We start from the raw sequence: 266,489 nt of genomic DNA, 5'->3' as shown, positions 1-266,489 counted from the left end.
TGTTTCTACTTTTTGGCTACTATGAATACTGATGCTGTGAACATTCATGTACAGGTTTTTGCATGGATATAATGTCTTCATGTCCCTTGGGAATACAACCTCAGAGCAGATTTTCTGGATTATACAGTCACTCTATATTTAACCAACTGAGGATAAGGTAGACATTTTTATCTCCACATGAGGCTCAGAGAAGTTACAATAGCCACCCAAGATTGCCGGGAGCCGGTCCATCCTTGCTGTTTGAAGGGACCTGGCATATGGCATACTGTTCTTAATATGTTTGCTCACCTTCTTGGCACTATGCCTTTTAACCAAGGTCCCCTCTCTGAGAAAGGTTGTTTCCCCAGGTAGGGATTTTCCCCTGAAGTTAGGGAGGGAATAAAACCCCTCAACTAAGTGCCAGGCGGGTAATTAATCACTTTAACTATGAACAATCATGCTTAAGCTACATAATCTTTACTCCCTGGAATGGAGATAAGAAACGCCCTAACCTTTGTAATAGAGATTGATAGGATTGAATCAACTGGTATAAATACAGATGTAACAAGACAGCAAGATACAGAACTTAGAACACAGAACTTACAACACAGAACTTAGAAGACAGAACCAGGAGGCACAGAACCTACACAGAACGTTCTCTAGAGACAGAAGAACTTCGCTGGAGAGAACATGGCAAAAGATCCTGGACTGAACCTGACTACAGAAATTGGCAAGAGAACCTGACTAAAACCTGGTGACTGAACCTGGCTGGAGAACCTGGACAGAACCTGGCTGAAGAACCTAGCGAGGGAACATGGCTACAGAACCTGGCTGGAGAACCTGGAGAACCTAGCAAGAGAACATGGACACAGAACCTGGCTGGAGATCCAAAACAGAACTTCGCTGGAGATCCTGAGCAGAACTTCGCTGGAGACCCTGACAAGAGAACCCGGCTATGATGATCACCTGAACGCTACCTCTGTGTCATTCCTTCTTTGCCGACTCCGTCCACACCTTTGGGGACCCCTGGACCTGTTGGGGTTGGACCCCAGCATATGGCGCCCGAACAGGGACCCCTAGGTAAGCCCCACTCTCAGGATGGATAGGACTCCACCGTAGGAAGAGGGTGGATAGTCTTCGCCGACTCCGTCCACGCCTTTGGGGAACCCCTGGACCCGCTGGGGTTGGACCCCGGCACAAGATCAGAGAACAGAGCAGGTTTAGACTCAGGTCCACCCAACACCTATACCTCCTGCCTCTGGGTAAACATAATAGTACAGAGGTCTCTTTTAACCATTCCTCTCCTAAAGTATTCATTTCTTCAGAGCACGGATCTTTGTTTTCTCTGCTTTATCAAAAAAAATTCTAGTGCCTAGAAGCGGCTTGACACACAGTAGGTGCTCAATAAATACTTGATTTTGGAATCTTCACAGAGATGTGTGAGCATGATTTGAAGGTGGGTGAGTGAGGTTATGGAGCATCCCCTGAGGTTCCCACTGGCCCAGAGTCGCACTAACCTGGGTGCCAGGATGGACTTTCAGGCTCCAGCATCTGCCAGGGACTTGCTGTTCCCCTGAGCTAACCTTGAAAGGCCTTGGCCCTCCTCTCCAGTGCCCCCCTCTCCAGTGGCCTGCAGGCTCCTGGAATTCGGTGCCTGGAGACAGTCTGTTCATGGAGAGGCAAGGAGCTGCTGTGCCCTCTGCATTCACAGTCTAAACAAGGGAACTGCCTCTGTGGGGAAGAAAGGCTTTAGAACCTCAAGGCCTCCACTTCCTTGGGAGGCCATTTCTGCCCAGAGGAGATGGTCCAAGGTTATTCTGAGGCCTCTGTTCTGGGAGGGCTGGGCCTGGGCCAGCAGCTGTGGAGCGGGGGAGCTGTAGGCAGTGAGAGGAGGAAATCCCGTCTGCCATCGGAGACAAAGGACTGAGAGCTGGGCAGGTGTGTGGATGGAGGGCTGGCGACAGCCTTGACTCCAGGGGTGGCCGCTGGGAGCTCAGGCAGATACATGAAAGGGCTCAGATTCTGGGCAAGAGCCAGCTGCTTGCAGAGGTCCTGGGAAAGCTACTGCAAGCTGGCTGTCCGTGTGCAGAGCTGTTCTCAATATGCTGAAATGTGGTAGGAGGAGCTAGCCAGGCACACAGCAGGCCTGGTCTGGGCCTTATGGCCTTGGCCAAGTCTCTCCCACCTCTCAGCTTCAGTTTCCCCATTGGTAAAGAGTGGGGTCCTTTCAAGCTGTGGAACGCTATGCTTGGGTGTAGTTCTCTTTCTTCCTCCTCTTCCGAATTGGACTCGCTAATGGGCAAGTTCCCATCCAAGTCCAATAGGAATCCTGGACTCTGTTCAGAGTCAGTGCTTTCTTCACAGATCGCGGGATCTTCTGGAGTCATCCACTGCTCTGCCAGGATTTTGGGAGAGCTCCGTTTCCTGCCTCGACTCCTGCCTCCTGTGCCAATCCACTCCCAACTCCAGCCCACTCACCCAGTGGCTGATAACCCATAAAAACCTCACACTCAGCCTGTTCAGACCAAATCACCATTTCCCACCCCTCTCTCACCCGCCAAGCTCCTCTGACTCCCGTGGTCACTGCTCAGTGAATGGCAACTCCACCCACCCCGGTGGGGACACCAGCCAGACTCTGAAAGAAATGTCGCCACTCATTCCCCTTTCTGGGCCTGGTTTCCCAACATTTAATGGGGGAGGCGGGGGGCACATGACCATATCTAAAGTTGCTGACAGGCCCGAATACTCTGATTTTCCTCCCAAATTGCCCTCCGTCTGCAGAGTAACCCTGGCCATGCCATTCCTCTCTAGGGCCTCAATTTCTCCAGTTGAGATGGTTGCACTGGAAGAATTTTGGACGTGGGAAAAGCACTGACATTGGAGGCAGGAGATCTTGCTTCACAGATGAGCCCCTGAGGGTGGCAAGGTCACGCGATGAGGACTCTGGGTCCTCGAGTGACTGTGTGGAGCAGACACCTCACCACATCTGAACCGCATTCCACTGTGCGGGAGTGAGAAATCTCCAGTGTGGTAAGTGTTGAGATTTGAGGGTCATTTGTTAGAGCAGCCAGTGTTATTTACTCTAACACCCCCAGTTCCTGACTCCCAGTCACACAGATTAGAGTGAGGGGGCACCGAGGGGCAGCTGAGGGCCTAGGAGACTGGGGCAAAAGCTAGGGAGGACAGCAGAGAGGGCCCAGCCTGGGGGCTGAGGACGTGGTCACTGCTCTGCAGCAGAGGTGACCGGGCACTAGCCACTTCCTCACAATGAACCTCTGTTTCCTCCTGGGTCAAATAAGAATGAGAGTACGGCTTTATATGGCTATTAAGAGTGTCACTGATTATACACTTACCATGCTTCAGCTATAAAGCTGCTTTATAAATGTTCATGTCCCGCCAGACCAGTGTGGCTCAGAGGTTGAGCGTAGACCTGTGATCCAGGAGGTCAGGGTTCAATTCCCGATCAGGGCACATGCCTGGGTTGTGGGCTTGATCTCCAGTAGAGAGTGTATAGGAGGCAGCCAATCAATGATTCTCTCATCACTAATGTTTCTCTCTCTTTCTCCCTCTCCTTTCTCTAAAATTAATAAAAACATATTTAAAATATCTATAATAATAAAAGCATAATATGCTGATTAGACCGGGTGACCTTCTGGATGAAGCCAGGGCTGTGAGGGAAGCCCAGGTCCCAGGTGCCAGAGGGAAGCCAGTGCCAGCAGCCAGGAGAAGGAAGGCCTACTCTTGCATGAATTTCGTGCATCAGACCTCTAGTCCTATGTAATAAAGAGCTAAGATGCAAATGGTCATCATGCCCTCACGCCATCATGCGTAACAGCTCAGACACCCAACACTAGGGAGAGAGTAATAGGGACCAGCCAGGCATCAATGAGCTCGTGAGAGAGGAATGGGGACGAGTCAGGCTGCGGCCTGGGAAAGGGACAAGCTGCCCACCCCATGGTCCTGGGTGCCAGCGCCTGTACCTGCGGTCTGGGAGAGGGACAAGCCACATGCCCTGCAGTCCCAGGCACCTGCAGCTGTGCCTGTGCCTGCGCCTGTGGCCTGGCCCAGGAGAGGGACAAGCCACATGTCCATAGTCCTGGGAACCAGCAGCTGGGGCTGTGGCGCGGGACAAGCTGCCCACCCCTTGGTCCCAGGTGGCAGTGGCTGGGGCTATGGCCTGGGAGAGGGATAAGCCTCCCACCCCATGGTCCCAGGCACCTGTGGCTGTGACCCGGGTGAAGCTGCCCACCCATTGTCCCCTATTGCTGCGGCCAGACTGGGCAAAGCCTGCCTGGGTCCTGGGTGCCTGCAGCTGGCCAGAGGGAGGGAAACCTATGTCCCAGGTGCAGGGCAAGGCAGAGGTGCTTAGAGGCAATCAAGCCAGTAGGGGAGCAGTTGGGGGTGACCAGGCTGGTAGGGGAGCAGTTAGGGGCAATCAGGCAGGCAGGCAGAGGTGTTAGGTGCATCAGGCAGGCAGGCAGAGCAGTTAGAGGCGATCAGGCAGGCAGGTAAGCTGTTAAGAGCCAGCAGTCCCAGACTGCGAGAGACAGTCGGACATCCCCCGAGGGGTGCCAGATTGGAGAGGGTGCAGGCCAGGTTGAGGGACTGCCCCCAACCTCCCTGTGCATGAATTTTGTGCACCGAGCCTCTAGTATAAATATAAATGTTCATGTCCCTTGCTCACTATTGCATCCCATCAACACAAGGCAAGGCAAGGCAGGGAAAGAAGTCACAGAATAGTTCACACTTACAGAGCACTTATCATGTGACAGGCACTGTTCTGAGCACTTTACACAATGAACTCATTTAATTCCCATGGCAGCCCACTTCACAAATGGGCAAACTGAGCTACAGTAAAGTTGCTAGTAAGTCACCTGCCCAAGCTAGTAAGTAGTTGAGCTGAGATCTGAACCCACACAGTCTGGCTCCAGGGTCTGTGCTCCTCAACAAAATGCTCCCCTTCTGGGTGAGTAGACCTTCTTGAAAAGGGACTGAAAGAGCCACTGGTATCAGGTACCTGCAAAGAGCTCGTAGTGACAGCCACATCTGACTTCCTGTCATTCCCTGACAGAGCAGACATCAAGGAAAAGCCAGGCTCACTTGGTGCCTCTTTCCCAAGAAGGGAAAGCAGACCCCACTGTCTACACAGAGGGGAACCCTTCCTGGGCATTTTATTCAAGGAAAAGGGCGTCACGTGATCCGCCATCCGGGAGACCTTGAGTCTCCGGTGGACAATGGTCTTATTATGGTTTGTTGTCTTTCTTTTTTCCCTATTATGGTTTCTGCAAAGGCTCAGACCTACAGGAAGCCATGTCTGGAAGCAATCTGACTCTGCTTTCTTGTACATTCCTGTGTTGGAGTTTGAGCCGGAGCTTCACTCACCAGGATCATCCAGCCTAATGCCAATGTGTTAACAGGCACTGGGCAGGTATCAGAGGGAATCTCGTTCTGTCTGGGAGAGCCGAAGTCACTGTTCTGAATTCCTGTCACCTCAGGCTGGTGGTCAGGACACTCAGGGTCCACACACTGGCTGTGAGACCTCAAGGGCATCACTCACAATCTTCATGAGTCATCCATCCCCCAAGGCCATCCCTGCCCCACACTCCTCTTTGCCTCCCTGGCCAGCCGCCACCAGCACAGGGCCAGGTGCCAATGGGGACTCTAAACAGTGGTTGGAAGTGGGTGTGCAGGGCTGGGTTGCAGGGGCTCTGATGAAAAACATAATACAGCACTGCTTCCATTTGCTCTTACTTTCCCCAACAACTGGATGAGAGAGGAATGATTGTTATCCCCATTGTTTTATTTTAGGAAAGCCGGGGTTCCGAGAAATAGATGACTTGCCCAAATTCACACAGCCAGTGCGAGTTGCATTATTGAGCCTCTGGGGGCTGCCATTCAAACTGAGTTGTTGAATCAGGGCCTTTACTTTGGTCTGGGGGTGCTAGCCTGTATTTCCCAGGCCGTGACAGCACGTGGAGTCAGCCCCCCAACTTGTGAAGACTAAGTTGAGCAGCACAAAAAGCATCCTGTTATGGGGGATGAAAATTAAAAATAAAAAAAAGCCTATGAGCGCCACCTTGTGGTGAGCTCTGCCATCATACCTCTAATTGTGGGGCTTGGACAACTGAGGACAAATTACACTGTGGTTCCCAGGACACAGGGCTGCTCCCTGGAGCCAGGAGCCCAGTCAGCCAGGCATAGACAGGTCACAAATGATAGTTTTTAAAAATACATGTTTGTATTGATTTTTAGAGAGATAGAAACATCATCAATCCACTGCCTCCTGCACAACACCTACAGGGGATCGAGTTCGCAGCTCGGCCTATGCCCCGACCTGGAATTGAACTGGTGGCCTCTTGGTTCCTGGGTCTATGCTCAACCACTGAACAACACCAGCCAGGCACAAATGGTCTTTACTGACCCAGGGCAGAGGCCCCGGCACAGTCCAGACATGCTCAGGCACAATGGGGTTAATTGTCCAGCTGGTGGTTCCTGCTATGCCACCTCTTGGGGCCCAGTTCAGTGTTCAGTCATTCCACACGCACGTATTGAGGCGCCGTGCCAGGCTCTGTGGTGGGCGCTGGCTGCCTGGTGGACCCTAAAGCCTGATCCCTGGGGGTACCCTGTCCTGTGCTCCTGACAGAGCCACTTCTCCCCTCTCTGCCCCACCCCCCCTCTCCCAGTCTCACATGCCCATCAATGCACCCACTTCCATCCTGGGAATCCCCCTGGAGTCTCCCCTCCTTCTGGGCCCTACCCCTAATTACCACAACAAAATATTGTGGGCGCCCCTCAACTTCTCTCCCTTCCGTCACTGCCCTAGTCATAGCCACCAGCTCTGCCCTGGACAACTTCAAAGGCCACTCGCCGGCCCCCCACCCCTACTCCTGGCCCCTGCACTGGTTCTCTGCACTATGACCGGAGTCAGCCTCCTAGGAGGGAAATCTGAGCAATGGACATTTCTCTATAGAAACACTCCAGGGCCAATTCCCAGCTCTATAATGACTAAGGAGAGGGGTGACAAAAGAGGGAAAACATACAAAATGGGTTTATAAAGGGATGTGAAAAGTAATATGTAAAGAAGTTATTTCTTAAAGTGCCCAGTGTGTGGCACCTAGAAGATCTTTAATACAAATCCACTCGCACTTTGCTTTGCTCTTTAAATATGTCCAGGACCAGCAGCATCGTATCCCTGGGAGCTTGTCAGAAATGAGAATTTCAGCCCCTCCCAGGCCCCTGAGTCAGGATCTGCATTATTGATTTTATTTTTTAACTAGAGGCCCAGTGCACAAAACTCGTGCATGGGGGGAGGAGGGGATGTCCCTCAGCCCAGCCTGCACCCTCTCCAATCTGGGACCCCTCGAGGGATGTCTGATTGCCCATTTAGGCCTGATCCTCTCACAATCCAGGACTGTTGCCTCCCAACCACTCGCCTGCCTGCCTGCCTGATTGCCCCTAACCACTCCCCTGCCAGCCTGATCAATGCCTAACTGCTCCCCCTGCCGGCCTGGTCGCCCCCAACTGCCCTCCCTTTCAGGCCCGTTCACCCCTAACTGTCCTCCCCTGCGGCCATCTGGTGGTGGCCCTCTTGTGTCCACATGGGGGCGGCCATCTTGTGTGTTGGAGTGATGGTCAATTTGCATGTTACTCTTTTATTAGATAGGATGTATTTTTAGAAAGGGAGAGAGAGAGAGAGAGAGAGAGAGAGAGAGAGAGAGAGAGAGAGTTCATTGTGAGATACATCAACGTTTGCCTGGACTGGGACTGAACCCACAACCTAGGCATGTGCCCTGACCAGGAATCAAACCTGTGACCTTCCTGTGCATGAGATGATACTCCAACCAACTGAGCCACTGGGCCAGGGCAAGATCTGCATATATCCCACTCCCCGGGCTTCACGTGTGGCGGACGGTTGAGATGCCTGCAGCAGAGGGTGAGGTCCCTGTGGGTGCATGCCCTGCCTTAATCACTTCTGTTTCCCTCACTGCCAGCACTTGGCCATGTGGCCTGGCCTGCCCCAACAATGCCACCACTAGGGCGATCCCTATCACCCTCAGATGTGGAAAGACCCTGCCTGGTGATGTCCCCAGACTCAGAGGAGTCAGTTGAATGTGTTATAGACAGGGAACCTGGCCCTGAGAGGGTCTGCCTAGGGCCGTGGTCGGCTCTTCCACAAAATACCACGTGCGGGCGCACACGTACAGTGCAATGGAAACTTCGTGGCCCATGCGCAGAAGTCGGTATTTTGTGGAAGAGCCACACTCAAGGGGCCAAAGAGCCGCATGTGGCTCGCAAGCCGCAGTTTGCCGAGCCGCAGTTTGCCGACCACTGGCCTAGCTTTTTTTATTTTTAATACCTATTTTATCAATTTTTTACAGAGAGGAAAGGAGAGGGATAGAGAGTTAGAAATATTGATGAGAGAGAAGCATTGATCAGCTGCCTCCTGCATACCCCCTACTGGGGATGTGCCTACAACCAAGGCACATGCCCTTGACCAGAATCGAACCCGGAACCCCTCAGTCCCCAGGCCGACACTCTATCCAGTGAGCCAAACTGGCCAGGGCAGTATGTGGTTCTTGACTTTGTGCAGGAAAGATTTCACAAAACAAGTCCAGGTGATTGAGAGTACGTTTTTTAATGCTGGGAACAGTGAAACAAGAAAGGACTTAGCATAGAAGAAGCCACAGGAGAGCCGGACTGGGCTGCTTTGGTTCTCTAAAAACGTTATAGGAAAGGAAGCCCCGAGGTGGGGCTGCTTTAGCTCACCAGGCAGTCACTTGGAGACAGGTTCAGGGGTTAGCCTGGGATGAGCTGCCGCTGCCCATTGCTCCCCTGGTGGCAAATCTTGTGGGGTCCCTTACAGTTTAGGAGATACATGCCTGTGGGGGAAGAAGAGGGGAAAGGGAAAGGCAGGGGCATGCTCCTCAGAGAGAGAGGGCACACTGGGTCCTTTATCTTGAGGGCTTTGATCTCTCTCTCGTAGGCGGGAATTTTAGGGAAGGTCTCAGGGGAGAGTTTCAGCAGGATAACCATCCGTTTGCCAGGTGTGCCTTTCGGGCCATGGTTTTACTGACTGGTCGGCGCCAGGGCAGAGGGTCATTAGTCATTGCAGCTGGTCCTGGCGTTGCCCACCTGGGTTTGCTGCTTTTCTGGGCCTGGAGCTGAAATACAACTGAGACCTAGACGTCATCTCTAGAATGGTGACCTGTATCTGGCTGTAAATTGCTCCACCAGTTTGTTCAGCTACTTGTCTCAGTTTCCCCACTCTACTTGCCAAGGAATTCTCCTAGCTCCTCACCGACCTGAACCCAGGGCATGTGCCCTGACCCCGAATCGAACCCACCACCGTTTGGTGCACAGGATGACGCTCCAACCAATGAGCCACACTGGCCAGGGCAGCAAAGCCATTTAAATAGCAGGGTGTCCTCTACGCTTTGCGTGCCTGCTGTTCTTTTGGTCTCATTTGCCCCTTATTAAATTCTGCTTTCTTGAGGGCAGAGCTGACTTGAATTCACTTTGTAACCTCAGCACCAGCCCAGGCCCAGCACCCAGAAGTCCCTCGGAGTTAAATGGATTGGTTCCGTGTACTGTGCGCTTCCAAACAACAAGCCTGTGCCACTCGTCTGCACCCGGTGCCCAGCCCTAGGCCTGGCACGTGGAGGGTCCTGGTGTTGGTGAGCTGATGGCCCCTCTGTAGTCACCAGGCTCCTCATAAACTCTGAACCTCCGAGAAGCCTTTGGGGCTGGCTCTCTCCCTATGTTTACTTCATCAGAAAATTGCCCCCCATTGATCTCATTTTCATGGACAATGAACCGTCCCATTCACCGGGTGCTTCTCATTCTCCCCTGGAACCTGACTAGACCCGCGACCTATCCCCATGCACACACGGTGCCCTGGCGGCTCTCCAACTGCGCTCTTTACCCACATGACTCCTCGTTTGGCTGCTCCACGTGCGCAGTGGTGTCTACAATCCATTGATCATTACTCCTCTGTCTCACAACTGCCCAGAGGTGGAGATCGTTACCTCTGTCTTCCAGAGGAGGAGCTGGAGAGGAAGTGGGAGCAATTTGCCTAAGAAGGGGAAGGACTAGGATCAGAAACCCGGGAACTGCTGATTCCACAACCTGGACTGCTTTTCATTCCTCACTACCTCTGGGACACCCAAAACTGATTCTCAGTGGAAGCAGCACACATTTTGGAATAAGGCCCTTCCGTGGGTGGGAGGAGGGTGCTGGGTCACAGGCCCAGGCGGACAGGGCTTGGAGAAGGGAGGTGACCCAGAGGGTAGGAAAGAAGACTGAAAGGGGCCTCTGGGTCTGGCCCTTCTAAAGCCATTGGTGGTCTGGACTCGGGTGTTTAGAAGAAGGGCACAGGAGCCAGTGAGCTTGCTGAGGTAACAGGAGGGAGGGAAGGGGCAGACGTCTGAGCAACCTGCCCAAGGAGCGTGTCTAAACAGAAGCGAGAGGGCATGGTGAGGGAGGCAGAGTCAGGGGAAGGCTTTGTGGAAGACAGGACAGAGAAGGACAATGGTCTGGATGAGGGAGGTGGGGCAAAGGAGGAGAATAGGGGGAGGAGATGGAGATAAACAGGAAGGGTGGGATGGCGCCCTCTTAGGTGACTGCTGCTTTGAGGAATCTGCTGACACAGAGCAGGGAGCGCTGGCTGAGCAGGGCTGATAGGACAGCTGTGTGTGCAGAAGGCTCCTTCAGCTGAGCACGCTCACGCAGCTGAGCTGGGGATCTCTGCGGGTGGTGGTGTGTTTAAGCCGATTTATCAAGTGATTATCCATGATCTCAGTAAGCTATATTTCCACCCTCTAGTTTCTCAACCTGCCATCTCCACAGTGAGCAGAGCACATTACTGGGCTGGTGAAGAAAGGTAGGGCTTAACTTGGGCAAAGGCCTGTGTCAGAAAGACACACAAGCCAGTTTCTTTGGGGGATCAAATGTTCTACAATGGATAGGGTGATCGTTGCACAATTCTGTAAATAGACTGAAGAACATTGAATTGTACACGTTAAACAGGCACATTTTATGATATGTAAATTTTATCTCAATAAAGCTGTTTTTAAAAAAACACAAACCTGCCCAGCTGTTGAGCATCGACCTATGAACCAGGAAATTGTAGTTCAGTTTCCAATCATGGCACATGCCCAGGTTGCAGGCTTGATCCCCAGTGGGGAGCATGCAGGAGGCAGCCAACCAATGATTCTCTCTCATCATTGATGCTTCTATCTCTCTCTCCCTCTCCTTCCTCTCTGAAATCAATTTAAAAAACAAAACAAAACCTGGAATCCAACTAATATGCAGCCTCCTATGAAGCACCAAACAAGGGAAACAATAATGCTGCCATCGCTGATGACAGGGTACTCTATGCCTGGGAGCTCCAACACTCCCAGGCTGCCTACACGCATCCCTCCCCAATGTCAACATTAGACCAGTGCCATTCTGCCCTGGCCGGGCAACTCGGTTGGTTAGAGCATCGCCCACCCCAAAGTTGCAGGTTCCATCCCCAGTCAGGGCACATGTAAGAATCAGCTAAGGAATGCACAAATAAGTGGAACAACAAATCAATGTTTCTCTCTCTCTCTCTCTCTCTCTCTCTCTCTCATCAATCAATTAAAAGTTAAAATTATTTTTAAAAAAAGGAACAGTACCATTCCACACTCCTGCTCTGGGACCAAAGTTCTAATTACAGAACATCTGACCTATCTACACTTCATCTGCACCGCTTAGCAGACCAGCTAACACATGATAGGTGCTCAATTGATATTTGTTGAATAAACGAAAGAATGACTTAGCTGGAACAAACATTAAGATTAATTTTAATGTCACTAATTTTAAGGACAAGAAAACTGACTTAGAGAAGTTAAGCAAACTGAGGCCACTTAGCTAGTAAGAGGCAGAAAGTTCATTTCAACATGTATGTATTGAACATCTGTATATAAAGAATTGTCCTAAGCACTGCAGGTGGTACCAACACGATGAAGATGAAGTTCCCGCTCTTAACAAATAGGGGATATAAATCACGGTACCCATGCTGGGGAGAAGGGAACAGATGCTGGAATTGGGGGACATCTGTTTCCTAGTCTCTTTCAGTTCTTCATAGACAAACGTGAGGGGGATTTTATCCCCAATTCCCATATAAGGGAACCTCAGGGATATGATACACTAATAAGAGCAAGACTCAGAATTTGAACCCAGGTCTATCTGGTGGCAAAATCAAAGTTCTTTTCCTAATACTATTATAATTCAAAAAATAAAGGCCAGAGAAAACCAAGATGGCAGCATAGGTAAACACTGGAAATTGCTGCCTCGCACAACCACTTCAAAAATACAACTAAAAGACAAAACGGACATCATCCAGAACCACAGGAAGACTGGCTGAGTGGAAATTCTACAACTAGAAGGAAAGAGAAAAGCACACTGAGACTCAGAGGAGGTGCGGAAGTAAAGTGCAGAGGTACGGAGGTGCACGTGGAAAGGGCTGGCAGCTGAGGACAAGGTTGTCTTTTTCAATCGGGAGGGAGTCTCAAGCTCCCGACTGCTCTGAACTCCAGTTCTGGGTGAGTCTCTGGGGACCCAGACTCATACGGGGAGAAAATGGACTGTCTGGCATCGGTCGGAACTCGAGGGCGGCTTTCTCTCAGAGGTGCTTGCAGTGATTACCAGGACACTGAGATGCCGGGCCTCTTAGGGTAGGACTGGGGAGCAGCCATAGCTGCTTGCTCCGCTCTGTTGATCCCCTGAGACCCCGCCCCACCCAAGCTGTGCACAGAGGCTTTTGCATATGAAAGGCCTGGCCCTTTGCAATCTGAAAATTACCTAACAAACTGCAGCTGGGTCAGAGAGACCCAGAACTTCCAAAAGAAGGTCCAAGGCCCCACACCAGCTTGCATTGCTTCACAGCTGGGCCTCATCTGGGCACCTCCAAACCCCAAACAAAGAAGAGGAATCTGCAGATCTCTCCATAGCTCCTGCTGGGTAGCCTCAGGCAGATGCTAAATTAGCACCTCCTTAGAGATCCAAGAGCCAGTGTACCCAGTGGTCAGATTGGGACCATCCAGATTACAACTCCTCAGATCCATAAGGGACACACTCAGGGGGCAGACTCAGTGAGCACCAAAGCCCCACTGAAGCAAGTCTTGCCCCAGAAGGGTGTCTTCAGCACAGAAGTTCTCCCACTGAAGACACAGCTGATTCTCACAGCCAATTGGCCTTGAGGTCAGTTCCTCCCAGTGATATGTACAACAGTCAAGGCTTAACTACAACAAGACTGTGCACAAAGCCCACAAAGGGGAGCACCAAGAGAGTCCACCTCTGGTAATTGGGGGGGCTGAGCCACTGGGCCCTAAAGGACACTAGCACAGAAAGCCACTCTATCAACACAGGGAAGCAGCCAAAATGCAGAGACAAAGAAACAGGTCACAAATGACAGAAATGGAGGAAATCAAACTACTGGATATAGAGTTCAAAACCACACTTATAAGGTTTTTCAAGAATTTTCTAGAAACCGCCGATAAATTTAGTGAGACCCTCAAGAAATCTAGTGAGACCCTCGAGGTTATGAAAAAGGACCAACTAGAAATTAAGAATACACTGACTGAAATAAAGAATATTATACAGTCAGTCCCCTCAGCCTCCGCCGCCCCTCTGCCAGCGCTCCGGCGCCACTCGAGCTGGCGGCCTCCGCGGGAGGGAGCGAGGCGGAGGGCGGCTGGGCGGGCGGCTGACGGGGGCGGCCGGTGGTCCTGCGCCCTCGGCGGTGGTGGCTCCATGGGGTCGGCGTGAGGCGTCTGGCGCTCCGAGGCATTCCCGCAGCTGCACGGAGAGGACCCGTCTCCTGTGGACTGGGAGTTCCTGGAGAGCCGCCTCTAAACAGCTGGCAGTAACTTCCTAAGTCCCGTCTTCATTTTCCTTTGTGTTGCGTTTCGAAACATCCAGGAACCATGAACATGAACAACGTTAGTGATGAAGAGTTTGACTGCCATTTCCTCGATGAGGGCTTTACTGCCAAGGACATCCTGGACCAGAAAATTAACGAAGTCTCTTCTTCAGACGACAAGGATGCCTTCTACGTTGCGGACCTGGGAGACATTCTAAAGAAACATCTGCGGTGGCTAAAAGCTCTTCCTCGGGTCACCCCCTTTTATGCAGTCAATTGCAATGACAGCAGGACCATAGTGAAGACCCTGGCTGCCATCAGGACAGGGTTTGACTGTGCCAGCAAGACTGAAATACAGTTGGTGCAGAGTCTTGGGGTGCCTCCAGAGAGGATCATCTATGCAAACCCTTGTAAACAAGTGTCTCAGATTAAATACGCTGCCAATAACGGAGTCCAGATGATGACTTTCGATAGCGAAGTCGAGCTGATGAAAGTTGCCAGGGCACATCCGAAGGCAAAGCTGGTGTTGCACATTGCCACCGATGACTCCAAAGCAGTCTGTCATCTCAGTGTTAAATTTGGTGCTACACTCAAGACCAGCAGGCTGCTTTTGGAGTGGGCCAGGGAGCTCAACATCAATGTCATCGGTGTCAGCTTTCATGTGGGCAGTGGCTGTACTGACCCTGAGACCTTTGTGCAGGCCATCTCTGATGCCTGCTGTGTCTTTGACATGGGGGCTGAGGTTGGTTTCAACATGTACCTGCTGGACATTGGCGGTGGCTTTCCTGGATCTGAGGATGCAAAGCTTAAATTTGAGGAGATCACCAGTGTAATCAGCTCAGCCCTGGACAAGTATTTTCCATCAGACTCGGGAGTGACAGTCATGGCTGAGCCGGGCAGATACTATGTTGCATCAGCGTTCACGCTTGCGGTGAACATCATTGCCAAAAAGCTGGTCTTGAAGGAACAAATGGGCTCTGACGATGAGGAGGAGTCGAGCGAGAAGACCTTCATGTATTATGTGAACGACCGACTGTACGGGTCATTTAACTGCATCCTCTATGATCATGTGCACGTGAAGCCCCTGCTGCAGAAGAGGCCCAAACCAGATGAGAAGTACTACTCATCCAGCATCTGGGGACCGACCTGTGATGGCCTCGATCGCATTGTGGAGCGCCGCAGCTTACCCGAGATGCACGTGGGGGACTGGATGCTCTTTGAAAACATGGGTGCTTATACGTGGCTGCTGCTTCTACTTTCAATGGGTTCCAGAGGCCAACGATCTACTATGTGATGTCAGGGCCGACATGGCAACTGATGCAGCAAATCCAGAACCGCGACTTCCCACCCGAGGTGGAGATGGAGGAGGACGCCGGCGCCCTGCCTGTGTCCTGCGCCTGGGAGAGCGGGATGGAGCTCCTCCCAGCAGCCTGCGCATCAGCCCGCTTGAACGTGTAGACGCCGTTCCTGTAGCTGTTACGCGAGTGTAGCTTGACTTAAGGGATTTGGGGGGACCACTTAACTTAATGATTGCTAGTTTGGAATGTCTTTGTAAGTGGGGGTGGCACAGATGGAACAAGGTGGAAGGCCTAGGCGATGGGGTCACACTTACGTGTTCCTATGGAAACTATTTGAATATTTGTTTTATATGGATTTTTATTCAATTCTCATTGCTACCGCAGAGCGCCCCTCAGCTGCCAGGCAAGCATTTGTAGCTTGTGTGTTGGCAGAACCAACCCGAGGCTTAGTGTTGTAACCTGTTTTAACAATAAAGTACCTTGGAAATTAGAAGAAAAAAAAAAGAATATTATACAGAGTTCCAACAGCAGACTAGAGGATCGCAAGAATCAAGTCAAAGATTTGAAATACGAAGAAGCAAAAAACACCCAACCAGAAAAACAAAAAGAAAAAAGAATCCAAAAATATGAAGATAGTGTAAGGAGCCTCTGGGACAACTTCATGCATACCAACATCCGAATTATGGGGGTGCCAGAAGAAGAGAGAGAGCAAGATATTGAAAACCTATTTGAAGAAATAATGTCAGAAGACTTCCCCTACCTGGTGAAAGAAATAGACTTACAAGTCCAGGAAGTGCAGAGAACCCCAAACAAAAGGAATCCAAAGAGGACCACACCAAGACACATCATAATTAAAATGCCAAGAGCAAAAGACAAAGAGAGAATCTTAAAAGCAGCAAGAGAAAAACAGTTAGTTACCTACAAGGGAGTACCCATACGATTGTCAGCTGATTTCTCATCAGAAACTATGAAGGCCAGAAGGGAGTGGCAAGAAATATTTAAAGTGATGAATAGCAAGAACCTACAACCAAGATTACTTTACCCAGCAAAGCTATCATTCAGAATTGAAGGTCAGATAAAGAGCTTCACAAATAAGAAAAAGTTAAAGGAGTTCATCACCACCAAACCAGTATTATATGAAATGCTGAAAGGTATCCTTTAAGAAGAAGAAGAAGAAAAAGGTAAAGATACAAAATCTGAACAACAAATACACATCTATCAACAAGTGAATCTAAAAATCAAGTGAATACATAATCTGATGAACAGAATAAACTGGTGAATATAATAGAATCAGGGACATAGAAAGGGAGTGGACTGACTATTCTCAGGGGGGAAAGGGGTGTGGGGGGTGCGGGAAGAGACTGGACAAAAATAGTACACCTATGGATGAGGACAGTGGCGGGGGGGGGGGGGGCGGTAAGGGCAGAGGGTGGGATGGGAAGCGGGTGGAGGGGAACTATGGGGGAAAAAAGAGGAACAACTGTAATAATCTGAACAATAAAGATTTAATTTTTTAAAAAAAAAGAATGCATGTAGAGCAGAACACTTGCACAAAGTAATATTAAGGAAAAAAATAAATAAATAAAGGCCAGCCTGACTGGTGTGGTGCAGTGGTTGAGCATGAGCCTATGAACAAAAAGTCGCTGGTTCCATTCTCAGGCCTGGGCGCATGCCCAGATTATGGCTCGATCCCCATAGGAAATGTGCAGTAGGCAGCCAATCCATGATTCTCTCTCATTATTGATGTTTCTATCTCTTTCTCGCTCTCCCCTTCCATCTGAAATCAATAAAAATATATAAAAAATAAAAATCAATATATAAAAATATATAAAAAATAAATTAAATAAAATAAACGCCAAGTGACTTCAAAAATAATTATTCAGGAAATAAAGGCCAGAAGTTGCCCAGTCTCCTTGGAAGTTGTAGGAAATGTTTCATGAGAGAAATAGCACTGGGTCATGGAAAAAGCTTGACAGAGAGCCATGGAGGGTAAGGTGGAGACAGTGGCCATTGTGGACAGAGACAATGCAGGAGGAACTCCATGTGTGAAGAAAGGCATAACTGGCTTCAGCTGGAACCAGAGTCCATGAAGGAAGAGAAACTTGAACCTCATTTGAAGATGGTGCTTTAGCAGGGAGAAGACACCATAATTAGAGTTGAACTTTAGCAGGGTTAATTTTTTAGCACGTGTAGGCTGGCTTGCATATGTCAGAAGCTGGAGACAGAGAATTGGTTAAGAAGTACCTGAGATAGTCCAGGTTCAGAAATAGCTCGGGGAGGAGTGGAGCTGGAAAGGAGACACTGATTTATATTGCTGTAATGCACCTGTGTTTGTATATAGCTCCTCTATGTTATAATTATATAACTGCTAAGTACAACTATTTGGTAATAATAACAGAGATACTTACCAAGCACTGTGTACCGGGCACTTTGCTAAGTGCTTTATCAGCACTAATTCATTACTGTTCATTAAGGCCCTATGAGGTGGAGGCTGTTATTATCCCCATTGTACAGACAAGGACATTGAGGCTCAGAGAGAATAGGAAGCACATCCAAGGTCATATACTTAGTAACTGCAGACTATGGAACTCAACCCAGATTTCTTAACTCTAGAGTCCACGCTCTTCCCACATGTTGCTATTTCGTGAGAGAAATAGCACTCATGACCATCTCTTCCTGGCTCAGCCTCTCCTAACTTAATAAGACTTTGATGGAAATTTAAGGGCAGCCTGGAATAGTGGAAATAGCATGAGACCTGGAATGACCCAGAACTGAGTGTGGAATCCTGGCTCAGCTACTTACAAACTGAGTGATATTGGATGTTACTTGACCTCCCTGAACTTATTTCCCTACTGTAAAATGTAGGTAGCAGACCAACTTCCCAGAGTTGTTGAGATTAAAAATGGGGGAAAAGGAATATCCCAGGCAGTGTGTGGCAGATAGTCACAAGTAGTCAGTAAATGGTAGTTGATGATGATAATAATAATCTATACTAATAAAAGGGCAATATGCTAATTAGACCAGGAGACCTTCCAGACATCCTTCCGGACAAAGCCATGGTGGTGGAGCTGAGGCAGAGGCGGTTAGGGGTGATCAGGCTGGCAGGGAGGGACAGTTTTGGGTGAGCAGGCCGGCGGGGGGCAGGGGGGAGGCAGTTGGGGGCGAGCAGGCCGGTGGGGGGGCAGTTGGGGGCAGTCAGACCAGAGGGGGGGCATTTAGGGGTGATCAGGCCGGCAGGCAGAGTGGTTAGGGGAGATCAGGCAGGCAGGCAGGTGAGCTGTTAAGAGCCAGCAATCCTGGATTGAGAGAGGGATGTCTGACTGCCGGTTTAGGCCCGAATCCTGTGGGATCAGGCCTAAACTGGCAGTCGGACATCCCCCAAGGGGTCCCAGATTGGAGAGGGTGCAAGCCAGGCTGAGGGACACCCTCCCATGCATGAATTTCATGCACCAGGCCACTAGTAATAATAATAATAAGAAGAAGAAGAAGAAGAAGAAGAAGCATCCAGATGAGGGTGATCAGGCTGACAAGAGAACTAGAGAACAAGGCACCAGAGAGCCAGTCAGAGCAGTGGCCAGGCTTAATAGTCACCATCAGATGCATACAGTGTTGTCATGTGAGATTAGACAGAGAGGCCTCATTCTATGTTCTCAAGGGGAGAGAACAGGACCAAGGAGGCTAGTCTAGGAGTTTCTAACCCCCTGCAAACTCAACCACTGTGGTGACTCACATGGGAACAGCCTTCTTTGCAAGGTGGCGGAATCCTGCCACTGGAGGTTTTCCAGAAAAGATGGGTGCAATCCGTCTAGAAGGGACAATTTACAGCAGTGGCTCTCAGCCCTGGGTGTGTCAGAATCACGTGAGGACTTGTTAAAACACAGATTGCTGGGATCACATCCAGAATGCTTGCTTGGGGGGCAGCGGGGCTGAGAGTTTGCATCTCCAACCAGTTCTCGAGCTGCTGCTGGGGCTGGCCCGGTGCCCGCACTTTGAGAACCACAGCTTTAGAGTGCAGCACTTTCTGAACTCCAGGCCCATTTGGTTGGTCCACAACCATGCTCCCCAAAGTCACAACACAGTCAGAAAAGCTGTGAAACGCTCCCAGTGTTTCTCAGTGCCTCATGCTCTCAGTTCGAAGGGTTGCCCTTTATACCAAGTCTGTGACCTTCAGACTTTTTCTGACATTGAAATTCCCCTTCTTTTTTGGAAAGATAATGACAGTAGGTGGTGGTTCTTTTGTTGGTTTGTTTCTTGGTTTCTTTACATGACAAAATAACAAGTTGGCCCTAGAATGGTCCTTGATTTTTAAACATCCTTTTGGACCATATACTTTTTAACTGGAGAACATGCTGCTCCTGGGCCGGAAAGAGTTTAGACTAAGTGGTTTCTCTTCCAAAGTTAATTAAGCTCAGGTGTCTTTTAAAAAGACATTACACACCCCGTTGCCTAGCTGAACAGCTTACTCAGACATATTTGACCTTTTATTGATGTTTCTAATGATCATTATACACATCTATTACTATAAAGAGCTGTCAAACCCACAACCATGCCCTCTGGCAGGCCACTGAGAGAGGACACTTTGTCCCTCAGTGAACGGACCCAGGCTGCTTTTCTGTTGCTGTGTAGCCACCCTGCTGCCTCTGCAGTTCCCTCTCACCCATCAGCTGTCCCTTCTCTATGTGGCAACTTGTTCCTCCACCCATCACCTCCGAATGTCAGACCACCAAGCTTATTAAATCAGTGGTTTGATTTTACACATCAATTTAAGTCAGTAGTCTGTGACTTAGGAACCCTTTATCTCAGCCAGGGAATGAGAGCATAGGCTTAGTAAATGATCAGGGACATTTACCTCATTCTGTTGAGAAATGGTAATGGCAGATAATAGTCACTGGAAACTTATCGCAAGCCAGAACTTATCTAGAACAATTAGGTAACTTGCCAAGATTAATATATGAAAGAGCTGGGCTTCAAACCAGAACTATCAGAATGAGATTGGTACTGCTAACCTTCCCTCTACTCAGCTTCACTGGGGTTTTTAATAGTGAGCTGCTGGAAAGACTTTTGATCGTTAAACAAATGAAGGCATATAGATGTTATTGCTTGTATGTGATGCTTATTTCCCAATAGTATTCTTTAAGGGATGTTCTGATTTTGTTAGAAGAAACTGAAGTTATTCTGATTCAAGAAAAGCTGGGACACTGGCTGGGTAGCTCAGTTGGTTAGAGCATCATCCCAATACACCAAGGGTGTAGGCTTGATTCCCGGTCAGGGCAGATACAAGAATCAACCAATGAATGTATAAATAAGTGGAACAAAAAATTGGTGCTTCGCCCTAACCGGTTTGGCTCAGTGGATAGAGTGTCGGTCTGCGGACTCAAGGGTCCCAGGTTCGATTCCAGTCAAGGGCATGTACCTTGGTTGCGGGCACATACCCAGTAGGAGGTGTGCAGGAGGCAGCTTATTGATGTTTCTCTCATCGATGTTTCTAACTCTATCCCTCTCTGTAAAAAAATAAATAAAATGTATTTTGTTAAAAATTGGTGCTTCTCTCTCTCTCTCTCTCTCTCTCTCTCTCTCTCTCTCTCTCTCTCTCTCTCATCAATTTTTTAAAAATTAGAAGAAAAAAGAATCAAGCTGGGGACCAGTTGACTTTGGGACACTGGCCATGTGCTGGGCACAAGGCAGGCAGAGGTTAAAAATATTAAAACAAATAAATTATGGGTCACAAGCTGACGTGTGGGGGCTTTATGATCACTCTGTGCAATGGATATTCAGTGGTTAATTCACCGATTTTTTTTAATGAATGAGAACATTGGTCAGAAAGCTTGTGGCTGACCCGAGCACAAAGGAGGCTGTAGCCAAAAGGAGCTGCAAGAACTGCCCTTGGGAACCACAGTAAAGTGTGGAAACAAGGCCAGCGATAGAAATGGCTCCTCCCCCAATTTCTGCTGACTGCCTCTCGTTTGCCAAGACTGGTCAGTCTGAAACATCAGCTTCAATCTTTCCTCTCTAGAAAGCACTGAGAACTAGACATTATAGCAGCTGGCAAAGGAGAGTGGTGGCTGGCTGGTCTTCAGCAAACTACTTCCATGTGTGCTGTGGGAGATGCTGACGGGCCAAATGGCGTAGCCAGCCACTGTGTCTGAAATTCCTACTGTCTGAACAAACGCGAGACACCATACTGTTAGTAAGGATGTGAGGAGATTGCTATTTGTATATCTTGTGGTTTGGCAATAGATTTTAAAATAAGAAAAGAAATTAAAGCCTGGCAGCGTGGCTTAGTTCACAGTTGGATTCCCGGTCAAGGCATGCTAGTATGCTCAGGTTGCGGGCTCATCCCCAGTGTGGGGCGTGCAGGAGGCAGCCGATCAATGATTCTCTGATTATTGATGTTTCTATCTCCCTCTCCCTTCCTCTCTGAAATCAACAAAAATAAAAATATTTTAAAAATTGAAAACAAGAGCCCTAGCCAGTTTGGCTCAATGGATAGAGCGTCGGCCTCAGACTAAAAGGTCCCAGGTTTGACTCGGGTCAAGGGCATATGCCCGCGTTGTGGGTTTTATCCCCAGTAGGGGATGTGCAGGAGGCAGTCAATCAATAATTCTCTCTCATCATTGATGTTTCTATTTCTCTCTCCCTCTCCCTTCATCTATGAAATTAAAAATATATTTTAAAAAAATCGAAAACAAGAAATTGAAAAAAAAATTGTAAGTTCAAAAATATAGGGTGTGCCCCCCCCCCAAAAAAAATGTATAAACACTGTTGGAAGCTAATTCCAGCAGGGCATAATAAAATGCAAGAAGTCCTCAAAAGGTTGATGGGCTTCTATATTCAGCAGGGCTTAATGATATTGTTGCTTGCTGGAATAGCTGAAAGCATTTCCCCAAACCTAAAGATTTGCATATATTATTACCTGCTGCCTGACAGCCGAAGGCAGTTTCCCCCAACTTGACAATGCCTACTTTATACCAAACCTTACCTTTGATAGGTATATCTGCTTTGCTTTAGGGCAATTTGTGATAATAAAGAGCTAGGGGTCCAGAGATGGAGAGAACTTGGTTACTAAAGCTAGGTCTCCTGTGGCTCCCCAAAATGCCTTCCAAATTTATATTTCATGTCAAGTCTCTTTATTAATTTACTCACAGCCCTTCTCCACATTCCTGAACCCTTCTAGATGCTGAGAAACACCCCAGAAAAACACTTTAACAGTTGATAGCTCAATTGATGTTCCTTTATTTTTCAGATTTAACCCATTGGAATTAATAATTATTCATAATGTGTATACATTTTGGGGGACACCCTGCATGTATGATAATGAAAATTCACTGGAACTTTTGCTCGTCATCATAAAACTTTGAAAACAATTTAAATGTCCTTCAGTAGAGGACTAATTGAATAAATTAAGCTACACATGCATGCACACACACATACACAAACACCTGTATTCATACACAAACTTCTATATATACTCACACAAACATACATTGATACATTGGAAAACAAAAACAAACAAACAAAAAAAACAAAAAAAAAAGAATCCAAAATTGTCAATAGCATATGGTTAACTTTTTATTTATTTATTTTTAGAGCTTTTATTTTTATTTTTTTTATTGATTTCAGAGAGAGGGAGAGGGAGAGAGAAACATCAATGATGAGAATCACTGATTGGCTGCCTCCTGCACGCCCCCTACTGGGGATTGAGCATGCAGCCTGTGCATGTGCCCTTGACTGGATTCAAAGCTGGGACTCTTCAGTCCCCAGGCTGACGCTCTATCCACTGAGCCAAAGCAGGTAGGGCTGGTTAACTTTCTAAAAGGTAAATTGTAAAGCTCAATTTGAGTCGACCTTGTTTTATAAAATTATATATGTATATGTGTGTACATCTATAGACAGGTTTAGAAGGATGCTCATGAATATGTGAAGTTCAGTTATGTCTGGATGATGAAATTTGAGGTTTTGGGGGTTTTTTTAACTTTCTTCTCTGTGCTTTCCTGTACAGTGCCCATTGTAGATACTGTACAGTATAAATTCCTTTCAGTTCCCAAATACCACATCCCCTCACACTCTTCTGGGCTTTCACACATAGTATTCCTCTCCTGGCATGTTCTTACTCCTTTAAACCCAAATCCTTCACCTGACTAACTCCTATTCATCCTATAGTGACTCTGCTTAGTAATCAATTACTCTCAGAAGACTTCCTGGGTGTGTGTGTGTCTTCATGTGCTTCATAGTACCCAGTAATTTCTTCTCAGAGTACTGAACACATTGATTTATCATTACCTGTTGATTTGTCTAGATGTCCCACAATTATCTGTCATGGCAAGGACTGTATCTAGTTCACTACTATATCCCCATTACTTTGCACAATTTCTGCACATCACTAATCACTGAATCAGTGCGCTGTGGATACAGTTACTTTCCATCTAAACAGAGTCTCCGTCTTCTGCTGAATGTTGCTATATATGATGGAACACCAGAATGGTGGCCACTCTGGCCATCACCAGAAAAGCTAATCTGGGCAACACAGAGTAAGCAGAGGACGGGAAGAACTGTGTCTGTCAAGATGTCATTGAGGCAATGAGTAACAACTCTGAGTCAAGGGTATGACTACAAAGGGGTTGGGGAGGGAGTTTTTTGGGGGATGGGACTATTCTGTATCCTCATTGTGTTAGTGGTTAAAAGAACCCTTACATGTGCTAACATTCATACACTGTACACGAAGATAAACAACTTTACTGTATGTTAAAAATAAAAGGAATTAACTGGCCCAACTCATGGTCACTGTTTGTCTTGCCCAGATAATAGCCACCCAAATGGTTGGAGTTTGTGGCGAGAGAAGAATAGAGTAGGCAGGAAGGGAGAATAAGAACATTCATGCTGCATAAACAATTGTTCTGAGTATTTTTTTTATTCCTTTTCTTTTTGGTGAGTTGTCCCCTAAAGATCAGTCTTGTGTTCTTCCTAGGGCTTCCTCTTTCTCTTCCCAAGTGTGAAGCTCTTCTGATTACCAGTCATTCCTCTTGTTTCTCCTACAAGACACTGAACACTTTGGTCCAATGTTAATTTTTAGGTTGAACTTTACTCTCCAGGTTACCTCATTCCCCAGCAATACTCAGGATGGCTGAGCTTGCAAAGCAAAGCCCTAACAGTTCCAACATTTGGATTCTGACAGAACCAGAGGAAAGGCATTTCACAGTGCCTCACCTCTTACTCGAATCACATACGTCCTCTTGATTGGAGCTGCTAGAGAAATGATGCAAACAAATCTGAAATTTAAAATTTTTTTTTAGTAGCCACATTTATAAAGTAAATAGCCCTAGCTGGTTTGGCTCAGAGGATAGAGCCTGCAAACTGAAGGGTCACGGGTTTGATTCCAGTCAAGGGCACGTACCTCGGTTGCAGGATCCTCCTTGGCCCAGGTCCTGGTCAGGACGCATGCAGGAGGCAGCCAATCGATGTGTTTCTCTCACATGGATGTTTCTCTCTGTCTTTCCCTTTCTCTTCCACTTTCTCTAAAAATTAATGGAAAAATATCCTTGGGTGAGGATCAAAAAAAAAAGTATAAAAAGGTAAATAAAGCAAGTGAAATCAACTTTAATACTATATTTTCCTTAACCTAATATATCAAAATGTTATCACTTCACACACAATCCAAATAATAATTAGAGATATTTTGCATTCTCTTTTTTTGTACTAAGTGGATTTTGAAATCCACTGTGTTTCACACTTAAAATACATCAAAATTTGACCCTGTCCCAGTAGTTCAGTTGGTTAGAGCAGCCATGGGCAAACTACGGCCCGCGGGCCGAAAAAAAAGACCGTACCCTTTTATGTAATGATGCTTACTTTGAATTTATATTAGTTCACACAAACACTCCATCCATGCTTTTGTTCCGGCCCTCCGGTCCAGTTTAAGAACCCATTGTGGCCCTCGAGTCAAAAAGTTTGCCCACCGCCGAAACCGGTTTGGCTCAGTGGATAGAGAGTCAGCCTGCGGACTGAAAGGTCCCAGGTTCGATTCCGGTCAAGGGCATGTACCTGGGTTGCGGGCACATCCCCAGTAGGAGATGTGCAGGAGGCAGCTGATCGATGTTTCTCTCTCATTGATGTTTCTAACTCTCTATCTCTCTCCCTTCCTCTCTGTAAAAAATCAATAAAATATATTAAAAAAAATTATTAAAAAAAAAAGTTTGCCCACCCCTGGGTTAGAGCATCATCCCAATGTGCCAAGGTTGTGGGTTTGATCCCTAGTCAGAGCGTATAGAAGAATCAACCAATGAATGCATAAAAAAGTGGAACAAATCAATATTTCTCTGTCTCTCTAACATCAATTTTTAAAAAAAGTACATCACAGTTTAGTCACATGCCAAGCCCAATGCAAACAACCTCTCACAATTTGGACTTTGATCATTACTGAGTATGTGAGCCTCTGCCTACATTCTTCATTCATTCTTTGGTCAACAAACACTGGGGTGTCTATTATGCACCAAGCATTATGCTGGAAACTGGAAATATAAAAGTGAATCAGACATTGATTGTTCTAAAGCTCAGTTTGTGAAGGTGAGAAACAGGTAGAGACCAAAAAATTGTGAGTCATGCATGACACAGATGCACTATTTTAGCAGCACCTTGGAGGGGAAGGAAGTGAGGAAAAGTGTAATGTTAAAAGTGGCCCTGAGCTGCCTTGGGGATGTGTGACGTTAGCTCTGTGAAGGGGGTGGGAACGGCATTCCAGAGGTGCCAGCTTGAGCAAAGGCACTGAATGGAGGGAGAGTGGGCCCAGGGGACCTCCTAGGAGTGCATGTTACAGCAAAGGTAAAAGAAGGAAGTGGATAGCTGCGTGGCGCCAGTTGCCACACCTGGTAAACTGGCTTCTAAAATAAAAACCTCTAACACTTCTTACAATTTCAGAAGAGACGAGGTGTAAATGGCACCATATTTAGGCTTTTGCCGGCAACAGTCGCCGCTCCTCAGCACTGGCTGCTCCATGAAGGCAGGGCCATCTCCTTTGCTCACCACCCTACCCCAGGGCCTGCAACACAGCCCGGCACAGAGTGGGCGCTAGACGCTTTACAATAGCTATTTCCTCCATCATTCTTCCCCCTTCAGCCCTCCCCACCGCCCTCCGCAGGCTGGGAAACGGGGAAGATCGCTAGCCAGGCCCGTAATCCCCCAGCTGCAGGGCGATTTAGCCAGGGCCGTGGGGCGCCCCACCCAGCCCTCCCCTCGGAAGGTAACCCAAGGCGTGACCGCTTCGCCCGCCCCTCGCGAAGGCGCCACCTAAGGAGATGGGGAAGGAAGCAGCCGCGCCCGGCGGCTAAGGAGCGGTCCCCGCAGCCTCCAAGGCTGGAAGCCCCAATCCCGCCGTTCGTGCCCCCGCGACACCCGCCACGCTGAGCACAGTCGACCCGCCAGCGTCTGGGCCCCCCACCAACCCCTCCCCGCGCGTCGGCGCAAAGAGGGTGGAGCGGCCTGACTCCCTCCGCCAATAAAAGCAGCGGGTTCCTGGTCCGATCTCCCGCGCGGCTCGCCATTGGTCGCCACCCGAGTCTCGGCCCACCGAACCTTTGAGACCCGAGCCAATCGCGAGGCAGCGAAGCGACCCCCCCCTCCCCTCTTTAGGAGCCGGCGACGGGCGCAGGCGGGCACTGGGCGGGTGGCGGTGATCGGCGACGCGAGCCGGTACCCCCTCCCCCGCGCGGCGCGCCGTCGGCCCCACCATGGAGCCCGCCGTGTCGTTGGCCGTGTGCGCGCTGCTCTTCCTGCTCTGGATCCGCGTGAAGGGGCTGGAGTTCGTGCTCATCCACCAGCGCTGGGTGTTCGTGTGTCTCTTCCTGCTGCCGCTCTCGCTCATCTTTGACATCTACTACTACGTGCGCGCCTGGGTGGTGTTCAGGCTCAACAGCGCACCGCGCCTCCATGGGCAGCGTGTGCGGGACATCCAGAAGCAGGTGAGCACTCCCGGGCGGGGTCCGCCCCGGCCCGAGGGATGGAGCGGTGTGCGTGCTCCGCCGGTCGCGAGGCGCGGAGTGTTCTGCGGTGCAGGGGGAGCCCAGACCGCACGAGGAGATGACGTTCCAGGGGGATTTGAGCTCAGAAATGTGATGGTGGGGGCTTCCCGGGGAGAATGAAACATTGCTACGATGTTTGTGGAGTTCCCACTATGTGCAGAGCACTTGCGGATACCGAGGAATATAAAGAATCATAAGATGGGGGGAGGGGGGGCGCGGGAGGGAATGAGCTGGTAGCTATCACCAGGCCGGAGCAATTTCTGAGGAGGGAGGGCTTGCAGGAGGTGGAGCTGGTAGAGGTGTGAAGGAAGGCGGAGTGGAGGAGGAAAGTCAGGAGCTGGGTTATGGAGGGGACTTCAATTTAGAGTTTACTCTGTGCCACCAAGGAGCTTTTGACACATTAGAATAAAGGACCAAAGTGACAAGGTAGCACTTAGCCAAGGTGAGGAGCCTTGCAGCTCTGGGCCAGCTGCTCGCTCCTGAACAAGACCGTTGCCCACTTTCCAGCACTTCTGTACATCCCCCCCTGTGCCGGCCCCCACAGAGCCTTGTCCTGCTGCTGCTCAGGGCCGAGCTCCTTCTTGCTTCCAGGGCTGACATAGCCATCCGGCCTGGGCATGTTCTTGGCTCCCTCTGCCCTTCCTTATGTTCCTCTCTTACTAGCGTCAGGTTGCAAAGAGCTTCAATTTCCTGCTACCCGCCTCGCCACAGGTGTAGCAGCCTCCATGTTCTGTGTGCGCCGAGCTGGGTGCTGCAGCAAGAATGTGAAGATGGATGTTCAGAGCATTCCCACAAGGGAGAGCGAACCCCGTGGGTGGAGTGGGAGAGGGCAGTGTCTGCAAGTGCTCTGCTTGGCTGCCCTGGGTTTTGCCGGTCACAGTCATGGCTCCAGAGCCCTGCCTACCCTCCTTCCCCAGCTGTACCCTCTTTCATAGCTGTTTCCCTGTGTTCAGATTCTCCGTTTAACTGTCTTTCCTCCATCAGATTATGTGCTCCTGGAGGGCAGGGACTGTTAGCCAACTCACCTCTGACCCATGGGACCTGGCCCAGAACAGCCCATTGAGCTCTTGTTTATTTAAACTAAAGGGGCCTGGCCAGCCTGGAGCACCACCCTGGACCTGCAGTGTCCATTCTTTCTAATCCTCACAGCAACCCTGGTAGGTCTTGTACCTATTCTACAAAACTGGGAAAAACTGAGGTTCAAACTAAGTCAGTGCTCAAGATAATATAGCTGGCAAATGGGGCTGGAACCCAGGTCAGCTGTTTACAGAGCCTGAACTCTGACATTTTTTCTTTCCCATTCCATTCCACCCTGTAGGTCTGGTTCTGTCGCCTCACACCTGGCGTGTGCCAGTAATAGCTACCGAACTAGTTGCCTCTGTTCTGGGCCCTCACCACCTCTCTTTGGCACGTACATGGCCACTCCCCACAGCATTGCCTCCCTGACAGAACTCTGGTTAGCTCCTATTCAACCCATGTTTCAGGCTTATGGCTTCCACATCCACTTCAGACCTTGCGGCCCACCCCGGCTTGAACGGAGCACCCCCAATCCATTCCCCACACCTCTGAGCTTGCATTGTGTCCTAGGACTGCAGTGGGCAGAGGCAAGGCCTGCTTGGTCATGGAATCCCGCCTGCCGTTCCTTCACCCCTAGTCACAGGATCCCTTCCTCAATAACGTCCCTCTGCTCCGACACCTCTACTTCCTGTGGTACCCTGGCCTCCGAGATCGTAGGGAAGTTCTTCCCCGTGTTGAGCTGTTTGCCCCATCAGCTTCAATGCAATCTCCTTCCCGACTCTTGGTTGCAAGTGATAAAAACTCAGCTTAGACTGGTGAGCAAAAGAGGGATTTTATTGACCCAGGTCCTGATAAGTGCAGGAGTAAAACTGGCTCGGGCATGACTGGATCTAGGGTCCCTCATCCCCACCTTTCCAACCATCTGCAATCTCTTGGCTCTGCCTACCTCTGGGTTGACTTCCTTCTCAGGGAGGCTGTCTCCCTGTGGAGGCCCAGCAGTTTCTGGCTTACTTCCAACCAGCGTAGCAGCCCCAGTACAGCGAGGGTGCCTCTCTTGGAACCAGTCTTGGGTCATAGGCCCCATCCCTGAACTGGGTACTACGGCTAGGAGAATGGACTCATAGCCTGCCTCCTGGGGCAGGGGGAGATCAGCATCACCTGGGCCAAAGGAAGATGGGAGTGTTCGAAGCAAATAAAGAAGAAATGGATGGTCAATAACTAGCCATCCCCTTCCCACCTTGTCCATCTCAGTAGGAAGGGAGCACTTCCTCCATGTTCCTGATCACTTGTCATCTCCTGGGCTGTTTATTCTCCTTGTTTTGTGCTCTGGTCACTTACAGTAGAGGTTTTGCAAAAGCTCTTCCTTCCATTGGCTTGATGGTCCTTCCTTGCCCTTCCTCTCCCCTCCAACTGATACCTGAGTTAACCCATGCAAATGCTTAGAACAGAGCTTGGCACATAAGCCTCTGAACATGTTAGCTGTTACTCTGTTGACTGTTAATACAAGCCCATCTGTCCTCCCAGAAGTCTGATAGTCCTGGTTGTGAATCTGGGCTCTGCCCTTCCCTGGTTGTATAACCGTGGACACGGTATTTTGCCTCAGTTTTCTCATTTGCAAAAGGAGATCATCCCAACCCCTGGTGTTGTTGTAAGAATTAAATGAGACAGTGCCTGGCACAGTGCAAGGACCCAGTAGGTGGTTATCATTTGTATGGTTGCTATTACCAATACAAAACCTTTCCTGACCTTCCCAGTTAGAGTTAAAAAGCACTTTGATCCTATATTTAGCTCTTTCTTCATTCTGCCTTGCGGTGTGGCAACACCTCAGCTTTCCTGTCTGCCTCCCTCACCAGGGAGAGTCCAGAGGGTAAGGCTGGTGGGCCTCCCAGGGCCTAGAAGAAGGCAAGGGCTCTGTAAATATTTGCTGACAAGGGAAGATAGCCTTCCCAGCTCCCTTTCCTGAAAGCAGGGCTGCGAGTTGCTCTGAGGATGCAGGTGGAGCTAGCTCAGCCTCTTTCCCCTGGTTGCAGGTACGAGAATGGAAGGAGCAAGGCAGCAAGACCTTCATGTGCACAGGGCGCCCTGGCTGGCTCACTGTCTCGCTCCGGGTTGGGAAGTACAAGAAGACCCACAAAAACATTATGATCAACCTGATGGACATTCTGGAGGTGGACACCAAGAAACAGGTGAGAGTGGCATGGTTCCCTGGCTCTGGGAGTGGGCGGGGCACTGTCCCTGGTCCAAGTGACTTGCAGCGAGATGATTTCAGCCAAGGGCATCCCAGAGTGGATAGGACTGAGAACCTTGGCCATCACAGAAGGCCCTACTGACCACTGCCAGCCTCAAAAGCCTCACAGCTTTGAAATAGATTAGTTATAGCCCCATCTCACAGGTTGGCAAATTGAGGGTTCAAGGGGATTCTTTGGTTATCTGCAGTTCCACAGGAAGACAGATGGGGAAATCCTGGGCAAAATGAGCGACAGAGGGAACCTATTTAGCCTCTGCTGGTAAGGAAGTATGCTGGCAACCAAGGGGCTGTGGAAGTAGCTGGGAGGGTGGGCCTTGTCCCAGGCTTCTGGGAACCCACTTGTTAATAGCTGTAGACACATGCAGACTCTTTGGCCTGTCTAGTAATTCTATTCTAAAACCTGGCTAAGGAAACAGGAAGCAAGCTTTAATCAAAGACACACAGGGAAAGGTTGTACCACAGCTTGCTTTCTTTCTTCCTTTCTTTCAATCACAGTTTCATTTTTAATCCAAGACAACACAACATCCAATAGTAGGGAGTTATTAGATAGATATATATATATATATATATATATATATATATATATATATATATCTCCACATGAAGGCATTTTGTTTTGAGGCCTTGGCCAAATTACATAATCTCCTGTGCCTTTCCCCCCTACATAGCTGTATTGAAATATACTTGATATATGATAAACTACACATAACGTACAATTTGATAATATATTTTGACACATGTATGTGTACACCTGTGAGACCATTAACACAATCAAGACAATGAATAATACCAATCACTCCAAAAGTTTCTTCCTGCGCCTCGGTAATCCCTTTTGCGGGCTCTCTGCCTCTTCCCTCACATCTCTAGGCAAATAATGACTTGCTTTTTGTCACTGTAAATTTGTTTGCAGTTAGACTTTTGTAGAAATGGAACCATGCATTATGTACTCTTGTCTGGTTTATTTCACTCAGCATAATTATTTTGAGATTCATCCAGGTTGAAGCATGTGTCAGAAGTACATTCTGTTTTATTGCTGAGTAGTATTCCATTGTATGAAAGGAAGGGAGAGAGAGAGAGATAGAAACATCAATGAAAGAGACTCATTGATTGGCTGCCTCCTGCACGCCCCCTACTGGGGATCGAGCCCAAAGACCCGGGCATGTGCCCTGACTGGGAATCAAACCCGGGACCTCGTGGTCCATGGGATGACGCTCAATCCACTGAGCCACCACAGCTGAGCCCAACAAGAAATCTCTTATCCTTATCTTTGTTCCTCTGTATGTTACATGTGATTTTTCTCCGCCAGCTGTTTTTAAGATTTTTCTCTTTATCACTAGTTTTGAGCAGTTTAATTATCATATTCCCTGGTATAGTTTTCTTCATAATTCTTGTGCTTGGGAGTCATTATAATTTTCATCAAATTTGGAAATTTGGTTGTTTCTTCAAGTATGTTTCTGTCTGCTACCCTCTCCTCTTTGAGGACTGCCATCATACAGATATTAGGCCACTTGAAGTTGTTCCACAACTCACTCTGATACACTGTTGATTTTAATTTTTCTTCCTAGAATGTTTCATTTTGAATAGTTTCTATTGCTGTGTGTTAAGTTTGCTGCTCTTTTCTTCTGCAATGTCTATTTTCTGTTAATCCCAGCCTGTGTATTTTTCATCTCAGACATTGTGGTTTTTATTTCTAAAAGTTTGATATGGGTCTTTTTTTTTTTTTTTACTATCTTTTTAATGTCTTTATTTAACTTTTGAACATAAGGAATACAGCAGTAATTATTTTAATGCCATTGTTTGCTAATTTTAATATCTGTCAAATCTGGGTCCATTTTGTCAAAACAGATTAATGAGTTTTCTTCTCACTGTGGGTTGAATTTGTCTGCCCCTTTGCGAGCCTAGTAAACTTAGATTGGATTTTAGACATTGTGCATTTTACCTTGTTGGGTGCTGGATATTTTTGTCTTGAGCTTTGTTCTGGGATATAGCTAAGTTACTAGGAAACAGTTTGATGCTGTTGGGTCTTGATGTTTCAGGTGGGGTCAGAGCAGCATTTAAATCCAGGGATAGCTATTCCCCTCTGGGAGGCAAGACCCTTCTGGGGACCCTACTCAATGCTGTGTGAAGCATGAGGTTTCCAGCCAGCTCGTGGGAACAGATACTGTTCCCTGCACTGTTACCTGTTGTCCTTTCTGGTGGCTCGATCCCTGGCCTCAGCCTCGGGTAATCTTGTGTATGCACTGGTCTGTACTCCGTTGAATACTCAGTGGGCACCCTTTGCAGCTCTTCAGTTTTCTCTCTGTACAGTTTCCTCTCCAGTACTCTGTCCTGCAAATTCTATTCACCTCAGTTTTATGGGCTCTCAACTCAGAGTCCATGGGGCCCCTGTGTTCCCCCTCTCTCTGCTCCCCCTCTCAGCGATCATTAACTTCATTGCCTAATGCCCACTATGTTGAAAACTCTTGCTTTATATATTTTGTCCGTTCTTTGTTTTCAGGCAGCAAGGTAAATCTGGTCCCTTTTGTTTCATCTCGCTGAAGTCCACACGATGGCATATTAATGTCACATTAATAATCACATTTTCCGAGAGTTTTTAATAACGACAGACAATAGTTATCATATTGTGTTAAATTTTAAAAGTAAGATAAGAATGTGTGTGTATTTGTGTGTCTATACATTGTATTAAAACATACAAAATAGCAATATAAACATGCGTGGAAAAAGACTGAAAAGACATACACTCCGGTATTAGCATTGATATGGATGACTTTTATTTTCTTCATGTGTGATCTTCCAAATCTGTAATCTAGAAGAAAAATAGACTAAGTATTAAGTGTGAAGATATTTGAAAGGATAAGATTAAACCATAGCAAACCCAGAGCCAGAAACCCCATTCACTGGAAGGAAAGACACTGTAAAGGCTGAGTAGGCATGTCCGCACTGATTGTTTGGGACGGTTTGCAGGACACCTGCATGCAGAAGCCCCCGTTAGGCCTGGCAGCCTCCTTGTGACTCAGGGTTTCTCTTCTTGTGTCAACAGATTGTCCGTGTGGAACCCTTGGTGACTATGGGTCAGGTGACCGCCCTGCTGACCTCCATTGGCTGGACCCTGCCTGTGTTGCCCGAGCTCGATGACCTCACAGTGGGTGAGGACTCAGACGGTGTTAGGATCAGAGTTGAGGCACCTTGGCCCCCCTTCCCTCCAGTGCAGGAGTCTCCACTGTTCCATCCGTGACAGAAGTTCCCCCCGGTTCCAGAGGCTCCCGCCTGACATTTAATTTCTAAACAGCTCAAAAGCTCAGGCAGCACTTCTCAATCTCTGGCTCGAATCTGCTTCCCTGTGACATATGCACGGCTCCAACTCTGCCCTGTGGAGCACACAGAATATGTCTAGTCTCTTTCCTTCTGGAGGACTTGGGGTCCCCAAAGCCTTCTCTTCTCCGGGGGACACACCTTCAGTCCCTTTAACTGTTCCCATGGGACACAGCTTTCTGCCACCCAGACAACCCCCCTTTCCAATAAGGTCCCTGTGAAAATGAATGCACACAGGTTTGTAGGTTGGGTCTGGCCAGAGGTGAGGGTGTGCATGCCCTTAACAGGGTCTCTTATCCGTCCCCTTCCTCTGAGCAAGCCCTCACACTCCCACCTGACCCTCCCTTCTCTCCCCCACTCTCCAGATCCACAGGCATGGGAAATCTCCCCTAAGTGGACAGCCCATTCTGCCAGCCCGGTCATATCATTGTGCTATGAGCTCCAGTGAAGTGCCCTTTACCCAATCCCTGCCTCCCCTCGCACCCTACACCCCGCAGCTCCTCCTGGCTAACACGTGTGTCTCTGCAGGGGGCTTGATCATGGGCACGGGCATCGAGTCATCGTCCCACAAGTATGGCCTGTTCCAGCACATCTGCACCGCCTACGAGCTGGTCCTGGCCGATGGCAGCTTTGTGCGATGCACTCCGGTGAGTTCACAGTCCGATGCCCCACCCGCCTGCCCTGGGCACCCAGGAGCCTGGCACTGGGGAGGTGGCGCCTTGGGGGTGCTTCATCTCAAATACCGTGGTTCAGTCTAGGTCTGTATTCATAAAAACAACCAAGATTTAAATAGCCCCTTTATGTGCTCAGACACTGTTTAAATGCTTTACATATATTAAGGCCTTTAATCCCTCAACAACTTGATGAGTTAAGTATATTATTAGCCACATTTTGTAGATAGGAAAGTAAAGCATAGAAAGGTTAATAAACTTACCCCAGGTCACAGCTAGTAAATCGCACAGAGCTGGGTTCGAATCCAGGTTATTGAGCTCCCAGGTCAATGCCCTTAGCCGTCCATTACACTATACCACTTCTGTAGGGAAGTCGGGCCTCGGAATCAAAGCTCCGTGTCAGATGCTGTGAGGGGTAACTAAAAGCGGTAAGAGAGGTAGTAGTTTTGGAGAAATAAAAAAAATAATTTACTGCCCACAGTGGGATACAGACGTTAGGGCATTTATCCCCAGGAGTAGGACAGGATTGAACTTTAGAGAAATCAGATCTCCCGGGCCTGTCTAAGGGGCCCCTGGGTGGGAGGGCAGTGCGAGCCTTTAGAGCGGGTGTTTCAGGGAGCCTCCGTGTCGGCCTCACAGAAGAGTCCAGGGCAGGATCCCCAGCTTGGGAGCTTGGGTCTTGGACAAGAGCAGCCTCTTTCACATCAGTGTCGTCCATTTCCCTGAACAGATGGGCCCTGCTTTCTGGCCTATTTATTACCAGCACAGAGAAGAGGCAGACATTCGTGAGTTACCTTCTCCGAGGCCCAGGTTCCCGTCTGACAGATGTGCTGTCAGGAGAAAGTCGCATGCGGCAGACGCCTGGAAATTGCTGCTGTGATCTGACTGTGGGATTAATGGGTGGCCCAGGTGGGGACCGTTGCCCACTTCGGCTGTTCCAGAGTCTTCAGCCGGCCTCTTGCAGAGCGTCCCTGCTCCAGCCCCTGCCCCACCGGCTATACTGAGGGCAGCAAAGACCACACAGCAGTCCTCTGGGTAGAGCCCAGGCAAAGCTGGACTTTTTCAAAAGGCACTTTATTAGGATCTAAGAATCAGGTTAGAATGGCCAGCTGAAAAGTCACTGTCTCTAAGGTAGTTGCCCAAACAAAGTGATGCTGTTAGGAAGCAGATTTGGGGAAGCAGATGAGGCTTTGCAGGGAGAACGCGGAATCACTGCCTTGGGGGTTGGATGGCATCTCAGCGCTCACAGTGGGGAGGCTTGGGTGGGCTGTGACCATTGACACATGTTCCTTGTCTGTTTGACTGGAGTGTTAATGCTCTCTCTAGGCTGTGGGGGAGTCCATAGCGAATGGACTGGGAAAGGCTTTGTAAATGTGGATAATGGCCCAGAAGGGAGGCATTTTAATGTTCCTCTGGTGACCATGACCCTCAGTAAGGGTTCTGCTCTTTGTTTAGCCTGGGTTGGCCCTTGGCCCCCTGTTTAGGGTCTTTGGGCCGTGCTGGTCCTGGCTTCTTCCTGGGTAGCCTGTGGTCTGGGGGCTGTGCCTAGGTGGAGGAGGGAGAAGGCACTCTGTATGAGCACCCCCAAAAGGGCCGTGTCAGGCCAAGGTCATGCGAGGCTGCAGAGGGAAAGCTGAGGCCAGAAAGCACAGCTTGTGATGTGCCTGCGGGTTCACACAAGATGGTGACAAAAGTTTAGTTCAGGCCAGGTTCTTTGTGTTCCTGCTGAACGTGCTGCGATGTGGGGCCAGGCTAAAGGTCTCAGCACGTGTTAACTCTGCTCACAGTCAGAAAACTCAGACCTGTTCTACGCTGTGCCCTGGTCGTGTGGGACCCTGGGCTTCCTGGTCGCCGCGGAGATTCGCATCATTCCCGCCAAGAAGTACATCAAGCTGCGGTTTGAGCCGGTGCGGGGCCTGGAGGCGATCTGTGACAAGTTCAAGCACGAGTCCCAGAAGCAGGAGAACCACTTTGTGGAAGGGCTGCTCTACTCCCTGGACGAGGCTGTCATCATGACGGGGGTCATGACAGACGAGGTGGAGCCCAGCAAGGTAGGCGGGGCATCAGCTGCTGCGGACAGGCCGGGAGGAGGGTGGCCTGGGTGGGCTGGGACTGACCTGAGAGCCACGCTGAGCCTCACAGCCACCCTCTTCAAGGCTGCAATCTGGGTCAGCCCACCTGGGGTTCAGGCAGCAGGACCTATAGTCAGAGCTGTCTTAGGCGGTGACAGAAGCTTCTGTTTCCTCTGCCCTTACCACCTGCCAGATATGTGCCTGTCTCTTGATAAGTGTCAGCTTTGATCCTCACAGCAACCCCATTTTATAGAGGAGGAAACCGAGTTCTAAGAGGTCATATAAACGCCACAAGGTGGCAAAGCCGCAATTTAGTCATTGATTGGATGCCTCCGAATCCAAATGGGTACTTCTTCAATTTACTGTGTAATTTTTAATAGCAGCTTTTTAGAAGAGTTTTTATGAGTTTTATTAGGAGAGACTTGGAAAGTATAAGCAAGTAGGAAAGAACAGACTCTACCTATAACCATGACCCAAAGCCAGCTGTTGCTAACGTGCTTGTTATATTTATTTCCTCTCTTTTTGGTGCATAGACTTTTTTTTTTAAAGTTTTTAAACTACAAAAATAGTATAACAGCCCTGGCCAGTTTGGTTCTATGGATAGAGCATCAGCCCGCAGACTGAAGGGTGGTGGGTTCGATTCCAGTCAAGGGCAAGTACCTCTGCTGCAGGCTTGATCCCCGGCCCCTGTGGGAGGCAACCAATCAATGTGTCTCTCTCACATCGATGTTTCTCTCTGCCTCTCCCCATCCTTTCCACTCCTCAGGTGGGGGTTAACTAAATGAAAAAAGGTAATATAACAATATTGTTGAAATATATAAAGAAAAAAATTAAAATATGTCTCTTCACCCTCAGGCGCACGGCCACTTGTGACAGTTTGGTGTGTGTTCTTTAGGGCCTATTTCTTCGTGTGTGCGTGCGTGCGCTTGTGTGTGTGTGTGTGTGTGTGTGTGTGTGTGTGTGTGTATACATGCCTTCATTTCATTTCATAGGATCCCCTTGCTGCATGTAAATATTGACTGCCTCACTGTTTACTGATGAGTATTTATATTGCTAAAAATGTTTTGCTCTTAAAAATAAGGTTGCACTGATTCTCTTACATCTGTCCTTGGCCTCTTGTATGAGCACTTCTGTAGAATCGAGTCCAGAAAGTGGAGTTTCTGACCCCAGGGTTTGAGCATGTTAATTGATAGCTACGACCAAACAGCCCTTCAGAACAGCAGCATCCGGTCCTCTCCCAGCAGCGGTCCGTGAGCATGCCTTTCCCCTCCCTCCTGCCAGCACCGGGTAGTTTCGCTCTCTCACTTTTGCCAATCTGATAGGGTTAAAAATAGTATCTCGTTTTGGTTTGCCGTCCTCAGGTCGCTTGTGAGGTTGAGCATCTCTCTGCACACACAGTTTTTTGGTTTTGTTTGTCTTCGGCTGTGATCACCTGTTCAAATGTGTTTTCCTTGTCTAGTGTGATAAGCATTTCCCCGTGCTCTTACATTGCCTTCAAAAATAGTCCTATTTAATGTCTGTGGAACGTTGCCTCGAGTGCATGCTCTGTCGTTTACTAAACCCCTGCCCCACAGTTGCAAATTCAAGCTGCTTCCAGTTTTTCATTATTTAAATTAATGTAGCAATGAACATCTTCTGTTTGTAATTTAAACACTGTCTTAGAGTAGAATTAGTAGATTGAGGGATAGACACTCTGAAGGTGCTTGATTGACACCTATATGTACTTAAAACATTTTAAAATTGCAAGAGACTCAAAAATCATTCGGTACAATTCTCTCTCCAAATAAGGAAATGAAGGGCAAAGAGACTCCTCTGAGGACACACAGCTAGCACAGGGCAGCTATTAATTTGGGTTTCTGACTCCTGCTTCAGTGTCCCTTGCCCTCCATGCCAGCTTCTAGAATTTAGCATCATCCACAAATGTTGGTTGAGCACTGTTCCTCGTGGGACACTGGTGAGCACTGACGGTGGAGAGCCTGGACCAGGAGTGGAAACACCAGACACGGAGCCCCAGTGCCCATGGTGCTTCCGAGGCCGAGCCCTGTCCGCATGTGTGACCTCGCCATCTGGCGAGGCCGTCTAGCTCAGGGGTTGCCCAGCTTCTCTGGAGCTTTCCCTTGAAGGCTGCCAGTGGTGAGACTCTGAGGGAGGGGCCATGGGGAACCCCACCCCCACTGTACCAGCTCTTCTGTCATCTGTTTGATGCCACCTAAGCCGATAATTGGGCAGAGGGGTTTGTACAACTTTTAAAATGTTTGCGTACCCGGACCCCTTTTCCCAAGGAGAAGACCGAGACCTTCCCCAGAGGCCCGTCTGGTGTCATTGGCAGAGGGGCTGGGGCCCCAGGCCATAGCCTCTGGCCAAGTGTCCTGTGAGCAAGACCTTGAAGCCCAGTGGGAAGAGGGCTGGGAGGGGAGAGTGAGAGCTGCCATCAGATGTGTGGACATTTCCTTTGAGGAACAGTTCTTCCAAATATTTCTGTGGGAGGCTGCTCAAGAACGTGTCCCTGTGTGCCGAGCACTGCGCTAGGCCCCCTGCAGGCATTGTGCTGTGGAGTCTCACTGTGGCCCTGGGAGGAGGCAGCCCGCCTCCCTTTCACAGAGGAGGCCCAGGGACAGGAAGTGGCTTATCTAAGTGCCAGGGTGGGAGCTGGAACTCAGGCAGCCACCTGGCTGCCCCAGCTGTGTGCCCTGGGAGAGGTGAGCAACCTGGCTTCTCTGGTACAAAGGGTTCCTGATGAGTCTGTTGAGGAGCGCCTGTCTCCAGGTCCCCTCAAGTCTCGATTTCATTATGCAGCTGGCGCCACTGCTAGGAGTGCGGCCAGGCCCCTCGGGGGGTTAGCTCAGGTTGCTATGCGCCCGTGGGGCTTCAGTCTCCATGCCATCAGCAGGCAGAGGCCAGCACATGGTGTCCTCCACGCTGTCCTCTCAGAAACAGTTGGACAAACAGGCTCTGTCACCCCAGTTTCCCGGTATTTCGTTGCCCGGGTTTCCTCCCTGCAAGGTGGCCTACCAGCAGAGTGGCCAGCACGAGAGGATGACACCCAGAGAGCAGCCACCCAAACTGTTGGTTGGCTCCAAGGTGAAGGGGGTTGGCAAGGGGATGTGGGAGTGGAAGGCCAATGGCGACCAGGAACTGAATACTGTGCCCCCCACTGTGGTCAGGCATCTGCATTGCCTTTTAGTCTTCCAACCACCCCAAGGAGTAGTCATGTCTCCAGTTTGCCTGCATAGAAAATGAGGCTCAGAGAGGCTAAGTAACTACCTAGGGCCAGCCAGTGTGTTACAAGTGGGGAAAAACAAATTGGGTAGGAGTATGTGCAGAATGGTCCCACTTTTATAAATCTATGTAGGTACATAGAAAATAAAACCTAATGAATGCACGTTAGTTTTAGTAGGCTACAGGGATGAGGCTACAGAGCTGTCTTCCCAAGTCATATTTCTTCAGTGTTTCAAGTTTTCACAGGATATATGTTGCTTTTAGAATCAGGAAAGAAATTAATAGCTTTTTGTTTTGTTTTGACCATGCCCACATTCCAGAGTCCACCATTCAAGGTTCTTGGTCTTGTGTAACATGGGGTGCATCCTTGGACTGCTTCTTGGTGGCCTTGTGGCCTTGGACAATCTGTTCAACCTTGTAGATTCTCAGTTCCATCCATGAAACAGGGACAGCCCCGCCCTGCAAGGTCATGAAGAAGATAAGGAATAGGCTCGTTATGTGCCGGTGACGCTGCATAGATCGTGGCTACTCTGGGGCTGGCTCACTTCTTGCCTCTGTCCCTCCCTGATAGTCCCCTGGCAACGTTCTTCCTCTCCTAAGTGGCCTTCACTCTCTACTTCCGACCCTCTACTGAGCCCACCAGCTGGGTGTGATCTTACCTGCCCCGTAAAACTGGGTGCCTCTCATCCCTGAGAAGCTGGTCTGTGTGAGGCCTGAGCATCTGCAGTGAGTGTGTGTGTGTGTGTGTGTGTGTGTGTGTGTGTGTGTGTATCATTTTCAATAGGCACCAAAGACACTTCCAGTATATATATACATACACACATTTTGTTTGTTTTTTTGTTAATCCTCACTGGAGGATATTTTTTCCATTGATTTTAGAGAGTGGAAAGGAGGGGTGGAGAGAGAGAGAGAAACATTGATGTGAGAGAGCCACATCAATTGGTTGCCTCTCACAGGCGCCCCGACCAAATTGGAGAACCTGCAACCTCTCGGTGTGCAGGCTGATGCTCTAGCCACTGAGCAATGCTGGCCAGGGCCAGCGTGTATATTTTTAATACCATTTTACACGTGAAGAAATAGGCTGAGAGAGTGGCCCGCCCAAGGTCGCCCAGCTGGTGCCTGAGAGCCTGTGCTCCTTCTGGGTGCCACCCCGCTGCTCTCCACTAGCATCTGCCTAATTCATCTCACAGATGAGGAAGCTGGGGTCCAGATAAGCTGGGCACACAGAAGTCTTGAACCATTTAGGACCGAAGGAATCATCAGCTGAACAGACCATGTTGGCCTCAGGGCCACAGGGACTGGTGCTGGAGAAACACATGGGTTTACTCTGTGAGCTCCCTCCACTGATGGTCTGCTGGGGCGAGCGCTGCGCTCAGGGTCGCGGGGCTTGGTCTCCAGTGGCAGGGAAAGTGCCGAGGTTAATTAGTGCTGTTGGCCCCGGGACCCAGTGAGGAGATGGCCCGTGCTCAGTGTTGGTGCCAGCGCCCGCCTGGTGGGCGGCAGGGAGGGAGGGATTCACCGGCATGGAGCGTTCCGTTGTGAGAGATGCTGGTAAACATTTGCGCTTTGGGTTTCTCATTGAGGAGGAGCAGCAGACGAGGACGGGTCACCAAGCCCACTAGACTGTCAGAAACTAGCTGTTGGGCCTGGGCACACCACTTACCCTCTTTGAGCTTCTGCCCACGCTGCTAGCAAATTCCCGCTGTGCTTAACCTTGCCAGGCTGTCAAGAGTCTCAAAGGCGATAATAGACATGAAAGAGCTTTGAAAAGGCCAGGAGCGCTGAACAGAAGCCGGGGATCGCTGTTACACTCTGCTGGCCCTTGGTGCTTGTCTGTGGGCTGACACAAAGCCCTCTGTCATTTCAGCTGAATAGCATTGGCAATTACTACAAGCCCTGGTTCTTCAAGCACGTGGAGAACTACCTGAAGACAAACCGAGAGGGCCTGGAGTACATCCCCCTGAGACACTACTACCACCGGCACACGCGCAGCATCTTCTGGGAGCTCCAGGTGAGGCTCACATTTCCCAGGTCCTGGCTCCTCCCGCCCTGCTGGGCAGGGAACCAGGGTAGGTAGTTAACACGGTAGCCGCACTCTCTCCCTCGGGGGAAAAGCGTGGCTTTGTCCTGGGGAATCAGAACACCCTCTTACACAGCAACACAGCCGCTTCTTTCTGAGGGATCGGACCACCTTCACTTAAAGCGACAGGCTGTCACTGAGCACCTGAGAATGGGGTGCTGGGTGGGAGATTTGGGGAACCTGTTCCGTCGTTGAGGAGTTGTAGCCTCGCCAAGCAGACAAGCATCACCTTGTAAAGAGGAAGCGGCCAGTCTAGGGTTGGAGGTAGCCTAAGCCTGGCCTGGACAGGTGAGCAAGAATTTGCTGTTGTGCGAGGAGGGTTGGGGAGCAGGAACATGTTAAATAAGGGCCTCCGGGAAGGCCTCTCAGGAGATGACCTACGAGCAGGGACCTGAACGTAGGTAGGACAGGCCATGCCGAGCTCTGGGGGAGAGAGCGCCAGGCAAAGAAAGTGTGAGCACAGTTCCTCAGGGGCTGCATGGGTGTTTTTCCTTTTTGCTTTTAATTGAAGTGAAATCATATAAAATTAACCATTTAAAATTATACAATTTAAACAAATAAAAATAAAATTATACAGTGTAGTAGCATTTAGTACATTCATGATATTGTGTAATTATCACCTCTGTCTAGTTCCAAAACATTTGATCACCCCCAAAAGAAATCTGGTACGTATTAGATGCTTCCCTTTTTTCCTTTCCCTAGCCTCTCCCAACCGTCAATCTGTTCTGTCCCTATAAATTACCTGTTTTAGATTATTTCATATAAATGGAATTATACAATATGTAGCTTGTTGTGACTGGCTTCTTTTACTTAGCATGATGTTTTCAAGGTCCAGCCATGTTGTAGCATGTATCAGTACTCATTCCTTTTCGTGGCTGGCTAATACTCCATTGTGTGGGTAGACCACAGTTGGTTTATAAATTCATCTGTGGTTGGATGTTTAGATTGTTTCCACCAATTGGCATTGTGGATAATGCTGTGAACATCCATAGACAAGTATTCGTTTGAGTATTAGGTTTCCATGCTTTGGGGTGTATGCCTATGGGTGGAATTGCTGATTCGTAGGGTAACTTTGTGTCTAACTTACTGCGGAACTGCCAAACTTTTCTTCACAGTGGCTGAGCCACTTCACACTCCCAGCAGCCGTGTTCACTTTCTCTACCTTCTCACCACACTTGTTATTTTCTGGGTTTTGATTATAGCCATCCATCCTAGTGGGTGTGAAATGGAATCTCATTGTAATTTTGATTTGCACTTTCCTACTGACGGGTGATGTTTCACATTCTTATTGGCCATTTATTTGCATATTCTTTTGGAGAAGTGTCTATTCAGTTCCTTTGCCCATTTTTAATTGCATTATCTTTGTTGCTGAGTTGTAAGAGTTTGTATATTCTGAATACTAGATCCTTACTGTACCAGATGGATGACTTATAAATATTTTCTCCCGTTCTACAGGTTGACTTCTCGCTTTCTTGATAATATCTTTTAATGCACAAAAGTTTTTAGTTTTGATGAAGTCCAGTGTCTATTTTTTATTACTTGTGCTTTTAGTATCATATCTCAAAATCCATTGCCAAATCCAAGGTTATGAAGATTTGTCCCTATGTGTTCTTCTAAGAGCTTATAGCTTTAGCTCTGATATTTAGGTTATTGATTTATTTTAAGTTTTTTATTTTTTTATATTGATTTTTAAACATATTTTTATTGATTTCAGAGAGGAGGGGAGAAGGATAGAGAGATAGAAACATAACTGAGAGGTCTAACTGGTTTGGCTCTGTGGATAGAGCGTTGGCCTGTGGACTGAAAGGTCCCAGGTTCGATTCCGGTCAAGGGCATGTACCTTGGTTGCGGGCACATCCCCAGTAGGAGGTGTGCGGGAGGCAGCTGATCGATGTTTCTCTCCCATCGATGTTTCTAACTCTCTATCCCTCTCCCTCCCTCTCTGTAAAAATCAATAAAATATATTTTTTAAAGAAACATCACTGAGAGAGAAACATCATCGATTGGCTGCCTCCTGCACACACCACACTTGGGATCGAGCCCACAAACTGGGCATGTGCCCTGACCGTTAATCGAACCAGGACCTCCTGGTTTAGCCACACTGGCCGGGCAAAGTTCAGTTTTTATATGGTGGAAGATATATGGTTATCCAGTTGTCATAGCGGGTTGCCTGCTTTTAAAAAACAGCACGAAAGCCCCTGAGCTAGAACCCTGGTGGAAAATGAGGTCGCACAGCAGCCAGAGCCTAGATCATGCGTGTCTTTATAGATCAAGGAAGGACTTTATATTTTACTACAGTATGATAGGAAACTGGCGGAGGGTTTTGCACAGAAAAGTGCTTTGACCTGATTGTTGTTTTAAAATAATAACTTTGACCACTAGATGGAGGGTAGATGGGGGGCGGGGAGGGTGACAAGAGTGGAAGAGTAGAAGAAAGATTTCTGTTGTCCGGGGTGGTACAGGGGAGGAGGAAAAATATGTCAGATTGGGGGAGTCTGTGAAGGTGGGCTAACCCCTTCCAGACGTATTGGCCCTGAGTATGATTCCAAGGTTAGAGGCCCAAGCCACTGGGAGGCTGGAGGTGCCATTGACTGCCTTGGGCAACACGGGGAGAGGTCTGGGAAGAGAAATGGGAAGATTGGTCTGGGGATGTCAGTTTGAGATCCTTTCAGACATCTAGGTAGGGCAGCGAGTGGGCAGCTGGCTCCACATCAGGACTCCAGGGCAGAGGTGAGGTGGCACATACCAGTGTGGGAGTGATCAGCATTCCGGGTGATCCCTGCATTCCCGGCACACCTGGGCCATGCCTGGCTGGTCCAGTTCCTTCCTCTCACCCAGAGTCAGTCAGCAATATTTGGGGTCAGGGCTAACTAGCTGCATAATTTTCAGGACTCTGTAGAAAGCAGGGAAAAAGTACCATCAAAGGTTTTAAATTATGTTTCTTCCTTTCTTCCATGGTCTCTCTCTTATCATAGATACTAGAGGCCCGGTGCATGAAATTCATGCACTCGGGGGGGGGGGGGGGAGGTGTCCCTCATCCTGGCCTGTGCCCTCTCACAGTCCAGGAGCCCTCGGGGGAATGTCTGACTGCCGGCTTAGGCCCGCTCCCTATGGGCCTAAGCCATCAGTCGGACACCCTTAGGGCTGCTTCGGTGGCGCCACCGCCACTGCGCTCGCCAGCTGTGAGCCCGGCTTCTGGCACACTGACTGCCAGGGGGCAGCTCCTGCATTGAGCATCTGCCCCCTAGTGGTCAGTGTGTGTCATAGTGCCCGGGTCGTTTCACCATTCGGTTGATTTGCATATTAGCCTTTTATTATATAGGATTTGCTATTTCATGTTATTTTCAATAAATAAAAGTTAAACATTTAAATCTTATTTCCCTTCTTGATAACATTCACATTCTTCTAACATCTCACCTTAGCGACTGGTGAGGAAGGAAGGACTGAAAGCAAAGGGGCCCTGGGCCCTGTCCTTCCCTTCCTTTGCTGTCCTCGTGTTCAGCAGTGTAGGTGGTTGGCTGATACAGGGAAGTAAGGACGGGTAGATAGGTTGTTCGTGTTTCTTGAAGGCCATTGTCACAGGGGCTGCCCCTGGGGTTGAGATCCTGGGTCAGGCTGGGCCCACTGGACCCGTACCTGTGGTGGGGCCTACAGCCCAGCAGAGCAAGGAGGCCAGTAGGGGCTGGACACAGGTAAAAGCCCAGGGCAGCTGGGAGGCTGAGGCCCAGGAGGGAAGAGACTGTGGTGAGGGTCCCTGCAGTGACTGACCAAGGTGTGCTGGTGGCACAGGACCAGGAGTGAAGCCAGGGCCATGGGACCCGGGGTCATACGAGGTAGAAGGACGGATCAGGGGCTAGACAGAGGCAGGAAAGAGGGGCCGGGCACAGTGTTTAAACTTGAACTTTGTGAGGTTGAGGCTTTGGAAAAGGAGTGGTTCCAGCTGATAACTTTTGGCTAACAATGGACTATTTTTAGGGGGAAAATATATAAATGGTTTTTAAACATAAAAAAAGTGATGCAGTCTCACTTGGAACTAAAGGCAGGTGAAACAAGACTACAGGAGTCTCACATTTTCTGCCTCTACGAATGAGAGATGCCCAAGTTTGATAACACGCATGCTGGCCAGGGTGTGGGAAACTGCGTCTCCTACGTTGTCGGGGAGAGTATAAAATGCTGCAGGCTCTTAAAATAGAACCCATTAAAATTGCATACACTGTCTGAAGCAGAATTTTCCACTTCTAGGAATTTATCTTGCAGGTAAACAGACATGTAAATGGCCAAGGGCACATGCACACAAGGACACTCATTGGAATGCTCAGAAAATGACCTACACGCCCGTCAGTACAGAACTGATTAAATAAATGAGGCCACATCCATACAGTAGAGCAGAGGTCAGCAAACATTCTCTGTAAAGGGCCAGGTAGGAGTTTTGCTTTATGGACCATGAGGTCTCTCTAGGAGCAACTCTGCCCTTACAGCCTTAAAGGAGCCATAGACAGTGTGTAAATAAATGGGCATGGTTGTGTTCCAATAAAACTTTATTTACAAAACCAGAGGGTGGGCCAGATTTGTCCCAGGAGACTCCCAGGAGATGCTGTAAACCAGTGGGCTCATTACTGAACCTGAGCCAGACCTTGCCCACCGCAGTGAGAGCTGTCCTGGATGTGTGACCTTAGGAAAGTGGCTTAAGGCCCTGGCCGGGAGGTTCAGTTGGTTAGAGTGTCATCCCATACACCAAAGTTGCAGGTTGGATACCCGGTCAGGGCACATAAAAGAAGCAACCGATGAATGCATAAATAAGTAGAACAACAAATTGATGTTTCTCTCTCAATAAATTTTTTAAAAGAAAAGAAATTGCTTAAGCTCTCTGAAGATTCCTCTTCACACTCAACAACATTTTTCTCTCAAACGCTCATGGATGTTTGCTCTGTGCCAGCCTCTGACCTCAGCAACTAGGAAAGCAGTCATAGCTGCCTTACCTTATTTTGTTCCAGGCACTGGGCTGAGTGCCTTGCATTTGGTATATCACTATTCTTATAAGTCCCATTTTACAGATAAGGAAACTGAGTTCAGAGAAGTTAAGTGACATCCCAAGGTCATCCCAGCTGGTCAATGCCAGAGCTGAGAATCAAACCCTAATCCAACTGGGTAAATCCTGGGTTCCACTATGCCCCTCCAAATAGGAGGGGCGGACCCTGTCATACATGTTGAGCACTGAACGAGGGCCTGGCTCCTGGCCCCGGTTGGTTCCTTCTCTCCATCTTCAAACTCTGTCTTTCAGGACATCATTCCCTTCGGCAACAACCCCATCTTCCGCTACCTCTTTGGATGGATGGTGCCTCCCAAGATCTCCCTCCTGAAGCTGACCCAGGGCGAGACCCTACGCAAGCTGTACGAGCAGCACCACGTGGTGCAGGACATGCTGGTGCCCATGAAGTGCATGATGCAGGCCCTGCACACCTTCCACAACGACATCCACGTGAGCTGAGGCAGGGAAGGGCGGGCCAAGAGCCATCCCGTGGAACCCATGGTCTCCCTGAACCGTGGGACTGCCCATGCCTGCCCTCTGAGCCTCAGTGTCCCCAACTGCAAAATGGACCTGCTCAGCCATGGCCCTGATGGGAGAGAAGTAGTAGGGCCCAGCGACGAGCACGCCATGAGCTGCTCAGATTGTGCCCTCTACTGTGGGGGAGTTGGGTGCTCCCAGCCCAGTCTTGGGGGTGGGATGAAGCTGTGAGCAGCCAGAGGAGGGTCCCCTGGACAGTGCTGCAGGGCCTCCATTTAGGTCGGGGTGGTGTGGGCCAGCTATGAGCGTGTCACCTGTTGGAGAGAGAGCACCAATACCCTCCTGCCTGGCCCACCCAGGTCTACCCCATCTGGCTGTGCCCGTTCATCCTGCCCAGCCAGCCTGGCCTGGTGCACCCCAAGGGAGACGAGACCGAGCTCTACGTGGACATTGGGGCTTACGGGGAGCCACGTGTGAAGCACTTTGAAGCCAGGTCCTGCATGAGGCAGTTGGAGAAGTTCGTCCGCAGCGTGCATGGGTGAGTGGCTCAGAGCGCGGCACAGTCCCTTTGGCCGCCTGCCCCAGGGGACTGCTGCAGGGGCGTGGGGGAAGGGCCCAGGCGGCCAGCTCTGGGGCGGGACCAGCTGGTCGCTGCGGGACTGTCACTCACTGAGGCGGCCGACCTTGTGAAAGGTGAGGCGGGGGTGCCGGGCTCCTGCCCCTCTTCTCTCTGCATCCGCTCTCGCCCTGGGGCAGATGATGGGGGTCTCCCATGTGTTCAGGGGCTGCCGCTCCGGGTTAGGAAACCAAAGCTAAGCTAAGGAGGGAGGAATTCGTGACTGAAGGCTACACAGAGGCTGGGTCAGAGCCTGGAGCAAGCTCCTGACCTACACGACACGGACAGACCGCAGGGTAACTGTGAAAGAAGCCAGGAAAAAGGAGTGCCGGTGTTTCCATTTATATAAAATTCCAGACCCCTGGATGGTAGACAGCAGTGACCCCTTGCGGGGGGGGGGGGGGGGGGGGGGGGGGGGGCGGTCATTATCTCGACCGAGGTGATGGTTTCTCGTTTGTATACATAAGTCAGACTTAGCAAGTGGTACACTTCCAATATGCGCAGTTTATGGAACATCAGTGAAAAAGCGCAGAGAGCGCAGTCAGCGGCCGACCAGGGAGCCCGTGTGGTGCACCGAGCACGGGGGAAGCCCGCAGTCCGAGTTCTCCTCACTCTGCCTCCACTGCCAAGCCACTTAACACCCTGAGCCTCGATTTCCCATCTGCAAAATGGGGATTAGAATTCCCGCACCACCCTGCACTGCTAGGTCATGAGGGGATTAAACAAGGGAAATCCAAAAGCGCTTCCTGCCTGCAAAGTGCGAGCCACAGAAGAGCGGTTGGGGTTCCCTCATCCGCTTCCCCTCCCTGTCCCACTGCCATCGCCTCCCTGTCCTCACCCTCATCTCTGTTCTGCAGGTTCCAGATGCTGTACGCCGACTGCTACATGAACCGCGAGGAGTTCTGGGAGATGTTTGACGGCTCCCTGTACCACAAGCTGCGGGAGCAGCTCAATTGCCAGGACGCCTTCCCCGAGGTGTACGACAAGATCTGCAAGGCCGCCAGGCACTGAGCCGGAGTCCGCCCGCAGAGAGACACGTGTGGTGGGCCCTGCCCCCGGGGCCAGCAGGCATCTTCCCTTCACTCAAACTTGGCTGCTCTCCCAGATCCACACTTCCAGAAGCAAACCCCTCCAGAAATCCCACGCAGACAGCCCCGACCGACCACTCCCAGCTTCCAGGGGCCGCCCAGTGGAGTGGGAAGGACTTGGGATATGGAATCAGGTAAACCTGAGTATAATTCCCGTTCAGCCACTCATTTGCTGTGTGACTCTGAGTGAGTCACTCAGCCCCTCTGATCCTGGCTCTTCATCTGTTGACAGAGGGTAACAGTATCTGCCTACAGGCTGTGGTAGCTGTCATTGCTTCCCATTCAGCATCACATCTGACTGAAGTGCTCCGGGTTCAGTGGTTGAGTCCCGAGAGCTCCATGTTGGGTCACCTGGGCACAGGCGTGGCTGGAATGATGTAAGATTGCCCTGGAGTTGCACCGCTATTGCTTCAGTCAGCTAGAATTGCTCCTCACGGGAGAAGGAAGGTTCCTCTCCATCCCTGGGGTCTCAGGAGGGCAACAGATGGGCCGGCAGGCCCAAGAAGTGCTGTGCCAAAGCCAGGTCTGATCCCAAAGTTTTCTCTGCCTCCTTGGTGATCCTGCCCCTCCCTCCTTCACGCTCAGGCTTGCATGCCCCCCGGCCATCACCGAGTCTACTCCTAGTGGACCATGTCCCTGGGGAAGACATTTCAGGGTGAATCCTACCCCGGCCTAAGCCTGGGATTCCGGCACAGGTGGAAGGAGTGGCTTCTGCCCTGAATTGGATCCAGAGGGTCTGGGCTCATTCTTTGCTTCCCAGCCCCCATGCCTCTTATCCCCAGCACCTGCTTAGCTGTGGGGGGTGCGTCTGCGTTACTCTGGTATCGGGGGTGGGGTGGACCACGCTCGCAGGAAAGTGGAGCCCGCCATCGTCAGGTTCCATGTGGTCCTCACTGTGGGGCTGAAGGAGTAGAGCGTCACCTTGATTTCTCCAACCACTCATCCCCTTGGTTTCTCCCGCCCCCCCCACCCCCACCCCCAGCTGTAGTTAATTTCAGTGCCTTACAAATCCTAAGCTCAGAGAAAAGCTAGCTCCTTTCCGTTCCAGAGGGAAGGGACCCTCCCTAGGTCCTCCCCCACTGACTAAAACTTGGTTGTTTATGCAACTCCATCTTAAGACCTGCCCAGCCTCAGCTAGAGACCCAGAATCTGAGGAGGAATTGTGCCCTGTGAGCGAAGCTGGAGTTGAGTGAGCCGTGCCAGGCAGTGGCATCTGAGAGAGCTGAGCACATGCTGCAGCAGGAGTCGGGAGGCCTGGGTTTCAGCCCCTGGTGTATGGTCAGTGTGCTGTGCAGCTGTGGGCAAGTCCTTTGTTCCTCTGAACTAGTTTGTCCTCGTTCCCTGGGGGCCATTCTGCTATAGAAGTGCATGGCTCTCTCAGACCCCGTGGTTGCAAAACCCGTGGAAAGCCTCATTTGTGTGGAAAGTCAGAGGAAAAATAAATGAACAAGTGGACCCTTGGGGGTGGTCTGTCATTTCCGGTCCTTCCTTCAGCCCAAGGCCGGCTCTCATCTCATTTTCAGAGAGGCTTGCAGGAAGTGTTGGTCTTGTCACTGTAGGTTGCCAGAGTCCTCAGAGTCGCGCTTTGACTGACAGATGCTCACATACACACACACACACACCCGCCCCCCAGGGCTTGGCACACTGCAAAGTACCTGAGCGTGGTCCTGTGAGTGCTGGGTGCACGCATGGCACTCAGAAGACAAAGGAACTCCCTTCCCCTTTGGCCTCTGGGAGGGGGCATAGGGAAAACATAAAAACCCCGTTCTCTAGCTTGTATGCAAAGTACGTGAATTCTGGCATTAGCTCTCAGCGGGCCCATGTGCTCCAGGTTCAACTGATGATCCTACTTGCTGTAGAGGAATGGTTAACCTGGGCAGATTAACCCAACAGCTAAGGCTCGCCCATCATTTCACCAGTGAGACTCCATCCACATGCCACTGGGAATGTGGCCAGAGATGCCGGCAGCCTCTTGTTTTTAGTCCCACAAACCAAATCCTGTCCACAGACCTCACCCGGAACTGGGGCTGGGCAGGGAAGGTCTTGGGATTGCACCAGCCTCATGTTAATGTTTTACTCCAATAACATGTTGCCTGGAAAGGGCAGTCTTCCAAGCATGGTGAGCTACCAGCTTTCTCGTAGCCAGTCCACCACTGTCCGTCCGTGTGCTGGTTCCAGATGGCGTTGAACTTCGCACTGGGGGCCAGTGTGTAGAAAGTAAAAGGACAGGCCCCTCCCTCCAGGGCCATGAGTTTCATGGCTGCATGAAGGTTTCCTGTAAAATCACTTACAGCCAGTTTCTTCGGCTGGGCGGATGTATAATTTAATGGGGTGTTGCTAAAAGGGAGGGGGTGTGTGTGTGTGATATTTTTCCCTCCTTGGTCGCGGGGCCGGAGGAGAGAGGCATGAGTCTCCCTGGCAGGCTCTCGCACGGCAGGCGCGGTGCCTACTACTGTCCAGAATACTTCGTGTCCCTGCGGCTGTGTGGCCGCCGCTTCTGTAAAAATAAAAGTGTGACCTGGAAAGTCGCCTTTGTTGTTTCTTGCTCTGGGGACCCCGATGTGGAGTCAGACCTGGCTCAAGTGCAGGCTCTGCCACCCACTGGGCCCGTTTCCCTCTGGACCTGCGTGCCCCTGAGCGAGGACTGGCAGAACATGAGGGGCATGCCATGCTCATTAGGGCAGTGGGCTCATGGGTGACTTTCTGTCCTTGTCACAGTGTGAACTGGTGTGGGTGTTAATAGGACCTCCCATCCACCAGGTGGAGAGCAGACTGCAGGGGGAAGGGGGGGGAGCAGGGGAGAGTCCAGGTGAGGCGATGGGCGACCAGATGGGGGAGGGGTATCTTTTTAAAAAATATACTAATTCTGAATCATTCTGAGCATGAGAATAGTTTCTCAAGTTTTTCTTTTTCCTTTATTTTTGTTTTCTTTTTCCATCACCATTTATCCCCCCATACCCTCTTTCACCTCACCTACCTCTCCCTCCCTGCAATCACCATACTGTTGTCCATATTCATGAGTTCTTTCTCTTTTTTATCTTTTTTTTTTTTTATTTGTCCTCACCTAAGGATATTTTCTGCTGATTTTTAGAGTGTGGAAGGGAGGGGGAGAGACAGAGAGAAACATCAATGTAAGAGACACATCAATTGGTTACCTCCCTCGGCCCATGGACTAAAGGGTTGTGGGTTCAATTCCGGTCAAGGGCATGTACACCAGTTGCAAGCTCAATTCCCGGCTGACGCTCCAGCCACTGAGCCAACCCGGCTAGGGCAGGGGGAGGGGGAGTATCTTTTTTAAGGCACCAGACCTGGTTGTCAGGAGCTCTGGGCTACAGTCCTGGCTTGGTCACCAGGTTGTGATCTAACAAATTTTGGCAAGTGAACCCTGTGAGGACTATTTCCTCGCTTACAAAATGGATGGAGACGGAGTACTCCTGCTGGGGACCTAGAGCTGCCTTATGACACACGCACACTCCACCGCCTCTTGGAATTTAATGAACAGGGAGTCGAGCACTTCGGCTTTAGAATAGAAGGGGTCCCAAAAGTGCCCACCGTATGCCACCCCTTCGGTCCATCTGCTGTCTGGCTCCCATGTCCATGTCACTGGCCAGTTTGAATTCTCAGGATAACTGAGCTCTCATATCAAAAGATACCTGGCTCCAGATGTCCCAGGGAGTTGTCTCCGACAGAAGTGACCCCACCACCACATCTCTCCCCGCTCCCCGGCATTCCCAAGTGTCCTCTCTCCAAGGCCCCTCCATCCCCACTTCCACCCTCCGGTCCCCAGATTTGTCTTCAGTCCTTTGGGCCCTCTGGTCACCGCAGGCTGTCCTTCACATGTGGCTTCAAGGAGTAGCATCCGAATTATAATCCACAGTGGTAAGGCACTTCCCCTTAGTAAAAGGTGTGATCCTTTCCCTTTAAAAAGAAAGAGGGGAAAAAGAAAATGGAACTGGTCCTGTGGAAGGGAGTGCGCGCGCCCCCGCCCCCCCCCCCCCCCCATCCAGGGAGGGTGCCCACAGGGGATGAACCAGTACCGAGAGCCTACACGGGGTGAGGGGCCAAAATTGACCTCTGGAGCTTTTCTATCAAAGCAGCCTATTTCTAAGGAGGAGATTCCTCTACTTTGCATCCATTTCAGCTCATCAGAGCCCCCAAGTTGCTTTGTCAGAACTTCAAATACAGAATCCTAGCACCTGAAAGATCATTTAGCCCAACCCATCAGCCCAGAAACACGCTCAAGTGTCTACCCCCGCCAAAAATAAAGGAAGGAAGATAGGTGAGAAAGAAGGAAGGAGGGGAGGGAGGGAAAGGAGGAAGAGTGGGCAAAATGATGGCCTTGCCTTGGAGCTAAGGCCTGCCTTTCCCTGGCGCCATGCTGTCTCCATGGTAATCACCAGACTTCTGTGTTCAGTAATAAATGCGTCGTGGGGATTGCAGGAAGCAGGAACTCTGTGCTGAACTTCCTAAGAGTCCCCATTTCCTGACTAACTTCCACCGTAGCAGCAGGCACAGGCCCAGGAGGTAAAAGGAAGTGACCAGGTGAGGGCAGGTGGGCTGAGGACATGAAGACGGTCATGGTGAAGGCTGGCTTTGCCTTAGCCTCCCCTGTCTCTGCCTTAGCTTCCTGTTCTCATCCTCCAGAAAGTCGGGGAAAGTGTTCTTAATGAAGAGAGGTCTTGGGTCCCGTCTGCCCCCATCCTGCTTCTCACGCTGCCCTGTAACTGCAGAAAGGGGGCTGAGTGCCGTCCCCAGGAAGCTGGGAGCCAGTGTGGGGCCAAACAGCTACCTGGTTCTCTTTTGCAATGTCCCAGGAGGCAGGGTTTGCCCGGCAGATAGTAAGTGCTCAACTGATTTTTGGAGACCAGATGCACAAATGCCACTGACTAGCAGTGACTTTAGGAAAACACTTTCTCTCTCCAAATTCATTTGTCTCAACTGAAAAACACTGTGTGTAATACCTACCTTTTAAAGTTACTATGTCAGTAAAGACATACAAAGTCATTATACAGCCCAGTGGTTGAGTGTTAACCTGTGAACCAAGAGGTCATGGTTCAATTCCCGGTCAAGGCACATGCCCGGTTGCAGATTCGATCCCTAGTAGGAGTGTGCAGGAGGCAGCCAATCAATGATTTTTTCTCACTATTGATGTTTCTATATCTCTCTCTTTCTCTCCCTCTTCTTTCCTCTCTGAAATCAATAAAAATATTTTTAAAAAGGGAAAGAAAATCACTGTACATTATAAGTATATTCCAATTATAATTATTATTACAAAGAATGGATATTTATTACTTCAACCTCAGATTTCTGGACAAGGAACATGGCTTTAGCTTAAAATGCTAAAAAGGCAGTATGCATTTTGAAGTAGTTAGGAGGAAGCATACTGATGTCTGCCATTTACTTTGAAATTTATCAAATTATAAGAGGAGCAATAGAAGGATAGAAGAATGAGAATGGATGAATGATTAATAGATTAGTAGATGAATAGGTATATGTCATAAAGCAAGAAGAATAAAACATTAATGATATAATCTAAGTGGCAGGTATAGGGGTACATTGTAAAATCATTTCAATTTTACTGTATGTTTGAAAAAACTCATAATAAGACGTCAGATAAAAAAAATTTTAAGGAAAAATGAATTTCTCCCGAATTAAATGGGAGTTCCCAGGTGTTTCTTTCATGGAGCTACCCAGACGCTGGGCCATTTCATCAATGAATGCCCTGACTCGTCCTCTGACACATATCCACTGAGCTCCTCCTATACATGCCAGCTAGATGCTGGAGCCAGACAATAGAGAAGTTCTGTTCAGTAGGTACCACAAGCATATGAACAAATATCCTATATAATAAAGAGGTAATATGCTAATGAGACCAAACAGCCAAACGACCGTCCGGATGACCTTCCTGACGAAGTTGGGGCTGCGAGGGCCGAGCCCCTTGCACGCATTTCATGCACCGGACCTCTAGTTACAATATAATGGGGAAAGTGCTCCAACCAGGGAACTCACAAGAGGCTGAGAATGGAAAAATCTTGGAAGCCTCATGTTTAGGCACAGTTGTGGGGGATGAATAGGAGTTTTCCAGAAACTAGGAGAAGGCTATTCCAAGAACAGATCACAGCGTGGCCAAAGGCTGGAGAGCAAGGGGGTAGCCCGGTAGTACAAAGCAAGTCCTGGCTGGAGCACAGAGAGCCCATGTCCACACAGACACAGGTGGCCAGATGGAATAAAAAGACCTGACTGGGCAAGCCAGAAAGGTGAGTGGGTGGAAAACCTGTTCCATAGGGTCAGTCAGCCAAATGTATAAGCACAGCTCTAAGGAGCGACAAACAGAAGGCCGCCTTTCCCAGGCAGGGGTTAAATCCCAGCTGCCCAGCTAGGCGCGGTTTGGCAGGAAGGAGGAGGTGAGGCTGGGAGTGAGGGGTGACAAAGATTAGCTGTAACTACGCATTCCAGAAGGTGACTTCGCCAGTCTCCCACACATGCCCTCCCTTGCCTGACTGAAGACAGCAATTGTTCAAAGACACGTTGTGTCCTGCCAACCCACAGCCTCCCCCAAATGGGCCCAGGAGGAGAGAGGCTGAAGCACAGGTTGGAGTCAGAGCCAGCTCCTCGTCCCTGCCCGACCTCTGCTTGGCTGCAGGACCCTGGCCTTTCCCATCACCCACCCCTCCGAGCCTCACTCACTCAGGTACAAACAGGAAGGTAGCACTGCTGTCACCCTTGGCTTTCCTCAGCAGCTCCACAGCCCATGGCTGTCTGCACGCTCTCACCTGCAGCTGCGCACACTGAACTGTGATCGCCGCCCTGGAGCCAAGGCAGGGATGCACAACCGCACAACACGGAGGAGCTGTGAGGACCCAGTGAGAGCACCTCCAGTCATGCAGTCCTCATTTGTTTTTATTAATTCTGTGCTCCTTCTTTATTATTTTTTACAAATCAAGTGAAAGAAAAATACTTGGAGGAAGTAGAGACAATGCAGAGTAAAAAGAAACCTACAGAAAACTCATTATCCTGAGATGAACGGACATGCTGCATGCATGACACAGAGCAGGGTGCTATTAAAGGAGAAAGGAACACACAAGAGGCCCTGGCTGGTGTTGTCCAATGGTTAGAGTGACAGTCCAGCTTACCGCATGTCCACGGGTCCCTTTCCCGATCAAGGGCACATGGCCAGGGCGCATGTGGGAGGCAACCGATCTGTCTCTCTCTCACATCAATGTTTCTCTGTCTGTTTCTCTTTCACTCTCCCTCCCTCCCTAAAAATCAATGGAAAAAATATCCTCAGGTGAGGATTAAAAAAACACACACATACACAAGAGCTCTTAGGAATGAAAAAAGATGACAACACATAAAAAGGTAATAGTAAGGAAGAAAGATGAGGACAAAGAAAATTTACCAGGAAGTAGGATAGAAAAGGTAGATAAGGCAAATAAAGGGGAAAAAGACAAGAAAATGACAGCGTCAAACCATTCATCTGAAAGAGAAGACAAAGGGGTAAATCGTCAAAGACAAAAACACAAAACTTTTCCCAGAATAGAAGGTCCTGAGTTTTCTGAAGGAAAGAACCCACGAAGTACCCAAAGCAATAAATGAAAACAGACTCACACGAAGACCCATGGCCATGAAATTTCAGAACACGAGGGACAAAGAGAAGATCCTAAAAGGGTCCAGAGGGGAAGATGTAGGCTGCATACAAAGGGCAGAAAACCGGAATGGCACCGGAATTCTCAACAACCACACTTTAAACTCAAAGTCTTCAAAATCCCAAGGGAAAATTATTTCGAACCTAAAAGTTTATATCCAATCAAAGCATCAATCAGTTGCGCGGGTAAGGAATATAATTATTTTTCTGGCATGCAGTCTATCAATAATGTTACCTCCCGTTCCTTTTTCTAAGGAAGCCACCAAAACAAGGAAGCCACAGGACGACCTTGATACAAATAAACAATTAAAAGCTGGGTTTCCCTGAGCAGTCCTGGCCCTCATACCCTCCCCGGGATTCCCAACAACAGAACAAACTAAAATGCATGCTTCATATTTTCACATTCCTGAGACTAAGAACATACTGTAACCAATGGTCTCTAAGGTCAATAAAATGTGGCAGCCGGCCGCTAACACTTGCAAGCCGTTTCACAGCTGCTCTGGTTTTCAAGCCCTTTTTTTTTTTTCTTTTGGTTTCACAACAGCATCCTGAAATGCGTTTTACCAACCCCACTATGAACACCAGGAAACAGAGATTCCATGGGGTGAGGCTTTGCGAGGCAGAGCCTGGGCAGTGTGGGTCGCAGGGGCAGGAGTTAGTGTTGATGAGTTCCTGTTCCTTACCACAGCATCTCATCTGGGTCTCCACAGTCCTCTGCTCATTTGACAGTTAAGGAAAACAAGGCTCAGAGAGGTTAAGCGACTTGCCCCACCTCACACAGCCAGTGATCGGCAGAGCCAGGATCTGAACTCTCTCCACGGCCACAGCTGTTTGGCAGGCTCTGGGGCAGCAGCTGTGTTCCCTTGAGCACAAGTTGAGGGAGGGCCCTGCCCACCCTAGAGTGAGCTCTGCTGGAGCTCCAGGGGCACTCACTGCAAGAACTTGTCCCGGGCTGGGTTCGAGGGATAGCGCTTGGCTCCGCCCATGAACAGGGACCGATATCGCTGCCGCTGGTCCTTGCTCTCCATCAGCCAGGTGTTGAGGTAGTAGCCCACACCTACGGGGTTCTGCACAGGGAGGGAGGCAGGCTGTGAGCAGGTGGATGCCTGGCCTGGAGACGTGATCCCAGGCTCCTCCCTCTCCAGGCTCCTCCCTACTGTCTTTATGATGGGATGACTTGTGTCCCCCCAAGATATGTGGAAGCCTTAACCCCAACCCCTCAGAATGCGACCTGATGTGGAAATCCTGTAGTTGCAGATGCAATTAGTTAAGATGAAGTTGCCCTGGAGTAGGGTGGGCTCTTAACCCAACGTGATAGGTGTCCGTACAGAAGAGGAGACGGGGGTAGGGGTAGGGAGAAGACGGCCATACAATACAGAGATTGGGGCGATACATCCACAAGCCAAGGAAGCCCAAGGATTGCCGGCCACCAAGGCGAGGCAGAGGGAGGATTCCCCCAGCAGGTTTCAGAGGGAGCACAGCCCTGCTGACACCTGGATTTCAGACCTCCGGCCTCTAGATCTGTGAGCGGATCAGTTCCTGCTGTTTTAAACCATGTAGTAGTTTGTGGTACTTTGTTATGGCAGCCCTAGGAAATAAAGATGCCACCCCACCCAGAAACCTGGGTCGGCCGTACATACAAGACAGAGGTTCAGAGAGGAGGTCAACCTGCCCAGGGCGACTAGTGAGGGCAGAGCAACCTCCGGACAGGGACCCGCCACCCACAGAGAAGCGGCACCAAGGGTGAGCTGGGAGATGCTGGGAACCAAACCCTCGTCCAATGTGAAGCTGAACTTGCTGCCAACAAGAGAAAGGCCTGTCTCCTGGGGGAGCAGGCTCCCAGCCAGATGTGCGGGCGAGCTCAGCCTCTGGAACCAGGGCCCCCCTTCAGCCCCTCCCACTTCTGCCCGCCCTGTGGTAGCAGCATGGCCATTGGCTCTTTTCTAAACATCTTATTTGGGGTGTCCGAGGGAAGACCCCCCCTCCCTGTAGGAGATGCAGGCTGGCGGTGAGAAAAGGAAGGAGGAGGTGGAGAGGTGGGATGGCTGGCATGCTGCTGTCCTCGGGAGGGGAGCTCAGGTGTGGGGTGGGGATGAGGCAATGGGAGCATAATGAGAAGACAAGTGAGTTACAAGCAGATGTTCCCAGGGAGACCAGGAGAGGCCTTAAAACTATACAGCTGTTCAGCCCGCCGGCATGACTCAGTGGTTGAACATCAACCTATGAACCAGGAGATCATGGTTTGATTCTGGTCAGGACACATGCCCGGGTTGCGGGCTCGATCCCCAGTAGGGGGCATGCAGAAGGCAGACATTCAATGATTCTCATCGTTGATGTTTCTCTCTCTCTCTCTCTCTCTCTCTCTCTCTCTCTCTCTCTCTCTCTCTCTCTCCTCCTCCTCCTCCTCCTCCCCCTCCCCCTCCTCCTCCTCCTCCTCCTCCTCCTCCTCCTCCTCTCTGAAATCAATAAAAATACATTTTTTAAAAAAAAATACAACTGTTCAAAACCAGGCACAACTAACCTGTGCTACAGGAAGTCAGGACAGGGGAAGATTACCTCACACATGTGGGTTGGCTGCCTTTGGAGAGGGGGAAGATGGAAAAAGGGGGGACACTCGAGTCCTTGCTCAACCAGGGAAGAGAAATGGGCCAATTCCACCAGTTGCCTCTGAGGCCTCAAGACAAATACAAGAGAGAAGGGAACGCGCGCTGCCCTGAAAAAAGGAGAGAATGAGACAGTTCTGGGAGGTGTCCCTTAGCGCAGTGGTTCTCAAAAGTGCAGTCCTGGGAACTTGTTAGAAGTGGAAATTCCCAGGCCCCGCCCCAGGCTCTGAATCGGGTGCTCTGGTGTGGGGCCCAGCAGTCTGTGTTTTAACAAGCCCTCTGCGGGGATGCTAATGCAGCTCAAGTTTGAAAACTGATGTCTTAGAGAAATATGATAGTGGGAGTGGTTAGTCCCTGGGGGAGAAAAGGTGGGGGATAGGGCTCACTCAGAGCATCCATTCCCAGGGGCAGGGGGCTTGGGGCTGCTCATCACCCCCGCAGACACTCACCCAGCTCCCCAGAAGCATCTGGGTGCTCCTCCCGCTTGTCCGCTTGGAGGACAGCAGGAACGGTGGCTGGGTGCCCCGTTTGCATTCCTTCTCTGGAGGAAGCCACATGCCCGGCCCAGACGTGGCCTAGGGGTAAGGGATAAAGGCGGAAAGCTGGGGAGGTCTAGCAGTGGTCAGCCTGGGGCCAGGGCAGGTGCGGGCGCCCGATAGCCCTGGGCCTTGAGCCAAGGACAGTGGGAGGCCAGCCACCTCCCAACTCACCAGGCGCCCACCTCCCAGGGGTGAAGGGCCCTATGGTGCCTTCATGAATCCATGCCACCCATACCAACCCCCACCCTCTAGCCTGACACCTCTTTCCAGGTTCCCAGGGTCCTCCAGGCCTGGGAGGGTGCAGAGAGATGACAGACCCAGCCTGGGAGCAGAAGCCTCCAGACTTGGGAGCGCAATGAGTTGGGTCCGCCCGGCCCCCTCTTGCCCTCGCTGGGGGAGCCTGGGCAAGCCCTCCCTATCTCTGGGGCTCCGTTTCCTTTTGGGAAATGCAAATGGAACTCCCTCCATGGGTGGAGATGCTGGAAGGTGCCAGGCCCAGAGCAGGCATGTGGGAAATGTCGGTACCCTTTTCCCTTCCCCAGACCCTGCTGGGGAGGGGGGCCCAGCTAAAGTTGGGGACCTACTCAGATGACAGTCTGCCACCCCGCAGAGGGGAGCCCAAGACTCCCTCAGCGGGAACAGGCATGCAGTCCTGGTTGGGTAGAGCCCTTGTTCGCACCCTGCCCTGCCCCGGGGTCCCCCCCGAACCCATGTTTTCTCTCCAGGGGAGGGGAAGTAGGGTGCAGATCCATGCCGGCCGGGCACTTTCTCGGACCAGGCTCCACCTATGGGCTCCAGTCCTTAACCTCATTTAATGCTCTCAGCCACCTGGTATGCTCCTGGTTAGATCCAGGTGCAAACCAAGGCTCAGAGAGCGAGAGGGGCTCACCCAGCGTGACTGGGAAGTGCAAGACCAGGACTGGGAACCAGATGGGTCTGACAGGAGGCTGAGCTCTCCCCCTGAGCCCCTGAAATAGCCACCGCACTGTACCCTGGCCCTCAGGAGTACTTTCCAAGAGAGTAAGGAGACACTGACTAGTTTTCGGGGACACTGGCTGAGGGTGCTCCAGTAAATCCTCTCTGAAGGGGTTGTTGGGTTGCGGGAAAGTTTCGAAAACACCCCACGCTTCTTATTGCAAGCAGAGTTAAATTCTTCCATGAAGCTCTTGACATTCATCAGCTCACTGGGCTTTTTTTTCTAAGAAACAGAGCGGAGGGAAAGGTTATCTGCTAAGCCAGGGAAATCAAGGGTCCCTTTCTGGACTCTCCCCAGCAATCGGAGAAAAGCAAGTGGCCACCCCGAGGCAGGTGAAGGCAGCCCCAGCTGGGGCGGGTCAGTTGGACATTCTCTAGCACCCTCACCCACAGGCCCACTTTGAGGATATCCATTCCTTCTTTCCTTCACTTGTTTCATGAACATTTACTGAGTCTAATGGGGGAACACTGAGGACTTTGGGGCAGAGAACTACTCTGTATGATACTATACTGGTGGGTACATATCATTATACATTTGTCCAAATGCACAGAATGTACACCACTAGAAAGCTAATGTCAGCTGTGGACTTTGGGCCATGATGTGTCAATGCAGGCTCATCCTATATAATAAAAGGCTAATGTGCAAATCAACCGAACAGCAGAACAACCGGTTGCTGTGACACGCAGTGACCACCAGGGGGCAGACGCTCAGCGCAGGACTGCTGGCATCGGTGGCTCAGTTCAGTGGCCATTTACCAAATGACCCAAAAGCATTCAACATTTCCCCACCCAGCCTCTTCCCAGCAACCCAGTGCCCTTTACACAGCACTCACCACCTGCTAACACTCTATCTTGTTTTTCACTCATGACTATGTTTCCATTTCCATTAGAATGTAACCGCCAAAGGGGCAGGTTTGCCCTGCACCTAGACCATGACCTGGCCTAAACGTCCACACAGAGCGAATGCATAGTGGAGACAAAAAATAGATAATTACACAAACACTGAAGTCCAGTAGCTATGAGCATGAAGAAAGCAAAGCACAGGGTGCGATGGATCTCACAACAGGGACTTGATGGGTCCAGGAAAGGGAGGCTCAAGCTAAAATTCTTTTTTAAAAATGTATTTTTATTGATTTCAGAGAGGAAGAGAGAGAAACATCAATGATAAGAGAGAATCATTGATCAGCTTCCTCCTGCATGCCCCCTACTGGGGATCAAGCCACCCTGACCATGAATCAAACCTTGACCAGAAATCGAACCCTGACCAGGATCCTGGTTCATGGGTCGACACTCAACCCCTAGCCACACTGGCCAGGCTCGAGCTAAAATTATACCTCAGTTTCCCTTCCCAGCCCTCCAGTTCTCTGCCCAGTTAACAGCGTGCCACTAACCCAGCCAGTTTAGCTGGGTCTGTGATGCCCGGAAAATAAGTGTGTCCAGAACAGCAGGACTCAGACCTGAGCTGTGGAAGTCCCTGCAGGCTTTGTGGCCTGTCTCCCATCCAGACGGCACTGCGGCCGTCTGCACTGCCTCTGTAACTCATGCCAGTGCAGAGGCGAAAGGACTGGCAGTGACGTCAGACAGACATGTGGGGGTTCAAATCCCAGCTCAGCACCTTACGGGTGGCCAGCCTCAGTTTCCTCATCTAGCACAGGGAGCCCTATCTCGCCCTGCTGGAGGGTGAAGTGACAGGATGTGGGAGGGACATGGTGCCCAGCACACGGTGGTGTTCCGGGGAGGGGCGGGGGGCAGTGAGGCCTGTTATCCTGCTGGGGAAATCCAACCCCTGCAAGGTACACACCTGCACAGAGAAATGTCCGTAAGGTTGGGGCTTGCTTCGGTCGCCGGAGAAAGTGTCGTAGGGGCCGCGGGTGCCCATGGCGCGTGCCACGTATGCCTCTATGCCACTTTTGAAGGAGTAGGTGCATGGTGCCAGGCCACTGCCCTGGAACAGAGCACAGATGCCCTGTTGGAGGGCTGCCGCAGCAGGCCCCTCACCTCCGGGGGTCTCAGGGCCCCCGTCTGCTCTGGAAGTCTGCTCCCAGGACTAGGCAGGCAGGCGGCCAGGCTCGGCCAGGGGAGGGGGCTACCTCATGACCCAAGGGGTGCGGCTTGTTGGTCATCCGGCACATGAGGCCCTCGGAGTGAGACCGGTCCCAGGCCTTCTTCTCCAGCTTTGTGTATGGGTTGCCCTTCTCTCCATAATTTCCAGGGCCTGGATAGTAGTTCTGTGGGGAAAAGGGGAGACAGGAAGGCCATCAGTCCCACTCTTTGTGCTAAGCGCACCTGAGGAAGCGATACCTCCAAGAGGGGAGCAGGTTTTCAGGGACCAACCGCCCCCCAACACACAGCACTGTTGACCTAGGAGCCTCCACGGCCGGTCAGACCTTCGGTTCCACATTCAGACTCTTCGCCAGGGCCCTGCTGCCTCTCAGCTTATCTTCCGCTGCTCCTTTCTGACAGCCCCACTTCAGCCTACGTGGGTCTTTGCTGGTCCCCAAACACATGCCATTCTGCCACCCTCCTTACCCGTGCTCACTTGTGCTGTGACTGCCACCCGGAATGCCCTTCCTGCCTTCTCTGCCTCGGAAAATTATTCTAATCCTGCACAGCCAACTCAACTGTCCTCTCTCAGAAAGGAAGCCTTCCTTCCCGCGTCAGCCCAGACAGTCGCTTGCTTAGGTGGTCTCAGAAATTCCATCTATTACATCCACGTCACAGCCCTGCATTTGCATGCACGAGTTTCATACCGTACCGTGACCTGGATGGATCTGGAGTCCTGGGTTCAAATCTTGCCTCTGCTGCTTCCTAGCTGAGTGATGTTGGGCAGACCACTTAATCGTGCTGAGCTCCCTTTGTAACGTGGGAATAGTAATACTTTCTTCCAGAGTAATAGGATAAAATGTTTAAATGTCCATAAAGCATCCGGCATGGTGCCCACCATATACTGAGCACTGACGCATGGTAAGTCAGGGTGAGGGGGCTGTCGTGGAGGGGGTGAGAGGAGGTAAGAGAGGCTGAGACTTATGGCTGGAAGGCTGGAATGACCATTTGGGACCTTGACTGCCAAGGTCAGAAATAGTCTTTCGGCCGGCCGGTGCAGCTCAGTGGTTGAGTGTTGGCCCATGCACCAAGAGGTCACGGGTTTGACTCCCTGTCAGGGCCTGTGCCTGGGTTGCGGGCTCCATCCCCAGCAGGTGTGCAAGAGGCAGCTAATCGATGTTGATGTTTCCCTCTCATCGCTGTTTCTCTCTCCCCTCTCCCTTCCTTTCTCACTAAAATCAATAAAAATATATGTATATTTTAAAATAAATATGTTCTTTGTAGATGGAATGAGAAGAGCCACCCAGCAGTGTGGTCGGGTGGGTGGATGGGTGGAGGTCCTTGACCAGAGACCCAAAGGGATGTTCGTTGCTGTTCTGCATCTTTCAGCCACCAGGGGTCACCACTGCTCCATGATGGCTCAGCCCTTCCCACCTCTAGTCCCTAAGCCCTGGGGAAGTGGCCAGAACCAGGCAACCTGGCGGGAGGAGAGGACAGGAGCTCGGCTGGGAGAGGCAGGCCTCTGCAGGCATCTGAGCTGTTGGCCCTCGGAGGAACAGAACTCAACGCTAACCGCTTCCAGGGCCTGGGTTCCTGGTGTGTTCAGGAGGAAAGCCCCAAGGTAGGAAGCTGGGTCCTGCACCATGTGGTAGGTGTTGCACAATCCTAACATCGTGGTCCTGGAGGCAACCCCTAGATCAAATCAGTGCCATCCGCAATCACAGATGGGGAACCCGCGTCTCAGAGAGGCAAGCCTGTGTCCCAGGTCCCGCCCCCAGAAAGAGGCGGTGCAAGGGTTCCAACCCCCAAATCCATGACCTTTCTGAGGCTCTACTGCAGCAGTTCTCAACCTGTGGGTCGCGACCCCTTTGGCGGTCCAACGACCCTTTCACAGGGGTCACCTAAGACCATCCTGCATATCAGATATTTACATTACGATTCATAACAGTAGCAACATTACACTTATGAAGTAGCAGCGAAAATAATTCTATGGTTGGGTCACAACATGAGGAGCTGTATTTAAAGGGCCAGAAGGTTGAGAACCACTGCTCTACTGTTTGCCAGGCACCATGTAGGCACTGGGCGGGAGGGCAGTGAGCGCCACATCGCGCCAGGACCTTAATGGCGACCAACAGTTGTAAAAGGGTGAGGCCACGGAGGCCTCTGCAGCCCAGTGCAGCACTCCATGGCAGCGCCCCATCCTTCCTCAGGCTTTCAGGTCCAGAGGGGGTGGGTGGGAATGAGGAATTGGCACGTGTAAGACTTTTTTAGCCCCGGCCGGTTTGGCTCAGTGGATAGAGCACAGGCCCGGGACTGAAGCGTCCCGGGTTCCAGTCTGGTCTAGGACATGCACCTCAGTTGCAGGCTCCATCCCTGGCCCTGGTCAGGGCACGTGCAGGAGGCAACCAATCCTCAGTGGGGCCTGCGGCTCATTAAGACCTGATTCTGAGGTGTGAGGGTGCGTAGGAAGGTGAGCTGGCAACGTGGGAGACCAGGGAATCCATCAGAGGCTGCCCCTGGGTGGGGTGGGACAGTGGTCTGGGCCAGGGCAGAGGCAGTAAGGATGGGAGGAGGAGGACAGGAGGCAAGAGCACAGACCCCATGACTACAGAGGACAGGGGTCTGGGTCCCAGCTCTGGCAGCTGGGTGGAACCGTTCCCTGGAAGAGCAGGCCTGGGGGAGAAGTTGACATGTGATGGGGATGGTAGGTGGGTGCAGAGTTTGAGGTGCCTGAGGGAGCCTGGGGTGGGGCTCTGGAGCCATCTGCATGGAGCCTGGCAGAGGGGAAGAGATCACCCCAAAGTGGGGAGGGCTGGGAAGAGGAGCCACGGAGGGAGGCTGGTGGAGGAGCTTCAGGGCTGCAGAGCCCAATGTCCCCAAAGCCAAGAGCAGGGAGAATGCAGAGGGAAGGGTGGTGGCAGCACCCAGTGCCAGCGGGGGACGGGGCTCAGAAACCAGAGGGGAAGACATGGCCTTTGCAGGCTTCAACAGCCCCATCCTCTGGGGGGGGGGGAGGTGGAGTCATGGGACCCCAAAGCAGGCCCCTCAGCTTTGGCAGGTGGTGTTTATAGACCTGCAGTGGTGGGGAGACAAGAGTGGGGACCAAAGACAAGGGGAGGCCATCAGGGTCCCAGCCCAGGGCTCACAGCAAGGCGATGACCGAGGAAAGCAGGCCTTGGATGTGAGCTCCCCGCTGCCTTCACCCACCAGGGCAGTGACACCTCCTTGAATTTATTGTCCAAGGCGGAGCCTAGGAGAGCAACTCGGAGAAATCCTGCAGGGCCTGGCCAAGGTGACTGCGGGAGCAGATACGGGACCAGAGGGGAGGAGACTGCTGGGAGGGAGGGACACACCAGGGCATTGTCACTCTGTTTGGCCAACACTCACAGATGCCCTAGAGCAGTGGTTCTCAGCCTTCTGGCCCTTTCAGTACAGTTCCTCATGTTGTGACCCAACCATAAAATTATTTTCGTTGCTACTTCATCACTGTAATGTTGCTGCTGTTATGAATCGTCATGTAAATATCTGACATGCAGGATGGTCTTAGGCGACCCCTGTGAAAGGGTCGTTGGACCGCCAAAGGGGTCGCGACCCACAGGTTGAGAACCGCTGCTCTGGAGCTTGGGCTTGGGAACACAGGAAGGAAACATACAGTGTCGGATGTGTTCCCCAACTCCACTGCCATTAGCTGGGCTGGGCCCTGACATCAGACCCTGTCCTCCACAGTGACTCAAGGGACAAAATCCAAGTGAGCCATGCCTATGGGCACAGCGCAGCGGCTACGCATGGACACCTGAATTCAAATCCTGCTTCTGTCACTTAGTAGCTCTGTGGCCTTGGGCGGTTACTGAAACCCTCTGAACTCGTTTTCTCACCTAGAAAGTAGAGATGATGAGAGTGACTACTTCATAGGGTTGTTGTGAAGGTTAAATTAATTACTACACTGAAGTGCTTAGAACAGTGCCAGGCCTGGATAAGTGCTGTGTTAAGTGTCAGCTATTACTACTTTAGGTTTGAAGCTAGTGACTCATTGTTAAATGCCTGCAGGCAACCCCTCTCTACGTTGCAGTTACAGCATCTGAACCTGAAGATGCAGGTACGTGTCCCCTGAGCAAAGCAAGGAGTAATTTCCAGGCCTCAGAGAAGGCCTCCCAGGGATGAGGTGTGGGGGAAAGGGCCTGGGTGTGGGGGAAAGGGCCTGGGTGTAGGGTTGGACATTCCTGGCTTGCGGCTGTGCAGCCGGAGGCAAGCTGCTTACCCTCTCTGAGCCTGCAGGGCCTCTTTAGGGGTGAATGTAAAAAATGAGAATGTTTTGGAGCACCTGGTACTTAGGAGGCAGGCATGCACAGAGTCCACAGATACTTCTTGTGTGCCTACTATGTGCCAGGAACCGCTAGGAACTGGGAATCTGCAGCAGCTAGGTAGATGTGGTCCACCCTCAGGGGCTGAGTCCAGTGGGGAGAGGGGGAGACTAAACACACAATCACAATAGGGATGCTCAGGAAAGGGAGATGTCACCTAAGGGGGGCTCAGGTCAGACCTTGGAGCTGAGAGCTGAGGGATGAGTAGGAGTTTCTTAGGTGAAGGGCTAAAGGAAGAAGGGCATTTCTGGCAACAGGAAGAGCGGGAGCAAAGCCCTCATTGAAAGAGTGTGGTGCATGTGAGGAGCTGGGAGAAGCCAAGAGTGTCCAGCACAGAGCGCACGAGGGCCAGGGGAGGCGAGGCACTCAGCAAACCGAGTGCTCGCTCAGTATGGTGTGACTCCTGCCTTCTCTCTCATGACCTTACTGAGCTTGAACCCCATTCAGTGTGCCCCCACCATCACCACCACCACCACATGGGACGTTCATCCCGGCCCATAATGATACTACTTTGGCCCTTCTACTTACCCCTCCCCGCCAATGGCCATCACCTCCCATCTGGACCACTGCAGCCTCCAACCTTCACCCCCACCAGCAGGGTGTACCTCTGAAAATATTAGCCAGGCCCTTCCCAGCAAAACCCTCCACTGTCCTCACACAGCCCTTGGAATCAAACCAGAAGCCCCCCATTGCTGCCAGGTGCTCCTGGCCGGCCCTCAGTCCTCTGCCCTCTCCCCTCCTCTGTCCTTGCCCACTCTCTCCGGCCACACTGGCCTCCTGCCTGCTGGTCCAACTCAGGGCCTTAGCCTGCACTGGCCCTGCTGGCCCAGAATGCTCTCTCGCAGATACCATGAATCTCCGTTGCTCACCTCCTCCCAGAGCCCATCCCCGACCACTATAAATTACCCATCCCCTACCACTCTATAGATTACACTCCTATCACTCTCTATCCCTCCTCTGTCTCAGGTTTCCTCATAAGCCTGATGGCGTATGACCGGCTTCTTTATGCTGCTGTTTCTAGCTCTAGGACGCCAGCTCCAGGGCAGCAGGAACCTTGTCTTCATCACTGCTGGATCCCCAGGACCAAGAACAGTGCATGGCGTTGAGTGGGTGCCCCATCACTACTGGCTGGACATACAGATGAATGAGTTTGTTGAGCACCTAATGTGTGCCGGGCTCTGTGCTGGGGGCTCGGAGATGAACCAGACCCATCCCGGGCAGCAGGGAACTTCCGGTCTAGTTCGGGGACAGACACAGGGCTACACACCAGCCAGTGGGCTTGAGGCTGTGGCCCTGGAAAACTGAGGGCTGTGGGGACCCAAAGGTGAGCCGGGCCACGCCTGGGGAGGAAGTGGGACAAGAGGGGTGCTTCCAGCACCACTGGGCACCATGCTCTGAAGAGAGCAGAGGGTGGGAGGGCACCCTGTCCTTCTAGGAGGACACCTACCCCGATGAGTCCTTGAAAGCGAAGCTCCCCGGAACTGAGCAGCCCCCGGTTGCTGCACGGTTTCTGCCGCAGCTGTTCTAAGAAGTCTTTGAAGTTGTAGGAGCCGGGCCCGAGCTTGTCCTTCTGCCCCTTCAAGAAAAGAGAAGGTGAACACCTTGAACTTGGGGATGTCCACATGGAAGGAGCCCAGGGAGATGATGATGGTCCTTAAAGGACGAGCTCTCCTGGGCCTGGGAGGACACTGAGGCCTCCACTGGAGTGGGGAGCCGCGCGGCCCAGGGACCTTGCCTGCAGCTGCTTCTCTCTCATGATGGTCTGGGACTAGAAGTGGGGCAGCTGGGGCAGCCGAATGGCTTTCTGGGCCTTGGCCCAGCCTGTACCCACCTCCTTCTTGACCTTTTTCTTGCTGAAGCAGGTCTCCTTGCAGCCATAGGTCCCAGGTCCTAAGTGGGACTGAGTCAGAGCACAGTCAGAGCTGGGACAGCCAACACACCCAGTCCACCCACAGCAAGTCCTCACGAAGTTGCACCCTGACCTGGGCGTGACCTGCCCCTCTCTGCCCCACCCCCAGCACCTAGCCTGGCACTGAGGGGCGTGGTACTCAAGGTACCAACATGAATTCCTCTGTCATTGGCCTCCTCACACTTCAGGGAGGAGCAGTAACTCATGCAAGAGCCTACAGCCAGCCAGTGCAAGAGGTGGGGCTGGAACCCAGGTCTCTGTGGCCCCAACCCATGCTGTTTCCACAACAGTCCTGCCCTGGCTCTAGCCAAGCTCTGTGTGAGGACTAAGGGCGTGGAGAGGTATAGAACATATCCCTAGATGGCTCAGCTCAGCCACCACAGTAGGGGACTCAGAGGGCAGAGGCCAGCCCGCGTGGGAGGGTCAGCAAAGCTGGGCAGACTCACGTAGCTCATGAAACGAAGCTTCTCTCAGCTTCTTCTGCTCAGGATAAACAGCAGAGACATCAAACCTGGGGAAGGACAGAGGCCGTGGGAGAGCCCAGCACCTGGCCCCCAGCCCTAGCACCAGCAGGTTAGGGGTAGGGAAGGTGACTTTGGAGCTAGCCCGTGAAGGGTGACAGCGCTGCTCCCACCTCAGGGCCTTCGTCCTCCTGGTCCCCTTCCCGCCGCTGGGAGCCTTGACGCAAAAGTCATTTTCTCTGTGCAACCCCCGCCCCACCCTCCAGCACTCACCTCCTCCTCCCAGCTTTCTTTTTCTCCATAACCCTTATCACTACCCAACATCTTATATATTGTTCTTTTTTTGTTTACTATCCACTCCGCCCCACAAGAATGCCAACCCTGAGTACAAGGTTTTGCTCTTTTGTTCACGGCTGTATCCCCAGATGCTACAACATATTGAATAGGCGGTATGTGTACCTCAGTATCATGTATGTATGAATGAAGAAAGACCCCTGGACTGAAACCCCACCCACCATGTTTAGGCTGAGCGACCAGCTATGTACGGGCCAAGCTACGTGGCCTCTGAGCCTGGCACCTTGTAGGCGCTTTTGAAATGGTTTTAAATAATCACAGTGATCAACAGACTGTGGACAGGGAAGTGCGGAAGGTACGGGGGGGGGGGGGGGGGGGCGGGGGGAAGCCCAGCCTCCCACCCGCACAGCCAGCCCTCCTTCTACAGCTCCTCCCCCAGGCTCGCAGCCCTGCATTGGTGGCCCTTTCTCCTTCGCTCTTCCAGCCCAGCCCCACCTGTGGCTCTTCACCCAGAGAAAGGCAAGCGCCTCGCTGAACCACTTCACAGCCTGCCCTGCCAGCCGACCCCAGCGGCGAGGTCCTGGGAAGGCTGGGCCTCCCTCCTCCCCCGGACTCCTCCGCGCTGGTCGCTGGTCCGCCAGTCGCTGGTCCTGGTCCGCTGGCCTCCGCTGCTGCCACAGCAACCGGGCCTGAGATTTGTGATTCGCCAGAGAATCCTGGCGCGTCTGTGCCCACGTGGCGCCCCACAGGCCTGCCCGCGCTGTCCCCGGACGTGCTCATTGCGCTGTGCACATTTCCACGCGCTGCCGTGCCAGAGAGCCTTCCCTGGGCCCCGCAGGTGTAACGGCCCCTCCAGGTGGCTCATATGGATGCCGTGGGCGGGTTTTAGAGTTACTTGTTGAGGAACCGTTTCTGATTTCTTTCTTTGTCCCTGGGCTCAGCCACGGGTCAGGTAGAGCACAGATCAGGGAATACCTGAGTGTTCCCCTTCTGCCCATGGGAACCCTGGAACCCACGGATGGCTCGACTGGGGCAAAGAGGGCACCTGGTTCCTTCTGCCCTCTGGGGAGAGAAGGAGAGCCAGCAGGGAGGGCATGAGTAAGGCTTCAGAGAGGGAGGAAGGATGGGGTCAGGACTCATCGTCCTTCAGACATTCCTCTCCCCCCCCCCCCCCCCCCACACGCTCTCTGCAGAGGCTGTGCAGGGCACATGGGACTCACATGAGGTCCCAGCCCTGAGAGGCTAGCAGGGGAAAGAATGACCACAAAGAGTGGCCAGGCCCCTGAGAGAGGAAGGACTCTGACCCAGCCAGTGGGTGGGTAGATCAGGGAAAGCTTCCTGGAGGAGGAGAATTCCAAACTCCTCATTGAAGTACATGTATGACCTACTAGGTAAAGAAAGGAATTGAGAGTATATGCTCCCAACGGGTCAGTTTTCTTCCCTCCTCCTCCTTTATCTGGCACAGCAGAGAACGACACCCCCTCCTACATTAAGGAATCATTTATGGTGATAGGACTTAAGTCAGAAATTGGACTTTCCCTGCATCTAGCCCCTCCTGGAACTGGACTACTGGGACAGTGGTCTCCTTTCCGGCCCCACCCAATGCCCTTCTGACATCCCAACATAGCATTTCAATAGGGAAGTTGGATGCCCAGCACAGCCGTGCCACTCAAGCAGCAGGTCAGGCGGGCACCAGGCCATGGCTGGCAGTGTCCACCCTGCACTGAGGAGCTGAAACACAGACGCTGCCCCTTCCCAACTGTGCTACCTGGGCAAGCCACCTCCTTCTCCGATTCTCAGCTTTCTTACCTGTAAATAAAGCGAATAGTCTCTGTACTTGGGCTAATTTGGGTATGCTCCTGGCGTGCAGCAGAAGCTCGGTAAGAGGTCAATACTGCCCTCGGAAAGGGACCTTCAGAAGGTCCAGGGCAGAGACTGTGTCTCATTCACTCCTGGGCAGTACCTGGAACATAGTAAATGCTCAGTAAATCTTTGCTGAGTGACAAATGAACAAAAAATTAATCTAGCCCAGCTTCCCAAGAGTGCGTAAATCCTCAAAGAGACTCGGGTTTGAATCCTGGCCCTGCTGCTTCCCAGCTGGTGGCCTTGGGCAAGTTACCCTGGCCAAGGCTCCATTTCCTGCAGGCATATGACTGCAGCCTCCTGGAGGAGCTGTTTTGGGGTGTCAGTGAGGGGTGCTGTGTACACTACCAAGTCCTGTGCAAGGGGAGTCCCTGTGCAAGGTGAGTACTCTCAGGGTGTCCCAGACCTGCCTGGGCTGCTTCTGTCCCTGCCTGAGCCTCTTGGCTGTAGGACTCATGGAGGAGTGACCACAGGCTATAAGCCAAAGTCCACTGTGATGGGAGTCCTGGCTGCCAGACACACCAGAGCAGGCCAGGGTGAGTCAGCTGTACAGCAAGGACTACAGTTATCTCACAGCCTCCCCACCGCAGCTACTCACTCTTTCTCTATTGTAGGCGCTGCCGCAACCCCCCTCCTACGCCCATTACACCGCAGAGGACACTAAGGCTCAGACAGGGAGAGTAATTTGCCCTGGTCACCCCTAGTGAGTGTAGGATCACACAGTGGATATGGAACTCACAACTAGGTTTGAGAGTTCCCTGGCTGCAAGAGTTTCTAACTCATCCAGATTCTGGAACCATCTGTTACGTCAACAGAGTCAAGTCAAGCTTCTCGGCCAAGATTCAGGCTTCTGTGATGGGGCTCTGGCACTGCCTTCAGTCCTCATCCCTTGCCATCGCCTCCCCATGCTCTGTAAGCGTCAACCATAGGAGGCTGCTCTGTCCCTAGGCATACCTGCACTGCAAGCCTCTGGCCTGTCACATACCTTTCCTGCTGCTGAAATACACCTCCCCATTCAACTCCTGCTCGTCTTCTCAGAGTCAGATCAAAGGCCAGGATGAAAAGCAAACAGACAAAAACAGGAAAAGTAACAAGTATTGGTGAGGATGTAGAAAAATAAGAACATTTGTGCATTGTTGGTGGGAATGTAAAATGGTGCAGCTCCATGGAAAATAGTATAGCAGTTCTTCAAACAATTAAACTTACAATTACTACTATATGACCAAGCAATTCCACTTCTGGGTATATACCCAAAAGGATTGAAAGCAGGTCTTAAATAGAGATTTGTACATGCATTGTTCCCAATAGTCAAGAGAAAGAAGCCACTCTCTTGGGGTGAATGGATAAACAAACTGGGTCATGTACATACAATGAAATATTCAGCCTTAAAAAGAAGGAAATTCTGAAGTATTCTACAAGATAGAAGAACAATGACATTATTCTAAGTGAAATAAGCCAGACACAAAAGGGCAAATGTTATATTACTAGAGGCCCAGTGCACAAAATTCGTGCACACGTAGGGTCCCTAGCAGCTGCTGGCTGCCGGCTGGGGCCTCCCTTCCCTGGCTGCTGGCTAGGGCCTTCCTTTGTTCTGCACTGCACCCTGGTGGTCAGCACACATCACAGTGAGCAATCAAACTCCTGGTTCCGTGGTTGGCAAACTGCGGCTCACAAGCCACATGCGGCTCTTTGGCCCCTTGAGTGTGGCTCTTCCTAAGCCTTAGGAGTACCCTAATTAACTTAATAACAATGTACCTACCTATATAGTTTAAGTTTAAAAAATTTGGCTCTCAAAAGAAATTTCCATCGTTGTACTGTTGATATTTGGCTCTGTTGACTAATGAGTTTGCCGACCACTGTCCTGGTCGGTTGAACTCCCAAGGGGACACTTTGCATATTAAGCTTTTATATACTAGTATATATAGATTACACTCATACGAGACAGCGGTAGAGTGGTGGTTACCAGGGACTAGAGAAGGGGGGAGTGGGAATTATTGTTTAATGGGCACAGAGTTACAGTTTGAGAAGATGAAAGTGTTCTAGAAATGGGTGGTGGTGATGGTTGCACAACCATGTGAATATACTTAATGCTACTGACTGTACACTTAAAAATGGCTAAAATGGTAAATTTTATGTTAAGTGTATATTACCACAATCAAATAATTTTAAAAAGCCAAACACTCTGAAATCCATTCCTTCTTCTTCCAAGAAGGTGAGAGCCCACATTTCATCTCATGATCACCAGAAAAGTATTAAACTTTAGCCCTGGCTGGAGTGTCTCAATGGTTAGAGTGTCGGTCCACGCATCAAAGGGTTGCAGGTCCCAGCCAAGGGCATGTACCTGGGTTGCAGGTTTGATCCCTGGACCTGGTCGGGGTGCGTGTAGGAGTCAACCAATTGATATGTCTCTTTCACATTGATGTTTCTCTCTCTCTGTCTCTCTCTTCCCTCCTTCCATCCCTCTTTCCCTTCCACTCTTTCTTAAAAACATCAATGAAAAACTATCCCTAGATGAAGATTAACAAAAAAATTATTAAATTAAAATTACAGGTGAAAAATAGCAACAGAATATTGTTTTAATTTACTTTTTTTATTGTTCAAGTCAAATATTTTTTCCAAGTTTACTAATGGGCTCTATTTCTGCTTTTGAAGATGCTGCTCTATTTTTCAAAAAGTTGAAGCAACAGGGTCTCAGGAGCCCAGCCTCGGTGAAAAGGGACAGACTTGCCACAAGAGCCAAGCACTGGAGGACAAACAGCCTTGCAGCCGGGATGGTGGTGACGGCCCAGCCTTCTGGAGGGTAGGGAGCCCACCCCGCCTTACAAGGCCACGGGTCCAGTGCTGGATGGGCTGGGACCAAGGGCAAGGAGTGGGAGCTGGCAGTATCCAGAGTGAAACTAACCAGGTCTACCCTTGAGATCTACCCTGCCCCTGCGGGAGGGGAAGTCACCTCATGTCAGACAGGGAAGTCTGCAGTGTGAGATGATGCAGGTCGCACAACGGCAATGGAGAACCAGCACATGGAGCCCCTTCGTCTTTGCAATGGGGCCAGCTGCGCGCAGAGAAGGCAGGGATATCCAGGTGGAGAAGCCTGGTAAATAAGGCCAGCGGAGGAGCGGGAGGGAGGTGGCAGGCTCTGTTCAGAGGAAGAACACTAACACTTGAGGAGCTATGGTGGTGATGGGACCGCAGCAGGGGTGAGCGGGCTGGTGCAGGTGGCTGGAAGGGCCAGTCCTGACTCTGCCGATCAGCGAGGGTGGAGCAGTGCCCACGGAGGAAGAGCCAGGCCTGGAACTGGTTGAGCGTGACTCAGTTCTGCGACCTCGGCATGTCCTTTCCCTCCTGAGCCTCCGTTTCCTCCGCACAGAGTGAAAACGCGCCTTGGCCGTGCACCGGGCTTTGCGCGCCCGCATTTGGCAATGCACCTGTTTGTCTGGCACACCTGGTTGTGCACCTGAGTGGCGAAAACGGAAACGCCCACAGGGACCTACCCACGGGCGGGAGGCGCCCCGGGACCCGGAGGTGGCCGCGCCCTGCGCCGCCGCGCGCTGACCTGCAGCTCCCCGCGCCAGGCTGGCTCGCGGGGCGCCCCATCCACTGCCTTCCGCAGCCTCCGGCGCAAGGGCCGGGTCCGGGGAGCAGCGGGGCAGACATGGCGGACCCCGAGGCTGTGGCCGAGGACCTGGACGCCCTCATCGACGACCTGGACTACCTCCCGGGCCACTTCCACCTGGAGATGCAGCTGAACTTTGAGCCGCGCTCTCCCGCGTCTCTGCGCGCCCGGGACCTGAAGCTGCAGCGGGAAGGCCTGCGGCAGGAGCTGGGGCTGGCGGCCGCCCCGCGGCGCTCGGCGGTGCGCCACCTCCTGGGCACCTTTGCCTTCTACCTGGAGGAGCTGGACGAGGCCCGCGAGAGCTTCCTCCAGGTGGCCCGTGAGGATCCGGGCAACCTCAACGCCTGGGCCAACCTGGCACACGTGTACGGGCGGCTGGGGCAGGAGGAAGAGGAAGAGGCTTGCGCCGGGAGACTGGCCGGCCTCATGGGCCTGGCGGCCGACGCCGACTCCGAGGCGGACCGGGACTCCCACGTCCGCGCCGCGCGCTGCCTGGCGGAGCAGGGCTATGCCCATGGCTTCGACGTGGGCTGCGCCAGCCCAGAGGAGCGCGCGCAGGTGCTGGCGGCGGGCATCGCGCTCTACGACAAGGCGCTGAGCTACGGGCAGCAGGTAGGTGGCTCCTCTCCGGGCTGGGGGGCTGAGGTTGTGGTCCCCAAAGTCTGCAAGGCTGTTCCCGCAACCTCCTAGAGTCTAGGAGGGCCTAGGCAACGCAAACCCTGGTCCCTTGGATTCCAGAGAACCTTTCCAATATCCCTCTCCTCTCAGCATCGCCGGTGGGGGCCAGACCAACTCTGTAACTTTTCTCTGCTGGGCCAGGGGTGGGCCCTCTTCCTAGTGGGGCAGCTGCCGTAGATTTTTATTCTGGCAGCACCACAAACTCCACTTGACTAACTCATCCCTCTCATCCTGCCCCTCCCAGCAAGTAACTGTCCACCTGCCTGTGCACACCCACCCAAAGAAAAGGCACCCTGGGGACACCGCGCCAGACACTTGGGCCGCATTCTTACCTCCTCTCTCCCCTTCACCCCTATCCCCACCCATTCAGACCTCAAATCCTGTCCATTCTGCCTCCTCGTATCTCTGAGGTCTGTCCGCTCCTCTCCAGCCTCCCTCCGCCAGCCCAGCCTCCATCAGTCCCTGCCTGAACGGGTCCATCAGCCTGCCTGGGTTCCTGCCCTCTGGTTTGACCTTCTGCCTCGTCCTCCACCTGCAGCCAGTTCATGTTCTCAATCTTGCTACCCATGCTCCTCAGCTGCTTACAACCACCAGTGACTCCCACTGCCTGGCAGACAAGTCCCAGGCTCTGCAGTGGGCATGGGAGGCCCTGCGTGATCACAGCCCCCTTTGCCACGGCCCCCTTCCCAGCCAGGCTGTTCCTGTGGTCTGCTTCCCCTGGCCCCCCTGAGCCAGGTCTCCTTGCACCCACGTTGTCACTCTCTCAGCCTCTTTCCGAGGTGCCTTTCTGCTTACCTTTGCCTGGAAGGTTCTCCAGTCTCAGACATCCCTCCACTCACTCCTCCAGGCTGGGTCGGTGCCTCCCTGGGATCCCATAGCACTGCTCACACCGTCCATTTACAAGTCTGTCTCCCCAGCTCAACCTTCAGGTCTTTGAGAGTGAGGACATTTGCCTGGCTTACCACCGTCCGTACACCCCATGCCTGGTACACAGCGGACTCACTAAATGTATCTTGAATGAATGTAGGTGCAGCATAAGGCCTGGCACTAAATAGACAAATACTAGGTATACTAGTTACCTATTGCTGCATAACAAATACTAGTACCCTCTGAAACATAGCAGCTTAAAGCAAGAAGCATGTATTATCGCAGGGTTTGGTGGCTCAGCTGGGTGCACCTGGTCTGTGGTCTCATCTGACGGTTTGCTCGCTCTCCTTCCAAGCTCGTTCTGATGGCTGTTGACAGGATTCAGTTCCTCACTGGCTGCAGCCAGAGGCCTCCCTCAAATCCTTGCCATGTGGACAGCCATCATTTTTACTACATTCTGCTCAGTAGAAGCGAGTCGGTAGGTCTAGTCCACACAGAAAGGAGGGGATTCCATGGGGCACGAATATCAGGAGGTAGGGATCCATGGGCGCCATCTCAGAGGCAGCCTGCTTTGGATGACCAGCGACTAGAGGCCTTGTCCTCCTTCCTACAGAAGAGGGGACCTCAGTTCAGAGAGGTATCGTGATTTTTCTGTGAAGGCACAGCACAGGCAGAGTTGAACTGATAACAATGACATTTTATTATGGTTTAGATTTGTGATATTTAAATAACAACACTCCTCACACAGGGCTCCACTCACAAAGCCTCTGTACATCCCCTTAGAGCAGTGGTTCTCAGCCTTGGCTGCACATTAGAATCACCTGGGAATCTTTTTAAAATCCTGATTTCTGGGCCTCATCCTCCGGAAATTCTGTTTCTTTGTTACTAATGTTGTGGCCCCACCCCATAACAAAGAAACAGAATTTCCAGAGGAGGAGGCCCAGAAATCAGGATTTTAAAAAGATTCCCAGGTGATTCTAATGTGCAGCCAAGGTTGAGAACCACTGCCTTAGAGCCTTTTCCAACAAAGCTCTTGGCTTCAGAGAGGAAATGTGGAGTCCAGGCCTCAGGGGGTGCAGGGTGGAGCACAGGGTTTTAACTTGAGGAGCAGTACAGGGTGGAGATGAAGTTGGTACTCAGTCAGGGGGTCCGGTCCAAATCCCAGCTCCCCCATGCTTTCTCACCTCCATCTGTCCTTAGCATCCCTGGACTTGTTTCCCTCTGTAAAATGGGGATATAATGGTCCTGAGGTCCTTGGCTTCCTCATCTGTTAAATGGGGACATTCTCGTCTGGCTGATGTCATAGCTAAGAGCTGATATTTGGGAAGCACCTGGAATAGAGCCTGCACAGAGACGGCAGGATCACAGACAGCCCCTGCCTCTCCCAGCCTGAGGGGGTCACCTCCGCCCCACACTGGGTGCAGCTGTGGCCACGCGAGGGGCCAACAGGGGCCCAGGTCTCCTGTTTTAAAGCCCGAGGCCCTGAGTGACAGCTGCCCTCAGTGGGAAGGCATAGCCAGCATGTTTGTGTTGAGTGTGGTCTTGGCAGCAGAGTGGGGCCTACGCCCTGGGCTGGGAGCCAGGAGGCCTCCTCCTGCCTGGGCTGTGGTTTCCCCATCTGTGAAAGAGAGAGGCGGGGGAGGGTCTCCAAGGTCCCCCTCCTGCTCTCCGGAAGGGGCTCTTGGGGGAGACTTCCTGGAGGAGGGAATCAGGAAGTCAGAGGCTTGGGGGTAGGGATGGAATGGAGGCTGGCTCCTCCCTCCCTGGTAGGACCACCTACCTAGTCAGGGACCTCCCAGAGGAGAGAGTGTCGAGCAGGGCGCTGCCCAGTGCCCCAGGGAGAGAGCTGATTGCATAGGTGGGAGGTGGCCACCAGCCTCTGTGCTGTGTCCTCAGGCCTGGCCCAGCCACTGCTCCCCAGGTCTGGACAGAGGGGCTGTAGTCAGTTTCTCCCAACAAATCCCAGGAGAAAGTTGGGGGTTTGGAGCTCCCCATTTCATCATCCAGGGATTAGAAGAGGTGGTGCTTGTAAAGTAGCTGGCACAGAGTAGGTGCTCAAGAAATAGCTATAGTCAGCATCATGACGATGACTCCATTATAGTCAGAGGAAGGGGGCTTGGGGTGGAGCCCCCAGCTCTCATTATTTTGCTGTCACTTTCGTCTCTGGCCTCAGTGTCTGCTTCATGAACATTAAACAATAGTGATCTCGGTTTACTGATTATCCGAGGGAATCGTCAGGTGAAAGTGCATAAACTGGTCAATTCTGGGCATGTCTGAGAGGCACGTACTCAGCATCTTAACACGGCTGAGCACCTGCTGCATGCCAGGCCCTGTCTTTAAGCAGCTCACGGACAAAGGGTGGAGATATTTCTTCATTAACCAGACTTGCCTGGGCCCATCCTCTGGGAGCAGGAGCCAAAGGGACAAGTACCTACGACTGGCTGAGGTCACAGGCATTCATGGCATGGCCTGTGCCGGGTGGCAGTCATCTCCACGGGCTGTACACCAAAGACCATGCTTTCCGAACCAAAAGTAGGCCCCCTGGTTGACAAGGGACAGGGACTCTGGGAACATGGGACCAGTGTCGGAGTCAGCAGTGCCCTGAGAGTCCAGGTCCTGGGGATGGAGGGCAGTGCCTGCGTCAGGAGGAGGAGCACTCCCTCTCAGCTCCAGTGGCTGAGGGCGGCTGGGAACAGGCGGGAGTGGGCTGACTGGCAGGAAGGAGGTGAGGGCATGCCCAGCAGAGGGCCTGGGGGGACCTGCAGAGCCCCAGGGCTTTGGTGGCACCCACACTGGAGCAGGGGTTAGGCCCAGAAAGGGGCAGCCAGAAGCTTCAGGGGGAGGAGCACCGGATGGCCCTGAAGAACGACTGCCCGCTCCCTGGAATCTGGGTCCCGCCCTCCTCTTTGCCACAGTTCCTCCTACTCCCCTGGAACCTATGTGCCAGCGAGTCTAAACTACTTATCCTTCTCCAAACACACGGTGCTGTTTCATACCTCCCTGCACAGCTATGGTGCCCTCTGCCTAGAAAGCAGACTCCATCCATGAAGACCCAGCTCAAATGTCACCTCCCCCTTGAAGCCTTCCTTGCTCCCACACAGCTTCCCACAGTCATATTCATGAATATCTTCTGTGGGTGCCTTCCAGACTTTATCCTAGGCAGTCCTCACAAGAACCCCTGATCCCATTTTACAGATGTGGGAACTGAGGCACAGCCAGGCTAAGTAACTTGCACCAGGTCACTGTAAGTGGCAGTTGAATCCACCTATTCTGCCCGACTTCAAACCCTCTGCTCTTTCTGGAGAAGTCAGAGAAGTGGGGGGTGATAAGTGCTGTGCTTTTGGCTGGCGGGTGGTAAGGGTGACCCCTTGAAAACCACTGGGAATCTAGGGTGGATGAAGTGTTGAGGGAGAAAAGGTGGGTTTCCATGTATCATTAGGGGGGTCTGGAAGGATGAGGGCAGAGATGAAGTCACAGTTGGGGCCGGGGGAGGAGGAGATGGGACTGCAGAGCAGCAGTTGTGGGACCCAGTTGAGAGGGTCACCACCCACAGCAGCACAGCTGGGTGAGCAGCTGATGGTCTGACCCACCAGTGCTGCAGCTCCAAGAGATTCCATCCTAATGGGGTGGGACTGTCCCAGGCAGGAGGAGCCCCTGCCATTCAAAGGATGAAGAGCAGCTGAAGAACCAATGAACAGCTGCTCATCCTATCTAATAAAAGAGAAACATGGTAATTGGCGTACGACCGCTACCCTTCCCATTGGCTAATCAGGGCAATATGCAAATTAACTGCCAGCCAAGAAGCTGGCCGGCAGCCAGGCAGCTTGAAACTAACATGAGGCTTGCTTGCTTCAGTGCCGGAGGACTCCAACGTTCCCCGCCTGCCTTGCCAGCCTCTGAGCCTGCAGTTTAAGAAACATTGTAACAAATATAGAAGCTAAATAAAACCCCAGAAACCTGCTTTCAGCGAGCCCGGGATCTCAGAGCTGGAGTTATACATTGTTTCGATTATAGAACTGAAACAAACCAGATACCTGCTTTCAGCAGCAGCAGAGGCCTCAGAGCTGGAGCCAGAGCTAAAGCTGGCCCAGAATAAAAAAAAAAAAAAGAAAAAAAGGAGCAGTTGGGAGCTTCAGTCGGCCTGAAAACAGCCCTCAGCCCCTCACCCAGACTGGCTAGGCACCCCAGTGTGGACCCCCACCCTGATCCAGGACACCCTTCAGGGCAAATCAGCCAGCCCCACCCATGCACAAGGCCTCTATCCTATATAGTAAAAGGGTAATATGCCTCCCAGCACTGGGATCAGTGGAGCCGTGAGGCCTCCCAGCACCGGGATCAGCGTGATGGGGGCAGCGCCCAAACCCCCTGATCGCCCTGCGGCTCTGTGTGTGACAGGGGGCGGGGCCACAACCTCCCTATCTGCCCTGCTCTGTGCCTGATGGGGGGAGCTCCCCAACCCCCTGATCGGCCCTGCTCTGTGCGTGACAGGGTACGGAGCCCCAACCCCCTGATTGGCCCTGCTCTGTGCATGACAGGGTACGGAGCCCCAACCCCCTGATGGGCCCTGCTCTATGCGTGACAGGGGGTGGTGCCACAACCTCCCCATCGACCCTGCCTTGACTGTGACAGGGGACGGTGCCCCAAACCCCCAATCGGCCCTACCCTGAGTGTGACTGAGGGTGGCATCGCAACCTCCCAATCTGCCCTGCTCTGTGCATGACAGGGGGTGGTGCCCAAACTCCCCAATCGGCCCTGCTCTGAGCCCAACCAGGGGCTGCACCTAGGGATTGGGCCTGCCCTCTGCCACCCGGGAGCAGGCCTAAGCCAGCAGGTCGTTATCTCCCGAGGGGTCCCAGACTGCGAGAGGGCACAGGCTGGGCTGAGGGACCTCTCTCCCCTTCGAGTGCACAAATTTTTGTGCACTGGGCCTCTAGTCCTATATAATAAAAGGCTAATATGCAAATTGGCCCTAACGGAGGAACTACCAGGAACAACCAGTTGCTATGACCCACACTGACCACCAGGGGGCAGATGCTCAACTCAGGAGCTGCCCCCTGGTGGTCAGTGTGCTTCCACAGGGGAGCTCCACTCAGCCACAAGCCGGGCCGATGGCTGCAAGCGCAGTGGCGGTGGTGGGAGCCTCTCCCACCTCCTCAGCAACACTAAGGATGTTCATCTGTGGCTTAGGGAGCAGGCCTAAGCCGTCTTAGACCCAATCCCCTGGGGAGCAGGCCTAAGCAGGCAGGTGGACATCCCCCAAGGGCTCCCAGACTGCAAAAGGGCACAGGCCGGGCTGAGGGACACCCACCCCCCATGCACGAATTTTCATGCACCAGGCCTCTAGTCTGCTGATAAAATTATAAGAGAAAACATTATAAAAGCTGATAATTTGGCCCATAATCCAAAAATAAGCAGAGTGTTTATGTGTGTGTGGGTGAGTGTTTATGACTTCCTTTCCCAGCTCTTCATTCCCTTTCCTCTTTCTCAAATTACAAAAATATGATCAGGCAGATTGCTTTTATCTGTCATTCCTCCCCTCCTCCCATCCCCTTTACACACACACACACACACACACACACACACACAGCCACAGATCAATTCTTGGTGGCAAATCTCAAGGTTGAGTGGGTATTAAGAATATTTTGGAATTAGACCAAGTTAAAATTCTGTCTTCATCAGCAAGTCATTTCACCTCTCTAAGCCTCAGTTTCCTTATCTGCAAAGTGGGATTCTAACATGTCTCACAGGGTTTCTGTGTGGATGAAGTGAGAGAACATGAAAGGCTCCAGGCAGATGCAGATCGAATTAGGGGCCCAGCCTGTCTCCCTGCCCACCCTCTGGCCCCACAGCACTTTGCTGTTGCTGTTAGCAAAGCCATTCCCAGCCTCTGGCTTATCTCAAGGGATCTTCCCCCTAGAGGGGAACCCTGTGTCTCCCTCCATCTTCCCCCACCAACGACTGTCTAGCACAGAGCTGGGCACCCAGAAGGAGTTTGTGACTACTGTTAAGTTTAATGTAATTGAATAACTGAATTTTAAGTCTTAAAATCTCTATTTTTTTTTTTTTTTGTAAATAAGATGATTCAGATTCATAATTCTTAACCTAATATCCCCGTCCCAAGCTAACTCACCACTTGAGTGTTTTCCCTTTCCCCATAGTTTACACATGCACGCGTGCGGGGCTGCAGGTTCTCCACCCCTACACACTGCTCAGGGCAGGCCTGCCCTGCAGTGGGTGCCCTCTGCCCCAGCCTGTGCCCAGGCATGGAGCTCAGAAGTTCACATTCACTGTTGCATTTGATTTTTATTCAAACCTCACAGACACTCTGCCAGCTGAGTATTGTGATTCCTTACTGTACCAAGGACATAACAGGCTCAGGGGTGGAAGTAACTTGCCCACGGCGACCCATTGTACCAGATTTCACCTGGCCAGCAGGGGTTGGTGGGGAGGCGGGCAGTGCTAGCAGGCTGGCCTCACAAACAAAGGTGTGGACATTCCCCATCTCCACACCCAGCGGGTGGGGACCTAGCAGGAAGGCCAAGGACACAGCCAGTCAGCAATCCCGAGGTCCCCAGCACTCGCACACACACACACACACACACACACACGCTCCACAAATCTAAGTGGTTTGATTTGGTTCAACTAGGAAAGGAGATAAATGACTGCTGGCTGATGAGCTAGGTACTGTGCACTCATGTGCTTTTCATAGATTAGCTCACTCGGTCCCAGAAATGCTGGGAAATAGAACTGGTATTAGCTCCATTCTACAGATGAGCAGGGAGAAAGAAGCAGATTCAAGTCTCTGGGACATAAAGCCCAGGCGAAGGGACAGCTTTCCTGAAGTTCTAGTTCCATCCTTCTGATGGCCTTGGTGTCACTCACATTTGCATATTAGCATATTCTGGGTTTGCTGCTGGCTTCTCTCCCTGCTTACCTGGCAAAGTTTGGGAACTGAGTCTCCCCTCCTCATTTGATACAGGACCCAGAGCCAAAGCCTTTGCATCATCGGGCCCAACTGCCCCTTTTACAGAAGAAAAGATAAAGTCATTTAAGAGTACACACAGCACCTGTGGGACCTATGGGAGGAGCTGAGAAAATGCAGGCATCACTACCGTTACTTCTGAGGGCAAGGCACTTCTTAGACCCACCCAGCCTCTACCGGTGCCAGAGCTGGATTTGGACCCAAGACTAGACGGGATCCCTTTTCTCTGGAGACAGTGGAATAGAGAGAAGTGGCTCAAGGCAGTCTGCAAGTCTGGGGACCAGTGCAAAGCAAAGATGACCCACAGGGCCTGGGTTTGCAGGGCAGACCTGGGAAGGACCAGAAAGGGTGACAACAGGGAGCTGCGGTTGACCTGATTGGATCTTAAGATTCACACAGAACCCTCCAGGGAACACAAGACAGGGAGGCACCAGTGACTTACTTCCATGGCATAGCACCCATCCTTCAAATCCCCTGCACCCGTCACACGGACCACCACTGCCACCCCTGTGGCTCAGGCCGGCCAGGTGGATCATCCCAGTTTGTAGAGGCAGAAGCTGAGGCCCAGGCTGAGCCAGCAACCTTCCTAGGCAGGGGTGGCCTCCAGTCCCATCCCTCTGTTTACTCCCCACACCCGCTGGAGAGGAGAAGCCCCCTGCGCTGCCTTTCTGTGCACACCCGGCAGGTGGCAGGGAAGACGGAGGTGGGGTGGGGCGGGGGCAGGGCTCGTGTGCAGATCAGGGAGGCTGCTGTGTCCTCACAGAGGACTTTCCAGTTGTGCAGGCAGAACACGCTCCTGAGTCCGGCCACCTTGCTGTGCCTTTTCTTTCTGCAGTGTCAGTTTTCACAGGGTTGGCCTGCTGAGGTGGGGAGAACAGGGACATTGGAGGGAGGCAGGTCTGAACTGGATCCAGACACTTCTGCCCTGTCCCGGGCTGTGGGGCTGGGCTGGTCCGAGGCTTTTTCTCAGCCTCTGCGTCCTCACCTGTAAAAGGAGAAGGATGCCTTGCACCTCGGGCTGCTGCGAGGATCCAGGGCCACGACGCACTACATGCCCAGTGGATAGTCCATGCTCAGAAATGTTCACTCCCTCCCCTGCTCATTGCCCCTTCCCTGGGAGAACATGAGTCAGCTGTCAGGAACTAACTGGCAAATGTAAAGTACAGCAGTCATCAGGGGCAAAGTTCAAAGTGCAAGGCAAATATTTTCCTTAAGAACCAACAAGGTCCCTGGCTAGCCTATTCAGATGCCCATAGAATCGTAAGCCCTTGGTATACTAACAGATCTTCTGTTGAGATCTTTAAAATAGCCTAGCCCCCTGCATTTCCTTCTTTGGGGGGTCACCTTTCAAAGTAAATAGAATGGCTAAGATCCACCTTGTACCCCTGAGTTAACACAAACCTGCTCTGTAATAGCTCATCCTCATCCTACTCGTCTCTGCAGGTTCACCCAAACCACCCACCGTTGTCACTTACACACCCAACTCCAGGATCTTCAGGCCTTTACAACTTCTGATCCTTTGGCTCATTTTCAAAAGACCCACCAGCCGGCCCGTTCTCACTGGGCTCCCCGCAGTGCAGTACAGGTTTCTCCCACGAGGGCCTGTTAAAACGTGGGTTGCTGGGCCCCGCCCCCCAGAGTCTCTGATTTCGTGAGTCAGGAATCTGCACTTCTATCAATTCCCAGGTGATGCTGATGCTGTGGGTCCCGGGATCACAGTTTGAGAACCACTCGTCTAGGGTAGTTGGGTGCAGGGACTCTGGGGCTAAGCTGCCGAGTTCCCAGCTCTGCTACCTTCTAGCTGGGCCACTCTGTGCCACAGCTGCTTCATCTATAAAAAATCAGGATAATAAGTCTCTACCTCATAGGTGAGTGTGGAGAGGGCGGGAAGCGTTAACACAGGCAAACCGTGTGCCTGGTGCTTAGCAAGTGCTCCATAAAACTTGCTGTGATCAGCATGGCAAGAAAAGCCCCACTCCTAGGTTTCGGTCCAGGCTTTCATACTGGCCGTGTGACTTTAAGGACATCTGTGCTAAGAGGGTAGTGATAACCCAGCTTACATTCCACACAGGATGTGCTGAGAATCGAGGGGCATCTGTGCGCGTGCACTTCTTAGACGATAAGCATTGCATGAACACTTGCAGCTGGGTGCTCTGGGAAAACATTCACTTGATGTCCGAGAGACCTGGCCTGAGCACCAGGTTATTTAAATACTCAGAGAAGCTGGGGGATGTCCTGAGAACCCCTCTCCGAGGCCTAGTCCTCACTCCCACCTTCAGTTAGGACCAGGGTCTAAGGATTTCAAGTCAGGTTCAGGGCTGGCACCTGCACCTTGCCCAGTCCCCTCCCACAGCTCTGCCCCGAGGAGCAGCCACATCTGAGAGCCCTCCAGCTTGAAGCCTGGGCTGACTCACACACTGGCCAGCCCCCTCTTATAGGCCCCAGAAGCCCCAGAAGCTCGTGATAAGGATGTAACAGGAGAAAGGGTGAGCTGCCCTGCCCAGATCCCACGCCAGGCAGGCCCTCAGTAAACGCCCTTCTGGCAGAGGTCTTTGCAGCCCCCCACCCCCCACCCCCGCCCAGGCTGCCTGCAAACATCTTGCCTCTGGGAGCCATCAACTCTGGAAGTGAATTCCTTGCAGCGTAAGAGGTTTCACAGCAACTTTATTCTCCGGGAGAGAGGTGAAACAGCCCTTCCCTCCTCCAGGAGGGGGGAGCAGTCAGAGGCCTGTTTAATTTAATTTAACGCACGATGGCTTGCCAGGTTGCCCCTGGTAACAGCTTCAGCTGCTGCTTCAGTTACAACCAGAAGAATTCTTAAAGAGACAGCCCATTTCAGGGCCAGAATTGCACAGCAGAGAGAATAGCTTCATCACGGAGCTGGAAGATCACACCTCAGGCACAACAAGGTTTCAGATCAGATCCATTTAAACAATGAGCTCCATTCCGTATTTACCACCCATAAGCCCTCCTGCAGGTGTAACTCTTAAGCGGGAGTCTAAAAAGGGACTGTGTTTGTGATGTCATACAGATGTCACTCATCTAGCTACTTTTCTGAAAATCAGTTTCAGTCTTCTAGTCCAGTGGTTCTCACCTTCCTCATGCCGCGACCCTTTAACACAGTTCCTCATGTTGTGGTGACCCCCAACCATAAAAATATTTTCGCTGCTTCTTCATAACTGTAATTTTGCTACTGTTATGAACCGTCATGTAAATATCTGATATGCAGGATGTGTTTTCATTGTTACAAATTGAACATAATTAAAGCACAGTGATTAATCACAAAAACAATATGTAATTATATCTGTGTTTTCCGATGGTCTTAGGCGACCCCTGTGAAAGGGTCGTTCCACCTCCAAAGGGGCCGCGACCCACAGGTTGAGAGCGGCTGCCAAGGCGAAGGCGAGGAAACGGAGTTGTCCCTGCAATTCGAGCATTCTGCCACCAGGTGGTAGTATTGTTTGCTTAGTTCAAACCATAACCAAGCTCTTGAATTACTCGAGCATTTCAGAGTGGTGGTGAAACCACTGGATTTTTAACCCCTGACACTAACTTCTGTGTGACTTTTGGTAAGTTGCTTCACCTCTGTGGTCTCAGTGTCCTCAGAGATATAATAAGGAGGTTGGTCAAAATAACTGAGGATTGTGGACAAGGCTTGAGCTAGGACTATGAAGGCATGAGTGTAACTCCCAGCTCTGTCATGTACTATGTGACATAATTTGTTGCAACCTGAATACCAAGCAAGAGAATGGCTATGAGCCAGGGAGAGCCCTGAGGACACCACATTACTCTCCCACACTGGGGACCTGTGGAGGCGAGAACGGTGCCTGGGACCCTCGGGATCTGAGGCCTACGAGCACAGCAGGGAGTGGAGAGTGGTTGGAGAGCGATTCCAGGGCCTGGGGCCTCATTGCCCCGTGGGGAACTGAAATAGGCCACAGTGGGCAGCGTGGCCTCCTAGACGCCCCTAACTCCATTCAGCGTTAACCCAAACCAGGAGAACGGGAGCACACATTAACGGAGCAAGTACTCCAGGCTGGGTGCTGCTTCACATACCTGTGAGGCTGGTATTAGCATCCTCCTTTGCAGATAAGGACACAGCCCGAGGTGTAACTCACCAGCCCAGTGCCAGCCACCGGTCACCAGCCCCCACGTCTACTCCCCCTGCTCTCGCTTGTGGCCACACCTCCTCATAAGGAGCCTGAGAGGGGGAGCAGGTTCTGTCTCTACCTACCATGACTCAGTTTGGCCAACCTCGGAGTGGGCCTGGGGTCAGAGGTCATGAGATCATACCTACCAGCAGCCAGGGAGCTTGAGGCACACATGCCTTCAGTCTTTCCACGGTCAGGACCAGATCCGAAGTCCAGGTCTTCAGCCAGCTTGGCCCACAGTGTTGTCCCATGAGTCTGAGTTCCCGTCCCACATCCCAGGTCCTGTGTAGGTGCAGCAGGGAAGGCTACCCAGCAGCTGACCTCCACTGTGGCTTTGGCCAGTGTTCCCCCCTGAGCTCTCAAGGATGCCCCTTAACACTTGAGACCTGCTTCTCTCCCCTCCGGACAGCCCTGTTCCAGCTAAAGCCCCCTACACACACTCCCTCATACAGAACAGGATTCCTCTCCCAGGTGAATGTAAAAACACGTTGAATCTTGGCACTCCCCGGCTCTAACCCCTTCCATGGCTCCATGCTGCCCTGTGGATGAGCTCCAGGTCCTAAGCCTGGCATGCAGAGGCTCCTCCTGGGGTAGCCCTGCTGGCTCACCCCGCCCCCTCTTCCCCCTTCCAGCCCCCTGGGGCTGCATGCAGCCCCCGACACACCGTGCTCACTCATCTCAGCTTTTGCACACACTGTCCCCTCCATCTCGAATGCCTCCTCACATCATACCCACTGGGTTGGTTCCTACTTGTCCTTGGGAACCCTGCTCTGGCTCGCCCTCCTCTGGAAGCCTGGGGGTACCCCTGGGCCTAGTAGGGTACCTCCTCCCATACCCCTGGTGTTCCTTTACTCTGGGTCTGTGGTTCTGACTTTCCTGCCAGACCAGGAACTCCTAAAGGCAGGACCTGCCTCTCTCCTCTCCTATCCCCAGGGCCCAGCCTGGGCCATACAGGAAGATACCCGGGGAGGAGCCGCTGAGAGATGCAATTAGTGGGGCCTCCTCGTGGTAGTCGATCTTGGTTCACTCACTGGGATCTGACTCACAGGTTCCCTTCCTCTCTTCCTCCCTCCAAGCTCATCCATGGCCTCCCCGGAGCAGCTGCAACGTAACTTGCGAGTTTAGCTCCCCACACCGCACCTCACAGGCCACACCCCAGCTCACCAGTCTGCCCACACAGCTCCATGCTGAGCCCACCATCAGTGCCCTTGTCCCCCGCCCCACCCTCTGAAATACCACTGCCATTCAAAACCCACCCACAGCCCATCCTCTGCTAGACTTTGTCTCCGTCCTGCTATATTTGCCTGCATCCCTCTCAGGGCCTTGATCAAACTCTGCCTTGTGGTGAGGGAAGCATGAGCTTTGGAGACTAACAAAGGGGTTCAAATCCCAGCTTTGACATCCGCATGCTGTGTGAACGTGAGCAAGGCACTTCACCCCTCTGAGCCTTCATGTGTTCCTCTGTAAAATGGGATGACACCCAGGTGTTGTGAGATTGAGGTCATCGGTACCCGGATCCTGGCACGTGGCAGGCACTCAGTCAAGCCCTGTTATTTACGCCTGGGTCTGTTTCCGGCCAGGCTGCAAGCCCATCTGGGCGAGGGTGCGGCTCCCTTCAGTTCCACATCCCCACCGCACCCAACACTGGGCCTCACACCACAGATGCCCAGAAATGCTGGCTGCACTGAATGCATTCACCCCAGCTGCTAGGAGTCGGAGTGGGGTGCGGGGGGGAGGGATGATGGAGTCTGAGCTGAGGAAGCCGCAGTGTGGTGGGGGGGAGTGCAGAAAGGAGCCTGGAGCTCATCGACAGGAGATGAATGCAGCGGGAGGGGCTGGAGCCTGAGCAGAGCTGCTGATATGCACTGGGGGTTTTATTGGTTTTCATTAAAATTCCTTCCCGAGGCAGGAACAGCTACTCCCATAAATAACAGCATAAATATTTTATCTGGTGCCCAAGTCGGTCTAAATGCACGGCAAGGTTGGCAAGAATAACGATGGGAGATGGTTCAGGGGGGTCCTGGGCCTCAGCTGAGCTCACTCAGCATGGCTTTCTCAGGAAGGTGGGAGCCGAGGGGGGTGTCAAGGGGAAGAGCGGGTGGACGGCGGGGAGAGGTGACCAGTGTTGTGTGGGCCCCTGGGTGGGGGTATGCAGAGCACAGGTGGGGAGCCAGGGAGGGGAGCTCAGCTTGGAGAGCATGCCAGGAGGGGAGGGAATGTATCCTGCACGGCCTCTGTGCTGGGCTCCTCATGCAGGGCATTCACACAGGTCATCTCGTCAAATCCTCTGTGGCCAGAGACGGGAAGTGACTTGCCCAAGGTCACCCGGCCAGTCCATGGCAGAGCCCGGACTAGATCAAGAATGTTTAAGGCCAAAGCCCTTGTACTACTGGCTGCTTCTCGGGGTTCAGGGAAAATGTGGGAATCTATGAACAGTAGCCTGAGTACTTTGATAACAGCAGCACCGGCCATTCTCTGCTTCCCCAGGTCCCCATGGAGGAGAAAAGGGGCTGGTACTTCACCATGGCAACGCTTTTCATCAGGTCAGGCTGGGAAGGGGGCACAGGATTGGTGGGAGGCGTGGCCTGGAGCCCAGGGGAGAAGTGGCTGAGCCCATCTCCATGGCAAGGGCTCCCCAAGCCCCCCTCCCTGCCAGTGGCCTGGGAAAGGGAGGACTTACAGCACCTGGGGGACAGCCTGGAGGGGGTACCAACCAGCTGCATCCTTTCCTCGGCCACAGGCTAGATGGCATCTTCCTGGAGCTGGGCAGAGAGGAGCAGAAGAGGCTGCCCGCCTTCAACCGCACACTGGCCCTGCTCCGCCAAGTCCTCAAGTCCTCGGACCCCCAGCACCGAGGTAGGGCGCGGGGATGGTGGAGAGCAGCCTGTCTGTCATTGCCCCCCCCCCCCCCAGAACTGCCTCCCCTTTTTGGACCCTGTTTCTCTCCCTCACCCTCTGTCTCATATATTCACTTGTTCATCTCGAGAGCTCACTCACCTTGCACAGGTGAGCACACCAATCACAAGGACTACAACCGCACGTGTTCAGGTGCCTCTCGGACCTGTTCAGAGGCGTCGCTCAGCCTCTCAGCCCACGTCCTGGCTGGGGACGAGGCTGTGCTGGAGAGCAGTGCAGGCGTTGTTCACAGGGCCACGCGGCTAGAACAGGGGCAGAACTGAGCTGCAGCCGGAGAGGCTGTGCACCCTCAGAGGTCCCCTGAGGGATGCAGTAAACATGGGTTAGCACCACCGTGCGTTCATCCATTCACTCACGCGTCCCCTCTCCCCACCTGTTTCTCTCAGTGGGACCCTGAGTGGCCCTCCGGGATTTCATGCCTCTGACCCCTTTGTCTTCCTGGGAGCCGACACCTGGGTGCAGCTGGTCCCCTCCCCCCTCGTGGCTCCTCTCCCTCTCTCCTCCCTGCTGCCTCCTAGAGACCCCTCTCCCCCTCCCCCCAGCCCTGGCCTGGTGCTACCTCGGGATGCTGCTGGAGAGAAAGCACACCTTCTCCACCACCCCCATGGGCGTCCACGACTGCGGGTACTCAGGGACCGACCCCCTGGACTGCTTCGGCAAGGTATGTGCCCCAGCCACGCCCCCTCTCCAACCTGGGACCCCCTACCACCCATCCTCCTCTTCTGGAACCCTCTGCTTCTCTGGGTGTCTCCCCCCTCCCTCCCCCCCCCCCCCCACTGTGTGCCCACCCAGGAAGTGCCCTCACTCCAGGCCTTTCTCTCCGTCCCAAACAAAACAGAAGTGCTCCCTTGTCATCGAGCCTCTTTGCCGAAGAATCAGGCCCTGGCCCTAACCAGTTTGGCTCAGTGGATAGAGCATGGGCCTGCGGACTCAGGGGTCCCAGGTTCGATTCCGGTCAGGGGCATGTACCTTGGTTGCGGGCACATCCCCAGTGGGGGGTGTGCAGAGGGCAGCTCATCGATGTTTCTCTCTCATCAATGTTTCTAACTCTCTATTCCTCTCCCTTCCTCTCTGTAAAAAGTCAATAAAATATATTAAAAAAAAAAAAGAAAAAGAATCAGGCCCTGCCCACACTTGGTCTGGCCCAAGCCCGTGTCCAGCTTTGTCTTCTATGCTCGTCACCATTTCCCAGATACACCCTCAGGCTTTTCCCCTTGGGCCTTGGTTCACGTCCCTCCCACCTGCAGTGGCCTAGTGGAAAGCGGATGCGTTTAGCCAGGGTCTAGTGCCAGCTGTGCCCACAGGCCGGGTGACCCTAAGGCAAGTCACTTCCATCTCCGAGCCTCCTTATCTGTTACCTGTGTGGTCCGTCTGCCTTCTAGATGATTGAGAAACTCAAAGGAGTTAGCAGACAAAACTGTTCATTATGACCTGTCAAGTGTTGTTCAAGCCGTATTCTTGGCACCTTGTGTATGTGGCAGTTTCTACACTCAGCTCAGTTTTGAAGTCTTCCCTGGAGGCCGGCCCTGCGATATCACTGGCCTGTGCTCGCAGCACCGTGCCCTGCAAGGGCGCATCCCTGTTGCTTGCCGGTGGGTGGTGAGCAATTTTGTGATGAGAGATCTTAGGACAGAGCATTCGCACTGGCTCACGAGTGTTCTGAGAGTTATGTCCAATGTAACAAAAACACGGCCTTCACCCCTCCTTGAGCACCTACTCTGCGCTGGGGCAAAGAGATGCCCAGCAGGGCCCCGGCCCCGCAGGAACTCACCCTCTCAGGGGCAGCAGAGAACGTGCACAGCAGCCATCAGTAACAACAGGGGCTGAGTGCTGTGGCCGAGCTAGAAACACTGCGCTGGGTACAGGGAGGTCGAGGCTGGTGCTGGCCCCTCCGCCCACCTGCCCTGAGAAATGGGGAGGAGCACACTGGATGTGTCTTGAGGAGAAGAGGTTTGCTTGGGGTCTGGAGAGGTTCACTGGACATGACCCCTGAGCATGGCAGAGAGCATGGCAGTGAGTCGAGCTCTCGAGAGCTAAGTGGCAATGAGCTGTACCCCAAGTGTTGGGCTCCATGAGAAGACTGCGCTTCCCAGCAGGTGGCTATGGGGAATAAGCAATGCGATGACGGGGCTCTGTCCAGAGTTGGGGTTCCTGAAGGTCAGGCACTATTTAGCTAGTTCTTGCAGGCCAACAGACAAATTGTGTGCTCTTACCCTCCTCCCTTTCCCCAGGCCATCGAGATTGCCAAGGACCAACCCCCGGTCCTGAATCGCCTGGCCAAAATCTTCTACTTCCTGGGAAAGCAGGATATGGCCATTGGCACCTGCAACATGTCCCTGGATATCCTACGCGATCCGGAGCTCAACTGGCAGGCGTACTGCACGCGGGCCAAGGTGAGTCACCCATTGACTCCACCTCCTCCTACCTCGGGAATCAGACAACAGGGGCCCCGGGCCAAGACCCTGTTGCCAGAGCGCAAAGATAATGAAGCCTTCCTGGTAGGAAGGAGCTTAGGAGTCACGAGGCACACAGTTTAGGTTCTGGACAGCTGTTGAGTGAAAGAATAAAGGACCCTCCCACCCACTGCAGCATCCGTTCCACAATAACCTACGTGGTCAATGGCCTGCAGCCTCTTCTAGATTGGTGCCCAGTGTAGTCAGGCCGTCCTGGGTTGGAATCTCCACTCATCACTCCAGGCCCGGTGGTAGGAAGACTAAGTGGGTACCATCCAGTGCACCATGCCTGGAGCAGGGGAGGTGCTTGGGAAAGGCTGTAGGGTAGATCAGGGGCAGCCTGAGGTGGTCAATCAGAGCTCTCCCCAGGGACCTCAATCCCATCACCGTGCTTAGATGTTTAGCACTTATCACTCGAAATGGTGCTGTTTACTTCTTCGTGATCATCTTCCTACTAGAATGTTAAGTTCTACCAGAGCAGGGGCCTCATCTGTCTTATCACCATTGCACCCCACTACCTAACACAGGGCCTGGCATATGGTGGGCACTCAATACATATATGTTGAATGAATGAGTGAATGAATGAAGGGCTTTTACTTCATCATTGAACAGACAGGGAAACTAAGGCTCAGAAGGGGGAGTGGCTAGCCCAGGTTGGCACAGCATTGAAACCTAGAACTCCTGGGCCCCACCTCAGGGGCTTTCTGCTCCACCACACACCTCCCTGAGTCGCTGCTGAGAAGGCCGGCTTCATTTAGGGTAGAAAGGAGGGCAGAGGGGCCTTGCTTGGAGCATCTTCCCTGAGCGGACTCTCTGGGCAGGTCCACATCACAGCCTACCTTCACGACCTGGAGCGGGTCAAGATGGGGCTCGGAGGCATGCCTGACAGGAACCACCTGGCCTGCGCCAAGGCCGACCTCGAGGAAGTGGTCAAGGTATGCCCAGGCCTCAAGACCTACCTGGACATCGGCCAGGTAAGGCAGCTCTTGGCTTGCTGCACAGCCAATGGCTTACTCAGGACCTATTTACTTTCTGCCAGGCCAGGCCTGGGATCTTAGGACACAGGGAGTCGTAGGGGACATCGCCCTACCTGATAACAGTACCCGCCTCCTTCGGGGGAGGATTAAATGCACGTACATCGTTGAGAACAGGCCTGATTCTTTCCGAGCACTCAGGAAGTGTGCCCAGGGAATGATTACCAAATGGTGACAAGATCATGTTTTAGACATGAGAAAACTAGGCCCACACGTTGCCTTGCTCAAGGTTATGTGGCCAAGAGTGGTAGGGTGGGGACTGGAATCAGAATACTGCCTCTCCTTTTCCAGGGAAGGGGGACCAAAATTTGCGGTGAATAAGTGTGGAAGCGGGGAGCAGCCAGGGCGAGTGGGGGTGGGGTGGGGGTTTGAATGGCTCACCCCGGCCACCCCACCCCAGGTCTACTACTACATGGGCGTGGACGCGATGCAGGAGCTGCTGGCGGTGGATGAGGCGGCGCTGAACCAGGCGCTGGTCTTCCTGGCCAAGGCGGGCGAGTTGGAGCTGGGCGCCACACTGCCCGAGCTGCAGCTGCTGCGGGGCAAGTGCCTCCGCATCAAGGGCGAGGAGGCCAACGCGGCGGCCTGCTTCAAGCGCGTGGTGGAGCTGGACGACGCGGGCTGCAGCCACCCCGAGGGCTTCGGCTGCCTGCTGGAGGCGCTGCTGGCGCAGTGGAGCCAGGCGCAGCTGAGCGACGGCGAGCTGGGCCGCGAGGTGGACGCGTGGCTGCGCCGCGCCCAGGACAAGTACCCGGCGGCGCGCCTGCGGCAGGAGCTGCAGCGCGTGTGGCGCGGGCACACGGGCGAGGTGCTGGGGCTGGCGCGGGCCCTGGTGAGCCAGGGGCGACCCGCGCTGGTGCGGCTGCTCTTCGAAACCATGGAGGGCGCCCGGGCGCCTCGGGGCCGCCGCGCCTTCTCGATCTGAGGCCCCGCCCTGGAGGCCCTGCCCACAGCCCATCGGGCCAAATCTGGGCCCTGCTTGCACAGGGCCCATCAGATTCTCTTTCGGGAGCTGGAGTGGGACTTGGAGACTGCAGGGCAGTTTGTGCTCATGGAGGTAGAAGGACCTGGTCCAGGAGACCGCCAACGGAAGGGCAGAATTGGGCAAATGCGCCGAGAAAATAAGAGGGCTGCGAGTCTCCTAAGAGATACAGGAGATGACTGTCTCGTTATGTCGGGTTTCCAGTTCGCGGGACAATCCCCGAGGCCTTAGTGCCAGTCTTTGTCCCGTGAGCGACACTCTGTCCTTATAATGAAGCCCTTACTCAAGCTGTGGAGTGGGTGTCAGGGGTCCTGCAGCCGGAAAAGCCGCGGCTGGAGCAGAGCGCAGAGCTGCACCGTGAACAGGAAAGGGGCAGGGCCGAGGTCAGCCCTGGGTGCTCGGGGCTCTCCCTTCCTGGCTAGCAGTCTCCCTACCTGGCTAGCAGTCTTCCTACCTGGCTAGCAGTCTTCCGCAGGCCTCATCCTTGCACAGGGTGGGCTGCAAGGCTCCCAGACAAGGAATAAAGCCCATCAACAGCACCTTTGCTTGACTTCTTGTTCTGAGAACCCCGGGACCCACCCATCAGGAAATGCCACGTGCCCTGATCTTGAACCTTCAGCAAGAGAAGGAAGAGTGTCTTAGAATTTTATACTCAAGAGACCAACCGAAGGACTTGTATGCATGCATATAAGCATAACCAATGGACATAAGGCACTGGGGGGTAGGGGAGGCCAGGGGATTGTCAAGGGCGGGGGGGAAAAAGGACACATATGTAATACCCTTTGTAATACTTTAAGCAATAAAACAATAAAAAATAAAAAAATAAAAAGAATAAAATACTACAGGGGAAAAAAAGTAAACACTATCCAAATTTCCACTATCCATAAATTATTAGCATTTCTTGCTAATACTACAAGAAATCTGTTTGTTTATATATGTATGCATATAATTATTAATAACTAGGATCATACTAAAAAAAAAGAGTTTTATACTCTTGGAATCGTAGACATAGAATCTTAGATGTGGGATTTTGTTGTCGAAGACAGACTCTGATGGCCCCCAAATCTTAGGATGGCTGACCTGGATTTTTGTGGACCTACCTGCAAGAACTGCTTACCCTAAAATCCCAGATTAAGTTCTTGCCAGACGCCAGGAAGGCTAGTTTACACAACTGCCATGGCAAGACCCCATAATGGTTTGTGACTTGTTTTGCATTTGTTCCTTTCTTTAAAGCAGGGGTGGGGGACGTCTGGCTCGGGGGCCATGTAAGGCCCGCAAACATCATTCAGCCTGGCCCTGCCAAGGCATTAGGGGTGAGTTAATCAATGATGGGCCAAGTAGAGCAGGCTAATTTTTAAGTTGATAATTTTATATGGCCTGTGGATGACGTTATAAACATCTAAATGTCCCGTGACTGAAAAAAAGGTTCCCCACCCCTGCTAAAAAGTATACTCACTGCTTCCCTCATATCTCTGATCCCCAGATATTAACCAGGGATAGGCCAGCCCCTACATTGCTCCTCGTGTCTCCAGTGGCAGATGGAGGTGCAGCCCTGTCCACTCCTCCCCCGTCCCTTCTCCACCCCTGATGGAAACCATCTCTTTCTTCTCCTGCTTCCTCAAACAGTCGGACTGAATCCGAGGTAGTCTGCTGGCACAGTTGGGAAGTTGGTGCAGTTTGCTTCCCCAGGCCTCCCTGTTTGTTTCCTTCCCTGCTGTTCCTGTCCCCAAAGTAATGCATTTCTCCCCCCTTGCCGCCTCCTCCTCTCAAACTTTTTCAATAAACTTTCTTTCTGATAATCTCACACCAGTCATATGAATGACTAGTGTAGCTTCTCTTGGGGTATCTGCATATTGACCAAAAGCCAAAAAGAGATCGGAAACCCCATTTCCAGGGCTAGGCACTTCATACATGTAATTCTCTCAACAGCCCGGGGGAGTAGCATTCTAATCCTCATTTTACAGATGAGGACACAGATGCTGACCAAGGTCTCAGGTAAGTATAAGAAGAGCCAGAATTTGGACCAGACCTGCCCCGTTCTGTGCTGCCTCCTAGAACATAGTTCTTCCTGGGAGATGTGTCATCTATGTCTAGAGCTGGGTCTGTGGTCACCAACTCTGTCCCTTTGCCCCATACCTTCTTCCCAAACTGCTTTTCCTCTGTGACCTTGGACATCTTCTTCCTCCACTGGCTTTTTTCCTGTGATTTCTATCCCAAGTTCTCGGCTCAAAGATGCCACCTCCAGCAGTCTTACCAAATCCTCCCAGCTCTCATTAATCACTCCGTTTTATGCATGGCGAGCTCTCGGGGCACTGTGTCCCACTGCGTGGCGTTTATTCCTTCTTGGGCCGTAACTGTGTCACTATGCCTGTTGTCCACCCTGCCCCAACTCTGGATTCTTTACAGCAGGAACTATAACTGATCCAGCCCCGGGGCCCTGCGCTGAGCTTGGCACACGAGACAGGCTGGGTCTGAGTGGTTGGACTGAGTAAACTCACAGCAGTGATGTAACTGCCTCACCGGGTCCCCAGGGCTGAGGCTGGGACCAGGTCTGCAGCCCAAGGACCTTTGTGGCCCAGAATTCAACCAGAAAGCATGGGCTTTCTTTCCTCTTCCTCTCCAGCCTTAGCCAGTTACCCAGTTCTGCCACTGGGAAACAAAGAAAAGAAAGCAGGGACTTGACCAAGGTCAAGCCATGAACCGATGACAGATTCAGATTTGAGCCCCACTTCCAGACTTGTGGGCCAGTGTTCTCTGCCCTTTCCGGGCTGCCTCCTTTGCCCAGTTTACGTCTACCAAGTCTAAGAGGACAACAGGCCTTCCATTCTTTCACTCAACTAGCACATACCAAGCACTCATCGAGTGTCCAGCATAGTGCCAAGCTCTGGGCTCCATTGGAGAACAAAACAGACCTGCCCTTACCTTCAGGGAGCTCACAGGCCAGACCTGCACAGCAGGTTATGCATGGCCTTGTGGGCTGCAGTGGAGACTTGTGGAGACTAACAGGAAGCTGTGGAAGATTTTAGCTGGCACAGCTGGCTACCCTCCCCCTCCACACCAGTCATACGCACCCTGTATTAGTGGCCTCTCCCCAGCCCAGTGGGGAGGAGAGTATGGCTGTCCCTGGGCCTCAGTACCTGGTTCTTGGCCACCCCTCTCCAGCAAGCCACTGCTGAAGCCAGACCTTGCGCCCCCAGGACTGTGACTCTGGCTGGTTGGGGGAGGCTAGTGGGTGGCTGATCTTTATTTAATTACAATTTTGAGCCTTGCAAACACCCCTGCCCACTGGGCAGCCGGGGGAACAACTGTGTCACACAACTGAAGCAGCAGGAGCTCCTTAGGGGAGCACTGCAGGGTAAAAGCCTTAATGACCCCATGATGGGAGTAATGAAGATAAATCACGCTTCGTGCGCCTGCCCACTCCTTCCGCTGCGTCTCGCACAGACCGCAGGCAGCTCGACACTCCTGTTTAGCCAGTGTGAGCAAGGCGTGGTGAAGGAACGCAGGTGAGACTTTTCAGTTGCAGGTCTCCAGAATCTCAGAGTTGGAAAGAACCTTAGTCATCGCCTCTTCCAGCTTCTCCATCTAAAGCAGGACTCCTTGCCGGCAGGTGTGGCTCAGTGGTTGAGTGTTGACCTATAAACCAGGAGGTCACTGTTCCATTCCCGGTCAGGGCACGTGCCAGGGTTACAAGCTCAATCCTCAGGTGGGGCGTGCAGGAGGCAGCTGATCAATGATTCCCTGTCATCACTGATGTTTCTCTCTCACTCTCCCTTCCTCTCTGGAATCAATCAAAATATATTTTTTAAAAATAAAGCAGGATTCCTCTCAGCAGTGATTGTTCTGAAAGGAGGGTCTAAACCACGTGCATACCTCTGGCAGACAGGCAGCTCACTACCTCCTGAAGGAACCAATCCATTTTTCAATGGGTCTGTCTATTGAGTTTGTCCTTCTATTAGTTGAAATCCTCTTTTCTGTACTTTCTATCTTCTGATTCAAGTTCAGCTTCTGAGGCCACACAGAACAGACCCTAATAAGCATGGTGACCTGAACAAGTTCTGTCTGGCCCCATTCTCTCTCTCTGTTGTGGCACCTGTTGCAGGGTTTGGGTTGTTCAGAAGGTGGCTGGCTGCTCTGCCGACGGCCTGCCCAGCTCTGACCTGACTTCCAGCTGCCGGTGTCCACCCAGCCTGGAGCCTGCACACAGCGGTGCCAGCCGCTGAAAGCAGAACAGAACAGGGCTCTCCCAGCCCTAATCGGCCCCAAGGGAGCAGCGCCCCATGTGGACGATGGTGGCCGGATACCAAATAAAGTGAAATATCTCCTTTTCTCAGGCTGTTAACTTTTTTTCTTGTTTAAGGAAGGGGAAGATAACGACATTTAGCACTTTACAGCTCAGAAGTGAAATGAGCAGATGGAAAGCGACCCCCCCATGGCGGGCATGCCTCCATGAGAAACGCTCCCTGGCTCTGTGGGGCTGAAGTCCTGGCCAGGCGAGTGGAGGGGATTAGGACGCGGCCAGCTCCCGCCCAGGCCCCCAGCTCCTCCCCACAGACAGCCTCATCCTATTCTACCCGCCGGGAGCACCTTTCCGGCCGCCCAGCTCTGCTTGGAAGGCGACCTCTCTGATTGTGATGGGGAAAGGGATGCCCTTGGCAAGCAGTGGTGAGAGAAAACTGTGGCGCTGCGGGAAGCCTCAGCTGGCCTCTAGGTGGCCACAAAAGAACGATTTGACCGAGCAGGGAAGTTTCCCACAGGGAGGACAAAGGAAATCATCTCCATCGTCATCACCATCAGACAATTAATGAGAAGCTGCCGTGAGCCAGTCACACGCTTTACCTCGTAAGCCCATAGGCTATGCATTCAGCGTTATCTCTGTGCTACAGATGAGGAAGCTGAGGCTGGGAGAGGTTCAGTGACCTGCCCGAGGTCTCTCCACCCGCCTTGAATGGCAGGCAGGAGAAAGAATGCTAATGGGTGGCCTCTTAACTACTGGGAGCTTAGATTACTTTCTCTTCTGTCACATACATTGCTGTATAAACTGAACACTTTAAAAAAATCTGCCTGTATTTCTCATGTTTATGTTTCCAAACCCAGCAACAGCTCGGTGGGGGGGCTTGTTCAGTTTTGGCATGTAAATGGTTTCATTAAACTGCAGCTCCACTGTGAGTGTATTTGTTGTCCACAAAGTAAGAGAAACAAACAAAAGCACCTCGATATGTATGCGGGAGATCTATGGTCTCATCTGCCCAGAGCCCCTCCTGCTGGGAACCGCGCACCTCTTCTTCCTGGGCTAGGAATTGCCGCTTCCCCACTCTGCATAGAAGGGGAGGGCTGCCAGCCACCATACCCCACACCCAGACCCCAACAGCTGACATCTGACCCAGGCTGGGTGAATCAGCGACCTTCCCAGAGAGTCTTCCAACTGGTGCAGGGACAGAAAATGCTCTGTTGGCCGAAACAGCTATTAGCAGCTGCCCCAATTAGGATTAGGCTTAGCCGTCATCACAGACCTGAACACAGTAACTTAAACAAGGTGGCAGTTTATCCTGTGAGGCAGCTCAAGTACTGCTTTAGCGCCTGCCCATTGCCCACCCCCCTCATCTACCAGGTGCCTGCTGAAGGCATCCAACTGCAAGCACCGGCCGCTGTCCACCTGATGGGAAGCTGATGCCCCGGGAGCAGCCTTCAACTAGTGGGGGATGGACACTGGAGAATAGCCCAGTCTCACAGGAGGATTGGGGGGGAGGTAGGACCATCCTGAGGCAAATTCCACATTCCCCCTGAGGTCCCACTGGGATCCAGGCCGGTTGTCCACAGCAGTAACCTGCTTGTTCATTATCACACCCTGCATTTATTCTCGGCCCTTCCCTCTCTCATTTCCCCACTCCTCTATTGATGTTTCCTGGGATCTCCTCCCAAATAAACTGCTTGCCTTAGAATCCTTGATTCAGGGTCTGCTTCTAGGGGAGCCCAGTTTGAGACCCCCTTGGAGTCCTCCTTTACCCAAAGAGGAGGAGTCCCCCACCTCAGTACTCCCTGGGCACTTTCTCTCTACCTCGAATACAATACATCATGGTCTATCTTGTTGTATTTATCAAGTATGAGGAAAGGGTGAATATAGGAAATACATAAAATTGAGTCGCTTAGCCAGGCTGCTAAAATTGTTAACATTATGAAGGTTAGTGCATGAGAAGCTATCCTATTCTTGTCCTAATTAGCTTGGGACTTTCCAATCCTGTGTCGATGCCTGGATACACATCTGGACATACACCAGACCTCAAGGTAAACCTCCGGTTACTCCCCGAAGGACTCACATAGCCAGTCCACCTGATATCAATTATCCAGACCCCTGGCATCTGACTGATAACCATCATGGACCAATCTTAGGGCTAAAAATGCAGGACAGATAATTCTCAAGAATGTACTTTTTACTACAAGGGCTCTTTTCTTTCTTCTTCAGAACATTTCTAGGTTTCTGCCTAGCTGTGTGCATAGTTTACAAATTATAAGATCCTAGAATAAGTCTTTATCATTTATTTCTAATAATCCCTCTTTTTTAGTTCCTTTGACAAGTATAAAATAGAAAGGAATATGCATTTATTGAGTACAAGCTGTGCACCAGGCACTGTACCAGGTATCTTGTGCTCATTCATCCAGTTAGTCACTGATTAACTTATTCAACAAATATCTACTTAGCATTTACAATGTGGCAGACAATGATCTAAGCCAGGGGTTGGCAAAGTGTGACCCACAGGCCAAATTCAGCCCGCCACCTGTTCTTGTAAATAAAGTTTTATTAGAACACGGTCATGCACATTTGTTGACATACTTCTATGGCTGCTTTCAGGCTTTAACAACAGAGTTGAGTAGTTGTGACAGTGACTGTATGTCCTGCAAAGCGTAAGATATTAACTATCTGGCCCTTGGTCTGGGCACTGGGCATCCTGCAAAGAGTAAGATATTAACTATCTGGCCCTTAGTCTAGGCACTGGGCGTCCTGCAAAGCGTAAGATATTAACTATCTGGCCCTTAGTCTGGGCACTGGGCGTGCTGCAGTGAACAAAACAAACACAAATCCCACCCTTCTGGATGAAGCTTGCATTCTACTTGGGTTGGGGGAGAGGTAACACCAATAAACGCAAAACTAGGTAAGATATTTAGTATATTAAACGGTGATAAATGCCATGAAGAAAAATAAAGCAGGTAGGGAGTATCAGGAATGCTAAGGGCAAAGGGCAGTTAGGAGTGGGCATTGATGTGAAAAATTTGGGGCCAGGAAGTCCTGGCTGTGAAGGTGACATTGCAGCGAGACAGCAGGTAGAGGAATGGCAGATGTGAGAGCCATACTGGAGCATTAACAAGTTAATCTCATAATGAGCACTAAGTACCAGGCGCCCTTCGAGTGCTTTACATACATAATCTCACTTAATTACTTAAAAGTCTTCATCTCATTACACACTTCATCTTACAAAAGAATAATCTGAGTATATTTCTAATATTCATACAGAAATTTCCGTTTATAAAGTCTTTTTCTAATGTTGTTTGCTTGCTCTTCACAGCGTTTCAATGGGGTTCCTGACCTCACGGTAGTATAGCCAAAGACCAGAAAGGTCAAGTCCTTGCCCCAAGTCACTCAGCCAGTAAGCGTTGGAGCCGGAAAGCAAACCCAGGTCTGTCTGGTCCCAAACGCCGTATTCCTCTCTCTGAACCAACAGCTCTGGACGGCAACGAATGACACCTCATTCCATCCAGATCTCACCCGAATTCTGCACCAAAGAGAAAAGGCAAAGTCGTGTTGAAAGGAACTCAGTTTCCATCATCCTTCCGGACACAGTGCCCAGATAAGCTGCGGAAGTCACACCCAGAACTCACATTGGATCATTCCCTCTGGTGATCAGTGACGACGTCTGGCCGTGCCCAGTGCTCCGCAGAGCTAACCCAGAGCAGCTGCTCGAAAGGGAGCTGTCTCCAGATGAACTGTTACTGAGGTTCTTGTTTTGTTTCTTTTTACTGAGGTTTTGTTTGGTTTCATTTTTAGCAGATCATTCTTAAGAACTGAGGGAATTAAGTAGAGAGCCATTAATTCAGCAAATAGGCCTTGAGATTTACTATATGCAAAATCTTTTTTACATAGGAAACAGATTTATTCTGGCAGGGCTAGCGATGGGCCCTCCCCTCTGAGAGCTCACAGTCTGCAGGGGTGTGTCCTACAGGGCCTATTGTGTGCCAGGCACCGTGCTGAGCCCTTTACATGGGCCACTCTTTGCATCTTCACCACAGCTCCCTGGGGGAGATGTCACTACTGCTTTACAGATGTGGCATCTGAGCCTCAGGGGGCTGAGGATCTCGTCCATAGGCACCTGGTGAGTGGGTGGCAAAACAAGTGTTTTCACTCAAGTGTGTTTGTCCCACATAATGTACACACTCAGCTGTCACACACCTCAGAGAGCAAATGGGCCAACTGAGATACTCAGACAACATTCTGAGGAGAGTGGAGTCCTTGCTTGTGAGGACTTCAAGAAAGACTGACCAAAACGGGTGCCATTGCCCTGGCTGGTTTGGCTCAGTGGATAGAGCATCGGCCTTCGGACTGAAGGGTCCCAGGTTCGATTCTGGTCAAGGGCTCATGCCTGGGTTGCAGGCTTGATTCCCAGTGGGGGGCATGCAGAAGGCAGCCGGTTGGTGATTCTCTCTCATCATTGATGTTTCTGTCTCTCACTCCCTCTCCTTTCCTCTCTGAAATCAATAAAAATATATATTTTTTAAAAAGGGTGCCAGTGAGCTGGGCTCTAAAGATCAGGCCTCCAGACAGAGGGGACCCAACAAGAAAGACTGTTTTCAGGATGGCTCCCACAGTTTTGGTTGTGGGTCAACACATGTTTGCTACAAATAAGTTACCATCGGAGGCTGTGAGTGCAGAGGTCAGGCTGTGCAGCAAACAGACTTGGAGACGAATCTTTTCTCCCCCCTTTACGAGTGGTGTTGACCACAGACATGTTAGAGCCAACCCTTCCAAGCCTTGGTTGCCTCATCTGTAACATGGACATAAGAGAGATATTTATACCTCATGGGGTTGTTGTAGGGATTTAATTAAACATGGATATAAAGTGTTTAATATTGTCCCTAGCACATAGCAAGGGCTCTATAAATGTGAACAGTGATGATAACAATGACTGGTGGCCACACTTCAATTCTGAGGAATCTTGATTAAAAAAAAAAAAAAAAAAAAAGAAGAGGCCTACCTCATCCTGGCCGGTGTGGCTCAGTTGGTTGGAGCATCGTCCTGTACACCTAAAGGTCTCAGGTTTGATTCCCGGTCAGGACACATACCTCAGTTGCAGGTTTGATCCCCAGTGGGAAGGCACCAATCTCTCTCTCTCTCTCTCTCTCTCTCTCTCTCTCTCTCTCTCTCTCCTCTCTCTCTCTCTCTCTCTCCTTTCTCTCATTAAAATCGATAAGCATATCCTCAGGTAAGGATTAAAAAAAATAAAAAGCGGCCTACCTTTCCAGTCGCCTTCTGGTCTCTAATCAACTTAATCTTAGGCATTGAACCAATGGACAAGTGGTGCTCTATGGGCCCAAGGAGAGGAGGTCCCTGAAGACAGAAGGGGGTTGGGGTCCCACACACAGGCAGAGTGGGGAGTCCTTTAGAACTAGAGGTGGCAGCAAAATGATAATTCTCTCCTTATGCGACAGGCTGAGCCTCTCTTAGATGGATGGGAATGTCCTTCAGTTACTTCTTGAGCTTCTTCTAGATAAGATTAAGTTTTTCCTTCGGGTACTCCCCAAACCCATGCATCTGCGCCTGAGCCAGTCAATGCAAGCACCACCCAACCCCCACCCCCACCTCGGAAACCTGGAAACAGAGACACACTCTGCACCTGCGCAAAGAAACCCAGCGCTTTATAAGCCAGACCCCAGCGCAGTATGGGAGCCACACTCTCTGTCACTGTGCACTCCCTTGATGCATCTCTCTCCCTTTTTACTCTCACCCAGTTTTTAGTAAACCTCTTCTCTTTTGAATCTGTTTCACCTACTCTCTTGATTTCTATCCTGAGGGGTAGGGCAAGAACCCCTCTGCTGGTGACATTTACAGTGGGCCCCAGAATTAGAACAGGTTGAGGGATGGACAAGTTGCTTTCAATTACATCTTTCATTGACTCCTCGGAACACCCAATATGGTGTTATTATGGTTTCTGTCTTACTTATGAAGAAACGATGAAGTCACTGGCCCAAGGTTACATAGCCAGGAAGTAGCTGGGCAGGATTCCAGTTCAAGCCACCCTCCCACCTCCAGTCCAGTCTGTCTTGGCCTGGCTGGGCTAACTGGGTGCGGTTCGGCTCAGAAGTCCATCAGATGGACTGTCCCAGTGGCCCTCTGGAGTCTGTCCCCTCCTCTCGGGCACACTGCCCCAGTCGGGGCCACTGGAGGAGTCTCCCATCAGGACTCTCCCCCTCCCCTCCCTCCCAATTGAGTTCACACTCACGCCTCACTCAGACAAAGAAACACAGTTGGCCATGTCCTTCCCCCATGTAAAACCCTTCCACTGCCCACAGGCCTGCTTCTCACACTGCCCAGTGACCTCCTCTTACTACTGTGTGTGTTGGTGGGGAGGGGAGTATCAGTCTTCACAGAAAAGGTTTCACTGGCCTCAGATGAAGAGAAACTTGCAGCCTCGTCCAGCAGGCCCTGCCACACTGTGCTGATTTCTCAACATCCAAGCACTCTTGTGCGTCAGCCAGAACTACCTTTAAGCCTTCTTACTTACATCCAGTTTTGACTTACTCCCCCTGACTAGAATGTCTTTTTATCTGCCCTTTTCAGCCTGGGAAGCTCCTAGTTAAGGTCCAATTCATGTCCCCTCCTCCAAGAAGCCCTCCTTGATCTCACCACCTGCATCCTTGCAATGCTGCTCCCTCAGCATCTTGCTTTCCCCTATTCACAGCTTCTGACCTCAGGCTGCTGGGACTACCATTTTGAGGGGCGGCCTCTCCAGGAGGTTATGAGCAATCAGAGGTCTGGGAGTTCACCATTAACTCTGCCTTCCCTTGTTCATTCACCACACGCTCGGAGCCCCTCTGTGGCAGGCATGGGCTCTGGATACCGGAATGACTCAGGGTGTCTTCACAGGAGCTCTAATCTGAGGGAGAAACATACCATCCATTCATTTGTTGATTAAACAAAAAGCAAAACCTTTTGCTAATCCTCCATCTGGACCAGGCTCTGTATTCAAGGTACAGAAAAGAGCAAAATCTGTGCCTGTTCCAGGGACTCCCAGTCTGGCCAGGGGCCAAGGGAAACCATTAAGTGCCTGATGTGTCCCCAGGGCTGGGCAGGGGGAGGTGAGAAAGGGAAGGGAACCAAGGCAAGTGTAGGTTCCTTTTCTTTTAAATGACAATGAATAATTTGTTCTGTGGGATTTTATTTTATTTTTTGTTTTAGGGAACTTGTGGAGTTTTAACCATGAATGAACTCTGTAAATCAAGGCACACAATAAATGACGGATCAACTGATTGATTGACAAGTCACACAGGAAGTTGCTAGCAGTGATGGGGCTACATTCTGGGACTCCACCACCCTGGACTTCCTCAGTAGGGAACAAACTCACTCTGACCATGGCTGGCTTGAGCAGGCTCTGCAGCTCCAGGCTGGAAAGCCTCCTGAAAACTTGAAATAAAAGGCAGCAGTTCTCCCAAGGGGGTCGTGAGCATTAATTAGTTACCACTGGTAAAGTGCTCTGAAGATGTGGGGTGTATAAACACAGCAAGTCATTAGGCCTCTCCATACCACTAAGCTCTATAGCCTGGGAACTGCTAATTGAGACATAATTAACACCTCAGGGTGCAGAGGATGGATGCTGGCTTTTCCAGGATTGGAAGGGATGTAATAATGTGCGCGGGGAGCAGGGAGAACTATTAGGCTACTTTGGATCCCGAAATATACCAAAGATTATTCACCTCCTGCCTCCCAGGAGGAAGTGTGGGGAATATTGCCTCCGTGAAGCCTTTGGGACGGCACTCGTTGGGGAAAGCCTCGACCACAGTGCAGGCTGCAGAGGCTGAGCCACACTCTTAAATTCAAAAGAGCTCAGGTCTAGCCCAACTCTGTCCATCCTCCAACCGGTTGGACAGATAGCAGTTCCTCAGTTGTAAGACTGAGACGGCAACATGCTTCCACCATCTCTGCTACCCTCCTACCCCGGTTGTCTAGTGCCTTTTCTCGAGGCCAGCAAATCCAGACCTGGCTGCACACGAGGATCCAAGGACTATAAAGTACTGATGCCCAGGCCCACCCAGATCAATACCCAGCCTCGCAGGGTTGGGCCTGGGTGCATACGGTGATCCTCGGCAAAGCCCTCCTTCCTGGCATTCCCACGGGAGGTTTATCAGCTCCCATTACATCACTGATGACATTGTGCTGTTCCTGGCAGATCCTGGGTGAGCTGAGAGGTTCTCGGAGCCACTATCAGAATCCGGTGTATTGCATCGGGTCTGGTACATTTTAAGCACTCAATAAACTATTGCTGTAATATTACTTAGATGATATGCAAGTCCCACCTCAGTACGTTTGCACTTGTTATGCACACTGTCTGGAATATTCTTCCCCCAGATTTCTGCAAAGCTTTCTCATCTCCTTCAGGTCTTTGCTAAAATGAGACCTTCTCAATGAGGCTTTCTTGATCACCCTATTTGAAATTGCAACCACTCAACCTCCAACCTGTGCCCTTCTCTAATTAATTTTTCTCCAGAGTATTTGACAGCATCTGACTGGTGGATCCTGTCTTCATATAAAATTTTGATAAGTTGTTCACCATAGACTTTTTGCATTCATTTTTAAATTAATTGCATTAAAATACCACTTCTCTTGATGACTGTTCTTTGGCCTTCCCTTAAGTTTCACTGTATTTGTTTATTGACTAGAATGTGAGCTACATTGAATACATGTTTGAAAATTGTTCCAGTATGGTGTACTCTGAAGAGTTGTGTACAGTGGGAGCGCAGAAAAGGAAGCAACTATCTCTATTGGGAAGGGTTAGAGAAGGGAATTTTGTTTTTGTTCACTATTCCCAGTTTCTACAACAGTGGCTGGTACATGGTAGCTGCTAAAAAAATAGTTTGAGTGCCCTAGCTGGTTTTCTCAGTGGATAGAGCTTCCGTCTGCAGACTGAAGGCCCCCAGGTTTGATTCCAGTCAAGGGCACATGCCTGGGTTGCCGCTGGATCCCCAGTAGGGGGGGTGCAGAAGGCAGCTGATCAATGATTCTCATCATTGATGTTTCTATCTCTCCCTCCCCCTTCTTCTCTCAAATCAATAAATATATATTTTAAAAAATATTTTATGAGTGAAAGTTTGATTTAGTGTCTTAAAGACTGCCTTTTTCCAATTGTTAAAAAAATTAAATTTATTTAAATGGAAAGCGTGTAAAATAATAAGGTAGATTTGAAACAACCTAGTCCATTGTATATAGATTACCTGTACAATGTTACATTTTGCCCGCAGTTACACTTTTGCCCGTGGTTCTCCCAGTCCGAGAATGGGGAGCGCCCTGGCAAGGGAGGAAACACCAGATTCAAAACCTGGAAAAAGGCTTTGACCATAGAGTTACACCTCCTTACCTCCTAGAGAGCACTTCCGGGACGGTGATTTCTCCTTAGCTGAGCTTCCGGAAAACCACTCACTTGTCTACAAGTTGGGTGGGGCTAGTCCCCTGAACTCGACTTGTGATTGGCTAGAAAGGAGGGAGGCGGAACTTCCCCTCCCCCCCTCCCCCCAGCCTGCTCCAGGCTCCCGTGTGCTAGACCGGCGGATGGGGTTGGCTGGAACTGCAATTGGTGAGCGTGGGTGACCGCGAGGACTGAGGCGCCCGCGGGAGGCGGCGGCGTGAAGAGAGGGCTCTGGGCGCGGACACCTGGCATCCTGGTGTCCGCCTTCCCTTGTGCAGGATATCCTGTCTTTGGGTTGGGGCGGAGTCACATCACATAAACTTTTGGATAATACTCGTTTCCTGGTCTCAGTTTCCTCCGTGGAAAATTGAGGTCAGGACTTACTCCCTTGTCTGCCTCAGGCTTTGGTACCGTTCTGAGAAAATTATGGTGGGGGGATTAATGGATTATAAACAGGAGTGATTGAATCAGTACATCTGAAATATGGAGACTGGGCAGATAGGAATCAAGGATCGTTCAGTTCATTCATTGATAGACGTTTATTGAATGTCCGCTGTATCCTGGCACCGTGCTGGATGTTGCACTATAACTTGGGACAAAATGGACATGGGTATTGCCCACATGGAGTTCACAGCCCAAATCAGAGTGGGTGCACAGTTAAGCTTCTGCAGTTCTCCCAGTGTGGTCCCTGGGCCAGCGGCATCAGCATCACCTAGAAACACAGGTTTTCTGCCTAAACCCCAGACCTACGAAATCAGAAGCTGTGTGTGGGAGGCCTCACTGTCAGTGTTTTAACAAGCCCCCAGGTGATTCTGATGCTCCCTAAAGTTTCAGAACCACTGGTCTATTGTAATGTAACAGGTGGTATTGAGGGGCTATCAGCGGTTCTCAACCTGTGGGTCGCGACCCCTTTGGCGGACAGGGGTCGCCTAAGACCATCCTGCATATCAGATATTTACATTAGGATTCATAACAGTAGCAACATTACAGTTATGAAGTAGCAACAAGAATAATTTTTATGGTTGGGTCACAACATGAGGAACTGTATTTAAAGGGCCAGAAGGTTGAGAACCACTGGGCTAACTCAAGGCTGAGGCAGTAAGGGTCAGAAAGGAGGGGGTGGACTCAAGAGAAATCTTGCTTTGGGAGGAGCCAAGGGTGAAGGCTTTCTGGCTTTGGCCGCTGGCCTGAGGTGGAATCTCAAGTGATGGAGTCAGGTGTGAAGCACATGCTTTCTGCCTTCAGGACCCATACTTCTCCATGCAGCCACACTAGGCCTCTGTAGCAGTGCCTCCCAACCTTTGTCAGGTCATAGGCCACATAGAAAATGATGACATCTGTACAGTGTGCAGGGGAAGTGGATGAAGCTGCCTGAGGTTGGAGGGGCCAGCTGGAGGACTTGAGGCCGAGAGCTGGAGGCAACCCGTGAGAATTCCAGCGTCCCAGTGCTAAGAGGGGTCAGGAACCCATCCTGGGCATACTGCAGGGGAGCTTTGCTCCGTGGCATATGCTGAAATCAGAGGTGCTCACTAAGTTTGACAATAGAAATCAAGAACCTTGGAAGTTTATATCCTTTTACTCAGTAATTTCATTCCTGAAAATTCTCTTCCAAAGATATAACAAAAACCTTCTGTTCATTGTAGATTATATATAAAGGAGAAGACCAACAACTCACTGGTAGTAGGAGAATCATTCTTTATATATATATATATATATATATATATATATATATATATATATATATCTCTTTATTGATTTCAGAGAGGAAGGGAGAAGAAGAGATAGAAACATCAATGATGAGAGAGAATCATCGATCAGCTGCCTCCCGCACACCCCCCACCGGGGATGGAGCCCACAACCCAGGCATGTGCCCCCAGCCGGAATTGAACCTAGGACCCATTGTTCCGCAGGCCGACGCTCTATCCACTGAGCCAAGCCAGCCAGGGCGGAGAATCATTCTTAATAGTCAATGAATGAAATGTTGTACTCTCATTAGAAGTATGTGAATATTTGGTAAAAATCATAGAGAACCCTACGTGCTCATTCATCAGACAATGTCTAGTAAGCCCCTGCTTAATGAAGAGCGAGTTAGATGTGGTCCCTGCCTGCACAGAGCAGAGCAACTGGGGGAAGACAGGTAGCGCATTGAGCAGTAACTCCAAAGAGTGATTGGTGTTTGGTGGGGGTGAGGGGCTGCTGCGGGAGAAGCTGGTCTTTGGGGTATAGGGAGAGGGACAAGGAAGGCACCCTAGAGGACTAGATGCTAATCCTGAGGCCTGGAGGATGGTAAGTATTGGTATGCAAGGGGGAAAGTGTGTTTAAAAGTGAGCATGGTGAGCTGGAATGTGGAGAGGGAGATGGTAAGATGAGGCCAGAGGAGCAGCAGCCGGCTCACATGGGGTCATGAGCACTGTGAAGGGCAGAAACTTAGACCCAATTCTAAGGGTAGCAGGAAGCCGCTGGAGGACGTTAAGCAAGAGAAACTATTACGTGTTTTGGAAGTATTCTCTGGCTGCAGGGTGGAGAATGGATTGCAGAAGGAGGGGATGGAAGCTGGATGCCCAGAGAGGAGGCTGTTGCAATAACCAGGTGAGATGATGGTAGCCTAGACCTGGCTGGAGGCTGTGGAGGTGAAGAGAAGGAATAGATGGAATAGCACATGAAGAGGTAGGAATGACAGGGCCAAGGGGAGTGGTATATATGAGACATGGATGGAGGGGATGAACCCAGGTTTCTGGTTTGGGCAAAGGGTGGCTTCTGGTGCCATTCAGAGTGATAGGCAGCACTGGAGGGGGGCAGGTTTGGGGGAAGGTGCTGAGTTCCTTCTGGGGTGCTGAGTGTGTGAAGGCAGTGTGTTCTCCAGGAGGCAGTTGGATAGGTAGGTCTGAAATTCGAGAGACACAGATGGGGGTGTAGACGTTGACTTGGAGCCATTAGCATGTGGCCTAACCAGGGAGTGTGTGTGTGAGGAGGGCGGAAAACAAGACATTTAAGGAGGGTGGGCAAAGGACAGGACTGACAGAAAAGGGATCATCAGCTGCAGTTGTCTCTGAGCCGAGGGATTATAGTTGCTTTCCTTTTTGTTTCTTTTACCCCCAGTTTTCTATAATAATAGCAATGTGCTAAATAGCTGTTCCAGTAACTTTTTATAACTCTTCTAAATTCCCACAATGAACCTCTAAGGTAGGTCCTATTCCCATTTTACAGATGAAGAAGCTGAGCACAGAGGGGTTAAGTCGGCGGGAAGCCCTCTGGAATCCAGGCTGCCTGGTGTCAGAGCCTGTGCATTTGCCACCTGTGCATGTCTCTTCACAGTACGCTATTGTATTTCTGTCAGTGGGAAAATATATTTTTTACATGGCAGTAGAGGGAAGAGAAGTATACTTGGATATGCTAGGATATTCAAAATGAAAGGATTTGCATCTGCAGAATCAGTGGCTGTCTTCGAGGTTTGTTGGGGCCAAATTGAGCTGGCTACTTCATAGTCAGACAGTTAACACTTATTTCTGCACCACTCGTTTTTCTCCAGGCACAAGTGCTTCCCTGTGCCGGGGTGTCATGGAAGGGCTGCTGACAAGATGCAGAGCACTGCCTGCTCTGGCCACCTGCAACCACCAGCTCTCTGGGTACATTCCCCGCAGGTTTTCCCACTGTGCCCCAGGGAGAGGGAAGCGCTTGGCGCTGTCCTGCATGTTCCAGCCCCAGAACCTTCGGGAAGACCAGGTGCTCCCAGTGGAGGGCAGATCTGGTGACCTGACCTGTAAGAGCCAGCGGCTAATGCTGCAGGTGGGCCTGATCCACCCAGCAAGCTCCGGCTGTTACCACCTCCTGCCTTATACTGTTCGTGCCATGGAGAAGCTGGTGCGGGTGATTGACCAGGAGATGCAGGCCATTGGCGGGCAGAAGGTCAACATGCCCAGCCTCAGCCCAGCAGAGCTCTGGCGAGCCTCCAACCGGTGGGACTTGATGGGCAGGGAGCTGCTAAGACTTAGAGACAGACATGGCAAGGAATACTGCTTAGGACCAACTCATGAGGAAGCCATTACAGCCCTGGTCGCCTCCCAGAAGACACTGTCCTACAAGCAGCTCCCATTCCTGCTGTACCAGGTGACAAGGAAGTTTCGGGATGAGCCCAGGCCCCGCTTTGGTCTTCTCCGTGGCCGAGAGTTTTACATGAAGGACATGTACACCTTCGACTCCTCCCCAGAGGCCGCCCGGCAGACCTACAGCCTGGTATGTGATGCCTACGGCAGCCTGTTCGACAGGCTGGGGCTGCGGTGTGTCAAGGTCCAGGCAGACGTGGGCAGCATCGGGGGCACGATGTCTCACGAGTTCCAGCTCCCAGTGGAGATCGGAGAGGACCGGTTTGCTGTCTGCACCAGCTGCAGCTTCTCGGCCAACGTGGAGACGCTAGGCTCGTCTCAAATGAACTGCCCTGCTTGCCAGGGACCACTGACTGAAACCAAAGGCATTGAGGTGGGGCACACGTTTTACCTGGGCACCAAGTACTCCTCCATTTTCAATGCCCAGTTTATTAACATCCATGGCAAACCTTCTCTGGCTGAAATGGGGTGCTATGGCTTAGGTGTGACACGGATCTTGGCTGCTGCCATTGAGGTTCTCTCTACAGAAGATTGCATTCGCTGGCCTAGCCTCCTGGCTCCTTACCAAGTCTGCCTCATCCCCCCGAAGAAGGGCAGTAAGGAAGAGGTGGCTGCAGAGCTCACGGGGCAGCTGTATGACCACATCTCAGAGGCAGTGCCACAGCTTCGTGGGGAGATCCTACTGGATGACAGGACCCATCTGACCATTGGAAACAGACTGAAGGATGCCAACAAATTTGGCTACCCCTTTGTGATCATCGCCGGCAAGAGGGCCTTGGAGGACCCTGCCCATTTTGAGGTTTGGTGCCAGAACACCAGCGAAGTGGTCTTTCTCACCAAAGAAGCAGTCATAGAATTACTGAGCCACGTGCAGGTTGTCTAAATGCCCCAGCCCACCCTCCTCATGTTGAGCCTTGGAGTTCATTCTAATGCTGCTCCCTTTCCTGCACTCCTTTCTGGGGCTGGTCTCAGAAACAGGGCAGCTCATGGACGATGAGCACATGTTAGGGAAACCAATTTTTATCCAGTCATTTGTTCAAACTATTTGTATTTAAAGTCATTAGCTTGGTCCCTTCTCTGGCCTGGCCATGCTGCCACATACCATTCCTTTGATATCTTGTTAGGAGGCAGGGAGGCAAGAAAGAGCAGACTTCTTGTCCTGGCCCTGAGGCAAGTCACTTCCCTTCTCTCAGCTGTTTCCCATGTGTAGGATGGGAGTGGCTGATGGCCGAGGCCCTCCTGGCTCCATAGTCTGACCACAGAACACTTGCTACATATAGTCTGGAGGGCAGGCCATGAGAAAATGGAACTAGATCTGTAAAGTCTTTAACAGCTGTCTGTCACTGGCTGGTTCCACGAGAGGTTCATAACAGACAGATCTGGTTCCTCTAATCCCCTTCAGTCTAAGTTACACAGAAAGTTGATATAATCAGCTAATGGCCCCAGTAGATCTACTCTATTGAGGTGGCTCTGCACTGAGATCATGTTGAGATGATTGAATAAAGTCAAACTATTGGGATGAGCCGTGCATGTTCATTTGAAACAGTGGTGACATTTGTCATCTTAATAGTACGTGGTACCTTGACTTGAGAGTCTTCTTTCCCTTCTTTTTCTACCATTTCTACCTTCCATTCCAAAAGGGGGATGGGTGTCTGGGAAAGTGTGTTTTAAACTGTTTCTTCCACAAATAAAGGATAGCAGGCTTTGAGTGCCACTATGACCTTATCGTCAGTGCAGAGTTAGATCCTAGAGCCATGATGGGTGAATACTAAGATCTCTGCGTGAATTATGTGGAAAATTAGGAGCAAACTTGAGCCACTACTGCAGCGCCACCTGCTTTCATTGCTCCTGCTCACCAGATTAGGTTCCCGACAAGTCCAAATCAAACAAGACTCTGACAAGGACAAGCTCAAAGCCACCACCTCCTGAAAGCATACCTGATGACATCTGGAAGTGGTTTTCCCTCCGGCTCCCCCGAACTCTCCTGTTCAACCCTTCTTGTTTGGGGCCAGAAAACTCCTTGTTTGGTGGGCCAGCCTCTTGTAGCTGATGGTCAGCTCCCTGAGCCCAGGGTCCTAGGCAGATTCCAAGTGCCCTGCAGTCCATGTCTTGGCCAGCTGTTCCACCTGCCACACAACTTCCGAGCAATTTGTTACTGCAAGAGTAACCCACCCTAAGCACACACCAACCATTAGGTTCCCTCAGTAAAGCCTATGCCAAGCCCTAATGCAGTGGTTCTCAACCTGTGGGTCGCAACCATCGGAAAACACACATAGCATATCAGATATTTACATTACGATTCATAACAGTAGCAAAATTACAGTTATGAAGTAGCAACGAAAATAATTTTATGGCTGGGGGTCACCACAACATGAGGAACTGTATTAAAGGGTCGCGGCATTAGGAAGGTTGGGAACCACTGCATGGCTCCCAGGCCTACCACGGAGCTCAGGCCCAGCATGTAGGTCAGGAGATGCGGATTCTGACAGCAAACCTAAAAAGGCTGGGCTGTGAGGTACGGGAGCGTGGTCCTACTCAGAGGTTCTGCTTATGGGGTAGGATGTGGCCAGTGTCAGGAATTTAAAAGCCCCTGGATGATTCTAATGTACAAAGTCCATTGAGAGCTCCTGGTATGCGGGTAGCTGCCTTCTCTGAGCCCACTGTGTAGTTGAGCGTTTCTTTGAATAATTTCGGTTGTACATGATCAGGCTGATGTGAGCTCACTGCTTTTAACGGTCTGGTTTTTATTTATTGGGGGCTTTCCATGTGCCATTGTGCTGTGAGGCCCTTTATATACTGTTTTCAGTCTTTGAAACTGTGCAGGGGGGGGGGGGGGTGCTGTTATTCCCATTTTACCAATGAGTGAACCTGAAATTTAAGCAACTTACTCAAGGATGCACAGCTCTTAAATATCAGAGCTAGAACCCAAATATTGACAAAACCTATGCCCCTCAACCATACCACATGGCCTCTGCCTGTGCAAAAGTGATTTCAGTAAATAAAACTGAATTACTTATATCTAATCAAGTTAGCCTAAAATAAATGAGAAATTAGAATTTGTGCAAATAGATGCATCTATATTTAAATTTGTACTCTATAATGAAGGCTAGCCAAATGTAAGCACTTTTAAAAACCAATTAATTTTACACTCTCCTAAGTGTATGAGTTAATAGAATGATATAGAATTCAGGAAGTGTAGAGTGGGAGGAGCACTTGGAGCCTGCCTGTCCAACCCTCACTTAACAGATGGGAACAGGCCCAAAGTGGGAATTCACTTGCCACATACCATCTGACTGGCAAAGGCCTGATTGCAGGCCAGGTGCTACATCCCCTAAATTAGGCTACGCCCCGTTGATCTTACTGTATTAAGAGAGGTCTGGTTGGATCAACCTTTGAGCTACAGAAGCCTTGTAGCTCTGAAATAGGCATCTGTCCTCTGCTTTCCCATACTGGGAGTGCAGTGATTTGCCCAAGGTCAAGTTGGAAACCTAGGTGTCCTGATTCCTAAGCCAGTGTTTCTTTCTTTTTTTTTTAAATCTTTATTGTTCAGATTATTATACTTGTTCCTCCTTTTCCCCCCATAACTCCCCTCCACCCAGTTCCCACCCCACCCTCCGCCCTCACCCCCCTCCCACTGTCCTCATCCATAGGTGCACAATTATTGTCCAGTCTCTTCCCGCATCCCCCACACCCCTTCCCCCCCCAAGAATAGTCCACTCCCTTTCTATGCCCCTGATTCTATTATAATCACCAGTTTATTCTGTTCATCAGATTATTTATTCACTTGATTTTTAGATTCACTTGTTGATAGATGTGTATTTGTTGTTCATAATTTGTATCTTTGCCTTTTTCTTCTTCTTCCTCTTCTTAAAGGATACCTTTCAGCATTTCTTTTTTTTTTTTTAATTTATTGCTTAAAGTATTACAAAGGGTATTACATATGTGTCCATTTTATCCCCCCGCCCTAGACAGTCCCCTAGCCTCCCCTATCCCCCAGTGTCTTATGTCCATTGGTTATGCTTATATGCATGCATACAAGTCCTTTAGTTGATCTCTTACCCCCCTACCACCTGCTCCCCAACCCTCCCCAGCCTTCCCGCTGCAGTTTGACAATCTGTTTGAGGCAGCTCTGCCTCTGTATCTATTATTGTTCAAAAGTTTATAATGGTCTCTATTATCCATGAATGAGTGAGATCATGTGGTATTTTTCCTTCATTGACTGGCTTATTTCACTTAGCATAATGCTCTCCAGTTCCATCCATGATGTTGCAAATGGTAAGAGTTCCTTCCTTTTTAGAGCAGCATAGTATTCCATCGTGTAGATGTACCACAGTTTTCTAATCCATTCATCTACTGATGGGCACTTAGGCTGTTTCCAGATCTTAGCTATGGTGAATTGTGCTGCTATGAACATAGGGGTGCATATATCCTTTCTGATTGGTGTTTCTGGTTTCTTGGGATATATTCCTAGAAGTGGGATCACAGGGTCAAATGGGAGTTCCATTTGTAGTTTTTTGAGGAAACTCCATACTGTCTTCCATAGTGGCTGCACCAGTCTGCATTCCCACCAGCAGTGCACAAGTGTTCCTTTTTCTCCACATCCTCTCCAGCACTTGTCGTTTGCTGATTTGTTGATGATAGCCAGTCTGACAGGTGTGAGATGGTACCTCATTGTTGTTTTGATTTGCATCTCTCGGATGATTAGTGACTTTGAGCATGTTTTCATATGTCTCTTGGCTTTCTGAATGTCCTCTTTTGAAAGGTGTCTATTTAGGTCCTTTGCCCATTTTTTGATTGGATTGTTTATCTTCCTTTTGTTAAGTTGTATGAGTTCCCTATAAATTTTGGAGATTAGGCCCTTATCAGATATGACATTGGCAAATATGTTTTCCCACACAGTGGGTTTTCTCGTTGTTTTGTTGATGGTTTCTTTTGCTGTGCAGAAGCTTTTTATTTTGATGTAGTCCCATTTGTTCATTTTCTCTTTCGTTTCAAGTGCCCTAGGAGCTGTATCAGTGAAGAAATTGCTTCGGCATATGTCTGAGATTTTGTTGCCTTTGGATTCTTCTAGAATTTTTATGGTTTCCTGTTGTACATTTAAGTCCTTTATCCATTTTGAGTTTATTTTTGTGTATGGTGTAAGTTGGTGGTCTAGTTTCATTTTCTTGCATATATCTGTCCAATTTTCCCAACACCATTTATTGAAGAGACTATCTTGGCTCCATTGTATGTTCTTGCCTCCTTTGTCAAATATTAATTGAGCATATTGGTTCGGGCCAATTTCTGGGCTCTCTATTCTATTCCATTGATCTATATGCCTATTCTTGTGCCAGTACCAGGCAGTTTTGAGAACAGTGGCTTTGTAATACAACTTGATATCTGGTATTGAGATCCCACCTACTTTGTTCTTTTTCAGGATTGCTGCAGCTATTCGGGGTCTTTTTTTATTCCAGATGAATTTTTGGAGAGTTCGTTCTAGATCTCTGAAGTATGCCGTTGGTATTTTAATGGGAAGTGCGTTGAATTTATAGATTGCTTTGGGTAGTATGGACATTTTAATGATGTTGATTCTACCAATCCATGAACACGGTATGTTCTTCCATCTGTTTATGTCTTCCTCTATATCTTTTTTCAACGTCCTGTAGTTTTCTGAGTAGAGGTCTTTTACCTCTTTAGTTAAGTTTATTCCTAGGTAGCTTAATTTTTTTGGTGCGATGGTAAACGGGATTGTTTTTATAATCTCTCTTTCTGAAAGTTCACTATTGGTGTATAGAAATGTCTCGGATTTCTTGGGGTTAATTTTGTATCCTGCTACATTGCCAAATTCATGTATTAAGTCCAGTAGCTTTTTGATGGAGTCTCTAGGGTTTTGTATGTATAATATCATGTCGTCTGCAAATAAGGACAGTTTTACTTCCTCTTTTCCAATTTGGATGCCTTTTATTTCTTCTTCTTGCCGAATTGCAATGGCTAACACTTCCAGTACTATGTTGAACAGGAGTGGTGAGAGGGGGCATCCCTGTCTTGTTCCTGTTCTTAGGGGAAATGGTGTTAGTTTTTGTCCATTGAGTATGATGTTGGCTGTGGGCCTGTCATATATGGCTTTTATTATGTTGAGGTATGATCCTTCTACTCCCACCTTGCTGAGAGCTTTTATCAAAAATGGGTGTTGAATTTTGTCAAATGCTTTTTCTGCATCAATTGATATGACCATGTGGTTTTTTTCTTTCAATTTGTTTATGTGATGTATCACGTTTATTGATTTGCGGATATTGTACCATCCTTGCATCCCTGGGATAAATCCTACTTGGTCATGGTGTATGATCTTTCTGATGTACTGCTGGATCCGATTTGCTAAGATTTTGTTGAGGATTTTGGCATCTATGTTCATGAGGGATATTGGCCTGTAATTCTCTGTCATTGTGTTGTCTTTACCTGGTTTTGGTATTAGGGTGATGCTGGCTTCATAGAATGAGCTTGGAAGTGTTCCTTCCTCTTGAATTTTTTGTAGTAGTCTGAGGAGGATAGGTTTTAGTTCTTCCTTGAATGTTTGGTAAAACTCCCCTGTGAAGCCATCTGGTCCTGGGCTTTTGTTTGCTGGAAGCTTTTTGATGACTGCTTCAATTTCTTCCATAGTTATTGGCCTGTTGAGATTATTAGATTCTTCCTGATTGAGTTTTGGAATGTTGTATTTTTCTAGGAATTTGTCCATTTCCTCCAGGTTGTCTAGTTTGTTGGAGTAGAGCTGCCCATAGTATTTTTTAACAATCATTTGTATTTCTGTGGGGTCTGTTGTTATTTTGCCTCTATCGTTTCTGATTTTGTTTATTTGGGTCTTCTCTCTTTGCTTCTTGGTGAGTCTGGCTAGAGGTTTGTCAATCTTGTTTATCCTTTCAAAGAACCAGCTCTTGGTTTCATTGATTTTCTGTATTTTTTTTTGGTCTCTATGTCATTTATTTCTGCTCTAATCTTTGTTATCTCCTTCCTTCTGCTCACTCTGGGGTTTTCTTGTTGCTCTCTTTCTAATTCTTTGAGTTGTAGAGTTAGATGATTTACTACCATTTTTTCTTGTTTTTTGAGATAGGCCTGTAGAGCTATAAACTTCCCTCTCAGGACTGCTTTCATTGTGTCCCATAGGTTTTGGATTGTTGTGTTTTCATTGTCATTAGTTTCCAGGATGTTTCGAATTTCTTCTTTGATTTCATTGGTAACCCAATCAATATTTAATAGCATGCTATTCAGCTTCCAGGTGTTTGAGTATTTTGGGCTGTTTTTATTGTAGTTTATTTCTAATATTATGCCATCGTGGTCTGCGAAGACGCTTTTTATGATTTCAATCTTCTTGAATTTGGGGATACTTTGCTTGTGACCCAATATATGGTCTATTTTTGAATATGTCTTATGAGCATTTGAGTAGAATGTATATTCCCTGGCTTTGGGGTGAAGTGTTCTGAAGATGTCTATTAAGTCCATCTGATCTAGTGAGTCATTTAGGATTGCTGTATCTTTGCTGATTGTTTGTCTAGAGGGCTTATCCAGTGTTGTCAGCGGTGTATTAAAGTCCCCTACTATGATTGTATTGTTGTCGATCTCTCCTTTGATATCTTCCAGGAGTTTTTTTATGAATTTGGGTGCTCCTGCATTGGGTGCATATATGTTTACCAGGGTTATATCTTCTTGTTGTATTGATCCCTTTAGTATTATGAAGTGGCCTTCCTTATCTCTTGTTATGGCCTTCACTTTGAGGTCTATTTTGTCCGATATAAGTATTGCTACCCCAGCTTTCTTTTCCTTTCCATTTGCCTGAAAGATATTTTTCCATCCTTTCACTTTCAGTCTGAGTGAGTCGCTTCTAATGAGGTGGGTTTCTTGTAGACAGCAGATGTATGGGTCATGTTTTTTTATCCATTCAGCCACTCGATGTCTTTTGTTTGGAGCATTTAGTCCGTTTACGTTTAAAGTTATTATTGAAAGGTACTTGTTTGTAGCCATTTCTTTTTGTGTGTGGCTGTTTTCTTTCTGAGCTTTTTATTTCTTATTTTTATACCAGTCCCTTTAGCATTCCTTGCATTGCTGGCTTGGTGGTGATAAACTCCCTTAGCCTTTTTTTGTCTGTGAAGCTTCTTATTTCCCCTTCAAGTTTGAATGATAGCCTTGCTGGATAGAGTATTCTTGGATTCAGTCCTTTGCTTTGCATCACTTTGTAAATTTCCGTCCATTCTTTTCTGGCCTGATGTGTTTCTGTTGAGAAATCATTTGACAATCTAATGGGAGATCCCTTGTATGTAACTTTCCGTCTCTCTCTTGCAGCCTGTAAGATTCTCTCTTTGTCCTGAACATTTGCCATGGTAATTATGATGTGTCTTGGTGTGGGTCTTTTCGGGTTCACCTTGTTTGGGACTCTCTGGGCTTGTGTGACTTTTTTCTTCCCCACCTCAGGGAAGTTTTCTGATATTATTTCTTCTAATAGGTTTTCTAATCCTTGTTCATCCTTCTGTTGTTCTGGTACCCCTATTATTCGTATGTTGTTTCGTTTCATGTTGTCCCAAAGCTCCCTTAGGCTCTCCTCCTGTCTTTTAATTTTTTTCTCCAATTGCAGTACATTTTGGGTGTGTTTTGCTTCCTTGTCTTCTAATTCACTAATTCGGCCCTCCGCTTCTCCTAGTCTACTGTTGATACTTTCAATGGAGTTTTTCATTGCAGCTATATCACTCTTCATTTCTTCTTGGGTCTTACTTAAGTTGTTGATTTTTTCATCTGTTTCTTCTAGCTTCTTCCATATGTTATCGATTTTTTCATCTGTTTCTTCTTGCTTCTTGCAGAGGTTGTCGATTTTTTCCTCCATCCGGTTTATGCACTCTAGGACCCTTATTCTGAATTCTTTTTCTGTCATGTTGCATGCCTCTGTATTACTTAGCTGCTTTTCTGGAGAGTCCTCCTTCTCTTTCCTTTGGGGGTTTCTTTGTCTACCCATGTTTGATCTCACTGACATATCTAGACGTTGAGTCGTTCAGTGGTTGCTCCCTTGGTGGCAGTGACTCCTTGGTCTGTGGTTGCTCTTCGGGCGGTTGCGGTAGCAGCTGCTCTTCAGTTGGCAGCAGCTCCTCTGGTGGGTGCTGTTCACAGCTGTGGTGGCTCTTCTGGCTGGTGGGGCGAGGTTTCACGTACAGCTGCTGTTCCTCAGCAGAGGGTGTGGTGCTCAGGAGGTTGCTGTTGCTTGGATCTGCTGCGTTGATTTAAAGGCACAAAATACAACACAACAAGGCACCACGTACCAGGCACTATACACAAATATATTCACGATATTAATAACCCCAAATAAAGGTGACCACCTGAATTAAGAGAATTAGGGGATAAGGAAGAAGGAAGAGAAAAAGATAAAAGAGAAAAAAGAAAAGAAAAGTAGGGACCAAAAAAAGGAGTGCAAAAATGAAATTGGGAAAAAGGAGGGGGGAAAATAAAAGTGAGAAAAGAAAAGAAAAGAAAAAAAAAAGAGCGAAAAGAGAGAATGAAGTGGAAGAGGGGAAGAGACTTTTTTATATGAGGAGAATACTCCTATAGAACAGCCATTAATCCCAACAAATTCCAGCAACAGCTCCCTGGAGATGAATGCAAACTAGAAACAACCAATAATATAATGATGAAAATAGAATGGAGAACACTAATCCCAAAATAAAATAAAGAGAAAATAAAATAGCACTTTAAAAAAAATGGTAAAATGGTAGCAGTAATAATACTGGTTAAAAATAAGAAGGTAGTAATTAAAAGGGTAAAATCAGGTGATGGAAAAAGAAGAAAAAAAAAAGAAAAAAAATTGGTTTCTTAGTTAAAAGGTGAAAAAAGAAAAAAAAATTGCAGTAGTGAAGGTCCTTCGGTTCTTCTATTCTTCAGTGTGGCTCGCCTTAGACCTGCCAGGTATTCAGGAGAGTGTTGAGTTTCCCTGCGATACACTGTTCCTCTGTGTGCAAACCACAGTCCTTATTTTAAAGCAAGCTGCATTTGTTTCCCAGACTGCCTTATTTTGTGTTTAGCAAAGAGTCAGTTTGTGGGTCAGCCTCTGGGTGGCAGTGTTCTGGGGTTGGCCTCTGAGGCTATAGGGCCTCTCTGTCCAGTGGAAGTTCACTGCCCAGAGCTGCCTGCGTAATAGTTAGTTACTGGCGCTGTGTTGTTGCTGGGATTGAAAATCCCTCTATAGGCCAGACCCTGTTAACTCCCAGGGACTGATCAGGTTATTTTAATCCTTGATCTCATACAGGGTGGAATCTGGGTGTGGCTGTGCTCCTTGCCTGGGGGCTGGGGGGAGAAGTCTCACTCTCCGGAGAGAATGGCTGCCCCAGTCCTGGGCTCAGGGGTGTCTCAGCACTCAATTCCCTGCCACCTCTCCCGGCCCCCCTTCTCTCCTCAGTCTCTCCCCAGATTCCACTCCTCCACACCCTCTCCCTCTCTTCAGCACAGGTGAGTGTCTGTATCCGAAATGTCCCATGAACAGGATTCAGTAAAAACAAACAAACGCCGGCCGCGGAAACAGGAAAGGCTTGGTTTCTGTAAGCTTCTTCTCTTACCGGGACTGCATGGTCTGGTCAGCTCTTCAGGCTGCCCCCTTTAGGCTCAGTCCTCTGTGATCACAGAACCCAGCTCTCAATTCCTCGGGCGGCGCCAGGAATCCCGCGGTTCTCCTTTCCCCCGTCAGGGGCTGTGCCTGTCCCAAGGGACGCGGCTGTCTGCCATGCGGTCTCCCTCCGACTCTCTGGGCTCAGAGGTCTGGCAAACTTTCCTGCCCAAATCCCTGGTTTTTTTTTACCTTTCCAGGGGAGTTCTGCTCTTCCCGGCTGTAAACCGTCTCACCAGCTGAGCAATTTCGCCAATTCGGGGTGGATGTTACTAGTTTCAGCTGCTTACTCCATTTGCTCCGGGACACGACCTGGGACGCGTCTGCCTATACCGCCACCATCTTCCGTCCTCCTCAGCATTTCATATAATACTGGTTTGGTGGTGATGAATTCCTTTAGCTTTTCCTTATCTGTGAAGCTCTTTATCTGACCTTCAATTCTGAATGATAGCTTTGCTGGATAAAGTAATCTAGGCTGTAGGTTCTTGCTATTCATCACTTTGAATATTTCTTGCCACTCCCTTCTGGCCTGCAAAGTTTCTGTTGAGAAATCAGCTGACAGTCGTATGGGTACTCCCTTGTAGGTAACTGACTGTCTTTCTCTTGCTGCTTTTAAGATTCTCTCTTTGTCTTTTGCTCTTGGCATTTTAATTATGATGTGTCTTGGTGTGGTCCTCTTTGGATTCCTTTTGTTTGGGGTTCTCTGCACTTCCTGGACTTGTAAGTCTATTTCTTTCACCAGGTAGGGGAAGTTTTCTGTCATTATTTCTTCAAATAGGTTTTCAATATCTTGCTCTCTCTCATCTTCTGGCACCCCTATAATTCGGATGTTGGTGCACTTGAAGCTGTCCCAGAGGCTCCTTACCCTGTCTTCCTATTTTTGGATTCTTTTTTCATTTTGCTTTTCCGGTTGGGTGTTTTTTGCTTCTTCGTATTTCAAATCTTTGACTTGATTCTTGTGATCCTCTAGTCTGCTATTGGAACTCTGCATAATATCCTTTATTTCAGTCAGTGTATGCTTAATTTCTATTTGGTCCTTTATCATAATCTCGAGGGTCTCACTAGATTTCTTTAAAAAAAAAAAAAATTTTATTGATTTTTTTTACAGAGAGGAAGGGAGAGAGATAGAGAGTCAGAAACATCGATGAGAGAGAAACATCGATCAGCTGCCTCCTGCACATCTCCCACTGGGGATGTGACTGCAACCAAGGTACATGCCCTTGACCAGAGTCGAACCCGGGACCTTTCAGTCCGCAGGCCGACGCTCTATCCACTGAGCCAAACCGGCTTCGGCATAGATTTCTTGAGGGTCTCACTACATTTATCGGCGGTTTCTAGAATATTCTTGAAAAACCTTATAAGTGTGGTTTTTGAATTCTGTTTCCAGTAGTTTGCTTTCCTCCATTTCTGTCATTTGTGTCCTGTTTCTTTGTCTCCGCAATTTTTTTTTATGCTTCCCTGTGTTGGTAGAGTGGCTTTGTGTGCTAGGTGTCCTATAGGGCCTAGTGGCTCAGCCTCCCCAGTTACCTGAGGTGGACACTCTTGGTGCATGCCTTTGTGAGCTTTGTGCACAGTCTTGTTGTAGTTAAGTCTTGATTGTTATAGGTATCACTGAGAGGAATTGACCTCCAGGCCAATTGGCTGTGAGAATCAGCTGTGTCTACGGTGGGAGAATTTCTGTGCTGAAGACACCCTTATGGGGCAAGACTTACTTCAGTGGGGCTTTGGTGCACACTGAGTCTGCCCCCTGAGTGTGACCCTTATGGATCTGAGGAGTTGTAATCTGGATGGTCCCACTCTGACCACTGGGTACACTGGCTCTTGGATCTAAGGAGGTGCTAATTTAGCCTCTGCCTGAGGCTACCCAGCAGGAGCTACGAAGAGATCTGCAGATTCCCCTTCCTTGTTTGGGGTTTGGAGGTGCCCAAATGAGGCCCAGCTGTGAAGCAATGCAAGCTGGTGTGGGGCCTTGGGCTTTCTCTTGGAAGTTCTGGGTCTGTCTGGCCCAGCTTCAGTTTGTTAGGTAATTTTCAGATTGCAAAGGGCCAGGCCTTTCATATGCAAAAGCCTCTGCTGCAGCTTGGGTGGGGCGGGGTCTTGGGGACAACAGGGCGGAGCAAGCAGCTCTGGCTGATCCTCAGCCCTGCCCTAAAGGGCCCCGCGTCTCAGTGTCCCTGTAATCGATGCAAGCACCTTTGAGAGAAAGCCACCCTTGAATTCCGAGTTCTGCCTACTGCTAGACATTCCAGTCTCTCCCCATAGGAGTCTGGGTCCCCAGAGACTCGCCCGGAACTGGAGTTCAGAGCAGTCGGGGGCTTGTGGCTCCCTCCCAATTCAAAAAGACAGCCGTGTCCTCAGGTACCAGCCCCTTTCCGCGCACGCTCGAGCCTTCGTACCTCTGTACTCCACCTCCGCAGCTTCTCTGAGTCTCAGTGTGCTTTTCTCTTTCCTTCTAGTTGTAGAATTTCCGCTCAGCCCGCCTTCCTGTAGTTCTGGATGATGTCCATTTTGTCTTTTAGTTGTATTTTTGAATTTGTTGTGGGAGGCAGCAATTTCCGGTGTTTACCTATGCCGCCATCTTGGTTTTCTCCTAAGCCAGTGTTTCTTGTAGTAGCCAGGAGCAGTATAATTTGGTTGAAAGTTCTAAAGAGATACAATCCTAGATCCACCTCTAGCACCTTATACAAATTACTTGCCCTTAGTGTATCTCAGATTCTTCATTTGTAAGATGCCCTCATGATAATGGTACCTACTGCCCAGTGTTGCCTGGAGGTTGGCTGAGCTTATCTATAATAATAAAAGCGTACTATGCTAATTAGACTGGACAACTTCTGGATGTCATTCCGGATGTCCTTCCTGACAAAGCCAGCACCGGAGGGAAGCCAGCCCGGGTCCCGGGTCCTGGGTGCCTGTGGGCAACCCGAGGGAAGCCAGGCCTGGTCCCGGGTGCCTGCAGGCAGCCAGAGGAGGGAAGCCCAGGTCCTGGGTGCTGGAGGGAAGCTGGTGCCGGCAGCCGGGGGAAGGAAGGCCTACTCTTGCATGAATTTTCATGTATCAGGCCTCTAGTATGTGTGTGTGTGTGTGTGTGTGTGTATATAAATATGTATATATATATATATATATATATATATATATATATATATATATATGTATGGAAATATGCAAATTAGGCCGGGATGCCGTAACGGGTCACAACCAGATAGGAGTAGGTTGGACGCTCAGGTGAGGCCCGGAGCAGAGACGGCCGGAGCTGGAGCAGACATGGACAGGGACAGGGGGGCCGGCCTGCGGCTGAGTGCAGGCCCGGAGAGGAGACGGTGGGCCTGGGCCCACCTCCCACGAGTGCAGCGTGGCTCCCTCCCACCTCCTGTGGAATCAGCAAGGGTCCCTCCTGGCTCCCATGGGCACCAGTGGCTCGCTTCTGCCTCACGCAGAAGCCGCACGGCTCCCATGGAAGCAGTGTAGCTCCCGGTGGCGCGCTGCGGTTCCCACCAGCTCCCATGGCAGTGGTTGGCCTACTGCACGCAATATCGCGCAATGGGATACTGGTGTATATGAAATGCTTAACCCTTACTGTGCTCTCAGGAAACACTTCCCTCACACCAGATGACTTAGGAAACACCCGCAGTGGGAGCTCAGGTGCTGCTGTTAACTTTATGTTCAGACCTGGATCTTATTTTCTTTTTTTTTTTTTTCTTTTTTTTTTTTAATATATTTTATTGATTTTTTACAGAGAGGAAGGAAGAGAGATAGAGAGTTAGAAACATCAATGAGAGAGAAAGATCGATCAGCTGCCTCCTGGACATCCCTTACTGGGAATGTGCCCACAACCCAGGTACATGCCCTTGACCGGAATCGAACCTGGGACCCTTCAGTCCGCAGGCCGACGCTCTATCCACTGAGCCAAACCGGTTTCGGCGGATCTTATTTTCTTGATGTGATGCTTTACAAGCTTCCTGGGGAATGCCACCAGCCAGAACTAAGCAGCGCCTGCAGAATTTTTCTCCTTAAAGGAGAGACTGAAATATTCAAATTGTGTACCTTTCTCCTTCCTGAAGTTGCCAGTGTTACCTTTCCATAAATCGATGAAATGGAAAGGCTGGCAAAACAACAAGTACCGGCTGTATTATCATTGTTCATTCCTTGGGGAGATCTAGAAGCAACTGGCTGGGAAATATTTAGCAGAATTAATACTTGGGGACAAAGGTTGATGCATAACAAAACCATCATGTAAATCAAGCTTAGGATGTAAATCAAGGGCTCCATTAATATTCTGTGTTCTAATGGAAGAGACACCTGCTGGGCTCTCCATAAAGAGCTTTGCAGAAATCCGTTGAAATTGTCATTTCCTTACCTACCTGAGTGCCAGGCCTGCCATTTCTACACCCAGGCACCAGAATGCTTTTTCAAATGGGTTATCATCATCCAAGGGTATGTACAGTTTTATTTTTTTATTTTTTAATATATTTTTATTTATTTCAGAGAGGAAGGGAGAGATACAAACATCAGTGGTGAGAATCATAGATCGGTTGCCTCCTGCACACCCCCTACCAGGGATTGGCCAGCAACCCGGGCATGTGGCCTGACCAGGAACAAACTGTGATCTGGTTCATAGATTGGTGCTTAACCACTGAGCACGTGGCTGGGCTTAAAGCTTTGTTTTAAAGTTAGAAAATATTTTTATAATTATGGATAGTTTTCTATAATATGGAAAATGGGAAAATATTTTTATGATGTTATTGCAAATTTAGGGAACATTTTAAGAAAATCAAGGTTATTTGATTTAAAATAATGGCTTATATCATAGTGACCCATAGTAGAGACTCAGGTCAGACTTCCTGGGCCACTTGATAGCCATGTGACCTTGTGCAAGTATGACCATCCTCATACTCCCAGCTCTTTCCGGTCAGTAAAATACAGACAACAGTGCCTGGCTAACAGCACGTGCTTGGTAAGTGGCAGCTGCCCTTACCAAGGGCAATTAGCCCTTTGCATATGGTAGGTGGGTGGGTAGCGCATGTGGGCCAGCAGAAGGGGGTGGCACTTTTAGGCTCCCCACATTCAGATACCACTTTGGTGTCCACTCCTGTTAGGCCAGCATCTCTCAAGGCTTCTATGAGCTTCCATGGGTTGTTGCTAACTAAATGTCAGGCCTCTTGCACAAAGTGTGGAGTTCTTACAAAGAGAACTAAGCAGGAGTCTCTAGCTGGGAAGCAAGGGAGAATGGCTCAATATGACCTCAGCCGGCTTAGGATGGAAGCTGAACTTCAGTTCCTGGCCACAAGCAGTGTGGTCTTTGTAAATAATCCACACCAAGTTGCCCTTCAAAGACAAGGAAGCACACGGCACAAAACCTCACATTAGTACATTTTAAGGACAGCAGCTGATTTCAGTTTAATGATGTATTAGTTAGCTTTGCCGCAGTAACAAACCACCAAATCTCAGTGCCATTACCACAAGCATTTATTCCTCAGTCATGTTACAATCGGTGGCTGTAGCGCAGCTGCTGCCGCTGTGCCCCACATGGTTTACCATTCTGGTACCCAAGCTGAAGGAACAGCCCTAATCTGGGAAATATGTGTTCACGGTAAAGGGAAAAGAACATGAACCTTCCACACCATGGCTCTTCAGGGGGAAGGGGTGGGCACTGCGAGAAGTCACATGGCTACGGGTAAGGGCATACAAAGCCCTCTAGGTACAACTATGACAGTGACTCAACATGCCAAAAAGTTTTCCAATTTAAAAGGCACAAAATCCTAAAATGTGAAAAACTGGGGAAGAATGCAGAGTCCACTGTCCAAGTGTATCACAGCCCTCCATATTGCAAAGATAGGAAAACTGTCAAACCTTTTAGGGGTTCTGGAGGATGCCAGAATGTAGGTGTTTACAGATGCAGAAACATGACCCAGCTTTCCTGGCCCCATCTTACCCCACGGTATCTTCAGTATCCACACACAGCAACTCTCCATGCTCATGAAATAACTGCAGGTCAGGCTCAGCTTTAGTGCCTTAAAATTACCTGCATGGTTTGTATATATGCAGTTTGAGGGGTAGCTTCTCCAAAGCCTCTAACTCCACAAAGGTTCAGAACCAAGTCACTAGATCCTGACTCAGCCCAGTGAGTTCCTTGGGTCAGTTGTTGTGGTAACTGCAACAGATGGTCCCTTCAGAGAGGGAGGCTGGTAGTTAGCACAGCTCAGCGTCCTTAAGGATGTCATGACCAAAGCAGAGTTCTGTATCAACAAAGGAGAATGAAGACTAGCTGAGGCTCAGCACTCTGATCAGAGAGGCTGCAGCTCCAGGAAGTCAGCAGCTCTTCCCCACCCACAATGTGAGGAAGGACTGTCTCCAGGGTGACAGAAAGAAAGTGTTGGATTCTAGGAGTATGTCCAGCTGATTCAAGGATGCTGCAGTCCAGGCAGAGGCGGATCTGGGAGGAGATCCAGGTGGCCGGCTCCGCAGCCTGGCTCAGTCACTTTACCTGGTGCACCTTTCTCCCCCGGAGATAATTTCTACAAAAAGGAGAGGATTCCACACAGACCAAAAATGCTGGTGTCAGGGTTTTTACAAGGTACCTGCAGTGAATACAACAAAAGAGAGGAGTGAATTGAATTGCAGTCTTAATCATCCATGTGCTTTCCCAACAACATTCAAGGTGAACCTTTGGATGTGAATCAACATTAAAATGTAAGTTAGCATATTTATTTGTTGGGATGTTTAAAAATCTGGCAAATTAGCATGACTCCACCCCCTTATAACCTAGCCAGAACCTCTGGGGCAGTCCTCTAGCATTTGCTCAAAGCTCAGGGAAAGTAGCCCAAAAATCAACTTACACATCTACCGAGGGCATTCTTTATAGTCTAGGAACATCCCAAAGCAGAAGAAAGTGACAACTGCCAAATCCAACTGGCTGCCACTGCTACTAAGGAAGGTGCTTAGAGCAAGACCGTCCTTTACAGTTTACAAAAGCACTTTGTCTCCTACTCTCTCATCAGCTCTCAAATACCTGGTACATATGTAGGCAAGAGTTATTATTCCCATTCTAGAGGTGAGGAACTAGCCCCAGAGAGGCAGTGTGTGCTTACAATCACACAGCCATGAAACAATGGTGTCTGGCTTCAAGAACCAATGCTCTTTCCTTATAACAAAATCAGGGGACAAGGCACAATTGGGAGCAGTAAGGCCATCCCAGCTATATTCAGATACAAAAGACAGGCAACTTTTTCCTCCTCAGACCAGTCCCACTCACATCTCCCAGTCTGAGGGCACATGGCTGCAGTGCAATGAGCTCAGTCATCACACTGCCACCTGTTTGGCAAATGGCTGGGCCAGTCTCCATGGTTGCCATCTCACTGTTTTATGTCCAGAGCAGAAGGTAGGAAGTATGAGGCAATTAACAGTGGAATGAGAACCTGGGTGAATCCCTGGAATGGTGGGTGAGCATCTTCCCTGTTGTACTCAGGCTCATGAAGAGACTCACCTGGGGTGCTGTAGCACCTGCAGCAAGGTGCTCTTAGGAGGCACCCGGTACAGTTCTGCCCTGTCCTCATCTTCAAAGTAGACCTGCAAGATTAACGGAGGAGTGGGAGTGAGATACAAATGGCTGCAGCAGCACCAGGCATGTTCAGGCCCAGTCTAGGGAACAGTTAAAGAGATGATGATTGTTATTAGCTGAATGCCTCCTGCACAGAGCTGTGGAATATAAAGCACTCAGTCCTGCACAATGATACTAAGAACGGTATTACCGGCTCCATTTGCCAAAGATAGAACCAGGATCAGAGAAGGGAAATAACTCACCAATAAAACCCAGATAATAAACAGAGCAGCCAAGACTCAAGCCCAGGCCTATGAGCCTTTCCTTCCCTAACAATTCAATGTATCACAGTTAATTTCCTGATTTTGATGTTTGATTGGGTTTATGAAGGAAAATGTCCTTGTTTGTGGCAAATAGACACTGAAGTATTCAGGAGTGATGGGGGATCAGCTGGAATCTTTCTGAAATGGTTAGAAGACAGACTCTTTATACTGTAATTTGTGATTATTTTTTAATTCCAACAATGGGATATTATTCAGCCTTAAAAAGGAAATTCTGACACATGCTACAACATGGATGAACCTTGAAAACATTATGCTAAGAAAAATAAGCCAGTCCCACTGTAAATATAGTAGGATTCCACTCATATGAGGTACCTAAAGTAGTCAAGTTTAATAGAGACAAAGTAAAATGGTGGTTTCTAGGGGAAGGGAAAATAGGCAGTTATTGTTTAACTAGAGGCCCGGTGCATGACATTTGTGCACTGGGGGAGGGGGTTCCTCAGCCCGGCCTGCACCCTCCCTCAGTCCAGGACCCCTTGGGGGATGTCCACCTGCTGGGTTAGGCCTGCTCCCTGTGGCAGGCGGACATCCCCCGAGAGGTCCTTAGCGCTGCCGCCGAGGCAGGGGAGGCTCCCACCACTGCTGCTGTGCTCACCAGCCATGAGCCCAGCTTCTGGCTAAGCAGTGTTCCCCCTTTGGGATCTCACTGACCACCAGGGGGCAGCTCCTTCATTGAGCGTCTGCCCCCTGGTGGTCAGTGCGCATCATAGCGACTGGTCGTTCTGCCATTCAGTCATTTGCATATTAGGGTTTTATTATATAGGATGGGTACAGTTTCAGTTTGGGATGATGAAAATAGAGATGGATAGTGGTGAAGGTTGCATAATAATGTGAATGTACTTAATGCTACTTAACTATAATGAATAATAATAGTTACATATATATAATTTAATAAGTATCTATACTAATAAAAGGGTAATATGCAAATTAGACTGGATAGATGGGACATCTTTTGGATGTTCTTCCTGACAAAGCCACGGTGGCTGCAAGGGCCGAGGGCAGGTGGCCGGCATGGCAGCAGCAGCAGGGTGATGGGGATGGCGCCTCCCCCTGATCAGCCTGGTCCCCCCGCCGCAGAGGGAGGCCAGACTGCGGGAGTGGCTTTAAGCTATCAGTAGGACATCCCTTGAGGGCTCCCAGACTGTGAAAGGGGGCAGGCAGGCCAGGCTGAGGGATCCCCCCGCTCCATGTATGAATTTTCGTGCACCAGGCCTCTAGTATCCTATATGATAAAGATGTAATATGCAAATGGTCATTATGCCGTGAAGCGTAACGACTGACCGTATAACGACTGGATCACGATCAGCAGGAGGGTGGAGAAGCAAGCTACAAGCGAGCAGTAGAGAGCAACAGGAGGGGGCAGGGCAGCAAGCTATGGGGAGGGTAGCAGGGGAAGCTACAGGAGGGCGGGGCAGCAGGCAAAGAGCTACTGGAGGGCGGCAGCGAGCTATGGTGCACGGATTTGTGTGCAGGGCTACTAGTGGAATATAAAATGATAAAGTTTAGGTTCTGTATATTATTTTTTTAAAAAGCAATGAATATAAAAAGGGGACACGTGTAATACTTTCAACAATATCTTTTTTTTTTTAAAAAAAGGGGGCAATGAAACCCCTCCCCCCTCAAAACATCCCATAGAGCAGCAGTCGCCAAATGGTGGTCCGTGAGGTCCGAAAGGTTGGTGACCACTGCCATAAAGGAACAAAATAAAATTTCTCTTACCTCTAAATTATCAGGGCAGTATTTTTGCTCTAAGTCCCAAGAGGGTGTTTCACCAAACATCACCATTAGATGATCAATAAACCTAAGGATATAACATGCACTTTCTGGGTATCAATAACTCATGATCTACTTTCCCACATCACAGTCCCCAGACATCAAATCAGAGATATCAAGAATGTATGAAACACGAAATGCAGATGTAAGCCACTTTGACAACAGTGCCCAAAACGTGTATGTGTATCGCTTATCCTATTATGACATAGTAATTTTCTTTAATTTAAAGTAATTTTCTTTACATTTAAGCCTGACTCAAGCTTAACAACATTCCTCATACTTAGCCACATTCTAAGCATTAATCTTAGGAAATCACGTTAAAACTGCTAGTTATACTTTTTCTAATAAATACACATTTAAATTACTATGCATTTACTACCTACAATGATTTCATATCTCACCAGATATGTACAAACACTGTACTGAAGTGTTATATTTACTAGCCCCATCAGTACAGTGGTGAGACTGTGTGTATCATTGCAGAGCTAGTTAGCAAAGGGAGAAATCAGCTATAGGACTGAGATTACGCCAAACCAGACAGACTGAAACCCTCTACACTATTCTCTTCCTTCAACCAAAAATCCTGTCCTTCCTGCAGAGACTACAGGAAAAGATCATGCAAGAAAGAGCTCAGGGTTCCTGGGCAAGTAAGTACCTGGAGTCCTCATGAAAAGCAGAGATGAAGTCCGATTGGGCATACTCTGGGTACAGAAAGAGCACAGGCCAGCTCAGTCTGCCCTGGTCATCTACACTCAGCCTGGCTCCATAGGGGTTCTCAAAGCTGAGCCCATCCAGGAGTGCACTTAGACCATCTGAGGCAGAATCTTCATCCTCACTGGTAGCTTCAGAGACTAGCCTGATGTTCCTAGCCTGAGGTAAAGACAGAAACCTTACTGTGTGGAAGGATGCAAACCCATTTCACAAAAAGGGAAACCATAACACTGCAAGCTTCCTGATTCACTGTCATTATCCCTGAGGCCTAGCTCATAGTTGGCATCACTTGTTTAACGGAACTTCCCTGGACATCTACCAAAAGTAGAGATGAGCTAGAGATGGTTCCTGCCCTCAAGACCAGCTCATGGTCTAGTGGGGAGCTAGCTATGGAAATAAGTACAACATACAATGAGAAGTAAAGCTTTGGAACTGCCGACCATGAATAATTAATTCAGTCTGGGAGCTGGAGGTGACTGGGCGAAGCTAGGCCTTCAACAAAGACTTTGAAAGGCAGAGAAGAAGAAATGGGGGAAGGGGGAAGGGCATTCCACCCCAAGGAACATGTGCACAAAAAGATCAAGAGCAAAGAGTGTGGCATGTGCTTCAGTTTAGCCAGGACATGGAATACTAAAAATAATGCACATTGACTTAATCTTGATTCTTATGGAAATAAGGATAAATCTAAGGTCTGAATAATGGAGTCACCTCTTACGTGTGTGTAGAGATTCCTAAGGCTACAAACGAGAGGAAAATTACATGCGATTCAAATTGCCTTTGATGTTATCTCCTAAATCAGAGGTTGGCAAACTTCCCCTTAAAGGGTCAGATAAGAAATACTTTAGGCTTTGTGGGTCAAATGGTCTCTGTTGAAGTTAACTACTCAACTCTGGCATTGTAGTGTGAAAACAGCCATAGGTACCATAAACAAACAGGTAGGGCTGCATTTGCTGACCCCTACTCTAAGCTATTGTTAAAATATAGTATGCATGGCTTTGTGTATATACTGTCTTTTGTACAGTGAAGTTTCTGAGATGCAGTGTCAGACTAAAGGAGAGAAACAAAGTAAGGTCTGTGTACAAATATCTGGGCATTCCAATATCCTACATTTTAAAAAATGATCAAATCCCTCATTGTGGTCCTTGCTGGTTTGGCTCAGTGGATAAAGCTTCAGCCTGCGGACTGAAAGGTCCCAGGTTTGATTCCAGTCAAGGGCACATGCCTGGGTTGTGGGCTTGATCCCCAGGGGACGTGCAGGAAACAGCCAATCAATGATTCTCTCTCATCACTGATGTTTCTATCTCTCTCTCCCTCTCCGTTCCTCTCTGAAATCAATAAAAATATATTTTTTAAAAATCCCTCATCATGAATGAGAATCAGATGGCGAATCGGGAGAATTCCATTTTGTTTAGCCTGTTAATACATGTTAGCAGATTGCTTGTTGTGAGGAGGGACTAGTGGAGTGCACCTTAGTAGTGTGAAGTTCTCAAAATCAAGAAGTCACTTAAATGGGTGCACAATTTAACTCACCAAAGAATGAAACTAAGAGCCTACCCCACACTTTCATAGCAGGTGTTTATGTCCCCTTGTGAAGACCAAGACCAAGCAAGCCAAGGCTCACCAGGTAAAAAGCAGGGTTTGGATCAGACTACATTCAATTAAAACACAGTGAAGAGAGGGCAAGGGAGGTAGAACTTATTGCTGTTGTTGCCATAGTTAGAGGAAAATCATCCTAAAATTCAGACTTTCAGGATGCAGTGGAACACAGTGGCTAAGAGCAAGGACCGGCTCTGATACATTGGCCATGTGAGGTTTCTTCACCTCTTTGAGACTATGTCATCAGCTAGCAAAACAGGAGCAAGAAATCCTACCTCAGAAGGCTACTGTGAAGAGTAAATGATGCTTAACCCATAGCAACTATTCAGTATAGGTTACCTGAGACCAACATATGCACACAGTGGGAGAGCTGACTGAACTCAGGGAGTCTGACTCCAGCCCCTTCATCACGAAACTTTATCAAAGCAGGAAGAAAATGAACAAATTCATTCAAGTAAAGCATCCTAAGAAAGGTTCCCAAGAGACCTCAGGATTCTTGGGTTTAGCAAGACCATAAGGGCCTAAGGTTTAGAGCTTACCTTGATGGCCTGGAGTAAAGCCTCATTCTGATTCTGCTCCTTCTTCTCTTTCAGCTTTGCTTTCCTTATATCCCTCTGTTCAGTCCGCTGAAAATAAATTCAGATGCATCAGCTCTAAGGAACTTGCTTCCTCATGTTATCCCAGTCTGCTCCTAAAAATCACTACCTCTGTTCTCTATCCAAAACAGGCTCCTATGTCAAGGGATACCAGTGATGCACATTAGAGAATGATTAAGATGGATGTTCATAAACATTTAAAAATTTACAGTTCCTGTACCCAAAGATTCAGTCTACAGGGGAGTGTGGGGGGTGGACAGACAAGTAAAAGGTCTGTGATGTGTAACCCTGGTGGTGTGAACCAAGTGCTATGAACCACAGAAGAGGGAGTAACTAACTCTGCCCCTTTGAGGAGGTGGGTTTAGATATAAGAGGAACATTCCACCAGATGAAGGAGAAAGAGCATTCTCGGTAGAGAGACTGACATCAAATGGATACCACTACGGGGCATTTCAGCCTCACTGGTATGGCTGGGAAAACCCAGGGCAAAACTTACCAGAGGCTCTCTGCCTTTTGCACAATTATAATCCACTAGAGGCCTGGTGCACGAATTTGTGCAAGAGTGGGGTCCCTTGTCCTGGCCTGTGGGATCGAGCTAAAACCGGCTCTCCAACATCCCGAGGGGTCCTGGATTGAGAGGGCACAGGCCAGGCCGAGGGACCCCACTAGTGCATAACTGGGGCTGGGGAGAGACGTGGGAGGTTGGCCAGCCAAGGAGGGACTATGGGAGGGCTCCAGGGCATGTCCAGCCCATCTTACCCAGTCCCAATCAGCCAGACCCCAGCAGCAAGCTAACTTAGCAGTCGGAGCATCTGCCCCTTGGTGGTCAGGGCACATCGTAGTGACTGGTTGACGGGTTGACTGTCTGCCCCCTGGTCGTCAGTGCACATCATAGCAAGCAGTTGAGCAGCCTTAGCATATAATTAGCATATTACGCATTGGTTGAATGGCTGACCAGTTGACCAGACACTTAGCATATTAGGCTTTTATTATATAGGATGACAGAAAAGTGCCACCAGTCTACTTAATCTGGCAGAAATATAATTTAGATTTCCTTTTCTGGCTAATATACCCCAAACTAGCTGACCCTACTTTTACCCTCAAGATTGTATATTAAGAAGGATCAGCAAACTCCTTCTGTAAAGGGCCAGAGAGTAAATATTTTAGGCTTTGCAGACCTTGTATGGTTTATATCACATACTATCTGGTTTTGCTGTTATTTATAACACTTTTAACACTTTAAAAATGTGAAAAACATTCTTAGTTCACTGAATGTGCAAAAGAGGCCAGGATTTGACCAGTGGGTCAGTTTTCTGAGCCCTGTTCTAAAACATAGCACCATTCCTCATGCTCTCCACAAATGCCTCACAAAGGCTAACAATTCTTTTTGTTTCTTGTGAACAAAGCCTACCCTTTCAGGGAGACAGTGACTGATAATTCTTGGTCATTCCTTCTCCAATCGAGTCTGCCAAGAGAGCTGCAAAAATCCTTTCTGCTGTTAGCAAGTTTGATTACACTATCAAAAGTGCCCCACCCATGGACACCTCTAGAACTATGTCTAATACTGTCTTCCTAGTTGAGTTACATTTGACCACAGTGTCTGATCCACATTAGAAAATTATTAAGATGGATGATTAAGGATGACTTGGACTCTCTCATGTTTTGTTCTGATTTACAGGATGCAAGTGGGTGGATATGGCTGTCTCACCTGAAATTTGGGGTCTCAGCAGCCCACATAAAGTGGAATAACCACCAGTCAGAGCAGAGGAGCCCTGAACTATGGAGCTTGCTGCTCCTTCTTTTTTAAATCAACTTTGTTGAGGTGTAATTTACAAATTTTATGTGTATAGTTTAGTAAGTTTTGACAAATCTATACCGAGTACTCAATACTCCAATCCTTCAGTGGTTCTTAACCTTCCTAATGCCGCGACCCTTTAATACAGTTCCTCATGTTGTGGTGACCCCCAATTTCATTGTTACAAATTGAACATAATTAAAGCATAGTGATTAATCACAAAAACAATATGTAATTATATATGTGTTTTCTGATGGTCTTAGGCGACCCTGTGAAAGGGTCATTCGACCCCCAAAGGGGTCGCAACCCACAGGTTGAGAACCACTGCTCTAGAAAGTACCTTCATTCCCCTTTGCAGTCAAATCTCCCTCCCATCCCACCAGTGGAATGCTTGTTCCTTTTTATTGCCAAGTAATATTCTATGGTATGAATATACCACTTTGCTTTACTAGTCTATCCTTGTCATCTTCCTCCTCATCCTCTAGCATGTCCTCCACTACTATACCACATTGCCTGTTATCTTTCCCTGATATTATCAAGTAGTTCCATGTCAACAGTAACAACAAAACCAATGGTATACGTAGAGCTGAAAGTTCCAGACAACAAAGAGAAAGAGCGTGTCTTTTTCTTCCTCCTCCAGCAATTTCTGATTTTTTTCTTCGGTCTTTTTTGAAACTGCCTCCTTTCTTCTCTTGGTTTCGTTCTTCCTTTTACAACGTATTCTTATTTTACTTATTTATGTATTTATTTAATTTATTGTTTCATAATAGTGGTACTGTACACAGCATGTAGCGGTGATGTAATCTCATGGCAGGATACTGTCCAGTTGAAGTAAAGATATTATAGCATCTTATTAGGCATTTGTTTTTTGTTGAACAATTACCAATCATCCCATTTGTTAAGAGGCTTGCTTTGCGCATGTGAGGGAGGAGCAAAGGAATGGTGACAGCAAGCAGAGGGTTGGTCACACCTGTAAGACTTGGATACCACCTCCCAGTTAGAGGAGTACCTTGCCTTGCTCTGGAATACATAAAAGACACGTCAGTCTATAGCTTACCTACTTTTGTCTCTAGTGATTTAAACTTAGCCTCCTTTAACTTAGCCAACCTATCAATTGCACCTAGGACAGAATCAATTCTCTCCAGTAGCTGATCTCTAACTTCCTTTGTATCAGTTAATATATCTCTAGTTCTTCACTTGACTCGCTTCCAGGAGGCTCTGTTTCTTCCTTTTTACTCTTGTCATTTGTAGAGTCAGCACATGTTGCCATTCTTTCCATCCTTGTTTCTGTTTCTGCGGCAGCTAAAGACAGACCTTGGGTCAACACTTCTTGTGGTTTGTCATCCAGGAAGGTTGTTGGTTCTCTGTATGCTGGTCCCAAAGGTGGACCTGCCTGATGAGGGTTTGTACGTCTTGGACAGAACTTTTTGGTTCTTGATTTTTGTTTTTAAAGAAGAAAAAGTTTACAGTGACCAAAAAGACACAATCTGGGGAATGCAAATTTAAGTTATTAATGTTAATTAAATGCCAAGTGGCTACTGATTTTGCCACTAACCTTTAGTTTGTCTGCTTTAATCCTCATTTCCAGAAGCTTCTTCTCTTTGGCATCTATCTGCAGCCCCTCATCACACCAGTTCATAGCCTCAGCGAAGTTTTTCAGTTCCAGATGGCATAAGGCACCTGCAGGAACCCAGAACTCTTAGGGCCCATGGACAACATGCATGGAAAGAGCCCCCTTGAGGAGGAATCCCCACTCTACCAGCCACCAGCCAGCACCCTGAAGAGAAAACAGATAAAGCCCCTAGTACTGTATTCCCAAGACTAGAAGACCATTTTTGTATCTTAGATCAAAAGGTCTCTAGGGCCCTCAAATCAAAACTCCTGTGAGACTCCCTAGTCTTAAGGACTCTTAAAGTAGGGAAGGCTGCAGCTTAGTGGCAAAAAGCACAGGCCTTGGAATCAGACAGATTTGGCTGGAAATCTGGCTCTGTCATTTACCAACTAGGCATTAGGCCAGTGGTTCTCAACCTTCTGGCCCTTTAAATACAGTTCCACATGTTGTGACCCAACCATAAAATTATTTTTGTTGCTACTTCATAACTGTAATGTTGCTACTGTTATGAATCGTAATGTAAATATCTGATATGCAGGATGGTCTTAGGCGACCCCTGTGAAAGGGTCGTTCGACCGCCAAAGGGGTCGCGACCCACAGGTTGAGAAGCGCTGCATTAGACAAAGGACTGAGCACCTCTGAGATTCTGGTTCCTCATCTGCACATGAGAAGAATGAAGTCCATCTCAGGTCATTTTTCTAAATGGCGTCACAAAGCAGAATCTGCCTCAGCCATTAAAGCAGTGGCAAGACCAAAGGCATTAGGTCTCTCCTAAAACTCTTCTTGATGGCTACCAGTTTAAGCTGCTGCTCCTTTAATCATGCTCAGTCTTCTCCTGTCAGCCATTTAGGCTTTCCACAGAACATCTAAATATGAGAACAATAAGTGCTGAGATGTCAGCAGAATCCAACTCCATCTTCCAAAGATAAACAAACTGATACTCAGAATGGGTGTCTTGCCAAGGCCACATGTTCAGGTAAAACTGACAATTCGAGGATTACAGACTTCCAACACGAGGACAATTCCACAGGACTCCATTCAACTTACTTGCCAATCTTTGCTCAGTACCTTCTTTCCCTATGAGAAACACCCCTAATCATAAAGATCTGAAGAAGCATAACTTTGATAAAGAATTTTAAGTTGGTCCATGAGGATACAGGGAAAATTAACATTTGAGGAATAAATTACTAGTAAAGTTTGCAAAGCACCTTTGAGCTTCTTAAAAAAAAAAAAAGGTTAAGTGCCGAAACCGGTTTGGCTCAGTGGATAGAGCGTCGGCCTGTGGACTGAAAGGTCCCAGGTTCGATTCCGGTCAAGGGCATGTACCTGGGTTGCGGGCACATCCCCAGTGGGAGATGTGCAGGAGGCAGCTGATCGATGTTTCTAACTCTCTATCTCTCTCCCTTCCTCTAGGTAAAAAATCAATAAAAATTTAAAAAAAGATTAAGTATAAGAAGTAATAAAAGCACTATTATTACATAGGAAGGTAGACTACAAGAAAAAGAATAATCAGTAACATCTCAGCCTCAGAGTTATCTTTTAATTAACATTGACATGACATTTGAAGATTTCACTGTTAAATCAACTAATTTGGAAAAAAATTAGAATGTGGCTTTTGGAATTGCTTTATTTTTATTATTTTTATTCTTTATTAATATGAAATGAGGAATGAGGAATTTCAATTTCTCTACAAATTCTTAAAACACAAAGGGCTGGATTATTTTCCGGAGAATTCTTTTTAAAATGGCATGTTGCTATTGATAAGGACTAGGAACTTAATTAACATCAAGATTGCAAAAATAAGGTGATTTCATTAGTATCTTAGCACCTTATTATCAAACCTTAAGATGTCTCAACTTTTGTTCCATAGTGCTAACTTTTCCTTAATTACTATCATACTTAGTTCTACAAGACTTACCTCTTACTATTGCTTTGAGGTGGCAGGGTTTTAGTTTTCTGGCAGCCGTCACATCATTGAGAGCAGAACGAAAATTGCCTGATGAAACATCATTTAAAAGAAATAACATGATTTAAAATCAGAATATTTTCAAAAGTTCATGTGTAGAGACAAAGACACTCTTGTACAATCTTGGATAAATATAATCAAAGCAACTGTTTTTAAAAAATATACGTATTTTTAAAATATATATAATTGTGCTCATCAAAAGCCTTAGAAATGCTTAAATCATCAGGCAACCAACCCACCAAACTACAGATGGCTAGCTAGTAAGCACGTGAAATGATGCTCAACATTAGGAATTAGAGAAATTAAAATAAACATGAAATTGGTAAAAATAAAGTTACATAATATCCAGATATGAAAAAAGGGCACTCTGATAGTAAATTAAAGAGCCAATTAGCATGCAGTTTGTGGATACATTGTGACCTAACAATATTCTTCTAAGAATTTATCCTACCTTACATAGCTGCTATGAGGTCAAGAGGGGTAACAAATTTAGAGAAATAAAATGGGAAATGTGCTTTGTAAACCATACCCGTGACATATTTAAGGAATGGCTCTCATATTTACCTATTTGCTCCTCTGGTGTCCTCACACACACTTATTTTTTTCTTGCAAGGTGCTTTTGTTCTTATCAGCCCTATAAATTATATCCTTTAAGCTCCCCAAAGAAAGGAACGATGTAGCTCTTCTTCACAGTGCAGTGCCTAACACACAGATAAAGTCAGCTCTTACTTATCTCTATGATGCCAGTGCCTGGCACAGAGTATTAAACGCTGAATGGAGAAAATGTATTCCTCCAGAAGTTAGAAGACTGGGTTTCTAGTCCAGGTCCTGGCATTAAAGAAAGGGTCCCTCTCTGGGCTTATCCAAATTGAGGGCACTGGCTAGCCCAAATAATCTTTAAAGTTCTACACCACTCTTTTTTTTTTTTTAATTGATGTCAGAGAGGAAGGAAGAGGGAGAGAGAGAGAGAAACATCAATGATGAGAAAGAACCACTGATCGGCTGCCTCCTGCACGCCCCACACTGGAGATCGAGTCCGCAATCTGGGCATGTGCTGACCGGGAATGGAACCATGACCTCCCGGTTCACAGGTCAATACTCAACCACTTAGCCATGCTGGCGAGGCACCACTCTTTTTAGAATTTTATAATGAAACAGGCTAAATGAGAAAACAGGTTGAGTAGACGATGGTTGGGAGAAACTGTGCTCCAATGGTGATGAGTCCCAACAGACTCATCCCAGCTAGATTACAGGGCTCATTTTCCCATACCCTCAGAAATGCCTGGGTTCATTCCTTGGTCCTCTCTTATTTACATGGGTTTAAAATGACCAAGACTAGCCACCAGCAAATAATCAGTATTTCCCAAAGTCACATCTGCAGAACACTACTGCATATTAATAAGTGTTACTTGAAGAGGGGGCTTACAAAACTTTGAGAATCATCAGGTAAAGTTCTTTGCTATAAGTTGCCTCAGAGTCCTTAACATACTCATGTACACAGCAAATCCCCCACAGAAAAGCAGCACTTTCCAAACTTATTTGTCCAAAGAATTTTTTTTTCAAGAGTCCCATAGAATGCTCTTTGAGAAATTCTCCTTTAGATAATATAATTTCATACAAAGATCTCAATCCTTCTAGCATCCTTGGGAAGGCCAGGGTGGGGGGAAGGAGGAAGAGGAGACATTTTTGAGGGAATAGAAGCATGTGTGCTAAAAAAAATCCCAGATCATATCAACTCAAATATTAAGGTATTTGATGCCACTCATTTGGTTCAGATCGCAAAAAGTATGCATTCTATCTGGTTTCTCTTTTCACCAAGTCTACCTGGAAGATCAGAGTCCATTGCAGCTGTCGCCAACCCGTGGTCCGCGGACCACCGGTGGCCCGTGAGGTCCGAAAGGCTGGTGACCGCTGCATTAGAGTAAACGACCCTAGGTGTCTGGGATAAGTAGCTCTTTTTCCCGACACTCTCAAACTCCACGAGCCGTCATAATAGCTTTATCATAAGTTAACTCTTTGGAAAGCACGCAACAATGGAATGAATTACCCAGATAGTACTGTGCTGCTGCCCGGTTGGTATAAAGAACAGCATTCAAATCAGGGTCTGCACATTTTTTCTTTAAGCCTTCAGTATACGAAATCACAGCTTTTTCATAGTCTTTTTCTTTAAAGTATTCATTGCCCTCATCTTTATAGGTCTTGGCCTGTTCTGCAAAGAAAACAAGAAATAATCAATATATCTTATTTTTTTAAAGGCTCAAGATAAAAATATTCTAAATCATGCAACAATGGCATGTAATAAACCAAACAGAATAAACTAAAAGGGAAAGAAAACTCAAAAATTAATCCTATAAAACTGGGTATTAACATGGAAGAATAGTCATGTGTATGTACTGCTACAATCAATTCCAAATATTTTACAAGGGAGATTACTAAGTGCTTACCAACAAAGAAGCATACAAGAAAAAGGCGTGCTTACCCTAGGTCCTAAAGAACTTTCTCTTTAGTTACTGAAGAAATGGGGAGGGGGGAATTATACTTCCCCCCATTTTGCTTTCTGTTCTTTTACTCCCTAGAATACAAATTCCCTCCTCACCCTAGTAAGAGCCTACACAATTGTTAAGACTCAGGTCCAGTTTCTGGTCCGTTGTGAGCCCACTCCCACCTCTCTGCCCGCGGTGTTCCAGCAGCACTTACACACAGGTTTTGTCCTGATTCTTTAGGACAATCTGGCTACCCACTGGGTCACGGCCTTAGAGGGCAGTCTTCTTCATCCTGTATCCCGAATGCCTAGCACTTAGTAGGTATCCAAAAAACTGTGTGGAATAAACAGTGACAAGTTGTCTCCGACTAACTACTACTTGTTATAAATCAGAACGACTCACCCTTGACCTCAGTTCTACGGAGACACAAAACAAACGTTAGAGTCATGGAAGATACCTTCTGGAGGTCGCTCGTCATCAAAGATAATTGACTGGAGGCAAGCCAGGTCCGGGTTCTCCTTGGGATCAATTTCTGACGGCGCTTTCTTCATAAACAGGGGGATCTTCTCAAATTCCTGGAGATTGTTAAGGGAAGCATGAACTATACAAACGGGATTTGCCACGGAGCAGATCCAACTCCACGTCTCTACATCCAAGTTTCCTTTCTTATGCTTTGCAAAGCATCCCGACTGGCGGTATGGCTGCCCACCCGGCCTCGGCTTCCACCTGTAAAACGCCTGCAGAATCGTGATCTCTGAAGACTCTGCAGTCACCACGTCCTGACCAGAGCGGCCGTGACCCGCACGCCCTGGGCGCTCGGTGTCCGCACTGCCCCGCCGCTCACCCCATCTTCGCCACGAGCCCAGGAGGCCGGCGCCCGGGTCCCGCCTTTTAAACCCGGGAGGCGGCTCCCAGAAGGTAAATAACTGGCCCGGGACCAGCGCCACAGGCTGTCCGACTCCGGGGCCTGGGCTCCTGGAAGTCCTGGCAGGTTAAGGAGGCCCTCGAGCCCCGAGGCAGACTTTCAACACAGAGTAGCAACCACCCGCCCCGGCAGCAACAGGGCCCGGGGGCTGAGGAGGCGGGAGTCCGCACCACGGCCCACAAGTGCGCGGAGCCTACGGCCGCCTACCTCTTCCCACCGGTCCTCGCGGAAGCGGCCGCGGTAAGGCTGGCTCTGGAACTTCTCCAGGAACGAGTCCATGGCGTCCTCGGAGGCGGCGTCGGGCTCGGGCCGCTCCATGGCACCTCCGAGGACCTCCCGCCCGGCGCCCCGCGGTCCCGGCGCGGCTTCCGGCGGTGCGGGCGCCCTCCCCTAAGTCCTCCGGGCGGCGCCGGCCCGAGCGCCTGGGTTCCGTGAGCCGGGGGCGTGGCCTGCCGGGCCCGCCACACACCCCCGGACACGCCCCTGCGCGCCCCGCCCTCCCCTCCCCGGAGCCGGGGGCGTGGCCTTGGTGGATAAACCCAGCTCCCAGCGCGCCCGCTGCCTCAGTCCCTCGTTTGTTTAGCGGCGGGTTAGCACGTTTCCTGAGCCCCTCCTGTGCCGCAGGCCTGTTGCAGTGGCTGGGGAAACAAAGCAGATGAAATCCCGGCCCTAGTCTAGGAGGCGATAAGGTGGTGGGGAGAGACCGACACTAAACAAATAAGATGGGAGAGTTATCAGGTGGTAGCAAGGTCCATGGGCAAACAGTTTTAAACCTGTGGACAGGCATTCAAGCAAAGGAGGAGGCCTGGAGTGAAAGGGGGCGGGGGGGGGGGGGCGAGTGGGGATTCCCTACCGAGGCAGGGCAGGGAGCCACAGCGAGGGGAGCTTTGAGGATGGGGTGCTGGAGCAGAATGAAAAAGAAGGTGAAGTGAGAGGATAATGGGCCCTGATTCTGAGGACCGGGTTTTCCTCAGTGCAACGGGGCCTTTTGGAGAGTTTGGGAAAAAGAAGTGATGTGATCAGATGTGTCAATTTCCAATATTAACCTCCCCCTACCCCAACCGCTGAGATGGAAACTAGGTCTCCAGGCCAGGTGAGCCTTCCTGCAGCCACCGGGTTACCAGCAAATGGCTTCCAGCCCTGCACTGGATGCTACAGCCTCGGGGAGCCCACAGCCTGGTACAGAAGGAAAGGCAGCCCAGCAGACAGGGAGCTGCTTACAAGTCTGCACATGGAGGCACAGAGGAGTGGGTGTTACTGGGGGTGAGGCAGGGCAATAAGAAGCTAGGAAAATTCCTTGACAAGTGGAATGAGGAAACGGAGACAGATAGCTGAACCAACTGGCCGAGTAATTTACAGCTAGTTACAGAAGGTCATCTCGATAGAGGTAACATCTAGGCTGCAGTTGTATTTCAGCCAGGCCCAGAAAAGCAGCAAAACCAGGTGGGTAACCCCAGACCAGCTGCTGTGACTAATGGCCAATCAGTAGAAACCATGATCCTGAAAAGGTTCGCCTAGAAAAGCTGATAAATATTCTATTGAAACCCTCCCCTAAGACCTCCCCTAAATTCCCAGCCTTTAAAAATCCTCAAAACAGAGGACCCAGCACAGGCTCTCCCTCCCAGGAGCACACCTGCACCTTTCCCTTTTCCCTCTTCTTCCTTCAGGACACGCATCTCCTAAACGCTAAGGGACCCACGAGACTTGCAACCAGAGGAGCAATGGGCAGCAGCAGCTTGTCCCGGACTAACCCCCTAACCTGTCTCAGAGAGTTGATCAGCAGCCTAGCCAGGATCTCTAGCCAGGATCTCCAGCCAAGTTCTGGTCTGGATCTCCAGTGAAGTTCTGCTTCGGACCTCCAGCCAGGTTCTGTGTCCATGTTCTCTTGCTAGGTTCTGTCCAGGTTCTCCAGCCAGGTTCAGTCACCAGGTTCTAGTCAGGTTCTCTTGCCATGTTCTATCCAGGTTCTGTAGCTAAGTTCCCTCGCTAGGTTCTGTCTCTAGGTTCTGAGGCCAGTTTCTGTCCAGGAACTTTTGCCATGTTCTCTCCAGCGAAGTTCTTCTGTCTCTAGAGAACGTTCTGTGTAGGTTCTGTGCCTAGGTTCCGTCTCTCTTGGTTCTGTCTTCTTGTCTCTAGTTCTGTGTAGGTTCTGTCTTCTTAGTTCTGTGTTACATCTGTATTTATACCAGTTGATTCAATCCTATCAATCTCTATTACAAAGGTTAGGGCGTTTCTTATCTCCATTCCAGGGAGTAAAGATTATGTAGCTTAAGCATGATTGTTCATGGTTAAAGTGATTAATTACCCACCTGGCACTTAGTTGAGGGGTTTTATTCCCTCCCTAACTTCAGGGGAAAATCCCTCCCTGGGGAAACAACCTTTCTCAGAGACCTTGGTTAAAACACATAGTGCCAAGAAGGTGAGCAAACATATTAAGAACAGTATGCCATATATGCCAGGTCCTTTGAAACAGCAAGGATGGACCGGCTCCCGGCATAAGGCCACCTTTCCTCTGAGTTGAGGCAAAGCAGCCCACCTAGGTTCATTTCTTTCCTATAATGTTTCCAGGGAATCTAGGCTCTCTCTCCTGTTGCTGCTTCTATCCTAGGCCCTCCCTTGTTTCACCACCCCCAGCTTTAATAAACATACTGTACTCTCAAAGTCACTTGGACTTGGACTGTGAAATCTTTCCTGCATAAAGTCAAGAACCCACAAACTACAGACCAGCCCGAGGCAGGGCCAGGTCTCCTTTCTGGTAACAGGGAGATTTGGGGAAGTTTCACAGAGGAGGTGATGCAGAGATGAGGAAGGTTTCTGCAGATGGGTGGAGGTTGGAGGGAAAGCTGGGCATTTCAGGCCGTGGGAGCTCACATGCAGAGAGAAATGAAGGTATACAGCAGCCAGCATATTGGATACTGGGAGCGTAAGGCCAGCAAGGTGGGAGAGGGCCAGAGGGCCAGGTTGCACATTGGCCTTCATTCTGCAGAGGATAGTGAGCCAAGGGCAAATTTGTCTCAGGAAGGCCTGGGTTGCCAGGTGAAAGATTGATAGGGGAGGCTGGGTGAAGAGATTGAGAAGGAGACTGTTAGAAACCAGGGGAGAGAAGAGATCTAAAAACAGCAGTGGAGGATGGGAGAAACAGCAGGGCTACGGATGACAAATGGAGGGCCATGAGCTTTTCCGGGCCAGGACTGTGTCTTTCCCTTCTAACTTGCCCACATACAGAACACCTGGTCCCTGTCCTCCAAAACCAAATCTTTTCCACACTTCCTCCCCCAGCTTGCTCCCTAACTACGGTTCCCATACTTGACCTTTTCATTATCTTTTCCCTTCTTGAGTACAGAGCCTACTAAGTCCTTTTGCTTCCACTTTTTTGTTGTTTGTTTTATTGCTTAAAGTATTACAAAGGGTATTACATATGTGTCCATTTTTTCCCCCGCCCTTGACAATCCCCTGGCCTCCCCTACCCCCCAATGTCTTATGTCCATTGGTTATGCTTATATGCATGCATACAAGTCCTTTGGTTGATCTCTTACCCCCCTCCCTCCTGCCCCCCAACCCTCCCCAGCCTTCCCGCTGCAATTTGACAATGAGTTTGAGGCAGCTCTGCCTCTGTATTTACTATTGTTAGAAGTTTATAATGGTCTTTATTATCCCTGAATGAGTGAGATCATGTGGTATTTTTCCTTCATTGACTGGCTTATTTCACTTAGCATAATGCTCTCCAGTTCCATCCATGCCGTTGCAAATGGTAAGAGTTCCTTCTTTTTTACAGCAGCATAGTATTCCATCGTGTAGATGTACCTCCACTTTTAAATTTGATTCCTATAAAACCAAGGTGATGATAGGGGAGACTCAGAGAAGGGAAGTGACTTTCACAGTGCTCTGTGACTCTTCCAACTCAAGACCACTTGGGGGCTTCGGCCAGTAACTGAGCCTGGTAGCTTCTGTTGAGCTCTGGGGCCACCTAGATCTGGAATATGGTTGCTGTCATTTGTCAAGGCCACACCCAAACCTGAGTTCTAGCCAATGAAAGCAGCAGTGTCTCTGGGAGGAAAGGGCTGAGGCATGGGTAGGAGACCTCTGGGACTCACACTTTGATTCCCTTTTGTGACCTTGGACAAGGCCCACCGTCTGAGCCCTGTCTTCATATGTTGACGACAGGCCATGAAGCCAGTCTACCCTCCCCATAACTCTGTATGGCTGCTTTGAAACGCCAAGGAGGCCATGCTTGTGAACACTCTTGGCAATGGAAAAGAACCATCCCACTTCCTGCTCTCCCTCTAGCCCAGTATCCTGATGGCTTTGGCCTTGGCCTACCATTTATTGGAGGGTGATCGTGTGGTCAACTTCATGGGTTCCTTATCCGCAGCAGGAGCTTAAATGTAGGTGCTCCTCGGGCTTATGTCTCTTCCCACTCTACACTCACCCTGGGGATCTCACCTCACTCCTGTACAAAGATGAGTCTCAGGTCTGTTTCCATCTCAGATCCTCTGCTGAGCTCCACCCCTGTGCAGCCAGCCACCTGGTGGATGTCTCCACTAGCCTGGCACAAAGCCCATCAAGCTCACCAGGTCCAGCCTGAACTCACCCCTCCCCAAACCTGCTCCTGCTATGAGGGGTCACTCAGTGTGGGGACACCGCTGACCCAGTCATCCACCCAGAAACCTGAGTACCTTGCTCTTCCTCCCCTTCCTTCATCAACCACCAGCTTCTGAAAATTCTCTATCCTGAATCTCACACAGGTCTGCTCACCCTCCTCATCCCACACTGCAGCCCAGCACCCCTACCTTCTTCTCCGAAGCCTCCGGCCAGGTCTCCCTGCCTGTGCTCTTGTCCACACAACTCCCCCGACCCGCTGCCCGCCCTTTCGTTCCACTTAGTGTGAGCTTTCTGCCACTCCTTTTTTCCCATTATTCCCTTTTATGCCCCAGAGCCCGCCTCAGCCCCTCCCACCACTCTAAAGTGTTATAATGTGTATTTTCAGCTTGTATGTGTTCTTGCAAAATGCAACTCTTGTGCATACATTTTTAATATGCTTTTTCCACTCAGCACTGGGTTTTAGGTCCTGCCCTTGGTACCTCCACCACCTCTGCTTTGTGGGACTCGACTCCATGGCGCCCATTCACTCCCTGAGGATGGAGGGCCAGGTCCTCCTCTCACAGGGACCACAGAGAGCACTGTGATCATCTCCCTTACCCATTGCTCCTTATGGACCTGTGGGAGGAGTTCCCTGAGATGTGTGCCCACATAGAATTTCAGGTGTGGAGAGCGGCTATAGCGTTTGGACAAGTTCAAGCCTCGGACTAATGAGAGGGCACAGTCCTTTTGTGGCAAAGCCACGTGCAGGTCCCAGCTTGGAGGGTCCGAACCTGTGGTCCCAGGTGGCTGAGTGATGTGGGCTGCGGGAGGTGCAGCAAGTGCTGTCAAAACAAAGCTTGATAGAGTTTAGGTGCATGTAATTAAGTAGACTCGAAACCCGCGAGAACATTGTAAGCATGTTGACCACGCCCTTACTTTGCCTCCTGGAATCTGGCTATAAAATAAAGACTCGGCTTGCAGGCTGTGGCACTGTTTCTCCCTCCAAGACCAGGTCCCACCTCGTACCAGCTTTATTGCCTTGTCTGTGTTCTTTAATCCTTCACCACCCCGCCCCCCTCAGGTTCACCCCTGGCCATGCTAAGTGTGGCACATTCAGGGTCGTGGGTATAAACAATGTGACTGAAGACAGACAGATTCCTGTTCCGAGTGGCTGCACTCATCTCCCTCCCACCAGCAGTGCCTGGGGATGCCTGTATCCCCAAGAGGAGGGAGCTTTCCAAAGCAGAAATCTCCGTGTCTCCCCTGCTTGCCTCTCGCCTCCCCATCACGCCTTCCCACTGCTCTCCTGGTGAGGTCTCCCTCCAAGGCCACAGTGACCAACCCTTGCCCTCCTCTTCCCTCCACTGGGTTTTGCTGCACCTATGTATCTGCCCTTGGGCCTTGGCCCTATGTGCCCTGCTCTCCATACGCATCTAACATACGGGCATCTTTCCAAACCCCCTGGAGGGGGTGTTGTCTCTAGGAAGCCTTCCCTGACACCCCAACCCCAAATTGGTCTATATATCTCCTCTGGACCTCACAGCTCCACGCTCCACGCTTCCCTTCACCACCTGCTGGGCTATGGGTGGCTGTGTGTCTCTTATACTTCCGTTAGACCAAAGCTTCTCAACCCCAGCACTTTTGACAACTTGGGATGAATAATTCTTCCCCGTGGGGGCTTTCCTGTGCATTGGAGGATGTTTAGCAGCATCCCTGACCTCCACCCACGATACCAATAGCATCTCCTTCCCCAACTGTAGAAACCAAAAATGTCTCAAGATACTGTCAAATATTCCCTGGGGCTCAAAAATCGCCCTGCTGTGGGGAACCACTGCATCAGACCACAAACTGCCCCAGGGCCGGGCTGAGTCTGTATCCCTGGTACCCAGAGCAGGCATGGCCCAGGTTAGCTGCTCAATTCTAGTAAATGCTGCCCAAATGAATGGTGACCAAGCTCTGGGTAAAGACCCGAGGCAGAGATTAGGGTTCTGGGTTGTGCATGATGTCATGAGGTGGGAGGAGGCTCTTCTTTCCTCCCTCAAAAAATACCCATGTCCTCATCTCCTTTCGTACTTAAGCTCTCCCAGTGCGGGGGAGGGAAACTGAAACACCCAGTGTTTACTGTGTTTACTGTGTGGCCTTGAGGAAGCCGCTTCACCTCTCTGAGCCTCAGCTTCCCCACTTATAACGTGTGGACAAACAGCCTACGCGAGTCCGTAAATGTTGACTGAGTCAACGAGGAAGGCCAGGCTCCTCTCACAGATTCGTTGTGCAGAGCAATGACTGCTCCAGACCCCGGGGCATCTCCCACAAGGAAACACTCGGGGGCGAGAGGTCAGCCACGTGGCATTTATAGTGAGCATGGCTGGGGCCAGGGCCGGCCCTGCAGAGGGCTGGGGCTCAGGGACATCACTGCCTCAAGGACGTCGTCCAGGAGCCCAGGGCCTGCATGATCCAGGAGCGTGGCTGGTGGGACGTGGGCAGGTTCTCGCAGCTGGAGCTCCAGCGGTGCGTGGCGGCCGGGTCGCACACCCACAGGTCCGCATGTGTCATTGGCCAGGAGGTCCGCCAGCAGCTGGCCAGGATGTTGTCCTGGGCTTGGGCCGCACAGATGCACACCGATGCTTCCGGGTCATGTCTCAAGTTTTCCAGAGCTGAGTCACGGGAAGGAAAGAGGCCACTTGTTAAGAGGTCCCCACACGGGTCTCACACCTCATCCTTCCTTCTCACTTCCACGCCTTGGCTTAGGCACTTTCGGCTCAGCCTCCCCTCATCTTACCTGTCTCCCAGCTCCTCAAATTGTTTACACTTCAAAGGCTGAAGCAAAACGTGCCTCCTCCAGGAAGCCTTCTTGGACTGCCCCAGCCTCCCTTCAGCTTTCCCATCTGCTTTCCCAGTTACAAAAGTAATCTTCCCCCCTTAAGAGTTGAACTGCTTGCCCTGAGCTAAGTGGTTTATGGTCTGGCTTTCTGAGCCTGGGTTCCTAGACGATAAGCTCCCCGAGGATGGGGTGATGTCTTGGTGACTCCATGGTACCTAACACGTACTCGCGTGCATGAAGACTAACACAGCTGAACTGAGCTGAGGACTCTTGCCTTGGGACCTTCCCTTCCCTTTCCTCTGACCCATTGTGAGCCTCCTCATTCTCTCACTGGCCCCTGAAATCTCACCAACACAGGGCACAACTTACCGGCTTTAACTTCATTCAGACGCTCTTCCGTCATTATGCTATCCATGAAGGGGACCAGGGACCCTTGAGGGTAATCCAAGCAAGAGGTGAGCAACCCACCTCCTGACTCAGACCCGCCCCCATCCCTTCCTCGGACGAGACCTCCTCAGAGAGGCTCTTCCCACTCTCCTCCAGCCCCACAAACGAGGACACAAAGGCGAACTTCATTTTGACCCTGGACAGAGTCCCAAGAGGGGCCCTGGGAGAGGTGGCAGGCTCGCAGGGCGGGGATGGCATGGGAACAGGGGCAGGATGTGGGCTGTAGCCAATGCTGACGGGCAGCCCCAGGTGGCCCTTGAGTCAGACTGGCCCTTACTGTCCTCATCTGAGACTCGGGGAGGTGCTGCCTCAGCTGCCCCTTGTTTAGGGCGTTGGAGCCACAATAACTGAAAGACGCTGAGTGCCTGGCATCTCTTCCAGGCAGGCAGTTGGCAGGGCCCTTGGAGGGGCGGAGACCCAGCTCCTCAGCCATGGTGTTCCCTCTCCCCTGCCCCCAGCTGCATGCCTGGCTCCCCAAGTGCCAGCAGGTCCTTGCATGGCCTGTACCTCTCGGAAGGCCCTTCCTACACGACAAGCTCCCCTGGGATGGGGTGCTGTCCTGCGTCTTGGTGACTCCATGGTCCTTCTGGCTAATTCCTGTTTGTCCTTGAATATTCAGCTCAACAGAGTTGCTCCCCTAGGAAGTCCTTCCTGCCCCTGCCCACAGGCAAAGGGAAGCGGGGTTCCCACAGCCCCTGAGTGTCTCTCTCTGTAGATACCATGTTGTACTTCACATGTGGCTTACGAATGTCCCGCCAGACCAAAGGTTGCTTCAATCCACGGGGGAGGGGAGGGCTGGGGCAGTTTCTGAGGATCCAAAGCATGTGCACAACTGTGTGCGTGTGTGCCTCTTCCTAGAGAAAGTGCTCATGACTTCCTTCAGAGTCTCCCCAAAGATTGGTCACCCCGAGGCTGGGATCGCTGCCCCCGCTGGGGACTGTCTGCGGGCAGAGGCGGGCGCTGCTCGCGGCCTTGTTCCCAGCACAGGCCCTGGCGCAGAGGAGACGCCCAGGAGTTAGACACCAACATTTTACAAAGTGATCAATTTGGAACAAGATTTAGGAATTAATGCCACTCCATGTGAGAAACATCTGAGGGCTCCCCCAGTCCCGGGCATGGCTCCTCTATCCCATCGCCGAGCACTTTACCAGCCCTCCACCATCAGCACCACCTCCTGAGGCTTCTTTGTTTATCTAAACCAGCGGTTCTCAACCTGTGGGTCGCGACCCCTTTGGCGGTCGAACGACCCTTTCACAGGGGTCGCCCAAGACCATCCTGCATATCAGATATTTACATTACGATTCATAACAGTAGCAACATTACAGTTATAAAGTAGCAACGAAAATAATTTTATGGTTGGGTCACAACATGAGGAACTGTATTTAAAGGGCCAGAAGGTTGAGAACCACTGCACCTAAGCCTAGGGACTGACACAGAGGAGAGGGTGAGCCACCATTTGCTAAACAAACCGCTGAAGGGATTCGTGGCTGAGTGGATGGATGCAAAACTGCGAATGAAATGAGGGAACTCAGGGAAACATCAGGGTGTGGGGTGGGAGCATCGTCCTCTCCAAGCCTCTCAGCAGCAGGGCCTGGTCCTTGGCGAAGGGTGTGTGGTTATTTGCCTGGGGGGGTGGGGGTGGGGGGAATAGCTGGGAGGAGACATGCCCAGCGTGTCAGCAGCAGGGTCCTGTGGGGTGAGGGGAACCTGCTATTTGTCTTCCCCACACAGGCAGAGGTCGGGAGTGTGGGAAATAGGAGAATGATGGTGACTAACGTTGAGTGAGCACCTTGACGAGCCAGGCTTCACATTACAAAGAAAAATTCTCCTCCATCTGAAACAGCAGTTGATCCCCAACTCACAGATGAGAAAACCGAGCTCAGGAAGGGGATCAAAGAGCTGAGCTTTGACTTCCCTCTCCCACTGTGCCGCGTGGCCCTCCTGCTGGGCCTCGACCCAGGCGGGAAGCAGCAGCTCTGCGGGGCACAGGAGCCAAGGCTGCGGCCTGCACGAGGACCCCTGGCTGAATGCAGCCTGTGGCCACGTCCCAGGCACTGATCTTAGAGGAGAGAAGACTTCTCTAACTTGCACCATGACTATCTGCTGGCCAACCCTCAAACCCAAGGGGAGCACCCACCCAGGCGCCAAAAGGGCTGGAGACTGTGCAGAGCCCCAGGAGCCAGGGCAGGTTACCTATGAACACGACCGAGGACTTGCGGAGGGAGGCCCGGGCATTCTTGGAGTACTCCAGGCTCTGGCTGAGAAATGTGAGGGCGCTGTCTCGGTGGGTGTTCACCTGGACAAGAGAACCCCGAGAGCGCTGAGCCCTCACCCGGACTCATCCACTCCTCCCGGTGCCAGGAGTGGCGACTCTAGGACAGCCACGCCCGGCCCTTTGCCTCCTGATATCCCTGCCTGTGCCCCCAGAGGCCAGCCTCACCTTCTCTTAGCTGATCACACAATCACTTCAGTTCCTCCTCTCCCGCCCGCCCCGCCCCGCTGCTGCAGCTGGGAGGGACGTTCTAAAATGCAGTTCCTGCCAGAGGTGAGAATGCACGTGGCGGCAAGCGAGGGACTTGATCGATAGGGAGGCAGGTCTGACCAGGGTGAAAGGTTCAATTGCAGAGGAGTTGGGAGTAAACTGGAGAGTGAGGAGGGTCTTAAAAACCCTTAAAAACAAGACAGGAACAGGGCTTACTCATGCATTAGAAAATAGGCAGCCAGCTTTCCTGCCTGATAGGGCAAAAGCAAATCAGTGTGGGGGGCAACATAGGCTGACTGGTGTTCAGGATGAGTCTGATCCAGTGGAAACTGGGGGCAGGCATCCTGCTAAGAGGCTGTTGCGGGAGATGAAGGAGAGGATTGTCTCTCCTCGGTGGACAATCCGCACATCAGGGAATAAACTCCTGGGCCTGGCGTGCAAAGCCTTCATGATCAAGTTCCTCCTCGGCCTGAACTTCCACCACTGCCTCCACCCACCTGCACCTTGTGCTCCAGGCCCAGGACGTCGCCGGCTCCCCCCAGGTCTGTGCCTGGTACACGCAATGGCTCCTGATCTCAGTGCCTTCCCTCTCTTCCTCATCTGATGAATTCCCTCTTGTGCCTTGAGGCTCAGCCCAGAAGCCATCTCCTGCCTGCAGCTTCCTTAACCCTCAGGCAGAACCAATCCCACCACCCTTGATGCTTCTGCAGCATCTTGCACACTTTGTCACTGCACTTTGACCTTGTGCTGTAGTTATTCATACCTGTTGTTCCCCTGGGTTCTGAACTCCCCAAAGAGAAAGAGCCATCTCACTCAGCTCAGCACCCTGGGCAGGACTTGGCATGGTACAGGTACCATGAAAGTGTAGGGTGGATGGATGAATGAGTGCGAGAATGAATGAATGAATGAATGAATGAATGAATGAATGAATTGATGAATTAGTTACCACCCCTTCTAAAGCTAAGACTGGAACTTGAGCTTCACATGAGCAAAGCTGTTGACACTCAGAGCCCAAAGAAGAGACTGGGAATCCTGCGGGGTCTAACACAGAGGCCACAAGCTGGCAGCCCACAGGCCACGGTGGCCAGCCAAGCAGTGACCAGCACAGGGTTTTAAGCAAGCTAAATAGACTGCTAATTAATGTCTTATAAAAACCGGTGTTTCTGGCTTTTCTTGTGAAACCAGAGGCCTGGCAAGAGTGGTTGCACAGTGAGCTGGAGCCCCCTGCAGGCTTTCTGCAGGGCCAGGCCTCCAGGCTGCCATAGGCCCTACCACGGCCCGTCACTCATGATCAGTATCTGCCTAGTCACTGGTCACGGCAGGGATCTGGATTAGTGCCCTGGCCAAACACTTCCTTTTTCTCTCTCTGTACAATGATGGTGATAACATTAGACACTGGATTGAGCGGATTCTGAGCATTATGGATAATGGTGGTGTGGAGCCCTTTTCTCGATTCCAGTAACAATCTGTATATAGTTGTTAGATTGGTATGGGGGATGCTGGCATGTTCTGTCCAGCTCTCCCTTTGGTATGAAAAATGTATTCCCCCAGCTTTGGGCATTGCCTTGGCTGGAGAAAACTGCTGATCCGAGGTCATGTCCTTTCCCAGGGCGGCTGGCATCCAGAGACAGGTGCACACAGAGGGGCGAAGACTTTACCCACGGCCCCAATCGGAGAATCTCACATAGTGTTGGCTGAAGCCTCCCCTGAGCTACACTGAGGCTTGACTTCTCTATCACTCCTGCTCTTTGCCTTCCCTACCAAGGCGTTGGCCCTAAGGGTCCTCCCTCATAACCACCCGCATGCTCATCTCTTAGAGTCTGCATCGGGGAACCCTGCCCTGACAACAGGGAAGTAAAGGGGACTGGGTGGCAAAGCTTCCTGGTTGTCATGCGGAGGAACTGGGCTGCGTCCTGCAATGCAGCCCTTTTCTACCTTAGGGTGTTCTCAGTGTCACCTGGAAAGGGGCTCTGCAGTCACATAGGCCTGGGAACCATACATTAAACAACCGTGAAACGTCCTTAGCACAGAGCATCTCCAAGGCTTTGATGAGCTGATGGCATTGCACATACCCGAGAGGAAGATGACAACGTGGTATTTCCCAAACTTATCTGAGAACTTCGCTTCTCCCCTGCAGGGCATGTCTCTCAGAGCTGCATCGGGGAACCGATGCAGTAAAAAAGGAGCCAAGGAGGCCCTTCCAGAAGATAAACACACGCGTGTTTGAACCAGGACACCCTGCTGGCCTGGGTGGGGAATGGATTGCAGAAGATGCGGTTAAAGGCTGGAGACCCACTGGGTGGCTGGACCCCTGTCCCAGCCGACGGACATCCACGACTGAACTAAAGGCAAGGACTGGGGATGGGGAGGGAAAAACAGACTCGGGGATTCCGGTTGCTTAAGATTGATCCAACGTGGAAGGTGAGGGAGATGACGTAGTCATCTAGGGATGATTCTAAGGATCTAGAGGGACCGAGCAGAAGTGACATGGGGAGGCCAGGAGAGAGATGCTGAGCTGGCAGTGCATGGGGCTGAGCCAGAGGCGTCTGGCGGGCCACTGGGAAGCGAACACTAGCAGGGAGGAGACGAGCCAGAGACGGAGATGGACATGCAGGAGCCAGCAGCTCATGGGTGGTAGTGGGCTTGCCAGTCAGGGTGTATAAAGAAAGAAGAAAAAAAAGAAAAGAGTTGCCCACGTCCAACATACTCATAAGGAACCACGGTAGTGTTGGAAGCACTCACGAGGTAGTTGCAAATTTTGGTCACTGCCTGCTGCTGGCTGTCCCAGGGCTTCCGGCTGTAAGCTCTTTTGGGCAATTCCCAAGCCATGAAGCAAGAGCAGCGGAACAGGGTCTTCACACACAACTGGCGACCGACAGGAAGAGATTGTCAGAGCGGCGGCATCCCAGGACAGCCAGAACGCGTCCCAGAAGAGACTGTGTGACACTGGATTTTGGAAAACCAATTCCCGTCTGAAATGTACAAGCAGGCTGGTTGTTTGGAAGAGGAACCCTGACATGGGCGCATTTGGAAAAGGGACTCCCCTTGGTAGATGGTTGGTGATTCTGGATCCGTTTCCACAGAGGGAGACGCGCCCGCAGGGCCCAGTGCCTGCGCACTCACCTGGCCCACCTTGGTGTTGCCCTCTTGCATGGTCAGCAGCAGGGGCACCAAGGTGCTGACCAGCTGCTGCTCCATGGCCGGCGTGCAGGGGGACCGCAGCTTCTGGACCACCTTGCCGTACAGGTTGATGCAGAAGGAGCGCACATCCTCTCGTGCCTGGGACAGACGCGGAGGCTCAGGCGCATCCCCTCCTCCAGGAGGCTGCCTGGGCCTCTGAGCCCCACATGGAGGCACCCAACCTTCCTTCCACTCATTCCGAGTGGCCCTCCAGGCGCAGGAGACAGAGACGAGCAGAGGCCGCCCGGTGGGGCTGGCCTGGGTTGGCCTCTCCCTCACCGGAGCCTAGATCCGGAACTCCACCGGCTCTTCCCAGCCAGGGCTCCCGCTCACCTACAAGGTGCCTAAGTGCCAAGTAGAAAAATGCCCCCCTCTGCCAGAACCGATAAAAACGCACTCCCTGGCCCTGGCCGGTTTGGCTAAGTGGATAGAGTGTCGGCCTGCGAACTGAAGGGTCCCAGGTTCGATTCCGGTCAAGGGCACATGCCCGGGTGGTGGGCTCGATCCCCAGTGGGGGACTTGCAGGAGGCAGCTGATCCATGATTCTTTCTCATCGTGGATGTTTCTATCTCTCCCTCTTCCTTCCTCTCTGAGATCAATGAAAATATATATTTTTAAAAAAAAGATGACAAAGTATTTATTTAAAAAAAAAAACTGCACCCCCTGTAGGTGCACAACAGCAACGAAGCAAGTCTCTGGGGAGAACGCCCTCTATGAGAGCCAATTAGAAAAGGACCTTCCTCTATGCACACCTATTGCAAAAAGACGTGTTGGAATGACTTGGCCCTGCCCAGGTCCTGCGGGCCATGGGGTATGGCAGCCCACAGGGTAGTAAAGAACTGCGCTCTATATGCCGACCCCCACCCCTCCCACCTCCCACCACCCACCCCCGTGGGGTTCCTTACGTCACTGAAGTGTGGCAGCAGGATCTGCAGCAACTCCACATAGACCGAGCTGTCATTCAGCTTCCGGTCCTGCCCCTTGAAGATGGTCTTGAGGTTGTGGCCCGCCTCCATCACCAGCAGCCCGTCCACGCTCTTCAGGCCCTTCACCATGGAGGGCAGCAGGGCCTGCACCTTGGCGGTCTGTGGGGCAGGAGCTTTGGGATGGGGCTCCTACCTGGGCTAACGGGTAGGAGACCCAGCCCCGGATTCACGGAGAAGAACTTGGTGGAACAAGTCCTGCTTCCAGGCTCTGCTATGCCAGCCACCCGCCTGGATGGCCTCACCCACGCTCTGTTCTCCCCAAAGCCCTCTTTGCCTTTCTGGCTCCTTCCTGGCCTGGAAGCCCGGAGCCCTTTGCTGTCTGCCTGCTGCCTCGTGTTGTTTGCTTTGTGAATCTACATTCTGTCACTTCCTCCCACTACGTCCATCCTGAGCTGCAACTGCGAGTGGTCGGGGAAAAAAACAAAGCACTTTAAAAAACGCTGATTCCCCAGCAATCCTGGCCTTGGTTTCCTAATCCGTAAAACCAGAGCAGTTATTGCCGTGCCCGGGCCTTCTTACACACACTGCCTTGAAGATCGCTGTGAACAGTCTGGATTAGAAACTGCTTCAGAAGAATAAAGCATTCAGGGAATTACTAAGAGCTATCCGTTTCACTGATGGGCAGGACAGGAACGGGCTCTGATTCCAGCGCTGGCACCCGAGAGCGGACGGCGGCCCGCTCCATCCTCCCTCCCGCCCTGAGCCGGGCTGGGCCGGGCTCGCCGCTGCCCTCGGCTCACCTTCTCAGTCTTGCGGGCCAGGATGACCAGGCCTCGGATGGACAGCACCTTCATGATGGGGTTGTGGTGGTTCAGGCCTTCCGCCATCCGCCCCAAGGAGTACTCCTCGGGGATCCGCCGCACCTGCTCCATCTGGAAGAGCTGAGGGAGGGTGGCCATTGCTCCCCGTGTGCCCAGGCACCAAGAATGCACTGAGAGAAGGGCAGAGTCAAATGTGTATTTGCATCTCCAATCTAGTGCCTGGCACACAGACATGCCCAGCAAAGGATGGTGGTTGCCTGGGGCACAAAGGGGGTCTGAGCAGAGTGGAATGGGTGAAGGAGTGGAGAGAGGAGGTGAGAAGGGAGGGAAGAGGGAGCTCATCATATTCAAGAGGAATCATGCTCACAAAATACTATAAATGGCTAAGCACAGTTTACACAGGAGAAAAGACCAATAATGTGACCTGAGGCCTAGGCTCGGGGGAGGCCTGGGAGCAGCCCCTACCGGCACCCAGTGCCCGGTTGGTACCTCCACGAAGAAGGCGGTGGCCGTGATCTTGTGCTTCTCATCACCGCGCTCCAGGAGCGGGATGAGCAGGTAGAGGATGCGGCACCGCTCCTGGCAGGAGTACTGCACCATGGCCCTGGGGGTGGGGGGCAGAGGGGCAGTCCCTCAGGCTCTCCAGACCCAGGGAGCCCGGCTGGTGGGGGTCTGGCCATGACCCTCGAAACTATGGACAAGACCAGGTCACCGGGGTTCTGTGCTCCCAAGATTCCCCAGCTGGACAGCATCTCAGAGGCCATCGAGGTTAACTGCTTTGTTTTGCAGGTGAGGAAACTGAGGCTTCGAGTGGGGAAGTGACTTGCCCAAGAGCACAGGGCAGATCAGACAGACAGGCTCAGGACTCCCGACTGCACAGGACCGGTTCAGGAGGACACAGCAGGAGAGAGTGCGAGGGCCGCCCACTGAGTGCCAGGCGGCAGCCCGATGTGTTCTCAGGTGACTGCATCTGAGCCTCACCTCGAAGCTTCGAGGCAGATTACCGTTATATCCCCATTTTCACAGATAAGGAGACAGAGGCCCGGGGTCACAGCGCTGGGGACGTGGCAGGGCTGGAGCCCCAACCCCGGGCTCTCCACTCCAGCTGTCTTGTTTATTGTACCAAGTCAGTGGTTCTCAAAGTGTGGCCCCTGGATCAGCAGTGTCAGCATCCCTGGAAATGCACATTCTCAGGCCCCGCCCCAAATGGGGTGAATCGGAAACTCTGGGGGTAGGGCCCAGCAATCAGCGTGTCAACAAGCCCTGTGAATGACTGTGCAGCTCGCTCAAGTCCGAGGACCCCTGCGCTATGCTCCATTCACCAGTGAGTCAGAGAGCATGGCAGCTGCAGAGTCTGGAGTGAGGCAGCCTGGGTTCAAATCCTGGCGCCACCACTAGCTGTGTGGCTTTAGCAGGTCACTTACCTTCTCTGTGACTTGGTTTCCTCCTGGGTAGCAAGCACTGGGATAATAATAGCGCTATTTCATCAGCCATGGTGAGAATTAAACGGAATAACCCACATACACACAGCCCTTTCTTTGCATGCTGACTTGAGCATATTAGGTGCTCAGTAAATGTGTTGTGTCCTGAGACCCAGGGAGAGCACCATCCTGGGCACTCGGTGCAGGGTTGAGGGACAGGCTGTTCTCACAGCGGGTCACATCATTGACATCAAGGGGCCCTCTCCTGACCCAAGGGAGGCTGTGTGTGGTGGCAGGGAAGAGCCCTGGGCTAGGTCAGCAGGTGGTTTCCCGGCTCTGCCACTTCCTGGCTATGTGACTTTGGTACATAACTGTCCCTCTCTGGCATCCTCCTCTGCATTAGTCATTCCTGCCCCCCCCCCCCCCCCCGCACCCCCGAGTCAGCAGAAGGATAGTAAAAGCTAACCTGTGTTGAGCTCTTACCACATGCCAGGTGCTCTTCCGAGTACTTTATTTGATCCTCCCCCCAAATCTTGCTGTGGGTCCTGTTATTATTTCCACACTAATGGAGGGAAAACTGAGGCACAGACAGGGGCGTGACTTGCCCGGGTCACAGCTGGGAAATGGCAAAGGGGGTTCAGACGCAGGCAAACCAACTCCCAGGCCACACTCCGAACTATCTGAAGACCCTATCCTTCCTGCATTCGTGTGGGAGCTAATCATAGCGCAGTGAGACGAGGGACTTCATCAACCCTCAGTGCCCTGCGATGCCAGGCCCTGTGGCAGCCATGTTGCCTCCACAGAGCGTGTGCCGTCCCTCACCTCTGTGCCGTCTACCCGCCAGGCAGACGGTGCTCTCCCAGTTTAGAGAAGGGGTGGAGGACTGAGGGGCTGGTTTGCCAGAGAGACACAATCCCACACCTGTCTGTCTGTCTGTCTGTCTGTCTGTCTGTTTGAAGAAGCCGCGGTCTCTCCCCTCCCTCCGACCCCTGCCCGGGCCCCGGCCTCACCTGGCCAGCAGGGACACGCCTCGGTGGTGGTTCTCCTCCTGCCCCATGAGCTCCCAGCCGCCCTGGTCATCCAGAAAGGTGGCCTCGTATGAGCAGCCCATCTTCAGCAGCAGGGTTTTCACCACTTTGACCACCCAGCTGCCAAGACAAGGGGGCTGAGACCTCATGGCGCCCCGCTCCCAGCAGGCTGGGCCTCCCTCCACCCAGGCCTCTTCCACGGGCAGCCCCCATTTTAGCCAGAGGAGCTTCTCTCTGCCAGGCTACTTGTTGGCAAGTGTGCTCAGCGTATCCACAAAGACTGGCTTTTGTACGAACCATCATTAGCTTTGAGAGCAAGAGAACACAGAAGCAAAACTTTCCTCCCTTTGAGCTGGTGCTTTGCCCTCCCATTTCCCCGGGCCTCGTCAGTGGGAGGAGAGGTAGGAGCTGGGGCTCCCTGCCTCCCGGCCCTGCCTCACGCTTGCCCTCCCCCACTATCACGCCCATGGCTGGGTGGTGCTCTGCGGGACAGTCCTGTCTGCTCATTTGGACACAGTCTCCTGTCCAACCATGAGCCCTTCATCTGATTGGGACACTTAAGTAGTGAGTCCCCAACCTAGATGCACAACAGGACCTGGGGAGCTTGTACAACCTGCGGCCTGACCAGGCTGGGCCCCGGCTTCTGTGCCTTTGAAGCCCCTGGGTGAGCTTGGAGGGCACTGCCAGGGAGTCGTCCTACTGTGCGCCTAGCACAGCACTGGGTGCTCACAGATATATAGTGTGTATGTGCGTATATGTATATGTACTAGTATGTGTATGTGCGCATATATATGTTTAGGTGTGTGTGTATGTGTATGGATATATATAGATATATATACATCTACATGTGTGTATAAACCTTTATTAAAATAAAAAAATGACAATGTGTGGAATAAAGTTTACATTTAAACAGTGTTTTCCAGAAACCCAAACCCTTGCTTTAAGAGTTTATAATGCTCCCTGGCTGGTTTGGTCAGTGGTTAGAGCAGTGGTTCTCAACCTTCAGGCCCTTTAAATACAGTTCCTCATGTTGTGACCCAACCATAAAATTATTTTCGTTGCTACTTCATAACTGTAATGTTGCTACTGTTATGAATCGTAATGTAAATATCTGATATGCAGGATGGTCTTAGGCGACACCTGTGAAGGGTCGTTCAACCGCCAAAGGGGTCGCAACCCACAGATTGAGAACCGCTGGGTTAGAGTGTCAGCCCATGGGACAAGGGTCATGGGTTGGATTGCTGGCAAAGGGCATGTACCTCGGTTGCAGTTCTCCAGCCCGGGTCAGGGCATTTCAGGAGGCAACCAATCGATGTGTCTCTCTCGAATCATTGACGTTTCTCTCACTCTCTGCCCCTCCTCCCTCCCTTTCATTCTCTCTAAAAATCAATGGACAAAATAGCCTCTGGTGAGGATTATAAAAAAGAGAGTTTTATGAAGCAGTTATGTGGGCACACCTCAAATGATACTGGGAGCTGGTGGTTTCCATGATTCAAGACGAAGTATCAGGTATTTTGGAACTCAGGTAACTGGCTCAATTTTCACATTTTTGGTTTTGTAATGAATATTAGTCCAGTGTGAAAACTCAAGCTTCTGAACCAGGGCATTCAGAATCTGCAACCTCTGTGCTAAAGCTTTGAAACTTGCGCTCAGTGACAGCCGCACCAGCAATGCCCCCAGAGTGTAAAGTCTCTCTCTCTCTCTCACACACACACACACACACACACGCACACCTACACACACGTACGCACGAAGGGACAGAGGCAGGCAGGCCCCAGATGCTGTCCACCTTAAGAGCCTAGGGCTCACCCTCCCAACTCTCCCACCCACCCTCCTCCCTCACCCCCGAAACTCCCAGCACTGGCTGAATGGCTAAGCTGAGATTTATACATTTTTGTTGGAGAAGGAAGGTTATATCTTCCAGTTTAAGCATTAGCACCTTTAACTAAAACAGAATGAGCCACCTGCAAACTATAATCACAGCACAATGCCATTTTTTCCAGCTTTCAGATTGGCAAAGATGAAAATGTTTTCTACTGCACTGTGCTGGCAAAGTGGGAGGACATAGACACTCGCACACGCTGGAGGCAGTGTCCTCTGTGGGCAGCAGCTTGGCAAATCTGGTGTTTTAGGGTGCACTCCAATTCTACTTTCATCACTGCACAGCCCAGAACTCTTTCCCCCACATATTCCTGCTCCACCTTAATATTTAGACACAGGAATCCTCTGCTACAGCCATTCCCTGCCAGGAGTTCCCTCTGGTGCAGCCATTCCCTGCCAGGAGTTCCTCCTGCAGAGACAACTGCATGTGTGCACACAGACATGTGAACAAGCAAACTGCTGCAGCATTGTCTGCGGTTGCAATGGGCCTAAATCAAGAGGACCCTGCCCAGGCAGTGTGGCTCAGTGGTGGAGCATCAACCTATGAACCAAGAGGTCACAGTTCAATTCCTAGTCAGGGCACATGCCCAGGTTACAGGCTCGGTCCCCAGTAGGGATGGGGGATGCAGGAGGCAGCCAATCAATGATTCTCTCTCATCGTTGATGTTTCCTTCTCTCTCTACCTCTACCTTCCTCTCTGAAATCAATTTTAAAAATTAAACAAAAAAAGAGGACCCTGGTGAAATAAATTGTGGTACATTGAAATTTCTTACACAGAAATATTATGTAGTTGTTAAAAATAACGAGCAGTGTCCTTGCCGGTTTGGCTCAGTGGCTAGAGGGTTGACCTGGGTTCGATTCTGGTCAAAGGCACATGCCTGGGTTGTAGCTCAATCCCCAGTAGGGGGCGTGCAGGATGCAGCTGATCAATGATGCTCTCTCATCCTTGATGTTTCTATCTCTCCCTCTCCGTTCCTCTCTGAAACCAATTAAAAATATATATATATTTTAAAAATGAACAGCTGTACATGTAATGATCTCCAATATATAGCATATGCTAAAAGCAGAAAGGTACACCTGTGTGAGGTTCACAGCCCCATTGGTGTAAAAATAGAGAAATAAACCTATGAACTTATCTCTGCACACACACCTCTGGGAGGGCAAGGAAGAACTCTGTCCTCCTGGGGAGGGTAACCGGGTAAGGGAGGAAAGGACGCTCCCTGTTAATGTCTTCGGAGATTTTTGCTATGTGCATATATTACCTATTCTGATTAATAATTTAAAATCCGATGGTTGGGTCTTGGATTCAAACCTAATACAGATAATACCCCTGGGGAGAGAGAATGGCAGGGTGAGCCCCGGGGGCAGGGGGCGGGGGGGGGGGCAGGTTCTCCTGCGGCCCAGCACGGAGCAGAGTCTGACGCACAGAAGGTGCCGGACACCTTGCTGGCGTTCACAGAAGTGTGCTTCTGTTTTCTCTTCTATCCCACAGCTAATTCCCATTGCTCAGCGCCCTCAAGGCCTTCAGAAGGGCCCTTGCTGCGTGGCCCTCCCCGAGCCGGACACAGCAGGGGCATACCACACTGGTTCGAAGACAGAGGGCTGTGCGTCCTTCTTGGCGTCCTTGCGGTCAGGCTGGGAAGGCAGGCGGCAAGGCAGGTTGAGGCCGATGTGGTAATGGACCTGAATGAGCAGCGCCAGGAGCAGCTGGGGGTAGATGCGCCTCACGCGGCCCAGGCAGCTGTTCACGGACAGGAGCTCGCACAGGCCGCTGGCTGCCTGAGGGCAGAGGGGAGGCTGGTGGGACGTCCTGCCCATTGCCTCGGCATCCCTGGCAGGGGATGCACTGCCTCTCTGGGTGACCTCTGGATCTTTGCTGTACTCTGGCCCAGCCTGGGAAAACCCAGATGCCCTCCACGCCCCACCCGGCTCCCGGCTCTCTGGGTGAGCCCTGAGCCAGAGCAACAAGAACCTGCCTCTTGCTATTCACACCCCCTGGAGGATCCAGGTGGAGGGATCCCACCCCATCTCTGGGAGGCGGAGTGTCCATAGCACTGTGTCAGTGAGGAGACAAGCTAGATGGGGGACGGCACCTGCCCAAGGTCACCCCCTTACGGGCAGAGCTGGGTCATGAGCCCAGGGTTTGAGATAAGGCTGTGGCTGCCCTGCCTCTTCCTCTTTGTAACAGGCATAAAGAGGGCACCAGCTGACTCTACTTTGGGCCCTTAACTGCCCCGCTGCCTCCCCATATAGCCAGCAGCCAAACAAGCACCAGCCTTGAGCAGAGCCAGGGAGGACCAGTCCTGGACTCTCGCACCCCAAACCCACCTGCCTCGCCCTCCTGACCCCACACCAGCCCTCCCAAGTCCCGGGAACCCGGCTTTGTTGGCGTTTGGCCCACCAGGTTCCCAAGGAGCCACCTTGCACTCACCTCCCAACTTCAGGTACCAGTCCTCTCTGGTGCTGGCCTGGGCCCACCCCTCACACTCAGCCCCACCCCTCACATTGGCCCCACCCCTCACATTGGCCCCACCCCTCCCACTCAGCCCATCAAGTCCTCTCTAACTTGCAGGACCATGTGTGGTGGGAGGGGGCAGTGATGGGCTGGGGTCATGAGACCTGATGGCTCATTCTGGTTCCACCACTCCCTATCCCTCTTCAGGCCTCAGATTCATCCTCCATAAAGTGAGGCTACTGGTCCTCTTCCAGCCAGCTCACAGGTGTGGTGGGAATTGAGTGGAGGATAAGGGAGAATGCTTTCTAAAGAAATGGTTGAAATCTGTGCCACCAAACCCATGGCTTGTTCCCGTGGAAATAAAAGACATAATGTGGGCTGGATGAGAACAATAGTGGCACTTATTTGTAATTCACAGCTTAAGAAACCCCTTCACATACACTACCTCGATCTTAACAGGTAAGATAGTCGGGCAGGAGTTATTACTACCCATTTTACAGATGCAAATATGGAGGATAAAGAGGGGATAGTGACTGACCAAGGTTATATAGACAGGCAGTGGCAGAGCTAAGACAAGCCTCCTGGACTCAAAACCTTGACGCTTTTCAGCAGCCCCAAAACCAATGACTATATTTAGACAAAACAGTCTGTGGTGTAAGACAAGTCGCTAGGGATGTGCCACAGGGCTCTGCTCTTGGCTTGATCTTGCTCAAATGGTTTATCAATACCACAATATAAAAATTAGTCCAGCCCGGCCGGATGGCCCAGTGGTTGGACGTCAACCCATACACCAAGAGGTCACCAGTTTGATTTCTGGTCAGGGCACATGCAGGCTCGAGCCCCAGTAGGGGGCTAGCAGGAGGCAGCCAGTTGATGTTTCTATCTTTCTCTCCTCTCCCTTCCTCTCTCTCTAAAAAAAAAAAAAAAAATCAAAGTACATATATTTTAAATTAGTCCAGGTGATCACTACCATGCTGGTTGAACAAGCAGCATGACTGACTGACTGAAGAAGAGGCTAGCACACACTGACGGAAGGAGGAGCGGATACATGCCCCAGGTCAGGGGAGGCGTGGGTGCTGGTGCTTGTTCACAGAACTCCGTGCTGGGGGAAGTGGCAGAGAGATCGGGGGGGTGGGGGGGAGCACAGGGTTGGAGGTAGGAGGTCTGGGTGTGAGTCCTGGCACCACTGCTCCCCGGCTGTGTGACCTTGGGCAAGACGTGGACTGTACTGCTGAGCGGGAGTATCCTCTGCAAAGGACAATGCCACCCACTCCTCCATTCCCCATGCCTGTATTTGCTTTCCTCCATCAGGACGTCCTGCTCTCTGCTGTATCCCAGAGCTTATGAGTGTGCATGGCACATAGTAGGTGCTCAATAAATACTTGTTGACTATATCAGTTCAAACATTTTTAATGTCTACTATGTGCCAGGCGTCTGTGAGACATTGGGGATATCATGGTGAGCAAAACAGGCTCAGTTATTCATCTTCATGCCCCTCACAGATTAATCGAATGACCCCCTCCAACTGCTGTCAAATCACAACTGGGGTAAATTCTCCCAAGATAAAGTATGTGATGCAAAGTATAATATGCACAGATTTCCTCTTGTCAGGGAGATCGGGGAGGGCTGCCCTGAGGAGGTGATGCTTGAGCTGAGAGCTGGGGGAATGAATAGACGTTAACTTGGTGGAGAGTAGTCTAGGCAGAGGAAACAACATGTGCAAAGGCCCTGTGACAGAAGATAGCAAAGCATGTATGACATTCTGGTCAAGACCATGAGGCTGGAGCAAGCAAGAGGAGCATGGAGTGTGGTGAGGCCAGTGAGGGGTGTGGGGCCTGCAGCACGGGTAGGAGCACTGTGTTACTCTCCAGGGCAATGGGAGGCCATTGGGGAGGTTGAGAAGAGCAGCTGTGCATTTCTCAGAGACCTATTGGCTGCAATACAGATTACAGGGGCAGGAGAGGGAGCAGGGAGTGAGCAGGTGCCTTAGACCAGGGTAGCAGTGAGAGAGGCAGAGAGAAGTTGTCTCTCGAACCAGCGACCTTCCTGCAGTCAGAGCCCGTTCCCTCTGTGTCCTAGGGCTGCGCTCTGAGCCTGGCAGCAAGGAGAGCGTAAATGTTTTGTGTCACCAAATGAGGAATGAGTTAGTCTTCACAACCACCCCGCGAGACACATACTCTTCTTTCCACTTACAGATGCAGAGACTGAGCCTCAGAGAGGTACGGTGCTCAGGCCACACAAAAGTCACATAGCAAGGCCGGTTCTCAGACGCAGGGCTGCCACCCCCGGTCATTTCATGTTCACTACCCCGGGATGCTGATGGGCCTGTGGTGGCAGTGCCATTGTCATCAGTGGGCCATGGTCAAGAGCCCAGAGGCAGAGGCTTGCCCAAGGCCACACAACTAGCTGCTAGCAGAGCAGGGCAAGGGAAGCCAGGTGTGTTAAGCCCAGCAGGGCGGGAGGGGCAGGGGCAGAGGGGCCGGCAGGCAGGTCTCACCGCTAGGGGCACGATGGAGGCCCTGCCCTTCTTGGTGACAGGCTTCTCCTTCAGGCTGGTCAGGAGCAGGTCCAGGAGATCTCGGACTTCACAGCTGGGCTTGCCCAGTATCAGCTGCCTCCACATCTCTGCTCCGTTGCTGGGAGGTCAGGGGTGGGATATTTAGTGAGGACCAGGGCAGGGCGCCCACCTGGCCTTCCAGTGGTATCCATGAGCATGCCAACAAATTTCTGGAACGGCCCAGAAAACACTCCCTGGGAAGCAGGGGCCAATAGTGATAGAAAACCCGATTTCCTAAATGTTATGCCAGGTGCTTTACATACAAGTTTATTACTCCAGCAAATACTGAGCGTCTGCTATCTGCCAGGCACTAAGCAAATTTCTGGGGCTACAGGTGTGAACGAGATATTGAGCCATTCAAAGTCACTGAATTCTCACAATGACCGCAGGGTGGGTTGTTATTCCCATTTCACAGATGCAGAGTTGAGGCTCAGGGAGGTGAAATTGCCAGTCCAAGACTCCACAGCTAAAGAGCTGTATTGTCAAGAAGTGACCAGGTCTGATGTCTCCAAAGCCTATGCCCTTTGGGGCCTGGAGCCTGCATTTGCCACATAACATCAAGGAGCCCCCACCCCTGTCCCTTAGAAGGCCGTCCACCAGGCAGGGGGAGGACATCTGTGCAGGCGGCACAGCCTGCGGACACGCCTATCCTGGGGACTTGAAAGCATTGAGAGGCCAGTGCTTCTGCATGAGGTTTGAACCTTCTGTTAACTTTCCAGCTCTGTTCCCCTGGAAACCTGATAAACACAGCATGCCAACCATGTGGCTAGGCACCACTGCTTGTGGTAAAAATGACCCAGTTGGTAAACTGCATCTGGGCTGGGAGGCACTGTAAATTCACTGTAAGAACCGACCGGGGACGCCATAGCGTTGAGCTTCCTGGGGCGCAGGGACTCTTGCGACTGGATTTGTCCCTGTGGGGACCCTGGAAGCAAAGTCTATGAGTTATTTGTTGTAAGAAATACTAGTTCCTGTGAGGCCAGAGACATTTAAGCCAGGGCGGCTCCTGCACCTTTCACCTGAGAGGCCCAAGAGACCCACTCTTGGACCCAAGGCCAAGAGGAAAGTGAGGAAAGTGAAGCGTCTGGGGCCCAAAATTTAAGGAGTCCCTCGCTCTCGGGCTCATACAAGTGCAAGCTGGCACCTGAGAGCCAGGGCCTCCTTCAGTGTTGTCCCAGCTCTGTCTGGTGGCTTCATGGGCTGCTGCATGGTTTCCTGCAAAGAGGAGCCCCTGACACTGCCCCTCCTACATCCTGAGCGACTCTATGTCAAGCGCGGCCCCAGCGGCCTGGTGAGTCTGGACATTTCGTGGCTCTGAGAAGAAACCCCCTGACGGGCAGTGCCGTCAGAAGGGTACGCTTCTTGCAGGCAGGAGAACAGACCCGTGTCGCGCAGCCCGCACCACCCATGTCTTCGGTTTCTATGAATGACACCAACTCTTACTTAGAAGCACGCCCCGTTTGCATAGCTCCGCACAGCTCTTTCACAGTCGTTCTCGGCCAAACATCTTAAGAGATGGACCACACACTCTCTGCCTTGTTGTAGCCACTCCAAGTGTGGGAGCATTTCCTGGGCTGAGCAGCTGGAGCAGTCAGACTGGTGTCTCCTGCCTACAAGCTCACATCTGGCCCCATCTGGCCACCTCAGTCCTCTCTGCCCATCAGGCCACCTGCTCCCTGGAGGCTGAGAGCCCAGTGCGTCCTCCTGCACAGGCCGGGACCTGGCAGGAACTCAGCACAGCTGGCTGCATTGCTTGTCACGACCACTCGTCTGGAGTGGGAATGCAGGGATTACTTCCTGCTTTTGCCTGTGCGGGGAAACTAAGCCCAGAGAGGACAGGCAGGGTACCAAGCCCACACAGCAGCTGACGGCTGAGTCAGGACTGTGTCCCAGGCCTCCTTCCTATGGCGTCAATACAGCTCTGGGCTTGGAGTTGGTCAGATCTGAGTTTAGGTCCTCATGCTGTTGCTGGCTCACAAACTTCCTGCCTGGCTGGCATGTCTCGGTGGTTGAGCGTCCACCTCTGAACCAGGAGGTCATGGTTCGATTCCCAGTCAGGGCATATGGCTGGTTTATGGGCTCAATCCCCAGTAGGTGGTATGCAGGAGGCAGCTGATCAATGATTCTCTCTCATCAGTGAAGTTCCTCTCTCTCTCTCTCTCTCTCTCTCTCTCTCTCTCTCTCTCTCTCTCTCTCTCTTCTTTTCTGAAATCAATAAAAATATTTTTTTAAAAAACAGCTTCCCCTGAGCCTTAGTTTCCTGACCTGTAGAATGGGGTTATTGCACTATTAATGCTGAGCACAAACAGCTAGCAGTGCTTGGGAGTGCTTACTGGTTGCCATAGCACCGCAGAGCACAGAAGAGGGCCATCTGGAAGGGCAAGGGGCTCCTCAGGGTAGAAGGAGAGTCCCAGGCCATGGGGATGGGGAGGGGGGGAGCTGCTTTGACCCTCTGAGATGTAGTGGCCGACAAGCCCCCCTTACTTGGTACCTGTCCAGTGGGAGAGGGCACATGAGCAGGGCCACGACGACCTCGGTCATAAACGAGCTGGCCAGGAGGGAGATGGGCAGCAGGGCCACCTCGCGGGCCCGAGGCTCCTGGATGCGGCTCAGCTGCATGTAGATGGCCTGCATGATTTCCGGGATCTGGAGCACAGCGACGGGCGGCCGTGAGCAGTGGAGGCCCATGGGAAGCAAGGGGAGGCGTGGGGGCAGGGAGATGGAGGAGGAGAGGAGTGACAGGATAGAGTGACAGGAAAGAGAGGGCACACAGGAGAGAAACGGGGAGGGCAGATGCCCGCTCCTTCCCTGAACGTGAGCCCCTTTGTCCTCACTGCCCACCTCCACCCCACACCCCACGGGTGAGTTCTTTCTCGCTCCAAGTTGGGGGCACCTAGAACTCAGCCACGACCACGCCGCTCTGCCTGAGGGATGAGCGGGCCCTAGAGGGGTCTCCCCGCCCAGCCCCTGCTCCCAGGGCCTTACCACCTCCAGCGCCCTGTGCCGGTACCACTCCAGCACTGAGCTGAGCGTCACCTCCGAGGCCAGCTGCATCATCTCCCCCGAGTCTCTCCCCCGAGCCTCTGCCTCTGAGCCGCCTGTCAGCCCTTCCAGGGCGGCTAGCAACAGGTCCTTCACCTGCTGGGGCCCCAGGAAGTCTCCGAACTCCTGAAACAGAGGCGCAGAGATGCAGGCACACACGGACAGACCCCGAATGAGCTGTACACAGATGCACAGATGCGCCAGACGGGCAGAGGTCAGCAGGGAGGAGCTGCAGAACAGGGGTGACGTGGCCCATATGCTGTGGCACAGGTCAGCGCGGCCCATGGGGTCGGGGCAGGCTTCCTGTAAAGGGGACTTGGACCTGGGAAGATGGGAGGGGTGGGGAAGGCATTGGCATGGGCGCTGCCCTCTCCCGCATCCCCGGGAAGGCCCAGGGCAGGGGGCAGCCAGCAGTACCGCGATGACACGCAGAATGTTCTGGCATGGGCTGGCAGGGTTGTAGGGCCCCAAGAACCGCTTGTTGCTCTCATACAGTTCCCTCTTGTTGGTCTCCCTCTTATCTCTGGCTCCTGCAAGAAGAGGGCCTTTTCAGCGTGGCCCAACCACCGCGCCTTTAGAGCATTTTGTTAAACATAGATGGAGGAAGTGCATACATCATAGCACCAGCTTAATACACTTTCAAATGCGCAGCCTAGCCATTAACTGGGCCCAGACCAAGAAACAGAATGTGATAAGCACCCAGAAGCCCCTCTTGTGTCCTTCTCGGTCCGCTCTCCCCTCGGCACCTGGTAACCAGGGTTCTGCCTTCACCCACAGATGGGACAGCCTTGCTGTTGGACTTCTATGAATGGACTCATATGTTAGCCTGGTGTCTGCCTTTCATGCAACATCATGTGGGCGAGATTCGTTGGCACCATTGCAAGCAGTATTGCTTCATTCATCTCAGTGCTGCATGGTTTCCCATGGTGTGAATATACTACAATTTCTGTATCTGTTCCGCTTCTGAGGGACATTTGGGTTGTTTCCAGCTACCATGCATCGTGCTGCTATGAACAGTCCAGTATGTCTAGTCCATGCCTTTTGGTGAATAAATGTACACATTTGTTAGTGGGTGGCTGAAGAGAAATTGCTATGTGTTGGGGCAAGCACAGGTTCAGCTTCAGGGGATGCTGACAGTTCTCCACAGCGGAGACCATGTGCTCCCACCCACAGTGCACGGCAGTTCCCGTGGCTTCGTGTCTCACCAGCATGTGTATTGTCTGTATGTTTCATTTTTGTCATTCCGGTGGGGGTGTGGCAATACCTCTTTTAATTGACAATGGCCCTACCCCTGGCATTCCCAACCCCCCTTTTCTGCCTTTTTTTCTTTAGGATTTCTCATCATCTAACTTACTATATGCTTTTATTTTATTGTCTCCTGACAACAAGGAGGCAAGCTCAACTGGGGGGATTCTTTAATTCATTAATTTTACATTTGTCTTCACTGCTGTGTCCCAGGGCCTAGAACAGTCTCTGGCACATGATGGCTCTGTTTTTTCTACTGAAGGAAACACATTTCAGGTGCATTTTCTGAGCCCTTACTGTGGCTTGGCCTGGATCCTACCTGGATCCCCCAGCATAGGCAAGACATGGGCATAGGAAAGGTCTGTCAGGATGGAGGGACCACATGGACCACATGTGTGGGTTGTATGTAAGGGAAGGAGCTTGAGACCTAGAATCAGGCACACGCAGGTTCATATCCCAGCTTGGCTGCTTCCTACAGGGGGGAGGAGCGTGGACAAACCACTTTGCTCCTGGAGAATCTAACAGAGTGGGTTTGGCCTCGGGTTGCCAGATAAAATACAGGCTACCCAGTTAAATGTGAATTTCAGGTAAACAAATAATTTTTAGTGAAAGTATATCTCAAATATATATTTAATCAAATTATTCATTGTTTATCTGAAACTCACAGCTAAGTGGGTGTCCTATCCTTTCGTTTGCTAACTCTAGCAATGCTGTACTAACTTGGTCTACCCTATTCCTGCCCCTAAGGCTAATGATGAATGTGACTTATACCACTTTCACCCACCACTCAGGAGGTCTGAGTGGTTCCTGGGCAGCAGGGGACATTGCCTAGGGGCCAAATATTTGTCCCAAATGCTAGAGGTCAAGAAAAGCAGACACCAGACAGATCCCAAAAGGCTGAAACTGATCATCCGTGTAGGCATGGGGAAAACAAAACTATTTGACAAATGTCTAGGTGTGGTACTGAGCTGGTCTCTTTACATATATGATCTCGTTTAAGCTTTCAAAAATCTTGCGAGTTATATCCTATTGCACCCTTTTTTACGGGTGAGGAAATCTAGGCCGGAGGTCACACAGCTAGGAAGGGCTAGAGCTGATCTTGTACCACAGTCACTCTGCCTCCAGAGCCAGGGAAATTTAAACTGTAAGCCCAGGTCCCTTGGCTTGGGGCGATGTTGGGCCTATGGCAAAAAGAAGGATGCAAGGAACAGGTGATACTGTGCACCTCTAGTTGCAGTGCCATCTGGGCACCTGTGCCAGCCCACACCGCATCACCAGCTCCCTGAAGCTGAATCCAGGGATGTTCTCCGCCAACAGATTTTAACCACTCCTGATCCTAAGATAAAATCTGTATTCCGTTCATTCAATAAATAGTCACTAAGCACCCACCATGTGCCAGCCCATGGCTAGCCCTTGGGGATTCGGTGGTGAACCAGACACAGCCTTGCCCTGCCCTCATGTGGGGTTATAGTCTAGTCTAGTGGGAAAGACGGACCAGGAGACAAGATATTCGGGCTACCATGCCTGAGTATATACGTGAGGATATGCATCTTGGGAACGTGAAAACGAGTCGCCATTTAAACTCGGGAGGATGAGGAAAAGCTTAGATAGAAGGATTGCTTAAATCAAAACAGGCTTGTGTGTGCCTTTGTCCCCTGGTCCCGTGGGGACTGTGTTTGTGCCTCTGCAGACCCCATCAGACCCTTTGCTGGTCTCCACGATCTCCCACCAGCGCCTCGTAGCTAACGCTCCAGGCAAGTCCCTGGCCATGCGCCTGCGCAGAAACCTTGCTTCGGAGGTGCTCCAGGCTTACGTTTCTGGAGCTCCAGGATGGTGTAGAGGACGGCGATGCCATCCAAAGCCTCCCGGCCTATGTCCTCCTCAGGGTCCCCGATGCGAAGGATGAGTCTCCCCAGCAGAAGCCCCAGCGCAGGGAATCCCGAAGACACCTGTTTGCGTTATAATCTTAGGGACTGAGTCTGATAGGTTCAACAGTGCTATACAGCACATGGTGAACGGGGCTGGGATACCTGCCCTGATAGCACAGCCCTCTGAGGCTGGTAAGAGTCACCTGGGAATCTCTGGACAGATGCACAGGCACCCTCAGAGCTGGGAAGAGTCTCCCCAGAAGTGGCCCCCTGCCTCCCAGGGGACACTCACAAAGAAAGGCAGGGTGAGAAGCGTATGGTTCAACAAAGAGACATTGCTGTTCACAGCTCGAGCTCGCTCATGGGCCTTTCCAGAGTTCATCCAGGGCCCCAGGGGCTGTGAGGACGAGGGCAAGACTCAGCGCTACAGGCCGGCTGCCAGCCTCCATTGACCAGCTTCCGGGGAGGGCAGAAAGACCACTCCTGCCCTAGCCTCAGTGGATAGAGCGTTGACCTGAGGACTGAAGAGTCCCAGTGCAATTCCCGTCAAGGGTGCGTACCTCGGTTGCAGACTACTCCCCAGCCCAGGCCCTGGTTGGGGCACATGCAGGAGGCAACCAATTGATGTGTTTCTCTCACACTGATATTTCTCTCTATCTTTCCCTCTCCTTCCACTCTCTCTAAAAATCAATGGGAAAATAGTCTCAAGTGAGGATTAAAAAGAAAGAAAGATCGCTCCCCACAGTTCTCCTCTTCTTAAAGCTTAGGGACTCATGGGGTCCAGAAGCTGAGAATGAAGCTGGAAGACCAATGAGGAGAGAGATGAAAGATGGAGAGTCATGAGGATAAAAGAGAAAGACAGGGGCAATAATAGAGACAGCAGGAGTATGAGAGATAGGGAGAGGGTGGAGGGGCAGGCATCTGGGACAGGGCTGTAAAAGACAGGGAGGCAGAACATTGGCACAAGATGACATCCGGAAGTCAAATCACTCCTTCTGGATCTAGCCCCCCGGCCCCCACGCTCCCCCTCCTGAGCCAATTCTGCTTCCTCCTCCACCCTTCCTCTCCCCCCTCCCCACACCTCCAAAATGCTCTTCAGCCCAGCAGGAGTGGGGTCCTCAACAAAGAGAGCGTTGAGCAGTGTCTGCAGGGCATCCAGGGTCTGGCGGTAGAGGACCTGTGGACAGGGGGAGGACCAAGCCACTCGGAACCCCTGCAGCCGACCCTAGCCCCGGGCAACCCCTGTGTGTGGGCCCTGGAAGGCTGCTTTCTGGTCCCTCCTCCGAGACTAACTTGATGTATGATATTGGACACATTCCTTCCCCTCCATGGGTACAGTTTTCTTATCAACTAATTGATAATTATTATCCATTCACTTCTTACCTTAAAGGGGGAGAAAGCAGAGACCCCACATTTACTGAGAATCTACTATAGGTCAGGTAAGCAACAAAGGAGGGGTGGGTGGGAAAATGCTCTAGAGCTTAAGAGCTAGATACACTTTATTATTGTCTCTGATTCTTCTTTTAATTGCTATTCCTAGACCTAAATTGATTTTCTAAGTTGCCCCTCCAGGGGCCATCTCTACCCTGCCCAGGCTCCTCCTCTGTCAGCCGCACCACAGCCCTGGAATTGTTTTAGGAAGTGTGTGCATTATGCATGCACAAGGCCGAGCAGTGGATTCCAGCCATGCTGGGAAGGCCCTCTCTCCCCTGTCTTCCCTTGTCCTGCCAAGTCACCATGTCTGTCTCTCATGTTGTCACTGTTGAGGGTTACAAGGCAACCACCAAGCAAACCTCACTCACCAACTTCCCTCTCATCTGCAACCTATCACTGTGCAGTGCTGACCTCTGCTGGCTAGGGCTGGTACTACAAAGGGGACTGCTCTCTTCCCCCTCCCCACCCATCCCCCCAACCCCCCAATGAGCCACCCTTCCTTTAGGTCTCCTCTGGAACCCAGAGCCCGCCGACAGCCACCTGGTCTGGCGCCCACAGCTCTCTTGCCTTGCTTCCCAGCACTCTAGCCTGGCCCTCTGGGCTCCAGCCACACTGCCAGTGTCACCCTCGCAGACACCATGTTCTCTCCGTCCTCAGGCCTCTGCACAGGCTGTTCCCTCTGCCTGGTGTGCCTTTCTTTCTGCCAGCCCCACCCCCTTCTGCTAATTAGCTCTTCTTTAACCTCAGCTCCAGCACCATGACCCCTGACCCCATCCTGGGCTCTTATAGCACCAAGTACTTCTTGCTTGCAACATTTGCCGGTGTTGTAATTTTGCGTTAATTTTAAGATTCCCTGATCATGTCTATCTCCTCCTGCCCTTGCCCCTACTGAATCTCACCCCTGCACTTCAGGAGTAGGCCCTCGGTTAATATTTGATGAACGAAAGGATGAATGAATGTGCCTTTCCCTGAGCTGAAACACCTTTCCCTTAACTTCCCCCACTGACCCTACACCCTACACTGAGGGTCACCTCTGCCCACTCCTCCTAGGACAGGCCTGCAGAGGCTTAAGACGCTCGTGTGAATGAGCTCCTGGAGGTTCTACTTCTCCAGGCCTCAGCCCAGTCTTTCTTCATCATGGCCCAGTCCTCAGCCCTCCTCCTCTCAATCCTGGCCACATCCCTCTCGCAGGGCAGGGCCGGGCCCAGAAGCGGACAGAACACTCCAGAGGAGGCGCTGATCCCCATTCCAAAGATTCATTCATTCACCAAACATCCCTCAGGCCAAGAGAGGGTCAGCAAACTGCCCGAGGCCCCGAGGCCTGAGCAGGAGGGTGGACTTCCCCATCCCCTGGAATGTGCCTCACTCTGAGGGCCCTGGGCAGCCGCGGGGCCTGCTGGGGAGGGCCCTGCTCACCTGTATGCTCTCAGCCTTGGCCTCATCTTTCTCCTGCATGGCCTGCACAGAGGGCAGGGAGAACACACTCCTCACGCACGTGTTCACCAGCTCGGACCGCTCCCGGGCACCCAGGGCCGGCTGGGTGTGGCTGGTGCAGAGACAGAAAGCAAAGGCGTGGATGAGGGGGGCCCTGTGGCCGGAGGCTGGGGCTGTGCATGCAGAGCTGGGATGATGGAGGTTTAGGGGTGGGCCTGAGAGTCAGACCCACAAAGGGGGAGAGGAGGTGGGGGAGGAGGGACTGGGCAAGGGAAGAGGAGAAGGCATGGGGGTGGGGTTGGGGCACAGCAGGGAGGCCCCAAAGGAGAGAGGCAGAGCCCATGGGAAGAAGGACATGGGGTTGGGGAGGGGGTGTGGGCACCTCAGCTGCGTCAGGATCTCCATGGCCTCCTGACGGACGGAGCTGGAGAGGGAATCCAGCGGCTCCTCCTGGATCTGCCTCTGGACAGGGGACCACAGTTGGGCCAATGAGGGGGGCAGGCCGCTGCAGACCACAGGGCCATGACCACCCTCCTTACAAGGAGCGGGCGGCAGAGCCCCTCGTCTGGGCAGAACTCCCCGCCTCCACTCCCATAGGCCTCCAGTGAGGGGAGCCTGCTCGCTGCCCAAACCTGCCCTGAGTGCTCAGTTCAACGCCACCAAGAACACCCCCGCTCTAACCAGCTGCACCCAGAAATCCGCTTAGCCACAGCATGGGGGCTCAGCAAGAACCGTTTCTGAAGCCTCATCGTGGGGAGGAATATTTAAATCATGGACTGGCCCAAAGCAAAAACACAGCGAAGGGCTCCTGAAAGAAATCCAGTTGGATTCCTTTAAAGATGGTCTAATGACATCTCACTTTTGATCTGGTACCTGCACACAATAGGTGCGCAATTCATGCTAGTTAAACAGAGGTATCAAGGGCAAGGATGCTTCCTCTCTTTAAGGGACCCAAAGCTAAATACAATTTTGGAAACCCAGCCCATTCTGTGGATAACTGAGAAGTGATTATATTTTGCAAAATACAAGGAAATTCCCTCCCCACCAGGAGGAATTGCTGGTATTAAATAACTGCTCCCGGGTGTATAATGCTTTCCAGGGAGCTAACCATTGGCTTGTGTCCTCCCAACAAGCAGTGACTCGGGTATTATCAGGATGAGAAGAGTGAGGCTCGGAGAAGGGGAATGACTTGCCTGAGCTCCCCGATAGCCAGAGGACAGCTAGAGGTGGAGCTGGGACTCAAGTCCAAGTTCCTGCCTCCTCATCTGTCCTCTCACCACCTCAGCCCCCATCTCATCAGCAGGTGGACTCAGGACTTCCGCTCCCTCCCCACCCCAAAGCCACAGATCGGATTCGGCTCCCACACCATCATCTTCTTCATCATGGTCTTCTTCTCTCCGTCACCTTCTGGCACATCCTGGCTCTTCTGGAGGGTGATGACATTCTCGACCTCGGGGGGGCAGCAGAGGGCAAAGCCGCAGGGTGAGCCCCACACTGAGCCAGCTTTCAGGGGCTGTCCCTACCCCTGCATCAGCCGCCAGCCACCTGCAGGCATGCCAGCCGCTCCTCCCCAGCTACCAGCCTCCAGCCAGCGTCACTCGAGAGAAATGAGAAACCACAAGGGGAACTCCTGGGGGGCAGGGTGAGACTTGAGAAGGTGACAGCAGGAGGGTGTGGATAGTCCTTGAAGAACAACATTTGGGGGAGGACAGATATGAGCAACTGCTAAACTCTCCCCCTGACCAGTCAACTAAGGGAGAAGAGGTCGCAGCTGGGGGGGCAGACAGGGTCCCAATATCTCAAGCTGAAATCTCACCATGAGCAATACCTCTTTTTTTTTTTTTTTTTTTTTTTTAATGATACACAAAGTGTAGGGTGAATTTCTAACCAGATTTTTTTTTAAATATATTTTGTTGATTTTTCACAGAGAGGAAGGGAGAGAGATAGAGAGAGTTAGAAACATCGATGAGAGAGAAACATCGATCAGCTGCCTCTTGCACACCCTCCACCGGGGATGTGCCCGCAACCCAGGTACATGCCCTTGACCGGAATCGAACCCGGGACCTCTCAGTCCGCAGGCCGACGCTCTATCCACTGAGCCAAACCGGTTTCGGCAGCAATACCTCTTTTTATAAAATGTGCTTTTATTTATTTCAAAGAGAGAGTGAGAGAAACATCTGTGAGAGAGAAACGTTCATCAACTGCCTCCTGCATGTCCCCTACTGGAGCCTGCAACCCAGGCATGTGCCCTGACCAGGAACTCGTTGCATCCAATGCAACCTCCTGATGCATTAATTAGCAGTTCTCAACCTGTGGGTCGCGACCGCTTTGGTGGTCGAACGACCCTTTCACAGGGGTCGCCTAAGACCATCCTGCATATCAGATATTTACATTACGATTCATAACAGTAGCAACATTACAGTTATGAAGTAGCAACGAAAATAATTTTGTGGTTGGGTCACAACATGAGGAACTGTATTTAAAGGGCCAGAAGTTTGAAAACCACTGCTAGATGATGCTCAACTAACTGAGCCACACAGGGGCAGTAATACCTCTTAAGGGCCTCTGCTATCTACCTTCTTAAGGCACATCCTAGTCAAATTAAGGTATTCTGCTACCTGAGAGAGGGAATACATTAACCAATGTCCAATTAATCTATTCATTCTCCTTATCTTAAAGCAGAAGCAGAAAGAAAACATGAAATAAAGTAACTTCGTATAATAAAGAAAGCAAAACAAAGTAATCAGATGGGCAGTGTGGTGGGTTAAAGATCCCACACGTTCTTTCCCACTCCTACCAACAGGACAGATGGCCCTTGAATCTGGGTTCATCTCACCACTTGTTTGGACCATAGAATGCTGTGCAGTTCCTGGCCTAACCCTTAAAGGAACTGGCAACTCTTCCCCTCTGGAACCCAGCTGCCATGGAATGATGACACCATGTGGAGAGAGACGCTGGAATATGGGGTCATTTGGATGCTCCAACCCCCCTCCCCGGGTGATCTCAGTCTACACCACGCATGGTGGAAGAACCACCTGCTGAGCCAAGTCAAATTTTAGAATCATGAGACATTGGGCCCTTTCCATCCTTCCCCAGCTGCCAGAGTGAACTTTTAAACCACTAAGTTTTGGGGTGGTTTGTTATACAGAGGTTGATAACTTCAAGTGCAAAAGTGATGGGAGAGAGATGGCTCGTTCAGACTGAACAGTCAAGGAAGGCCTCTCAGAGGAGATAATATTTGAGCCGAGTCCTGAATGACAAGAGATAGCCATGTGAAGAACTAGAAGGAGGGTCTACCTGTCTCCCCAAACTAGAATGTCACTTCACTATTGGATCTCTGGTGCCTGAAACAGTGCCTAGCACGTAGTAGGAACTCGATTAAATGTGCTGAGTGGTCGCAGTAATAAACCCTTTCCGTGCAGGGACTGTGCTCAGGGCTGTGCATACATTATGTAACACTAGGGGCCCGGTGCACAGATTCGTGCACTGGTGGGGTCCTTGGCCTGGCCTGTGGGGATCAGGCCGAAAGCGGCTCTCCGACATCCCCTGAGGGGTCCCAGATTGCAAGAGGGCAGTTCTCAGGTGACACACCCCAGAATTGGGCTCCCTCCTCTCTGTGGCATCACCCGAGAACCACAGCTGCCAAGTCACTACAGCTTGGCAGCTCCTGCGTTGAGCGCTGCCCCCTGGTGGCAGCTACCAGTCGGACGGCCAGATGGTCGCTTAGGCTTTTAGACAGATAAAGAGATAGACCTCACTTCGGCTTTATTATGCCTCTCTTATAGGTAGAAGAACCTTCCTGGCAGAAGTAACAAATGCAAAGGCCCTCAGGTAAGAATGGGTTGGCATGTGTGAGAAACAGAAAAAGGTAGTGTGGCCAGAGCAAGGTGGACAACTAGAAGGGTATCGTGGGATAAGGACGGATGCTCCCCAAATGCAAGACCTCTTCTTAGTCCTGCCACCACCTCCCCACCCCCACCCTCACCCTGCATTGCCTCAGAGACGGGAGCTGGCCTCGAAGCTGCCAGGGGGCAGGCCTCCCTCCTAGGAATCCTGGCCTGGATGGATCCCCAACCTCCAGACTGTCCATCAACCTGTCTTTCCCACACTCTGTGTGTCATACGCATGTCCACCAGCCTGTCCAGTCTGCCCCACTGGCCTTCACCAAGTGCTGCAGACACTGGCTTTCTCTGGCCACCTGAGGCCTGCTTCAAGGCCAAGACCTGTGTCCGGCCTGTGTGCAGCCTTTCTGTCTCCTTTAGAGACCCTCTCACAATTCATTCAGTTGCTTAGATATCTTACTGAGCACCTATGGTGCGCCAGGCAGTGCCCTGGGTGCTGGGAAAACAGATGTGAATAAGACAGACAGAAATTGCCGATTCACAGGGGAAACGTTATAGTGGGAGAGACAAACAAGAAAGAAGATGAAGAAGTAAAGCACACGGTGCATCAGATGGTGATGAGCACCATGGAGAAAAGAGGAGCTGGGGGAGAAACAGGGAGTGTCAGGCTGGGGCTGGGGGGGGGGGGGGGGAGGGGGCATCCCAGGAAGTCCACTGCTGGCTGGGCAGGAAGCATACCAGAGTCATTTTGTTGTCATCCTCTCTCTTCCCTGGTGCGTTCATCAGGCATGAGGTCTCGTCACTGAAGGTTCCTGCATGTCATCATTTCAATAGAAGAGAAGAGGGGAGAAAGATACAGTATACCTGGGGTGCCATAGTCCCATCTCTCCTCCCCACTGGGCTACTCCAATCCTGACTCCCCCAGCAGCCAGACTGGCTCCCTTCCCTAAAACCGTCGGTGGCACCTCATTTCACTGAGCATCCTTGTCAGGGCCCTGCAGGGCAGCCTCCCTCCCTGTCCGGGCCCTGCCCCCACACTCTCCCCTCACTCACCATGCTCTGGCCACACTGGCCACAGGCTTTCAGACCCAGACACACTTCCTCCCAGGGGCCTTTGCACAGGCATCTTCCTCTGCCTGGGCCAACCCACTGCCACGCCCCCTCGCCCAGGTCTCGTGCTGCCCTTCGGGTCTAAGCTTGCTTGTCACTTCTCCAAGAGGCTTCCCTTAACCTTCAGGCGAACAGGGGCCCCACTGTGACCCTCTTGTGCACCAGCGTACTCTCTTTTCAACCATCATCACATTTTGTAATTAAACTCTTATCTGTTGTAGTAGATACCTGCTGTTTTGTCAGCCCCAGACTTCCTCCTCCTCCTTTTGGTGACAGAGTTCCTGTCTTCCCTGTGGGTTACCCATTCCATGAGGCTAGGTGAAGCGGAATTCTTCAAGCCCCACCCATCACCCCTCTTCACATAGGAGTGGGTCTGCAACCCAAGCGTGGCCAATAGAGTCCCGTGCCCTCAGCCACAGGGGTTTGTCCAAGGATGGGCTCCTGGGTGAGCAAGGCAATGGAGCTCTTTATTTAAGAGAGTGTATCTCCTTCTGATGAGCCTGGAACTTCAGGGCCATCTTGGCTACCAGAGGCTGCTGGAAGATGGAGCCAATAGGGAACACAGAGGTATCCCAATAGCAGTGAAAACAGCTAACACCAAGGATACCATTCTCCACTAAAAGGGACAAGGCTCCTTGGAGAAATGGCTGACTCTAGGCGTTGGGCAGAGAAAGTATAAGACCAGCCAGAAACCAAGAAAGAGACATCTTATACTGGAAATAAGGAAGGGAGCTCACAGAACAACGGGGATCTGTCACCGGGACACAAAAGCTTGCTGGAAGGGAGTCCACTGGTCAAATTGGGGGAAGTTTGAGTATCACAATAAGTCATGGCAGCAACAGATGACGTAGTCCATTGAATAAACTAGGAATCCACGACTCTACATTGATGTAAATAAGTAAATGAGTAAATTGAAAGTCTGATGGGGATATTTACACTGTTTCAGAGTAGCTCCCCACATGATGTTTATGACAAAGGGGTAAACAGTGACTTTACGGAGGAGAACCTTGGCAGCCACCATCTCACTCAAGTGATTGACATAACCATCATCAGTAATGGAGCAAGTCAAAAGCACGCACCACCATTGCATAGCAGGCAATGCGAGAAAGCCAGCACCACTCCTGTGCTTTTCCTGCCAGGCGTGCATGGCGGGGCATGATCATGAGGAAACAGACAAACCCAAACTAAGGCACAACTTACAGAACAGCTGGCCCGTAATCGGCAACGTCAGGAGATCACCATCGCCTGGCTCCCCTTGACGACCTCGCAGGCCCTGCAGCCGTGGCCAGCAAGGGCTTGCCCGGCCTGAAGCAGCGAGTGGAAGGGGTTGCCCAGGATGCCACCACGGACCAGTGACTGAATCTAGCCAGGAACCCATCGACAAGACTGCTAACCAAGCCTCTGAGACTTTCTCAGGTTTGTTTGTGTGTGTTTTTTTTGTTTTGTTTTGTTTTGTTTTGGGGGGGGAGGGGCGGTGGATGAGGCCTCCTGAAATGACAAAAGGGATCAATGGATGACTCCCCTCCAAGCACTGAGCTCGGATCAGCTGCTGCCCCCTTGGCCGGATGCCTCATATTCAAAATAAAAAGAAAAGAACAAGAAAGTCAAGGAAAGGCTAAGGACTGAAGAAACAAAACAGACGAGACAAAAAGGCGCAATGAGTGAGTTGGAGCTGATCTCCTTTTCCAGAAAAACATTCCTGAGACAGTCAGTGACATCAGAGTGGGGTCTGGGAATGAAATGTGACCCGTGTATGAATACTGATTTCATGATTTTGATGGTTACCTTTTGTCCTCTTTTGTAAGAAATAAAAACTAAAATTCAGGGGTGATGGGGCATCATTTGGCAACTTATCCAATCATTCACAAGTTTTATATGGTGCTTTCAACTTTTCTGCAAGTTTTTATTGTTTTAGATTTTTTAAAAAGAATGAAAGGAACTAGAGGCATTTTTCAGAAACAAATGACCAAGTTCATCACCAGCAGAATCACTAAAGGAAAGTCTAAAGGACATACTTCAGGCTCAAGGAAATCAATGGCAGAGGGAAGGTCTGAGATGCAATAAGCATGAAGGCAAATAAAGAGGCTCATATTGGGGTTAATATAAGAACATTAACTACATAAAATAATATGTATAGGGTTAAGAAAGAATGAATATGCATCACCAGGATGACATATAAATTGGAAGGAGGGATGAAACAGGGTTAAAGTGTTCCAATCACAGAAGACCACATCCTATATAATAAAAAGGTAATATGCAAATTGACCCTAACAGCAGAATGACTGGGAATGTCTGGTTACTATGACACACACTGACCACCAGGGGCCAGACGCTCAATGCAGGAGCTGCCCCCTGGTGGTCAGTGTGCTCCCACAGAGGGAGCTCTGCTCAGCCACAAGCCAGGCTGACTGCTGCTAGTACAGAGGTGGTGGTGGGAGCCTCTCCCGCCTCCTCAGCAGCGCTAAGGATGTCTGACTGCAGCTTAGGCCTGCTCCCTGCTGGCAAGCGGACATCCCCTGAGGGCTCCTGGGCTACCAGAGGGATGTCTGATTGCCAGCTTAGGCCCAATCCCCCAGGGAGCAGGCCTAAGCCAGCAGATGGTCATCCCCTGAGGGGTCCAAGACTGCGAGAGGGCACAGGCCGGGCTGAGGGACCCCCCTCCCCCCCAAGTGCACAAATTTTTGTGCACCGGGCCTCTAGTATTTATATAAAATGCCAAGCAGGCAAATCTCTACAGACAGAGAGTAGAATAGTAGGTTCCCAGAGCTGAAGGGCATGGGTTGGTGGTGATACCTAAATTAGGTTTGGGGTTTCTTTGGGGGGTGATGAAAATGTTCTAAAATTGATTATGGTGATGATTGCACAATTCTGTGTATATTTTAATAACATTAAATTGTACACTTAAAGTGGGTAAATTTTAAGATATGTAAATTATATCTCAAGCTGGGGTTTTTTTAAAATTCAACATGCAAAAACAAAATTTCTCTACATCATTAGCATCATCAGTACAAAATAAGAATTGTATTAGAAAATAAGATATGATTCATAATAGCAATAAAAACAATAAAATACCTAGGAATTAGCCTATTAAAAAGTGCAATAGGCCTTGGCCAGTGTGGTTCAGAGGTTAGAGCGTCAGCCCATGCACTGAAGGGTCTCAGGTTTGATTTCCGGTCAAGGGCACATACCTGGGTTTCAGGCTCCATCCCCACACTGGTAGGAGCGCATGTGGGAGATAACCAATTGATGTGTCTCACATCAATGTTTCTCTCTCCCTCTCCCTCCTTTCCACTCTCTCTAAAAAAGCAATGGGAAAATATCCTCGAGTGAGGATTAACAACACAAAACAAAACAGCAATACATTTTGATAGAGAGTTTTTGTTAATTCTAGTAAAGGATATCCTATCTAATAAAAGGCTAATATGCAAAATGACTGAACTGTGGAATGACCGGTTGCTATGATGTGCACTAACCACCAGGGGAAATACACTCAATGCAGGAGCTGCCCCCTGGTGGTCAGTGCACTCCCACATCGGGAGCGCCACTCAGCCAGAAGCTGGGCTCATAGCTGGCAAGCATAGCAGCAGTGGCGGGAGCCTCTCCTGCCTCCCCAGCAGCACTAAAGATGTCTGACTGCCAGCTTAGGCCCGCTCCCCTAAGCCATCAGTCAGACATCCCCCAAGGGCTCCTAAACTGTGAGAGGGTGCAGGCCAGGCTGAGGGACACCCCCCCCCGAGTGCACAAATTTTGTGCACCGGGCCTCTAGTATCCTATATAAAGGAAAACTTTGATAGATAAATTAATAGCATTCCAAAAAAAATGATAGAAAATTTTTTGAGGACCTAGGCCTAGACAAAAATATTCTAAAATGTGTATGGAAGAATGAGGGCTTACTAACAGACTCCAGGGCACGGTTTGGGTGCTGTTGTCCTCAGACTAGTTTTAAGAACTTTTAAGAGGGATTCTTACCCTACCAGATATGAATACATATTTACAAAGCCATGGTAAATTTTTTTCATTGCAATATGGTATTGGTCCATGAACAAACAAAACTATTTGGGGGTATAAATAAATGAAAGGAAATCTTTACAACATCAAAAACTGTTAGGAGATTAATTTACAGAACACTGGCATGTCAGAGTGAGCGCTGGTTCCAGGTAGAACCCCAAGGCTTTGCTCAGGGAGGAACCTCAAAAATCAATAGAGATGAGCTAAGCCTGCCTACTCCACGGGTCAAATGTTGACCTGAACAAAGAAAAGGAAAAAAAAAATGTTGACCCGAACAGCCAGGTCTGAAATTTATCAAGAAAGAAAGACGCATACATTTGGAAAGGAAGATAAAGTTAGTCAACTTGTAATTTGGACATAATAAAAGTATTATCCTATGGAGATTATTAAAGTTAAGGATACTGAAGTTCGGAGAGATTGAGTAGCTTGTCCCAAGTCGCCCAACAAGCAGAAGCTGAGCACTGGGTCTCTTGGGCATAATGAATATGTTGCATGTTATCCACTGAATGCCGTTCCCTTCCTCTCCCTCTCCCCCCTCCCGCCCCACAAGTCTGAATACAAGGTTCTCCCAGGACAGTGCCTGCTCTCAGGCTGTCGCCCTGGCCATACTCACGCTCAGGGATGCTGTGGAAGGCTGCAGTGCCCTTGTCTGCCGTGTTGCAGGTGGGGAACACCAGCGGGAACCGGCTCATCTCGGCGTTGGCCATCTCGCTCCAGCTCTGGCTTTCCTCCAGGGGCACGGTGCGGATGGTGTTGTCCTCAGAATCATCCTGCTGGCTGCTCAGGGTCAGGGTGGACGTATCGCTAAAGATGAGGCTAGAGCTCAGACTCAGGGTCTCCTTGGAGCCCATTATCAAGGTCATGCACGAGGTTGGAGAAAGGACCGAGTTGGGCCTATGGGTGCTGGAGCGCAGGCTGATATCATCCTGGAAGCCAGGAATCAGGGCCAAGCAGGAGGCCTGAGTGACGGTCATGTTCAAATCAGACCTGGAATTGCTATTTAAAGCCACATTGATGTTTCCCTTGGAACTCGTGTTCCAGGCTGCACCAAAGGATCCTTTTGAAACAGACCCAGAAATGTCCTGGGAAACCAACTTGATGGTCTCGTTGGTGTTTGGGCTGAGGGTCCCACAGGAACCTGGAGCCCCTTTCAGGTCCAGCTTGGAGATGGTTCTTGAGCCCACACTGAGCAGGTGATTGGAAGGGGAATCCGTTGAGCCTGAGGCTGGGATAAGGAGCGCTTTGGAGCATGGCCTGGAGAGGCAGTGGCCCAGAACGAGGGCTTCTCTTGAAAAGGTCCTTAAAAATGGGTTGGATTCAGACCTGGAAGGATTGGAGTTATTCTGACCCAACTCAAAAGCCTTGCTTGAGTGGGGATTGAAGGCCTCCTCAGACTTCAGCCCAGAGTGGTTGTCCGAGCTCGGACCCTGGGCCTCAGCAGAGTCAGGGCTCGGAATGAGCGGTGAGGCTGGATGTAGGGCCCCCTGTGAGTTGGGCCTCGAGATGTGATTCAGCTCCAGGCCCAGGGCCTCGCCGGAGGGGGAAGGGGTGGTCTGGAGGGCGGCTGGAGCCACGGCCCCGCTCTCATCAGGACTGGGGGTGCTATCAGACACGAGGCCAGGGGCCTCCTCGGAGACAGGACTCAGAATTGGATGAAGGTCTGGGACAAGAGCCAAGCCAGGACTCGGGGGGACATTCAGGGCAGGAACAAGGTCTGTGTCTGGGTTTGGCCCAGAGATGGTGTCAGAGCCTAAACCTGGGGCCCCAGTGGAGTTGAAACTGGGTGTCTTCTTTGGGTCTTCACAGAGGACCAGACTAGCCCTCTGACTCAGAGCCATGCCTGTCTAGAGGTCTGTCAATGCCACTGTCCCTTCTCTCTGACAGCTGACTGTTGAGCTCCCCGCAGTGTTCCTGAGAGAGAAGGCAAATTCAGCCAAGCCTCACCTGTTACAATCTTTCCAAGGACCCCTGCTCTCTTTAAAATGAGGCCCCTGTGTCACTTACAATGTTCTCCATGACCACGCCCAGCCCACCTTTCCAGCCCCAACCTCCACGACTAAATATTCAGTGCACTTTATTCCAATGACTCAATTAGTGGTCTCGCCCCTGCCAGACCTGAACTCCACTTGGGCAAGAACCATGCATATCTTAGTCCCTGGGGCATCCCCAGCACCTAGCACTGTGCCAAGTGCACGGTAGGAAGTCCACAAATACAGACAGATGAGGAACCTCTCCCGCCTGAGGGAGAAAAAGGGGAGGAGGAGCACCTTATTGGTCACACTGCTCCCAGCCAACCCCCAACTTGCTAAAACTACTCTGCAAATGGCTATGGCCCAAGGTTCCCACAGCAGCCTTGGCAGAGCTGCCTGCTCCCGCTAAAAGTTTGCCTGTTCCGAGTGGGGCAGGCTACATAGAAGAGACCCTGAGATCATCGTCAAAAGCACAGCCTTGCCTCAACCCAGCAGTCTGACTGCGGGGCCAACTCCCTAATTCCCCCCCACCCCACTCCACCCCCTCCCCTAGACACAGCTCACCTGCATGCATGGTGTTCTTAGGCAGGAGTGGGCCCCTGGGAGGAGACACAGAAGGAGATCAAGTCAGGTGAAGAGTGGCTTTTTCAATACTTACTGAGCAAAGCCTACAAGGCAGGCACACACACACACAGAGTCCCAGAAGTTAGACATTGTTGCTGCATTATACACTTGAAGTGGCGGCCAAGGGGAGGAAGGTCACTCACCCCAATGACCCTCAGGGCAGCCAAGACCATCTGTTTATGCCGCCCGTCTGCCTACCCCCATCCCTTCCCGTTGTCTTCAGGACAGCACCCTCAATCCTTAGCAAAAGGCCGTTCTGTGTCTGCCCCAACTCCCTGTTCACCCTTCTTGCCCATCCACACTCCCTTCCCCACTCAGCTCCTTTAGTTTTTCCAAGGAGTCAGGCTCCTGGGTTAAGTCTGGGCCTTCTGGCATTGGGCACCCCTTTCTCCAGCCTCCTTCCTTGACTAGCACCCACAGCTTCACCACCTCAGGTTTCAGCTCAAATGTTAAAAGCCTTCCAGGTCCCCCAGACAAGTGAGGTCCACTTGTGAGTCCCCAAGGCCTCTGGTCCACTTTCCCCTTCTCGGCACACAGCATCTGGATCCCCCACTGGACAATACGATCCCTAAGAGTCTGGCACCAGTAAAGGTTCAACAAATAAGCTTGTTGTTCCATCCTCTTATCTCTTCTTCATTCGCCCAGCCATTCCCCCACTAGCTGATTTGATCACTTATTCATTCATTATTAATTCATGCACTCACTCACTGAATCATTTGTTCCACAAACTTGGCTGTGCATCTTTATAACTTGGCTTTGGAAAGACCATAGATTTGGAGTCATGCTGTCCCGGGTTCAAATCCCACCTCATCCTCTTACTAATATTAGTGAACTTGGGTAATAAGGGACTTTCCCCCTCTGATCCCCTCTTCCCTGTCTCTAAGATGGGAGCATAAAGCCTGCCGCCTGGGGTCATTCACACAGCCACCGAAGGCCTTCTATAATGGTTGCTATGTGTTCTATGCCTCCCGCCAGGCACTGGGCAGAGAGGAGGAAGGGCGGTTGTGCGGTGGGGAAAGTGAGGCGGAGCACAGGGGGAGCTGCCTTCATTCCCAGCAAGCAGTTCGTGCACAGCCTTGGGTCCTGCCTCAGGAGCAGGAAAGGCTCACCATCGGCACCAGAAGCACTTTTACCCTGAAGCTAATTCAGTTTAAAATGCCAGGGCTCCTTGTTTGCAACCCCTTTACAAAGGGACCGTGCTTAATTTTGCATTCACAATGTTGTCTTCTTTACCTTAAAGGGGAGCCTCGTAATTATAAAAAAAAAAAAACAAAAAACAAAAAAAAACCACTTTAGGCTCCAAAAAGCCCTGGATCTTCCCTTGATCTCCCCTTCCACCTGTACACACACACACACACACACACACACACACACACACACACCGTGGTTATCAAAGAGAGGATTTTCAACCTAGAAAAAATAGGAGCCAGATCCAGCCCGGAGAGTGAATAAGGTGCTGGAAAGCCTAGCTGGTGTGGGCTGTGGGAGAGTGTGACCTGTACCCTCTGATACAGCAGATGCACAAGACCAGGTCACTGGGCGGAAACCACAGGTCTCAGCCCTGGCTGCCTCTCCCTCTTCCATGAGAAAAGAGCAGCTCTCCCCACACGCACACACTTTCTCCTATTCCTTCAGCCCCCTCCATCCTGCAGGGACCTCAGAGCAGCCTGACCATTACTGAGGCAGCCCACATTTGCCCTCCATTAAAGGGCCATGTGTGCCCGGTCAGGTGTGGCTCAGTTGGTTGGAATGTCATCCTGTGTACCAGAAGGTGGCAGGTTCAGGGAGGCAACCATAATATCTCTCTCTCTCTTTCTCTCTCTCTCTCTCTCTCTCTCTCTCTCTCTCTCTCTCTCTCTCTGTCAATTAAATCTAAATCAATTAAAAAGGCCCAACCAGTGTGGTTCAGTTGGTTGAGCATGGTCCCCTGCACCAAAAGGTTACTAGTTTGATTCCTGGTCAGGGCACATGCCAGAGTTTCCAGTTCAATCCCTAGTAGGGGGCGTGTGGGAGGAAGCCGATTGATGATGTTTCTCTCTCATTGATGTTTCGATCTCTCTCACCCTCTCCCTTTCTCTCTCTAAAAATAAAATAAAATAAAATAAAACATTTTAAAAGATTTTTTTTTAAAGGCCACTGTGCATTGAAAAGAGTGATGGTTCTTGAGGGACTTGGGTGGGTCCCAGGGGAGTGAAAGGAACTCACTACTGTCTTGACAGCCACATGCTACCTTTTGGCCTTTGCTCCAAAGCCAGGGCCGCAAACGGGGAGGGCAGAGGACGGTCATAAAACAGCCAGTCCTGCCCATGATTGGAGAATCATTGGCTGATTCCCATCCTGTCTTCCCCACCTCAGGGAGCCCTCCAGCCCTTGCTGGTCGCTCAGGAGGAGACGCTCTCAGTGGGTCTTCCAGTTCCTCGCTGAGAACACGATTATGAGGTGGATGGGCCCAGAATGTTAGGCACTCGTGTGAGTATGTGTACACACACGCATGCCAGTGCACACATACATCTGGCATGAGGACACCTCAGATCTAGACAATCCAAACCAGAACGTGCCATCTTTTCCCCAAATTGGATTCTTTTATTCTCTTCCACTGAAAGAAACTGGCACCACTATCCAAGCCAGAAACAGTATCATCCTTGACAGCTCTCTCCCTCACTTGCTGCATTTGATTTAGCCGAGTTCTGCTCATTTTGGCTCCAGAAAAGTTCCTAAATATCTTCCCATGTAAAAAAACAGATGGATGGATAGATGATAGATAGATAGACAGACAGATGATAGATAGATAGATAGATAAATAGATAGATAGATAGATAATAGATAGATCTAATATTCCCATGTCTCTCTCACTACTGCCAGACCCCAGTGAAGCCCCCATTGCCTCGGAGCTGGTTTTGGAATTGCCCTCTCCCCTCTTGACAATGGTCCCAAATTGAGCCACAAAGATCTTCCTTTAAAATTTCTTTCAACACAAATCGGTAGTTACAAAATAGTCACAGGATATAAAGCATAAGGAATACGGTTAATAATATTGCGATAACTCTGTATGGTGCTTCCAGGTCATCTGCCTTCTCTTTCCCCCGGTCGATGATGCTCCCTTCCTGGTCTTCTCACTCTCTTCTCCTTCCCCTGCCCCCAATTCCCACCCACCACTCTCTGAGAACTTGAAAGTCTAAACTTTCTCCATGAGGCTTGAGCTGCTGATGGGAAGTTGAATGTGTTACCTCCACCTGGGGCATCCACATGGTAATAGAAAATTTATCTGTAAGCCAAAGGTATGAAGTTCTAACTGTGGAATTACAGCCAGAGGGGAGAGAGGTCTACCCAGGGGGTGGGGTCTAGGTGGTAACCTGTGGACTGTGAAGGCCCTCACCCCGGGGACTCTCCCAGAGCCACCTCTCAGCTTACCTAGGCTCCCCGAGCCCAGCCCGGTGTCACCGTCTTTGTGAGGTCACCAGGACTCAGGAGTTCCCAGCCAATGGGGCCCCGGCACTGAAGGGAGAAGCAGCTAGGTGTTCTGAGACAGGCTGGTGAGCCAGGCGAGTGGAATAAGGAAACACATAGTTAAAGGGCCAAGCGGTTTACAGCCATCTAGTAAATCACAAAAGCCTATCTTTCCTAACCAAGGACACTTAAGAGTAAATGGTTTACACATCTCCTCCCAACCAGAGGATAAATAGCTTAAATTACTCAGGGAGATAGATAGCAGATATCCAATTAGTGCCATTTGTGCCAGCCACACCCAAGGACAATGAAGTTAAGGGAATAAATCTCATTTTGCCCCATCAGCATGAAGCTGATGAATATTCTATTAAGATCAGCCCCTAAGATCTCCTCTATTATATATGTACTAGTGGCCTGGTGCACGAATCCATGCACATTGAAAGACAATTAATTAGAAGGTGGCCTGTCTGTCTCGCCCAGACCCGCTCCACAGCCAACCTCTGCCCACACCTAGGGTGGCACCATCGCTCGAAGGGCTTCTGCGGAGTAAGCAGGATACCTCTGGCAGGTGGGGTGCCTCGGCCTGGCCTGTGAGGATTGGGCCGAAACTGTCCCTCTGACATCCCACAAGGGGTCCCGGAGTATGAGAGGGCACTCTGCAAAGTTGCTGTCATACAGGGTGTGGAATGCAAACGCAAGTGTGCAGTAAACCAGATTCGGGGCTGACGGTGTCCCAGCAACAATGTAACCCTGGGCCAAAGGTGGAATCGTGCAGCCCCTTGAGGAATCAGGCTTCCTCCTCTCTGGTTTTGGGGTGTATCACCTGAGAACCACTGCTGCCAAGTCACTGCCAAGAGCTCAGCAGCTCCTGCATTGAGCGTCTGCCCTCTGGTGGTCAGAGTGCATCATAGCAACTGGTGAGATGGTAGGACACTTAGCATATTAGCCTTTTATATATATGGACTAGAGCAGGGGTCAGCAAACTCATTAGTCAACAAAGCCAAATATCAACAGTACAATGATTGAAATTTCTTTTGAGAGCCAAATTTTTTAAACTTAAACTGTATAGGTAGGTACATTGTTATTAACACATTGCGTACCGCATAGAATTCTCTAAGACATACGCCAGGGACTGCATGTTTTCGGGCAAACTGCACGTTATTTAAATCATCATAATGCAGTTTAGATGTTGTTTTTCAATAATTATAACATTTTTATTTACAAAAACAATTAAACAATTAAAGCTCCTAGTACTTTTTTAACGTATGGTACTGCTAAAACATTTTCCTCTATGAAGAGGGACCAAACAAAATTTACATAAGTATCTAGATTCGCTCCTTTTTCCATGGGCGTGAAAAACGAGAACACTCGTGAGCGGTCTGTAACAGATGACGCGCAAAACACGAGAAAATTCCTGAGCAGTACGAAAGGTGTTAACTTAATTAGGGTACTCCTAAGCTGGCCTTTGCTAAGAACGTCCTCAATCTGATTGACATATGTTCACTAAGGTCGACCCCTTCCAACTCTCCCATCCACACTCATCTTGTATACTTGTTTCGCAGTGGTAGGCAAACTGCGGCTCACGAGCCACATGTGGCTCTTTGGCCCCTTGAATGTGGCTCTTCCACAAAATACTGACTTTTGCACATGGGCCACGAAGTTTCAATCGCACTGTACATGCGTGCCCGCATGTGGTATTTTGTGGAAGAGCCACACTCAAGGGGCCACAGAGCTGCATGTGGCTCGTGAGCCGCAGTTTGCCGACCACTGGACTAGAGGCTTGGTGCACAGATTCTTGCACCAGTGGGGTCCCTCAGCCTGGCCTGTGCTCTCTCACAATCTGGGACCCCTTGGGGATTCAGACTGCTGGTTTCAGCCCGATCCCCATGGCCAGGCCAAGGAACCCTAGTATACACATAAAATCTTTTTTTTTTTTAATTAAATCTTTATTGTTCAGATTATTACATTTGTTCCTCTTTTTTTTCCCCCCATAACTCCCCTCCTCCCAGTTCCCGCCCCACCCTCCGCCCTCACTCCCCACCCACTGTCCTCATCCATAGGTGCACGATTTTTGTCCAGTCTCTTCCCGCATCTCCCACACCCCTTTCCCCCCCAGGAATAGTCAGTCCATTCCCTTTCTATGTCCCTGATTCTATTATAATCAACAGTTCATTCTGTTCATCAGATTATTTATTCACTTGATTCTTAGATTCACTTGTTGATAGATGCATATTTGTTGTTCATAATTTGTATCTTTACCTTTTTCTTCCTCTTCCCCTTCTTAAAGGATACCTTTCAGCATTTCATATAATCCTGGTTTGGTGGTGATGAACTCCTTTAGCTTTTCCTTATCTGTGAAGCTCTTTATCTGACCTTCAATTCTGAATGATAGCTTTGCTGGATAAAGTAATCTTGGTTGTAGGTTCTTGGTATTCATCACTTTGAATATTTCTTGCCACTCCCTTCTGGCCTGCGAAGTTTCTGTTGAGAAATCAGCTGACAGTCGTATGGGTATTCCCTTGTAGGTAACTGAGTTTCTTTCTCTTGCTGTTTTTAAGATTCTCTCTTTATCTTTTGCTCTTGGCATTTTAATTATGATGTGTCTTAGTGTGGTCCTCTTTGGATTCCTTTTGTTTGGGGTTCTCCGCGCTTCTTGGACCTGTAAGTCCATTTCTTTCACCAGGTGGGGGAAGTTTTCTGTCATTATTTCTTCAAATAGGTTTTCAATATCTTGCTCTCTCTCATCTTCTGGCACCCCTATAATTCTGATGTTGGTACGCTTGAAGCTGTCCCAGAGGCTCCTTACACTATCCTCGCATTTTTGGATTCTTTTTTCATTTTGCTTTTCCGGTTGGGTGTTTTTTGCTTCCTCCCATTTCAAATCATTGACTTGATTCTTGCGCTCCTCTGGTCTGCTGTCGGGAGTCTGTATAATATTCGTTATTTCAGTCCGTGTATGCTTAATTTCTAGTTGGTTCCCCAATATAAGATCGAGGGTCTTATTAGTTTTCTTGTAGATCTCATTAAGTTTATCGGCGGCTTCTAAACAGTTCTTGAGAGACCTTAAAAGTGTGGTTCTGAACTCTATATCTTCCATTGACAATTTTGTCCTGTTTCTTTGTCTCCGCATTTTGTTATGCTTCCTTGGTGCACCCCCTAGTGGTCTTTGTTCGCAGTCTTATAGTTAAATCTTGATTGTTGTAGCTAATTCCAGGGAGGGTTTGACCTCCAGGCCAAGTGGCTATGAGAATCAGCTGTGTCAGCAGTGAGAGAACTTCTGTCCTCTAGGGAGGTGCTAATCTGGCGTTTGCCTGAGGCTATCCGGCAAATGCCTGTGTGCAGGGCTTGGGCGGGGCGGGTCGAACAGGATCAACAGGGTGGGCCAAAGAGAGCAGTTATGGCGGCTCTCAGTCCTGTCCCCAGGGGCTCTGCCTCTCTGAGTCCCAGCACCCGCTGCAAAGCTCGGAGAGAAAGCTGCACTCGCTCTGACCGAAGCCAGACAGTCCCGCTTCTCCCGTTTGAGTCTGGGTCCCCAAAGACTCGCCCGGATCTGGAGCTCAGAGTCTGCGACTCCCTCCCGATTGAAAACGCCAACCGCGCCCTCCGCCGCCAGCCTGCTCCGCGCACTCCGCACCTCAGAATTTGACTTCAGCACTGCGCCTCCTCTGAGTGTCCGTATGCGTTTCTCTTTCCTCCTAGTTGTAGGACTTCCACTCAGCCAGCGTTCCTGTGGTTCTGGGTGATGTCCCTTCCGTTTTTTGGTTTCACTTTTGAAGTAGTTGTTCAAAGCAGCAAACTCCGGCGTTAACCTATGCCGCCATCTTGGTTCTCTGTCTACACATAAAATCTTTGGTTAATCTCTTCCCACCCTCTCCCCTCCCCTCTTCCCTCTGAGATTCATCAGTCTGTTCCATGTTTCCATGCCTGTGGCTTCTGCTCCAGCATTGAGCATCTGCCCCCTGGTGGTCAGCGTGCATCATAGCTACCAGATGGTCAGCCGGTCGGCCAGTTGCTTAGGCTTTTATATATATACTCTAGGGGCCCAGTGCACAAATTCGTGTACCTTGAAAGGAACTGTGGGCCGAAAGGCTGCAGTAGGCACAAGGGCAGGTCTCAGCCCATCCTCCACGCCCCCGCCCGGTCCCTCCTGCCGCGGCCCCGGTCCTATCTGCTGGCAGCCCTGCTCCTGCCACCACCACCACCACCGCTCCCACGCACTGACAGCGCCGGCCCCACTCACACCCACCAGAGCAATTGGCCAACGCCAGCAGCGGGTGCAAGTGGGGCGGCACCACCAGTGGGTGTAAGCGGCGGCTGCTGCCTCAATCGCCCCTCAAGAGCAAGGGGAGGTGGAGAAGTTCTCAGGGGTAATCAGGGTCAGCAGCCACCACTCACACCTGCTGATGGTGCCGAGTGATCGGGACCAGTGCTGGGCACGGGCAGCAGGTGTGGGAAGGGCCGGCACTGGCAGTGGGTGTGAGTGGCAGCTCCAGTGCTGGCAGTGGTGCGAGCAGGGCCAGAGCCGCAGCAGGTGCGAGCATCGGGTGGAACTGTAGAGCACAGGAGCAAAGAATTTTCAGTAACCACCAGAGGCTCGCCCCAATGACAGCGACCAGTGCCGTGCCTTGGTCTGGCACCCCCGCTCACTTGCTCCACCATCCCACTGCGGCCAATGCCCGCCATGTTCCACACACACACCCTGGTAGTCGGCGCACATCATAGCGACCGGTTGTTTGGTTTTTTCCGGTGGTTCCGCCATTCGGTCTATTTGCATATTAGCCTTTTATTATATAGGATATAATAGATTTCAGAGAGAGAAGGAGAGGAAGAGAGAGATAGAAACATCAACGATGAGAATCATTGATTGGCTGCCTCCTGCACGCCCCCTACTGGAGATCAAGCCCACAACCTGGGCATGTGCCCTTGACCAGAATCAAACCTGGGATCCTTCAGCCCGTAGGCCTACTCTCTATCCACTGAACCAAACCAGCTAGAGCAAGTCCCAGCTTTAAAACCCTCAAGAAGTTCTCACTTCAGCAACACAGATACTAAAATTGGAACAATACGGAGGTTAGCATGGCCCCTGCACAAGGATGACACACAAATTCATAAAGTTTTCCATACTTTAAAAAAAAAAAACTCAAGCGGCAGGACCCAGCACGCTCTCCCCCCCAGGTCACACCTGCACCTTTCTGGTCCCCCTCTCCTTACCCTCAGGCACATTGCCGTTTTCTTTCCCTCTCCTAAGCTTCAAGGGTCCATCTTTTGCTTCTGTAACTGGTTTCCTGAGTCCATTTCTTCTGTGGCTCCCTTCTACCTCCGTATCTGAGTTCTTGGCTCTGAATCTTTCTTTGCTGAACTCACGAACCAAGGTCCATTGGTTGCAGGCTCAAACCCCAGGCCCCAGTCAGGGTGCCTGCAGGAGGCAACAAATTGATGTGTCTCTCTCATCATTGATGTTTCTATCTCTCTCTCCCTCTCCCTCTCCCTTCCTCTCTGAAGTCAATATATATTTTTTTAAAAAAGAACTGAGGCCCTAGCCCAGTGATGGCGAGCCTATGACACACTTGTCAGAGGTGACACGCGAACTCATTTTTTTTGGTTGGTTTTTCTTTGTTAAATGGCATTTAAATATATAAAATAAATATCAAAAATATGTCTTTGTTTTACTATGGTTGCAAATATCAAAAAATTTCTATATGTGACACGGCACCAGAGTTAAGTTAGGGTTTTTCAAAATGCTGACACGCTGAGCTCAAAAGGTTCGCCATCACTGCCCTAGCTGGTTTGGCTCAGTGGCTAGAGCGTCGGCCTGCAGACTGAAGGGTCCTGGGTTCAATTCCAGTCAAGGGCACATCCCTGGGTTGTGGGCTCGATCCCCAGGAGGGGGCATTCAGGAGGCAGCTAATCAACGATTCTCTCTCATCATTGATGTTTCTCTCTCTCCCCTTCCTCTCTGAAATCAATATATATATATATATATTTTTTTTTTCTTTTTCTTTTTTTTTTTTTTAAGAACCGAGGTACAGTTTCACCACCAACATCACTGGTTACACTTCCAAAGAAGGATCTATCTTCAGACCCTCGACCACTGCCTGGAAATGACCTCACTCAAGTGAAGACAGAATTCCTTGACCTGTGCCCAAGCCTCTCCATAAAAGCCCCGCTGATTTTATGCCTCTGTTTGCCTGGGTCTCAGGAGCATGAAGGCTTGGGGTGCAGCAGACCTGAGGTGGAGTTCCATGCATAGGGGGGTGAGGGCAAAGAGCGTCCCAACCAGGGAGTCTGTGAGGAGGTAAAGGACTGGCCCAAAGTCAGAAGCTAGGACGCTGCCTGGGGTGTCTCGCCTTCCTCCTCCTCCACCCTGCCTCCCACCCCCGGCACAAATAAAGGTGGAGCAGGAAGGGAATGAGGGCGGGCCGGGAGACTCCGAAGTGAAACCTAGATTCCATGATAAGGACGAGCAATAACTAAGCTAATTAAGATTACCTATGACTAGATAGAAAAACGTCACTGGGCCCTTGCCAGTGTGGCTCAGTGATTGGAGCATCAACCAGAGCAATGAAGTCACATGTTTGAGTCCCTGTCAAGGTCACAAACCTGGGTTGCAGGTTCAATCCCAGGCCCCGGTTGGGAGTCAAGGTAAGTGCAGGAGACAACCAATTGATGTGTTTCTTTCACATTGATGTTTCTCTCTCTTCCCATCCCTTCCTTCCATTCTCTCTAAAAATCAATGGAAAAATATCCTCTGGTGAGGATTAACAACAAAAATGTCACTGGGTACCACCCAAAACAATAATGTAATTGACAATGTAGATGTGAGAAATGTCCGAACCTGTAGAAAATTTTTATAAGAGTTTATCTGAGCCCAAAGTGGTGACATATGTGGGAGAGCAAGATCTCAAATGCTCCAGAGAAAAAGTTTGGAGTTTCTTTTATGAATTTGAAATTCAGGAGAGGATGTAAGGAAGAATGGGGAAGGCAAGGTAGGAACTGGATTACAGGATAGTTAAGTTTATTTGTTCTCTCTCTTTTTTTAAGAAAGTAGGAAGGAATTTTATTGTCAAAACAAGTAAGAGACGTGAGCATAACAGAAGACACAAATAAATTGTTTGTTGACACGTGAAAAAGAAGCCCTGCCCCACAGAACTGCCCTGGAGGCACCACAGTAGGAAGTGCCTCTTGCCCAGCCAGCATGGCGCAGTGGTTGAGCGTCAGGTTCGATTCCCAGGCAGGGCACATGCCCGGGTTGTGGGCTAAACCCCTGGTGTGAGACATGCAGGAGGCAACCGGTCAATGATTCTCTCTCATCATTGATGTTTCTATTCTCTCTCTCCCTCACCCTTCCTCGCTGAAATCAATAAAAATATTTTTTTTAAAAAAAGAGAAACCGGCTCTCCCCAACAGCCATAGCCAGGGCTCCGGTCTCCACGCAGGAGAAGGGTCCCTGCCAAACCCGGCTTTTCTTCACGCCCAGATCTCAAGCAGATTTTAGGTCCCCGAACCAACAAGGATGGAGCACACAGCACCAGCCGCCGAGAGGGCCAGAAACTAGTCAGTGAGTACCTCTGCTCCCCAACTGGTCCATGCCCTTGCTGACCCTGGTAAAGGAATCAAGAAGCCTTGGTTTAGCCCTAACCGGTTTGGCTCAGTGGATAGAGCGTCAGCCTGCAGACTGAAAGGTCCTGGGTTCGATTCCGGTCAAGGGCATGTACCTTGGTTGCGGGCACATCCCCAGTAGGGGGTGTACAGGAGGCAGCTGATCGACGTGTCTCTCTCATCAATGTTTCTAACTCTATCTCCTCTCCCTTCCTCTCTGTAAAAATCCATGATATTTAAAAGAAAAAGAGAAAAAAAAAGAAGCCTTGGTTGGGGGGGGGGGGGGGCGTGTGGGAGGGGCTTGGTTTGGGAGCAACACAAACATTTTCTACCTCATAAGCAATGACTGAGTTCTTGTCTAGGCTAAAAATGCAAAAATTGTTGATGAGGCCCCCCCATACATCACTGCTGAGAGTATTTAGTCTAACTTTAAATTAAAGCAATGCACAATGGCTTCTTCCACACAAGGACAAGCTTTGCACTAATGTTTCTCAAAAACCAACTATGCCTCCAGTTCTAGCCCCAGGTTAAGAGGTTTAAAAACAACAAACCCAAACCATTCCTATGTCAGAGCCAGGGTAATAAAGGAAGTGGGTGCCAGACACCCTGTCTTCAGAGTCATTGGAAGAGAAAGCTCTAGAAGCCGGTGGGTGTGAGCACATTCAAGTCATGGGGTTTGAGATTGTGGGTCCGAGTTGGTTGCTTCTTCCCTCCCATCGCTGGGAGGTCCATCTTGGGTGGCGTGAAGGTTGCTGGCTCTTCCACCATCGGGTGGCCTGCATGCGCTTCAGTTCCACTGGAGAAGGCTTCTGGGCTCCTCCGTAGGGCTGGTGGCAATGCCTCCAGATCAGACTTCTGGAGGGATCTTGGTCCAAAGAGGCTGCATTTATCTGCCGAGTTTCTGTCTCTATGTCCGCTTCCAGAATCCATGGTGCTAAGATTTGGGCCCAGGGAAGGCTGTGGAAGAGCCAGAAGAGACCAGCCTCCTACTAGGGATGGAGCCCAAAACCCAGGCATGTGCCCTTGTCCGGAATCGAACCTGGGACCCTTCAGTCCGCAGGCTGGTGCTCTGTCCACTGAGCCAAACCGGCCAAGGCACACAGTATCTAGTTTCCCATTTTTCAATACCAGCTTCCAGAGTCACCCTCCAAAATGCAAAGCTGAGTGCATCTCGTGTCAAAAGACGAATTCCACCTGCCTGCGTAAACTTGAGGTCTAATTAACTTGATTAAGCAATTCGTGAACCAGCTGCAGCCCATCAAGCAATTAGAGTTCGCGTGTCACCTCTGACACGCGTGTCACAGGTTCGCCATCACTGTCCTAGGGGGTTGTACAAAATGGAAGTTTTTTGGGCAAAAAAAAAAGGGTGGGACTCAGACTTTAAAAGAGTGGATTATTTCAGGCAAAGTGGATTGTTTCTTAGGGGAAGGCAGGAGATTTTATTAGGAAGGCTTGATAGGCAGCAGGGTGGGGAAAGGGAGCTATTAGGGAAAGAAAAGAAAGGATTACTTCGGGGCCATGATCCTTGTCTTTGAGGAAAAGAAGGGAGGGGGTTTCATCAAGCAGACTGCCTCTAGGGCAGTGGTTCTCAACCTTCTGGCCCTTTAAACACAGTTCCTCATGTTGTGACCCAACCATAAAATTATTTTTGTTGCTACTTCTTAACTGTAATGTTGCTACTGTTATGAATCGTAATGTAAATATCTGATATGCAGGATGGTCTTAGGCCAGTGATGGCGAACCTATGACACTCATTTTTTTGGTTGATTTTTCTTTGTTAAATGGCATTTAAATATATAAAATAAATATCAAAAATATAAATCTTTGTTTTACTATGGTTGCAAATATCAAAAAATTTCTATATGTGACACGGCACCAGAGTTAAGTTAGGGTTTTTCAAAATGCTGACATGCCGAGCTCAAGAGGTTCGCCATCACTGTCTTAGGCGACCCCTGTGAAAGGGTCATTCGACTGCCAAAGGGGTCGCGACCCACAGGTTGAGAACCGCTGCTCTAGGGGAATGGAGAGGGCCCGGGTGACAGATGACCTTACTTACAGGTGCTTGACCAGAAAATTCCATACTGGTTGATTAAGATTTAATGTTTCTGGGAAAGGTTGACATTACAGTTACATCGGGTATTACATCTAGGTTTGGTATCGAGGACTTCCAGCATGAGTGACGTTATTTGGGGCCGTGGTTTTCTGCTTAACACCTGCTTATCTCATAGGTGAAGGCTCCCCGTCACCTCCAGGTGTGTGGCAGGCTGTTAGGCAGACATGAGCACAGCAAGGACAATGGGCCAGGTACACACAGAAGGGCACCAGGTTGGAAAGCCCTGAGTGCCTAGCAATGGGCAGAACTGGGAAAACAAAGACCTTGCCCCAAGGTAACCTTTCCTCCCCTGGCGTATTGCTCGTCATGCGGGTTAGACCCCCTGACCTTTCATGTCGCTGGTCATGTGGTTTGGACCACATGTCACTAGTCACTTGGTAGATCCCTTTAGAGGAGGAACAAGGGGGCCTGGAAATAGCCTCGTGGGACCCCCCTCCCCCACACACACACACACAAGCCCTTGCACAACCACATCCTTAAGCATTAAGCCCTAGAGATGACATGTAGGCCTCAGCTGTGTTTCAGCTCCAGGCCCAGAAAAGCAGCAAAACCAGAGGGAGCTACACCACAGCTGACCAGCTGCATTGATTACTACACGGACCAATCAGTGGAAGCCAGGAGCCTGAGGGGACACCCCTGGAAAGCTAATGAATATTCTACTGAGACCCTCCCTGGGACCATCCTAAACTCTCCACCTCTGGGGAGCAGATAAAAGCCTTCAAAATAAAGAACCCAATCTGAGTTCTCTTTAGAGAGCAGGGGCCACCTTTCCCCGCCCCCTCCCCCCAGGCATGTTTTCCTTGCCTTTCTCTTAAACTCCAAGAGCCCTTCCTTTGCCTCTGTAGCTTGTTTCCTGACGCCATTTCTTCTACAGCTCACTTCTACTTCTGTGACTTTCTAAATGACCTCTCTCTATAGTTTGAGTCTCGACTCAGAATTCTTAGCCAGAACTCAAGTACCGATTGCTAAACCGAGGTCCGTCTGACTCCACCAGTCTAACACCTGGTGCTGTTTCACCACCAACAGTTGGAGCCAAGCTCACTATTGGGGCAACCCAGGGCGGCTCACCTCCCAGAGCACCCCTGTTGGTGTACGTAGCTAGACATGGTTGAGTTGGATGGCCTGGGGAGCTGAACCCAATGGGGCTTGCTTTACTAGGCAGTTGCAGCATTGCCCCACCAAAGGGCTTCACACCCTCCCTCCCCTGGCTTTTCAATCTCCCAGGGTACAGTCAGTCCACTCACCCAGACTTTGGGGGGGAGGGCGGAGGAGTGAACAGTAAAGGGGAAATTCCTCTGCTGGGTGCATGTGCAGTAGAAGCCACGCTGGCACAGGGGAGGCGCTCCCACTAGGAGGCGTGGGCAGCAGGAACTAAGGGGCAGGGCTTAGCCTGGAAAAAGGATCAGATTGGATGAGGGAGACAGACCCCAGAAGATCTAGGAAATGAGTTGAGAGGGGAAGGACCCCACTCAAGCACAGGAGGGATTGGGAAATGGATGGGTTATTTTGAAAGGGGGCCTGGTCCTTCCCAAGCCCCAGATAATATAATCCCAGCTTAACAAAGAGCATGCGCGCTCTCTGCCTTTACATGCGCTTGGCCGTGCACTCACGTGCTCTCTCTACATAGCGGGCACCTGGGCCCAGCCGCTGCCTGGGGTCTGGCAGCCACGCGGACTCCAACTGCGGGCCTGGGCGCAGCACCAGCCGAAGCACCACCGGGAGCGAGCGGACTGAGCCGGCCCGATGGGGACAGCACGGCCTGGCCCGGAAGTTCTGGACGCCGGCCCTATTTCTGGGCCGGTGCAGACCATACTGGACTTTGCCACAGCGGGCATGGGCCTGAAGCCGGGACAGGCCTTTGTGTTTGCTCCAACTTCAGGAAACCTGTAGACAAAAGGGGCCACATGCTGACCTGATAAGCTCAGGGGAGGCCTGCGTGGCAGTCTTGCAAACTCAGAGGATGGTCTGAAATTAAACTTTAACTAAAGCAGTTATGGTGGGCAGTTACGTCCTAGGCCGGTATCTTCACTGACAAGGTCAACCTTTACCTTAACTGAGCCTATCTGTCTTTTTGCATCTATGATAACATACCCTTGAAATGTCTGGGTAACTTGTAACGTCCCTTCTTCTGGAGCTTCTTGGGGCACAACCAAATATGCTGGGCTCCAGGACAGATACCACAAATTCCTTCCTTATTGTTAGGTTGGAGAAAGCCCAGGATCAGGTACATGCAGACATGTGATGAGACAATGGACTTCCCCTGGAATTTCTCACGGATCAACGTGCCAGACACAGATACTGGCTTCTCCGTGACCCCTTGCAGCTGAAACTTCCTCAACTGACTACCTCAGCTCATGTCCCCGCCCCTCACCCAACCGCAGTATAAAAAAAGCGCCCCCCCTCCCTGTTGGTGTGAATCCACGTGCCCTGTCCTGGGGGTACGTGGGTCTCCCGGGACGCAGAATAAACCTTCTCCTTTCCTTTCTTTTCTGATTCACTGGACTCTATTTCTTGCGCCGCCTCCTGAGCCACCTAACCTAACACTTATCATGTTAATTGATCCTGCATCCACCTAAGTATGTGTCCATCATTTTACTTTTTATCCAATCCCAGGGGTTTCCCCTGTTTTGCTTTATCCCTCCTCCTTAACCTATCACCAGTGAATTTCATGTACCCACCTACGTCCCTCCTTTGATTGCAATGTATAAATACAAATGTAACCCCGCCATTCTCCGGAGCATTATCTCCATTCATTGAGGTTCTGCTTCCCAGCATATGTCGACAGTTTGGCTCAAATAAACTCACAAAAATTCTTTACAGGTTTTAATGTTTTTTTTTTCGTTAACAAACCTTACCACTCACCACATCCTCCCACGCATGGTCCCCAAAATGCTTTTCTTACACCACAGCCAGGACCCTATTTCCAATGGCAACACCCCAGTCACACTGCACTGCTCATGTCCCCCAGCAAGCCCTGGTCTTCCTTCCCTGGCCTCTGACCCTCATGATTCCCCAAGGTCTCCATGACTCCCCTGAAAGTCACCCCACCCAGCCAGATGGTTGGGGCTTCTCCTCTGAGCTCCTAACTCCCTGTGTCTCTTTAATCCATCATGCCCCCCACACTGGGCCCTGACATTGGTACACCCTTACAGGCTGAGCCCCTCCAGCAGCACCGCCTCCATACACCCCCCTCCCCCCCCCCCGTTTCTTCTCTCCCACCATAGTCATGGGCAGCAGCTGGGTCCCCAGAGCCTAGCACAGTGCTAGGCACAGAGTAGGGCTCAGAACCTTAATTGGTTGTCTGTCTCCGGAGGAGATGTGTCACTGGCAGCCTGGAGTCTGCCTCAGAGCTGTTCCTCCTGCCAAAAGCCAGAGCCGGATCAAGTCCCTCTTCCCTAAGACACAGCCGGCTGAGCCCTCAGAACCCAGAGGGGAGTGGGTTGGCTGGGGTAAGGGCAACACACACCCTACTGGGAGGAAAGACCAGGCCCCTATCCCCACCCTGCTGCTGACCCACTCCTCTTCCCTTAGCTGAAAAGGGGGGTGATGCTGCCTCCCCTTTAAGAGTGTCTCCATCTAAATAAACAAGCAACTCTAATACAAAGGCTGTTTGCCCAGCCAGGGTGGTTCAGTGATTGAGCCTCGACCCATGAACCAGGAGGTCATGGTTCAATTCCTGGTCAGGGCACAGGCCGGGGTTGTGGGCCTGAACTCCAGTAAGGGGCAGCCAATCAATGCTTCTCTCTCATCAATGTTTCTATCTCTCTCTCCCTGTCCCTTCCTCTTTCTGAAATCAATAAAAACATACTTTAAAAAATAAATAAAATAAAAGGCTGTTTGTACATGGAGAAGCATTCTCAACTGTGAGAGCTAAGTTCTGGATTTTTCTTTCAAAAAGAGGTTCGTCCAGCATTGGTGTTAAATACTATAACCCCTCAAAAGTCACCATCCCATTGTAAGGCGTCCAGGTACACTGTCCTCACCAATGTCGCCATCCATCTTTTAATTGTCAAATCTGGCAGCACTGCCCTGACTGGTTTGGCTCAGTGGGTAGAGCGTCGGCCTGCGGACTGAAGGGTCCCAGGTTTGATTCCAGTCAAGGGCATGTACCTTGGTTGCGGGCACATCCCCCGTGGGAGGTGTGCAAGAGGCAGCTGATGGATGTTTCTCTCTCATCGATGTTTCTAACTCTCTATCCCTCTCCCTTCCTCTGTAAAAAATCAATAAAATATATTAAAAAAAATCTGGCGGCACTTTGCTGACCTTACGGGACTCTGCTCCTGGCATAACTGAACACCCTTTCTTCTTGAAGTGATCCTTGCATTCGCTCCTGGGACCCTTTCCACCCTCTTCATTCTGCCCCACTCTTCTTGACCGCTTCCCTGGTTCCCCGTGGTCTGCGTCCACTCCTCTCTGTGCCTTAGACAGGAAATGATGCTCACATCCTTGTCTTTGGTCCCGAGCCCCAGGCCCCTATATTTAGTGTCCTTCTGGGCAGCTCCTGGGGGATGACCCACAGCTCAGGACTCCACCGGACCTGAACCAAACTCCCAACTTGCTCCCCCCTCCCAGGCTCCTTCCATTTGCCCGTCATTCATTCTTCCATCTACACTCTTACCCGCATACATACACCTGAATCAGTCCCCAGGGGCCCTGCTGATTTCTCTGTGAACCTCTGCAAGCTGAAGTCCTTGTGCCCATTACAGGTGATTTTTGGACTCATGTAAACTCCAGGGAGCTAAAGTCGGGACAGTCCCTAACTTCCTTCCCCTGCCAGGGGCCCCAGGACACCCTGTGCTGGAGATGGCAACTCAGTCTCTCCGCACGGACGGACTTGTTGTCCCAGGCGTGACCTGCATGACCCAGGCCAGCAGCATGCCAGGCCTATCGGTTTATCTCAGGTAGGTAGACTATCAGCCACAATCTGGGTGGAAGAAAAAGTCAGCTCCTTAGGCAGACCTAATCTGCCCTTGTCACCAGCCCTGGCAAGATCTTCTTGACTCCCTAGGGCAGGGCAGAAAGAGGAAGGGACAATCCACCTGCCTCCTTTTACAAATGGGGAACCAGGGCCAGAGAAGGGAAGGCGCTTGTTGTAGGTCTGTAGATCCCTGGTTTCTCAACTCCCAGGCAGGGCAGATAGGCCGGGGGTGGGGGCTCAGGCCAACATCCTCGGCTGCCTCTTCATGTGCTCAAAGTTCATATTCAGGGTGACAGGATTTTCTGCTTGACCCGTTAAGATCCTGGGAGGGAGAGGGAAGAAGCAGAGGGTGGGGAGGGAGGAGGAGCTCCACCCTCCACAACTGCCAGAAGGAGCTGCCCTGCCCTGGATAGAAAAAGGTGCTCTTGGGAGCTCCTGCCTCCCACCCAATCCCAGCTGCAGAGCACTCGGGACTCTGGGCCGTGAGGAGTTGGGAGACACTCTCCAGAGAGGCTGCCATGGCCTGCAAGAAGTGCTCAAACAAGTGGTGCTTTGCCGGCGTTGCCAGTGTGATCCTCGTGTGTGCCATCGGATTGGTCCTGGGCTACATGATGCTGGGGGTGAACCAGCCAGGTAGGTCCCTCCCCACCATGCCATTAGCTTAGCTCCCCTCATCCCTCACTCCTTGTCCCCACCAAGGCAGATCTAATCTGTCCTTGTCACCCACCCTCCTGGTCCTCAGCCACAGCCGTGATGGCCTTCTCTCCCATCCCACATCCCCACCAAGATTCATCCCCACCAAGACTTCATTGGCCTCTCCCATTCTCAACCACCCCAAGACCGCTCCCCTGAGGAAGGTTACTTTGGCCTTCTTTCCCTCCCTCCTTCACCAGGCTTCCGTTGCCTGAAAATCACACTAAATCTTGGTCTTCAGCCCAGACCACGCCCCCCCCCCTCCTGGTGCCCCCAATAGGCATTCCTTCCTAGCAGTGATTTGGGCATCTCAAACGGTGCATTGAGCCAAATTCACCCTTTCCCCCTGGGAGCAGCCTCCTCATCCTTCTGCCTCAGGCCTTTCTTCTCAGGCCCTTCACCTTGAGGCCTCTGCCTTCTCCCTCCATGGGCTGCCTACCACCTTACCTTCCCAGGCTCCTCCAGCTTTCCTAGGCTGCCGGCTCCTCCCAGGCCCCTGAAGTGGCCTGCTCCCTCCCACACGGTCTCTGCCACCAGTGAGACCTTTCTAACCACAGAACTCACTCGCTGCCCTCAGCGCATGCCCAACTCCTTTGCTGTCAGTCAAGGCCATTTACAACCTGGTCACAAAGCTTTTATCACTCTTGCCACTTCCTTTTCTCTACATTCCACCTGCAACAAGCCAAAGTTCAGTCCTTCAGGCGGCCCTCTTCCTACAGTCAAGCTTTTGCTTCTAATGTCCTGTGCCCATACATGTTCCCTTCTCTGTAAATTTCTTGACTGCCCCAGGCTGGTTTGGAGCCTCCTTGCACCCAGGAGCCCATGTACTGCCCTCTCCCGCAGCACTGGTGACTGGGGTCCCACTGTCTCTCTGCTAGCTGGCATGCTGGACACACCCTGGAGCCTAGAGAGGGAGGGTGGGTGAGTGGACAGGGGTCCTGTGGCTAACAGCACCTTGGCCTTCCTTCTAGGCTGTAAGGAGGATGCAGTTTGTCGCCCAGATGCAGACATGCTGGACTACTTGCTGAGCCTGGGCCAGATCAGCCAGCGGGATGGCCTGTTGGTCACCTGGCACCATGCTGCCAACAGCCAGAAGGACATGAGGGCAGCCCTGGAAAGTAAGTCCAGCTGTGTGGACGGAGACAGGCCAGGGCAGGAGTGGGGGAGATGGTGGTGTTCCCCGAAAGGGGACCTGGCCCTTGGCGTGTCTGCCTAGGACAGCCAGTAGTGTGTGGGTTCTTTGTGTGTGTGTTAATCCTCACCCAAGAATATTTTTCAATTGATTGTTAGAGAGAGTGGAAGGGAGGGGGAGAAACAGAGAAACATCGATGTGAGAGAGACACATCGATTGGTTGCCTCCTGCAACCGAGGTACACGCCCTTGACCAGAATTGAACCCAGGACCGTTACTCCACTGAGCCAAACCAGCTAGGGCAGTGTGTGGGTTCTTGCCATAGTGCAGGAAACGTTTCACAACACGAGTCCAGGTGAATTTTAGAGGATGTCTATTAAAGCTGGGGGCAGCGAAACAGGAACGGGCTGAGGACATGAGTCTAGGCTGGTCTGCTTTGGCTTCCCAAGAAGTCAGAGGAAAGGGGCTTTGGGGACACTGCTCCCCTGGTTGCAAGCCTTGTGGGGTCCCTTAGAGTTTAGGAGACGCATGCCGGTGGGGGAGAAAGTGTCCCTGGTTTAGGGAAGGTAGGATTCACTGCGTGGCTGCAAACTGCTTGTTTAACTATCATCTGTTTCCCTACTTCTGGTCCTGGCTGACTGGCCTGTCTCAGGGAGAGCAGAGGTGGAGGTTAGACGGCACTGCCTACCCCGTGGCATGATGGTGGCTACTCACCTGGCTTGTCAGACTAGGGAGTGGGGGCTCAGAGGTGAAGGGACTGGCTCAGGCTGTGCAGCTGATAAGCTCTGAGCCTCGGGCTTGAACCAGAAGTCTGATTCCAAAGTCATCATGTCCTGCCCGCCCTCCCTGCTACCCCTCCCATGACCCGTCAGTGACAACTGTCCCTGCTGAGGAGGCCTTTGCCCTCAACACCTAAGGAAACCAGAAAACGTGTGCTTGAGGCCCAGCGCTACCAAGCTGTAGAAACCGGAGCAAATAGTGCAGCTCCTCGGAGTCTCCAATTGAGAGTGATTATGGCAGCCCGTCAGCGACGGCTCACTGTAGGGACGGGCACACAGGTTCCACGTGTGTTCTCCTGGATCTGCAAGCAGTTTCATGGGTACCATGTGGCAAAAGTAAAAAGGAGGCTCAGAAAAGTTGGGTGACTCACCCAGGGTGACACCAACATAGGAACCCAGAGTGGTTGGCCCCACACTCCTGGCCACTGCACTACGCCCGACCCAGTTCAATAAGGAAGAAATAAAACTAAAACAGTAACCATCCAAAATGAAAGGCATGGCCCTCAGACTGGAGCATGCTTCAGATCGCTGACCCCACCCCAAGCTTCTGATTCAGTGAGTCTGGGGTGGGGTCTGAGAATTTGCATTTCTGATAAGTTCCCAGGTAGTGCTGATGCTGCCGGCCCCACAACCAAAATCTCTCCATTTCAGAAGAGGAAACTGGGGTCCAGAGTGGGAGGCAGTCTTGTCCAAGGTCACACAGAACAAGGTGTAGGCACCAGGCCTCTAGCTCTTAATCCTATAGGGTCACCACACCAGAGGGCCTGGGTGTGAGTGCCTGGGAAAAGCTTGCTGAGTGAATGAATGGTTAGGGAGCACTTCTTGGAGGAGGCAGGCGTGGTGGAGAGGAAAGGCCACCACAGGCTGGGAAGAGCCAGTTTGCTGTGCTTCAGGAATCTCTGATTAAAAGGCAGATTGCCAGACCTTGGTGATAAGAAAAACATCCCTCCCGCTGATGAGAGAGCCAGGCCAGAGAGGGAGGACTCCTATCTGGGAGATAAGACCTGGGGTGAACAGGACTTACCACCCCTGGGCTCATCCCATGTCAGCCCAAGAGCAGCTGACAGATCCAGCCCTACCAAGCTGTGACATTGGCCAAGAAGAAAGCCAAGGGCCCCACCCAGGCAGTGCCAACAGCTCAGAAGCATGGAGAGGCACCCTTAGCATAGCTTCAGGGGTCCAGCGAGGACCCCAGGCCAGGCTTCTTCCTGAGAGCCCTGTGGTGGGCCCCTGGGAGGAGGGCGGTGCCACCATGGGGTGGGCATCCTGACGGAGAGCCAGTGGTAGGGTTAAACTGGTGAAGTCATCTTAGACATGACCAACGTCCATGCGGAGAGGAGGGGCCAGAGTGAAGGCCTAGGAGGCAAGACAACTAAATTCAAATTTTACCTTGGCTCTTTACCAGCGAAGTGATTTGGAGTAAGTGACTTCACCTGCCTGCAGCTCAGTTTTTCCCTCTACAAAAGGTGTCTTGGTAGGAGGACTGCATCATTTATTATTCCAACCAGGGCACTTTGGATAGTGGAAGAGATCATTATTAATAATTATGCAGTCCTAGCCGGTTTGGCCAGTGGATAGAGTGTCAGCCTGCGGACCGAAGGGTCCCACGTTCGACTCCTGTCAAGGGCACGTACCTCGGTTGCAAGACCCTCCTCGGCCCAGGCCCTAGTCAGGGCGTGTGCAGGAGGCAACCAATCTGTGTTTCTCTCACATTGATACTTCTCTGTCTTTCCCTCTCCCTCCCACACTCGCTAAGGATTCAATGGAAAAATATCCTCGGGTGAGGATCAAAAAAAAGAAAAAGGATTATGCAGAGGTAACAGAAATATACTAGACTATCCCAGGCAAACAGGGACATAGTGTCACCTAGTTAAGTGAGCTACTCCATGTAAATAATAATTAACACTCAGTGAATGCCTAACCAGGGATATTTTATTGTCTAATTCTAGTAAATGAGAAGGAGATACAGAGAGGTCAAGTAACCTGAGAGGTCAGGCTCACACAGCTCTGCAAGTAACAGCTTTTAATGATAAGGGAGGTTTTTCCAGAAGGAAGCTGGACCCAGGTGGCAATCACAAGGAGACAGGTTAGGGCCACAACGCACTCTCCATCCGTTCTTAGTCCACTTTGCTGAGCATTTGCTGGGCCCCTGCTCTGGGCCAGTCTCAGGAGGAAGACTTAGAAGTAAGAGGTGGCCCTGTCTGTAAGGGCTCACAGTGTCACAGGGGAAGCAGCTAGTGCAAATCAGGGAGGCAGCAGCAGTCCAGACTCCAGTCCTGGCTCCCTCCCGATGCACCCCACTGCCCCCAGATGAGAACTGGCCAGCTAGATGGGGTAGGAGACCCCTCAGATCCATTGGCTTGTGTACCCTTGTATCTGCCCAGCTGTCCCGGTGGACCCGGCTTCTCTGGGCCTCACTGGAGGCCAACCCTTCGGACCTCTCTGTATTCCCAGCTAACCAGTTATTTGTGTTCAAGCCATACAAATTAAGGCTACCCTCATGAAGCCCCTCCGTGTACAATGCGGTTTTATGTCCATGTCCTGTGTTCGTGGCCTGGGGAGGCTCATCCCCATTATGCCAGTGAGGAAACCAGGGAGACGGGAGCTCTGGGCAGGATGCAAAGTGGGATGAAAGCGGGTGATGCAAAGTGCCAGGCTCGGTGCCAGGGACCATCTGCATTCTGCTTCCTTCCCTTCCTGGAAACTTACCGAGATTCTATTTATTTATTTATTTTTAATTTTATTTTATTTAAAGTATTACAAATAGTACATATGTCTCCTTTTTTTCCCCGTTGACCTTCCCCCCCACCCCTCCCCAACCCCCCGGCACATGCCCCCCCCCATCCAGTGTCTTGTGTCCATTGATTATGCATACAAGTCCTTCAGTCGATCTCTTACCTCCCCGCGCCCGCAACCCTCCCCAGCCTCCCCACTGTAATTTGACAGTCTGTTCGATGCTTCTCTGCCTCCGTATCTATCTTTTTGTTCATCAGGTTATAATGGTCTTTATTATCCATAAATGAGTGAGATCATGCGGTATTTTTGTTTCTCTGCCTGGCTTATTTCACTTAGCATAATGCTCTCCAGTTCCATCCATGCTGCTGCAAATGATAAGAATTCCTTCTTTTTTAGAGCAGCATAATATTCCATCGTGTAGACTACCACAGTTTTCTAATCCATTCATCTGCTGATGGGCACTTAGGCTGTTTCCAGATCTTAGCTATGGTGAATTGTGCTGCTATGAACAGAGGGGTGCATATATCCTTTCTGATTGGTGTTTCTGTTTTCTTGGGATATATTCCTAGAAGTGGGATCACTAGGTCAAATAGCAGCTCCATTTTTAAATTTTTGAGGAAACGCCATACTGTTTTCCACAATGGCTGCACCAGTCTGCATTCCCACCAGCAGTGCCTTTTTCTCCGCCTCCTCTCCAGCACTTGTCATTTGCTGATTTGTTGATGATAGCCATTCTGACCAGTGTGAGGTGGTACCTGATTGTTCTTTTGATTTGCATCTCTCAGACGCTTAGTGACTTTGAGCATGTTTTCATCTGTCTCTTGGCTTTCTGAATTTCCTCTTTCGAAAAGTATCTAGTTAGGTTCTTTGCCCATTTTTTGATTGGATTATCTTCCTTTTGTTGTATGAGTTCCCTGTAAATGTTGGAGATTAAACTTTTATCAGTGATAACATTGGCAAATATGTTCTCCCAAGCAGTGGGCTTTCTTGTTTTGTTAATGGTTTCTTTTGCTGTGCAGAAGCTTTTAATTTTGATGTAGTCCCATTTGTTTATTTTCTCCTTAGTCTCTCTTGCCCTAAAATCTGTAGACACCAGATTTTAGAGAAATCTGAAAATTCTCTGTGACTTTGGGCAGTCTTTCATTTTTCTGGACCTGGGCTGTTTGATCATTCATTCATTCAACAAACTTTTTTTAGCCTCTTTCTTTAAAAAAAAAAAAAATTGAGCCCAGCTGGCATGGCTCAATAGTTGTGCATCAACCTATGAACCAGGAGGTCACAGTTCCATTCCCAGTCAGGGCACATGCCTAGTTTGTGCACTTGATCCCCATTGTGGGGTGTGAAGGAGGCAGCTGATCAATGATTCTCTCTCATCAATGATGTTTCTATCTCTCTCTCCCACTCCCTTCTTCTCTGAAATCAACAAAAATATTTTTCTAAAAAAATTAAATTGATTGGGATAATGTTGGTTAATAAATAATATTATGCCAAAACCGGTTTGGCTCAGTGGATAGAGCGTCGGCCTGCGGACTGAAAGGTCCCAGGTTCGATACCGGTCAAGGGCATGTACCTGGGTTGCGGGCATATCCCCAGTTGGAGATGTGCAGGAGGCGGCTGATCGATGTTTCTCTCTCATCGATGTTTCTAACTTTCTGTCTCTCTCCCTTCCTCTCTGTAAAAAATCAATAAAATATATTTAAAAAAAAATAATAATAATAAAAATAAAATAAAATAAAATAAATAATATTATGTGAATTTCAGGTGTAAAACTTTGCAATACAACATCCGTGTACTCTATTGTGTCTTAACATCCCAGGCTCGTCTCCTTCCATCACCCTATATTTGACCCCCTTTACCCTCTGTCCTCCCCTCAAGCGCCTCCCCTCTGATAAAGACTTGTGTTGTCTGTATCTATGAGTTTGTTTTCTTCGTTCACTTGTTGCTTTTCGTTTTGTATCCTACAGAGGAATGAAATCAAACGGTTCTTGTCTTTTTCCATCTGACTTTTTTCACTTAGCCCTAGTGCTCTCAGACCCATCCCAGCTGGGGTGTCACTGGGCGTCCGAGGTGTAGGGAGTGCCTCCTGGAGCACAGAGGAGGTCGAGAATCATGTCCCTGAAGTGGCAGCAGACAGCCAGGAACCCTGCTGCCCAAGAACCAGGCAGCCCAGAGAGCAGGGCGTGGATATTGAGCCCGAAGGAGAAAGGGCTCATTGTGGCAGATGGCCTACAGCCATTCCTGTGTAAAAAGTCCCCAAATGTTGCATCATTATTTATTAGTAGAAAAAATTAGAAACTATAGGAATGTCTCAGGAATAGGAGGGGGTAACTAAATCGAGAGGGTAACTATGTCTCCTTTTTTTCTTTAACGAAGCATATAAAAGTTTGTGAAAATGTATCATATTGTTGAAAGAGATTAAACATTAGACATGCAGTGTGGTCTCAACTGTGTAAAAGCTATACAGTGGCAAAAACGAAAGAAAATATATCAAAACGTGAACTATGGTGGAAATGTGGATAGACAGTTCCCTTCATCCTGCTTTTCTGTACTTTCCGAGTGTTCCATCATAAACATGCAACAGGTTTTATGATGAGAAACGACTGTTTAAAAACAATCAAGAACTGATTGAGTTCTGTGTCTTATCCAGGCGACGTCATGGTCCTGGAGGCGGATGTCAACCTAGAAGGGCTCAACACAGCCAACGAGACAGGGGTCCCCATCATGGCGCACCCCCCACTCATCTATAGTGACAACACCCTGGAGCAGTGGCTGGATGCTGTGCTGGCCTCTTCCCAGAAGGGTGAGCACCTCTCCGCCCCTCCCCAGCTCCCAGCCCTCTGGTCCTCAGACAGCGTCAGCAGGGACCGCTCCCCTGGGAGGCAAGTCCAGTTGCTGTCATGAGCTGCTCATTGCCTTGGTTTTCCAGCCCGGAGTTCCCGAGGCCCAGGCCAAGGGAATTCCAGGCGAGATGGGGATGTGAAAGGGCACGTCCTGGGTGTGATCTGGGTGTTCTCTTGGACACAGGGGAGATGGAGGATGTGAAAGGGTACATCCTGGGTGTGATCTGGGTGTTCTCTTGGACACAGGGGAGATGGGGATGTGAAAGGGCACGTCCTGGGTGTGATCTGGGTGTTCTCTTGGACACAGGGGAGATGGGGATGTGAAAGGGCACGTCCTGGGTGTGATCTGGGTGTTCTCTTAGACACAGGGGAGATGGGGATGTGAAGGGTACATCCTGGGTGTGATCTGGGTGTTCTCTTGGACACAGGGGAGATGGGGATGTGAAAGGGTACATCCTGGGTGTGATCTGGGTGTTCTCTTGGACACAGGGGAGATGGGGATGTGAAGGGTACATCCTGGGTGTGATCTGGGTGTTCTCTTGGACACAGGGGAGATGGGGATGTGAAGGGGCACGTCCTGGGTGTGATCTGGGTGTTCTCTTGGACACAGGGGAGATGGGGATGTGAAAGGGCACGTCCTGGGTGTGATCTGGGTGTTCTGTTGGACAAAGGGGAGATGGGGATGTGAAAGGGCACGTCCTGGGTGTGATCTGGGTGTTCTCTTGGACACAGGGGAGATGGGGATGTGAAAGGGCACGTCCTGGGTGTGATCTGGGTGTTCTCTTGGACACAGGGGAGATGGGGATGTGAAGGGGCACGTCCTGGGTGTGATCTGGGTGTTCTCTTGGACACAGGCGAGATGGGGATGTGAAAGGGCACGTCCTGGGTGTGATCTGGGTGTTCTCTTGGACACAGGGGAGATGGGGATGTGAAAGGGCACGTCCTGGGTGTGATCTGGGTGTTCTCTTGGACACAGGGGAGATGGGGATGTGAAGGGTACATCCTGGGTGTGATCTGGGTGTTCTCTTGGACACAGGGGAGATGGGGATGTGAAAGGGTACATCCTGGGTGTGATCTGGGTGTTCTCTTGGACACAGGGGAGATGGGGATGTGAAAGGGCACGTCCTGGGTGTGATCTGGGTGTTCTCTTGGACACAGGGGAGATGGGGATGTGAAGGGGCACGTCCTGGGTGTGATCTGGGTGTTCTCTTGGACACAGGGGAGATGGGGATGTGAAGGGGCACGTCCTGGGTGTGATCTGGGTGTTCTCTTGGACACAGGCGAGATGGGGATGTGAAAGGGCACGTCCTGGGTGTGATCTGGGTGTTCTCTTGGACACAGGGGAGATGGGGATGTGAAAGGGCACGTCCTGGGTGTGATCTGGGTGTTCTCTTGGACACAGGGGAGATGGGGATGTGAAAGGGCACGTCCTGGGTGTGATCTGGGTGCTCTCTTGGACACAGGGGAGATGGGGATGTGAAGGGGCACGTCCTGGGTGTGATCTGGGTGTTCTCTTGGACACAGGGGAGATGGGGATGTGAAGGGGTACGTCCTGGGTGTGATCTGGGTGTTCTCTTGGACACAGGGGAGATGGGGATGTGAAAGGGCACGTCCTGGGTGTGATCTGGGTGTTCTCTTGGACACAGGGGAGATGGGGATGTGAAGGGGCACGTCCTGGGTGTGATCTGGGTGTTCTCTTGGACACAGGGGAGATGGGGATGTGAAAGGGCACGTCCTGGGTGTGATCTGGGTGCTCTCTTGGACACAGGGGAGATGGGGATGTGAAGGGGCACGTCCTGGGTGTGATCTGGGTGTTCTCTTGGACACAGGGGAGATGGGGATGTGAAGGGGCACGTCCTGGGTGTGATCTGGGTGTTCTCTTGGACACAGGGGAGATGGGGATGTGAAAGGGCACGTCCTGGGTGTGATCTGGGTGTTCTCTTGGACACAGGGGAGATGGGGATGTGAAGGGGCACGTCCTGGGTGTGATCTGGGTGTTCTCTTGGACACAGGGGAGATGGGGATGTGAAAGGGTACATCCTGGGTGTGATCTGGGTGTTCTCTTGGACACAGGGGAGATGGGGATGTGAAAGGGCACGTCCTGGGTGTGATCTGGGTGTTCTCTTGGACACAGGGGAGATGGGGATGTGAAAGGGTACATCCTGGGTGTGATCTGGGTATTACCTCTCGGACACAGGGGAGATGGAGGATGTCGCTCCCTCCTACAGGGGCCCTTCCTCCCTGGGTTAGTTCTGCCTGTTTGAAAGCCCTTCTTCACACTCAGCCAGAATCCGGTCCCTTTCTTTCTTCCCCCGTCCTCACCCTCCCCCCTGACCCCCCCCCACCCTCCCCCCCCCCCGCCCCCCCCCACACACACACCATACCTGCTCTTTCAGCCCCAGGAAGTCATGTCTTCCAGTCCTTCTGCCCTGGGCATGAGAAGCCAGTTCCCCAAGCCCTCGGCTCCTCCCGCAGGTATCAAGCTAGACTTTAAGAGTATCAAGGCTGTGGGCCCCTCCCTGGACCTCCTGCGGAGACTGACAGATGCTGGGAAAGTCCGGAGGCCTGTATGGATCAACGCCGACATCCTGAAGGGCCCCAACGTGCCCATCTCCATCCAAGTCAATGCCACACAGTGAGTGTTCCCATCTCTGCCCCAACTGTACCCAGCCCCCTTCCTTCCACACTTGGCACAGGAAGTGCTCAGGGGGCCTTTCCTGCCTTTGCCTCCAGAAATACCATACAGTCTGACCTCTGGGCCTTCACACAGGCTGTTCCCTTTGCCTCGAATGCTTTTCTCCCGTTTCCTGATGAACCTTTGCCCAGTCATTACCTCCTCCAAAAGAGCCCCAACACCCAGGCTGAAAGCACACCTCCTCCTCCCACAGCCCTGATTCCTCTGGGTATGCTCTGTATCCCCAGTGACCGGGACAGGGCTTGACCTGCTAGGAAAGTCTGCTGACTCCTTGCCCAGCCCCCATGAAATCCCAGCACTGCCACCAACAGCCTTCACACCACTGCATGCTACTCTACAGCTTACAAAAGAGGGTCCCATAAAAGGATAGGATATTACTGATCTAATTCCTATGCAGCATCACTAGGCTAGGAGTATTCCCCCCCATTTTACAGATAAGAAAGCTGACAGCAATTGAGGCTTAATTTATTGAATGTTTATTATGTGCCCCAGGCACTTTAGTTGAAGAATACACTTCAATTCTTTTTAAATCCTCACCCGAGGATTTTTCATTGCTTTTAGATAGAGTGGAAGGGAGGTGTGTGTGTGTGTGGCGGGGGCGGGGGGGGGGGGTGGATTGGTTGCCTTTTGCATGCGCACCTACAGGGCAGGGAATCCAGCCTGCAACCAAGGTACATGCCCTTGACTGGGAATCAAACCTGCAACCCTTTGGTGTGCACGCTAAAGCTCATGCTCCGACCACTGAGCAACCGGCCAGGGCCCATTTAACTCTTACAATGAAAATGAGGTAGGTACTATTATTTTCATTTTATTAGTATAGGAACTATCTCATCAAAGTGAAAGGACCTGCCTAAGTCTAGCACTTGGCAGAGCAAAGATTCAAAGCCAGGCCTTGGAGTCTAAGCCCCACACTTGTTTTTAAGCCTCACACTCCTTATCATCCATCTCTCCATCTGTCCAGCCAACCAGCCAACAATCCATTCATCCAATATTTGTGATTCTCAAACTGAGGTGCATTTGGAAAGCAGTAGTTTGAAAATTGTAGTCAGTGGCACAAGAGAAATATATCTTTGTCTTCTTGGGAGTATTGATTTTACTCAGTAGTTGGGGAGAGAGAAGGGAACATTATTTGCCTATTAAAATTAGCATCAGGGCAAAATCCGAATGAAATTTTAAAATAAAATCTGAAGCTTCAGAGACTCTCACAGAAGGCAGAGCCCAGACCCCTGGGGCTCTGGGTTTCATTGCCTCTGTCTATAAGGGAATGCTGAAGAGGCCCTGCCCCCAGGGATGCCATCTCTGAGAATCAAAGCGGCCCAAGGTCACAGTCAGGACCTGAACCCAGACCCTCTGACTCTAAAATCCATGCCTATTTGTGGGGCCTTGAACAAGCCACTCCTGCTCTTCAGGACTCTGCTTCTGCCTGTACATCATAGACTCAACAGGCCCTGCCACATTCCAGCACAGCCATGGGAACCCAGGAGGCGACGACAGGGCCAGCGAGGCTCTGAAAGACGTGTCTCTGATTCTCTGCAGGTTCCTGGCCTTGGTCCAGGAGAAGTATCCTGAGGCCACCCTGTCTCCAGGCTGGACCACCCTCTACGTGCCCCTGTTCCCGAAAAGCACATACACCCGAGCCATGATAGAGAAGATGCAGGAGCTGGTGGGAGCGCTGCCGCAGAGGGTCACCTTCCCCGTGCGGGCTGTCATGGCGCGGGCTGCCTGGCCCCATTTCAGCTGGCTGCTGGGCCAGTCGGACAGGTGAGAACGCCCCGCCCCTGCTCCTGCTCAACCCACCCCGAGGCACTGATGCCCCCAGGAAGATCCCAGATGCTCATGGCTGGTCTTAAAGATTCTAGTCTAACCCCCACGGGTGCTCACATCCTACACAACATCCCTTTCTGCTTGTATACTTCTGGTGACAGGCAGCCCGTCCATTGGTGGATAACTGACTTCCTGCCTGTTGAGTTTACACTAAGACATAACTTGCCTCCCCACAGCTTCCTCCCAGGGGAGCCAGCTGTGGGCTGCACAGATTGTCCCTGCAACCTCTGCCCCGGCTACCCAGCCCCACCTTCAGCAGCTCCCCACAGGAGTCCTGAGGCTTCCCCCTTCATCCACACCTTCATCCACACTGCTCCCCTCTCCCCTGTGCCCGTCCCCTTTCCTAAAACAGAAAAGAAGCACCCTCTCCCTCCTTCTGGGCTTCTGCTTCCAGTTATCCTCCCCAAAGCCTCTGCAGCTTCTTCTGCCCCCAGGAAGGGGGTAGCTCTGGAAGAAGGGGCTGGTGGGAAGTCAGAGGCCCCACTCCTACCCAGCTAGGGTCCAATTCTGAGCACAGGGACTGAGCACCCAGGTGGGCCTAGGCCAACGCTGAGCCTGCTCTCTGGGCCCCAGGTACAGCCTGACACTGTGGCAGGGTGTCACGGACCCCGTGTCAGTGGACGATCTCCTCTACATCCGGGACAACTGTGCCAACCACCAAATCTACTATGACCTCTTCGAGCCTGTCCTGTCGAAGTTCAAGCAGCTTGCAAGTAGGGAGTGGTCTGGAGGGTGGGCTGGATTCTGCAGGGGCATCGGAAGGGGAAGTCCTGGGTGGAGTAGGGAGAAGGAACCACTCAGCACCGATCGTGTGCCAGTCCTGGTGCCGCGTGCTACCTAAGCTGCATCTGTCCATGGAGCAGAGATTCCATTTCCATACGCGGGAAAACGGAGGTTCAGAGCAGTGAAGGAACTCATACAGCCATCCAGCTTGTCTGTGGCACAGCTCAGATTGGAACCCAGAAAATTCCAAACCCATGTGCCTGCCCTGGCAGCCTAGCTTCTCTGTGGGTTACGCTAACACTTCAGAGAGCGGCCCCTCTGCTGCACCCACTCACCAATGATCCATATGCTGCCTGTTCCCTTGTTCAAACCCCTCATTCCCTGACTCCAAACCTAGGAGAGCCTGCAGTTAGGCCATGGACCCATCAGATTCAACATTCCTCTCCTGGGAGCCACCCAGGTGAAGGGGAACCAGACAAACCTGGCTACAACCGGTTCCAATCCCAGCAACTCTGCCATTGGCTGTAGGATAGAAGTGTGGATAGCTGTGGCATACAGAAGGTGCTCTGTGAACGGCAGCCGCTTCATTATGACAATTTGGGGTCCCACAGTGAACGCCACACGGAAGCAAAGTTACTATACAGGAGGCAGCCTGATCCCCCTTCTCCAGCTCCCCGGGGGCGACGCTCTGAGCGTGGAGTGGCAGGTTCCTGACATCCGGGGCAATGCAACAGTTCAACTCTCAGGTGAGGGCTGCAGCCCCTGTGCTCCCAGATAATCTGCAGGGGTTTTCCTTTGCTTGGGGCAGGGACTCTGTTACCTTGGAACATAGCAGCTAGGAAGTGGGGGAGGACAGTGTTGCCAAGGGGATGGGGTTCCTGGCCTTCGGACCAGCACCCTTGAGCCCTTAGCCACACTGAGCTATGAGAGAGGCAGGCACAGTCATTGTGGCCTCCGCCGCCTCTCCCAGGAAAAGAAGGCATGATCCTGCTGAACATCAGCCTCCAGGAGTCTGGCGCTGGAGATGCCGTGCCCATCGTGTATGCCTCGCGTGACTCTGCCCTGGCGCTGGAGTCGTGCCTGCCGCAGCTCGCCACACACCCTGGACGCTGGGGAGTCTATTTGCACATAGTAGAGCCCACGGCCCTTCGGCCAGCCCTGGCCGTGCTGGCCCACCTCTCCAACCTCAATCGCCTCTCTCTGCCTGTGTGGGTGGGGGCCACAGTCTCCCATGGGAGCTTTGCAGTGCCTGGCTACATGCCCGGCAAGGAGCTGCTCACCGCTGTGGCTGAGGTTTTCCCCCACGTGACAGTGGCCCTGGGCTGGCCTCAGGAGGTACTGGGCAATGGCTATGAGGAGCAGCTGCTCACGGATATGCTGGAGCTGAGCAAGGGCCTCTGGCAGCCTGTGTCCTTCCAGCTCCATGCTGGGTCTCTGGGCCAGAGCACGGCTGGGGTGGTGGCCAGGTTACTGGCAGCCTCCCCCAGGGCCACCGTCACAGTGCAGCACAGCCCTTGGGCGGGCAGCTATACATCTGTGCGGAAAGGGCTGCTGGCGGCCAGGGCTGTGGACAAGACCCGGGTCTACTACGTGCTGCCCCGGAGTTATCGCGAAGACCTGCTGGCAGATGTTGGCAGAAACTGACCTCCCGGTGGTGCTGGACAGGAGGTCCCTGGGGCCAGGCTTCCCGTGGGGGAGGAGGGAGAAATAAACGCCCTGCCTTCCTCAGCGTGCTGCACATGTGTCTTGGGCGGGGTGGTGTGGGCGTGTGGTAGCTGCTGCGGTGCCTAGAGGGTCTGGAGGCTGGGCGCCAGATCATTTCGGTTGTCCAAAAGGAACTTCTCACAGGCCTTGAAGGTGTTGTAGAACTCCAAAGAGAGGCCGGCCACGTTGGTGGTCACATAATTGAGAAAGCCCGAGGTGGCCTGGTTGTAGTAGGACACCTGCAGGACAGGAAGCCACACTCAGGGGCGCTGGGCCTGAGCGGGAGGGCAGCAGCCTGGGGTCTTCAAAGGCTACGTGGCTGGCAGGCGTGGCCGCCTCAGGCAGTTCCCCTGGCCCCTCCCTCTGGGTACTGACAACCCTAGGGTCCCTGCCACCACACACTGTCCTGTCATCGGGTGGCTCCCTGCCAGCAGGGAGGCCCTGTGAGACAAGGAGCAGAGCCTAACACAGAATCCTGTTTCAGTGAAGGTCTATTAGGGCCTTAGAGACGAATGACAATTACGCCCAGAGATTGTCCTGAGAAGCTCATCAGGGAAGTGTGTTACAGGGCAAGTCTCAGGGCCCCCCTCCCCCCGCCACCCCCCCACACACCCTCACCCCCCACGGCTCTGGGCCAAGGAGGGCAGCTGCACAGACCCTCCCTCCTCGCTCTCAGCCCCTCCCCCACATTTCCAACACCGACTGCCCTGCTGAGTCAGGTGGGCCCTGAGAACCAGAGAAAGCCTTCCCAGACAAGAAAGCATATGCTAAATGCAGGCAGAGCTTTTCCCAAGACCCTGCAGGGGCCTCAGACTTTTCCGCACAGATTAGATTTTAACGAAGGCTCACTTCTGGCCCCTGACATGCTTAGGCCCGCCCCCGCCCCCCCCCCCCCCTCCAAGCTGGAAGAGCCCACTGTCGCGCAAGGGGTGGGAGCCCACGGCTGACAACTGTGAGCCGGGCAGTGCTGAGCTCCGTGCATGTGGGTTGGGGTGGCTCGAGTGGGGGAAGGAGTCACTTGGCCTCACCTTGGTCATCTGGTCCCCTTCGCGCCAGACGCAGAAGCCTGAGCAGAGGGTCTCCCCACGCCTATACTCTGGCGTCTCCGGGTGGGTGGGCAGCGTAACTGACCGTAGTGCAATGACATAGGGGTCCCTGCAGTGAAGGGAGGGGAGCACAGAAGAAGATGAGGGTTGTCTTGCCAGCCCAGGCTCTGGAACCCCCTCTGGCTCTGACCCAGCCTCTGGAGCTCCCCTAGGCACTGACACCAGAGTCTAAAGTCATGTAAACTCTTAGAGGGCCCATGTCTGGCTCTGGGCCAGGCTGGAGAGGAGGCACCTGTACGTTAACAGCCCTGGATTTGCCAGGAGCCAGCGGGACTCACTGCAGATTTTCTGGAAAAGCCCCTGAGGAAGCAGTGTGGGCTTTGGGATTTGTCCGCTTCCTCTTTCTGTGCCTGTCCAGCAGAAGTGAGCCGTCTGTCCGGCATCCTCACCAGGGCTGTCAGAGATGGCGGCCAAGGCAGTGCCTTGTGAGAAATGGCCTTGCCACCTCTGGGTCAGGGATTACCCTCCTTTAGAGGGAGCAACCAGAGGGGAGGGTGTTCCCTGTCCTCCATGGCAGCTCCGAAAAGCCAGGAGAAGGCAGAGAGCCAACTCTAACTGATGTCCACTCCCTGCCCTGCCCACCTCCCACCCAGCAGGCAGGCACCCACCCGTGGTCGCAAGGCTTCCGCCGAGAGGCCAGGATCACGAAGTCCTGGGGCTTGGGGTCAGTGCCGAGAATGGGGCTGATGACATGGTAGATGGCATCGTCCTCATCCACCTGCTGCACTAGTTCCACGTTCCTGTGAGGAGGCCCAGACCACAGGGCCCAAGAGGGTCACACCAGCTCCTTGTAGGAAAGCAGGTCTGGCCTCCCTGAGCCAATGCTTGGGGGACACTTCAGCCCCTACACACTTAGCAGGGCCCACAGGTGGGCAGAAAGGCCCGGCCAAGATGCATGCACGCACACACACGTATGCACACACACGTGGGTGCATGCATACACACGCACACAAATACACCTGCACAGACACACCCCTGTGGGCATAGCTGCATGCTCAGACACATGGATAGACACCTACCGTGCACACACAGACCCATGCGTGTCTGGACAGTCTGTGCAGGGCAGGTCCACGTGCTGACTCAGAGGTGTGCTGATTTCCTGGTTGTACTGAACATTTAGTGAGTATCCACTGTGTGCCAGGCACCACTCTAAGGGCTGCAGGTGTACCATGCATTTCGGCCCAGGTGGCAGGTACTCTTAGCAGCCCCTCTTCATAGGGGAAACAACCTGTCCACAGCCACAGAGCTAATAGAGAAGCGAAGCTGGAATGTGCCCAGCCATCGGGTGCCAGGCCTGTGCCCCTTAGCCTGGGTACACTGTACCCATGTGCCTGTACATACATGTAGGCTACCAAGGGTGGGAAATCTTTCTTCTGCCAAGGACCATGCGGATATTTATGACATCATTCACAAGCCACACAAAACTATCAACTTAAAAATTAGCCTGCTCTATTTGGTCAGACATTTCATTAACTCACCCTTAATGCCTTGGCAGGGCCAGAACAAATAATTTCGTGGACCTTATACAGCCCACAGGCCCGATGTTCCCCACCCCTGGCTTATACCAACACATGCACACATACTCACACATATGCACGCACACACACACACACACACACACACACGAGGACATCCACAGAGGTACACATGACCATGTCCAAACCTGTCACCTCCCCTGCTCCTCTGCCCTCCACAGAGGCTGTCTCAGGAGCAGGGTGGGGAGAAGCAGTGTGGGGTTCTCTTTCCCCTCAAGCTACTTCCTCCAAATCCCATCAAACAGCGAGATCTGACCTGGCCTTCAAGGCCCACCCCAGCCCACTTCCTACCATACAGCCAGCTTCCCCAGTGCCCACCAGCAAATCACCTCTCAGGCTTCTCGAACGGCACTGCCAGCAGGCCTTGGGTCACCTAGACCAGGGCTTTTTTTAAAGCAGCACCTCCCTTTTTGCAAAGAAATCTTAAGCAGAAAGCCCGTGTGTAAACAGCTGCAAGTGGACCTGCTCAAGTGAGGACACGTGGAGGTAGGAGGGAGAAGGCCAATTTATCAAAAATCAGATGGCCTGCTCACCGGATTTCTAAGAGCACAGGTCCTCCTTGTGGACAGACTCGGAAATAGAGGCTCCTCGTAAGAAGCCAGTGGAGAAATGATCAAGGAGGCGCCCCCCAAAGCAGGGTGTTGGCATAACAGACAATGATTTCACAGGCACTTGACAAAAACCACTTTCAACTTAACATTCATACTAAACACTGAAATCCTGGCTATTTATATCCATACCCAGATGTAGAGCTAACACACGGTAAATTCGGCAAATTGGCCATTCTACTAGTTGGCCTGAATTGGGGAGGGGGTCCCAGCCAGACTTTCAGCCTTCCATCCCCCACCCCAAGCAGTATCTGGAACTCTCTTGGGAACAGAAAACTCCACAGAACACAGATAGAAAATCACTGATCTATCCCTGAGGGTAAAGCTAAGACTCACCTCTGAAGCACACATTTTAAGAGGAAGAAAACTAAGCCCAGGAATGAAATGGAAATGACTTGCCCAAGGTCACACAGCTAGTTGGACCAGAAACAGGACCAGGCCCTCAACTTCAATTCCAGGCTCAGTCCTTCTCTGAAGGCTCAGAATGACCCTGACCCTGACTCCCACCTAACCCATGACTACAGTCCCCTACCCCCTCCACCCCAACTCCCCCCACCCCCACACCCCCCATACCCCAAACACCATAAAGGCCAGCCGGGCTGAGCATAATAAGGAATAGCTCAGCCGAAGGACACCTGAGGACCCGCCCTCCCCACCAGGCCTGAGACGGGAACTGGCCCCACCTGGGCCCTGGCCCTCACCGGTAATGCTTGTCCCACTCAGGCCTCCGACGCAGGTCTGAGAGTAGCAGGAAGGCGTGGGCCGCATCCACATTCACCAGCATCTCCATGTGGAAGGAGAGGTACTTGTCATCCTCCAGGGTGTACAGGCCGACCTGCGTGGGACAGAGGGTGGCCTCATTCGTGTATCCCCCTACCCAGACTATGCTGGGAGTGGGATGGGCTGACTGGGATGCTGGAGGCCAGGGCTAGAAGCTCAGCACTGCCTCTGACTTGCTGTGTGACTGCAATTAAGTGACTCAAGCTCTGTGAGCCTCAGTCACATCCCTATGAAAGTGGCTGTTGAGATAATTCAGCACAAGTGGACAGAAAGGTGTTTTAAGAAGCAGTGATTTGCCTGGCCAGCATGACTCAGTGGTTGAGCTTCAACCTATGAACCAGGAGGTCACGGTTCGATTCCCAGTCAGGCCACATGTCCAGGTTGCAGGCTTGACCTCCAGTGGGGGATGTGCAGGAGGCAGCTGATCAATGATTCTCATCATTGATGTTTCTATCTCTCTCTCCCTCTCCTTTCCTCTCTAAAATCAATATATATATATTTTAAATCCCCTTCTGCCCTGGCCGGTGTTTCTCAGTAGTCAGAGTGTCACCCTGCGAACCGTAGGGCCTTGGGTTCAATTCCCGGTCAAGGGCACATATCTCAGTTGTGGGTTCCCTCCCTGGCCCCAGTCCTAGCACGTCCAGGAGGCAACCAATTAGTGTGTCTCTCTTACATCGATGTTTCTCTCTCTCCCTCATTCCTTCCACTCTCTCTCAATGAAAAAAATATCCTCGGGCGAGGATTAACAAAAACAAAAAGCAAAAAAAGAAATGCCCTTCTGACAGGAGTGAGTTGAGAGACTTTCTGTTGCTTGCAGCCTGCCACCTCTGGCTGCTCAGAAGAGAATGGTGGGTGGGTGCGGTCAGCTACCTGGTTGATCTCCGAGGACAGCGCCCAGTTGTCCTTGGCCGCAAGCATCTTCAGGGAGGAGATGTTGTTGTAGCTCAGATACACCTGGACAGGGCACACAGAGAAACCTCGCCTTCTCCCCTCCCGCAGGCTCGGTGCCGAGGCCATGCTGGGGCGGGGGAGGAGCAGGGGTGGTGAAGGAGGGTGGGTGCTGGGCTTTGGTGGTGAAGGAGGGTGGGCGCCAGACTCGACCAGCAACCCTGGACAAGCCACTCCTCCTCTCAGGGCCTCAGCTCCCTCCTGCCAAGCAGGGACATCAGGAGAGCCCTTTGCTAACTGTATGCATCTTGAGGCATTAGCATCCTGTCCCCTTCAGGCCTACCTCCAACCCCACTCTGACAACGGGACGGGTGGGCCTGAGGACTCTCCCCTCAGAGCTGGGGCCTTACCTGGTTGCTAGGGTCCCAGGGCACAGAGAGAGGCATCTCCTCCTGCTTGCAGGACACAATGTACTTCCTGGGAGAGAGGAAAGGTGACAACCTTGATCCCTCGGGAGCCCATCTCTTTGAACAGGCTTCACCGCATGCCAACTGTGTGCCAGGCCCTGTGCTCAGCCCAGAGGGCAGGAGAGACCACTGTCTGGCCAGGAAGACGGGATGGGCACACAGAACACAGCAGCGAGAACATACAAACTCAGTCAGAGGTAGGACAGGACGAGGGGAGGGGTGCCGGTGCCTAGTGAAGGCTCAGTGCCCCACACCCTGGCTGAGCTAAAGCGACTTCACCACTATGCCTCGGTGTCCTCATCTGTGAAATGGGATCTGCAGTCACCCCTGCCTCAGAGGCTCATCACAAGAACCGCCTTGGCATATAAATGCTCCATAAACACACACTTTTCTTACTAACAACAAATGATGATACAGTGCCTCCTTGAGCCATCGCTTCTCCTCTCTGGGCCTTTCTTTCTTCATGTGCCAAATGGACATCAGAGTCCATGGAAGGAACAAAAGATTTTAAATTGGCCAGACCCGGCCAGGTTCAAATTCTCACTCTGCCCATCACTCCTGTGTGCCCGTGGCCACAATTCCTCTGTTCTCAGTGTCCTCGCCTGTACAATGGGCCAGTCAGACATGGGATGTGGAATGAGGTGACACGGATGTAAAGGGCCCAGCTAGTGCCCAGCACAGGGGCCGCATCGAAGAAATGCAAGTCCCTGAGGCCGGGGAGCAGGTGGACAGCCCTGCACCCTGTGTCCCCTCCCACCACCCAGCCCCAACTTGCCTGTCCAGGCGGATCTTCCTCCTGGCACTGGCCTCTCGGTACCGCCGCTCACCGTCCTGGGGAGAGAAGCAGGGACAGACTATGGTACAGATGGGAAAACAACTTGCCCCCCATCCCTGTTACTGTCTGACCACGGCCCCCCCTCCCAAGGGCCCAAGGAGGTCCTGCAGCCCTGAGGTGTTCTGGCCCCACTGGGGCAGCCAGAGTCAAAGCAACCTGAACAGGAACACGCCAGGTCACTGAGCCCCAGCTTCCCCTCAAGCTCTCCGAGTGGCCCTGGGAACCACTGCCCTCACCAGACCTCAGTTTCCTCCCCAGTAGAATGGGATCCCTAAGGGCACTTACAATGGTAATAAGAACCCATATTTATTGAGCACTTACTACGTGCCAGGCATTCAGCTAAAGTGCTTTCCATGCAAAATTTCATTTAATCCTTACAGCAACCCTCTGAGGTTGGGACTAGTATAATCCCACTTTACAGAGGGGGAAACTGAGGCACAGAAAGATTAGGGGACTTGCCCAAGGACACAGGAACAAGCACTGACGGGCTGACTCAGAGCCTGACTCTTAACTTCTACTTCTAAGGTGTCCTCACTCGGGAGCATTAAACGGCAAAGGCCTGAAAGCATCTGGGGGCCTGTGCACTGCATCGCCCATCTCCTAGGCTCCCACTCCTCCACGGACCACCCACTCTCGACTGGCCAATACCCAGCTACGAGCAGGGAATGCCACAGCCAGGCTCAGCCTTGTGAGGCAGGCAGGACAGGGACCTTCCCAGGGAGAGCTCACTCCCTGATCCTCTAGAGCAAGCCAGGCCTAGCCCAGTGGAGGCACAAGGGAGCATGACTTGAAAGGACAGCCTTTGAATCCAGGCCCTGATTCTCCTTCCTGCCTCCTTGCTCTCCTGTCACCATCGTCATCACCGTCAGCACTTCCTGAGTGTCTGCAGGCCTGACCCAGGCACGGGGTCAATATCCCATAGACCCCACAGCCCCGTGAGGACTGGGCTGCAGGCGCACCGCTTTGCGGGTGGGGACCCAGAGCTCAGAGAGGCACCCCCTAGAATGTAGCAGAGCTGGTTCCAACACACGTCGCCCCAAAGCCAGTGCTCTTCCAACGCTGTTAACACCCACGATGAGCCAGTCCCACATGCACGGCCTGAATTCTTTCAGGCAGAACAAGGTTTCCACCTGGCACAAGGGGCATTTCCAGGGGCCACACAAGGGCACCCAGCAGACGGGCAAAGCGGGGCTTGTTGCTCTCGGGCCTATCAGGAGCTGGCAGGCACCCCCACCCTGGGCAGAGAAGGGAGAGGGAGCTGGGGGGAGGGCAGGGTGCTGCACCCACTCACCCCAGGCTGGGGCCGAATCCAGGGCAGCATCTGGGGCTGGTCATTTGGGTCCAGGACCACAAAGGTCATGAAGGCGCTGTTGATGTGCCGCCGATGGGCCTCGGCCTCCTGGCGGTAGGCCTCCACGCACACGCCCACCTCCATGCTGAGGGCGAGGGAGGGCTGCTCTCATGCTGGACAGACCTTCCCACGGCCTCGCCCTTCCCAACACACATGCACACATGCATGTGCAGGCACACACATGCACTCCTGCAGTTCCTCCTGGGTCAGAGCCCCTCTGGCAGGAAACCCAGAGCTGCTCCCTTTGGTCAGTGTCTGCAGAGCACCTACTGCGTGCTTGGGCCTATGCCAGTCACTGGGGACTCAGAAATGAACAAACCTGTCCGGTCCATGTCCTCATGGACTAATAGCTGGGGGTTGCAGCCACAAATATATACATATGATGATAGTATGTTATGAAACTATGTTATGGAAGAATACAGGCAAGGAGAGGGAGGTGCTGAGCCCAATTAGAAATAGTGTTCATTATACACCCAATCGTCAGCACTTTATAACAGCTCAGTGGCTGCTGTTTCTCTATATCTGTCTTTAATAATTATAAAATAGCAGCCACCGCCATCCCCCTCAGTTAAGGTCTTGACCCCATAATGTAGACATCATACAGAGGGGGACACTAAGACCTAGAACAGGGCAGTAAGTAAAGTCACACAACAGTCAGGAGAGAATGTGGGCTAGAAACCAGGCCTCACAGCTTTCCCCCTGCATGGCAGCAGAATATGTGCTGGTCAGGCTGTGAATAATAATAATAATAATAATAATAATAGCATCAGCAGCAATGGCTGACCTTCACTAAACATGTTCTGTGGCGTTCTACTAGTAACAGGTCATTGAATCCTTAAAACTATAAGATAGTTGTGGTGAGCCCCATTTTATATGAACTGGAGCTCAGAGAGGTTAAGTAACTTGCCCAAAGTCACACAGCTAGTAAGAGGTGAGCCAAACTTGAACCTAGGCAGCCTGGCTCCAGAGCCTTTGCTTTTATGGACTATACTACATGATTTTTGGAATCACCAAAAAAGATATTTAAAATAAGCTTTCATGGGTGTAGATGTCAGGATTCATTTCAAAGGTAAGGGCTCTGGGGACTAAGTTTCGTTTTGGGCAAAGGGTGGGAAAAGGTATGATGACAACAGAATACTGGCAAAAGGTGGCCCTGTGATCCACAGTGTGCAGGCCTGGAGGCAGGAGGCAGGGAGAGAGAGACAGAATGATCACGTGGTACTATCCGAGACAGCAGGAGACACAGGGCTGGGGCGCCCAGAGCAGGGAACATAGAGCTGAATCTTGATGAAGGTGAAAGGACTGAGCAGGTTTGCAATAGAGTCCGTTCTCAGGTCAGGAAGAGCCCTCAGCCCCCAGGGACCCCGATCCTGCCCATCCCAGCCCCTCACCTATGTTTGAAGGCGTTGTTCACAATGGCCTTGAGCACCAGGCGGTCCCCAACCTGGGAGGGTCCCCGGAAGTGAAACATCTCAATGGCCTTCAGCGTAGGGTGGGCACGACACAGCCGGCTGGAGGAGGCCAAGGGTTGGGGACAGGAGAAATGCCCCTAGTGCTTTAGCCACTGGCTTAAACCAGCCTCTACCCCTACCCCCATCCCCAGACCTAGCCAAAACCACATGCACCACCTTCAGGCCCACCCACTCCACTCAGTGACAGTTCTGCCCAGAGGAACAGAACTGAGTCCCATTTCAGAGCTTCGAGTACTGAGGTCTATGTGCATGGCTAGGGAGCAGCTGAGTCTGAGGTGACAGAAGAAAGCCTAGGGCAGGGCTTGGGGCAATCCAACCAAGCCCTTCCAACCTTTGTATCTTAGCACCTGCTGTCCCTACTACCTGGAAGTCCTCCCCTTATCCAAAGCTACTTCTCATTCAAAGCCCAGCTGAAGTGCTCTTCCTCCAGGAAGCCTTCCCGGACTATCCAGACTCTGACTTTTCTCTGCGATCTTATTGCACTCATAGGGCACTGCTGATATATTGTGGCTAAGGGACGGAGGGAAGAAAGGAAGGGAGGTACAAGCAGTACACTCTCCCTTCACCTGGCTGCAATGGTGGCCACATTCTCCATCCAGGCCATGATCTGGCCCCCGAAGGTATTGCCCTGGTGATTGGCGTGGGGAGGCAGAACCAGCTCCACACTCTCCACCCGCGTCTTCTCGGCCGGCACCACATGGCTGCAGTCTCTGCTCTCCAGATCTGACCAAGGAGGGGCAGAGGGAGGGAGGGGGGAGGTGAGAGGCTTTCCAAGGGCAGCCCAGGACCCCTCCACCACCTCTCTGCCCCACCCACATTCTTTTATTTACTCAGCACCTAGTGTGCTGGACCTACTGAGAAATGGGGGGAAACTGGATGAGAGAGATGAGGCTGGCACCGAGCAAAGGGCAGAACACTAGCTTTGAGACAACACACACCTGGGTCTGCAACTCAGCTCCACCCCATACAGGCTGTATTTCCTTGGGCAAGTCAATGCCCTTTCTGAACCTCAATTTCCCACGTGTAAAGGGCAGACGTCAAACTCAACCGGAAAGGACAGTGAAGATGAAATGCGATCTCCGCTCTACAGTGCCTGGCGCCAAACTCAGGAGGCACGCTCTCAAGAAAGAGTTCTTCCCTCCCGCTGCCTGACATGCGCTGTCCCTCAGGGGGCATAAGGATAGCCTCAGTAGGGGAGGCCAGAGAGGTCAGGGAATCGGATGCTGACGTGCCCACCCAACCCAAGGAAGCACCATCTCCCAGGGAGAAAGACCTCACCGGGAAGGACCCATCAAATAGGCAACATTTTGCATAGCTTGCAGGCTGCTCAGATGCCACAGACACAGGGAGGGGAGGTTACAGGCCTGAGCCACGGTCTGGAGGCAGACAGTCACGGGGAGAATCAGGCCTTGGCTCAGCTGGAGCAGAGGGCAAGTACGGGACAGCGCCAGACAAGGCTGAGCAGTCAGCCAAGGGCCTGGAGGCCGGCTAGGGCATCTGGACTGACCCTTGGGCAGGAGGGATTTCGGAGGGCTGCAGTGGGATGGATGGCTCCAGGGGGCCTTGGCTACAGGAGGGAGAGCTGGACCTGCCCAGCCACAGCCCCCAGGCCCAGAGTAAATAGGGCGCACGGAATTCGAAGCACAGCCAGCTGCTTTCACAGGGGGCTGTGGGGGGGCTAATTCTGCCTGCACCCCTCCCCACTCTGGCAGCTGAACTATTTTCGACTTGTCCTAAAATCGCCTCCTTGAAGTTTCAAGGAAGGCTCCACATCCTAATGTTCTGGGGATCAGTGAGCAAATCCAAGGTCACCCCTCTGACCCTTTGCCCAGACTATGCCCTCCACCAGGAGTCCCTTTCCTTATCTCCCCCTGATAAGCCCTGCCAGTCCACAGGAGATGTGAGGCCCTGGTACAGAACAAGCTGCAAGATGCACTTGAAGGGGGAAGAAGCGAGATACAGAACAGTATGTACTGTGTCTTCCCGTTTAGGTAAAAAAAGGGGGCAAAATTAGACACAGAGGGGAATGTGCAGGGAATGCTTCTGGAAAGATGCCCAAAAATGAGGCACAGGAGGTGCCTCTGGAGGGGACCTGGGTTCTGGGGTAGGCGGGTCTTGTTTTTATCTCTAGCTCTAGATCTATGCCTACACCGATGCCTACATCTATATCTACCTACCAACCTACCTACCTATATGCTTTTTAAAAATCCTAGAGTCATGCCCTAGCCAGTTTGGCTCAGTGGATACAGGTAGGCCTGCGGACTGAAGGGTCCTGGGTTCAATTCCTGTCAAGGGCACATGCCCGGATTGCAGACTCTGTCCCCAGTAGGGAGCATGCATTAGGCAGCTGATCAATGATTCCTTCTCATCATTGATATTTCTCTCTCTCTTCCCCTCTCCCTTCCTCTCTGAAATCAATAAAAATATATTTTTTTAAAAATCCTTGAGTCTTCAAGGCCAAGCTCAATACTGCCTTCCCAAATACCTTAAGTCCTAGAGACCCAAACACAGTTTGTGGCTAACAAAACGTTTTCCTCTGGCTGCTGGGAGCTGGGCAAGAGGCACTCCCTTTTCCCTGAAGGAGGCCTTGAGGCAAGAGGGCCAGCCAGGCCTGAGGCCACCAGTGGGTAGACATCCCAAGGAAATGCCTCTCCTCCCTCTGCCCAGTGGGGCCCAGGGCACAAGGGGGGCACCTGCTGCCCTCCCTGTCCCCAGCCTCTCACCATACTGCATGGCGCAGTTGGCCAGGAGGTCCTTGATGGTGTCCGCGTAGACCAGCCGCATGCGTCGGCGCTCGGCGGCCACACTGTGCTCAGTCTTCTCCTCCTCCGTCCGTGGCGAGATCTGCTTCAGCTTCACCTGTGGGCAGGGGTGGGGTTCCCTGAAATAGTGCCAGGGCCTGTCCCCGCAGCTGCCATCACACGCCCGGGGCTGCTGGATGGTTATAAGTCTTTGTCCCTCTTTGCCCACATTTTCCTGTCTCCATGTTGACTGATCCATCATCTTCATCCTCCAATAACCCTAGGCTCCCTTCTGGGGCAAAGGCACAGTGGATGGGGGTAGGGGTCACTGCAGGGCGTGAAAGAGGATGGTGAGACCTGAAGACTCCCCATGTGAGATGCACAGGGAGAGGTGGGGAAAGGAGAGAGGGAGGGCGCCTGGGGCCCGGTGGCAGTGGGGGATGGGCCTTCCTCTAGGGGCTATGATTCCCTGCCACACCCCACCTCCACTCCCCTGCCAAACCCCAGCCTCACCACCCTGGTCCAGGCCCATCGTGACTGGCAGCCAGGTGTGGCCACCTACCTTGGAGAGCTCACGGTGGGCCACAAAGGTGGCCAAGGCCTTGCACACGTTCCACTGCTTCTCAGAGCAAGTGTCCTCGGAGGCCACCTGGATGCCCACCTGGAGGGGAAGAGTAGGAGGAGGAGTGAGGAAGGAAGAAATAGAGCTCGCAAACCCGAGGCCCACAACCTCGTGACACAGGAAGTCCCCCTCTGCTATTTCAGTATCACCCACCAAGTCTAGGAGGCTAGGGACCTGGGGTAGGTTCTGATTCTGCCCCTGGTTCCCTGGGAAACTTTAGGCAAGTCACTTCCCTTCTCTGGGCCTCAGTTTCCTCATCTGTAAAGTGGGGATGACCAAACCCACCCTCGAAGGGCTATTGAGAGGATTAGCATGAGACTGTGTAAGTAAAGTGCTGGCTAAATTGAAAGGGTAGACATGTGAGGGTGCCCAGGGACCCTGTGCATTTATGGGGTGCCGCTATCTCAGCCTCAGTAGTCTCTCAGCAACCACTGGGTGGAAGTTGTCTCCATCCTACGTCCATTGGTGGCAAATAGAATCTCTTCCCCAGAGCTCACGGAGCCTGTGCTTCACCACGAGTCCTTCAACAGCCCTGAGGCACAGAAATCATGCTCCCACTTTACAGATGGGAAGACAGAGTCATGGCACGTAAGCTACAGGACTGAAGTCCAGTGCTATCCCGGCTCCAGCCCCACTGCCTCCAGGTGGCTGTCATCCTCAAATTTGCACAGCCACCAAGCTGCTGAAGACAGGGTCTGAGTCTCGGCGTGAAGACCCAGGAGGCCAGAAGTTAAGTCCCACATTGGGATCTATGTGGCTTGGTGACCTGGTGCAAATCCCTTTCCCTCCCTGGGCCTCAGTTTTCCCTTCTGTGTTATGGGGTGTTGAACCGGAAGATCCTTAGCCTGCCCAGCCCTGCCAGCTGGTCCAGATCTCTGCCGCCTCAAGCAGGGCTTTGCGAGTGTATGCCTGGGCTGGGGGCGGAGATGGAGAGGAGGCAGAAAACCCACCCAGCACCCACGCATCCCCAGGCAGCACCTGCCCCACACACCTCCATGCTGGTGTTGAAGGCCCGGTTCACCTTGGCCTTGATATTCACCACTTGTCCGACTCTGGGAGAGAAAAGCCGGAGGTGAGCCTTTCAGAGGGGACAGAGGGAGGGAGCAGGGGCCCCAGACACTTGGAGAGCCTCTACTGAGGGGAGCTGTTAGGAGAATGTTACTTTACAGCGCGTATTCACATATGGATGTCAACTGAGTCCTCAAAGCAAGCCAGCAAGATAGTGCTAGCACCCCTTTCCCAGGAGGCTGAGAGAAGGGGGATGATTGCATTTATCTGCCCCCCTCCCCCACTCCTCCTTGTCCAGTGAAGGCTCGAGCTTCTTTTTGCTCCTGTTGACCGGTCCCCTCTCCAGGGAGCACTCCCTGCACCCTGTCGCTCTGTAAGGTCCACCTTCCTAACACTTCTTCCAGCAGGTCGACCTCACAACCTATCAGCTCCACTGGGGCAAGGCTTGGCACAGGGCACCGGGCAGCTCCTCCACAATTAGTGGCCTACTAAATGAATCTGTTCCGCATTTATTGCATCCGTATCGGTTCATCAATTGTGACAAAGGTACCCCTACATGAATGTAAAATGTTAATGGAGGAACTGGATGTGGGGTATATGGGGACTCTCTGTACTATCTACAACCAGAGTGTACATCAAAAACTAATCTACAATCGGCCTCCCTGCAGTCTGGGAGCTACTGGGCACCGGGACCTTCTGTACCACAAACCCAGCATGGGCCCTGGCCCAGAAAAGTGCCAGTAGTGATGAATGACTGAACAATGAATACAGCAACTGGCCGAACTTCTTCCTTAACCACAGCACTCTGGGCACCAAGGAAGCCCTGAGAAAGCCCTTGGCACTCGATGTCCTAGGCCCGTGGTTGGCAAACTGCGGCTCGCGAGCCACATGCGGCTCTTTGGCCCCTTGAGTGTGGCTCTTCCTAAGCCTTAGAAGTACCCTAATTAAGTTAATAACAATGTACCTACCTATATAGTTTAAGTTTAAAAAATTTGGCCCTCAAAAGAAATTTCAGTCGTTGTACTGTTGATATTTGGCTCTGTTGACTAATGAGTTTGCCGACCACTGGCCTAGGCAATGGTGGAGAGTTCAGGAGCAGGCCCACAGGCCAGAGCACTGTCGCAGTCCCTACAGCCTGGCCTGAGCTGGGGGCCTGGTATGGCCCTTGGGTCCCAGCAAAGCTCTGCAGAAACAAAGCCCAACACAGTGTAATGAAGACTTTCTAACCAGTACAGCTCACTGTGAGGTAGTGAGCGCCTCGTCTCTGGAGGTATGTGAGCAGAGACTGAATGACCCAAGATTCTGGCTCAGGCTTTGCCAAGGTACCTTATCTAGGAACCCCCCACCAACCAGCAACCCATGACCCACAGAGAATGTACAAGTTCCAAAAGGCATTCATTGATTAAGTCTAATCCCTCCCATCTGCAGATAAGGAAACTGAGGCCCAGAGAAAATGTCTGACTTCCCCAAAGTCACATTGCACCCCATGGTGTTGCCTGGGCAACATCCAACTCCAAACTTGAAGCAACTTCCTTGGCTCCCACTGGCTGAGGGAACCCACCCCACGGCAACTAGCAGCAAGCCAGCTCCCAGCCCAGCGCTGTCCAGAGACACTGCAGACGGGTCACTGCTTCTGGGGGGCTTCCCCCACTCCACCTGCCAAGGCTGGCAGGTTCCAGGCAGGAGAGGCAGGGGAGGGGTCCCCAGGCCTTGGTGGGGAGCCCAGAAGGACCTAGCGGCAGCTGGGGCCACTCACCTAATGGTGTGCTCAAAATAGATGTCATCCATGGAGGCCGTGACGCAGGGACAGCCAGCATGCCTCTCCGCTGGCACCGGGAGAAGAAAGCCGTGCGTTAGCAGCCTCCCATGTTACGCAGGCCTCTGATCAAATGTCAGACCCCCGAGCTCAGGCCGTGCCTCCTCACCCACAGCCTTCTTTATTTTTCCTCAAAGTTGCCGCCCCCTGCTTCATATATCGGAGTTTTGTCTGTCTAGTATCTCTCTCTTCTGTTCAACTGCAAGTTGCTTGAGGGCGAGGATTTTTGCCTGCCTAGCTCATAGGCGTATCCCAGTCCCAGAAGAGTGTCTGGCACATAGTAGACACTCAACAAGCAGCTATTGAATAAATGAATGGTCACACCATACTATGCTAGCTCCCGGCCTTGTAAAGTGCACTTAGGTCTGCCCAGTCTACTTCATGCATCTTTGTTTGCTGAGTCTTTCCTTCAGGACCCTGCTCACTGCCTTAGTCCCTCTAGAGTCCCTTCTCTGTCCCCAGGGCTGGGTCACGGCCTCTGGTCTGTCCTCCCTCCCCTTCCCAGTCCCCACAAAACAGTGCTGGAGCAGTTGGGTCACCTGTGTCCCCCCCCTCCCCCCCCCCATCAGACTGTGAGCTTCCTGTGGGTTGGAGAATACTGGGACATCAAAGGAATGACGAAAAGTCAACTCAACTCCTCAACTTAATGTAGGGAGCCCTTTAAGGCAGACAGCACGGTGCTTGCTCACAGCACTCCTGAGCCAGCCCTGGAGCAGCCGCGTTGAAGGCAGCGCTGTGTTGGAGCAGAGACCTAAGGGCACTTAGAACTCGGACCTCTGGGGAGAGGGTGGGCCAGAGCTGAGCATCAGGAAATTGGAGGGCATTGCAGGCAGGCCAGCTGGGATGAGGGACGAGGGTGGAACAGACGTCTCAGCATAACTGAGGCCTCTCCCCCAGGGGTGGGCCAGGGGGTGGGAGGATGGCAGTCTCACCAGACAGGCAGGCCGTGGTGTCAATCCACTTGAGCAGCTGCCCGACGCTCAGCTCGCCACGCTGATTGGTGTGGCAGGGCAGCACCAGCTGGCTCATCTGCACCTCGGTGGGGTTCCGGTACTCCTCGCCATCTGCCATGGTTTTCTCTGTGCGGGAGGTTGACTTCCGGGACTGACGGCCCGAGAACACGGAGGCGAAGCTCTGGGGAACAGGTGGGACCAGAGAGGTCAGCTCACTGCAGGGTCCCCTGAGTCTGCCCATCCCTGAGACCTGAGGACTAGAGGGAGAGGAGAGAGCGCCCCAGGGCCACCTCCCTCCAGACCCCAACTCCAAGAGTGGTCACCGCCCTCCAGCCCAGAGCTCAGACCCAGGGTGTCACTCTGGCTCAGGTTCCTTTTAGCCAACATCTCCACGTTAACACGGCCTGGGACCCGAGGAACGGGGAGGGGAGAAAGGAATCGTGCAGGGAACTCAGTTCTCCGAACTTCAGTTTGAGGGTTTGCTTTTTAAAGTTTTGCTTCTGATTGGCCTTCATGCCCGAAAGATGTCCCCTCTCTGTGCAGAGGCCCCAAGAGCCCCTCGCAGGCAAGCCTGGGGATTTGTTCCCAATGAAGTGCTTCAAGAAGCAGGTCCTATTTCATCCCCCAAAGGTCCCTTCCCCGGGCTTCTTGCTCTGCAGTTGACACCTCTGCTGGGTGCTCATTTGTCTTTAGCACTTAGCTCTCCTGGCTGGGAGGGCTCTGGGCAGTGCCTGAGCAGCTGTGTGATCCAGGCAGCTGCCAGCTGGAGAACCAGCTGAGAAAAGCCTCAAACTCATGAATTAGAGGTGGAGTTTCTGCCCAGGGCCCAGCTTTTCTTAGTCCCCGGGCAGAAGAGGTGGCGAGTGCAGTCCCTTGGATGGGGTGGGACGGAGGAGGAGGTGGAGTCGACCCGCCATCCCTTCTCTCCCTAATCGGACTGTGAACAAGAGCCGGGCAAACCTGCATGTGTGAGAAAACTGACAGGAGGGGCAGGAGGAGTTCCAGTTCTCATGGCCAATGCCAACTGCGGGGTGACAGCTGACGCCAACATATACACAGCACTTATTAGAAATCAAGCGCGCTTCTAAGCACGTCCCTTTGCTAATTAAAGTGTACCCACACAACAAAACTCTGAGGTAGGTTCAAGATTATCCTCACTTCACAGTGGGGGAAACTGAGGCCCAAGTAAGTGGCAAAGCTTAGCTGTGACCCCAGAGGTCTGGCTGCAGTCTGAGGCCCCACCCATCACACTGCACTGCCTGCAGGGGCTCCTGGGCCCAGATGAGAAGGAAGTCAGAGCTCTGGGCCTGAATTCAGCAGCAAAGAGTGATACGACCCCGAGGCTGACCCTGCCACTGCTCAGATGGGGGCAGCGACATCTCAGGGCAGTGATGGTCCTTGTACGGGGGGAGGGGCACTCCTTGGATAGTTCCACCCATGAGGCTCTGTAGCTAATTCACTACGTTCAAAACACACCGATGTGACTGATTCAAGGTCGCTGACTTGTAAATGGAACATCTGGGATTTGAACAGGGCCCATCTAAACCAAAACAGCTTGTAGGTCCCCAGAGCGGCCCTGGGTACCACATACAGTGCTGGGCACTGAGGGGAGAGAGAGGAGGGCAGCCGATCCAGGAGCTCTCAGTGCGGGCGGAAGCCTTCAAGGTGCCAGGCTGCCAGGCTTGCAGAATCTTGCAGGCATCTCACAGGCCTTGTGGTCTAAGCAGGGCTATCACCATGGTAACCACTGCCAAGGCACTTCCAGCCTAGTGTGCACTGGGGGCCTGCATGGATGTGGATGCGGGTGGCTGCCTTTCTGAGTGTGGGAGATGGGAGAGGGAGGAAGCAGGCAGACTGTTCACCTACTCTTCCCAACCCCCTCCCTCAGCCAGGGGTCCTGGCCAGAACATTCCAGCAAGAAGCCTGGAGAAAGCTAGGGAAATGGAGGTGGGGGGTGGGGGGGCAAGATGCACAGGGTAAGCGGGAAGAAAGGGGGCAGACGCGTGGGTTTCTGAGCGGTTCCGGGCATGCACACACAATGTCCCAGCTTCACAAGCCTATTCTCACACCCACCGCCTCCCTGGATCCTCACAAGGAAGGCAGACCCCATTTTTACAGCTGAGGAAAGTGAGGACGGGAAAAGATCTAGACCAGGACACCTGAGTTCTAATCTTCTCTCTGCTTCTCACCTGGTCAATCCCCATCCCCACCAGCCTCCTATTTCCTGTTCTATGTAAAGGAGTCCCTACTTTCCCAATGGACTCTTCATGCCTGAAGGCAGGATCTTTGCCTCATTCATTCATTCATTCATTCACCAAGCATCTCCTTTCTCTGCACTAGGCCCTGGGCCAAACACTGAGAATGCAAAGGTAAGTCGGGCCAATCCCTTTGAGAAGCTCTGCTCTAGTGCTCGTGTCTAGAAGGGCCTGGCACGCAGTAGGACCTCATCAAAGGTTTGTGGAGGGACAAGCAGAGACAGACTGGAGTTTAACTATATATATGTTGATTTCAGAGAGGAAAGGAGAGGGAGACTGAGATAGAAACATCAATGAGGAGAATCATTGATCGGCTGCCTCTTGCACGCCCCCTACTGGGGATTGAGCCCACAACCCAGGCATGTGCCCTTGACTGGAATCAAACTTGGGACTCCTCAGTCTGCAGGCCAACTCTTTATCCACTGAGCCAAACCAGCTAGGGCCGGACCTGAGTTTAAATCCTAGCCCTGTCCCTCAGGTGCTATGTGATCCTGAGCAAGCCCCCCTCCTCCTGAACCTCATCTCTCACTCACAAGGTGGGCAGGGGCAGTGGGAGATTGCCAACCCCCAAGGTATCCCCAGCCCTGGTTCCAGGATTCTGGGGTTTAACCCTGGCATGCTGAGCTGAGATTTCCAGTGAGGAAGCTAAGGAGCCCGGTGACCTGTCAGACAGGAAATACTGAGCTCCTCCCAGCAGCGCTGAGCTCCCACCTCCCCACCCCTGCAGGCTGTGGGACAAGCCCCACTATGGCTCTCCCCACGCCCCTCAGAGAGAGGCATGCAGAGCCCTGGTCCGTGGCACCAGCAAAAGGGACAGAGCAGCAGTGGCCCAGGACATGGCCTCTCAGACTCCAACTCCTTCCTTGGCTCTAAGACAGCCTGCCCACGTCAGGCCAGGCCAGGCCTCCTTCTTGTCCCAGGGTGGGCAGGCAGCCAGCCGGGGCGCAAGAGGCTTGGCCAATGGGGCTCTAGAGCTGGGACACTCCTCCCAGGGCCAGTCACAGAGAGCACAGAGGCCCTGGATGGAGCAGGTCCTGGGGCGGCCAGGGTGGCTGAGCCAAGACAGCTGACAGGGAGGGCAGAGCCCACTCCACAGATGGGGTCATGGGGTCAGAGACATGCCCTCTCAGAAGGCAGCCGTGCCAGGCTCTGGCCCCACACACAGCAGGACCGGCCAGGTTTGATACTGCCAGACTAGGCCTCACCTGGCTACACCAGGGTCCTGTGTCCCTCCTCCTGGGCCATCCATGTCACAGACCTGCTGATCAGAGCAGGAGAAGCCCCCTCGTCCAATCCCTTCATTGATGGGGACACTGAGGCACAGGAAAGAAAGGCTGGTCCGGGGTCACACAGCTGGGGAGCCAGGAAGAGCCCTCCTGGGACGCAGAGGGGCTCCTTCAAGGCAGTTCGACCGCAGCCCCACGCTCACACACCTGACCTGGATTTCCTCCCTCCCCCACTGAGCCAAGTAACGGGGATCCAACCCCGGACGCTCTCAGCCTGCCCCACCGCCCTCGGGCTTGGGGGCCCACACTGGGGCTTGCTGGATGTTTCCAGAGCCTGTTCACAGGCCTCCCGACTCCACCTCCTTCTGGCCTCCAGCACCTGCCCTCCCAGAACAACCCCAGGAGGTTCCTCAGAGCACCACCCTCATCCTCCTCCATCCTCTGCCACGCGGGGCTGCTCCTGCCCAGGTTCCCTCTATCTGCCCTATCTCCCAGGTGAGTCCTTCCTCCTCCTTCTTCAAGTTCCCCCATCCCTGCCTCTTCCCCAGGGCATTAGGTCCCCCCAGCCCCCACAGCCTCACCGGCCTCCATCACAGTGAAGCTGTGCAGTCACTGTATTCCTAGACGCTTCTCCCGCCAGACAGTCATTCCCGCCAGACAGGGACAATTCAGCCTCACAGAGCAGGTGCTGAATAAACACCTACGGAAGAGGCTGGTGACAGGGGCTGAGACTTGAGGACAGGAAGGTCGCAGGTGCAGAGAGGACGTGCAGACAGCACAAAGGGCAAGCAGGAACAGTGGTGCCTCGGGTGATGCGAACTGCGTGGCAAAGGAAAGCCTGGGGTCAAGTACTAGGTACTTGTGTGGGTAGAGACAGAGGGAAAGGAGCCAGGGAGTCCCTACAGCGACTGCCCAGAAAAGGCGACAGCCAGCAGAGAGCTCAGTGCTGCAGGGACAGCAGAGGAGAGAGGAGAGAGCTTGGTGCTGTAGGAACCACCAGGAACAGCAGGGCAGGGCAGGGGAGGCCTTGAAGCTGACCTGGCCAGGGTTCAAATCTGGTTCCACAAGGAACTTGTATGACCTCAGGGCAAGCTGCTCTGTGGGCCTTAGTTTCATCTGTAAAAAATGGGGTAATAGTGCCTACCTCCAGGGGTCATCCTAAGGATGAAACTAAATGAGATCAGGGGTTTAAAGTTCCTCGGACATGTCGGCCATATGGCTAACATTTGTTGAACATGTACTGTCAGTATTTAAAGCTGAGGTCGGACTTCCTACAGAAACATAGCTGGGAAAGGCCCACATATAATCCACACTGGACTTTGCGCAGCCTTTTCTCACCTCTGAGCTGACCAGAACTTCATGGGGCAAGACTGTTAATGGGCAAGATTATTAGCCCGTCTATGAGGTTCTGTGAGAATTCAAACAGCTATTGATGTTGGAGACTGGACTCAAGCCCAGGGTGTGAGACTGAGAGCCCCTATTCCTCCCACTCTTCCTCCCTCCCGCTAGAGGCATGGGACTAAAATGCAGGTTTGAGGGGGCAGCGAGAAGCAGACTTTGACCCACGCCCTCAGAGCCGGGGCCAGCCCCATGAAAGGCCTGGCTGTCTGAGTGAGACCACTCTGAGCTGTCCGAGGGAGCTGCCCCATCCCCAAGGGGTGGCTCCGCCTCTCAGAGACCAGGATGGCCTCCGGTGGATTCCCCCCAGCAAGGCAGGCACATTTGTCAACATCCTAAATTCCCCTTCGGGGTCCCTACCTCTCTCCCAAAAAGGCTCTGAGGCAGCCTGCACACACAGGACACAGTGCACTGGGAGCCGAGATGCAAACAGAGCTAAGAAACCAAATAAGGGAGACGCAATTATGTTAGGAATCCAGCTGCACAAATATACTGCCATAGAGAATTGCATTTGGCCTTGAGAGTCCCAGCAGACAAAGCAAAAACGGGTAGCAGTGGATTCCAAACTCGGGTGAAAAGAGGGAGCAGCCGTCCATGAAGCCAGCCTGAGGGCTTGGGGGGACACAATGGGCTGCTCCAGGCTTCTAATTCTCATATAATATCAGATCAGATCTTCATTCTAGAAGATAAACAATGGTCCCCAGTGCCCTACACAAACATCCTCGTTTTACTTCTAGCTACAGGGTGAATTGGCATTTGACACTTTTCAAAATTTGGGGGTGAAAAAGGTAGAGAAAAGCAGTAATTTTCATTACGACCTCCTATATGCTATGCATTTGGTTAATATTTATTGCAGTGATGGCGAACCTATGACACACGTGTCAGAGGTGACACGCAAACTCATTTTTTTGGTTGATTTTTCTTTGTTAAATGGCATTTAAATATATAAAATAAATATCAAAAATATAAGTCTTTGTTTTACTATGGTTGCAAATATCAAAAAACTTCTATATGTGACACGGCACCAGAGTTAAGTTAGGGTTTTTCAAAATGCTGGCACGCCGAGCTCAAAAGGTTCGCCATCACTGATTTATTGAATACCTAGTATGTATCAAGTTCTATGATAAGAGCTTTCAGATGTATTATCTCAGTAATTCTCATTATCTACCCTGTGAGGCATTGTTACTCTACCCATTGCACTGATGAGCAAACTGAGGCTGATAGAGAAGCAGGTACATTGCTTCTGAGCACTTGGGAAATGATAGAATTTAAGACACTCCCAGACCCACCAGCCATAGTCCACATTTACATCTCTGTAGCACTTCCATAGGCCCTAGAGATGGGGAAGGCAGAAGGAATTCTTCCCATCTGAGCCTCAGAGGGGAGCAAACTACCCCAGTCAACGGCCAAAGAGAAAACAGAGGCCATGGCCCTGAGTCCCTGTCCAGAGCCCAGAGTCTGATACAGACGATCAGGCGGTGGGCTCCCCTTCTGACCTCCAGTCCTTGAGGGAAACTGCTTTATAGGGAAGGAGGTTTACTTTGGAGTGACAGAAATGTTTTGGGACTGGATAGAGGTGATGGTTGTACAAGATGATGAATGTACTAAATGTCACTGAATTATACACTTTAAAATGGGTCATTGTGCCCTGGCAGGGTGGCTCAGTTGGTTAGAACATTGTCCCATATGCCAAAAGGTTTCGGGTTTGATTCCCAGTCAAGGCACATGCCTAGGTTGTGGGTTCAATCCCTGGTTGGGACACATACAGGAGGCAACCAATTTGTTCTCTCTCTCTCTCTCTCTCTCTCTCTCTCTCTCTCTCTATATATATATATATATATATATATATATATATATATGAGATATGTGTGTGTGTATGTGTGTGTGTGTACACACATATGTATCTCCTCGGATGAGGATAAAATAAATAAATAAAATGGGTAATTGTATGTTCTATTTCACCTTGAAAAAGATGTTTAATTGTTCAGAAAAACATTTTAGATAAGTATCAGGTAAGCCTCCTAAATGAAATGTAAAATGCCAATTCCATTAGCAAAAAATGATGTTGGAAGCAGACTGTTTAGCATGGTACCTGGCACATAGTAAAAATGGTGGGCAGCTTTTATTATTAGCTCTCTGGGCCTCAGTTTCCTCATCTGCCAAATGGGGCATTTACCTACAGTCTCCAAGACTTGGCTTCCAGGACGAAGCCCTCAGCAAGGCCCCCAAGGCCCCTCACAGACAGCCCGCCACATCTCCTGCTCACACCATGTGCCCCCAGCCTCCCGGCTCTGTCATTTCCACACTCATCATGCCACTGCCCACCACAGAGCCTGTGCCGTGCCATGCCCTCTGCTAGAGCACTCTTCCCTCTCCTCTCCATTTCTGCAGTGCCTACTCACCCCTCAGCTCCATTCTCTCCCCCATCCTCAGGCTCCTGGCACCTGTACCTCGCCTCTTAAACGCTCTCCCTGTAATGAATGACAGCGTTTGTTTAATGGCCGCATTTGGTTGGCACTGGACCAGAAGATCGGCCAGGCAGGAGCCTTCTCCTTCTACTCCTGGTGCCCACAGGGCCCACAGAGCCTGGCCCGTTGAGGAACAAATGAATGAGTTTGCTCAGTGGGTCCCCGATTCCCACGAGTGTCTCCCCACGAAGGCAGGGAGAACACAGGCCATGAGGTCAGGCGAGGTTCCCCACTGCAGGTCCATCTCTTCTCCCTGCCCCTTCACCCCATTCTAGAACAGAGCCTGAGCATCACCTGCCTGCCTCCACCCCCGGGGTAAAAATAACCTTGTCTGAAATCTGACACCTACCCTCACCTGTCCTCAGGAGAACTCCCCCTGCCCCACAAAGAGCCTGCAGGGAGCAGTGGGGGGCTGAGAGGGCATTTCCTGAATGCTTTTCCATTCCTGTCCCATCTGACCCAGGGACACATACTGGAGGGGTTGTCACTGGCGAGGTACACAGGGGACCCAAGGCCAGAGAAGTCCCAAGCCCTGTCCAAGGTCCCCCAGTTCTGAAACACAGAACCAGGCTCAAGCTTAAGTGCAGGCCTGCTGCCTCCACCTACCCTGCAGCCCCTTCCTCCACCATGAGAGTGAGGAGGGTGTCGGAGGTCGATTACAACGGCCTGCTCGTATGCCTCGGGAAACTGAGGCACTGGGAGCTCTGTCCAAGGTTACTGAGAAGCTGAGGAGGGCTTACCCACCCCATCTCCTCCAAGAGCCCTGTGAGGACCTGGGAGAGGCACGGCTAATGAAGGGAGTGCCCGTGTTAGGGAGCACCGTTTGAGGGGCTGGAGAGGATAGAGCAGTTGGGCTGGACAGGGCCTTGTCTTTCCTAAACCACGCGAGACTCCAGTAGCCCTCGCTTCTCAGCTTTGGAAAAATGAAAATGTGGGGGAGGATGCACCATGGGACCGGGGGTTCCAGAGCCAGGTAGGCTGCATGGGAACCCAGACCTACCCTCAGAAACACGGGGGCACAGGTGACTTGCTTCGCCCCTCCACCCCCTTCCACCCAGTGATTCATATGTTCCCCAGGTGAGCACCCCCCACAGGCCAGTTTCCTCGTCTGTACAATGAGATCGTAGGTACTCTGTCCAGAGTGCAAAGAGAGGGGGCATATGGAAAGTGCTAGGCTGACTGCAATGGTTCTGCCCTCCTTTTATTCCGGAGCATCTGAGCAGACCCTGCCAGAGGGACAAGCCTGAGTGGGAGAGCTGGGGTTGCCTAGGAGGTGCTGTTACACTGAGGGGAGGCAGGAGCCTGTGGGAGTGTGTGCGGAGACTGCAGGGGGAGGAACTGGCCTGTGGGGCAGGGGGTTCAATTAACCTCAGCCAACATCCTCACTGCCACTTCTCTGTATTGCTTGGGTGCTGTCCCAGTAGTATGCCCCATAACTAATGATCAATGGGGCATGAGCAAGTTCTTTCATGTCTCCGGCCCCAGCTTCCTCATTTATAAAATTGAAAGGGTGGGTGTGTAGGTGAGATTGAGAACAATTGTTCTCCCTTGCTTAAATAGTTAATATGTGCCAGGCACTGTGCTAAGCATTTTCTATGCATTATCTCATTCAATCTTCACACGGTCCTACTAGTTGAATGCTGTTAGTATTCCCATTTTATAGATGGGAAAACAGAGGCTCAGAAAGGGAAAGTAACTTACACACACACACACACACACACAAAATCACAAAGTCAGTAAAGGACAGATGGGACTTGAACCAAGTCTATTTAACTCAAAGGCTGAGGCTGCTTGGCCACTTTGCCATAAATAACTGCTTTCTCATTTGATGGGCAAGGTAGTTACTTCATCATCCCAGGCATTTGGGCCAGGCACAGCCCTTCCTCACCCCACAGGCCAGGCCGGGACCCATACAGGAATTCTCCCCTCCCTGCCCACCCCCACGTGCTCTGCTATCAGTACCTTCTCCCAGCACAGTCCAGAGTCAAGGCACTTGTCCTGCTGGATGCTCAAGTGCCAGCGCCTGCGAGGTCCTCCCAGTAGACAGCCAAGGCTGCTGCTGGACACCGCCTCTGGGTCACCATGGCAACAGGTGGCCAGGTGATGGGTCAGGCCCGGCCATCCTGACAACAACCCTGTTTAACCTTGAAGATGAGCACACCAGCTACAGGTACCATAAATTCCCTCCAGGAGGGCAAGGGAGAGGGAGAGAGACCAAGAAGAGGGAAAGAGGGGAGGAGAAGAGAGAGGTGACAGAGACAGAGAAAGACGGGAAACAGAGAACAGAAAATCCATGAGGTCCAAGAATAGGAGCTGGGAGAGAAGAGAGCAAGTGGAAGAAAATCAATCTCGAGCTTTCTCTCTCTCCAGAGGGAAGTAAGGGAAGCAGGAAAGGGGCCCCCTCTCCCCTCCCAGGCTGCACACATTCCTCAGGCCTGAGCTGCTCCTCTCAGCCCTATAGGATTCTGGCTGCAGCTGGGACTTCCTGCCCCAGGAAGCTAGCAACATGTTGGGTGGCCCCTTCCAGGCCCAGCTGCTCCTCCAGCCACTGCAGGCCCCTCCTTCTGAGGGATGGGGGCCCCCCACCCCCACGCCCACCCCCACCCCCGGCCCAGCAGGTGAGGCCGCTTCCCCAGCCCCTCAGGCAGCACCTTCAGACTGACCTCCCCTATACTCCCTGAGGCCCCAGATGTCCCAGCTCTCCTGCTTACCCAGTCTTCAGTCCCCATCTTCTTTCCCAGCTTCCCCTCACACAACACACTGACTTTCCCCCCAAAGTGTTCAAGGCCCTCGCTGGTTTGGCTCAGTGGATAGAATGTCAGCCTGCAGACCCCAAGGGTCCACGGTTCAATTCCGGTCAAGGGCAAGTACCTTGGTTGCAGGCTCCTCCCTGGCCCTGGGCCCTGGTCAGGGCACATACAGGAGGCAACCAATCGATATGTTTCTCTCACATCGATATTTCTCTCTGTCTTTCCCTCTCTCTTCCTCTCTCTCTAAAAATCAACGGGAAAATATCCTCGGGTGAGGATTTAAAAAATCAAATAAATACAAAGTGTTCAAGAAACCTTTCTAAGCAGGGCCAAGTGGTAAGTGCAGGGGCTGTGACTTCGTATGCGGAACGCATTCCTTTACACCAGTAAGGAGCAGACCAGGCCTCAGAATGAGCCTTGCAAGGAGACACCAACCCTGGAAGGGCTGCTTCTGGGGCCCTGAGTCACCAGGTCTCAGGGTGAGGCCCACAGCTGCCCACCATTTGTGGCAGGGGCTGCTGCACTCTGAGGCGGGTGCACCACAAGCTCTCTACCGGCACTTACCGTGCTCCAAGTCTTTCCCTGACCTCCAGCTCTGGCTGCAAGACACGTGTGCTGGTCCCAACCCCCTCTCACTCCCCATCACACCCCATGGGTGCCCTGTACTGTCTGAGGACTCTCAGCCACAGTCAAGGTTTGTTGAAGAAATGATAAGCAGGGCACAGAGAGAAGAAAGAAAAAAACAGGAAGGCCCGGGGGGCTGGCAGCAGGCCCCCCTGACCCAGGCTGCATGGGCATCCTGGCCCCGCCCCTGTCTCCCTGAATGACCTTAAGCATTTATGTAAGACACGCTGACCCTCGCTTTTCAGACGTATAAAGTGGCAGTCATGTTCATAGAGAGGATTCAATGAGATTTTATGTGCAAGTTGCTTAGAATAAGGTCTGACCCATCAAAAGTGCTTGGAAAGTGTTAGCACTTCATGTTAAAAAGCAAGGCATAGCCCCAGCTCAGTGGTTCTCAACCTTGGCTGCACATTAGAACAGTGGTTCTCAACTTTCCTAATGCCGCAACCCTTTAATACAGTTCCTCATGTTGTGGTGACCCCCAATTTCATTCTTACAAATTGAACATAATTAAAGCATAGTGATTAACCACAAAAACAATATGTAATTATATATGTGTTTTCCGATGGTCTTAGGTGACCCCTGTGAAAGGGTCGTTAGACCCCCAAAAGGGGTCGCGACCCACAGGTTGAGAACCGCTGCATTAGAATCACCTGGGAATCTTTTTCAAATCCTGATTTCTGGGCCTCATCCTCCAGAAATTGTTTCTTTGTTACTAATGTTGTGGCCCCACCCCATAACAAAGAAACAGAATTTCCAGAGGATGAGGCCCAGAAATCAGGATTTTAAAAAGATTCCCAGGTGATTCTAATGTGCAGCCAAGGTTGAGAACCACTGTCCTAGCTGGTTTGACTCAGTGGATAGAGCGTCAGCCTTCGAACTGAAGGGTCCCAGGTTCAATTCCAGTCAAGGGCACATGCCTGGGTTGCAGGCTCTGTCCCCAGTAGGGGGCATGCAGGAGGCAGCTGACCAATGATTCTCTCTCATCATTAATGTTTCTATCTCTCTCTCCCTCTCCGTTCCTCTCTGAAATCAATAATAATATATTTTTTAAAATAAATAATCAATAAAATAAAAAGCAAGGCATTGCCCGGTCGGTGTGGCTCAGTGGTTGAGCATTTACCCATGAACCAGGAGGTCACCGTTCGATTCCCAGTCAGGGCACATGCCCGGGCTGCGGACTTGAGCCCCAGTAGGGGGCATGTGGAAGGCAGATGATGGATGACATTTCTCTCTCTTCGATGTTTCCATCTCTCTATCCCTCTAACTTCCTCTCTCTCTAAAAATCTATAAAAACATTTTTTTAAAAGCAAGGCATTATTGAGCAACGCAGGAAATCGTCGGAGCCAGGAAGAGCCTGCACAGCCCGGTGTGGCTGAGCCCTCGCCCCGCTTGAGGACGAAGCCCACTTCCGGGTTGATGGGAGAGGTGAGGGAGCTTCCGGCAGTGGAGGGGTGCGCAGGCCTGTCAGCCCCACTCTGTGACAACCCTGCCAGGTGACCTGCAGTCTGTTAGCACCAGGGCTTCGCTGCAGCCACCGATCCAGACATCGAACAGGACGGAGTCTGTGGCTTTCCACGGAGGCTTCCCACACAGACGTCCACACAACCGAACCCACTCAGGGAGCCCTACGACGCCTCACTGTGGCTTCTTGGGAAGGAAGGAGACAATCACTAGAAACCAGCTCAGGTTCATTGGGAACAGGCCTCCAGGCACAAGGGTAGAGGTCACGGGGGCGGGAGTAGACATCGTTTGCGTTTGCATAGACCCAGAGCATGGTGAAGGGCTCCATACATGTGTTCCATAGACCCTGGGAGGTGTCTCCTGGGGACTAGCACATTTGTCTGCTCCGTTCAACCCTGGATCAAATGGCTTGAATAAAGACACATTGATGGCCACCTGAAACCTAACACGAACATCACACCGAGCAGATGAAAACAAACAAGATTTACGGTATCAGCCTGCGCATTTACATTTTTTTTCTATTGCCATCCCTTTGCTTTAAGTTATATGCATGCTGGGTGGCTCTAACTTAATGGTTGTTTATGCAAAAACAGCCACATGATTTCATCTGTCCGCAGCTCAACAGTGACAACTCCTGCTGTCAGTAAAGGAGCAGCCTATGGCTGCTGCAGCGTCTGCTGTCATGAGCGGTGGGGGCATGTTTAGGGCAGGAAAGGGTTAGTAGCCGGGAGAAGACAGCCCCCCACTGGGGTGTGGCCCAGCCTTGTGAGGGAACAGGGAGTGGAAAAGGACAACCATGCCCCAGGAGGGACAGTGAGGGGGCTGGGCTACATTTGACCTGGGGGACAGGCCTCTCACTGTAAATCTAAGGTCTGGCTGGGTCAGAGGACAGGAAGGGTCTTAGTAAGGTATAAAACCAAGACCAGACAGGGATGGACAAGGTTAGAGAGAGGCCAATTCTGGCTGGGCATCAACATAGATCCTTCTTTTATACATATACTAGAGGCCCTGTGCACAAAATTCATGCACTGGGAGGGGGGGGGGTCCCCTCAGCCCGACTTGCAACCTCTCACAGTCCGGGAGCCCTCGGGGTATATCCCACTGCTGCAGAGGTGGGAGAGGCTCCCGCCACCGCCACTGCGCTCGCCAGCCGTGAGCCTGGCTTCTGGCTGAGCGGCGCTCCCCCTGTGGGAGTGCACTGACCATGAGGAGGCAGCTCCTGTGTTGAGCGTCTGCCCCCTGATGGTCAGTGTGTGTCATAGCGACCGGTCCTCCTGCCGTTGGGCCAAAACCAGCTCTCCAACATCCCCTGAGGGGTCCTGGATTGTGAGAGGGCGCAGGCCAGGCCGAGGGACCCCACCAGTGCACAATCGGGCCAGGGAGGGGAGGGATATGGGAGGTTGGCCAGCCAGGGAGGGACTGCGGGAGGGCTCCAGGGTGTGTCTGGCCCATCTTGCTCAGTCCTGATCAGCTGGACACCAGCAGCAAGCTAACCTACCGGTCTGAGAGTCTGCCCCCTGGTGGTCAGTGCACATCATAGCAACTGGTCAACCAGTCAACTGTCTGCCCCCTGGTGGTCAGTGCACATCATAGTGAGCAATTGAGTGGCCTTAGCATATCATTAGCATATTAAGCTTTGATTGGTTGAACAGCTGACGGGATGACTGGACACTTAGCATATTAGGCTTTTATTATATAGGATATTTTTATTGATTTCAGAGAGAAAGGGAGAGGGAGAGAGAGATAGAAACATCAAGGATGAGAGAGACTCATTGATTGGCCTCAATCAGGCCAGACCCCACCCATGTACAAATCTGTGCACTAGGCCTCTAGTAAACAAATAAAGGAATAAAATAATTTTAGAGAGTGAAAAATGCTACCAAAAAAAATAATAAAAATGGCGGATGTGACAAAGAGAGAAGGTGGTGGATGGGAGGAGCTAATTTGGGTTGGGTAATCCAGATCTGAATGAATGACAAAAAGGAGTGATTTTGCAAGGCTCTGGGGACACAAGGTTGGGTCAGGGGGACAGAGGGTACAAAGATCCAAGGAGGGACAAGGGCAGGCTTGGCTGCCAGAGGAATAGCAGGGTGGCCAGGGCTCTGGAGTGGTGTCAGGGAGGGGGCAAATGGGAAATGCAGTCAGGGGAACAGACAAGTAGGGCCATTGTCACCCAAAGCCTCGTAGCTTCCAGTGGGATTTGGATTTTACTCCAAGTGTGACGGGAAGAACTGGAAGCTGTAAGTGGGGAGGGAGGTGGCCTGACCTGCATTAAGATCACCCTGCTGTTGTGTGGGGGTGGACTAGGGGGTGAGAGAGAAAGCAGGGAGCCTCCTCATGGGCCAGTGCCGTCCAGGGAGAGGTGATGGAGCCCAGGCTGAACTAGTAACACTGGAGATGCAGACAGATGATGGCCCCAGGGAGTACTGGGAGGTGGAGCCAGCAGTGCTGACGGATTCCACATCTGAGCATGAGAGAAAGGGAGGGTGCAGGCAGGACCCAGGTTCTGGACACACGGCTGGTGAGTGACAGTGCTGGTTACTGAGCTGGGGGTGACTGGGGAGAAATAAGTAGGGGATGGAATCAAGAATTTTTGATATCCTATTGAACACTTCAAGAGAGATGTCAGGAAGGCAACAACGTTCAAGATTGGAGGCCACTGGGGAAGAGCTGCAGCTGGAGACATGAGAGTATTTGGGCATTTAAGATTGGGCCGGTCAAATATGGCTGCTATTCCCTGGGACAGGTCAAGTCTAACCCTCCCCCCCTTGAATCTATGTCACAGGTTGTGACATTTCACCTGGTGACTTCTGAGGCTGGATCATGAGAAGCCTGGCAGCTTCCACTCAGGCCTCTTGGAGCTCTTGCTCTGGTGCAGCGGCTGCCAGGTGGGAAGTCTGACCACCCTGAGACCGTCATACGAAAAAGGCCCCACATTGGTGCTGGGAATGACAGTCCCAGCGAGGCCCAGCCTTCCGGCCATGCCAAGCAGCCAGATACCTGCGATGCCATCTTGGACTCCCTAGTCCAGGCCACCCACCAGCTGAACACCCGAAAGTAATCTTGGATGGCGTCATCTCCATCAACGCCAGGTAGAGCAGAACAGTCACCCAGCTAAGCCCCGCCCAAATCCTAACAAACAAAATCTCAAAATATAATAAAATGGTTCTTGTTTTAACCCACTAAGTTTTGGGGGTAGTTTGTCACACAACATAGCAACCAGGACAGACATCGTCTGAAGAGAGAGCCAAGACAGAGCTATTTAGAGATAGGGTGGAAGGGGGACCCTGCGAAGGAGACTGAGAAGGGGCACTGGGTGAGGTGGGAGGAGCCCTAGCGGGGGCGGGGGGCAGGGGGGGGTGCTCCAAAGGAGGGGGCTGCTGGTCCAGAGGCAGTCAAGGCAGATGGGGAGAAAAGCTATGAGGGAGCAGAAGGAGGGAGGGTGGAGAGAGAGAGGAGTCCAATCAGAGTGAGTTAGAGAAAGGCGGAGAGGTAAAGAAGTAGAAGCAGGGACCACAGAAAACTTTCAGAGATTTTTGTGGGGAAGGGGAGTAAAGAAACAAAATAATAGTTGGAAGGGGACATGGGGGCAGGGGAGGGATGTTGTTACCTGGGAGCTATTAGAGCTCATTTGCCTGCTAATGGAACAGAGCAAGTAGGAGAGGGGTCCCCCTGAGCCGGAGAGCTGCCTACATTACAGGGGCTGCCCAAGAACTGCCCTCGCAGAAGCTCAAAGATCCCTTTTCAGATATCGATGGCAGCCATTCATTGTGCCTACTGTGTGCCAGGCCTAGTCCTTGGGGGTCCTTTAATTCTCAGCTCCACTCTGAAGCAGGAGTCCTCACTTTATAGTTGAAAAAAAAAACACAACTCAGGGATCATGGAAAGATCCACCCAAGGACACAAGGCCAGGAAAAGACAGGGCGAGATTGAACTTGTGTTCTCTGACTCCGGAGGGGGATGCCAGTTGGAGGGAAACCCAGTCACCAGCCCGGAGACTTCTGAGACAGAGCCTGGCACTCTGGAGACCCTCCATGGGTTGCCTCCCAGCGTCCCTGACTCCCAGGTGGTATGGAGAAAACCTGGAAGGGGTGGTCTCTGACCTGTCCATCCCCCCTGGGCAGCACCCCCACATCGTCATCCCACCGTGGGCTAGCCACAGGCGGAGCAGGCTCAGAAGTGCCTCCCAGCCTCCTACCTGCCTAGCTGAGATCAGGTTTGTGCAGCGAGACACACCTGAGCCTGGCTGCCGGAAGCTCTCTATCTTCAGAAGCCAGGTGTGGCCTGTGGGGCCGGTACACTCAGTCTCAGGAGGCCCTCAGGGTGCGGTGGAGGGAGCGGGGAAGCAATTCTGTGCTTGTCCCCTCCCCATTTTCTTGGGGGGGGGCGGAAATCCCTCCCCTTGACCTAAAGTCATTTAACCCTCAGCCCCTTCTTCTCCCCACCCTTCCCCACGCACCCCACTGCTCTCAAGGCCTGTAGGCACACCATTTAATCTCATAAAACTCATCTCTGTGTAACTGCCAGCATGGAATAGACCTGCTTGGCACTAAACAGGCTCAAATGACAAGGACCATTATTAGCCCCGAGTCCCCAAGTTACAGGTGAGGAAACGGGCTGGGAAAGGCGTGCTGCTACTCACTAATCAAGACTCACCAATTCAGCAGGAGTCTTCCGACTCCAGACCACCCATCTGTGCCCCCCACCGCTCACAGGCGTAGAGAAGGAGAGAAGCAGGTCTCTCCACATGCTCCCTCCCCAAGGAATCAAGGAAATTGAGACCCACCTGGTGGAGCTCAGCCTGGAGTGTGCTGGCACCTGAGGCTACTCTAGGAAGGCTCCAGAGCCACTCCCTTCCGACCTCTAATTAGTTTCAGGCCTGGGAGCAGGGCCACACCCCCAGGGGCGGATCACAGCCTGTTCTAGAGGTCACAAATAGGGCAAGGCCAAGGAGTGGGAAGATCTGGAGCTCGGCAGTGCCACCCACGGTGAGCAACAGGTTCCCTGCTTGGAGAAGACTCCCCCGGCCCTGAGGGCACCCTCACCCCAGCGGGCAAGGGGCGGACCCCTGTGGCCCCGTCTGTGGATGCCTCACCCCAGCATCCCATCCTGAGTAACGGCCCCAGGGCAGGAGCAAGCAGACCAGGTAAAGCGTGTACACCTGCGGAGTCCCAATGTCTCATTACAATTTCCCAGCTTTACTGCGATGTAGTTGACAAATAAAAATTATACGTATTATTTAGGTTGCACAGTGTGATGTTTTAATATACATCAGCGCTTCTCAACCTGTGGGTCGCGACCCCCTTGGGGGTCAAACAACCCTTTCACAGGGGTCGCCTAAGACCATCGGAAAACACATATATAATTACATATTGTTTTTGTGATTCATCACTATGCTTTAATTATGTTCAATCTGTAACAATGAAAATACATCCTGCATATCAGATATTGACATGACGATTCCTAACAGTAGCAAAATTACAGTTATGAAGTAGCAACGAAAATAATGTTATGGTTGGGGGTCACCACAACATGAGGAACTGTATTAAAGGGTCGCGGCATTAGGAAGGTTGGGAACCACTGATATACAGATACATTGTGAAATGATTACCACAATCAAAAGGTGCTTAAATCTGACATGAACTAGTTAAGGTCTGCTTGCTGAGGGCAAATTATTACTATTCCAGAAGCCCAGGCGGGATGTACGTATCACACGGCTGAGGGGTCACTGCCGCATTCTCTCCCCACGCAGCTGTCTCTCCTCCAGGGAGCCCAGCTGTCCCCGAGGCTGGGAGGGGCCACCTCTGGGCCTCCCCTGTCCCAGCCTGGCCACACTGTGCTGTCGTCATCAGTCTGTTCCTCTCTGTCTCCCCGTGGAAAGATCCATGGGGGCCCCTGAGGACAGGTCCACTCTGACTCATCCCTGCGTCCCCAAAGCACCAGACTCTGGTTCTTTCCATCGCTGCCCTGGTGCCACCTCCGACCCGCAAGGAGCACACAGGCCCACAGCCAGGGAGCTTCAGGGGAGCCGCCCGCCAGCACCATCTGCCCCTGGAGCCACAGGGCACAGTGGCCACAGGGCAGCACTGCCGTGCCTCCGCCCAGCCAGGTCGGCCCAGGGCAAGAGCCACAGCCCCAGCACCCCGCTCAGCGGCAGCTCGGGGTCAGACCTGGGATTCTCTAACTGGCTCAAAGCGGCCCCATGCCAAGGCCTTGGTGTTCTTGTCTGTACAGCCAGATGAATACCAGCAGGCGGGTCTCTGCCTTCTCTGCACTGGGAGCAGCTCCCCTCATCCCCTGAAAATGTATGCCCCCACCAAGTTTGTCTCCACCCCGTCCTTGGTCCGGGGCACCTCTCGGCTGAGCTGGTCACTGTCTGCAGAGACGACCAGAGACACTGGCAGATGAGAGCCTCAGCGGCTTGGCAGCCCCACGTCCCCTGACCTCGCTTATTTCTAGCCGCAGCTTCCAAACCAGTGCCATTTCAAGGGACATCGACACAGCAGCCAAGTTCATTGGGGCTGGGGCTGCCACAGTAGGGGTGGCAGGCTCTGGGGCTGGAATTGGGCCTGTGTTTGGGAGCCTCATCATTGGTTATGCCAGGAACCCTTCTCTGAGGCAACAGCTCTTCTCCTATGCCATTCTGGGCTTCGCCCTCTCAGAGGCCATGGGGCACTTTTGCCTGATGGTGGCCTTTCTCATCCTCTTCGCCATGTGAAGGAGCTGTCTCCACCTCCCATAGTTCTTTTTCCCGTGTCTTGTCTGCCCTGTATGTTCCTTTTCCTACACCTCCCCAGGCAGCCTGGGGAAAGTGGCTGGCTCAGGGTTTGACAGAAGGAAGACAAATAAATACTGTATTAATAAGAAAAAAGAAATACCAGCAGGCGGCAGAGCAGTGGGAAGCTTTAAACATGCCTGACACTCAGCAGGTACTCCACAGAGGTAGCTCTTACCTTCTCAGCTGACCAGCCGACCCTGTTACCCACCCACTGAGGAAACTGGTCCCAATGAGATGAAAAGAGCCAATACAGTGTTCACCGGGCCCATTATGTGCCAAGTTCTACAATCCGCCAAAGTCTGTCATGTCACCAATGACCTAGCAAGATCTGCAGGAAGACCGGCTCACAGATGAGGAAACGGAGGCCCAGAGGGAAGTGCGTTAGTGTCTCCAAGGCAGGTCTCCGGGCACTTGCACTGTGAGCAGACTGGTGGTGAGCCCCGCCACCCAGGGGCACCAGGGATGCCAGCTGGGCCCCGCCAGACCAGGCACAGGTGAAGGGTAGGGAGCACCTCCCCGGAGCCTGGTGTGCGCCAGGTGGGAGAAGGTGGGCAGCCTGGATCTGCACTGTCAGTGTGTGAAGGTGGCAGAGGAGGCTAGGATGGTGGGTGGGTCTGAGGATGCCAGACAGTGAAACCACATTTTGGGTGCAGAGGTCCCAAATGCCTCTCTGGTCAAGACAGGGGCTGGAAAAGGGTCCCAGCCTCATTGGTAGAGGTTCTGAGTCCCTCGCCAGCCATGCAAGCCCAGGCACATCATCTCACTTCTTGCCCATATTGTGAGCAGCAGGGGTGGATGGGACAGCGGCTGGGACCTTCAGGGTGCTGGCCATTCAGGGAAGAACCGTGAGGATGGGCTGCCTTGGTCCCTGAGCTCGGTGTGCAAGGACTGCGTAGCGTGGCACCAAGCCTGGGGGGCCAGGGAGTCCTCAAGGAGCGCACGGTCTGGTGGGCAGGACTATACAACCCAGGGTATTCCAGACCTCAAAACAGGGCCTAGCCCCCCCAGCCTGCTACGTGGCAGCCACGTCTCAGCCCCTCCAGCTGTGCTGCCCTCACTCACTCCACTCCAAGCCTCACTGGCCTCATTCAGCTGCTCAGATGCACCAAGCTCCATCCTCCCCTCCCCGCTTGGAGCCTGCAGATGAATGCTGTTCCCTCTGCCTGGAATGCTCTTCCCCCAGTTCCTCCCACAGCTGCCTCCTTCTCAACTGCAAGGTTTCACCCAGTTATCACCTGCTCAGAGAACTCCTGCCCTCTCTCATTATTCTCTCCTGTTCTCTGTTCTCCAGACAGCCCGAGTTTAATCTCAGCAGTGCCACTTACTGGCTGTGTGACCTTGAGCAAGTTACTTAACCTCTCTGTCTCAGTTTCATCTTTAATACTGGCACAAAGCTATTACCTACTGCCGAGCTGTTATAAGGAATTACTGAGTTCAGGCATGCTTGGCACATAGCTAGCACTTATGTGACGCTCATCCTACTGTTATTATTCACAGGTTTTCCTTCTGTATTTCTTTGACTACCGTTTCACTTGGTCTCCCTCATTAGCTGTAGCTCCACACGACAGCCTGGGTTCATCCCAGTGCACTCAGCACCTGACACATGCTAATCCTGTGGAGGGAACAACTGAAGTCAGGAAAACATCCTAAGGAAATGCCATTAATTCTGGGGGCAGGCAGGATGGGAATTGGCATGGGAAATGATGGCCAAGCCGGGTTTTATAAGATAAAGAGTCCTCCAGGACAGACTAAGAGCGCTAAGGGTATCTGCCCATGGCTGAGACTGAGGTTCAAATGTGGCTCCTACATAGGCTGAAGCTGTGTCTGAGCCTTGACTCTTCCTCCAGGAAGCCTTCTGGGACCACTTCAGCCTGCTTCTGAGCTCCCACTGTCACTCATTCTTTCAGTAGTTTTTGCACTCCTACATAAAATGGGCATGTCATTTTATGTCTATGGTTCTCCCTTCCAACCCCACACAGGGCGGGGGGGGGGGGCTTCTCAATCAGATGACCCCTGCCATTCATTGTCAGGACCAACCTCAAGGGGATGCACAAACCCTTCACAAACATCCAGACCCCTAGGATGTCAAGGCTGGTGGGGACCTCAGGGACACCCAGAGATGGGGAACACCTGGTCCAAGGTTATATGAGAGCAACGGGGTGAAGATAAACTAATCCAGGGTGATCAAATGTTGTACCCTAAACCTCCCCATATCTGAACTAGATCCCCTAATGCGGCTGGAGTTTGGGGGTGGGGAAGTGCACCTCCAGCTTCCTCGGGTTCAAGGTGAAGCAGTGGGTCGCCACGGGGTATGGGGAACAGCATGTAGGTCTGTGGGTTCATGTCAGCAGCACACCAGCACAGGGCTTCTCAGAGGAACTGGACAAACAGCGGAGCTGTTTCAACAGTAAATAAAGTTCCTGGGCCCTGCCTGAGTCAGTCTAGAACTCATGCTGAGCAGGGATACCCAGCCTCCCACTGAGCTGCCAGCAGGTCCCTACCAGCCCAGTGTCCAGTGTAGACTGACCCTTGACCCCTGGATGGGAGACAGGAGGACAGAGGGACCTTTCCACTGGACAGACACTCAGTGCTCCTCAAGACCCCTGCCCCAGCTCGGCAGCAGACTCACCACCTCCCTCATTCAGTCACTCCCTCCCTAACGCCCTCTCCCCTTCTTCCCTCCTTCACCGTGCAGAGTGCTTGCTGAGTACCCAGTGGTGGGTAAGAGCCAGAACATTCCAACTCCACAATGCCCACTATCTGCAGAGCCGCAAGATACTGACAAGGGTCGCCACCCCTGTGATGTGAAGCCTCCCTTTTATTCGCAATTTAACATGGCTTTCTTTAGTCCCCAGTGAAGAGAGCTGGGCAGGGAGGAGGGGTTGGTTTGCTTGCTTTTCATTAAAAACTAGGGGCCCAGTGCACGAATTCGTGCACCTTGAAACGAACTGTGGGCTGTGAGGCTGCAGTGAGCACAGGGGGCAGGTCTTGGCCCCTCCCACTGTGGCCCCGTCCCCTGTCTGCCTGTAGCCCCGCTTCCACCGCCACCCCACTCGCATCTGCTGATGGTGCAGAGTGACTGGGGCTGGAACCAGTAGTGGGTGCAAGCGGGGACAGCACTGTCAGCGAGTGGGAGCAGCGGCTGCTGCCCTGATCACCTCTCAGGAGCAGGGGGAGGCGGAGAAGCCCTGAGGGGCAATCAGGACCGGTGCCAGGCACTGACAGCAGGTGTAAGAGGTGGCTCCAGTGCCAGCAACAGGTGCAAGCAGTGCCAGCACCAGCAGCAGGTGCGAGTGCCAGGTGGGACTGTGACGCTCAGGAGCAAAGAATTTTCAGTAACCACTAGAGGCTCGCTCCAATGGCAACAACCAGCGCCCCGCCTTGGTCTGGCACCCCCACTCACCGGCTCCACCATCCTGCTGCAGCCGACACCCACCATGTTCCGCGCACGCCCCCCGGTGGTCAGCACATGTCATAGTGACCAGTTGTTCAGTTGTTTGGTTGTTTGGTTGTTCTGCCATTTGGTCTATTTGCATATTAGCCTTTTATTATATAGGATGGCTTTGATAACAGCCCAGAAAACAGTCCCCAACTCTCCTGTATTCCTAGGGAACTTAGAGAATTCAGGAGGGAATAAGGGAGTCCAAGGAGATCTGCCATGTAGGCAATGGTTCAAAGGTGGCAATCCAGGCCAGAGTGTTCTCGGCCGGCACGAGGTCACCCGTGTCACCTTGCAGGTCCAACTTCCACGCCCCACAGCCAGCTCCACTCCCCAACTCAGTGTGGGTGCGGACTGTGAAGAAGAGGAATGTCCTGGGGCGCCGAGTCAGGATGTGTGGGTTGGAATTCCACGCTGGGCTTTCATCGGGCTGAGCCTCAGGTTCTTAAGAGCTCAAACTCAGCTCTGCCCCTTCCTACCAGTGTGATCCTGGGCAAGTCACTCAACTTCCCTGCGCCCGTTTCCTCACCTGGGATATGGGGATGACAGCTTTACCAGCCTCCCAGAGAGCTGAATGGGTTAATGTATGCATGGCCGGGTGCCTAGCAAGGTCAGCGCTAGGTAAGGAATTGTGCTAGAATAGGATATTGTTATCTTCGCAAAATAGTCGCAGTGAAACGTCCCTCCCCAGCTGCCTTCTCCCCGGTTACTGATAAGGGTAATGGGGAAAGAGTCAAATCAATGAGAGAAGAGTTAAAGATGATGGAACATAAACACAGACAGCCCCACCCACCTGGAAGATGCTCTCTGCCCTGTGCTCTCTGCCCTGGGGCTTTGGCCCTGCCCAACACTGTGCTAGGCTCACTGAGAGCAGCCTTGGGGAACTCACTGGCTGATGGAAGAGATTTACATGCAAGTCCACCACACAGTCCAGGGTGAGAAGGGACTAACACAGAGGCTCGCTGTGCTGAGAGAAATCTGGGAAGGCTTTTCGGAGGAGGCAGCATCTGAGCTGAGATCTGAGGGCTCAAAAGCACCTTTCCCGGGAAACAAGTTAGCAGGGGGTGAGGGGAGGCTGGGGTCACTCTAGCAGAAAGTACAGTATGTACGACAGAGCGAGGAGAGAACTAAGTTGGTATACGGAGGCAGGGCAAGCAGTGCAGGGTGGCCACCATACTAGATGCAGAGGGGAGGGCAGGGTGAAAGGAGGAGGGAGAGGTGGGCAGGGCACATTGCCCAATCCTTTGGTATCAAGTGAGGAATGTGAACATTATGCTGAAGGCAGCCATCTGAGAAGGTGAGGAATAATCATATTTACTTTGTAGAAGCATCCCTCCAGGGGCAGGTGGGTTGGAGGGGGCTGGATGTGAGACAGGGGAACCAGGGAGGAGGCTGCACGGAGTCCGAGCTCAGTGGTGATCATGCAGATGGAGGGAGGGGGTGGATGAGAGATTTCTTTACTTGCACCCGCCCCTTTTAAAAAGGCTTTTCCTGAAAACATCCTCGGGGGCCACCCACTCCACGCCCAGCACAACCTTTGCCAGTGTGTCCTGAACCCCTCCTCTGTTCCCCAGATCAAACGCCCGCTGAGCACTGGGTCTGTCTCGTGCCTCCGCATCTAATCTCAGCTCCAAAGTCCCTGTTAAGAGGTTCCCGGGAAACGTTAGCGAGGTCACCTTGCAGGACGCGTGTCACCAGCCCTCACTTGGCCCTGCACTTGCTCTCCCAAGAGCTTTTAGCTCCCCAAAACTCTGGCTTCACCCTGTCGCACTGGCCCACACACCCAAACCCTGTAACATCGCCTTTGAGCCCTGAACTCTGAGACCACACAGCCACAGAGCTCGTGTGTCCTGCAGAAACCCACACAGACCTCTGCCGGGAGAAACACACACACACACACACACACACACACACACACACACACACACCATAGAATCGCAGACACAAAGAACATGCGAAACATGATTGCTGTCAGCACAGCCTGCCCTGGGGAGCTGACCGCCCTGGGGCTTGTGTGGGAAGTGTTGCTTATAATAAAGCAGCCCAGGGTCCTGCGATTTCTCCTTCCAAAAGAGAGTTAGAAAATGGCCCATGGAAAATGAGAGAGGAGACGTAGAACTTCTGACTTAAAATGGAAACTTCACTTCTCTTTCGGGATCCCCAGATCATCCCCTCCCCTTTGCTGCCAACCCACCCGGCCCCCACTCCATACCTTTCGCAGTTGAGATCCAACATTCTGCATCATGGTGGCTGAGACCCCGCTAGCTAGCTGGTGGCACACGGGTGGCAGCACCCTCCAAGAGCCGCGAGTCACCTGAGCAACAGTCTCTCCGGCTCCATATGAAGCCTGTGGGCAGTCAGTCTCCTCCCGCTCCTCCTCCCAAGCGCCCGCCCCCGCTGAGCCCAGGCCCCAGCCTCGCCGAGGCTGCCCTCTGCCCCCCTTCTCCTAGAGCCCCCGCACAGCAGCTCCTGTGCCTGCCCGGAGGACAGGAAGGAAAGAGGCTGCCAGCTGGGGCACAGCCACCTCAGGGGGCCCGGTGCCCGCCCACTGGGCTCCTAGCCGCACACTCGCTTTGCTTCCAGCCAAACTTAGTCACCCCCTTTCCAGCCCCTGAATCCTCCCCACGGGGTCTCCTGGCTCTGGGGTCGCTCCCAGGGGCCTGGAAGCTCCAGATCCCCGGGCCCAGGCTGGCAGACTGTGAACCACCCGGGCTGCAGGCTTCCCTCCCTGTGCAAGGGATCAGGTGGGGAGGTGGCAGGAGGCCAGGGAGCTGCCAGCAAGTCCCAGAGAGATACCAGAGCCACCTGCTAGGACTCTTCACCCTTGGGAGTGCTGCTCCCCCGCCCCACTGCTCCAGGCGGCTGGCTTCCAGCCACTGCTGGCCAGGGACGGGGCACACCCCTCACTGCCTTAAAATAGGTGGCATGACTTTTCTAAAAGTGGCACCTGCCACATCCCACCCCATTGGCTCCACAGAACTCGGCCCCTGGGCACCCATCCTAGCCCCTCTGTAGCCACTACTGACTGAGAGACTACCAGCACTTCCCCTTCTCCCTCCCACTCCTGCAAGAGGCTTGAGGAGGAGGCCTTGAAGCTCATGGTGGACTGCTTATGACGGGGCAATGAAATACAGTGCTCAGCGGTTCAGGGATAAAGAGGGGTGGCGATCCAGGCAGGGGAGCTGGATGGACAATGAACTCCTTATGATAACTGAGCACCTCTGTGTACCAGGCCTCACCGTGGTCCTCGCTCTAACCCCACCACAGGTCCCTTGGGGAAGGTGGGCGATGTGTCTCAGGTGGCACAGCTACAGAGTGCAGAGCTGTGCTGGCACAGAGGTCACCTGATTCTGAGGCCTCTGCCCTTCCCTGTGCCCCTCCATTTCATTCACCACATATCAAAGCCTGCCTCCCCTGGGCCTGAGGCACCTGGGTTCTGGGCGTGGTTCTTTCACCTACATGCGACGTGACCGTGGGCATGCTCCCTCCTCCCTCGGAGCCTCCCTGCGCTAGGAGTCAAGGACCCCAGTGTCCACCCCCCAATGTCCACCCCTATGAGCTCAGGCCTTGCTCTCAAATTGTTTATGGTCTGTCAGCAGCTTAGTGTCTACAGATGAGAAAGTAAAGTCACACCTTAAAGACTGCAAGATGGTCCGAGGATGGCACTTGGGGTGGGGCAAGCCAAGAGGCTTCCTGGAGGAGGCATGGCTAGAGCTGGTCTAAAGACTGGATGGGGCCCTGGCCAGCTTTTCTCAGTGATTAAAGCATTGGCCCTCAGACCAGAGGGTCCCAGGTTTGATTCCCAGTCAAGGGCATGTACCTCAGTGGCAGGTTCGATCCCCAGTCCTGGGCCGGGCACGTTCAGGAGGCAACCAATCAATGTGTCTCTCTCACGTCGATGTTTGATCAGGGCACATGCCTGGGTTGCAGGTTTGATCCCCAGTGGGGGGAGTGCAGGAAGCAGCCAATCAATTATTCTCTCTCATCATGGATGTTTTTATCTTTCTCTCCCTCTTCCTTCCTCTCTGAAATCAATAAAAATATATTTCAAAAAAAATTTAATAAATAAATAAAAATCAATGAAAAAATATTCTCCATTGAATATTCTCCATTGAAAGACTGGCTAGGCTGAGAAGAGGGGTGAGGGAAGGCTTACCAGAAACAGAAGAGGGTGCTGTCATAGGCAGTGAGGGTGCTCGTTTTGCAGAAAAAAGTGGGGAATCTGCCAAGGGAGGGGCCTCGAATGCCAGGCAACAGGATTTAGGCATTAAGAAGCCTCTGAGAATGACAGACATGCTCACGTGATAAAAGCCATGTGAGGTGAACAGGACAGGTGTCGTGAGCCTCTCTAGACTGGAGAGGAAACCAGCACGGAGAGGGGACAGTTCATGTCCTTCAACCTCACAGGGTTCGGGCAGGCAGCAGGACAAGCTCAGGCTCTCGC

The 266,489-nt window shown here is 51.4% G+C and overlaps 8 protein-coding genes, 3 long non-coding RNA genes, 1 other non-coding gene and 2 pseudogenes across 20 annotated transcripts; 8 read left to right on the top strand and 6 right to left on the bottom strand.

Annotated features, from left to right (window-relative positions):
- Positions 1–13,934: 13,934 nt before the first annotated feature.
- LOC118677554 lies at positions 13,935–15,491 on the top strand (annotated as a pseudogene).
- Positions 15,492–24,058: 8,567 nt separating this feature from the next.
- Positions 24,059–24,589, bottom strand: LOC118677506. Its single transcript, XR_004974409.1, has 2 exons — positions 24,554–24,589; positions 24,059–24,428 (listed from the first exon to the last, which is right to left on the bottom strand). It is a non-coding gene; the product is annotated as an uncharacterized LOC118677506 (long non-coding RNA).
- Positions 24,590–24,621: 32 nt separating this feature from the next.
- Positions 24,622–26,708, bottom strand: LOC118676169. Its single transcript, XR_004974050.1, has 3 exons — positions 26,443–26,708; positions 26,066–26,194; positions 24,622–24,674 (listed from the first exon to the last, which is right to left on the bottom strand). It is a non-coding gene; the product is annotated as an uncharacterized LOC118676169 (long non-coding RNA).
- Positions 26,709–26,773: 65 nt separating this feature from the next.
- On the top strand, positions 26,774–51,530 carry DHCR24 (24-dehydrocholesterol reductase). 2 transcript variants are annotated; one of them, XR_004974049.1, is made up of 10 exons: positions 26,883–27,113; positions 30,221–30,376; positions 33,479–33,584; positions 34,279–34,397; positions 36,209–36,472; positions 41,580–41,723; positions 47,074–47,271; positions 47,658–47,836; positions 48,772–49,136; positions 49,235–51,530. XR_004974049.1 is itself a non-coding variant. In XM_036349626.1 (9 exons), the coding sequence occupies exons 1-9, from the start codon at positions 26,883–26,885 to the stop codon at positions 48,923–48,925; spliced, it is 1,551 nt and encodes a 516-aa protein (XP_036205519.1). In that variant the 5' UTR covers positions 26,774–26,882; the 3' UTR covers positions 48,926–51,530. The 2 variants fall into 2 exon arrangements, 1 of the variants encoding a protein (XP_036205519.1); XM_036349626.1 differs by having other exon boundaries at positions 26,774–27,113; positions 48,772–51,530.
- Positions 51,531–52,126: 596 nt separating this feature from the next.
- LEXM (lymphocyte expansion molecule) lies at positions 52,127–69,591 on the bottom strand. Its single transcript, XM_036347175.1, has 9 exons — positions 69,524–69,591; positions 69,000–69,068; positions 68,616–68,744; positions 62,855–62,992; positions 62,566–62,709; positions 60,826–60,987; positions 59,700–59,825; positions 57,581–57,714; positions 52,127–52,920 (listed from the first exon to the last, which is right to left on the bottom strand). The coding sequence occupies exons 1-9, from the start codon at positions 69,530–69,532 to the stop codon at positions 52,848–52,850; spliced, it is 984 nt and encodes a 327-aa protein (XP_036203068.1). The 5' UTR covers positions 69,533–69,591; the 3' UTR covers positions 52,127–52,847.
- A 5,579-nt stretch (positions 69,592–75,170) lies between these two features.
- Positions 75,171–96,091, top strand: TTC22 (tetratricopeptide repeat domain 22). Of its 3 annotated transcripts, XM_036350785.1 has the most exons (7): positions 75,179–75,920; positions 90,474–90,529; positions 90,727–90,842; positions 91,445–91,563; positions 93,134–93,295; positions 94,177–94,329; positions 94,790–96,091. In XM_036350785.1, the coding sequence occupies exons 1-7, from the start codon at positions 75,348–75,350 to the stop codon at positions 95,312–95,314; spliced, it is 1,704 nt and encodes a 567-aa protein (XP_036206678.1). In that variant the 5' UTR covers positions 75,179–75,347; the 3' UTR covers positions 95,315–96,091. The 3 variants fall into 3 exon arrangements, with proteins under 3 accessions (XP_036206679.1, XP_036206680.1, XP_036206678.1); XM_036350786.1 differs by lacking the exon at positions 94,177–94,329 and having other exon boundaries at positions 75,171–75,920; XM_036350787.1 differs by lacking the exons at positions 90,474–90,529; positions 90,727–90,842; positions 91,445–91,563 and having other exon boundaries at positions 75,177–75,920.
- Positions 96,092–102,168: 6,077 nt separating this feature from the next.
- On the top strand, positions 102,169–108,576 carry LOC118677693. The gene is made up of 3 exons (XR_004974473.1): positions 102,169–102,522; positions 102,934–103,362; positions 106,818–108,576. It is a non-coding gene; the product is annotated as an uncharacterized LOC118677693 (long non-coding RNA).
- A 564-nt stretch (positions 108,577–109,140) lies between these two features.
- On the top strand, positions 109,141–115,004 carry PARS2 (prolyl-tRNA synthetase 2, mitochondrial). 2 transcript variants are annotated; one of them, XM_036352609.1, is made up of 2 exons: positions 109,141–109,206; positions 112,568–115,004. In XM_036352609.1, exons 1-2 carry the CDS (start codon positions 109,182–109,184, stop codon positions 114,022–114,024), a joined length of 1,482 nt encoding a protein of 493 aa, XP_036208502.1. In that variant the 5' UTR covers positions 109,141–109,181; the 3' UTR covers positions 114,025–115,004. The 2 variants fall into 2 exon arrangements, with proteins under 2 accessions (XP_036208502.1, XP_036208503.1); XM_036352610.1 differs by lacking the exon at positions 109,141–109,206 and adding an exon at positions 109,215–109,410.
- Positions 115,005–129,195: 14,191 nt separating this feature from the next.
- On the bottom strand, positions 129,196–145,493 carry TTC4 (tetratricopeptide repeat domain 4). 3 transcript variants are annotated; one of them, XM_036349388.1, is made up of 10 exons: positions 145,290–145,493; positions 144,615–144,732; positions 143,722–143,883; positions 141,627–141,704; positions 139,652–139,776; positions 136,245–136,331; positions 134,054–134,268; positions 133,345–133,426; positions 131,231–131,313; positions 129,196–130,325 (listed from the first exon to the last, which is right to left on the bottom strand). In XM_036349388.1, the coding sequence occupies exons 1-10, from the start codon at positions 145,398–145,400 to the stop codon at positions 130,223–130,225; spliced, it is 1,164 nt and encodes a 387-aa protein (XP_036205281.1). In that variant the 5' UTR covers positions 145,401–145,493; the 3' UTR covers positions 129,196–130,222. The 3 variants fall into 3 exon arrangements, with proteins under 3 accessions (XP_036205281.1, XP_036205282.1, XP_036205283.1); XM_036349389.1 differs by lacking the exon at positions 133,345–133,426; XM_036349390.1 differs by lacking the exons at positions 133,345–133,426; positions 134,054–134,268 and having other exon boundaries at positions 145,290–145,492.
- Positions 145,494–152,034: 6,541 nt separating this feature from the next.
- Positions 152,035–189,573, bottom strand: MROH7 (maestro heat like repeat family member 7). Its single transcript, XM_036353061.1, has 22 exons — positions 188,279–189,573; positions 183,286–183,359; positions 180,072–180,155; positions 179,088–179,167; positions 178,688–178,817; positions 176,919–177,014; positions 176,130–176,234; positions 175,783–175,918; positions 173,142–173,254; positions 172,668–172,850; positions 172,174–172,328; positions 169,623–169,761; positions 166,250–166,449; positions 162,772–162,909; positions 160,830–160,944; positions 160,320–160,460; positions 159,499–159,678; positions 158,537–158,692; positions 158,156–158,278; positions 155,125–155,227; positions 152,854–152,916; positions 152,035–152,317 (listed from the first exon to the last, which is right to left on the bottom strand). The coding sequence occupies exons 1-22, from the start codon at positions 189,501–189,503 to the stop codon at positions 152,073–152,075; spliced, it is 3,984 nt and encodes a 1,327-aa protein (XP_036208954.1). The 5' UTR covers positions 189,504–189,573; the 3' UTR covers positions 152,035–152,072.
- Positions 189,574–198,730: 9,157 nt separating this feature from the next.
- On the top strand, positions 198,731–198,834 carry LOC118677877. Its single transcript, XR_004974598.1, has one exon. It is a non-coding gene; the product is annotated as a U6 spliceosomal RNA (small nuclear RNA).
- Positions 198,835–208,702: 9,868 nt separating this feature from the next.
- On the top strand, positions 208,703–223,452 carry FAM151A (family with sequence similarity 151 member A). Its single transcript, XM_036350282.1, has 8 exons — positions 208,703–208,969; positions 210,001–210,147; positions 216,323–216,475; positions 218,991–219,150; positions 220,747–220,971; positions 221,608–221,747; positions 222,369–222,503; positions 222,728–223,452. Exons 1-8 carry the CDS (start codon positions 208,855–208,857, stop codon positions 223,399–223,401), a joined length of 1,749 nt encoding a protein of 582 aa, XP_036206175.1. The 5' UTR covers positions 208,703–208,854; the 3' UTR covers positions 223,402–223,452.
- ACOT11 (acyl-CoA thioesterase 11) lies at positions 221,221–264,442 on the bottom strand. Of its 3 annotated transcripts, none has more exons than XM_036350280.1 (16): positions 264,258–264,442; positions 239,623–239,824; positions 238,631–238,700; positions 236,858–236,918; positions 235,807–235,905; positions 235,227–235,362; positions 233,070–233,226; positions 232,423–232,542; positions 230,972–231,116; positions 229,621–229,676; positions 228,789–228,855; positions 228,361–228,444; positions 227,412–227,545; positions 225,176–225,307; positions 224,490–224,616; positions 221,221–223,700 (listed from the first exon to the last, which is right to left on the bottom strand). In XM_036350280.1, the coding sequence occupies exons 1-16, from the start codon at positions 264,288–264,290 to the stop codon at positions 223,545–223,547; spliced, it is 1,779 nt and encodes a 592-aa protein (XP_036206173.1). In that variant the 5' UTR covers positions 264,291–264,442; the 3' UTR covers positions 221,221–223,544. The 3 variants fall into 3 exon arrangements, with proteins under 3 accessions (XP_036206173.1, XP_036206172.1, XP_036206174.1); XM_036350279.1 differs by lacking the exon at positions 264,258–264,442 and adding an exon at positions 256,485–256,592; XM_036350281.1 differs by lacking the exon at positions 264,258–264,442 and adding an exon at positions 256,485–256,592 and having other exon boundaries at positions 221,221–221,804.
- LOC118676411 lies at positions 258,093–258,643 on the top strand (annotated as a pseudogene).
- Positions 264,443–266,489: the final 2,047 nt, after the last annotated feature.

Source organism: Myotis myotis, unplaced genomic scaffold, assembly GCF_014108235.1.
Source record: "Myotis myotis isolate mMyoMyo1 unplaced genomic scaffold, mMyoMyo1.p scaffold_m19_p_2, whole genome shotgun sequence".
Lineage (NCBI taxonomy): Eukaryota > Metazoa > Chordata > Mammalia > Chiroptera > Vespertilionidae > Myotis > Myotis myotis.
The sequence above is the reverse complement of the archived record's forward strand: the minus strand, read 5'-3'. Positions and strand labels throughout refer to the sequence as shown.

Coding starts and splice junctions, on each gene's coding strand:
- DHCR24 (XM_036349626.1), top strand. CDS start 26,883: ATGGAGCCCGCCGTGTCGTTGGCCGTGTGCGCGCTGCTCTTCCTGCTC. Junction 27,114..30,220: donor TGCGGGACATCCAGAAGCAG/GTGAGCACTCCC, acceptor CCCTGGTTGCAG/GTACGAGAATGGAAGGAGCA. Junction 30,377..33,478: donor AGGTGGACACCAAGAAACAG/GTGAGAGTGGCA, acceptor TTGTGTCAACAG/ATTGTCCGTGTGGAACCCTT.
- LEXM (XM_036347175.1), bottom strand. Junction 62,710..62,854: donor CGCACCCCTTGGGTCATGAG/GTAGCCCCCTCC, acceptor GCTCTGTTCCAG/GGCAGTGGCCTGGCACCATG. Junction 59,826..60,825: donor GCCAGTGTCCCCGAAAACTA/GTCAGTGTCTCC, acceptor CCTTACCCCTAG/GCCACGTCTGGGCCGGGCAT.
- TTC22 (XM_036350785.1), top strand. CDS start 75,348: ATGGCGGACCCCGAGGCTGTGGCCGAGGACCTGGACGCCCTCATCGAC. Junction 75,921..90,473: donor CGCTGAGCTACGGGCAGCAG/GTAGGTGGCTCC, acceptor CTGCTTCCCCAG/GTCCCCATGGAGGAGAAAAG. Junction 91,564..93,133: donor CCCTGGACTGCTTCGGCAAG/GTATGTGCCCCA, acceptor CCCTTTCCCCAG/GCCATCGAGATTGCCAAGGA.
- PARS2 (XM_036352609.1), top strand. CDS start 109,182: ATGGGGTTGGCTGGAACTGCAATTG. Junction 109,207..112,567: donor GTTGGCTGGAACTGCAATTG/GTGAGCGTGGGT, acceptor GTTTTTCTCCAG/GCACAAGTGCTTCCCTGTGC.
- TTC4 (XM_036349388.1), bottom strand. CDS start 145,400: ATGGAGCGGCCCGAGCCCGACGCCGCCTCCGAGGACGCCATGGACTCG. Junction 133,427..134,053: donor GCTTTTCATGAGGACTCCAG/GTACTTACTTGC, acceptor TTATATCCTTAG/GTTTATTGATCATCTAATGG. Junction 131,314..133,344: donor ACTGCCCTGATAATTTAGAG/GTAAGAGAAATT, acceptor TTAATCTTGCAG/GTCTACTTTGAAGATGAGGA.
- MROH7 (XM_036353061.1), bottom strand. CDS start 189,503: ATGGCTCTGAGTCAGAGGGCTAGTCTGGTCCTCTGTGAAGACCCAAAG. Junction 183,360..188,278: donor CTTCCACAGCATCCCTGAGC/GTGAGTATGGCC, acceptor GATGACATGCAG/GAACCTTCAGTGACGAGACC. Junction 169,762..172,173: donor TGCCCTCTCCCACTGGACAG/GTACCAAGTAAG, acceptor CTGACCTCCCAG/CAACGGAGCAGAGATGTGGA.
- FAM151A (XM_036350282.1), top strand. CDS start 208,855: ATGGCCTGCAAGAAGTGCTCAAACAAGTGGTGCTTTGCCGGCGTTGCC. Junction 210,148..216,322: donor CATGAGGGCAGCCCTGGAAA/GTAAGTCCAGCT, acceptor TGTCTTATCCAG/GCGACGTCATGGTCCTGGAG. Junction 220,972..221,607: donor CTGCTGGGCCAGTCGGACAG/GTGAGAACGCCC, acceptor TCTGGGCCCCAG/GTACAGCCTGACACTGTGGC.
- ACOT11 (XM_036350279.1), bottom strand. CDS start 256,577: ATGTGGAGAGACCTGCTTCTCTCCTTCTCTACGCCTGTGAGCGGTGGG. Junction 232,543..233,069: donor GTGGCCACCATTGCAGCCAG/GTGAAGGGAGAG, acceptor GGCCTCCTCCAG/CCGGCTGTGTCGTGCCCACC. Junction 225,308..227,411: donor GAGTGGGACAAGCATTACCG/GTGAGGGCCAGG, acceptor GCCTCCTCACAG/GAACGTGGAACTAGTGCAGC.